Below are 288358 nucleotides of genomic sequence, written 5' to 3'. Positions count from 1 at the left end.
ACACAAATACCCCCCTTTACCCCTCCCAATCTTCTTAACAAAAACCTTTTCACCTTTCACCCTGTTCCTACTTCTTACATTAAATCACTTCTACTGAAACTTAAACCCTGCTTTCCCTCCTCTGACAATCTTCCACCTACATTCCTCAAACTAGCCTCTGAATCCATAGACTATCCAGTATCCCTGTTAATCAATAGATCTATTCAGGAAGCAACAGTGCCAGTCATTTGGAAATCCTTCTTCACCATCCCCCAGCATAAAGGGGAGAACCCAACTGACCCATCTAACTTTAGACCAATTGCCATCCTCTCCCCTCTCTCTAAAATACTCAAAAAATGCATTCATATACAGCTTCTAAATATCTCCTCCAGGAAAACATTCTCACACCCACTCACCATGGCTTCCAGCCCAACCCACAGCACAGCTACTGCCCTCCTATCATTTACACATACTGTCACTGAGGCCCGTGATAACAACCAACTCATATCCTGTCTTTTGTTTGACCTCTACTAAGCTTCTGACACTGTCTCTCACCCTATAGTTCTATCTAAACTTGCCAACCTCTGTCTATATTCTACCTCCATAGCCTTGTTCTCTAGTGACCTCTCTCATAGGCAACAGTCTGTCAGATGGCTCTCCTCCTGTTCACCTTACCTTCCAGTCACATCTGGTGTACCCCAAGGTTCCATCTTGGGTCCCCTCTTGTTCAACATCTACACTAATGAACTTCATACATCCTGAAAACAGTCTTCCCTAATTCAATATGCTGATGACTCATCTCTCATCTCCACTTCCAGCAATATCTCTGACCTCCATACTCTTACCCAAGACACCTTTTTATCCATTGAAAAGTGGCTGTCGGATAATCTACTCATCTTAAATCCCAAAAAAAACAAACTCTTGCTTTTCCTCCCTTGTTCTCTCTCTCACTATAAATCTACCTTTGTCATCATATTCTCCAATAACACCATCATACAACCAGAACCCCACACAAAGCTCCTAGGTGCCATCATTGGTGATGAAGTTAAATTAAACTTACATATTCCCCAAAGTGTAAAAAAAAAAAAAAAAAAAAATCACCAAAAACTGGGCTTGCTTTATCGCAACAGAAAATGTTTAACTTCTAATGCTAGACTCTCCCTGGCACAGGCTCTTCTCCTCCTCTCCCTCCTCTATGCCACCCCAGTCCTAACTAACATTCAGTCCACAACCCTGGCCAAACTCCAACAAACATACAACAAAATAGCAAGATTTGTCACCAACTCTCCTTATAACTCACACCATTGCCTTGCACTCAACTCTGTCCAATGGCTTGAACTTCCACAACAACTCCTTCTATCACAACTTCAAATCATGCACTCCATTTTATACAAACCATCCTCCTGTTCTGCTCTCTCTTCCCTAGTATCCACCTATATTCCCACTCGTACCCTCTGGACCTCAAACCAGCAACTCCTATATATTTACCAACCTAAGAAAACTGTTGGTACACTGCTATATAAATGCTCTGTAACCCAAGCTTGGAATAAACTTCCAACACACATATGTTCTATTACCCACCCTATACACTTTAAAAAAGAACTCTGACTTTACCTACTTAACACCAAGACTTGCACTGTCATGACCCTACCTAATTCCACTGCACTCCTATATCTTACTCTATTTTACATACTTCCAATTTTCTCTCCTATTCCTCAGACCTAACTTTACCTCCTCCTACCCCCTCTCTCCTTACACATGCATTTCATCCTTCTCAACTTGTTGTTGTTGTTGTTGTTTGTCTTTCGGCTTTTTCCCGGTAAGGGGTCACCACAGTGGAACTCCGGTCTGCTAATGATTGGCAGTAGATTTTTACGAAACGCCGAGGTGCCAGCTCGACGCCCAACCTTCAACGAAGGCATGCCCATTTATGCACGCATGTCTTTTGAATGCTACCCAACCGCGGGGAGGACATGCAGACTCCACACAGAAGGCACTCCCAAGCCAAGCCGAGAATCGAACGGGAGAACCTCTTGCTGTAAGCATCCTTCTCAAGTTGTACTTTTCCTAAATACTACAAATACTACATACCTTTACTAAAAAAAAAAAAAAAAAAAAAATTTACTTTTGTTTACATTACTACTTTTTTATTACTATTGTGTATATATTTCCTGATCTAATGTGCCTTAATTATTTCTTTGTCTTGGATTGTGAATTTTATGTATTGTAAACTGCCTGTAACTGGAGCTTTTCTCCTTGGGTCTCCACTGAAAATGGGTTTCTGGCCCAGTTGGACTAACCCGGTTAACAAATGTCAATAAATAAATAAAATCTACCAACAATTCAGATACTGTTTGAACAGGACTAAGGACTTCATAACTTCTGACCAGCTCTTTCTCTCTTTTGAGGGAAAGAGAAGTAAACCTCCAGTTTCTAAACAGACATTTCAAAATGGTTATCTAATTCTATTCAGTTTTCTTGCTCCCATCTACTCCCATCACAGAGAGACTCCTCCTCAGAGAGTCAAGGTTCATTCTACCAGAGCTGCAGATACTTATGGCACCTTTTGGAAAAGGATGGACTCTAAAGCTATCCTAGAGGCAGCGACCTGGTCATCTGTGCACACGTTTACTAAACATTGCAAGATTTATTCTTTTTCCAGAGGCAAAACTGCTTTTGCTAAATCTAGTCTTCTTGAACTCCTGGTTCTGCTCCTGATTCCTCTACCCTTCTTATCTAAGCTTTGGTAATCTTTCCAAATAGCTAGAAGCTACTGCAACAGTGATTTAATAATGAACATACTACAGCTATGTAAGTAAACTTACCATAAAAGTAGATATTTGAATAGATCACAGTTGCACTGCTAGCACCCTGCCACCATCTTGCCCAACTATTAATATATTTATTTGTTTATCTGTCTATTTATCCTGTTTCTAATGCATATCCTCATTTTCCCTTCCTCTCCTTTGGCTGTGGTGGAAGCCCCCTCTCCTTTTTCTGCTGTGACATAGATGTGCAGGTACAGCCTCCCATGGATAGGAGTAAGCAAGCTCTGAGATTTCACACCTGTACATCCCCTTTTTCACTAGCACTCTTATGCTCTGATGGACATATAGACATGAGGAAGGCATCCAAATAAGTTTTTGTATACTGGCAAGATGCCCAGTCCTTGTCAGGATATGTCTATATTGCTAGAAACCACTATAACAGTGATTTATTCAAACATCTACTGTTATGGTAAGTGTACTTAACTGTACTTTTTTTACACCGTCTTAGGATTCTGTATGCTATAAGATTGGCAATAGTAGGGGAGATGGTCTGTTGTCACTCAGTAATGACCTGTGTTCTATGTGATAAAGGTATCTGTTTAATTAGATGTTTTTTGGATTGATAATATAATTAGCTAAGTCTGCTCCATTCAGCACAACTGTTACCTGGGCAAAGCAGATCAATGCAGTTAAGAGTTATCTCACAAAAGCTCATGCAAGTCAATCAAGCTGTTTAGGCAGAGCAGAACTGGATAAGTAACTCAGAGGAGATAGAAGAAGGTACATTTTCAGTAGTACAGAGAAGAAAGGATTTACTTGCACACACTAATCACTATAGATGTACACCTACTGCAGTGCTGTGCTCACCACAGCTCTGTGCGGCAAGTAACAAAATAATAAGTTCAACAGTAAACAAGTGCAATCTGAAGCACGGGTGCTGCAAGCTACCTAGGACTTGAAATAATTAATCCAACTTTAACTTAGATTAGTCACTGTTAATACTAGATGTCCCCAAGACCTGGCCAAACAGATAAACTCAAGTAGGGAACATAAATAACTAAATAAATGCAAACCTATATCAGGCAATGGAAAACGTTAGGTTAAACTGCTACAATGGCTAAGTGACCAAGTGCATTCACAAAACAAAGTACACTACTAGTTTTTTTCTCTCTCTCTTTTTCTCTTTTGGGTTTAGCAGTTGAAAAATAAATAAATGAAAACTATATCAGACAATGCAGAACAGGTGCTTAAACTGCTGGAATGGCTAAGTGACTAAGTGCAGATACAAAATAAAGTACTTTTCTGGCCGTACTTCTAATCTTGCTGAAACTTTTTTCCCCAATAAATATACGATACTGCGATGCTTGTAGGAAGAAATAAATTGTCTGTGTTAGATCAAAAGTTTCATGAAAATTATTTTAGGTGTAGGAATGTTATTACACACAATTCTGAAGGTGATGGGGACAGAAGAAGAGTATAGGCAAGGAATGGAAGCCAGTTTGCTTTGAATATGGTAGTAGAGTCATGTTTTGTATTAAGTGTTAAACTGATGAATTGGAAATATGATTAATTGTGATTTGAATTATTTTAGTGTTGTAGCTTGAGTTTGGTGAAATGATAGGAAAGGTGTATTCCAACCTGAGTAGGAATACATTTATTGCTAAGGTTGTATCAGAGATGGGTGTCAAATCATCGAAATTAGCACAGTATGCTTTGAGCTTAATGGAAACATTATTATTATTATTATTATTATCGCTGTACAGATTTTTAAAAAATAGACTTGGACCCAAAAGAAGGCCTAAATATTTGTGATGATATACTTATTCAATCCTCTTGGTATTTAAGTATTTGTTGATTGGTGAAGTATGTTTTTTTCTGATTTGTAAATAAATACATTAAAGCAGTTTTGCTAATTTTCAGTTTTAGATTGTTTGTAGAGTCCCAGTGACATATTAAGTTAGCCTGAAGCTCTTTTTCAATATCAGAGGCTGTTGGGCCAGTATGGAGAAGTAGGATGCTGTGGATAGTTTATTGACCTACACCGCTATCCTGTTTACATTGTATAATGATAATGCTAATGATAGTGTGTTACTTGTCATTGGTGACCCTTGGCTCCTTCTGATAATGTTGCTTTATTTCTTGTTGGTTTGGTGCTGGATAAGAAGTATGATTGCAGTGCCTTTTCAGATATACTGTGTGGGAAAGTAAAAATGCTGATCTACTACTAGGTCAGAAAAATATGAGCAACTAAAATAGATCTGTCACAGCTAGCTCATTATCACAGAACAGAAAAAGAAACTATGTTGTCATACTTGACAATTAAGACTTCAGTTCTCAAAAACCTTAAATTTAATAGGAATTAAAAAAAAGCTGCATTTTCTCATTTATCTAAGTATATGCATTCAGAAATGTTGAGTCAAGTTAATATTTTCCAAAATATTGTTCCATTTTTTACTTTTCACATATAACACAACTGGAGAGAGTGGGTAAAAGTCTGTTTGCTGTTTCATCAATAGGAGAGAAAAGATGTTTGTCTTCTTAACATTTCTCATGATTGAAGTATTATTTAGTTGTAAGAAAATTATGTGTTTATTTTACCAGATTTGTAGCCACTAAACTAGTTGTTAATACATAATGCTGTATTTGCACTTCTTAAGTTCAAAAGTATTAGCTCTCTGGAACTTGCAGCTGCCTAAACTTGTGGTTCATAGGTTCATAGGTAGATACTAGGCTATCAGCCCTGAGGCCTATATAAGCCTAGCCACCCAAGAAAATTATTTTCCTGTACCCCTGACAAGCAGTGCCGCAGAAGTAATTCCTGAGGTGAATTTTCTATTTCCCATCCAGTTGTCAAGGTTTTTTTTAAAGAGGGCCAATGTGGAGCTTTGCTTGACATGAATGGGTAGTTAAGATATTGTCAGCCATCACATTTTCACTGTGTCTGCCATTGCTGCAAGATGTCATGTTGTGTCTTTTGGCTTTTCCTGGTTAGGGGTCGCCACAGTGGAACTCAGGTCTGCTAATGATTGGTAGTTGATTTTTACGTGCCGAGTTACCAGCACTGACACACAACCTTCAACGAAGGTATGCCCATTCACGCATGTCTCCACGCAGAAGATGCTCTAGCTGAGAATTGAACCTGACAGCATCTTACTGGGAGGCGACAAGGCTACCACAGCACCACCACTGCAGGATATGTTGCAAGGTCACTTTCTAAATGCATATTATAATTTATGACATGTTGCAAGATGTCATAAATTATAATATGCATTTAGAAAGTGACCCTTAATTCCACTTCTCACAATTTGGACAAGCTTGTTTAAGAAGGCAGTGTGGTACTGCAATCATGCTGTTTGGGACAAACTTTGTGTTGGATTAATAAGATGTTACACTAGCTAGTTTGAAAAGATAGTTTCAAAACAAGTGGGTCTTTATTTTCTGTGCGAGGGCATTTATTTGTCATGAGTGTAAATACAATTGTAGTGCTTCATTATTTCCTTAATTTATATCAAATGATTTTTTACCTACCAAGCACCTGTACACAGCTCTTGTATTTAATTGCAAAGTATATTCCTTTATCAACTATTTATTTGCAGTTTTTATTTTAAGAATACAATTAAGAGCTCAAGTATATTCATGTTTTTCAAAATAATTTTTGTCAGTTATAAACTGCATCCTGTAGCTGTCATTTTTGTCAGTTATAAACTGTATCCTGTATCTATCATTTATGTCAGTTATAAATTGTATCCTATATCTACAGTCAGGGATTCCCTCATTAAAAATTGTATTGCATATTTGCTGTGCAACAGAAACTGCATTTCAAAGGAAAATGTTATCCTTATTCAGAAGATGCTTAACTGGTGTGTAAGAAAAATAGACTATCAGTGTAATATTTACTATCTATTTATTTCAAAATTCTGAATATGCTGTTGTATTATAAAAGAGGCTCACTGTTTCACCTTATTGCAAGTAGGACTTATTCACTGCTATACTAAGGGAGGGCAAAGTTTTAATCTAGTTGGCTTAGTACAGATCTGACTACATGAACTTAGGGCATTGCACTAAGAAGTCATTATAGCAAGGACCACTGCTGGAAATGTCTATGCTGAAGTAAGTGTATATAGCATAAGATGCAAATGTGGGCAGATGTATGGAGTGAACTAAATGTTTCCAACAGTACTCCATTTCATACTGTCTTTAAAATAACTGTTGCATTCATCTTGTTTTCCATTTTTATCATCCTATATTGCACAACTGATATGAAACATAAATCATTTGCTCTTACGTTACTTCAGTTCCAGAATCAGAGGATTTTTTTGTAACAACTTAATAGTACTGTAGAGTCAGTCATGTTCTTATTACCTGTCATGAGCTGCTAGAAATCATCAGTGCTGATAGAATGGATAATGAGAGATTTAAGGAGTCAAAAAGTTTAATGCTTCTGGGATAATTCTCTTCATATCAATATATTACCTTGTTCTGTGGTTGCATTACAGTCTTGCATCCTATTTCACATGTCTTTAGTTTCAAGATGATCTTCAAGTTGAATACTGCAGTAAAAATTAGACTGCCTCTTCTAGTCCCTCTAGAGAACATCTCATATAAACCCTTGAAAAAAGTGAACAGAGAAACATAAAAGTAAAACATTCATAGAAAGAAAATCAAGCAGAATACCACTCCCAATAAACGGCATAATTAAAATTAAAGAAAATAATACAAATCTGACGAATTACTTTACATATTACTGTGATGTTTACTGCCTTTATTCTCCCTGTTTAAATATTCTCCTTAAACAGATGACATAATCTGATTTACTGAATACATATTCCTGTTTAGATGTAATCAGAGAACTTTGACTTGCTCACTACAGCTGGAGGCCATGGAAATCATACTCAAACCAACAAACTACAGCTGACCTGTGGCACATTGTCATACCTCATTACGTTATACAACAGCTAACAGTCTGTCTCTAAATGGGATGTATGCACTGTAGTTACACAGAATTAAAATAAGGAACAAATATAAACATTGATTGTAAGCTGTGTAGCCTGTCCATGGAGTCACTATAGGAGACAGATGCAGTTTTGACAGTGCTGGATGTATGTATGCTGTATATAGCATGATAACAATGACCTCTTAATACCTTAGTATGCCTTTAATCTGGACCTAGTGATGTGGCAGTCTTGTAGTTAATGCAGTAAGGAGGTTGACAGAGTAGGTAGGTAGATAAAACATAAGTAAATAGCATTTGGGAAGACCATAGCTACATCTAGATAACCTCTAATAGTTATTTGACTACTGAGCAGGAAAGCAAGGTAGTAGACCATCACAAACCTTTTCAGAAATGCTGCCTCCTAACTGCTTAGGGTGTTAAGTTCCAAAATTTAAGAGACCATTCAACAAAGTGGCAATCTGTATAATGCATATATTTTGGGACAGTTAGATAAAAACTGATGTACTAACTTTAGTGTGATGATGTGAGGTAGTGCCAGCTATTCCAGAAGTGCATGTGTAGCATATGCCAGCATAGCCAGCTAGAGTTTTGTAAAGAATTATATGTTATTTGAATATCAAACTGATTTGTAAAGATGTGTGTGTTAAAAATGTATTTTGTAAAGTCACTTGTGATAAAAATGTATCAACAGTGAGTCCTGCTGGACAGAAATGAAATATACATGTATGTTAGACTATATTGTTGTTAACTGTTGAAGTGTATGTATTTTAACAGAGGATACTGGAAGGGAGGGGGTTAAGTTCAACCCAGCTAACATTAAGAAAAATTGGTTGAAATTAAATAACTTGGTTTAGGCCATAAAGATTTTATCTCACAGGTCTGAATGCAGCCAGAGACTCAATATCTGGACTGGGGTCCTCCTCTTATTGTCCTTAGTGATGAACTAATTGCTACCCTGAGGTGCCAAAAAATGGCTTGCTGTGTCTAATAATGCTGGCTGCCAAAAAAGCAATTACCAGAAAAAAGAAATGAAATCTAAACCAGCTATACTAGAAACAGTGAATATAGTAACAGAGATAAAAATTGAGATATTTAGAAAAGGGTAGGAGCAAACTATATAGGAAAAAATGGGAATTGTGGGACAATATATACAAGGAATGAGTGGGGTTTAAAATGTGGCAGGACTTAAATGATCTCTGTAATGTTTGACTGAAAAAGATTGGGTAGATTATAAGTGACATATAATGTTTGCAACTAGGAGTGTGTCAGTATAGTTTGTGATGTAAAATGCTTGCAACCTGGATTGTGTCAGTGGGGTTTGTTTTCATTTATATAAATGTATGATTGCCCATGTACTAAGTGATGGTTTAAAGGAGTACAACAGGTTTCTCTAATGTATTCCTCAACTTCACGGCCCTTTTCCTCCCTATTTACATTGTCCTCTGTAAAGCAACAACAATAAAGCATTTACAATTTTTATAATTCCCCTTACTTCTGTAACAGAAGCCTACCTTCTCATACTGTGATGGTTTCACTTACAAAATGATTCTCTCACGTTTGAATAAAGCTTGCTGGAGTCGCCCAATTACTGACATCATCGAGGCCAGGCAGTGCAGGTACTTTTTTTTTTTTTTATCAGTTCCCTCCCCCAAAGTGACATCACCACAGCCGTCATCTGATTCTAACTAAAATAATAAGACCCACCCATTCTGTGATGTCATGGCTCCCTTGTACTTCCCCCAGCCTCAATTTGATTTCCGGATAATCCAGAAAAGAAACAGAGGGGTGGCAATCCTATATATATGATTTTAATCTGGAGTGGATTGCTTATATACAAAGCACTGGTAATCGCATTTACATGAGGCTTTTACACCAGCAGGATGAAAGACTTTTACACAGTTAAGTCCTCAGGCCAGTCATGGGTTCATAGATTAGTACTAGGCTAACTACCCTTGTGGGCCATTTTAAGCCTAGCCAATTGCCCAACGTGAGAATCAAATGCTGCACCTTGAGTCTGTAAGGTAAACACCTTAACCATTATGCCAACCTCCCACCCCACCAATCAGATAAACACAAAAATCCTTCCATTAGAAGTTCCCAACTCTGATGGGTTGAATCAACCCACTGCTCCCACCAGAGTACAAAAAAACCCTATTAAAGGAGTACAACAGGTTTCTCTAATGTATTCCTCAACTTCACGGCCCTTTTCCTCCCTATTTACATTGTCCTCTGTAAAGCAACAACAATAAAGCATTTACAATTTTTATAATTCCCCTTACTTCTGTAACAGAAGCCTACCTTCTCATACTGTGATGGTTTCACTTACAAAATGATTCTCTCACGTTTGAATAAAGCTTGCTGGAGTCGCCCAATTACTGACATCATCGAGGCCAGGCAGTGCAGGTACTTTTTTTTTAATCAGTTCCCTCCCCCAAAGTGACATCACCACAGCCGTCATCTGATTCTAACTAAAATAATAAGACCCACCCATTCTGTGATGTCATGGCTCCCTTGTCCTTCCCCCAGCCTGAGTGCTGTTCATTTTATTCAGTAGTAGTGTAGTAACACCGATGTTTGGAAACCCAGAAATTTGGTATGCATACTTGTACATTCTGCATGGCAAATGATGCTTAAGTGGTGTATCGCTTGCATACTTCTCTGTTGTATTTGCACCAGATACTACTAGTGTGCAGTGTGGGAATAGAAAGATTAAAACATTACCCTGGTATCAGAGGTGGCAGTGTAACATATTCATAGTGGCTCTAAGCAAGCACCATGTGAAACCTGAACAAGCACCTAGAATTATTCAGTGCAGCTTCCACAACTTAAGTCTGAAAATGAATTCACATACTCACATGAACAGGAGTAGCTGCATATTGATGGCTAAAGGTGTATGGGCATGTCGGTGGTTACTACACTGCAAAACTGGTATGTAATGGTGGAGATATTTGGAAGGAATGAGCAAACACACCAGTATATTAAAGCCATAGCACCAATTGAACTGGAGGCTGGCAAATAGACTCAATAAGGGATTTTGTCCATGCACAAATATTTCAACAGTGATTCTTTGCAGTGGCATCCATTATCTGATTCAAGGTAAGTTAACCTTGATGTCCTTTATTTAAAAAAAAAATCAATAAAAAAATTACTTTGTTATAAGTGACTTCTGGACACAAGAAAAAGGAAGGGGAAAATATAGCAATGTGGTTTGTATGTACAAAGACAAATCCAGGGACACTGCAAATCTCAATTTTTAACGAGGTGGAAGCATGAAGTGATACCTTAACACTTAAATTAACAAAGATTTAAACTGGTTAATAGTATAAATGTTTTATTTTTTAGCTCCTTGGCGCAAGACCTTACTGGATGTGATTGCAGTCAAGTAAGGCCATGGCTATAGTGCAGCAAAAAATGTCCCCTCTAACAAAGGAAATGCTAGAGCAAAGATTAAATTACATGAGTCAAGCACCCTGCTGAGATCTGCCAAACAATGGAATTACCAGGTCAAATTACCCTCAGGACTTTGACAGCTAGGGAAGCTAAGTGTTATGGGGGAGGGGAGAAGTAAATGGACTGGAATTCATTGTCTCACAAATTAGTGCCATTTAAACTAAATTAGAAAAAAGGCAGCAGTAAACAGCACTTTGAGTGTGTTCTGTGGCATTTGCACTGTTTCTGTTTTAAGTAGTCATCCAGCAGCAGGGAATGTTACTTACACTGTTCTATTTTACTCAGTACTTTGTACGCATGCAACATCTATGAAATGACAGGAACTTTAGGCAAACGGAGGCCTGCATGATGTAACATTTTTGAGCCAAACAATGATTTCTGGGATACTGGATGGCAACCTGATTTATCCAAACCACGTCAATATGCCAGCATCCAGGTGGTCAGAGTCTGGAATTACATATAAAAATATTTAAAATACTGTAAATAATCCCAGAGTGCTGTTAAAGTGTAGGAAACATCATGCCATTATGTTTTAAACATGTTTTTTGAGTCTGTCGGTGCAGTACTCCTTTAATAAAGATGTTTCTTGTTTAAAAAAAGGCAGGAATTGAATAATTTATGTAATGTCGCTTAGGTTATATGATATATAGCAACATATGTGAAGTATAATATATGTTATGTTAATTATAGTCTGATTACTTTTATATTAATGTAAATCTGCCTATTTCACAAGTGATAATTCAACAAAGGTGTTTGGGGAAAAAAAAACATTTTACCAGGGAGGAGTTAATGCATGAGAGGAAGCAGCACCCCCCCATGTTCTTGAGTACTAGGTCTAGGATATTTGTACCTTTATTTGGGGAGCTAATTAGTTGCTCCAGGGTGTTTGCATTAAAGAAGTCAAAAAACCTCTGAGCAAGTAAATTATGGGTCATATAAGTCTCTCAGTTTATGGAGGGACAGTTGAAGTCACCTATAAGTATGGTGTTAGGCTGAATGTTAAGAGATTCCAGTAGGTTTATGTAGAAGGTGTGGTTTTCCAGACTCATGTTAGGGGATCGGGAGCTAACAAGGATATGGCAGGCAGGAATTGCACCTATGGTTAGCTGGGCATAGAGCAGCTCAAGCAAGTCTTGTTGTTGGACCAGTCTAGCAGTGTACTTGTCCTTTATGAACACTAAAACACTCCTCATTTTGTTTTATCCTGAGCTACGGGTGCTCGAAATGTATGAAAGGTATTGTAGCCTTTGACAGCTGGAGTGCTTTCTCTGGTGCTGAACCATGTTTCCAAGACTATACATATGCCTGTGTTCTCCAGGGTAAGGAGTACTTCCAGGGAGTGCATTTTTTTTATTTAAACTCCAAGCATTGAGCAGCAATATCTTTAGGCAGTCATAAGTGATTTTTGTTATGTTGGAGGGTTTAACAACTAGGCATGGATGGGGATAGATAAAGTTTTTGCCAGTATCCAGAAGCCAGGTGGTGAAAGTGGAAACCATTTCTGGCAAAACATTGTGGTTTGTCGATCATGTCTCTCCTGGTTGATAGATATTGGATCTCCTTATTGTGACACCAGAAACTAAGCCAATTGTTGAAGTCAATCATTTTTTGTTGGTACTGTGGCATTATCATTGGTGAAGTTAGGATGTTACTCAAGACTAGATTCATACCTGCCTGGGACACATATTCATACAGTTCCATCATGTCTCTCTTCATATACTCAATGAGGTACATCTTGGCTCGTTAACACATACATGGACTATGACTATCTCATACTGGTACTTGTAGTTTAAAGACCCAAGTGCATGCTTGATCTGGCATATCTTGGCTCCAGACAGACAGCTCACTGTGATCTTCTCCTTGTTTAGTTTAGTAAGGGGGACATCAGTATGTCCTACAATGGAATCCCTGCCAACTAGAATGTTTGGCTGTGTGGTGTGTTGCCTTATGGGCTTGGAAGTGGGGCTAGTATATTTTTCAGTTATGTGTTGTGTGAGGCATTGTCATTTTTAAGTGTGTGTAGGGCCACTGAGAGATGCTTTTAGGAGGTCTCAGAGGTTTGGGTAGATTACATGGGAGCACTTCTGCATATGTGGGTCTATGTGTTTGTTCCTTAGTGTTGATAGTGAGTGTTTTGGGTGTAATGTCAACAACCTGGTTTGCATTTTGTGTGTGTGTGTGTGTGTGTGTGTGTGTGTGTGTGTGTGTGTGTGTGTGTGTGTGTGTGTGTGTGTGTGTCTGTGTGAGATTTGCCTCCAATGACATTGTGTATCTACATCTTTCACCCACTGTGTTTGTCTGTTCTAAAATTAAATGCTTGTCAGTAAACATGAGGCAGTTACTACACTGCCTCAGGGTGACCATATCTACCAGGCCAGAAACAGAGATGAGAGGGAAGCACCTATCTATTATACCAGATCCTTAGTAGATGGGAATGAGTAGGGAAGAGTCACTTAAAGGTCTAAGTGAGAGCATTTTGTAGTATACTATTAGATGTCCTGCAGTGCTGCTACCCTCTGCACAAACTGGCAGCTCTTCGACCAGCTGAGAACAGTGGGAAACTATGGAGACCATTTGCTATAGATGCAGGGTTGCCACCTTTCATTGTGGCTAAAACCAGAGTAAGGTCACACCCCTTGCATCACCAGTATCCCCGCCCATCCCCGGCCTCTCGCTCCTGTTCATGCCCCGCCCATTTTCTGACATCACGGTGACAGTCTCTGACAGGGAACGCCCCCTTTTTCCATTCCTGATGCCTGCTTTCAGCTGATTTACTATGATTTTCTGTAAAAAAGCATAGTAAATTAGCCGATTTACAAACTCCGATAGTCTGTTTCCTTTTTTGAAACAGAATACCAGAGTTTGTGCAGTGTTTTCTGGACTACCAGAGAATCAATTTGATTTCCGGATAATCTGGAAAAAAAACAGAGGGGTGGCAACCCTATATGATTTTAATCTGGAGAGGATTGCTTATATACAAAGCACTGGTAATCGCATTTACATGAGGCTTTTACACCAGCAGGATGAAAGACTTTTACACAGTTAAGTCCTCAGGCCAGTCATGGGTTCATAGATTAGTACTAGGCTAACTACCCTTGTGGGCCATTTTAAGCCTAGCCAATTGCCCAACGTGAGAATTAAATGCTGCACCTTGAGTCTGTAAGGTAAACACCTTAACCATTATGCCAACCTCCCACCCCACCAATCAGATAAACACAAAAATCCTTCCATTAGAAGTTCCCAACTCTGATGGGTTGAATCAACCCACTGCTCCCACCAGAGTACAAAAAAAACCCTATTAAAGGAGTACAACAGGTTTCTCTAATGTATTCCTCAACTTCACGGCCCTTTTCCTCCCTATTTACATTGTCCTCTGTAAAGCAACAACAATAAAGCATTTACAATTTTTATAATTCCCCTTACTTCTGTAACAGAAGCCTACCTTCTCATACTGTGATGGTTTCACTTAGAAAATGATTCTCTCACGTTTGAATAAAGCTTGCTGGAGTCGCCCAATTACTGACATCATCGAGGCCAGGCAGTGCAGGTACTTTTTTTTTTTTTTATCAGTTCCCTCCCCCAAAGTGACATCACCACAGCCGTCATCTGATTCTAACTAAAATAATAAGACCCACCCATTCTGTGATGTCATGGCTCCCTTGTCCTTCCCCCAGCCTGAGTGCTGTTCATTTTATTCAGTAGTAGTGTAGTAACACCGATGTTTAGAAACACAGAAATTTGGTATGCATACTTGTACATTCTGCATGGCAAATGATGCTTAAGTGGTGTATCGCTTGCATACTTCTCTGTTGTATTTGCACCAGATACTACTAGTGTGCAGTGTGGGAATAGAAAGATTAAAACATTACCCTGGTATCAGAGGTGGCAGTGTAACATATTCATAGTGGCTCTAAGCAAGCACCATGTGAAACCTGAACAAGCACCTAGAATTATTCAGTGCAGCTTCCACAACTTAAGTCTGAAAATGAATTCACATACTCACATGAACAGGAGTAGCTGCATATTGATGGCTAAAGGTGTATGGGCATGTCGGGTGGTTACTACACTGCAAAACTGGTATGTAATGGTGGAGATATTTGGAAGGAATGAGCAAACACACCAGTATATTAAAGCCATAGCACCAATTGAACTGGAGGCTGGCAAATAGACTCAATAAGGGATTTTGTCCATGCACAAATATTTCAACAGTGATTCTTTGCAGTGGCATCCATTATCTGATTCAAGGTAAGTTAACCTTGATGTCCTTTATTTTAAAAAAAAATCAATAAAAAAATTACTTTGTTATAAGTGACTTCTGGACACAAGAAAAAAGGAAGGGGAAAATATAGCAATGTGGTTTGTATGTACAAAGACAAATCCAGGGACACTGCAAAAGGTTTTTTTTTTTTGCAAACCAACCAGTGGAGTAAAAACATATGAAGGCAAACACTGCATACCAACACACTTTGCACATGTAAATCTCAATTTTTAACGAGGTGGAAGCATGAAGTGATACCTTAACACTTAAATTAACAAAGATCTAAACTGGTTAATAGTATAAATGTTTTATTTTTTAGCTCCTTGGTGCAAGACCTTACTGGATGTGATTGCAGTCAAGTAAGGCCATGGCTATAGTGCAGCAAAAAATGTCCCCTCTAACAAAGGAAATGCTAGAGCAAAGATTAAATTACATGAGTCAAGCACCCTGCTGAGATCTGTCAAACAATGGAATTACCAGGTCAAATTACCCTCAGGACTTTGACAGCTAGGGAAGCTAAGTGTTATGGGGGAGGGGAGAAGTAAATGGACTGGAATTCATTGTCTCACAAATTAGTGCCATTTAAACTAAATTAGAAAAAAGGCAGCAGTAAACAGCACTTTGAGTGTGTTCTGTGGCATTTGCACTGTTTCTGTTTTAAGTAGTCATCCAGCAGCAGGGAATGTTACTTACACTGTTCTATTTTACTCAGTACTTTGTACGCATGCAACATCTATGAAATGACAGGAACTTTAGGCAAACAGAGGCCTGCATGATGTAACATTTTTGAGCCAAACAATGATTTCTGGGATACTGGATGGCAACCTGATTTATCCAAACCACGTCAATATGCCAGCCTTCAGGTGGTCAGAGTCTGGAATTACATATAAAAATATTTAAAATCCTGTAAATAATCCCAGAGTGCTGTTAAAGTGTAGGAAACATCATGCCATTATGTTTTAAACATGTTTTTTGTGCCTGTGGGTGCAGTACTCCTTTAATAAAGATGTTTCTTGTTTAAAAAAAGGCCGGAATTGAATAATTTATGTAATGTCGCTTAGGTTATATGATATATAGCAACATATGTGAAGTATAATATATGTTATGTTAATTATAGTCTGATTACTTTTATATTAATGTAAATCTGCCTATTTCACAAGTGATAATTCAACAAAGGTGTTTGGGGAAAAAAAAAACATCTTACCAGGGAGGAGTTAATGCATGAGAGGAAGCAGCACCCCCCCCCCCATGTTCTTGAGTACTAGGTCTAGGATATTTGTACCTTTATTTGGGGAGCTAATTAGTTGCACCAGGGTGTTTGCATTAAAGAAGTCAAAAAACCTCTGAGCAAGTAAATTATGGGTCATATAAGTCTCTCAGTTTATGGAGGGACAGTTGAAGTCACCTATAAGTATGGTGTTAGGCTGAATGTTAAGAGATTCCAGTAGGTTTATGTAGAAGGTTTGGTTTTCCAGACTCATGTTAGGGGATCGGGAGCTAACAAGGATATGGTAGGCAGGAATTGCACCTATGGTTAGCTGGGCATAGAGCAGCTCAAGCAAGTCTTGTTGTTGGACCAGTCTAGCAGTGTACTTGCCCTTTATGAACACTAAAACACTCCTCGTTTTGTTTTATCCTGAGCTACGGGTGCTCGAAATGTATGAAAGGTATTTTAGCCTTTGACAGCTGGAGTGCTTTCTCTGGTGCTGAACCATGTTTCCAAGACTATACATATGCCTGTGTTCTCCAGGGTAAGGAGTACTTCCAGGGAGTGCATTTTTTTTATTTAAACTCCAAGCATTGACCAGCAATATCTTTAGGCAGTCATAAGTGATTTTTGTTATGTTGGAGGGTTTAACAACTAGGCATGGATGGGGATAGATAAAATTTTTGCCAGTATCCAGAAGCCAGGTGGTGAAAGTGGAAACCATTTCTGGCAAAACATTGTGGTTTGTCGATCATGTCTCTCCTGGTTGATAGATATTGGATCTCCTTATTGTGACACCAGAAACTAAGCCAATTGTTGAAGTCAATCATTTTTTGTTGGTACTGTGGCATTATCATTGGTGAAGTTAGGATGTTACTCAAGACTAGATTCATACCTGCCTGGGACACATATTCATACAGTTCCATCATGTCTCTCTTCATATACTCAATGAGGTACATCTTGGCTCGTTAACACATACATGGACTATGACTATCTCATACTGGTACTTGTAGTTTAAAGACCCAAGTGCATGCTTGATCTGGCATATCTTGGCTCCAGACAGACAGCTCACTGTGATCTTCTCCTTGTTTAGTTTAGTAAGGGGGACATCAGTATGTCCTACAATGGAATCCCTGCCAACTAGAATGTTTGGCTGTGTGGTGTGTTGCCTTATGTGCTTGGAAGTGGGGCTAGTATATTTTTCAGTTATGTGTTGTGTGAGGCATTGTCATTTAAGTGTGTGTGGGGCCACTGAGAGATGCTTTTAGGAGGTCTCAGAGGTTTGGGTAGATTACATGGGAGCACTTCTGCATATGTGGGTCTATGTGTTTGTTCCTTAGTGTTGATAGTGAGTGTTTTGGGTGTAATGTCAACAACCTGGTTTGCATTTTGTGTGTGTGTGTGTGTGTGTGTGTGTGTGTGTGTGTGTGTGTGTGTGTGTGTGTGTGTGTGTGTGTGTGTGTGTGTGTGTCTGTGTGAGATTTGCCTCCAATGACATTGTGTATCTACATCTTTCACCCACTGTGTTTGTCTGTTCTAAAATTAAATGCTTGTCAGTAAACATGAGGCAGTTACTACACTGCCTCAGGGTGACCATATCTACCAGGCCAGAAACAGAGATGAGAGGGAAGCACCTATCTATTATACCAGATCCTTATTAGATGGGAATGAGTAGGGAAGAGTCACTTAAAGGTCTAAGTGAGAGCATTTTGTAGTATACTATTAGATGTCCTGCAGTGCTGCTACCCTCTGCACAAACTGGCAGCTCTTCGACCAGCTGAGAACAGTGGGAGACTATGGAGACCATTTGCTATAGATGTAGGGTTGCCACCTTTCGTTGTGGCTAAAACCAGAGTAAGGTCACACCCCTTGCATCACCAGTATCCCCGCCCATCCCCGGCCTCTCGCTCCTGTTCATGCCCCGCCCATTTTCTGACATCATGGTGACAGTCTCTGACAGGGAACACCCCCTTTTTCCATTCCTGATGCCTGCTTTCAGCTGATTTACTATGATTTTCTGTAAAAAAGCATAGTAAATTAGCCGATTTACAAACTCCGATAGTCTGTTTCCTTTTTTGAAACAGAATACCAGAGTTTGTGCAGTGTTTTCTGGACTACCAGACAATCAATTTGATTTCCGGATAATCCGGAAAAAAAAACAGAGGGGTGGCAACCCTATATATATGATTTTAATCTGGAGAGGATTGCTTATATACAAAGCACTGGTAATCGCATTTACATGAGGCTTTTACACCAGCAGGATGAAAGACTTTTACACAGTTAAGTCCTCAGGCCAGTCATGGGTTCATAGATTAGTACTAGGCTAACTACCCTTGTGGGCCATTTTAAGCCTAGCCAATTGCCCAACGTGAGAATCAAATGCTGCACCTTGAGTCTGTAAGGTAAACACCTTAACCATTATGCCAACCTCCCACCCCACCAATCAGATAAACACAAAAATCCTTCCATTAGAAGTTCCCAACTCTGATGGGTTGAATCAACCCACTGCTCCCACCAGAGTACAAAAAAAACCCTATTAAAGGAGTACAACAGGTTTCTCTAATGTATTCCTCAACTTCACGGCCCTTTTCCTCCCTATTTACATTGTCCTCTGTAAAGCAACAACAATAAAGCATTTACAATTTTTATAATTCCCCTTACTTCTGTAACAGAAGCCTACCTTCTCATACTGTGATGGTTTCACTTACAAAATGATTCTCTCACGTTTGAATAAAGCTTGCTGGAGTCGCCCAATTACTGACTCATCGAGGTCAGGCAGTGCAGGTACTTTTTTTTTTTTTTATCAGTTCCCTCCCCCAAAGTGACATCACCACAGCCGTCATCTGATTCTAACTAAAATAATAAGACCCACCCATTCTGTGATGTCATGGCTCCCTTGTCCTTCCCCCAGCCTGAGTGCTGTTCATTTTATTCAGTAGTAGTGTAGTAACACCGATGTTTAGAAACACAGAAATTTGGTATGCATACTTGTACATTCTGCATGGCAAATTCCCTTTCCCTTTGGGAAAAACAAGGTTACCCCTAGCTACCAAATAGGTGGCAATCCACTGAGCACAGAAGAAGTTATCAGGGACCTGGGGACCCAGGTTGATAGTAGTCTGTCATTCGACACCCATGTAGCTAAAGTAGTTAGGAAGACCTTCTACATTGCCCACCTTATCATGAAGGGATTTTCATCTAGATCAAGGGAGGTCATAGTCTCCCTATGCTCATCACTCATCAGACCAATGATTGAGTACAATGCCCCATTCGGAATGTATCTGACCCGACACTTGCAGCAGCTGGAGAGGCCACAAAAGTTCCTCACCAAAAGGATAAAGGGTCTCAAACATCTGTCCTATGCTGCCCGACTGAAAGAACTCCAGCTCTATTCAGTCGCCACCGCTTGCTCAGAGGTGACCTTTGCCTAACATACAAGGCCATGTCAAACCCAGATTTGATGAATATGCTTCACCTCAAAAATCTAGATCCATCAGAGCCACAAGGGCGGAGACTTCAACCTCGACACGGCTATTAATAGGACATGCTGGAGGGATAGATTCATCACCCAAAGACTCCCTATGCTGTGGAATAAAATCCCGGTATATGTGAGGCAGAGCACCTCGCTGGCCTTGTTCAAGAGAAATCTTGACCAATGGATGGGAGATCGCAGATATACCCCAGGGATTACCTCAGTGTCACTGCTCGACAGAGGCACAGCAAAATAATGGGTATAGTTCCCCATACTAAAGGGGTGGCGTAAGCCACAAAACTATGGGCTAGGCTTGTAAATGCCCTCGGGCAGATAGCCTAGTATGAACCTATGAACCTATGAACCTAAATGATGCTTAAGTGGTGTATCGCTTGCATACTTCTCTGTTGTATTTGCACCAGATACTACTAGTGTGCAGTGTGGGAATAGAAAGATTAAAACATTACCCTGGTATCAGAGGTGGCAGTGTAACATATTCATAGTGGCTCTAAGCAAGCACCATGTGAAACCTGAACAAGCACCTAGAATTATTCAGTGCAGCTTCCACAACTTAAGTCTGAAAATGAATTCACATACTCACATGAACAGGAGTAGCTGCATATTGATGGCTAAAGGTGTATGGGCATGTCGGGTGGTTACTACACTGCAAAACTGGTATGTAATGGTGGAGATATTTGGAAGGAATGAGCAAACACACCAGTATATTAAAGCCATAGCACCAATTGAACTGGAGGCTGGCAAATAGACTCAATAAGGGATTTTGTCCATGCACAAATATTTCAACAGTGATTCTTTGCAGTGGCATCCATTATCTGATTCAAGGTAAGTTAACCTTGATGTCCTTTATTTTAAAAAAAAATCAATAAAAAAATTACTTTGTTATAAGTGACTTCTGGACACAAGAAAAAGGAAGGGGAAAATATAGCAATGTGGTTTGTATGTACAAAGACAAATCCAGGGACACTGCAAAAGGTTTTTTTTTTTTTTTGCAAACCAACCAGTGGAGTAAAAACATATGAAGGCAAACACTGCATACCAACACACTTTGCACATGTAAATCTCAATTTTTAACGAGGTGGAAGCATGAAGTGATACCTTAACACTTAAATTAACAAAGATCTAAACTGGTTAATAGTATAAATGTTTTATTTTTTAGCTCCTTGGTGCAAGACCTTACTGGATGTGATTGCAGTCAAGTAAGGCCATGGCTATAGTGCAGCAAAAAATGTCCCCTCTAACAAAGGAAATGCTAGAGCAAAGATTAAATTACATGAGTCAAGCACCCTGCTGAGATCTGCCAAACAATGGAATTACCAGGTCAAATTACCCTCAGGACTTTGACAGCTAGGGAAGCTAAGTGTTATGGGGAGGGGAGAAGTAAATGGACTGGAATTCATTGTCTCACAAATTAGTGCCATTTAAACTAAATTAGAAAAAGGCAGCAGTAAACAGCACTTTGAGTGTGTTCTGTGGCATTTGCACTGTTTCTGTTTTAAGTAGTCATCCAGCAGCAGGGAATGTTACTTACACTGTTCTATTTTACTCAGTACTTTGTACGCATGCAACATCTATGAAATGACAGGAACTTTAGGCAAACAGAGGCCTGCATGATGTAACATTTTTGAGCCAAACAATGATTTCTGGGATACTGGATGGCAACCTGATTTATCCAAACCACGTCAATATGCCAGCCTCCAGGTGGTCAGAGTCTGGAATTACATATAAAAATATTTAAAATCCTGTAAATAATCCCAGAGTGCTGTTAAAGTGTAGGAAACATCATGCCATTATGTTTTAAACATGTTTTTTGTGCCTGTGGGTGCAGTACTCCTTTAATAAAGATGTTTCTTGTTTAAAAAAAGGCCGGAATTGAATAATTTATGTAATGTCGCTTAGGTTATATGATATATAGCAACATATGTGAAGTATAATATATGTTATGTTAATTATAGTCTGATTACTTTTATATTAATGTAAATCTGCCTATTTCACAAGTGATAATTCAGCAAAGGTGTTTGGGGAAAAAAAAAAACATCTTACCAGGGAGGAGTTAATGCATGAGAGGAAGCAGCACCCCCCCCCCCATGTTCTTGAGTACTAGGTCTAGGATATTTGTACCTTTATTTGGGGAGCTAATTAGTTGCTCCAGGGTGTTTGCATTAAAGAAGTCAAAAAACCTCTGAGCAAGTAAATTATGGGTCATATAAGTCTCTCAGTTTATGGAGGGACAGTTGAAGTCACCTATAAGTATGGTGTTAGGCTGAATGTTAAGAGATTCCAGTAGGTTTATGTAGAAGGTGTGGTTTTCCAGACTCATGTTAGGGGATCGGGAGCTAACAAGGATATGGTAGGCAGGAATTGTACCTATGGTTAGCTGGGCATAGAGCAGCTCAAGCAAGTCTTGTTGTTGGACCAGTCTAGCAGTGTACTTGCCCTTTATGAACACTAAAACACTCCTCGTTTTGTTTTATCCTGAGCTACGGGTGCTCGAAATGTATGAAAGGTATTTTAGCCTTTGACAGCTGGAGTGCTTTCTCTGGTGCTGAACCATGTTTCCCAGACTATACATATGCCTGTGTTCTCCAGGGTAAGGAGTACTTCCAGGGAGTGCATTTTTTTTATTTAAACTCCAAGCATTGAGCAGCAATATCTTTAGGCAGTCATAAGTGATTTTTGTTATGTTGGAGGGTTTAACAACTAGGCATGGATGGGGATAGATAAAGTTTTTGCCAGTATCCAGAAGCCAGGTGGTGAAAGTGGAAACCATTTCTGGCAAAACATTGTGGTTTGTCGATCATGTCTCTCCTGGTTGATAGATATTGGATCTCCTTATTGTGACACCAGAAACTAAGCCAATTGTTGAAGTCAATCATTTTTTGTTGGTACTGTGGCATTATCATTGGTGAAGTTAGGATGTTACTCAAGACTAGATTCATACCTGCCTGGGACACATATTCATACAGTTCCATCATGTCTCTCTTCATATACTCAATGAGGTACATCTTGGCTCGTTAACACATACATGGACTATGACTATCTCATACTGGTACTTGTAGTTTAAAGACCCAAGTGCATGCTTGATCTGGCATATCTTGGCTCCAGACAGACAGCTCACTGTGATCTTCTCCTTGTTTAGTTTAGTAAGGGGGACATCAGTATGTCCTACAATGGAATCCCTGCCAACTAGAATGTTTGGCTGTGTGGTGTGTTGCCTTATGGGCTTGGAAGTGGGGCTAGTATATTTTTCAGTTATGTGTTGTGTGAGGCATTGTCATTTAAGTGTGTGTGGGGCCACTGAGAGATGCTTTTAGGAGGTCTCAGAGGTTTGGGTAGATTACATGGGAGCACTTCTGCATATGTGGGTCTATGTGTTTGTTCCTTAGTGTTGATAGTGAGTGTTTTGGGTGTAATGTCAACAACCTGGTTTGCATTGTGTGTGTGTGTGTGTGTGTGTGTGTGTGTGTGTGTGTGTGTGTGTGTGTGTGTGTGTGTGTGTGTGTGTGTGTGTCTGTGTGAGATTTGCCTCCAATGACATTGTGTATCTACATCTTTCACCCACTGTGTTTGTCTGTTCTAAAATTAAATGCTTGTCAGTAAACATGAGGCAGTTACTACACTGCCTCAGGGTGACCATATCTACCAGGCCAGAAACAGAGATGAGAGGGAAGCACCTATCTATTATACCAGATCCTTATTAGATGGGAATGAGTAGGGAAGAGTCACTTAAAGGTCTAAGTGAGAGCATTTTGTAGTATACTATTAGATGTCCTGCAGTGCTGCTACCCTCTGCACAAACTGGCAGCTCTTCGACCAGCTGAGAACAGTGGGAGACTATGGAGACCATTTGCTATAGATGTAGGGTTGCCACCTTTCATTGTGGCTAAAACCAGAGTAAGGTCACACCCCTTGCATCACCAGTATCCCCGCCCATCCCCGGCCTCTCGCTCCTGTTCATGCCCCGCCCATTTTCTGACATCACGGTGACAGTCTCTGACAGGGAACACCCCCTTTTTCCATTCCTGATGCCTGCTTTCAGCTGATTTACTATGATTTTCTGTAAAAAAGCATAGTAAATTAGCGATTACAAACTCCGATAGTCTGTTTCCTTTTTTGAAACAGAATACCAGAGTTTGTGCAGTGTTTTCTGGACTACCAGAGAATCAATTTGATTTCCGGATAATCCGGAAAAAAAAACAGAGGGGTGGCAACCCTATATATATGATTTTAATCTGGAGAGGATTGCTTATATACAAAGCACTGGTAATCGCATTTACATGAGGCTTTTACACCAGCAGGATGAAAGACTTTTACACAGTTAAGTCCTCAGGCCAGTCATGGGTTCATAGATTAGTACTAGGCTAACTACCCTTGCGGGCCATTTTAAGCCTAGCCAATTGCCCAACGTGAGAATCAAATGCTGCACCTTGAGTCTGTAAGGTAAACACCTTAACCATTATGCCAACCTCCCACCCCACCAATCAGATAAACACAAAAATCCTTCCATTAGAAGTTCCCAACTCTGATGGGTTGAATCAACCCACTGCTCCCACCAGAGTACAAAAAAAACAACCTGGTTTTGAGCTCAAGTACAGTAACAAATGCTTTACAACAAAAGGCAGAACTCCTGCAATATCAGGAATTTTCGGAAATAAGTTCATTAACCCCAAGAAATGAGCAGAATAAAATATCTCTGGCAATTAACTGTGTGGTAGCACGAATAAAATCAGAACAGGATAAATAGTAACCACACAGAAACATGACTGAGGTACGACCTTGTAACTACTAGTAACTACTCCAGTAATAAATCCAAATAGAAGAACAAATACGTTACAGTAAAACCATAAGGTAAAACTTTAATAAACACAAACCAATGATAAGTGCTTTTGCAATTAACAATTGCTTCCTCAAGCCACATAGACAGCTACATAAAACATCAGCTGAATAAATACTATCTATTAATTAAACTCTAATAATAGCAAGTGAAAGCATTCCATTTTGCTAGAATACACACTCACAGAGAAATCACTATGTCACAGCCATTCAGCCTAAGAGCAATCATAAATTAATAAACAATATATATATATATATATATGAAAAAATAATAGAAAACATAAAAAATATAAAAATTCAATAGTGCAGCACATGTAATAGCATGCAAAGGGATCACCTTGTTAACCTCCTTACCTTAAAAATGGGATTCAGGGACATATAATTGCTCAAACCTAACCATCGGTGTGATCTAAGTTTCAAAATCAAGTGCAATTCCAAACGTTCGGTTTTGTTAACTAAATCCCCCATTCTCATGCCTTCCTCAGCCACTTCTAAAACTAGAAACTTGAATCTGTGCCCCTCACCCTTCTCATTCATATGTTTGGCGAGTGCACTATAACTAAGACCTCTACGAGCACAACAATAGTGGTCCCTGATGCAGTCACGTAAGTGTCTATCAGTCTTTTGTAAGTAGGATGATCTGCAAAGCATACAATGGGCTAAGTAAACTACGTTTTTTGTATTACAGTCAGCTGCTGCTTTAAAATAAAACATTTTGCCTTCTTCTGGGTGAAGAAATAAGAACGATTCATCAAAAAAAAAATACAAAAAGAGCACCTCTTATATTTCCTGGTATCTAATACACTACTATTAACTCCAACATCCTGACCTCCTTAGTATAACATAACTTTCATTTCAAGGACTTCTTATTGTTGTATCCAGATCTGGACCTACATCCTACTAACTTGCTATTTCTTCATTTATGTGTAGAATATGCCAGTTCCTAGAGATAATGTTTCTTATCTCTTTATCATCACTACTATAGGATAAACAAAATGTAATATCATTATTCTGCCTCTGTTCCTCATTCCAAACTACAGAGGAAGAAGAAAAATATGGTCTCTCATAAGTTGCCCTGGATATCCTCACTGACTCACAAGCTTTATCAATTTCAAATATTATATAGCCCCTGTTAGTGCACTCAGTCTTAACTTGTTCTAAACCCTGTTCAAAATCATCCTCCCAGCAAAAAGCCTAGAAGATCATAAGGCTTGTCCCTTAACCACATTACCAAATACGTGCTTAGGGTGCATACTAGTGCGATGCACATATGAGGGACGATGGCATTCTTTCCTATACATCTTAGTAAAAAAAAACTCTCATCAATGTCCCAAACCACCTGTACATCCAAAATTTCAATCTGATTAGCTGAACAATTCATTGTAAACTTCAAGAACTGTGATTCAAATAATGCTAAATAATCAAAAGTTGTACATAATCACCTTTCCATAATAAAAAAAGGTTGTCGACAAAACAACAATAAAAACACAAGTAATCCCTGTATTTCAATGACCCCAAAGCACCGTAACCAGATTGGCATAGCTATGGGCACATGGAGTGCCCATAGCTACACCTGAGGTCTTCAAGTAATATACCCCATCAAACATGAATACATTATAACCAAATCAATAAATTCAGCATAGAAGTGTTAAATAGCACTGAGACAGTTAGCAAGTACAAAAAATACTTATATCAGCTTTGTAGGTCCATATGGTTTTAGAAGCAATTCAATTCTTGTTGTCACTATATTTCTGAAGATAAGAAAGCTTCTGATTAGCTGCTTAAATAGAGCTTCAGTTAAATTTTGATAGAATGTAAAAGAGTGATCTAAGTCACAAGTCCTCACCTTTCAATTAATTGTTGTGTACTTCTGTTTTTGCTTTTAAAAATTCTTTTTTCACTATTAAAAATGGTTATACTGAGCTCTTCTACCCTGCCTCAGCAGGACTGTACAAGTGTGGGCACGTCCTGCGTGATTGGCAGCTAGAAAGGTATGATGTCATATTCAAATGAGGCATGATTCTCAATGTAGATAATGGCATTGGCTAAGTTTAAGGTTATGAAACAGATTTAAAAATAAATACAATTTTTATGACCACTCACAGTTACCATTATAAAACCACCTTTCTCTGACTTTAGTGTTGTGCTTGTTGTGAACACAGCCTTAGTTTGGGAAAAGATATCAGTGACTGTTTACTTTAAGACAGATAATTGTAGTTTGTGCAGGTGTGGGGAGTCCTGACTTGACTGACATTCCTGTGGGAATGTCAGTTAAGCGTTGTGGCTTGGATGATTTTTAAATGTTATTTTTATTCTGTGAGCAGTAAAACATTTAAGATGGTTTAAGTAAAAAAAACTGAAACTCTTATATTAGACATTACTGACAATGAGAGTAAAAGACTACATATATCTAGCAAGGAGGCTACCACCATCTGCACACTCTGATGTACATAATTTTAAGTTCCACTGCCTAGTAGTCCTATGGTGTGGGGGTGCTTGTGGCAATGCCCCCGATGGAAGTTAAGCCATATTTTTAATCTGTCATATTGTTAAGTACAACACATAATTATAAAATTATAAAACAGTGTTGACCCATGTCACGTCAGGGGTGGGGCTTGCTACTGCACACCCTGGTGTGTCCTAATATAAACAATCTTTGAAATATCTTCCATTAAATGGTGTGACCCTCCCTCTACAAGTAAAACTAACTAATGAAAATCCATAAAGCAAGAAAACACAACAGTGTGTACACAAGGTTTAATTCAATGACAAATAACCCCAAAAATACCTCGAGCAGCGTTCAGCTTAAGTACAATCACAAATGGACCACCAGTCATCATCATCTTCTTTCGGCTGTTCCCGTTCCATTAGGGGTCACCACAGCGGATCATCTGTTTCCAATTCTTCCTGTCCTCTGCATCTTGCTCTGTCACACCAACCACCTGCATGTCCTCTCTTACCACATCCATAAATCTTACCTTAGGCCTTCCTCTTTTCCTGTTACCTGGTAGCTTCATCCTTAGCATCTTTTTCCCAATATACTCAGCATCCCTCCTCAGCACATTTCCAAACCAATATAATCTTGCCTCTCTGGCTTTGTCTCTAAACTTTCCAACCTGGGTTGACCATCTAATATACTTATTCGTAATCCTGTCCACCCTCATCACACCCAGTGCAAATCTTAACATCTTTAACTCTGCCACATCCAGCTCTAACTCCTGCCTTTTTGTCAATGCCACAGTCTCCAACCTATATAACATAGCTGGTCTCACTACCCTCTTGTAGACCTTCCCTTTGACTTTTACTGGTACTCGTCTGTCACAAATCACTCCTGACACTCTTCTCCACCCACTCCATCCTGCCTGTACTCTCTTCTTCACCTCTCTTCCACACTCACCATTACTCTGAACTATTGATCCCAAGTATTTAAACTCATTCACCTTCACCACCTCTACTCCTTGCATCCGCACCATTCCTCTATTCTCCCCCTCATTCACACACATATATTCTGTCTTAGTCCTGCTGACCTTCATTCCTCTTCTCTCTAGAGCATATCTCCATCTATCCAGGGTCTCCTCCACCTGTTCCCTACTCTCACTACAGATTACAATGTCATCTGCAAACATCATAGTCCACGGGGACTCCTGTCTGATCTCGTCTGTCAACCTGTCCATCACCATTGCAAATAAGAAAGGGCTCAGAGCTGATCCTTGATGTAATCCCACCTCCACCTTAAAAGCATCCGTCACTCCCACCGCAGACCTCACCACTGTCACACTACCCTTGTACATATCCTGTACCACTCTTACATACTTCTCTGACACTCCTGACTTCCTCATACAATAGGCAGCCTGTCATATGCTTTCTCTAAGTCTACAAAAACATAATGCAACTCCTTCTGACCTTCTCTGTACTTCTCCATCAACACTCTGAGCAAATATTGCATCTGTAGTGCTCTTTCCCGGCATGAAACCATACTGCTGATCACTAATCATCACATCCCTTTTTAACCTAGCTTCCACTACTCTTTCCCATAACTTCATGCTGTGACTGATCAATTTAATCCCTCTGTAGTTACTACAGTTCTGCACATCACCCTTATTCTTAAAAATCAGTACCAAAACACCTTTTCTCCATTCCTCAGACATCAACTCACTTTCCAAAATTACGTTAAACAATCTGGTTAAAAATTCCACTGCCATTTCACCTAAACATCTCCATGCTTCCACAGGTATGTCATCTGGACCAACAGCCTTTCCATTCTTCATCCTCTTCATAAATATCTTTACTGCCTCCTTGCTAATCCATTGCACTTCATGATTCACTATACCCACATCATCCAACCTTCTCTCCCTCTCATTCTCTTCATTCACAACCCCTCAAAGTACTCTTTACATCTGCTCAGCACACTCTCCTCACTTGTGAGTATGTTTCCCTCATTATCCTTTATCACCTTTACCTGCTGCACATCTTTTCTAGTTCGGTCCCTCTGTCTAGCCAATCAGTACAGGTCCTTTTCTCCCTCCTTAGTGTCCAACCTTTCATACAACCCTTCATATGCCTTATCCTTAGCCTTCACCACCTCTCTCTTTGCCATGTACCTTATCTCCTTATACTCCTGTCTACATTCTTCATCTCTCTGACAATCCCACTTCTTCTTTGCCAAACTCTTTCTCTGAATACTCTCCTGTACTCCCTCATTCCACCACCATGTCTCCTTGTCATCCTTACTCTGTCCGGATGTCATACCAAGCACCTTTATAGCCGTCTCCCTTACTAGCTCTGCTGTAGTTACCCAGCTATTTAGTAACTCTTCACTGCCACCCAGTGCCTGCCTTAACTCTTCCCTGAACTCCACCTAACAATTACCCTTTTTCAATTTCCACCATTTGATCCTTGGTGCTGCCCTCACACTCCTCCTCCTCTTCTTGATCACCAACGTCATCCTAAAAAAACACCATCCTATGCTGCCTAACTACACTTTCCCCGGTCACCACTTTACAGTCTCCAATCTCCTTCAAACTGGCCCTCCTACAGAAGGTATAATCCACCTGTGTGCATCTTCCTACACTCTTGTATGTCACCCTATGCTCCTCCCTCTTGTTATAATACGTATTCACCACAGCCATGTCCATCCTTTTTGCAAAATCCACTACCATCTAACCTTCTGCATTCCTAACACCATACCTACCCATCACTTCCTCATCCCCTCTGTTCCCTTCACCAACATGCCCAGTGAAATCTGCTCTAATCACCACTCTCTCACCCTTGGGTACAATGTATAATTTATTGTAGAAAACACATCCACAAATGAAATAAAACGTAATTAAAATCCACAATGGTAGACATCCAAAATGGTTAAGCGCTTTCATCAAATAAATTGACTTCCTCAGAACACAATGACTAATAAAGTTCAGTTTTAAATACATGAATTCTAATTAGTCAGAAATTCAAAATGACCAATCATGTTCAATGACAGCTCCCTACTCATGAATAAATATTCCCTCCTCATAAATATGTTAAATACATAGTTGTTTAAAAAGAAAGAAAATAGCAGTCTCATCATAAAATACACACACATGAATATTTCTTTTCAATAAAAAACTTGTAATGAAAATATACACTACAATTCTCTAACATGTTGCTACACTAAACCTGCCTTTTCTTTTAAAATGGGCATGATAGAGATATGTTCATTAAGCCCTGGGGGGGAATCAGCAGCCAGCCGCAGTTGCCACAATAATTCCTTTTTATACAAAACATTTTGCCAGTCCCCACCCCTAGCTTCAATGGTGACAAATTCTAATATACCAAACTTGTAAGACTGAAAATTACTACAGGTGACACTATGGGCCAGATTCAGGAAGGCTTACGCGGAGTTCAAGAGTAGTGTAAGCCTCCGTGTAAGCCTCCCGATTCAGGAACAGCCCAAATCTCCGTGTAAGAGACAGCTAGCACGTCTCTTACACTGACTGGGTGTGGAAATGCTCAATACCTCATTTGCAGCTCAAAGATATGCAAATGAGGTATTTGAGCGATCCACGAAGCAGAAACCAGTCCGTGTAACGGACGTGTTAGCTGCAGAAATGTACTCAGCTGACAACTGAGTACATTTCTGCAAAATTAAAAACAGAGCTATGTCAGCTCCAAATAAAGGGTGCATTTGTTGCATTAAGCATTCCAATGGCCAAATATGTGGCCATTGGCATGAAAAAGTGTTGCAAAAATATGTTATATAACTTTTTTTTTTTCACGGGATTTTGAGGTTTAACTGCAGCGCACACCCGCGCAAATGGGGTGCGCTACCTAAAACTGAAAACCGAAGCTTATAAGCCCACAATTGTGGGATTTATGTATTACATGGAATGTCAATGGAGGGACTTGCAGACCAAAAATAATATGGCCTCCGTTTAGTGGTTGTCAAGGGGGGGAAGCTCCGTGTAAGACATGTAACTAAGCATTACTAGGCAATCCTATGTAAATGAGGGTTACAATACTGAATCACACTGCCACATAGGTAATGAGCACTTTCTGAGTAGTGTAAGAGTTAGAGAAGGGGGAGGAACAGAGTAAGAGGTAGGTGACATCATGGGGGGGAAGGATAGAAACAAATGTACCAGATTGGAGGGCAATGTAAGGTGACAGATGACAGACAGACATCAGGGAGGAAGGTGTGTCCCAACAGAACACTAGGAAAGTTAAGAAATTGAAGGTTTACGCTATCCCTACACTCAAAGTTTCTTGATATACATGCATGCGCGCGTGTGCGCACGTGTAAGGCAGGTTCAACATGTGGGAGCGTGTTGCAAACCATTTACAACGGTTGCGTGGACGTGCACGTGTGGAAGGCAGTGTGCTCGCGTTTTAACATGAATCAGCCAAGTTCACACCATGTAAGGATGTGTGCGCGCGTTTAAGTGACTGTGAGCGTGCTTCAGCTGGTGTGCACATTGCTCCCCCTGAGGAAACAGAGAGGAAACAGGAAACAACCAAAATACAGGGAAACTGCCAGAGAATACTGCTGGAGTTGGTGGAAAAAATTGGAAGCAGGCAATTATGCAGGCAGACTAGAAGCCCAACCCAGCACTTAAAACACTACAAACAGCAGTGCAGGGTGTTTCTCACAAGAGATACTGCAAGAAAGTAAGCTATCAGAATTGAAAACTGAAAAAAGCTGAACTCAGAGCAGAAATGCTAGGGGCTGCCATAGCTGTTATAATCAGGCAAAGGCGAATTGCTGAGGGTGGTGACAATGCAGATGCTGTCAGACAACCCAGAGTGAGGAGAAGGAGAAGAGTATACAGGCCCAGGGTCACCTACCATGGGTTACATGAGCTGGAGATAGTAGAGCGCTACAGAGTGGACAGAGACCTTCTGCAGCAGATTGTTGAGCTGTGCAGGCCACATCTCACACACAGAACCAACAGAGGGGAACCCATCCCAGTGGAAACCAAGGTATGTGTTGGCCTAAGAATACTAGCAACAGGTACCTTCCAGAGACCAACTGGTGATATGATGGGGATATCACATGCATCAGCCTCCAGGGTACTGCACCAGTTCCTGGATGCCATGTCAGCACATGTCGGTGATCATATATATGTCCCCAATGACCGTGAGGTTGTGGCCAGCAATATGCGTCTCTTCCAGCAAATAGTGGGATACCCTGAGGTTCTGGGTGCAATAGACTGCACGCACGTATGCATCAAAGCACCAGCTGGTGAGCGGGGTAGAGCCAACATTAACCGCAAGGGATACCCCTCCATCAACTGCCAGGTCGTGTGTGATGCCCAGGGCATAATAATGAATGTGTGTGCTGGCTGCCCTGGGAGCTACCACTATTCCCACATCTGGCATCTGACGCAGCTGTACCAATCATTTGCCAGTGGGGACTTCCCACACGGACACCTAGTGGGGGATGCAGGTTATGCACTTGAGCCGTGGCTGATGACACCCATCAGAAATGCACACACACCTGAACAGGAACGCCATAATGAGGCACACGCACAAACACGTAATGTCATAGAGCGTGTGTTTGGGCTGCTCAAGTCACGGTTTCGGTGTCTGGACACATCTGGTGGAGCCTTGCAGTACACACCAACTACATGTACCCAAATGGTCATGATATGTGCTATTCTACATAATATGACCCTGCGGAAACAGCTGCAGCAGGACCAGCACAGGGCTGGGCCTAACATCCCCCCACCATTGCCAAGGCCACCACAGGCAGAGGGTGACTCGGAGGAGGAACAACCTGACCTTGTCCCAGTAGGCAGAAGGAGGCGTGCCCAGCATGCCCTGGCCTTGGCAAAGAGGCAACGCATAGCACATACACTTGGTCAGTAAGAACACTGGGACTGATACCCGCTCTGACTCACTCATATAGTAACAGGGATGCCTAACATGACACAACCTGCTTCCAAACATGTACAGGGAGTGTAGTATGTGCATCCGACAGAGGCAGCCCTGCAGCACCACCTGAGGCATGAATGCCATGTGTTAAGTAATGTAATACCATGTACCATATGCACACCTGAGGACCCGACTAACATCCACCCTCACCAATCATAAACCACAAAAAACACAAACCTACCTCATAGGTACCACAAGGGATAGGAACCTAGATGTAATGCTACCCAATGCCAGAAGTATAAATGCATGCAGTGTAAACACACACAGTATAGAGAATGTAGATATCAGTGCTGTAATAGAAAACAGGGTCAAAGCCCACATCAGCACCCTGACACTACCAGGTCACACCTCATACAGTGATGTACATGTGCAAAATCATGGAACAAGCTACAAAATGAGGGTGACTAGCAATAAATGGCATGGCTAACCACACACCCATGTTGGTACCACAACAAGAAGCAACATGGATTACCCATGGTCAAATACCAATGGCTAAAACTGACTACTACTATATAGCTTGCTGCAGACCACTGTCCTAATAGCAGGAACTGCCCCAGGCCTACTCTGGCAACGTGAGTGTCAAACGAAATATTACTGTCAACCCAGGTGCCCAGGTCCCTGATAACCTCTTCTGTGCTTAGAGGATTGCCACCTAGATGGGAACTAGGGGTAACCCTGTTGTTCCTGAAGGGTATGACTATGCATTGTTTAGCGTTTAACGTAAGGCCATGGCTCTGGCACCAGTTATCCGTGTCTATGAGACCCTTCTGAAGGATGTCTGTGTCAGATGGGTTTCCAAATATGTTTCCCAGTTTGCAGTCATCTTCAAACTTTGTCAGCCATAATCCTCCTGTGTTTGCTTGTACTTCTGAAAAGTAGATGCTGAACAAAAGTGGGCCCAGGACTGAGCCCTGTGGGACACCACTTGTGACAGTTTTGGAGTGTGACATGGCACCAGCAACTTTGACCCTGTGTGTTCTGTCACTTAGCCAGTTTGCAACCCATCCTGTGATGTATGGGTTCACATTTAAGCTGGTGATGTTTTCAATGATACCTGAGTGGGGTATTGTGTCGAAAGCCTTTGCCAGGTCAAGGTAGGCTGTGTGGACTGCCTTGCCCACATCAATGGCCTGGGTGACTGTCTTGAAAAAGTCAACCAAGTTTAAAAGGCATGATCTGCCCTTGACAAAGCAAAACTGGATTGGATCCAACGTCTGCAAGTCCCCTATGTCTTCATTTATTATTCCCATTATGATCCTCTCCATAGCTTAGCAGACCAGGCTTGTCAAGCTGATGGGATGGTAGTTTCTGGGGTTGGTGGAGGCACCTCCTCTGTGAAGTGGGTCCACCATTGCTGTATGCCACTCCTTGGGCACATATCCTGAGGTGAGGCTAAGATTAAACAGCTGCCCTAACTGCGGGTTTAATTCCTCATAGAGTTCATGGAGCACACAACCGGGGACACCATCTGGTCCCATGGATAAAGTGTTTCTCGCCTTGGATAGAGCAGTTCTCACCCCAGCATTTGAGATGTTTGGGGGGCTACAATCCTCTGGTATAGATACCCCTCCAGTTGGGGGGGGGGGAATCCGCACTGAACCTGTCAGCCAGTATGTTGGCAATGTCTGTAGGTTCAGTGATATTTACATCATTCCGAACTAATTCTGAGCATATCTGGGAGTTCCCTCCCAGGTGTCAAACATAGGTAAAAAAGGCCTCATGATTGTCCCTTGAGTCCTGAGCGGGTTTACTCTCAAAACTTGCCTTGGATGATTGTATGGGGGAACCCAGTGTTTTACTCATAATGAGCAGGGGTGTCTTCCCTTCTACGGATTTTGCTCTATCTTGTAGTAGCTCCTTCCTTTTGTTGTAGAGCTTGTTTATGGCTGGGGTCCACCAGACTGGATGCTTGCCTGTGGTACAAAGAGTCTTTGTTTTGTTTGGGATTGCCTGATCCATGCAGTCCTGGAGGTGCTGGTAGAAGGCATTTGTAAGTGATACAGCGGCTTGGGTAATGGTGTCCGCTGGCTTGGGGGCCTTGAAAGAGACCACACCAGTCATTAGAAATGTGAAGTTGGCTTTTGAGAAGGTCTTCACTGTTTGTTTTTCTATCTGGGGTGGGGGTGGGATGTGGACTCCCACTGAGATTAGTTCATGATCTGATCTCACCAATGATGGGTATACTTCTGGTGTTGAACAGTGTGACCCCATGTTCGTGATGATGAGTTCTAGTATGTTGTCTCCACTTATGGTGATGGTGACTAGTTGTTCCATGGCATTTGAGTGTATGAACTCTTGGAACCTTTGGGTTAGAGTGTTGGGGCCTGAGTAGTGATCCCAGTCTATATTTGGATAGTTGGAATCACCCAGTATGATGGTGTTCGGAGATACATTTATCCCCTCCAGTGTTTTCAGGACAGCTGTGTGAGGTACCTGAGTTTGAGAGGGTGGCATGTAACATGCTACAAACTGCAGAGCAGTCTTGCCTACAGTTACTTGCGCCTGGATGGTCTCCGATGCATCGTGTGTTGCCACCAACCTTGAGGTGAGGGTGTCCTTGATGAATATGGACACCCACCCTCCTTTCTTGGTGTTGTCCGGATTTTGGTGCCAGAACGCATGATATGAGGTAACACCCGATAGTGCCGGGGTGCTGTCAGAAGCCGTGAACCAGGTTCCAGGCACAGCACAGACATTAATGTTCTACATACTGAGAAGGGCATTGAGTGTGTGCAGCTTGAGGTTGAGACTTCTGGCATTGAGCAGCATTACCCTTAGTGTTTTTCCTTTTCTGTGTTCTAGGGTGGTAGGTGTAGAATCTGATTCTTGCATAAAAAAGGCACAATGGGGGTGGCAAGAGCCTCAGCCAAAATCCGGAAGCCCAGGGGTGACAGGTGCAAGCCGTCCCTTGCAAATCAGCGTGGCCTGTCCAGCATGTCATCCCAGGCAAACAGACATTGGACCCCCTTTGAATGACACCATAGTTTAAGCAAATTATTACAGCTGATCATCTTGTCTCTGTTTATGTGGCATCATACTTGGTGAAGGTAGGATATTGCTCAAGGTCAGGGTCATACCTGCCTGGCCTACATAATCAGAGAGATCCTCTATGTCTCTTTCCATGTAGTCCAGGGAGGTACATCTCAGGTCGTTCACACCAGCATGGATAATGACTGAGTCAGGCTTGTACTTGCAGTTGAGTGACCTGAGTGCTTGCATTATGTGGTGGATTCCAGTGCCCAATAGGCAGCTTACTGTGACCTCCTCCGTACTCGATCTGGTGAGCGGGACGCCAGTGTGTCTGACTATGGAGTCACCTATGACAAGTGTGTCTGGCATTGTGTTTGGCCTTAAGGGCTGTGACTGTTTGGCACACTGACTCTGTGGTCTATGTGTTGCATGTGCTGTGCCCTGTGGAGGCAGCTGTGTGAGTGTCTGCTGTGGTGGCCGCTGCTGTATTTGTAGAATTCTGATCAGAGCCTCCGAGTATGTCTTTGTATGTCTATGTGTATGATTTTAAGTTGTGATAGTGCTATGTGAGACTGGGTTTGAGATGTGTGTGGTTACCTTCACCTTTCCTCTGGTCTTGCTAGTCCTATGTTGAGAGAGCTCAGCCTCCACTTTGGCTATATAGTTGCATCTCTCACATGTATGTGTGTTTTATGGGAGAAGGAGAGAGTTGTCAGTGTACATGAGGCAAATGTAACATTGCCTCAATATTCCCAGGTTCACCAGCTGAGCAGGAGACGACACTAGCAACTGATCCCTAGACATGCTAGAAGGAATAGACAAAACAATGTTGGAATACAGGGAGATATCAAGCCCCCCAAACCACATCATAGTGCTTGACTGACAATACCTACACATACACCATAGTTTCATAGTGTCATAGTTTACTACTAGGCTATCTGCCCTAGTGCATGTATAAGCCTAGCCATAGTGATGTGGCTATTGCCACCCCTTATAGTGGTAATAAGTGTACAGAATAGATTCCGAATATTGTGCCTCTGACTTAGTAGTGACACATTATGACCCCCTTATGTAATTGAATAACATGACTGTGCCTCTGTCTAGTCTGTGCCTCTGTCTCATATGCAGTTGTCCAGATGTCTCCTAAAGAGAGTCAGTGAGGGACTCTGTCTAACATGAACTGGGATACTCTGCTAGAGTGTGAGATGCCTCTGAGTTATGACTCTGTCCCTCCAGCATGTCCTATACATGTATGTGCTGAGGTTCAAATCTTCAGCTCTCATGGTTCTGGTGGATTTTGATTGCTTGCAGTGGAGCATGTCCACCAAATCCTGATTGGACATGGTCTTGTATGTCAGGCATAGGTCACCTGTAAGTATGCGGTATGACACTGAATAAAGCTGGATTTCCTCTATTCTGGAAGCATATGACATGTGTTGAAGACCCCTGATCTTCATGGTAAGGTACTTTTGGGGTCTCTCCAGCTGTTGCAAGTGCTGTGTGAGGTACATACCAAATGGGGCTTTGTATTCAATCATGGGCCTGATAAGGGAGAAGTATAGTGGTACAATGACCTCCTATGATTTGGATGGAAAACCCTCCATGATAAGGTGGGCAAGACAGAAAGTCTTCCTAACCACTTTGGCAACATGGGTGTCAAACGAGATGTCACTATCTACATGTGTCCCCAGGTGTCTGATTTGTTTTCTGTGCTCAGTGGGTTGCTGTCTATGTATTGATCTGTGGGTACTTTGTTCCTCCCAAAGGGGATGACTACACATCAGTTGCATTCAGTTTCAGGCCATGCGTCTGGCACCAGCTATCCGCCTTTGTGACAGCATTCTGTAGGATGTGTGTGCCGGCTGATGTATTCACTATGGTGCCTAGGTTGCAGTCATCTGCAAACTTTGTCAGCCACAACCCTCCTATGTTTGCTTTCACATCTGAAAAGTAAATACCAATTAAGAGGGGTCCCAGGACACATCCTTGTGGGACACCACCAGTGACTGGCTTCGAATCTGACAAGGCACCTGCAATGTTGACTTTATGGGTTCTGTTTCTTAGCCATTTTGCAACCTATCCTGTGACATATGGTGTTATATGTCAGCTGTTGAGCTTGGCTATGATGCCTGAGTGGGGTATTGTGTCACAGGCCTTAGCCAAGTGCAGGTAGGCTGTGTGGACTGCATAGCCCTCATCAATGGCCCTACTGACAGTTTCATAGTAGTCAACTAGGTGCAAAAGGCAGGATCTGCCCTGTACAAAGCTGAACTGGGTGGGAACAAGGGTCTGTAGGTCAGCAATGTCTCTGTGTAAGAGCTCCATAATGACTCTTCCCATAGTTTTGCAGACAAGGCTGGTTAAGCTTGTGTGGTGATAGTTGCCATGGTCTGTGGAGGCATCTCCTTTGTGGAGTGGGACCACTGTTGCCGTACGCCAGTGTTCAGGTACATATCCTGTAGCAAGGCTAAGGTTAAATAGCATTTGTATATACGGGTCCAGCTCCTTCTGGAGTTCACATAGCATGCAACCGGGGATACCAGCAGGTCCCATTGATGCTGTGTACTTGTCTTTGCTGAGTGCGGCTCTCACATGGACATCCAAGATGACAGTGAGGTTACATACAGCTGTGATAACTATCTTCTTTTGGGGGTGAGGGAGGGGGTAAATCGCACTGAAGCTGTCCGCCGGAATGTTGCCAATATCTGTCAGGTCACTGGAATATATGTTGTTGTGTACCAACTCTGAGCATATCTGAGGGTTCCCAACCAAGTGTCTGACATAACTGAACAAAGCAGTGTGGTTACCTTCATTGTCTTCGGTGATTTATGTCCCCAAGTTGACCTTGCATGTCTTTATGAGATAATGTAGCTTTCTACTAGTGCTGATCACAGCTGTCTTCCCTTTTGGAGATGTAGCTCTGTCTTGCATTAGTATCCCTCATCTGTTATACAGTTTGTTTATGGCTGGGGTCCACCAGACAGGCCACTTTCCCTTTGTGGAGAGGGTCCTGTTTTTATTTGTGATTGCATGGTCCATGCTTTCTGACATTTAGCTAAGGGGAGGTCATTGTGGTTCTGCAGTTATCTTTCATCAGCATTAGAAATGACCACAACAGCCCCTGTGGGGTGTACCTCAGCAGACACATCCAGCAACTGTAAAGTCCACAACAGTACCTCACCAGGAGTATGAAAGAGCTGGAACACATGTAATGTGTTGCCTGATTAAACAGAGTGCAGCTCCACGCACTGCCATGCTGTCCACCCAGATGCAAGCTGTGCCTGATGTAGAAAGCCATATCCAAGCTGGAATCAATGCACATGCTGCACATTGTAAAATCTGAATGGCAGGGAGCTATGCACATGAGGGACCTGAACCCCAGCACTGACATACATAGGACAGGCTGTACTGCATTATCCATAACACAGAAGCCACCCCCATGCATGAGTAAACTACCAGTACAGGTTATCCATAGAGTCACTTGTTGATTCCCCTCAACAGGAATCCTAATGAGTGGATGGGAGATGGTAGGTTTACCCTGGGTATCAATGTTATGTCACAGGTAGACAGAGGCACAGTATACTAAACAAGACATATGTCATGGCAAACTACACTTACAATGTGTTGACGGACAAACACACTCTCTGACTAGCATTAGAAATGGCCTAGGGCACATCGGTAGTGTTTGCCAATGTACACCCATTTTGTGGAATACACTACTGATGTTGGATGAGGCTGTTGTAAGTATTTCACATATGAACATAATGCAACATGGTCCGATAGGTTCATAGGTACATAGGTTCATACTAGGCTATCTTCCCTAAGGCAGGTATAAGCCTAGCCCAGAGTTTGTTGGCGTACACCACCCCTTATATGGAAACAGTACTGTGCCCATTATTTTGTCGTGCCTCTCTCCAGCAGAGACACAGTGATGATCCCCGGGGTAAACGTATGACCTCCCATCCACAGGTCAAGATACCTCTTGAACAGAGCCAGCAAGGTGCTCTGCCTCACATGGACCGGGATTGTATTCCACAGCATAGGGAGTCTCCGAGTGATAACTCCATCCCTCCAACATGTCCAACGTACATCCATGCTAAGGTGTAAGTCACTTGCACTAGTGGTTCAGGTGGATCTGCCGATTCTGAGGTGGAGCATGTCCATTAATTCCTGTTTGGACATGGCCTTGCATGTCAGGCACATGTCACCTCTAAGCAGACGGTATGTGACTGAATAGAGCGGGAGTGTCTTCAATCTGGCAGCATATGACAGGTGTTGGGGTTCCTTTATCCTTTTGTTGGGGGACATTCAGGGTCTCTCCAACTGCTGCAGATGTTGGGTGAGATACATCCAGAATAGGGCATTGTACTCGATCACCGGTCTGATAAGGGAAGAGTACAGGGGAACAATGACCCACTAGATCTGGATGTGAATCCCTTCCTGATCAGGTGGGCAATGTAGAAGGTCTTTCTAGCCACTTTAGCAACATGAGTGTCAGAAGAACGGCGACTGTCAACCCGTGTCCCCAGGTCCATGATAACCTCCTCTGTGCTCAGAGGATTGCCACCTATATGGTAACTTGGGGTTACCTTGCTTTTCCCAAAGGGTATGTCTACACATGTTGTGCACTTTGACTTCAGGCCATGGCTCTGGCACCAGCTATCAGTTTCCGTGAGTCCCTTCTGAAGGATATCCATGTCTGATGCACTGTCCACTATGGCGCCCAGTGTGCAGTCATCTGCAAACTTAGTCAGCCAAAGTCCTCCCATGTTGGCCTGTACTTCTGCAAAGTACATGACAAACAATAGGGGGCCAAGGACGGAGCCCTGTGTGACACCACTTGTGACCAGCCTGGAGTCTAACATAGTGCCAGCAACTGTAACCCTGTGGGTCCCGTCCTTAAGCCAGTTTGTAACCCATCTTGTGACATATAGGTTTACATTGCAGTTGGTAGGGTTTTCTACAATACCTGAGTGGGGTATTGTGTTGAAAGTGTGTGCAAGGCCAAGGTAGGCTGTATGGACTGCCTTTCCCTCAACAATGGCCTAAGTGACCGTTTTGAAGATGTCAACCGAGTACAAAAGGCATGATCTGCCCTTGACCAAGCCAAACTGGGACAGGTACAATGTCTGCATGTCCTCTATATCTTTGTTTATGAGCTCAATTATGATCCTCTCCATAGCTTTGCAGACTAGACTTGTTAAGCTTATGGGGCAGTAATTACCAGGGTCCGTAGAGGCACCGCCTTTGTGTAGATGTGCACAACTGGACCCTAACCAGGCTGTTGTGCACACCATGGAAATGTAAAGCAGTGATAGGACTAAAGCCCAGGATACTGACCACCACGGTGAAAGTACTGAACCACTACACTATACAGTACTACAGTGTTAGGTCAGTATGAACAGATGTTGACAATTGTGTGCAAAGTATCCCATGCAAAACCTGCAGGCACAGTATACACCCTGTTGTGTTCACACAAAAAGCATTTGGACACTAACTACACAACATGGCACAGAACACACAACCATAAACTGGAGGTATTTGTTGAAGGTCACACTCATCCACAAATGTGATGGGCTGCAGAGTTCAACATATGGAAAGCCCACACTGGGCATTGTCACACACTTAGATAAATGAGACATCTTTCACACAACATGCCATGGGAAGGCTGAACTGGGCATGCTCACACACTTAGTCCAAATGTTACTCCTAGCAACTGTGAAAACACACCAGAGGATGCTCATTCCCCTTTCTAGACACTGATCATGTCAGCACCCTATAAGTATATCAGGAGAACAGGAATCTCCCACTAATCTGAATAGCGCGCTCTGCTAATGCATCCGTCTGTAGTGTCATAACATAGTTAGGTAGGGGTTTGAATCCGGCAAGTGTGTATGAAAGAAACATCCCTTTTGGCAACTGGGAAAACACACCACAGGATGCTCATTCCACTTTCTAAACTCTGATGATGTCAGCACCCTATAAGTATATCAGGGGAAAGAAAATCTCCCACTAATGTGAATAGCGTGCTGTGCTAATGCGTCCATCTCTAGTGTCATAACATAGTTAGGTTGGGGTTTGAATCCAACAAGAGGCAAGTGTGTGTGAAGGGGTGTATGAAAGGAACATCCCTTTTGGCAACTGGGAAAACACACCACAGGATGCTCATTCCACTTTCTAAACTCTGATGATGTCAGCACCCTATAAGTATATCAGGGGAAAGGAAATCTCTCAGTAATGTGAATAGCGTGCTGCGCTAATGCGTCTGTCTCTAGTGTCATAATGTAGTTAGGTAAGGGTTTGAATCCAGCAAGAGGCAAGTGTGTGTGTATGAAAGAAACATCCCTTTTGGCAACTGGAAAAACACACCACAGGATGCTCATTCCACTTTCTAAACTCTGATGATGTCAGCACCCTATAAGTATATCAGGGGAAAGGAAATCTCCCAGTAATGCGAATAGCGTGCTGCGCTAATGTGTCCATCTCTAATGTCGTAACATAGTTAGGTAGGGGTTTGAATCCAGCAAGTGTGTATGGAGGGGGTTAAGTGTGTGTAAATATGTATGAAAGGAACATCCCTTTTGGCAACTGGGAAAACACACCACAGGATGCTCATTCCACTTTCTAAACTCTGATGATGTCAGCACCCTATAAGTATATCAGGGGAAAAGAAAACTCCCAGTAATGCGAATAGCGCGCTGCGCTAATGCATCCATCTTTAGTGTCATAACGTAGTTAGGTAAAGGTTTGAATCCAGCAAGTGTGTGTGAAGGGGGGGTAAGTGTATATGATTGAAATATCCCTTTTGGCAACTGGGAAAACACACTACAGGATGCACATACCCCTTTCTAAACGATATCACAATTATTTATGGCTTTTGATTACAGACATGCCACGTGTTTTGCCCACACAGAATGCCCATGTGTGCGGGTTGTCCCTCACAATAATGCATGACATTGATTAAACCAGTTATGGCAATGCACACATGATGTATGTGTGTGCCAAATACACATATGTACCTGTGACCTTCAATAGTTACCATGTGTGATGCCTGCCACATGTGAATACATGGTATTTGCACAGGGTAACATTATAACTGTGGTCTTCTGTGCAGGTGCTGCATGTGGGATGTGTATATACAGCGTGAGATGTAGGTGCTATCAGCCTAGTAGTGAGGGATACACACCTGGTCTGGGGCATATAGTCTACCTGTTGTTGATGAACAGGTGCTGCATGTTTTCACCTGTTGTGGGGGTGGTAAGACGTTATTCCATAGCAATGCAGTGACCGCATGCTAAGAACCGTTCAGCTAGGGTGTTGTAGCTACAGTAATTCATTAGCATTCAGTAATATGTCAGAATCTATGGTGAGGGTCTGATGCCAACCAAGGTCAGGGTTCTACCAGCCTGTGTCACTTGCTCAGTGATCCCTTCCATGTTCCCTATCATGTATCCCAGTGAGGGACATCCCACATCAGCTGTGGTGGCATGGACAATGACTGAGTCAAATGTGTCCATGCATCTCACTGACCTGTATGCTTGTGTTGTGGTGGACCACAGTGCCCCATGAGCATATCACTGTGACCTACACCTTGTCCAGCCTGGTGAGCATGTTCTCACTGTACTGGACAATAAAAGTACCTAACACAACTGCGGCAGTAGTGTTGTATAGCTGTACAGACTGTGCTTGTTTGGCACACAGGATTTGTGTGCTATGTGTTATGCGTGCTGTGTGCAGGCCTAATGTATGCCTGTGTGCCAGCTGCAGAGATGTCTGCCAGTCATGCAGGATGCTATCCCTAGGCTCCACAACTGGCCCGGTGTGTTTCCATGCTTGTATTGCTGTCAGTGTAGGACCACATCAGATTGGTATTGCTGTCACTGTAGTGTTTCATGCCACCCGACAGGTTATGCCAGTACTGGGTTCAGAGTGCTTAGTCCACAGTTTGGCCATGTGTTTCCATCTCATACATGTGTTGTACATCCATGGGTAGGGGATAGGGTTGACTGTGTACATGTGGCAGCTGTGACATTACTACATGACACACATATTCCACAACTGTACCATAGAGGTGACTGACAACTGACCTTTGCACATGCTACCATAGTATTGAGATTGCATTGGTGATTAACAGCACATAGGGCCAATGGTGAACAAGATACATAGGTCCATTGGTTCATACAGGGATATCTGCCCAGGGCATGTATCCACCTAGCCAGAATGTGTGTAGCTTTCAACATGCATTGTAAATCTGTCTTGCTATGCCCTTTTCCAAGGTTAGTATACTGTGCCTCTGTCTCACAGTGACACATAAGTCATACCCAGGGTAACCCTACAATGTCACATCCAGTCATTAATATCACTCTTGAAGATAGTCACTGTGTCACTCTGCCTAACCTCTTTTGGGATAATATTCAAGAATGAAGGGAGCCTCTAAGTTATGAATGTGCCCCTCCAGCATGTCCTATGTATATCACTCCTGAGGTTCAAGTCTTTCCAGCATGTATCCTGATGGGATCTGGATATTCTGAGGTGCAGCATGGCCATTAAGTGAGGGTTTGACATGGCTTTATATGTCAGGCACAGATTGCCTATGAAGAGGCAGTATGCCACTGAGTAGAGCTGCTGTTTCTTTAACCAGTCAGTATGTGGCATCTGTTTGAGGCCTTTGATCCTATTGTTGAGGTACGTATGTGGTCTTTCCAGTTGCTGCAGGTGTCTGGTAAGGTGCACGCCGACAGGTTCATCATAGTCAATTATGGGCATGATGAGGGATGAGTAAAGGGGCACAATGTCCTCCCCTGATCTACATGTGGATCCCATCATGATGATGTGGCCCATATAACATGTTTCCCTAACCACATTGCCCATGTTGTTGTCAAATGTTAGAATGCTATCAACCTGTGTACCCCAAGGTCCATAATTTCTTCGCCTGCACTTAATGGATTAACACATATGTGGTACTTTGTGGTCACTTTGTGTTTGACAAAGGGGATGACTATATGCTTTTTGTCATTCACCTTGAGGCCATGGCTGTGGCACAAGTCGTGTGTTTGCAAGAGGCCCTTATGGAGGATGCGTGTGTTAGCTGGAGAGTTGATTATGGCGTCCGGTTTGCAGTCACCTGCGACTTGCTCAGCCACAGTACTTTCATGTTGGCCTGTAGCTATGATAAATATCTAATGAACATGACAGCTCCCAGGGATGAGCCTTGTGGGGCACCACTTGTACCTGGTTGGAGGCTGACATGGCTCCGGCAATTCTAGCCATGTGTGTTCTGCCCTTGAGCCACTGTGCAATATCCATAGTGACATAGGGGTTAATATGTACACTGGTGAGCTTCCCTAGAATGCACAGGTGGGGTATTGTATCAAAGGCTTATGCAAGGTCCAGGTAGGCTGTGTAGACCTCCTTCCCCTTGACAGTGGCCTTGGTGACTGTTTCAAAGAAATCAAACAGGTTTGAGAGACAGGATCTGCCATTAACAAAGCCAAACTGTGTATGGTGACATGTCTGTAGGTCCACAATATCTATATATGTGAGGTTCATGATGATCCTTGCCATAGCTTTGCAGACCAAGCTAGTCAGACATATGGGGCGAATAGTGTCCAGGATCCGTGACGGCACCACCTGAATGTGGAGGGACCACTGTTGCTGTATGCCACTCTTTGGCCACATATTGTGTAGTAAGGCTGGGATTGAACAGTAGTGTTATGTCTGGGTGTAGCTCTTCTTGTGGTTCATGTAGGACACAGCCTGGGACACTGTCTGGTCCCATTGATGCAGTGTTTATTGCTTTGGGAAGGGCAACTCTTACCTGAGCATCTGTGATGTCAGGGGGGGCAGCACTCTGCCGCGAGACATATTTGCCCTTTTGGTGTGGTGCGGGGGAGAAGGCAGCAGTGAACCTGTCCACTAGGATGATGGCAATGTCTGTGTGTTTTGTATTTCGTGTGACATCTTGGATTACCTCTGAGCATATCTGGGTAGTACCACCCAGGTTCCTAACATAACCACAGAAAGCCTTGTGATTATCCTCAGTGGCTTGTGGAATTTTCTCTCAAAGATGGCCTTAGACAATTGTATGGGTGCCTGTAGTTGTCTTCCAATACTCATCAGTGATGCCTTCACATTTTGGGAGTTTGTTGTATCATGTAGTGGTTTCATCCTTCTATTGTATAGTTTGTTTATGGCTGGTGTCCGGCACAGGACGTCTGCCTTTGGAGAATTGGGTCATGCTTTCATATGTGGTTTCATGATCCATGCATTCCTGAATGTGTCCATAGAATGCCTTTATACAGGTATCTGCAGTCTGGTCCATATTTCCAACAGGCCTGGGGCCGTTGAAGGTTTCCACATCATTTATGAGGGGTGTGAACTTGCTTGACATGAGCTGTTGACTGACGTGCCGCCCTCCAGACTGAGCAAGGTGAGGGTCACATTTAGCTACCTGCCGGGTGATAGAATGTGCCACATTACACAGGCACACAGGTCACTCCACAGCAAGTACAACTATGAGGCAGTCATTGTCCATGCTGGTGCAAACAACCTGAGACATACCTCCCTGGACCACATGGAAAGAGACACAGAGGAGCTCTTACAGCACCCTCTAAAACGCAGGACTCCCACACAGCCTTCATGCTCACACAGGAGAGTATATATTTCACTGCAAACACCATCATACTGGGTGACGTCAGCTACCCAAACATAGATTGTGAACATTACACAAGCCACAATACCCAAGCTCTAGGGTTCCCATAGATCAGACATGCTTTAGCTATGGAACAGGTAATCAACCTTCCCACAAGAGGGGCAGATATACTACACCTGATCATCACAAACATGAGTACAAAATGCTCACCACTGGAAGTATATCCCTCATTGTTGCAATCAAACCATATACTAATCACACTGGAGTACTGGATCCCCCACATATGCAAACCTCGAACACATCGATGTGTGTGTGGGAAATGCCCCTATTAGCAACTGTGACAGTACAGTACAGGATGCAGCTCCCCCTTTTGAAACACTGATGATGTCAGGACTCTATAACTATATTACCTGTATTAAAGCCCTCCGGTAATTCATATAGCGCGCTCTGCTAATGTGTCTTTCTCCAGTGTCATAACATAGTTAGGTAGGGGTTTGAATCCTGCAAAGGGAATGTATGTGTATTAGTATGAGTGGGGTTTATGTGTGTGCATTATGCTGGGAGGGATAAGTGCCTTTTGCCAACTGGGAGAACACACTACAGGGTGCACATCCCTCCTCCTACACACAGATGATGTCAGCACCCTCTAAGTACAGCATTGGAAAGGATTTTTCCAACTAATGCAAATAGCACACTCTGCTAATGTGTCTGCTTCTGCTGTCATAACACAGTTAGGTATGGGTTTGGATCTTGCAAATGGAAAGTATGTGTTTTACTGTTGGTGGGGTTAGTGTGTGTGCACAATGATGGGAGTGGGATGTGGCTTTTGCCAAATGGGGCTATGCACTGCAGGGTGCACATTACCCTTAACAAGCAGTGATGTTGACAGCACCCTATACAAACAAAACTACAAAAGAGAAGGTGGTGGTACCAATAACACATGTAAGGTAACACTTCTTCAAGTAATGTCCACAAAACGAAGTAGGATAATCAAACAATTCTTTTACTCTATACAAACAACATGACAACAGACAACTGCCAGTACTCAGTATAGTGTTACATGCTACTGTAACACGCACATGTACCAGAATATACCTAGATAGTGTTTTGAAGCCTGAATGTGGCAAGTGTGTGGATGTGGGATGTGTCTGTGTGTGCATTTCTGTATGGGAAACATGTTTGCTGTGGCAATCAGGGTACCACAGTACCTGATGCACATTACACCTTTGAAATGATGAGTTTGCCTGCACCCTGTGAGTACAGGTAGAGAAGAGGAAGTCGGTAGTAAACAACATAGTGCACTTCTCAAATGTGTACCTGTCATGTATCGACAGCTACTCATATAGGGTAATAAATAATGGGAATGGCAGGTGAGCATGTGCATGTGTGGGGGTAGCAGGGTGTATATAAATGCATGTGTGACAGAACAGATACATATAGCTGAATCTACATATCAGCACATGATGCGCATTCCCATAGTCAATGTTAGCATGTGATGGTGTGCAGCTGGTACACTTTGGTAAGTAATATGGGTGCAGATAACAATTGATGACATTCATACAGTTACTGCAGCAGGACTACTGGGATATACACACAATCATAGTGGAACAGTGAACAGTTACCAACATGTTACTACTTATACACATCTATGTAGTCACCCTGTGCATCAGCAACGTGTTTACCTTTTCCTGCACCAATGTTGTAGTATGCAGGAGGTGGCACAGTGTCATCATATGCACAGGGTGTGGGTTAGGTATGCCCAAGCCAGCCACTGGTAACACCAATTGACATGTGTGTGTATGTGTGTTTGTGAGGGGCAGCAGTACAGGGTGGACCAGTGTTGGTGCAGTGTGTGTGTGTATGTGTTTGCCCTAGGTGTAAGGTTTCTGCATGTGTGTAAGCACGCACACAGTCCCACATAATGGCTGCCATATACAGGGTTTTGTGGACAGCCACAGACTGCACCCGTCAGGTCATCCAGATCAGTGTCTGTGGGCACGGACACGGTACCTGTGCCTGGCAGGGGTGCTACGGGCCGTATCCGGTACTAACCCAGACTGGGTACTGTCATTGGAAGCAGGGGTGTGTTGACTGGACACAGTTCCCTGTTGGGACTATCCAGAGCCACGTGCACGTGGTCTCCTGGGGCGTCTTGATGACAGCACAGACCCAGCATTGCTGGGGCTGGTGCTGGCACTTGAGGTGCGTGAGTGGGCCTGTTGTTGTCCGCGGCCACTGCCAGCTGGTGCTGTTGCTGGCATACGGCCACGTCGACGTCGCAAACGCACACCATCGCCCTGGCCCATGGACATCTGGTTGTGGAGCAGCTGTTGTATGCCCCCACAACGTCTGTCAACGACATCTGTGAAGTTACGGATAGCATTCGCAACGTCACGCATGCCGTCTGTCGTGGCTATGCGACATGCTCTCAGCTCCCTCGGACCCTGTCTGGTGTACCTTTCCATACGTGCCTGTGCCTGCATAACAGTTTGAAACATAGTGGAGGTTGACATACCTCCTTGGGCATGTCGGCCAGAGGCAGTACGGCCACGGATGCCCCCACGAGAACCCATGGGCGACTGTCTGCATGGTACCATTGGAGGACCCTGCTCATGGCTGCCTTGTGGGGATGCATGTACCACAGGTACCACATTACCCTGATCTATGCCCACTGCAGACTGTCCATCACCTAGGGACAATGGTGACAAAGGATGTAACGGCAGGATGACTGTGCGCATTGACGGGGTTGACAGCTGTGTACTGTCAATTGGCTGACCAATGGCAGACCCAGACACACCTTCCTGCACCATAACAGACATTTCATCATCATCAGTACCTGGGGCACAAGATTCAGGTTCCCTGCTGCAGGTCACCAGAGCAGCACCAGAACCTACGGGAGGAAAACAGGGAACACAGATTACAGTCTCAACACATATTTGACAGAGATGCACTTCAATACTAATGCACACATTCAGACATGGACACATGCACTCATGGACACTAACACACATGTACACATGGGCACAGGCACACTCGCACACATGCACACCCCACAGTAAACACACACATCAGTACTGTGTTACACTACTCTTAATATTGTTAAACCGGGTATTGCAGGTATTTTTAAACACAGTCACCAGCATGTATACTACAGAGTTACAGTACTCTTACTAGTATTATAAACTGTTTTTCAGGTAATATTGAACACACTCACCAGCATGTATGGCCTGCCTCGTTGCTAGATGGGAGGGACCTGGAAGTATGGAGAGAGTAATGTCAGTGGGCACAAGTGTGCCATTTGTTTTGCACATGATACAGTACAGTAGTACACTAGTTCCCTTATACACATCAGCTGCTCATAATGTCTGTATCACACATGCACAATTACATATCATGATGACAGATACATACCACATGCACACCTTATGCGTGCATGAAGTAACAGTGTACAGAACAGTCATATGTACATACCAGGGGTTAACTCTGATCTCACCCTTATCTCTCTTCAAACAACAACTGAAGCTGTACTTCCAAAACCACTGGCTTTGTTCTTGTGGTACTCCAGGCTACCATCCCTCTCCCCACCCTCTCTTTACCTTTAACCCCTCATTGTGCATTAAAACTAGCTTCTACCCTGTTTCTTTCCCCTTGATGTCCTTCTATGCTCTGACCTACGTCTCCCATCCCTCCCACCTCCTCTTGACTGTCTTCCTTCTTTCCCTCACTTCCCTTCTTGACTCCTGCCTCTTCCCTATTATTTTATCTTTCATACTCCTTCTACTTCTCTACCCTTCTGAGCTTTAACTATTATCTATATGGCTTTTGCCTTATTGCATAACCGTTATGTTTTAGGTAGAATTGCTTTGAAACTGACAGTACATTGTGTATGACTTTATACAGTTTGAGTTACTTAAATGTATGTTGATTTAATTAACAAGCTGGTGTATATTTCTATTATGTTGGATGTCTGTATTAACAACTTGTCTGTCTGCCTTTATTATGTTATGTGTGGAGCTTTTCTCCACAGGCCTCTACTGAAAATGGACATATATCCAGCTAGACTATCTCGGTCAACAAATGTAAAAGTAATAACAATAAATATATATGGCATCTTACCTGCACGCTCGGTGTCTTGCTGCTGTGTGGATCCAACCTCCATCATGATGCATGACTGTTGTAGTTGTTGTTCTGGGGCTGGAGCCACAACACTTAGCAGTAGCCCCTCCTGTCTGGTGAGGGGGGGATGTGTGGCCACCCCCCACCTGTGGCAACCTGTTGCCTGCGGATATCTGCAGCACGCTGGTGGACATTTCTAATCAAATCACTGCAGTGATGTCTCACCTGCTCATATGTCCTATCATGCATGCTAACATCATTTATCCTGCTGACAAGACTTTGCCACAGTGCAGACCTCTCCTGCTGATTCTGGGTGGTGCGTGAGAACAGGATGGCATAGTCACGCACCAGGCTCTGGTGGATCACTTCATCCTCTGCAGCAGAATATGCGGGGTTCCTTTTTGGAGCCATGTTCCCCTGGAAAGGTACACAAACAGGTTATCAGCACAGTATCTCAGCAATACATGGTACACATTCTATACAGGGAGTATTAAATCGTACTTATTACTGCTTGGTTGTAACTTGATTAAAGTGTAGCTATCATTCTAAGTCATTTGGACTAAGCACCTGGCCTTCAGACCGGTTGTTTTACATTAGGGAGGTTTGTGGCAAGCACTGTGGTGGCAGGACACATATCCTTCATCCTTTGAAGTTGGGAACTGCTGATTGAGAGCCCAGTGTCCAAGTGTATTAGTTCCAGTATAGGCAGTTGACCTTCAGGCCAGTTATTTAACATTAACAAGGTTTGTGGTCTGCACTCTTGTGTGACAATAGGCTGTACTCTGCCATTCATAGCTGGGGACATCTGGTTTCAGGTTTATTGTTCCTGCATATTTGAGCTGTATCTTACTGACATTGGTACACCTTGTTTGCTGTAGCAAACACTACATCCAGGCCTCCTGAATCTAGCTTTGTTTATATGCTTGTTATTTGTTAGCTTGTTATTTCACTGGTACGCTACGTCCACATAATACACAGCTTCTCAACACTTCTGTGACTCACTAGTGATATCTGCATTGCTTACTGTACGTATTTCCATGTTACACATGACAGCAAGTGACTGCTTGTCATTGTTGCATTTACTTAATTGTGACACATTGCACTTAGGTTACCTGGCACTTGCTCACTGAAGCTATTATATCAGTCAGCAGTAGTAGGTAATATCAGTACACCCTCACTCCGCACTGGACCTTGTTTTCAATTATTACGGCATTCACAATAGTATTCTAGCATGTCCAAAGGTCAGTTGTCAGTCTCCTCCCCAGTCCAGCTGGTGAGTGTGGTAATCCAGACACAATGTTAGAACATCCGCATGTACACAGACAACCCCCTCCTCCTAACAACAAATTCAAACTCATGTGAGTGATGCAACCATATACCAAACTGGAGGCTAGGCTCTCTCTACTCAATACTGCCATAACCACTCAGGTGGAGAAGGAAACCACACTCACTACACTTCCAGTCTCACATAGACCTACCACGACAGCAGAACTAACACATGATCACACATGAACATACTCGTAGGCTCGGACTACAGGTCTGCCTATGCAGCAGAGACCTCCTAAGCAGACACTCAAGCAACCACTACCACAGAAACAAACACGTGCAACACATATCACACAAAGCCAATGTGCTGAACACTCACAGCCATTAACAGTAAACAACACACCTCATACACCTGTACTAGGTGCCTCTATCATCGAGCACACTGACATCACGTTCACCAGGCTTAACGAGGTGAGGGTCACAGTGTGCAGCCTGTTGGGCACTACGACCCGCCACATAACACAAACACTCAAGTAACTCCAAGGCAAGTACAGGTATGACTCAGTCAATGTCCATGCTGGTGTGAATGACCTGACACATACCTCCCTGGAATACATGACATGAGACAATACGGAGCTCTCCCTTCCAACAATTGACTGACATACTGGTGTCATTCACAGGTGTGCCAATGCCTGTCATCTTGGGGTGGTATGCTTTGCTAGGGACAGCTTGCATCTGTCACCCCTGGCCTATTGGATTTTGGCGGAGGCTCTTGCTACACCCATAGTGCCTGTATTAGGCAAGGTTCATAAGGCAAACCCACATCCATTTGTATCACAAAGGATGAGGAAGTAAGAGTGATGCTACTCAACACCAGAAGTCTAGACCTCAGGATACACGCACTCAAAACCCTACGTAGCATTATGGACATCGATATCTGTGCAGTAACATAAACCTGTTTCAGGTTTCCCAGGAGCACACCAGCACTACCAAGTTATAGCTGTTACCATTCTTGTCGGCCCCAACACTTGAACAAAGGAGGGGGAGTATCAATATTCAACGCAGATTCCCACACCTCCACATTGGTGGCAAAGTACCACATAGGTGTTAGGCCATTGGGTACAGAAGACGTAATTGGGGACCTGGGGAACAAACATGATAGCAGTCTGTCATTTGTCAACCACATGGCCAACGTGGATTGAAAGACATGTTATATAGCCCAGCTAATCATGAGGGATTCACATGTATGGCAGGGGAGGTCATTGTGCCTCTTTACTCATCCATCATCAGGCCTATAATTGCGTACAATGCACCTTTTGGAATGTACCTAACCAGACACCTACAGCAACCGGTACAGGACAACAGTACCTCATCAAGAGGATGACATGGCTCAAACAAATGTCATATGCTGCCCATTTAAAGGAAATCCAGCTGGACTCAGTGGCATACTTCCTGTTCAGAGGTAATCTGTGCATGCCATATACAGCCATGTCCTACCCAGCCGTAATGAACATGCTGCACCGCAGGAAATCAGAGCCCCATACAGCCACATGCTCAGGAGACCTGAACCTCAGCACTGACATAAATAGGACATGCTGGAGGGGCATATTCCTAACCAAGAGGCTCCCTTCACACTGTAATGAACTCACACTACAGGTTAGGCAGAGTCCCTCATTGACTCTCTTCCATAGGAATCTGGATGAGTGGATGGAGATCATAGTTGTACCCCAGGTATCACTTCTATGTCACTGTTAGACAGAGGCACAGTATACTAACGTCGGACAAGGGCATAGCAGCATAACATGTAATTGGGTGGTGAAAGACAAACACATTCTACTAGGCTTATCAATGCCCTAGGGCAAATAGCCTAGTATGAACCCATGAACCTATGTGTACTGCTATAGTACTTCTGCCATATGTTGCATGTGTGTGTGTTGTGGGGGATGCACAGGTAATGGCCAGATATTTCTGCACAGGTGACACGTCTGAAACACTCTGGGTGTTCATCCCTACATACTGGATGTGTGTTGCCATCCAACCCTGTGATGTGGACACACATTACTCAGCCTGGATATACATATCCCAACAACACCACAAGCACAGTACACTACCTTGCTATGTATGCATGTAATTACACAGCTATTCACTAGTTATGACTGTGATGCTATCCATGCAGCCCATTGGGCTAGTGGAAGCCACAACACACACTGCTGGCCCCTTTGCATATGCTTACCACAGACATCCCACATACTGCATGTACTGTGCACACACATATCTAACCCAGAACATATGCACACCACTTATTTATCCTGTCCAGTGGACTACAGATACAGGCACATTGTATAACAATAACAGGAGGCTACTGCAGCACAGGGCATATTCACATGAAGGCAAGGCATCTGTGGTCATCAGTGTTAAGATGCTTCACATTCACCAAATGCACAGATATTGGCAACATTGTTGCAGACAGTTTAGGTGCAGGTACCCCCCCCATTCTCCTACACATGCGGTATTAGTTATCACAGATGACTGTAACCTCTCTATCCTCTCACATGTCCAGGTGAGGGCCACCCTCAACATTGCAGAACACATAGCATCACTGTTACAAAATGGTATCCCTGGATGTGTGCTACGTTCACCCCTGGAGGACATAGCACCACATGACAGTCTGATATTAATCCCTGGCCATACTACAGGATATGTACCTGAACAGTGCCATACATACACAGTGGTCCCACACCAATGAGGAGTAACCTCTACTGACCCTGGTAACTACTGCATCATATGCACAACTGGCCTTGTGTTCTAAGCTATGGAAGTTTCAAGTATGGGCAACATGTACAGCAATATTACATATGTATATATTTCAGGACTATGTACACACAACCTATCTCATGGACATAGCTATAGATAGTGAACTATGATACAGTAAACACAGTATTAACCTGCTACTTTGCATTACCTGTGTTTGTGGTAGCTGTTGCTGTGTCAGTGGTGCTGCTTGCTGCTTGCTGTTTGCTGCTGCTGCTGCTGCTGCTGGTTTTGCTGCTGGCTGTCTGTATATTTTTTTCTTCTCTCTCTGTCTCTCTCTCTCTCTTTCTTATTAGGTTTGTGCAATGACTGTATTGCATGTGTGGAGTGTGGGTACTGAATGCTTTTGTAGGTATCTGCATAGGTCCATGTGATGGCCTCTGCACCAATTGTAAGGCAGCATTGGCTAATTGCATACAGCCAGTTGTGTACTGATTGCATGCCTCACTGTGATTTCAGGACAGTGCTATAAAAGGGTATGTGAGATAGGCGTTGCCCTTTCAGATTGTAAGGGCGTGGACCATGCTGGTATGCTGTTGGAAAATGTTCTGTGAGTGTGAAGGTTAGTACATCTCTCATGCTTCATGCTGTGTTGTGAATTCAGGTTTTAGCATTTCTCCCACCTGTTCCCTGTAGTGAGTGTGTATGCATACTGATGCCTACAACTATATTTCATATGTATTGCTATATATACATATGTGTACATATACATACTTTCATATATGTACATTAGCTGACAATATTGGGTACAAGCTAATGATTTGCAGGGCTGTTTCTGTTAACACTACACTAGTATGGGAATCCAGTAATTGGGACAGTGAAAGTCTGCCTGACATGCTTTGGGTAGTACACATACTATATTGCCTTTATCTTCATTCCTACTATTACATGTTCCACTTATTTAGCACTATATTCCTGTATGAGAGTCATGTCTTGCTGGTAGGTCATACAGACTAGTGTTACAATGGTCTTGTGGTAGTGCTTACTAGTATGCTTGTATTTTTCTTTCAAATTGAGTACAGGGTCTATCAATCAAAGTGCTGGAGGCACCTTTCAGCAGTAAAGGGGTTAGTAGGTTTCACAGGAGTCAGGCTGTGTTGCAGATTCTGGCTGCTGCATTTATCTTCACTGTTAACTGTAGTGAGTGTGTATGGATACTGACACCTCCGACTATATTTCATATGTATTAATATATATTTATATGTATGTATGTGTACATATACATACCTTCATATATGTACATTACCTTACATTATTATGTACAAGCTAACAATTAGCAGGGCTGTTTCTGTTAACACTGAACTAGTGTGGGAATCCAGTAATTCAGCCATTAAAACTCTACCTGAAATGCTTTGGGTAGTACACCTCCTATATTGCCTTTATATTGATCCCTACTATTACATGTTATATTTATTTTAGTACTATGTTCTTGTATGGCAGTTATGGCTTAGTGGTAGGTCATGCAGACTAATGTTACCAACATCCTGGGTTTGAGACTGGCAGTGGGAATTTATTTTTCTTTCCAAACTTTCAAATTGAGTACAGGACCTGTCAATCAAAGTGCTGAAGCCACCTTTAAGCAGTTAAAAGGGTTAGTAGGTCTCACAGGGGTCAGGCTGTGTTGCAGATTCTGGCTGCTGCATTTATCTTTACTGTTTCCTGTAGTGAGTGTGTATGGATACTGACACCTACGACTATATTTCATATGTATTACTATATATTTATATATATGTATGTGTACATATACATACCTTCATATATGTACATTACATTACATTATTATGTACAAGCTAACAATTGCAGGGCTGTTTCTGTTAACACTGAAGTAGTATGGGAATCCAGTAATTTGGCCATTAAAACTCTACCTGACATGCTTTGGATAGTACACCTCCTATATTGCCTTTATATTGATTCCTACTATTACATGTTATATTTATTTTAGCACTATATTCTTGCATGGCAGTGATGGCTTAGTGGTAGGTCATGCAGACTAATGTTACCAAGATCCTGTGTTCAAGACTGGCAGTGGGAATTTATTTTTCTTTCCAGACTTTCAAAATGAGTACAGGACCTGTCAATCAAAGTGCCATAAAGGCACTTTTAAGCACTTAAAACCAGGTCTGCGCTCGTTTGCGCGGAGCTCACGCATGTGCACTGGCGGTGAGCTCCGCTAACACAAGCGCACACCCGCGCTATTTTCTTTGAAAGAAAAGAAAAAGGGGTGACAGGAAAGTGGTGAAAAAGGGGTCACAAAGAGGGTAAAACAGTAGGGAAACAAGCGTGGGATTTGCAGGAGGGATGTAGGTAAGGCCCATAGATGCCCATGTCTTTAGCAGCAACAGCTGTGTATTTCCATGTATTTTGGTGAGACATTTGAAACCTTCCACCCCTGAGAGAGGTGTCAGGACAACATTAATGTTTGTTGTAAAGCCAATTGTAATTAACAGTTTCAATGTCAAGCGGACATGTGTGCGACATGGACAGCTATGTATGGGGCGTAATTTTTTTGTGGGTACAGAGTGCCCTTTTTTTTTTTTCAGGTGAGAGTGGTATGTCAGGTGAAGGAAGTTGGTATAGCTGGGGAGGTAGGTTGGGTAGGTTAACAGACAAGACAGACAAGACGCATACAGGGGCGGTGTATGACACAAGTGGGGGGGTTACACAATTGACGGGGACGGAGGTTGGGATATCCAAGACGCATGAGCCCACAGATGGCAACAGTGGAACTGATATCCCCACCCATAGGCAGTTGCCACTGTTCCTTCACAGCCCAGGACGGGGCTGTGCTGGGGGCTGTGTAGGCGGGGCAACGGGCATGCCCGTTAGCTGTGCCACCCAAGCCTCGAGCTGGCGTAGGGGCCCAAGAACAGAGTCTTGGATCTCCCTTCGCACCACAGACCGGACACCTTGGAAGGTGAGTGGACGAACTCCTCTGGCCACGCTTGCAGAGGGGGGATGGGCCCCATCCCCTGCAGCGCTTCAACCCGAAGGTGGCACAGGGCCACCGGAGGAGGGTCCGGCCTGGGCACTAGTGCCAGGTGCAGTCGCCAGCTGAGGTGGGAGAGGTGGGTCCACTGGGACCTGCCTTCCCAAGCGTTCTAGGTTTGTGAGTAGTTATGTTAGTTTGAGTTAGTGGCATATTATTCCATTCAGATTAGTTGTAACAGCATGCATTGGTATTCCCATTAAACAAACACCCAGATATTAACACCATTGAACAAGGGGCATATCAATATCACATGCATTATTTGAACGGAAATACACAATCAAACAACATGCAGGGTTGATTAATGGCAACAGGCCATCAGATTTGCAGGTATGAACAGGGCACATGCACAAACAGACATGCATATATTTTTGAAACGGACAAATGTCCATGGTTAATGAAATGTTCACATACCAATATTTAGTGGGTGTTTTTATTTGGAATTATAGGGTTGGGTGGAGATAGAAAGTGATGACACATTCATAAGTTACACATTGATATACATTTGTAATAGGTACACAATTAATAATCCAGAAAGCAGGAAATCACCAAACCTCTCCGTATGCTGACACCGGTAAATTTAGTAAAAATGAAACCACTTCAGTACTATTATGCACAGTTCCAAAATGATGATGTAGATTCACAAAGGAAGCCAGAAAGTAAGTATAAAACTTTAATCCACAGACCAGAAACCAAAAAACACCACGATAAATCACAAGCGCTTTCGCCCGTTCGTAACGGGCTTTTTCAAGTGTGAGCTTATGAATCTCATTTTGGAGAATAATTATTTATTTTTTGAAGGTGAATATTTTCAACAATTAAAAGGTGTTGCAATGGGTGCTGCGTGTGCACCCTTGTATGCTAACTTGGTGCTTCTGGGTTGGGAATATAAGTATATTTTTCAGAATAATAACTTTTTTCTAATATTAAATATTATGGTCGCTTTCTGGATGATATTTTTATTGTGTGGGTTGGTGGGCCTGAATTGATTGTTGAGTTTGTTCAGTATTTGAATCAAACAACAGATTATTTAAAGTTCACTTATCAGTTTCATTCCCAAGAAATTAGCTTCTTGGACACCGTAATTATTAAAGGGCATGATAATTTTATTTCTAAAATTTATCATAAAAAGACTTTCTGTAATAGTTACTTGCACTACACCAGCCATCATCCTATACATCAGAAAAAGAGTATTATTAAGGGTCAAGCTATAAGAGTTGTTAGAATGACCACTAGGAAAGATGATGTTATAGTAGAATTTCAGCATTTAAGGGAGATGTTTTTAGAGAGAGGGTATCCTGTACATTTTATTGACCCCATTCTTGAAGAGGTTTTAAATAAATGGGGCAAGGTGTATACCCCATTGCTTGGTGTGGGTAGGTTAGGATCTCAACCTGTTAGTCAAGATACAAGTCAAGATACCCAAGTTCATGATAAACCTGATTTCCAGCATGCCTGTGTGGTGCAATACAGTCCCCTGTATTCTTACATAAAAGAAACTCTAATAAAAAACTGGAATATTTTTGGAACCAATGCTGAAATATATCGTATATTGGGCCAACAACCTATTTTTTCCATCAAGGTTGGACCCAATATTAAGACAATATTGGAGAAGGATTACACTTTGAACAACACCAGGTTTAAGAGAGGGGGGTAGTAAACCTTGTGGTAAATGTTCCTATTGTAGATATATTTTAAAAGATAATATTATTATTCTTGACAATCAAAACAAGAGCCATATTTTTTAATGAGTGGCAACTGTGATTCAACTAAACTTGTATATATAGCTAAGTGCTGCTCTTGTTCTTCCTTTTATGTAGGTAAGACGGAAGGAAAACTGAAAAATAGGATATACGAACACTTGTATGATATCTAAAATGAAAAAGATACTAGTGCATTGTTTAAACATAGTGTCACCTGTAGTAATTTTCAGTCTTACAAGTTTGGTATATTAGAATTTGTCACCATTGAAGCTAGGGGTGGGGATTGGCAAAATGTTTTGTATAAAAAGGAATTATTGTGGCAACTGCGGCTGGCTGCTGATTCCCCCCCAGGGCTTAATGAACATATCTCTATCATGCCCATTTTAAAAGAAAATGCAGGTTTAGTGTAGCAACATGTTAGAGTATTGTAGTGTATATTTTCATTACAAGTTTTTTATTGAAATGAAATATTCATGTGTGTGTATTTTATGATGAGACTGCTATTTTCTTTCTTTTTAAACAACTATGTATTTAATATATTTATGAGGAGGGAATATTTATTCATGAGGAGGGAGCTGTCATTGAACATGATTGGTCATTTTGAATTTCTGACTAATTAGAATTTATGTATTTAAAACTGAACTTTATTAGCCATTGTGTTCTGAGGAAGTCAATTTATTTGATGAAAGCGCTTAACCATTTTGGATGTCTACCATTGTGGATTTTAATTACGTTTTATTTCATTTGTGGATGTGTTTTCTACAATAAATTATCCGTGGACCCGCAACACTGTGCTCTTTTTTTGATTTGGTTTGTTTTTGAGCACTTTCCACTACTTTTTGGACCCTTGGGTACAATCATTATCACTTCATCCAACTCACTCCAAAATTTTTCTTTCTCATCCATCGCACACCCAACTTGCGGAGCATATGCACTAACAACATTCATCATTACACCATCAATTTCCAGCTTCATAAACATCACTCTACCCGACACTCTTTTCACCTCCAAAACACTCTTAGCATACTGTTCCTTCAGGATAACTCCTATGCCATTTCTCCTCCCATCCACACCATGATAAAACAATTTGAACCCACCTCCAGTACACCTAGCCTTACTCCTCTTCCATCTGGTCTCTTGCACACACAATATACCAACCTTCCTTCTGTCCATCATATCAGCTAGCTCTCTCCCTATACCAGTCATACTGCCAACATTCAAAGTTCCGACCCTCACTACCACAGTCCTAGTCCTTCTCCTCTCTTCCTGCTTTGGCCATGCCTTCCCCCTCTTCTCCTCCTTCAGCCAGCAGTAGCCCAATTTCCACCAGCACCCTGTTGGCTAACAGTACTGGTGGCGGTCATTGTTAACCCGGGCCTCGACTGATCCGGTATGTAAATATTTACTGCTGTCCACATGAATGATTTGGTGAAGTTTTACACCAGATGCCCTTCCTGATGCAACCCTCTCCATTTATCCAGGCATGGCACAAAGAAATACACTGGCTTGTGCATCCCCAGTGGCTAGGTTACAAAGTGACCATCAATAAGTGTAAAAAACTAATTATAACTTTTATTGTACAAAATAACAATCCAGTTAAGCGCTTTCATCCTAAAACATCAGGACTTCTTCAGAACCATGAAAATCAGTTTACTTTCCTTATATACTATTTTTCTTAAAAACCACACCTGCCAATTGACCCATTGACTACCTTAATCAACACACAGATACATGCCTAATTAATTCATTTAAAAGACACCCTTTGTCGTAACTGGTAAGATTTTTTTTTTAGTTATAAAACCAAAGATCTATTTTTTTTAAAAAGGCTTCAGTGTATCATTAATACCTAGGACAACTGTGTCATTAATCCTAAATGGCCAATAAAATTCCATCATCTCTAGTCTGTTCTCCCAAAACCCACTCCTAATGTCTTTAGCCACTATTTGTAGTATCCCAAACTGAAATTTCTTACAGGTTGGTGAATTTTTAAAATGTCTAAAAAGGGCATTATTTTCATTCCCCTGTCAGTGTACAAATGCTCACGTATTTGTTTCCTAAATACCCTTTCAATTTTGCCAGCATAAAAATATTAAGAAATATTTAAAAACCACCAACTGATAAATACAAGTAAGGCACCAGGTCCCTTCTTCGCTAAAATACACCACGGCCTCTCTATTGTACATCCACTTACATTATTTATGATTTGGTTTCCTTCATATGTTTTATTATTACTATTTTTTATCCTCCAATCCAGGTTATTCTTTTATATTTTTTATGGTTTTATCTTTACATTTAACCTTACTTTATTTCCTTAGTTAATTTATTTACAATTTTTCACACAAAGACTACGCTCACCTAAAAATAATTTGCAACCCGACATCAACCTTGTAGCCCCTATCACCATAGTCCAAGAGATCGTTTGATGACACTGTGATGTAGGGGTGATGTATAGTTTAGGCTACGGCACTGAAAAATATTGAAAAATACTTAAAAACACTAAATATTAAAAACTATTAAAAACCATTGGAAATTTTAAAATTGTTGATCAGGGTTGTGATTGATGCTATGGGGTGACCTTGACTGCAGGACTGTCAGGGTCACAATGAGCAAGTGGACTTGTTCTCGTACCGCTGTATTGCGTCGTACTCTACTATGTAGAGTGAGTTCTATATACATTTCCTTGATTGGTATTGAGGACTTAAAACTTGTGAATTCCATTAAATTCAATAAGCTAGGAATTCAATTTTAAATGTGATGCTATGTACTGTTCGTGCAACTGAGGTAGCGTAAGAGCCCTATTTGGAACAACTGTTATTGTCTTTGTGCCCGTTTCTGCAAACTAACGTTTGTTAGGAAACAATTACTATGACAACCATTAACAGGTGGAACAATTTACTTCACCAATTGCTTAGGGTTGAATTGCATGTGACAGTACTTAAATGTTGTGGTCTGTATATTCACTGTTTTTGAGCTTCTGAAGAAGTCGGTTATTAGTAACTGACGAAAAGTGTAACGTAATTGATCACGCTTTAAGCACAATAAATTCTTTTACATTTTAGTGAAGAAGGGACCTGGTGCCTTACTAGCATAAAAATATTGGCACTATTGGCAAATTACTATATACACCAAGCCCATAGACCCACAATTACCAGAAACAAGTTTAACCTCAGTGGGGGGGGGGGGGCTGACCAACTAGTATTCTTGATTCGTGTAGAATGTAACTGCAAGACCTGCAAGCTCTACACATCTCTGTTCCTTTAAAATTTGACCTTTGGGGGACCATCGGGTGCTCTAGGTTTTGTGCAACAAAGGTTTTGTATTAGAACAGTACCGCGCAGGATACGCAATAGCAAATTCCACCCTAACCACGCCTCCAGGCTGACAATTCCTGGTGGGCTGTTGAATCTGCTGAATATTCAGGGGCAGTTCATGCTATAGGACTGCAGCCCCCCAGCTGTGAAAAGAAAATGAAAACAACAAAAAAAGAAAATAAAGAATTCCCGGAACTCCATGCATGCGTGCTGGAATCCAGACTGGTTTAACAGCAGTCTATATTAGGAAGAAGGCATCAGACTACAGAGATGCCCAGAAGTCTATGCTGTTACAACTGCATAGACTGGAAGGGGACTGGACTGCAACTCTCGCAGGAACTGTATTTCATCAGAGGGATTTTGTATTTCTTTACAAAACAGGATATTCTTCAACAGAGCCCTCAGGTACTGCGTGCGTTTGTATTTCAATGGAACCAGACTTGTGTGTGTGTGTGTGTGTGTGTGTGTATGGAGCTTTCAATGGGACTTGTATTTCAATGTGTGTATGGATCTTTTAATGGGACTTGTATTTCAGTGTATGTATGGAGGTTTTATTTCTACAACAGAGCCCTCAGTGTGTGTGTGTGTGTGTGTGTGTGTGTGTGTGTGTGTGTGTGTGCGCGTGTGTGTGTGTGTGTGTGTGTGTGTGTGTGTGTGTGTGTGTGTGAGTATGGAGGTTTCAATGAGACTTGCATACAGATCTTTTATTTCTACAATGGAGCTGTGTGTGTGTGTGTGTGTGTGTCTGTGTGTGTGTGTGTGTGTGTGTGTGTGTGTGTGTGTGTGTGTGTGTGTGTGCGTGTGTGTGTGTGTGCGTGTGTGCTTGTGTAATGCCCCAGATAAATATACCTGGTGGCTACAGACACTCAGGAAACAGTAGTGGTTAGATAATAACTCAGGCTCAAATCCTGTACCTTGGGCACAAGTAGCAAGAGCCTGAATTCCCTACCCACCAACACTTGTGAAAACTATTCAAATTTCTGCCTCATATCTTTGTTCTGTTCTACAGAAAATCTGTGGTTTTCTCACTTTAATTCACTAAACAATGACAAGCATTTGAATTTCAGACTTCATATTCTTCAGAAAGTACATGGTAACACAAACCCTTTTATTCTAGCAAGTTTATAAGTTTATAAAATCAATATTTGAAATCTGTCCCCATTTTTGGGGCTGTATTCCCCCATTATTGGCTTTGTCCAGATTTTTTTGTGCTAAGACATTGAGAGCGATGGTGAGAACTGAATTCCCTAAATGATAGCCATTTAAGTTTTAGTCTTCCTGCCTTAGTTTCAAGAAATACTTGATTTGGAATAGTGGTATGTTGCTCTGACTATAGTGCACAGGGTCCTGGATCCAAGTCTTGGCAGTGAATTACATGGTGATAATACAGCATTTTATTTTAGCAACTTTCCAAGATTATACAAGCAATGTTTAAAATGTGTCCCTGGTATTTGGGCTTTTGCCCTCCCCCCCTCAATAAATGTTGGCTTTTTCCAGATTTCTTGTGCTGCAAAGCTGAGAGATAGAGTTGAGTGTCGAGTGGATTTTACAAGGAGCTGAGAGCTTCAAGGGAAGATAAGTTTAGTGTTGCTTATGCTGAGTCTGCTTGCATTGTTAATAGCACAACAGGTAATGTACTCGCGTTTGATGCCGAAAGCTGTGGGTTCTACTCACACAGTATGTAGATGCATTACTGTACTGTGTTGTAGTTTTAAAGGGGATGGATGCTGCAGTCCTAAGAATGTCCTCTTTGGTGGAGATACCTAATAACTATGAACCTGTTATCAGTTTACCATCCATTCCCTATTACAAAATTACTAGCATATCATTTTTTAATGTAACATAAGCAATTTATTCCTCAAGGGCAACAGACACTTTATTTGCAGATGAAACAATGAAATATAAAGTTGTTTGATAGCAGCAACCTCTTCATTAGTTACAAATCTCTTTAATGTGGAATTATTTAGATGAGTTTTACTTCTGCAGAGATTGTGCATATATACTGATACTGGTGGATTGTAGAAGTTTGAGAAGACTTTTTTGATGGAAATGTTCTGAATTGGGCAGTTTTGTCATTATTGGTGCATGCATTTTGTTTCATTGTTTACTGGAAAAATGTTCAAAACAATAAATATAAAACTGCCTCTAACAACTGTACTGTATTATACAAGATATATAATCTAATACAAGCAAGAAGGTGTATCAAAGAACACATGTATGTTTGTGTGCAAGGGGCCTATGATTTGAAAACAGACCAAAGTTAATCTTTATCTGCCACTGGCAGGATGTATTTTCTTTGAATGTGGGTTTCAATGCTGTTTAAATGAATGTGAATTTCAAGTGCAGAGAAGTTTTAATGCTAAGTATATTTTCATTGTGAGACTGCATTGCTTTGTTTAGCAGATGTCCATTAGTGTTTGTGCTGTAAAATGTAAAATAAAACTTTTAAATGAAATCCAAATCATCTTCGAAGTAATCAGTATGCATATTACAGTGTTCATGGTAAATGAGGTGAAATAGCCAAGTAATGGGACATTGGAATGACTTCAGGGGGAGGAGCCATTTGACCATGATTTTGTGAGGGGGAAGGGTGGCAAACTCAAAGACAGCACCAGCTGAACTATACCTCTAAACTATCCAGATTTTCACAGAATTAATAGATTTTTGCTTCTTATTTTTGGTTTGTTCCTCATAAAATTTGTGTTTTTCTGGCACATTATTTAGGAATGAAGTCGCTAAATAATAACAGACATTGAGTTTCAGACTTCATACCCTTCAGAAAAATGCATGCTAAAGCAAGACCTGTTATTCTATCAACTGTCTAAGTTTATACAAGAGCAAGTTTTAGTACTGTTTGTATGTTCTCCCAATATATTTGGCCTTGTCCAGATTTCCTGCATTAAGAGGTTGAGAGGTACGTGCAAATAAATCTCTTTATAGAAGTAGGTATATCCAAACTCTTAAATGTCCCCGATTGTAGCTCAAAATGTTGCTCTTCTTCTAATAATCCCTCACCAAAATGGCAATTTTGGAAGAAAACGTGGAGGATTTACAATGAATAAATAATTGCAATGATCTTAGTTATAGATTACTGCTATTTCAGAAATGCATGTAGATTCTCTATTTTGCCAGCTGCTCAAGTTAACAGTACTAATATTAAACATTGTCCCTTCTTTGACATGTTCCCAGCTGTATTGTGTGGCTATTTTATATTTTTGCATCACATTTTTGGTCCGTTTTTCATAAAATTGTGTTTTTCTGGCAATTTAGTGGCAAATCATTAAAGACTGAAGATAGAAAATAATGAGACATTTGAGTTTTAGATTTCATACCCTTCAGAAAATTCAAACTAATGCAAGTGCTACTATTCTATTATCTTTCTAAGTTTATAAGAACAATATTTAAAAATCATCCTTATTTTTGGGCCTTTGTCCCACTTCTATTTATGGCTTTGTCCATATTTCTTGCTCTGAGATTGAGAGGTATGACAAATGTGTCAGGGCTATCATGGTCAGCCAGAGACATATCAAATTGTGACATACTTGTTGCACCTCACTAACCCTTGTAGTGAGTGACTCTGGATGTATCCAAGCAAGGCAAGGAGCAGTTATGTAGTGTAAGTGTGCAGAGTATCCCCCCATCCAAGGTAGACACAAGTACTACAGTGGCTTTTCATCTGTCCTTGATTTTGCAGAATGTTCTGGTTTTCTGTCATATTTTTATACTGTTGATTTATGCTTCTTATTATTCAGAAAATGCATGTTGTTGCAGTGCCTGTTGCTCTGTGTTTAAGTAGCAATGATTTAATGACCATCAGGTAAGCTTGTCTGAGATTGTAAGATGCAAGTAAGATTTAATAAGCATACTGTTAAAGAATTACCAACATTGAAAGCCTTTTTGTTGTTGCCATGCAGAGAATATTTACATAACTAGATAACTTATAAGCCTTAGGTATTGAAATGCATATGACAGTATTTGTAATAAAGGACAGGATTACAGTATTTTCAGAAGCTCATTACATTTGTTGGATATTTGCAGTCATCTTTGCAGGCTTTACTTGTAAACTAAACATAATGCCAATCTATCATGTGTGGTCCATAACCTGTGCAGTAATCCCTTAAGCAATTTATCTTGAGCTTGTTTCTTGTTTGCTGTTCATGTTTTACTTTGATCATGTTTTCCCCATGAAACAAGAAGATAGCTGTCAAGCAGCAGGTCTTTTTGGATAAGAAACATTTTTACAAGTGGGGGTATCACAGAGATTGCTACTTACAGCATGTTACTTTGCACTTTTATAAAGCTGAATATAAATTATAATTAGAACCGCAGTGCAAGGAGAAGTGGTTTGAGTTGAGTGCTGCTTTTTTATATTTGATTTTGACTGGCATTCCAGTAATGTATTTAAAAAGTAATTTATTTTTTCATGCCTCACAACCTTTTTGTTTCCATCTAGATACTAAGTAAGCTGTCATGTAGCCAATGCATTGAAATATTTTTTTTCTTCTTCTACACTTCATTGTGTCTTGATTGGACTCTCATAATGACAGTCTGGCACCCAGGGCAGCGTATTTAATTAAAGTCCCAGTTTTTGTGGTTTTGAGCATAGCTCCGCCCCCTTCTAGTTGGCCCCACACATTCCCATTCGCCCCACCCATTCAGCTGTCTCCTGCAGTCCCCCTTTGATTTGAAGTCACCAGCCACCACTGTGAATATTCATTCCTGTGCCGAAATGAATATTCATGTTGGAGCAAAGAGAGCACAGAAATGGTGTGTTCACAGGACTGAGAAATTGTGAATGAAAAACACTGTTTCTTATCAATTAAGAAACCCCAAAATAGTAACACTTAAGAAACCACTAAATATGCATGCATTTCTACATACATATTTGTAAACAAAGACAGGAGCAGGTTACTCTTTGTGTACCCTCTTCTCCAAGGTAGCCCAATCATGGAGTTGGTATATTGAAGTAGCGAGGGGGGGGGGCGTGCAGCACCCCCAACAAGGGCCCTGGTTAAGTTTCCTTTTGGGTACTTACATATTATTGCAACCACATTTTCAACCTGTGATAATTTCGTATGTTTTGCCAAAAATATTTATGTTAATCTTAAAAGGGGTGTCCAAACTACTAATTATTACTCTGTCACATTGTGTATGAGGCAGGAAGAGGAGTACCCAAAAACATGTGTGTTTGTGTTCTCACAACAGTTTCCCCTGTGTGTCTGTGTACTACAACAGCTTCCCCTACATTAAAGTGCTGACGTTCACAAACCATCAAATAAAGAACTGGTACTGTACCATAGATACCCATCCTGTTACCATAACATAGTTTACCTAAGTTGGGGTTTACAACCATGTGCATGAAATTAGTATACTTATAACCAAAGCTGCCAAATATTTTAAAAGTACTCTTTTTATGTACCATAAGTGCCTTACTAATCAGTCAATGTGTATTCAACAGCCCATTTATATTCCTCATCCCCCCATCTATTTGCAAAGCATACCTATATTATTAGTTACAGTTTTATTAATTTACTGGATAGCAGAATATCACAAAAATCATATATATTTGTTATCATCTAACTGAAATAATTATACCTTGAAAGGAATCTAATATGTAATGGTATTTACGTCTTATCGCAATCAGATTGCGAACAGGAGAAACAGGTATACGATTTGGAAAAGAGACGCTTCTCCTGTTCAAAATGTGGTTCCGATAATACTCATTGGAGAGATAAAAAGTCAGCAAGCAAAGGAGTGTAGTAGTGCTGAAACTGAATTCATCCTCAAGTCTTGTAGAGTATCTTTGCGAGGTGGACCCTGTTTTTCACAAAAATCTCACCAAGGCGACACTGATATATAGACTGTATTTATATAGCATATGTCATGGACAAAAGTAAATCAAAAATAAAAAAAAGATAGCTGGGTGCACAAGACCCAGGATAAAAAAGTGCCCAAGCCTGGTAGGTGCACTGGTGCCAAGACTGGAAAAAATGACAGTGTAGAATCCTCAAAATACGTAAACAACCCTACAATGAGGCCAGGCCAGGCTCAGGGGGAGGATGGCTCCCCTGTTGTAGAAGGAAGTAGTAGTCCACAAAAACAACAAAAATTGATTAACCAAAGAAGACCCATAAAGACGACAGAGTGGACTATTGAGGATAAGAAAAAAAATATGTATTGTTACTATTATGTAAAAAGCACAGAATTTCCAGACAAGATATACAAAATGATTAAAAGAGAAATTAGAGAAAAGAGAAATACTTCCACAGGAAAAACTGTCACAAGCTTCAAATAAAAATTTGCTTTCATTAGTACAACAGATTTTTTTAAAACACTATATAGATCAAGAAACATTTGATCTCTTTGGAAAAAGAAGCCTCTGAGGAAGTGAGAAGATATAAACAACAAAACCTAGAGATATTTGAAAAATATAAATAAGAAATATGGACATGGGAAAGAAAGAGAGGTTTGATATGGTGCAATATTTATGCAAAGGAGCAAGCCAAGTTAACTAATATACAGAAGGCAGTTTCAAAGATATTCAAAGAAAAATACAGACAAAGCATCCAGATATGGAAAATTTCACCATAAAAAGACTAAAAGCACAAAGATTTAATGTAGAAAAGATGATTAGTAAAGTAGAAGTTAAAGAAATAGAAGTTGAAGTTATGGAGTGCCTGCGAAGAGAAGAATTTAATGTTGAAGATCTAAAACAGACTACATCACATCACAGCATGATGGAGTGAGTCTCCAGAATAAGGAAAAGCAAGAGGATCAGGAGACATGTGAAGAAGAAATATGGACAGGGGAAAGGGAAAGAGATTTAATATGGTGTAATATTTATGCAAAGGAGAAAGCAAAACTAATACAAAAAGCGCAGCATCAAAGATATTTGAAGAGAAATTCAGGCAAAGGAATGTGGATAGGAAAAACTTTACAATACAAAAAATAGGAAGACTAAGAGGAAAAGTAGAAAAATAGATTAGTAATGGAGAAGTCAAAGAAATAGAAATTGAGGTAATGGAACAGCTGCAAAGAGAAGGATTCAGTGTAGAAATTAAAATGCAGAAAGAACCACAACAGGATAGAGCAATGGATATCCATATTAAGGGGAAACCAGTAGAACAGGAAGCAACAGGTCAGGTGCCATATCAAGATGTTTTGGAGCCTTCCACAGGAAACCAGTATAAAAGTTCACTTGAAGCTAGACAGGAAGGAAAGGAACAGGGAACTGTGGAAACTCTCATGCAGTCAATTTTGAGGAGTGATAGGCCAGTGAGTTTCCATATGACAAAACAACAGATGACACAGGATGAAATTGAAGAGAATGTGCCACAAGAAGATGTTACAGAACTTTCTATAGAATGCCCGCAGGAAATGGAAAACAGTATGGAAGAAAAGGAGTTAAGAGAAGAGTTGCTTGATTTAATAGACAAAGACAGATATATCAAGATCAATGAGAGAAATAGACTGCAGAAGGTTAATAAAACCCCAAAAGTCAGAAGCTTGATAAAACAAATGAACACAGTAATTAGGACTGTCCATAGAGATCCATGCGATATATCAGAAGTAAACAGAATATATTACTGTGCTGCTAAATTAATATCTGATAAAATTTTACCACAGGAACATAGGGTAGCGAGGGAAAAGGGGAGCAAAAGCGAATACCATCATGGAAATATCGAATAGAGAAAACTATAAAGCAGCTAAGACAAGAAGTGTCATTGTTAGAAGATTATAGAAGAGGGAACAGATCAACAAAATTATTAAGAAAGATAGATGTGATAAAAGCAATGTGCAGTATTAGAACAGACCAGGATCTATTATGCACTATTGGAGATAAACTACAAATTTCAAAACAGGCGGAAAGACTCAGAAGACATGAAGATAAATAAAAGGGAAAAGCACAAAATAAGCAATTTACTGATGACCCAAAAAAGTTTTATAGAGAACTGGGAAATAAGGTAAAAGGAATTGATAGATCGCCGAAAAAAGAGGAAGTAGATACATTTTGGAGAAGTATCTATGAAGATCCTGTGGAACATAACAAAAATGCTAAATGGATAGAAGAAGTAAAAGAAAGAATAAGAAGTTTAAAGATACAGGATATGAAATGGGATGAAATAACAGCCAGAGAGATTGAAACAAAGTTGAGAAAAGACTCTAATTGGAAAACTCCAGGCCCAGATGCAGTACCTAACTTTTGGTTTAAAGTATTAATTTCTTTACACAAGGATTTAGCCATGAGTAAGAACTATTTATATGCACACCCCGAACAAACATTGCACTGGTTAACAACAGGAAAAACAATGCTCTTACATAACAGTGAACCTGCAAGCTACCCTAAAAATTATAGACCGATAACTTGTCTTCCAATGACGTATAAACTATACACGGGGATTGACGCCGAAAGAGTTTATAGTCATTTAGAAGAAAACTCAATTATGGAAATAGAACAAAAGGGCAATAAAAGAAAGTCATATGGAACAAAGAATTACTTGTTAAATAAAGTTATAGTGGAGAATTGTAAGTAGGGGAAGAACCTAAGTATGGCATGGATTGACTACAAAAAAGCATTTGATAGTATCCCACACTTATGGATAAAAGAGTGTTTAAAAATGTATAAGATACACCCTACACTGATTGATTACATTGCAGTAACTATGAAACAGTGGCAGACTACTTTGCAATTAAGCCATGATAAAGGACAGATTATTATCCCAGGGATAAAAATTCAAAGGGGGATATTCCAGGGTGACTCTCTGTCACCCTTGCTATTCTGCCTTGCCATTAACCCATTAAGCTGTTTACTTAACAGCTTAGGCCATGGTTATAATTTGGCTTCTAGAAAATAACAAAGTCTAATGACTTTTCATCTTCTCTTTGTCGATGATTTAAAATTGTATAGCTCATCAGATGAGGAACTGAAAGCATAGCTGCAGGTTGTCAAAACTTTTTCTTATGATATTGGAATGTCATTTGGTCTTGATAAATGTGCAAAAGCAACCAAGGTAAATTGCAGCACCAGGAAAACATCAGTTTGGGACAAGAATGGGATATAAAAGAACTTGAGCAAGGGGGGGTGTATAAATACTTGGGAATTGATGAAGGATCAGCAATAAAACATGAACAAATGTGAATAAAGCTTAGTAAGGAGTACTTTAGAAGACTTAAATTAATCCTGAAAACAGCATTGACACCTAGGAACAAGATCCAACCTATAAATAAATTTGCTCTTCCTGTCCTAATTTATAGTTTTGGAATGATTGACTGGCCCCAAAAAGTGTTGGATAGACTGGATATTAAAACAAGAAGGATACTTCATGCTCACCAAATGATTTATAAAAATCAGTGTATACCAAGATTATATATTCCTCGTTCTGAAGGAGGGATGGTTCTCCTTGAAATTGATTACATGTATAGATCTGCAATTGTGGGACTCCACACATATCTACTGACCTCACAAGATCCAAATGTGGTGAAAATTTTGAAACATGAGGAGAATAAATCTAAGATGACATCTCTGCTTAATTTAGCAGAAGCATATCGACATCAAGCAGGAATGGAAATCAAACCAGAAGTGGATAAAAACCAGGCAGCAACTGAATGTGCTAAAAAACAAAAGAAAGAATATATGGTGAAGGACCAGGTGAGAAGGCAAGAAATGTGGAAAAAACATAAATATAGTGGCAATTATAGAAAACTTCTGGAAGAGCCTCATGTTGATCAATAACAAACTCAGGAATGGTTAAGAAGGGGTGAATTTACATCAAGAAATGACAGGCTAATATTGGCACCCCAAGATAGTAGGCTACGTACATGCTGGTTTACTAAGTCCATTGAACATGTGGGAGAAACAGACATATGTAGGTTTTGTGGAACCGAATTGGAAACAGTCACACACCTTATTGCTGGTTGCAACTCTCTAATGGCAGAGGGACTGTATACTGAAAGGCATAATAATGTGGTGAGATTGTTACACTGGAGATTGTGCAAACACTATGGTATCGAAGTGGCTAAAAAACACTGGAAACATGAGCCACAGAGAATCATAGAGAATTATGAAGTTTACATCACATGGGATCATCCAGTACCAACAGTTCAAAAGATTGATGCTAGAAAACCGGATATAGTGGTCCAAGAAAAGAAGACAAAAGTAGCATTGATCATTAAAATTGCCACACCTAGTGACTACAGTGTCTTGTGTACAGAGAGACACAAAGTCATAAAATACCTCGATCTGCAGGCAGAAATGAGAGCCATGTGGAGGAAAGATACCCTGACAATTCCAATAGTAGGAGGAGCAACTGGTGTTATAAAAAAGAATTTACAATAATATTTAGATATGTTATCAATTCATGTAACACCGTATGAATTGCAGAAGGAGTCATTACTGGGAACATTGTGGGTGCTGCGAAGAGCACTTTTGGCTAACATCAAAGAGTGAAACAATACTAATTTCATGAACTTTAATTGTATTTTGACTTAGGAATGGGGTCCCTTCCTGTCATTGTATTAGAAACCCAAAAGACTTGGAGAAATTAAAAACAACAAAGCAATACTTTAAGTAAAAAAAGAAAGCGGGACTTACATGTCTTTTCGCAATGACATTTCGAACAGGAGAAACAGCTATATGGCTCGGAAAACACCCGTTGCTTCTGTTCGAAATGCGGTTGCGATAATATGCAAGTACCTGCTTTTTTTATATCCTTGGGGCCGCATCATCTTTCCTTATGGGATAGGATGGTGTTATTGAAGTATATTAACCCACCAGGTGCGCAGTAGCAAGCCTTGCCCAAACTCCGCCTGACACATTGCAATGCAATTAATATTCAGCATCTCTGCAGAAAGCAACCCAATGTTTTATTGTAGACATTCACTACCAAAAAAGAAATGTTTTACTAGGGGCATAATACTAAAATGCCTGTTGTACATCACATTTCAGTCAGTCAATCGGGCAGAGTTCATACAACAAAACTGTTTCTCTAAACGATACTGTTATTAACGGCTGAAATTGTTTGCAGTACCAGCACTGTTGCACAGCACTTGTACTGGGGGGCCCAGCGCCCCCACAAGGGGGGTGACGGGGGGCTTGCCCCCTGAAAAAGGAGAAAGTAATAATTTCGATGAGGATGGAGTTCGTTGTGTGCATGAAGTCTGTGTCAATCATGGTGTATTTACATATTGCGAAAACTAACTGGTGGGTTAATACATACCTCTCAAGTGTACCTCATTACGAGGAACATACCTCATATGGGGTCTTAAAAAGTTCACGTTCCTCAAAGTTCCACATTGAAAGACTGTCACATTCAGTGTTAGGAATTTGTTTTAAGTGAAATGAATTGTAAACAGAAATGTCTTTCAGCTTTTTCCGGTTAGGGGTCGCCACAGCGGAACTCTGGTCCGCTAATGATTGAAGTAGATTTTCAAGTGCTGGCTTGTCGGGCCTAACGCACAACCTTCAATGAAGGAACGCCCATTCACGCATGTCGACACACAGAAGACGCTCTAACTGAGAATCGAACGGGCAGCTTCTAACTGTGAGGCGACAACGCTACCTCAGCACCACCACCGTCCATTGTAAACAGAAATGAATCATATTAATTCATTAAAAGATCTTCTTTATAAGTAAAACCAGCATATTGTAACCATCCTATGACCTTCCTAGTTGAAGTTGCTAGTAAGCCATTATTAGTATGTGAGATAGATACTTGTTCTGAAAATTAAAAAGCATTTACAGCACTACATGCATGACGTCACGTGTGAAGTAGCAGGCATGTCAGTCATTGGGCATTTCCACGCCCATTTACCATGTCAATCACTAGCGACGTGCCCACATCTGCGCAGAGCTAAACGCGAGGTACTGTTGTAATGTTATACCAATACACATAACCAAACGGTACTGTGAAGAGATTTTGGAAAACTGTCGGTAATTAAAGGGTTAACGAAAGCTTCAGGAAGCCCCTGTCCCTTCATTGCGTTTGCGGCTGTGAGTATTTCATAGGTTGTATGTATATAGGAAGTGTTGTTTCCGTTGTTACAGGAAATACTTTTCAAGCATGTTCTGGTTGTCTATTCTCTTTTTAAAGGTCATATAAAATCTGTTTGTTTTCCGCTAAATGTATTTGGTATTAATTGCTAAATTCTGGGGTAACGCGTTTGTTTATAAGAAGTAGTTAGGCTAAGAAAACTAAAAGCAGAGAGAACTGCTGACTAAAAGAAACTGTCGATAAAGAAAATGAAATGTTTTATCGAAAGTTCATCATTTTAAAGTCTCTGTTTAAAATAAAAGGTTCTGTAATAAATACGGATAAGATGAGTATGTTGAATGTTTGCGTGGTGTATAAATCATTTGACTTGTTTTTTCCCCCATTTCGAAATTTGCAGGGTGACTCTTCACACCCACGTGTTTTTTTTTTTTTTTTTTTATTACCCACGGGAGTTTATGGAGTAGGAATTACATTTTGATTAAGGCGCTCATCCACTTAGTACGGCTAAGTTAAGGGAGGGAGTGTTTTATAAAGTACTTCTGTCTTTTTTTTTCTTGTCGATTTTTATTGTGGTATCTGTAGGTTTATTTAACCTTTGATTTTTGGCCTGTGAGCTCCCTCATCTGTGATGCCTACCCAGTATGGTTAATTTAGCGAGTAATTTTAATGACTTCTTTAATTTTCAAAATCCATGATACATTTATTTAGCGTCAGCGAAAATGATAAAAAGGATGGCATTTTCGTCTAGAATTCTAGTCCTTAAATGTGTAATGGAATTGATAAGCTTCTCTCGTGGTAAAATATTTGTGTTCTCCCTCGTAGGTATTTCTGCTTTGTGTTATTTCAGAAATTTTACGTGGCTTTTGATTTGTTCTGTACGGGAAGTGCTTTACAGGTAGGAGAGCTTATCCATTTACACTTGCCATTAGATTATTTTCTGGTGTTGTCAGGAGAGTATTATTGAGGAGAAATTCACTTTTTTCCTGTTTTAATGCATTGCTATTGTTTAGGCACAGCTTTTGTCAGGAGAGTATTATTGAGGAGAAATTCACTTTTTTCCTGTTTTAATGCATTGCTATTGTTTAGGCACAGCTTTTGAGAGAGAATTTATTTTTAATGGATTTTTTGGTTAGGCAAGTATTGTTATTTTGGTTAACCTGTTGTACAAGTAAACGTCCAGACTTTTCTTTCAAATGTGTGATATCTGTTTAGGTCATTATTCCAAACCCGATGTAAACTTTCCCTTCACGTGTCTGATGGAAACAAGTCAACTGCCTGGCACTATCTGGAGGACTTATAACATTGTTTTGTCAGTTAATAGGAATATGGTTTAAGGCAAGTGTTAATCTGAGAATGTATTTGATCTCTCTTTATTCTTTGGTAACAGCCATGTGTAATTGTTTTTGGCAAAATTGTAAGTGTGACAAGTGATAACAGCTTCATAGTATTGTTTTTTTTTTTTTTTTTTTTTTTTTTTTTTGTGCAAGCAGTTATCAAAGTAGTACATAATTCTCCTTATGTGAATACATACATGTGTCTCTGGGCATATATATATATATATATATATATATATATATATATATATATATATATACACGTACACACATGCATGTATATGCACTTTATATGAAATATGTTTCTGTTTGGTCTTCTCAGCTAATTGGGAAATCAGATCTCATCTGGTGTACTGTTTACCTGGTTTTACTAGCAGTCCTGTGTGATGATTTATCGGGTATTCTTTAGCATGTAATACTGGCACATAATACTGTGATTAGGTGGGTACTAAGGCAGCCGGCTCTATGACATAGAAGGAAGAAGCCTCAACTCTGACCCAGGTGACAAGACTTCCAACTTAGCAGCTTGGGTGCTTGTTGGAGCTGATTGAGTGGAAGAGAGGTGAAGGATCAGCTTGTTACCTCTTTCAGGGGGATGTATATGGGGCCCTTTGGTGGGGGCGGATTAGCAAGCCTTGATGGTGATAAAATGAAATGGGAGTTTCATAGTTACAGATGGGGTGGTATAGCAATATGTCACCATCACATAGGTGGCAGTGCGCATCCATCTGGTGATGTCAGCCTTGCATGGCAATGTGGGGAAGTTGTGCTAAAAGAATTTGCTGAGAGCTGCAGTAGAATAGCTTCCCATGCGGCAGAGTCCAGCACTTGGTCTACTGGAGCCTGCACCCCCTTAAACATACATGTGGGGAATTTTTTATCCAGAATGTGGCAGACTCTCCAGAGTTACAACTGTCTGGGTTTGGGTGACATGGGGCTGATGGATTCAGGAAAATGAGAACTGAACAATATGGGAGCTGGCAGTAGAGGATACAATGGTGTATGGAAATTGGAGGGGGCTGGGATGCTGTCAGTCCGCAGTGTCAAATCATTTTGTTCAAGACAGTGGGGTCTGTCCTTCTTGGTGTCTTACAGAACTTTTTTTCTGCAGTTAGGTTTACTTTTTCCATTTCCGTCTCTGTTCTGCCTGAATTCCTTCAGCTATGCATATTTTCTAGCGCATGACATTAAGATGCCCATTCTTCTTGCTTTGCATTGGTAGATGTTAAATATATTGTAGGTTCTGTGTCCATCACCTAAATAAGGCAGTTGTGTACTTGTTGCTCTATCAGATCATCTCCTTTTGTTTACCATGTGTAAAGTTATTGCAGTGCCACTCTTTCTGACTTTGAGTGCTCCTGTAAGAGGCAGACAAATGGAGCATTTTTTCTGGCCCCCACTGCATTATTGGAGATGTGAAAGATGATTTATTTACTGGTTTTGTGCACTAAATTCAGTGGACCAGTTGCAGACACTACCTGGATGAATACAGTCACAATTGTAGAGATGGCTGTTAAGAATTTTTTAAAAATTGTCTTTGATGAACAAATGGCAAAGCTAAAGCTGGTAATAACTCCACAAGTAACAAACAAGAATACAGTGTTTTTAAACATGGTTAGTCAGTTGGGTTTCTAGTTTCAAAGAGGGGATGTTGAAGAAGAAAATGAGCACTTGAGGTTGTTATAATTCATAGGAGGTTACTGGATTAGTGACCCTAGTGCCTTTATAAGGCTTAACAATTCATGCCCCAATTTCTCAATCATCAATGCCCAAGAACAAGAATGGCCTTGATGTATGCCTGTGCTGTAGGTCATGTGTAAGCTGCCCCTGTGTGTAAGGAACACAGACAAGCCAGGGGTGAATTTGTGATTTCCCATCTATTGGTCCAAATTGCATTTGAATGGGCTGGGGAGGGGGCTGTGCTTCCCATGAATGGGGAGTGTGTTCCAGAGAAGGGGGTTATCTCTCTCTCAATTAATTTTTGTCCGGTTTGTTTTTCAAATGTGTAGCAGATACATCAGGGCTGAATTGGAGAATGCCTTTTACATTAGGTATAGATTGTCCCTCTGTGGGAGACACGGGGCTTTGAGTGGTCTGCATATGACATGTTGTTTACTCTTTGTATTCTTTTAGTGAGGAAACTCTGGCTGCTTCAGCTGTTGCATGTCCGTGGTCAGGTACATGCCAAAGGGTGTATTGTATTCGATTATTGGTCTAATGAGGGCCAAGTATAGTCTATGATTTCCTTTGGTCTGGATGCCTTGTTCTTACTATACATTCTGCCACACAGGATTTCCTCACCACCATGAACAGGTTGACCGCAACCTGAACTTTTTATCATTTTCTTTTTCATAGAGTTTTAGGCCATGGCCAGTTATTTGTGTAAGACTCCTGGATGATAATCTTCATCTTTGGGGGATTCAGTGCCTGAAGTCATCAGCTTCTACATTTGCCTTGACTTCAGAGAAGTATATTCTGAACAGGAGAGTTCTCAGTACTGAGCCCTGTGGACACCACTAGTAACAGACCTTTTGGTAGAGAATGAGAAGGTTTCTCTGCTTCCGGCTGTGAGTTTCAGTTCAGAGCCCTACCCTTTGGTCTCACCAGAGCTCTCCAGGTGTTCACCAAGTGTATGGCAGTGGTCGCAGCTCATTTCAGAATGCAAGGGTCCTTGGGTGCTTTTGTACCTAGACAATTGGCTCATTATTGCCCTTCTCTTCTTGTTTGGGCCAGAGACTGTCTGCTCTATCTTTGCTCCCAGTTTGGGATCACAACTAGTCTGGGCAAATCTGTTTCTCTCAGTGCAGATGTTGGAATTAATAGGTGCCACAACCAGGATAGCAAAGCTGCCAGCCAGAGAACAGATTGTTCACCCTGTGAAACCAGGCACTAAAAGTTTCTGACCTGCACAGTGCCACTAGCCAGATTGCCATTGATCCCAAAAGTTGTGGGAATCAGTCTCCACCGGGATCAATGGCAATCTCCACCATCCTTGTTCCCGTAGCCAGATATTACACAAGTGTTTTACTGCAATACAGTGGTCCAGGTTCCAACCCATGAGTTGTTGGATTCCTGTGACAAACAATTGCAGGATGCATTTAACATGGTGGATAGTCTCCCAAGGTATTTCAAGGCATACTTCCCCAAGGCCAGTGTGACCACTGAAGCTTCCCAGCTAGCATGGGCCCCCCCCCCCCCCCGGGTGATACAGAGGGAAAGATAGTCCAAGGCACATGGTCTCCTATTGAAGCAATTCTCCACATCAGTATTTTAGAGATGAGGGCAGTTATCCTAGTGTTGTAGGCCTTCCAAGACATCTTTTCTCTGGGGATGATGTATCGGACAACTGACTTGTTTATGTAGACATCGGCAAACAAGGGAAGCACATTCCTATCACTTATATTGAGAGTTCATGAGTGTGGCATTGGACAATACCTTTTGATTGCTTTCTGGTAGCAATGCATATACCGGGGAAGTCCAGTGTTCTGGTGAACAGGTTGAGCAGTTCTACTCTACCTATTGAGTGGTCCCTCAAAGTAACAGTGGTGGAATAGATTTTTCATTGGGGAGGTCATTCATGCAGTGATCTTTTGCCTCTCCCCATAGCAAGTGCAGCAGGCTCTTTTACCCTGATCATCCCCAGGGGGGGGGGGGTTACCGAGGGATGTTTTGACACATTTGCACCCCCTCCATCTTTTCTTCCCCCCCCCACTCTTCTCATTCCACATTTCCTGCAGAAAGCATCAGAGGGGAAGATCTGTGTAATTGACATTGCCCCTTTGTGGCCTTGACAGGTGCGGTTTCAGTTTCTCTGGCCTCATTTGGTTCACCTCCTGGGTGCTGGATCCCGATCTAGGTCTTCTCTCACCTATTTGGAATGCCTTATTCAGGCCCTAATGTTAACTGCTTGGTTTCTCCAGTTCCACTGATGGCTACTCAGTCCAGGTTGTGTTTCTTAGTAATCCACATTTTTGTATCTTCCCAGAGACACTTTTGCGAAATCTTTCTTGTAAACAAAGTGGAAACAGTTTGTATTTGGGCCTCCCAAAGGAATCTGGATCCCTCTGCATTCCTTCTGTCTCCAGTCTTAGACTTTCTAGCTTCTGTTTTCTGTGCTGTGGCCAGTTGGTTTACAATTTAAGGTCTGGTTAGTGGCCATTTCCAATTTTCATGTTGGAGAAAATCATGCAACTTTAGCTTCTCTTAAACTTACCAAAGCTTTTTTAAGGGGCATCTTCCTTCCTTCAGGCCCCTTCCCTTAAGGGCCCTACCCCTCCTTGGAATATGACCATTTTGCTTCAAGCCTTAACCCAGCTACTCTTTAAACCTGTGCCAGGGTGAGCATCAATTTTTGACTTGGAAATAAGTTTTCTAGTCTGAATGACTTTAGCATGTAGAGTATCAGAGCTACACACCTTGTCCTGCAAGCTGTCTTGTATCATTTTTCCACAAATATAGGGTGTCTCTCTGAACCAATCCATCCTTTGTCCCAAAGGTAGCACCTGTGGCCTCGGTGCTCCCTTGTATCATTTTTCCACAAATATAGGGTGTTCCTCCAAACCAGTCCATTCTGTGTCCACAAGTTAGCATCTGCAGCCTCAGTAAAGAGCCTGAGCATTGGATCCTAAAGTCTGGAGTGTCCAAAGTCATATCCAAAGACCAGTCCATTGAGGAAGGGCTGCTGCAGACAACACAGCTCATTCATTATGCTAAGTACATAACTTTCATTTGTAGTGCATTTGAGTTACTGATGTTTAGACTTGTAGAAGCCCATTTCCTGTTTGTCCATAACGGCCAGCAAGTGCTTAAAGTGCAGATGCAGTTCCACTCCAAGACACACCCACAGTCTTTGTGTGGTGTGCCTGGGGCTGAAGCATTTGTTTACTGATTGTCCAATTTGGTAAGGACTTTAGTCCCTGGTCCTTATCCAACCAGAGAAATGTATGCTAATTCTAAAAGGCCCCCACCCCCTGATCCTACCTGCTAAAAGGCCAGGAAGGAGAGTTGGGGAGAAGGTGAAGGATTCTGGGCTCTGGCCTTTCCTTGGATCCAAAAATGCAGAGGCAGGAACCTCTTCTCCCTAACGCTGCAGAAAATACTTTTTCTACACTTGGAGCTGATCCTTGTCTTATCTGGCAAGTCTCCTAGGCCAACTATGAGCAAGTGCTCCCTTGAGGAAGCTTCCCAGTTCCCCATTTTACCTGTTTCCTTGGGTCTGTCAGGTCCTTAAAAATTATGAAGTGGGTGTCATCCTATCCGTTGGTGCTCCTTTCTCAGTCCATGTTTCAGTGCTAATGGCTTTAGAGTTGGAGCATAATACACAGCATGAGTCCAGAGCTGATGGGTTTAGCTACCTCTGGAGTCATTCATTGACCAAGCGCTCTGTATTGGATCTTCAGCACCAATCCACTTAGTACAATTTTCAGTGTCTGAGACTTTGGCCTTCAGGTCTTCCACATCAATGTCCTCTTTGACGCAGAGTAGATTGGGGCAGTTCCCTCCTTAGTGCTGCACGTATATGCCTACTGGATTGAGATGGCGAGTGGGTCATACTTCATTGCTGGTGGACCTAGGGGTCTGCATTAGAGGTTATGGAGAGGATGACTGCTTCTCAGAGAACCTTGACAGAGACTTCAGCTGTATTGGCTCCTCCCAGAATGCCCATCCATTTGTACTTCGGCATCTTTGTCAGCTATCCCATGGTCAGTGCAGAGTCAATGGCCTCAAACAACCTACACAGATTCATTTAGAATCATCTGAGAACTTTGATTTCCCCCAACCCAATGCTTCAAGAAAAGTATGTGCAACAGCAAGCACAATTAACTCTCATTTTATTGCTCCCAACTGTAAGATAACTACTCGCAAAATCATGACTCTTATCCTTTATTCTGCATGATTGTTATCACAGGAGGCTGGAATGTCTGAGATCAATAAGAGGACCTAGTGAGATGGCTAGAATGGTGGCAGTTCAGAAATTCTCCCAAGCTCAAAGTAAAAAATGTTTAAGAACAGATATGCAGTTTCTTGCTAAATAAGCTTCTCTTTGAAAATGAGAGAGAAAAAAACAGCCCCCTCTAATTTTCTGATAATTTACTCCTGTATGTTTTATTTTTCAATCACTGGAGTTTCGTCTCATTTTACTAGGATTAAAAACAATGAATATTTAATAGTTTGTTAAAGACATTGTCGTGGCCCTTTCAGGAAGGATTGGTGAACAGAGCAGGTAATTGGAATGATCATAGTTTAAACACAAAGTATTTCAGTATGCAAACAAAACAGGAAGGAAGATAACAGATGTAGGGTAGCAGAGAAGATAAAATTGCAAAGCTGCTGCTTTTAGTCTGGGCTTGGGATCTGGGTGCATTCCCTGGAAGCACAATGATTGTTAGCAGTCCTCTCTCTTCACTGTCCCCAGATAGAAGCCTGATTGAGCTCTCTGGGAACTATGGTGGGTTCAGTAGACTTGGTGAACCATGAGAGGAGCATGTGGCAGTACATGGTCAGCTTTTGGGTGGGGAAGCAAAAAAAAAATTGCAGTTTGAGTTGGATCAAGGTGAAAATGCCTAAACACACCTACATAGAATTTCAGAAAAAAAATGCTTCCGCGGAAGTTTTATAAGGAGCTGTATGTTGTCAGTATTTCAAGGGTTTTGAAATTGTAGCTATTTATCTTTTTGATAATGGAAGGAAATGAAATGTGCAAACTGAGAAGTTAATGCAACACCAGGCAATGTATCAAGGAGGGGACATGATGCATATAAGGACTTGTGCTGAGTTGCATCTCCCTAGAGACACTTGGGCTGTCTGAGGATGGAGTTCTCCTGCAAGATACAAACCTACTTAGATTGCAACAAGAAGAGATTGATGAAAACTGTCACCTGGAAAGACACTATGCACAGATGAAATTGCTTAAGAAATGTGGGGATCTGTAGAGCCACACGTGCATAAGTTGATTTAACCAGGTTTAATGCACAACAAATGCTAACTTCCTCACAAGAGGCAGTAATAACGCAGTGCAGAGATCCACTTTTCATCTTCGTACAGGCTTCTCTCTCTCTCCAACAATAACAGAGATGTTCCTGGCCATTTTAAAGTGGTTACTAGACATGTTCCCCAGATACCTCATGGGGAATCTGTATGGGTTTTTGGGGGGTTCAGAGAACATGTGAAAGTATAGTGATGGTGGTTAAGAAGATACCAGTAACCCATTAAAGGCAAACTCTAGATGCTGCAGAAAAGTTCATTAGATCTCATTGGGATTCACTACTTAAACAATATTGCTAGGGATCAAATTCCCTAAAAGTATTATGAACAGTTATGTTGCAGTGGAACCTCGGCACGACTTAAGGTAATGGCAAGATTGTTTACAGAGGTTTAGTGTCTTCCCTGTAAGAGGTTGCCAGTGAGGTTCAATGCAGATGACTTTTGTTTTACAAATTGATGTGATAAATCCTGTATTTCAAAGCTATATAGTAGGTTGAGGATAGTGGATAACTATGCTGATTTTTGTATGATATACATCATTAATTTGTTTGTCATTTTTGCAGAAATAATTTCAATTAAAGGCTATATGTATTGTGGTGCTCTTCTCACTGGGATTCTTTTGAAAAGAGAGATTTGTTTGAGCTATCTTGGTCAACAAATGCAATTAAAGTCTCACTTACAAAATAAACCAACAGCAAAAGCAGCCACTGCAGATCGTAAACCAAGTAAATCCAAAGACCAAAACTATCAGAACAACTAGACTGTAGCTGTTATTGCCAAATCATTTAAAATGTTAGCTCTTTCGTATTTTATTGTAAACGTTTTCAGAAAGAAAAAGGCTGTAACATAAAGAGGACACTCTAAAACAACCTCTTTTTTTTATATCAGATGGGAAGTACGTAACGGGAAGTATGTAACAGTGTATCAAAAAAAAAAGAATGCCAAAATTCTTAGTGACCTGGGCAATTTAAAAGTAACCCGTGATGTTTAAAAACAATAGTGAAACTTTGTAAAATGCAAACCATTGTCAACAAGTCAAGCAAGAAAATATTAAAACATCTGCTTTGAAAGTAAAAATAACATTCCACCACTGAATACTCCTAATAGGGTGCAAAAATAACTCAACTTATAATTAGAAGTCTTATATTTCAGTTCACTATTAACTGCCAACATAATTCTTTGTGAAATAAATTTTGTCAGTCCCCTTTGATGACTTAATTTGTAATCCTTTGAAGAATGGAAAATCTAAACATAGAAAAAAAATGTTCACAGCTCATTGCATGCCTTGCTAGGACACGTTGTTGTCTCTATTTTTAGGTTCATACTAGGCTATCTGCCCTAGGGCATTTATAAGCCTAGCCAGAATGTGTTTGGCTTTCGCCACCCATTTTAAATTTATTTTGCTGTGCCCTTTTTCGAGGTTAGTATACAGTGCCTCTGTCTAACAGTGACACAGAAGTGATACCCGGGGTAAACCTACGATCTCCCATCCACTCATCAAGATTCCTCTTGAAGAGAGTCAGAGGGAGTCTGCCTAACCTGGACTGGGATTTTATTCCAGAGTGAAGGGAGCCTCTGGGTTATGAATCTGTCCGTCCAGCATGTCCTATTTATTTCAGTGCTGAGGCTCAAGTCTCTCGAGCGCATAGCTCGATGGGATTTGGATTTTTTGAGGTGCAGCATGTCCATTAATTCTGGGTTGGACATGGCTTTATATGTCCGGCACAGATCGCCTCTGAACAGGCGGTATGCCACTGAGTAGAGCTGGAGTTTCTTTAACCGGGCAGCATATGGCATCTGTTTTGATCCTCTTGGTGAGGTACTTTTGGGGTCTTTCCAGTTGCTGCAGGTGTCTAGTAAGGTACATCCCAAAAGGGGCATTGTACTCAATTATGGGCCTGATGAGGGATGAGTAAAGAGGCACGATGACCTCCCCTGATCTAGATGTGAATCCCTTCATGATTAGGTGGGCTATATAAAATGTTTTTCTAACCACTTTGGCCACGTGGTTGTCAAATGAGAGATTGCTATCAACTTGGGTCCCCAGGTCCCTAATTACTACTTCTGTACTTAATGGATTACCACCTATGTGGTAATTTGTGGGCACTTTGTTTTTGCCAAAGGGTATGACTATACACTTTTTGGCATTTAGCTTGAGGCCATGGCTCTGGCACCAGTTGTCTGTTTCTATGAGGCCCTTTTGGAGGATGCTTGTGTCGGCTGGAGAGTCTATTATGCCGCCCAGTTTGCAGTCATCTGCGAACTTGGTCAGCCACAGTCCTTCGTGTTGGCCTGTACCTCTGAGAAATATATACCAAACAAGAGAGGTCCCAGGACTAAGCCTTGTGGGACACCACTTGTAACTGGTTTGGAGTCTGACATGGCTCCAGCAATTCTAACCATGTGGGTTCTGTCCTTGAGCCAGTTTGCAATCCATCTAGTGACATAGGGGTTTATATATATAAGCTGGTGAGCTTATCTATAATGTCCGAGTGGGGTATTGTATCGAAGGCTTTTGCGAGGTCCAGGTAGGCTGTGTGGACCACCTTCCCCTCGTCAATGGCCTGGGTGACTGTTTCAAAGAAATCAACCAGGTTTAAGAGGCAGGATCTGCCCTTAACAAAGCCGAACTGGGTAGGATCCAGTGTCTGTAGGTCCCCAGTATCTTTATTTATGAGGTCCATGATGATCCTTTCCATAACTTTGCAGACCAAGCTAGTCAGGCTTATGGGGCGATAGTTTCCAGGATCCATTGAGGCACCACCTTTATGGAGAGGGACCACTGTTGCTGTACGCCACTCTTTGGGCACATATCCTGTAGTAAGGCTGAGATTGAACAGTAGTTTTATGTCTGGGTTTAGCTCTTCTTGGAGTTCATCCCGGGACACCGTCTGGTCCCATTGATGCTGTGTTTTTTGCTTTGGAGAGGGTGGCTCTTACCTGAGCATCTGAGATGTCAGGGGGGCAGCACTCTGCTGGGATAGATATTTGCCCTTTTGGTGGGGAGGGGGGGGGGGTTTGTGCTGAACCTGTCAGCTAGGATGTTGGCAATGTCTGTGGGTTCGGTGTATTTTTTGTCATTTTGGACTAATTCTGAGCATATCTGGGAATTACCACCCAGGTTCCTAACATAACTACAGAAAGCCTTGTGATTATCCTTAGTGTCCTGTGCAATCTTTCTCTCGAAGCTGGCCTTAGACAGTTTTATGAGTGCACATAGTTTTTTTGCTAATACTGATCAGTGATGCCTTCCCTTTTTGGGATTTTGCTCTCTCATTTAGTAGCTTCCTCCTTCTATTGTATAGTTTGTTTATGGCTGGGGTCCACCAGACAGGACGTCTGCCTTTTTGGGTCTTGATTTTATTTGGGATTGCATGATCCATGCATTCCTGAAGGTGTTCATAGAATGCGTTTATAAAGGATTCTGCGGTCTGGGCCGTATTTTCCACAGGCCCGGGGGCTTTGAAGGATTCCACCTCGGTTTTGAGGAGTGTGAAATTTGCTTTAGAGAAGTTTTTCACTGTGGTTTTCTGGGCAGGGGGTGGGGTCGGCATTTGAATATCCAGTGAGATTAGTTTATGATCTGATCTTACCAGTGAGGGATACACTTCTGGTCTGGAGCATAGAGTCCCCATGTTGATGATGATCAGGTCCAGTATGTTTTTCCCTCTTGTGGGAGTGGTAACAAGTTGTTCCATAGCATTTGAGTTTATAAATTCTAGGAACCTTTGGGCTAGGGTGTTGGAGCTAGAGTAATGCTCCCAGTCTATGTTTGGGTAGTTGAAGTCGCCCAATATAATGGTGTTTGGAGAGGAGACCTTCATATTTTCCAGTGTTCTCAGGCCGAGTGGGGTTCCTGGGTTTGGGAGGGTGGTCTGTAGCAGGCTATAAACTGGAAGTCAGTTTTACCCACTGCTAGTTGCACATGGATAGTCTCTGATGCTTCGTGCTTTGCACCAACCTGGAGGTGTGGGTATCTTTGATGAATATCGATACTCCCCCTCCTTTTGTGGTTCGGTCCAAGTTTTGGGGCCAAAAAGCATGGTATGAGGTATAACCTGGTAGTGCTGGGGTGCTCTCGAGAGCCCTGAACCAGGTTTCTGTTACTGCACAGATATCGATCTTCTCCATGCTAAGGAGAGTTTTGAGTGCGTGCATCTTGAGGTTTAGACTTCTGGCGTTGAGTAGCATTACTCTTAGTTTCTTATCCCTTGTGATACCTATGGAGGTGGGTTTGTCTTTTGAGCCTTGCCTAAAAAAGGCACTATGGGGGTAGCAAGAGCCTTTGCCAATATCCGAAAGCCCAGGGGTGACAGGTGCAAGCCGTCCCTAGCGAAGCATCGTGGCTTGTCGAGCATATCATCTCAAGCTGACTGGCATTAGATCCCCTTTGAATGACACCAGTACTTAAGCCAATTGTTGAAATTGATCATCTTGTCTTCATATTGTGGCATCATTCTTGGTGAGGGTAAGATGCTACTCAAGGTCAGGGTCATACCGGCCTGGGCTACATGCTGAGAGCTCCTCTATGTCTCTCTTCATGTAGTCCAGGGAGGTACGGTCATTCACACCAGCATGGACAATGACTAAGTCATATTTGTACTTGCCTTGGAGTGACCTGAGTGCTTGCGTTATGTGGTGGATCCTAGCGCCCGACAGGCTGCTCACCGTGACCCTCTCCTTGTTCATGCTATATAAATGCTGATAAATATGTTCATTAAGTGACTTGTTGGTCTTGCCTATACAAAAGGCTGTGCATGACAGACACCAGGCAAGGTGAACAACTTCAGACATATAGCAAAAATATCTGCTCTTAGTAAGCCATCTTCTAACAGTGTCCCATAGTGTACCACTGTAGTTATTTTCTATATACATGCATTCTTTGTACCAGCCACATTTCAGTGTCTCAAAACTTCCAGTACATGATTTTTTTCATCAGGTCTCTCTAGAATTGTCTTGAAGTTTGGATGATTCTTATAGGTATAAGATGGTATATCATCGAAGTGACCTGTATAGTCACTTTCATTCTTTTAATATAATGTTCCTGATGTCTACTGCATCCAAGAAGTAATGAATGATGAGACTGTTTGCACCTACCCGCAAAACTACTTCCCTAAACTTCTCTATTACTTCCACTGATAACACTGATATTACTCCGGATTCTTCTTCAAAACTACTAGGTATTACTATTGACAATAATCTTAATTTTGACTGTCACATCAATAACACAATAAAAGTAGTTAACAAAAAGATTGGATCCCTTTACAGAATCAAATCCTTCCTTACACCTGAAGCCCGGACCACCTTAGCCCAATCTCACCTCCTCTCTACCCTTCTATATGCTTCCCCTATTTACACAAATCTCTCTAAATGTAACCTTAAGAAACTTGCTTCATCTTACCATAATATTGCTCGATTTGCCACAGGATCCCAGTTTAGAACTCACCACTGTCTGAACTTAAAACAACTAAACTGGCTTGAACTTCCTAACAAGCTTACTTATCAACAGCTCTCAATAGCTCACAGCATTCTATATCAACCATCCAAAACACCAATACTCTCTAACCTCCTTACTCCCTACAACAATCTGAAATAACTACGTTCTTCAAATAAACTACTAGTTAATAGTACCAAACCCAATAATGCTGCAGGAGATGGATACAACTTATCTCATATATACTATGAGAAAAAAAAAAATCGTATGACTATGTATTATTTTAGACTACGTTATGATATTATAAATTGCGTATTGCAATTATTTGTTTTGTTTTGCTATGTGTATTTTTTGTGTATTCCCTTTACTTGTTATAACCTTTGGAGCTTTTCTCCCCGGGCCTCCACTGAAAATGGACATGTATCCAGCTGGACTAGCCCGGTCAACAAATGTAAAATAAAATAAATAAAATTCTGATTACTCGTATTCCTTCACCTCTGTTGGTTCCATCGGTGCGTAAACCATGATGTATAATCAGCTTGCACTACTTAGTTCTCTCTGCTCAGATATCTTCTTTGCCCTTCTCAACCAACTCCACAGGGCATCCACGATCCAAAACATGTTTTGTTTTTATAACTTGGACTGTCTGGAGCACTTGTCATTGTTTGATGTTAACCTAGAAATTTGTGCAAAGTGATGTTTTAGAACATCTTTCTTTTGGTGAAAAGGATGGCAACTCCTGAAATGAATGTGTGTGCATTTACGATGTAATGTGCCATCATTATTCTTCACAAGTTCAACTTCCAAAAAGTGTATCTTATGCTCTTCGATGTGGTATGAAAATCTAAGAGAATCTGATTTCTCCAGTTCTGTTATGACCACCTCTAGTTGGTGTGGAGTACCTAACCAAATAAAAAAAAAAGATGTCATCCAAAAAGTAGCACTAGCTCTTACAATGCTGAAAATAGTCCAGTTTAATTACCGCATCTTTTTCCCACTTCAATAAAACTGCGTTAGCAAAGGTTGGTGCGCAAGCGTCACCGTTGCCACCCTGGAGATTGTTTTAAAATATTTTTCCATTAAAATACAGGAAATTGTTGGTCAGGACTGTTGCCGTAAAAATCAGAGATGTCTAAGCATGTCAGTAACTTTTAAATGGGAATCCAAAATAATGTCACTGAACCATGATAAACCCGTGTCGTGCGGAATCACTGTGAATAAATTTTTGACATCCAAGGTGACCAATATGTTATTTTCTTCACTATGCAAGTTTCTTAATTTATCGACCCACAAGTCCCTCAAGTGTGAAGTCTTTAAAGAGAGATTTCAGTTTGGTATCACAAATTTTGCAAAAGGTTCGGTGACTGACCTACTTTCTGCCACTGCTGGTCGTAATAGTGGCTCCAGCGTTTGACTATTTTTGGAATACCAGATATTTTGGAAATAATCAGGACACTAAAAGTTGTACATGTCCACAGACAATAAAGGTTCTTCCAACCCCAGTCACTTGAACAGTATGCAGTATGAATCTCATTCAGAGAAACTGGTTGGTATACATTGGTATCAATCAATAAACTAGTCGTTCTACTGGTATAGACAATTAAATCCATAATGACTTTGTTTCATACACTGGATATGCTATTCTCAGACTTTCTAAGACTCCAAATTCCATTGTATTTTATTATGCTTTGATAACCGGGCACGTACATTGGTCCAAGGTTTCCTAGGTATGACGTGGTTCTTTGTTCTATACTGTCTCAAATAGTGTTACTCAAACAAGAATGTATAGTAATGGCCAATAGTTATTTCTAAGCAATGTACATATCATAGTGACTGCCAAAAGACCATGGTGAGTTATCTTGCTTCTGTACACGTTTACTAAACGTTTCTGAGAAACTAAGCTCAAGATTTTATATGTATGATTTTGTATAATGTATCTTATTCAAATATATGTATTGGTGTGTATAGTATGTAATTAGTGTGCAGCATGTTAGTATTTTATATGTCATAGTTGTATATATTTGTCTTGCATGTTGGGGTGTAAGAACCATGTATTGCAGGTAGTAGGATGCAAGAGAGATGATATGTCATTGCACAGTCCGAAAGGACATGACTTCTGAAACACTGGAGCTGACAGCACCTTCTGATCATATATTTTTTTGTTTAGGGGATATGGAAAAATGGAGTACAATTAAATGTATGTGGTAGGAGTTTAAGGGCTACTGCATGGAGAGAGCTTAAACCCTGGCTTAATGAGCCCTCACCAGAGGGTCTACCCTGAGGGATCATCTGGCATGATCATTCTTAGAGGTGAAATCGCACAGGAATGCATTGAAGGTTTTGGTATCAAATAATCCTAGGGGAATCTCTTGTAATCGGCTTCACTGCTTCAAATCTATCCAGTATACACAGTAATTGTCAGTCTTCATGCTGCCCACATATACTATAGAGCCCTCTGCTCTAACGCATGCTTCTACCCGACTTTAAACCTAACTCAGTCTACACTATCCCATTGCTTATCACAAATGATATAATTCCTTCGTGATACAGCCACAGTTGCACACTTCTCCATGTACAATACCCTCACCTAAAACCACTCAACAGGTCTCAAGACATACAGACTTTGTGAAGATTATGTAATGTAAAAAAAAATAACTAAATAAAATCTTCAGGATCTGCATCAGACTTCACTTATTCAGATCTTCTGGCATCCTTCTTATCAAACAATGATGTTGTAGCCATCTCAAAATAGTTCCCCATCTCTTAACTCCCACTTTTCAAACTGCTACCTTTTTAATGGCAGACCTGGTTTAAAAAAAAAAAAAAAAGCTCCAGAGCCAATAGTAAACCAAATTTATACAGTCTGGTTACAAGAGCATAGAGGAATATGTATTTCTGCTATGGGTATATACTTCCAACCTCCACACCCAAGCTGGAGGTCACTCAGGCCACTTACAGAGCAGGGTCTTTCACATCTGTCTCTGAAACAGTGCCTTCCAGTGCCATTTTATTTATGTCCATTTCCTTACACACAGCATGGGTGGTGTCGGTGTCTGTGCGTGTGCATATTTAAACAGTTCCCATGGAGGGCTGACAATTTCCCTACTCTAAAAGTCTGAGTTAATTTACTGGCAGAATTCTCCATTTCCCCAACATTTTCCTTCTGGCACTGCAGTACTGCCACCATTTGTAAAGAAAGTCAAAACTTCACTGGCTGTTTGCTCTAAAATCAAAACAAACATGACTTGCCAATTAATCTGTCTTTCTAGTAGGCTTAAACAGTCTTGGAGAGACGTGCCATACAGCTTAACCAAAAGTCTAAATGGTACCTTATGCATGGATAACCATGTATAAATGTAGAACAGCCAGGGGATCTGAAAAGTAAATTAAATAAGTGTGCATATGGAGTGAAATATACATAAGCTTGGACACACATGGAGAGAACAAAAAAGGCAGTTAAAATAGGTGCATACAAAAACCTAAGCTCCAGATGTGATTCCTGCCTAACTTGCTATGTTAATACTGACACTAAATAAATATCTAGTACTCAATTGGTCCTGCACAGATAAGACCACATCAGTATCCACTGTTTTTCTTTTTAATATGTCAGTGTCCTTTCCCCAGCCATCAGTATCTATTATGCTATGTTGCTGGTAAAACAAGTTTTTTACTGCTCTGCTTTTCTTGAATCCTGAATCCCCTTGGTGTCTTAAGTCTTTGTAGCAAAATTTCATTTTCCTTTTTTCCCCCCTCTCATCTTTGTTACATTAAGAGGGCTGGAGACTACACACAATTTGCAGACATTACCTCTCCCTTGACATGAAGAATAAAGCTTCATATTTCTAGCATAATACATTCTGCAGATAAATGATGGAGAGAATACATAAGTTTTATTTAGCATGGTATTTAACCCTAGCTTCACAATTTCATAACCCTGGTAGTTGCTTACCTTCTTCCTAGGTTCTTAATAGGCTTACAGTCCAGGGAACCATTTGAAGGGCTTAGCCCAAACGGTCATATGCTCACAAGCATTGTGTGGTTGTGACTGACTTGCTCAAGGTCACGCAGCAGGCAAACGAAGGCCGAGGGAATCGAACATGTACCACAAGAACTCGCAGCATTACTCCTCTGTACTTTCAAATGCCACAAAAATCCGATCTCTACATTCTAATTCTAGACTGTTTTGCACCTTACAAAAACACATTCTTGGGTGATTTTTAGCAGTAACCTATTGCTTAGGCCAGTGCTGTGCGATAGTGATAATACCCTGCAATCCAGGTTCAGTGAGTGGTTTGGGCATCTAAGCTGATGGGGATGGATTCATCTAGGTGTACTCAAGGAGGTGTGCCCCACAAAACGAAACTTGCTGCAAAAACCTGCAAATAGGAAGATGTCCTGTCTACCTTTCACAACTCAGACTTGTCATTCAAACCTGTCTTCAAAACCAGCCACCTATTAGATGTCATTACCGGTGACCCTCCTTCCATCCATAATATCGTCTATTAGTGACTTTTTCCTTTACTTCCACCCTATCTAGTCATCATCTTACTGCAATCCCAACAGGACAATCTGCATGTACAACTTTTACAACACTCTGATAGCCTAGCTCTAAATGACCTTGATATTTCTAGCACTGTTCCCATTGTTTCCTTGCTAACAGTTCTGACTTTGTAGGGCCTCACTGAAGTAATGCTTCACCACATAACACAAGTCTGTGTGTGAAACCTGAGACCAAGTCTGGGTCACCTGGAAAGTGTTCCTAACTCAAAACTACAACCACTTTACACATCTAAGAAACTTTCCTCTCCCAAAAAAGCTGCTGGATTACGCAGCACTATCCTCCACACACCGTATGCACCCAAAAGAAATTCTGGAATTTTAATGTTACTGGCCTATCCTGCCAAAAGACCCATTGTAGAATACCTTCATAATACTACCATTTCCACATCTTGTGGATCACTTACTCTACATGACTTTCTGGTAAACTTTTACACTTCTCCAAACCATAACTCCCTCTAACAATGAGGCATGTTACAAAAGTAATCCCATTTCGCTTTCCTTCATTCTACTTCAAGGCCATAACCAAAAAGGATGTTACTAATAATCTCATCAGATGCTCCTCAGGAAGTGAGGACAGCCATACCTGCTTTTTGCTCTGTGAAGACCACATCCAACACCGCTTAAGCATCTATTCAGTATCTGCCTCTTGGTCCTGCATCATGAATTAAATAAAGCCCTAGGGAGATCCTTCCTAAATTCTTCCATCTTTTTTCCCAGCCACTTATTTTAGACCCATATCAATCCTCCACTCCATACTTAAGGTAAAAAAAACTAGAGAACTCATCTATGACAAGTTTGCAAAATACCGTTTTACCTCTGATCCCATTTGCATGGATTCTGATCAGGGTAAAACATAATGACTAAAGTTTGTACACTACCTAAATATGAAAATAGGGGACCTAACTGCTACAATTTTCATTGCCCTAACAAATGTATTTGATATGGTAGGTCACTCCCTTGATACACACGATAGGAGTAGGCCCACAAACTAGTGATTCTCCAGCATCCTTTGTAACCGCTACCTTTTCATTCATATTTGGCCTATTGCCTCCGTCAGTGCCACCCGTAAACAAGAGTGTCATACAAGGGTCTGCATTCTCTCAACTCCCGTTAGACCTTCCCAGCTTAACTATCCTATTTTACACAGATGATGGGGTGTGGAAGGTGAATCAGTAAATTAACTGTCTTCAAACAAGTCTGTTACATCCAAGTCTATAGCTCAATTAAAATAAGCTGCTTGTGACCTTGAAATCAATATCTAAAACTGTTCAGAACACCCTAAAGGCTCACTCTCCCTAATTGGAACATTCAAAATGATCAATAAAGGCACAATGGAATGTGCGAACCCAAAAACATCTTTGTGTATGGTTAGACCCTCAGCTTTGAGCATCACCTTCAAGTAATCAAACTTCTATACTGGACTAGAATCTCATATCGCCCCAAAGTAGGGCTGTTGTTGGTAAAGCTACCCTTCTTTAAGGGTAACATGTCCTCCCTTTAATGTGGTCCCACCATAAGTTGTATCTCTACCCCAGACAGTATCTGATCTAGAACACTTGCCTCTAGAAAAACACCATTGTGGCACCTTTGCCTGTATGCCTACTCACCGTAAATCAAACAAGTGGTAAGCTTTCCTTTCCAACTTTTAGGAAAGAACTTGTGCATATTGTTTTAAAGGGTAAAATGTAAGTGCTTCAACAAAGCTAATATCTCTAGAACTCTCTGCAGATCAGTAAGAGATCCACTCCTTGGGTTTACAGTAGGTGTAGGTTGATTTAAATCAACAAGTGATGTACAAATCTGCCATTAATTTAAAGTGCCGCTGTTTGTATGTATCCTATAATACACATTACTGTCATTCACAATTTACTGCTTTTCTCTGAGTATATTTATTTTGTGTGTGAGTGACTGTCCACCATTGTTGAACCTGAAAATGGTGCATTTGGATCTGTGCTCTGCCTGGTTGCCGAATTCATATATCTGGCCTAAGACAGATATGTTCAAATACCTCTTGACCATCATCAACCCTCATTTTCTTCATGGGGTTGGAGTGTCGTGTTAACCATCACCATCTCTCTCGATTTCAGCGCCGCACTCCTGCCTTCTTTGACACTCATGCCTGACTTTCAGATTTTTCACACAATGCATCCATCTCTTTGCTGAACACCCTCGTTTCCTCTTACCTTCTTCCTGTTTATCCCAAATCTTCACCAGACTGTCTTCCTTTTATAGATTCATAGATTAGTACTAAGCTAACTGCCCTTGCAAGCCATTTTAAGCCTAGCCAATTATCCCTTGTGAGACTCAAACCCTGCACCTTGTGTTTGTAAGGCAAACATTAGGCCACCCTCCCAACCCTGCACATGTGCCCAACAATCATAATCTGTTGTCTTTGATCTTTTCTGCAATTGGTGCTACTTTGGCTTCTGCTCTTAAGTCCTCATTTCTGAGTCAGTCCCACAATGTGCACCCTACCACCAATCTCGGGCACTACATTCCATCATCTCTAGCTTCTTCATCTGCTCTGGCTTTACTGCTGTCACTCATCTTCATTTACATTTAAAGACAGACTGGCGGAGTAGTTCGTTTATATTTTTATTACACAGAAACACATCAGGATGAATAGCAGCAGTGCAGACTATAAACTGATTAATTGACAGACTGCACAGGTATGCATGCTTACATCTCAACAGCTTGCTACAAAATGACAGGCTCACATGTGCTCAGTATTTATACACTTGTGCAAGCCCATGGAAAGCTGCTTAAAGGTATACATACATATTGATCTACATTCTCCCTCTTTAATGAATTGCCCACAATAAAATGACATCTGAAACAGATATGCAATTACAGACAGTGAGAAATAAACACAACATTCAGGTACAAGTTACCATGTATCTGGAATTGCAACTTGATCTAGTGATATAACAGTCACAAATGGGTTTAGCAACAGGGACAATCATTGGTGAACAAACAGATTTTGGAGTTTTGGGAATCTTCTCAGGAACTGGAACTCTGGACAACTCGCTCTGAGATTGAGTCTTTTTCACAGATGTGATAGTTTCATAGGTTTATAGGTTTATACTAGGCTATCTGCCCTAGGGCATTTACAAGCCTAGCCCAAAGTTTTGTGGCTTACGCCACCCCTTATATGAAAAAATACTGTGCCCATTAGTTTGTTTTGCCTCTGTCCAGCAGTGACACAGAGATGATTCCCGGGGTAAACCTACGATCTCCCATCCACAGGTCAAGATTTCTCTTGAACAGAGCCAGCGAGGTGCTCTGCCTCACATGGACCGGGATTTTATTCCACAGCATAGGGAGTCTCTGAGTGACAAATCTATCCCTCCCAACACGTCCTATTTATATCCGTGCTAAGGTTTAAGTCGCTTGCTCTAGTGGTTCTGGTGGATTTGGATTTTTTGAGGTGGTGCATGTCTATTAATTCTGGGTTGGACATGGCCTTGTATGTCAGGCACATGTCACCTCTGAGCAGACGGTATGCGACTGAATAGAGCTGGAGTTTCTTCAATCTGGCAGCATATGAGGAACTTTTGGGGTCTCTCCAATTGCTGCAGATGTCGGGTGAGAGACATCCCGAATGGGGCAGTGTACTCTATCATTGGTCTGATAAGTGAAGAGTACAGGGGAACAATGACCTCACTAGATCTGAATGTGAATCTCTTCATGATCAGGTGGGCAATGTAGATGGTCTTTCTAACCACTTTAGCAACGTGAGTGTCAAAAGAAAGGCCACTGTCAACCTGGGTCCCCAGGTCCCTGATGACCTCTTCTGTGCTTAGTGGATTGCCACCTATATGGTAGCTTGGGGTTACCTTGTTTTTCCCGAAGGGTATGACTATACATTTTTTGGCGTTTAACTTCAGGCCATGGCTCTGGCACCAGCTATCTGTTTCCGTGAGTCCCCTTTGAAGGATATCCGTCTCCGATGCACTTTCCACTATGGCGCCCAGTTTGCAGTCGTCTGCAAACTTTGTCAGCCAAAGTCCTCCCGTGTTGGCCTGTACTTCTGAGAAGTAGATGCCGAACAATAGGGGGCCAAGGACCGAGCCCTGTGGGACACCACTTGTGACCGGCTTGGAGTCTGACATAGCGCCAGCAACTCTAACCCTGTGGGTTCTGTCCTTAAGCCAGTTTGCAACCCATCTTGTGTCATGGGTTTACATTTAAGCTTGTAAGTTTTTCTACAATACCCGAGTGGGGTATTGTGTCGAAAGCCTTTGCAAGGTCAAGGTAGGCTGTATGGACTGCCTTTCCCTCATCAATGGCCTTGGTGACCGTTTCGAAGAAGTCGACCAAGTTCAAAAGGCATGATCTGCCCTTGACTAAGCCAAATTGGGTCAGGTCCAATGTTTGCAAGTCCCCTATATCTTTGTTTATGAGCTCCATTATGATCCTCTCCATAGCTTTGCAGACTAGACTTGTTAAGCTTATGGGGCGGTAATTACCAGGGTCCGTAGAGGCACCGCCTTTGTGGAGTGGGACCACAGTTGCCGTACGCCACTCCTTGGGCACGTATCCTGTGGTAAGGCTGAGATAAAACAGCTGCCTTATGTGCGGGTTTAGTTCCTCATTGAGCTCGTGTAGCACACAGCCGGGGACACCATCCGGTCCAATTGATGCTGTGTTTTTAGCTTTAGAGAGAGCAGCTTTCACCTGCGCATTTGAGATGTCTGGGAGGCTACACTCCGCTGGGATAGTTATCTCTCCTTTAGGGGGGGAGAGGTGGGTGAAGTTTGCACTGAACCTGTCTGCCAGTATGTTGGCAATGTCTGTGGGTTCAGTGATTTTTGTGTCATTTTGGACTAATTCTGAGCATATCTGGGAGTTTCCACCCAGGTTCCTAACATAGCTGAAAAAGGCCTTATGATTGTCTTTTGAATCCATGGCAATTTTTCTCTCAAAATTGGCCTTAGTTGATTTTATGAGTGCTCGTATTTTTTTACTAATAATGATCAGGGGTGACTTCCCTTTTATGGATTTTGTTCTATCATGTAATAGCTTTCTCCTCTTATTGTAAAGTTTGTTAATGGCTGGGGTCCACCAGACTGGACGCTTGCCCTTGGTGGAAAGAGTCTTGATTTTATTTGGGATTGCCTGATCCATTCAGTCCTGGAGGTGTTTATAGAAGGCATTTGTAAGGGCTTCCGCAGCTTGGGTTGTGGATTCCACTGGCTCAGGGGCCTTGAAGGATACCACACCAGTCTTGAGTAGTGTGAAATTTTCTTTAGAGAAGTTCTTCACTGTGGTCTTTTTTGTTTGGGGTGGGGGCGGGATGTGGATTTCCAGTGAGATTAGTTTATGATCAGATCTCACCAATGAGGGATATACTTCCAGTGTGGAGCATTTTGTCCCCATGTTTGTGATAATGAGATCTAGTATATTTTCTCCTCTCGTGGGAACAGTGACTATTTGTTCCATGGCATTTGAATTTATGAACTCCAGGAACCGTTGGGCTAGAAAGTTACCAGTCTTGAGTAGTGTGAAATTTTCTTTAGAGAAGTTCTTCACTGTGGTCTTTTTTGTTTGGGGTGGGGGCGGGATGTGGATTTCCAGTGAGATTAGTTTATGATCAGATCTCACCAATGAGGGATATACTTCCAGTGTGGAGCATTTTGTCCCCATGTTTGTGATAATGAGATCTAGTATATTTTCTCCTCTCGTGGGAACAGTGACTATTTGTTCCATGGCATTTGAATTTATGAACTCCAGGAACCGTTGGGCTAGAAAGTTAGGGCTTGAGTAATGTTCCCAGTCTATATTCGGGTAGTTGAAGTCACCCAATATGATGGTGTTTGGAGATATTATACCCTCCAATGTCTTCAGGAAGGCTGTGTGGGGTTCCTGAGTTTGAGAGGGTGGCCTGTAGCATGCTACAAATTGTAGGGCAGTTTTGCCTATGGTTAGTTGCACCTGGATGATTTCCGAAGCTTCTTGCGTTGCCACCAACCTGGAGGTGTGGGTATCCTTTATGGATACACCCCCTCCTTTTGTGGTGTGGTGTGGTCCGGGTTTTGGGGCCGGAACGCATGATATGAGGTAAAACCTGATAGTGCCGGGGGGCTCTCAGGAGCCTTGAACCAGGTCTCAGTTACAGCACAGACATCGATGTTCTCCATACTGAGAAGGGCCTCAAGTGCATGCATTTTGCGATTTAGACTTCTGGCATTGAGCAGCATTACCCTCAATATCTTCCAATTTTTGTTTTCTAAGGTGGTAGGTTTAGAATTTGAGCCTTGCCTAAAAAAGGCACTATGGGGGTGGCAAGAGCCTTAGCCAATATCCGGAATCCCAGGGGTGACAGGTGCAAGCCGTCCCTTGCGAAGCAGCGTGGCTTGTCAAGCATGTCATCCCAGGCAGACAGACACTGGATCCCCTTTGAATGACACCCGAAATTAAGCCAATTGTTAAAGCTGATCATCTTGTCTCTATATTGTGGCATCATTCTTGGTGAAGGAAGGATACTGCTCAGGGTCAGGGTCATACCTGCCTGGGCTACATAATCAGAGAGCTCCTCTCTGTCTCTTCATGTAGTCCAGGGAGGTACGTCTCAGGTCGTTCACACCAGCATGGACAATGACTGTGTCATATTTGTACTTGCCGTGGAGTGACCAGAGTGCTTGTGTTATGTGGCGGATTCTAGCGCCCGATAGGCAGCTTACTCTGACCCTCTCCTTGTTCAGCCTGGTGAGTGGGACGTCAGTGTGTCTGACTATGGAGTCACCTATGACAAGTATGTTTGGTGTTGTATTTGGCCTTAAGGGCTGTGACTGCTTTGCACACTGATTTTGTGGTTTATGTGTTGCTTGTGGGGTGTCTTGAGGTAGCAGTTGCTTGGGTGTCTGCTTTGGAGGCCTCTGCTGTTTAGGTAAATTTTTACTCGGAGCCTCCGAGTATGTCTTTGTGTGTTTGTGTTTGATTCAGTGGTGTGGTAGCATTATGTGAGGCTGGTTTTGTGGTGTGTGTAGTTGCCTTCTCCTCCTCTCTGGTCTTGCCAGTCCTGAGTTGAGAGAGCTCAGCCTCCAGTTTGGCTAAATAGCTGCATCTCTCGCAAGTATTTGCGTTATGTGGGAGGAGGAGAGGGTTGTCTGTGTACATGAGGCAATTGTAACATTGCCTCAATATTCCCAGGTTCACCAACTGGGCAGGAGAGGACGCCAGCATCTGGCCCTTCGACGTGCTAGAAAAAATTAAGAAGTTAGGTATGAGACTGAATAAGAGAGGACTTAGTAAGGAAGGTGGGTACTCCTGGGGGGGTTTCGCAAGTGAGGGACTTTGTATAATATAGAAGTGCTTAACCTGCAAGGAAGATGCTTTTAAGACAAGTGCTGAGCTTTTTTTTTTTTGAAAAGAAAAAAAACTTTTAGGAACAAGTGCTGCGCTTTTTAGTTAAGGGATATACTGTTTAGGTTACTAGTAGAGCGGTTCTAAGGGAAAAAATGAAGAACAGACTTTATGGAGCCAGAAAAAGTTTAACCTTGTTGAACCGGCGATGCCCGATGCTGCTCTAGTGGCAACTCCGTGCTAAAGCGTGCTTTATAGCAGGGGGCTGGAAAAGGCAGGAAATGACCCAAAATGGCCAATGAATTACAAGTTACTGTCTTAAACCACTCCTCTGAGGACAAACAGGCAGCTCAGTACTCCCCATTCCCACTGGTGAGTAAAGAAACTTCCCCCTGACCAAACAAAGAAAATGGAGAAGTACAGGAACCAAGACAAAGCCCAGGGATCAGCAAAACCTGATCACTGGAACAACTAGCCAGGAAAGTTAGGAGAACAAGAATATTTTTTTGTTTTTTTTTCAAATTTTTTTCAGACAGACAGAAAACACAATAAATGCTTTACTTTTTGATTAAATGCTATCAAAAGCTAGTACACTTGAGTGTATTAGCCTGTAGTTTAACTTTTAAGCAAACTTAAACTAGGAAGTGCAACCAACAATTAAAGCTTATAAAAACAGGAAAAACAATACATGCTCAGACACTGGGACAAAATGTTTCCGATTCCATCTAAATTCTACTACTCGTGATTCCACGATGTACAGTCTCAGCTCTGGACATACACTTTTCACGATACCAGTCTGATCAAAACCTGTAGAAGTCTGCATCCTCACTATCCCCCCTTCTTGTAACGGATTGAGTGGGATAAGTGCTTCTTCAATAAATGGGCTTTCACTGATCTGTTCTTGACATATGGAACCAGTAGATTACTGCTGATTGGTAATGTGGTTCTGGTTTGTCTCGACAGAAGTCTCTGTGCAGGTGATCCAGGATGTTTATCACTAGCAATATTTTTGAGATTCAAGAAAACATCGCCATTGTCTCGCTTCAACTTCTGTAGTAATTGTTTTGCACTTTTTAACTGCACGTTCTGACAAACCCTTTGACTGTGGGTACTCAGGGCTACTGGTAACATGAGTAAAGTCCCACTCCTCAGCAAATCATTTGAACTGCTGGCTTGTAAACTGTGCACCATTATCGGAAATAACTTTGTGCAGACTACTGTGACTGTAAAAATGACGCTTCATCTTAGTAATGGCAATACAGGATGCTAGATTAGGAAGCAGGTCAGTCTCAAACCAATTTGAATAAGAGTCTACTAACACCAAGTAATGTTGACCATTCCATTTGAAAATGTCTGTAGCTGTTGTCGACCAAGGTAGTTCACTATTACTTGCAGAACAAGATGAAAGTACTCTGTCAAAGTAGTTTTGACATAAAAGGCCAAAATACTAATCCTCTCACCTTTTTTTTTTTTTGGTAGAATCAGTTCCTGGGTGGACATGATGCAAGATTATAATGTACTCTTGTGGTAAGGATTTTGGAACAATCACTTTTGGACCTTTAATGATGATACCATTGTCAAAGTTTCCTCTCTGTAAGGAAAGTATGGTTGCATGTCATGAGGTAAGCAAGATTGCTTTGACAGCAATCCTCTGTTGATAAAGTGGTTGAGCTTCTGAATAACTGGATCTGAGGCTGTATGACTTCTAAACTCATCAAGTCATATGGAAGAAGAGAAGAAATTCTCACTTCCATGACCTCAAAATCAAGTTTCCTGTTTTCATGCTGTTCAGTGGTATTTCTGGGCAGTCTGACTAAAGCATCAGCAAGATAAAGAAGTTTGCCTTTTGTGTACACATGATCGAAGTTAAACTTTTGCAATTTTGAGCATCATGCGTTGCAGTCTGGCTGGAGCTATATGCATAGGCTATCGGCCCAAGGGCCTAAATAAGCCTAGCCAACAAGGTTCCCTGGCTTATGCCACCCAAGAAAGTTATTTTCCTGTGCCCCCTGTCTAGCAGAGCCAGAGAAGTGGTGTATTTCCCATCCACTCAGCAAGATTTTTCATGAAGAGTTCTAATGAGGAACTTTGCTTGACATAGGTGGGTAGCTTGTTCCAGAGTATGGGAAGTCTCTGGGACAGGAATCTTGAGGTTGGTGATAGGTCTACCATAAATATAATCATGGAACTTTGAACATGCAAACACAATTGCCAAGAGCTGTTTCTGTATCCAAATATAGTGCATTTCAGTTTGGGTTAGAGTTCTGGATGCATGGGCTACAGGTCTACCCTCTTGAAGAATGACTGCACCCAGATCAAACTTGAAAGCATCACAAGAAAGTGTAACTGGTTTGTGAATATTATAGCATCTGAGAGTTGGTGGATTGGCAATTTTCTGTTTCAGGACATCAAATGCTCTTTGGTGTTCCTGTAACCATGACCAAGATGCATCTTTACATGTCTGCTCCCTAAGCGGTGCTGAACATTGACTTAAGTCTGGAATGAGCTTGCCTTGGTAGTTAACCATGCCAAGAAAACATTGTAGGGCTTGAACATGGTCTAGAGCTAGCATATTGATAATTGCTGTTTGCTTTGAAGGATCTGGTCTTAAGCCTAAATTGGTAAATAACTGACCAACATAAGTAACTTCTTGTAGACTGAATTTGCACTTCTGAGGATTCATCTTAAGAGTCACTTCATGTGCTCTTTCCAGAACTTTCTTGAGGTTTCTGTCATGCTCAGCTTACTGTTGCCTAGTACTAGAATATTATCTACTATAATAGCACATGGATATTCAGAAAAAAAAAATGCCCCATTGCATGCTGGAAGACTTCACTGGCAGAATTTATCCCAAATGGCAATCTCAAAAATCTGTACCTACCAAAAGGAATACTGAATGTGGTTAGCAGTAAGATTTTTAGTGAAGTAAAATTTGCCAAAATGAAAACTCTCCATCTAAGACAGAAAAGTGGCATTTGACAGGAGAGGAGTGACTTCACATTGGATGATGAGGTCTTTTCAGTGCTATGTTCAAGTCTCATGGAGCAAGACATATTCTGATATCATCTGAGTTTTTCTTATGAGCTTACAACCATGAAAGATGCCTATTCAGTAGGTTCTTCAACTGGGCAAATTACATCTTACTCTACCATTTTCTCTAGCTTGGCTTTGACTCTGTTCTGCATAGCTACTGAAACTTTCCGGGCTGGTCTGACAACTGGACTGACTTCAGGGTCTAACTTCATGGAGTACACAACTGGGAGTTTGCCTAGTTTGTCTCCGAAAAGATCAGCATAGATAGAAAATAGACTGGGTGAAATTAGAACAATGGTTTCTTAAGCTTATATGGTGCACTTCCCTTATTAAATGAAAGCAGTCCCATTTTCAAACTCTCTCTGAGGCCTGATAATGACTGTACATGCCTTATGACCATGTAAAATTGCAAGTCATAGCTGTTCCCAGTAGAGTAACAAAAAAGCACTACTGAACCTTCAGTTTGAATTTCTTCACCACCATAAGCAACAAGCTTTGCGCACTTTGCTAAATCAAGCTTCTCACCAGCACATACTCTAGCAAATGTTTCTGCTGACATAACATTGCACTTTGAACCTGTGTCAACTTGGAGCTCTGTGGATCTTCCATTTTATCCAAACAATACAAAATACTTCATTATTTGCCCATAAATCTGCTGTATTGACTGTTTCATTAAGCACAGACACACCAAAATAAGTGGGGTCACAGCTTTCTAACTAATCAACTTGTCCCTTTGAATGTTCTCTTTTTCATAAAAGAATAAGCCTTTCTTTATTTACAAAATCTTTGGAATGATTCCACTTTTTACATCTGTAGTATTGCTGACAAAAAGCTAAACATTTTTCTCTCTGACGCTATTTCCACCACAGTTAGGACAGTTGCCTGTGAGGCTAGGTGAGGGAACATGCTTCCAGTTTGCTGGCTCGCACTTGTGCTTCACTGAGCCTGTGCACACTCTGGAATTTGCTAGAAAAGTACAGGGTTTCCCATTGAGTGTTGTAGGACTCACAGTTGCTGCCATGTGCGTAGGCTTGTTTCATTAACCACGTGCTGTGTACTATCAACATGAGTACTAAAAGATACTGGAAGCATGCATTTCTCATCTGTAAGCATATTTGTGTGTTTTTCTTTGAGCTCGTTTATCTGACGCATCTTAATAGCCTTATTCAAAGTTAAATCAGTGTCATGAAGCAAAATCTTTCTCACAGCATCATCTTTAATACCACACACATCTGTCTTATCAACTCATCCCTTAAATCACAAGAAAGTTTTTTTTTCGGATCCGATTATGCCTCTTGGGGCGTTGGCATGCATGAGATCGGCTCTTACTTCGGCTTCAGAGCCAAGCCCTGTGGTGCCGGGGGGACCTTTTGGTTCTTTGGAGCTAGGGGTTTCCTCGGATCATGGGTGGGGGGGCTTTTGAGGCTATGAGGAGAGCACTGTCTGGGCAGTCCCACTTTCAGGTCTGGCCATTCCTCCCCCAAAGGCACTGGTGTCGTCTCGGCACAACCGATTCCACACAAATGTAGAGATCCAGAGCCTCAGGATGCCTTAGCAGCTGAACCGTCTCTTCTGAAACCTCTCTTAAATGCCCTTCTGAAGAGGTCCCTTGAAAGAAATTATGCAAGAGGAAGCATTTGGACTCCCCACAGGAGTCAATCACATCGGGCACAGACCTCGATGACTCCGAAGGGTTCCCATGGTTGCCCTCTGAGGGTGTCTCCTTTGTGGACATCCTAGAGATCCTTAAACAGAGAGGCGGCTGGAAGCCCATCACACCTTCTGACGAGGAGTCTGTTTGCTTGAAAGCTTTCGGGTCTCTCCCTTCTGCCACTTGGTTGTCTCTGCCTTTCTACGAGAGCTTATGGAACTAGTTTGTTGGAAGGCATGAGAGTTTCCCAACACAGTGAAGTCTGTCCCTAGGAGGCCAAATAAATTTATCACTTCCCTGGAAGATGAAACTTTTCTGATGAAAGGTGTCCCAGTAGATGCTATGGTGGTGGCAGCAGCCACCAAGAAAGAGTGGTCGGAAACGTCCATGTCTGTTCATCCCCCAGACAAAGACTTGTGCATGATGGACGGCTACAGAAAGTGCATGTTTTCTTCAGGAACCTTTACACTCTGGTCCCTTAATTATCTTGCCCATTTTGCTAGATTACAGAGAGATCTCCTGAAGGAGCTTAGAGACACTCTCCAGGGTTCAGTAGCTGCGGGTGTAGCAGATAAGGTATCATCCCAGCTCTCCACCCTTAATTCAGTAGTGAACTCATCCATGAGGCTCGTTTCTTATGCAGCCAATGGAGCGAGTAGGTCAGTGGGTTCAGAAATTGCTCTTAAGAGACAGACATTCCTGGATGCACTACATTCCTGGATGCACTTTTGTAAGCAGAAATCTTGAAGTCATTCTTTGACACCCCTTTTTGATGGCTCGTCTCTGTTCAGGCCTAAAGTCAAAGAAACACTAACCAGGTGTGAACAGGAAGGAAAAACTCTCTCTCTGCTGTCGGTCTGTTTTTCCAGTACTTCTAGACCCTACCCCAAGGGTAAAAAAGGGGGAAAGATGTGGTTTTGAAAATCTCAGAGCTTTTCAAGACACATGGTAAACCTTCCTCCAGAGGCAGAGGGAGGAAGTAATAATGGAAGATGCCAGCCACGAGGTAGAGGGGGTCTGCAGAACCAAGGAGACAGAGAATCCTTTTTTGGTAAGCCCTTTCAGTGCTCCTGAAAGGAGGCCTGCCTGTCCCCCTCTGGAGGCAATCGGGGGTCACTTATCTTTGTATCCAGACGTCTGGCTAAAATAATAAGTCAAGTGGGTACAAAGCATCATATCCATACTCATTTTCATGACCCCACATATCAGAAACATTCCAGATGTTCCACCCAGTCACAGGAAGCAAGCAACCCTAGAGATACAAAAGTTGCTAGAAAGAGAGTCATCCAACCTGTCCCTGCAGACCAAATTGGATCCGGAACTTGCTCAAGGTTCTTTTTAGCTCCAAAGAAAACGGGGGACTGGAGACCCATACTGGATCTCAGCAAACTGAACAAATCTGTAAAAAAGACAAAAGTTCCAGATGGTAACACTGCAGTCGATACTTCCCTTTCTGAGAAAAGACAAGTGGATGTGCTGTATAGACCTCCAGGATGCGTACTACCACATAAAGATGGACATCCAGGAGTCATCTGCACTTTCGGCTTTGAGTCAGTCACTACCAGTTTTGAGCCCTGCCCTTTGGTCTCACTACAGCCCCCAGAGTGTTCACCAAATGCATGGCAGTAGTTACAGCTCACCTGAGACGTTCAGGATTATGAGTGTTTCCATACCTAGATGACTGACTCCTAACCACCACCACCATCAAGCATCTACTAATAAAAGCAAGAGACACCACCTTGAAGCTCTGTGCTCATTTAGGGTGCTCATCAGTAAACTATTTATACATAGTAACTCCAACATAGCACAACCTTTGGGGGGGGGGGATTTCCCTTCCCTGGGATTCTCATTCTCTCTCTCATTGTTAAAATTGTGCAGAGTTGGAAGCAACCTGATTCAAAATGTTTGTCTGCATTGAGCAAGTTTTGTTCAAATTTTATATCTTAAAGAACACTTTGGCAAAAGAATGGCCCGTAAGTATAGACTGCTCACTCAAAAAAAAAAAAAAAAAAAAAAAAGGGCACTAAATGTAAAGGAATATGATTGCATTTCCTGTGCCATAAGTATGAGTGGATACATTTTTTTTAAAGGTAAAATAATTGAATTGGGAAGGATCTGCAATATTTAGGTTTTTAAAGTATTTAATTTTACTAAGATACTGATTTCCATGCATAATTGTTGGGAGGACTTGGATCTTACCAAGCTACTTTTTTGTGTGTATTTTGTTTCTTTTTTGAATTTAACACTGTGTCTATTAAATAGCTAAATAGCAGCTAGGTTTTGGTTTGGAAACTGCCCTTAAATGTTCTAATAACACTCTTGTAATGTTTATACTGGTACAGGCAAATTCCAATGGAAACTGTATTGCCTCTGACAAAGATGGAGTGTCTCCTTAATATAAAAGAAGAACCAGAACAAGACTATACTTCAAGCAGTAAGTAGAACGAAAGGTTGCCACAATTAAAAGTGGTCATGTGTCTTCTCAACATGTATAAGTGTCCATTGTTTTTAATGGTCAGAAATGTAACTGAGCTAGCGACTTCATTTTTTTCCAGAGGTGTCTCCGTTAAAGCATTGAAGCATGTGGCATGCATTAATAACGGATGTACTAGTCATAAATAATGTGAAATATTTAGGTTTATAGAATGTGCCTAAGCCCCAGAAATGAGTTACCAGCTAGAGGAGAGAGATGTGTATTGCTGGAAGCTAGTAGAGGTCTGGCCTCAAAAACTGAATTTTACCATCCTCTGTGTTTGTCTAAAAACTTTGCAGCGCTACAGTTGGCTGCACATTTGAACTTGTGCATCACCACAGATTAATTCCCTGAAAACCATTACAGTTGCAACACTTAACTAAACCCTCATCAAATCTAAATCCACCCTTGTGTAACTACAGTTTGTCCCCGAATGGGTGCACTACATAGTATTATTAGTAGGACTTGGCTGCTGATTTTGATGCAGGTGTTAGGATGCCAAGAAAATCCCCCAAAATGTTCCTGTGTGCATAAAGACACTTTCATCATTGTGTTCTCTCCTGCAGTAGTATCCCTTACAGTAGGGACTTTGCTGGAAGACCAGATGTCTGATTCACAGACCATTCTTCAGATGTCTACATGACTGTAGGTTTTCCTCGACTGCGTATCCAGTCCTCTATAACAAAGGCTACACTGTTTCCATTACTTCTGTTTTTTGCTGTTAAAAGCATGCAGGTAGTAGTCTGCATCTATCAGGTAGCATTTAGGGTTGCCACCTTTTAAGTATGCCAGAGTGGGACATTGGGGGTGTGGCCAATATGACATTGGCCACACCCTGTACCATGATTACACCACAGGAGCGGTGAAGGAGATGCCATTATAGGTACGATGGATAACTGCTGGAGTGGCTAGCTGGTTGGTGGGAGTAGCAGCGGGCTGGCTGGCTGCATGCATGCATGGCTGGCTGCATGCATGCATGGCTGGCTGGCTGGCTAGCTGGCTGCATGGATGGATGGCTGCATGGCTGTCTTGTTGGATGGCTGCATGGATGAATGGAAGGCTGGCTCATTAGGAAAAAAAAAAATCTCTGTTGTTTTTAGTGGCTGTGGAAGCGCTTAAAATGAAGCGCTCCTACAGCCACAATCTTTGCTGGGCTCTTTGCTGCACGAATTGAAGCACCCAGACCTAACAGGCAGCAGCTTTGGCTGCAGGTCCGGCTTGGTGACATCACTGAATTGCCGTGGAAAAGTCGGAAGTAATTGCAGCTTTTCCATGGCAATTCAGTGTGATTGAAAAGCAGGACTTTTCAAGTCCCACTACTTTGCACAGCAGTCAACGGGATGAGGCAGCTCATACCCTGAGTGTCCTGCTGACAACGGGATGGGTGACATCCTTAACAGCATCCTGATGGCTTTTGTATCAGCAAAAAAGTATCCTGTTTGAGAACATGATGTTCTGCATGCTTACTTGATTAACTTTTTAAGTACAAGGTAAATTCTGTTTTCTTCCCCATTGCTTGTACTGCAAAGGAGAGCACATCTTCCTTTGAACATTAATCTTAGAAGATTTATTTATTTTTTTTTTTATACAGAGGAGGGCTAGAACCTGGAAAGCTTATCTATACCAGAAAAAAATGTTACCTAATGTCCACTTAATTCCATTATCCTGAGGGACTCTGTTCCAATGCTCGGAACCAACCAGATGCCTTCTCATAACTCGAGATTCCAAACTTGAGCTCCTTCTACCGAACCATAATGCCCCACTCCCCCCCCATGTTACCTCAGATCTCATTTGCTGGGCTTGGTGTTAGCAGTGAGGTCTGGAGGTTTTTGGGTGAACTTCCAATTATTTGATATTTCCTTCCTACCTATTCCATCTTCTCCCTTGCCTTTTTCTTTCTAGTTGTCTGGTTCTATCCATTAGGCTTTAAAAAAAAAAGTGCACTTCCTGTGGGCATCTGTCTTGTGGGAGGCTTTCAGGGCCAGCCCATCTACCACCAGTGTGTCCCCCACGACCAACCCGCTGATCCAGCTGGTGTTGTCAAGGGCTTGGAAGGAACTGGATACAGTAGAACCTGTCCCCAAGCATGCTGATAAATTTTAAGTGCTGCGGCTGACTAACCATTTTGGGCCAAAGGAATCCTGGTAGATGTCTTGGTTGTGGTGGCTGCCACCAAGAAAGAGCTTGCTCAGGAAAACTCCTCTGTCCACTCCCCGAGTAGAGAATCCCAGGCTATGGATAGATTTGGTAAGAGAGTCTATGCCTAATCTACCTTTGCTATTTGGGTGTTGAACTACTTGTCTCATTTTATCTGGCTACAAAGGTCTTGGGACTTAGTTAAGGAACTTTCTAGCTCAGTCCCAGGTTCAGTATCTACCAAGGAGCGGGAGGCCGTTAACTGTGGGTTGGCTACCTACATTCACTAGCTAATATGTCCATGAGACTGGTCTCCCACGCTGCGGAGGGGTACCTTCAGTGGCGGCCGATTTGGGCATTGCTATTAGACCTCATGCCTGGATGTGAGGCTATGCGATTTTTGTGGAGCCTTAAAGCAGGCCTTTATTAATGTCCCCTTTGATGCCTCCAATTTGTTTGGACCTGCGTTAAGTACCACCTTGACCCAGAGTGAGAAATGTAAGACCCTGTCTGCCGTCAGGATCTGTTTTTCTACTCCACAATGGACCTTCACTAGGAGCTGGTGTGGCGGTAAGAAAACAAGGGTTTGGAAGTTGTAGGGACCTTTCCAGGACACTCTGGGATACCCCCCCCCCGAGGCAGAGGGGGATATGGTCAGAATGGTAGACGTTGCCCACATGGCCGAGGGGGTCCTCAAAATCAAGGGTTATGGTAACCTGCTCTGGACAAGCCTTTCCAGCGGTCCTAAAAAATTGCCCGACTGCTCTGGCTTCCTCTGGAAGCAGTCTGGGACAGATTTCCTTACACCCAGAAACCTGGGAGGCCATCACGCACGACAAATGGGTACTAAGGATCGTATCCAGAGAATATGCCATTCCCTTTTCTGACATCCCCGAACAAAATTTTCACCTCCCTGATGTTTCAACCAGTCAGAGGGAGGATGCTGCCCAGGAAATAAGAAAGTTTCAACAAAAAAGGGTCAGATCAGGTGTTTGCTCCAGATTCTTTTTCGTACCCAAAAAGACTGGGCCTGAAGCCAATATTCGATCTCACCTACCTGAACAAGTCAGTGAAACACACAAAGTTCAGGATGGTCACAATTTAGTTCATCTTCCCTCTCCCGAAGATGGTATATGAATGACTTTAACATATTGTTTTATTGCCTTTTTTTGTAAATAACACCCTTTAAACTCTCATGCTCCAAGTGTGAATCCAAGCATTACAATACATGTTTATACTACCTTGTGTACTGTTTTTGTAAACATTTTTTATGCGTATGTAATACTTTGTGGAGCTTTTCTCCCTGGGCCTCTGCTGAAAAAGGGCGCAAGCTCAGTCAGACATTCCTGGTAAACAAAAGTCAAAAATAAATGAGCGATTGGATGTGCTCTATTGACCTCAAGGATGCATACTACCATATCAAGATTGACAGATGCTCCAGGTCCTTTCTATGTTTCAGACTGGGAACCAATCACTACCAGTTTCAAGCTCTTCCATTTGGTCTCACCACAGCTGCCAAGGGTGTTCACCAAATGTGTAGCGGTAGTTGAAGCTCATCTCCAACTGCAAGGGTATCAGATATTTCCATGTCTGGACAACTGGCTCTTCACTACCCCAACCAGGCATCTTCTCCTTCAGGCCCGGGATTACTTCTTAAACCTAACTTCCACTGTTGGCATAACTGTAAACTAGCAAAAGTCGCACCTGGATCCAGTTCAAACCATAGACTTTATAGGGGCACATCTGGACACAATGGTGGTTCAATTTATCTTTCATTGGACAGGGTGCTAAATCTGAGATCCCATGTCCGCCATATCTTGACTGTTCCAAAACACTTGGTCTCTCTGATTCTATGGGCTTTGGGCTCCATGCCAGCAACCGTAACTCTTCTTCCAATGGCACATTTTCACATACATCTTCTGCAGTGGATCCTAGCAGTAAAGAGGTCTCTTCTCGGAAATGCCTTGAACCTTCCCATCAAACTATCTTGTGTGTGGAGGAATTCTCCCCTTTGATGGATCCAGTCCCCAGATGTTACTCGAGGATGACTGTTCTCCTCTCCCCAACCATCACATTGACCATGGATGTGTTCCAGTTTGGGTGAGGGGGCATTGTCTGGGCTGGACGGTCCAAGGCACGTGAATGCTCCAAAATACCAAGTTGCATATCGGTGTTCTTGAGATGAGAGCAGTACTTCTAGTGTTGCAAGAACTAGATGGCTTCCTTCTTCAAGGGACTGTTTCTATCCAAACAGACAATATGTCCATTTTGGTATCTCAACAAACAGGGAGGGGAACAAGTCTTATCCACTTTGTTGAGAAGCAATGAGGATTTGGCAGTGGGTAATTTCTGGTAGCAATGCGCTTTCTGGGGGAATCCAACATCCTAGCCAACAGACTCAGCAGAGTGCTGCTGATGCCTCATGAGTGGTCCCTGAACCATTCCATGGCAGATGCAGTCCCCCCAAAATAGGGTTATCCTTGCTGCAACCTCTTTACATCCCCACCTCTATGCAGCAAGTGTTTTGCCTTGATCCCTCCTCAGGGACAAGTCCCCCAGGGATGCTTGGGTTCATGCTTACCCCTCTGGTCTACTATATGATTTTCCCCTCTTCCCTGGGTTCCAAAGTTCCTTCAGAAAGCTCTCAAGTTGAAGTAAAGTGATCCTTGTTGTTCCCTTTTGGCCTCAACATACCTGGTTCACCTTTCTTTGGTCTCATCTGGTGCCCCCCCGATGAAGTTAGATCATATTCCAGAAGTTAGATCATATTCCAGATCTATTGTCCCATCAGTCAGGGCATCCACATCCCAACATTCAGGCCCTGAAGTTAACCACATGGCTTCTCTACTTCCAGTGATGGCTAGATCTCCTAAGCTGTCTTCTCCAGTCTGAGACGTTTTGATTTCATCACGTAGAGCTTCCACTCACAAGATTCACAAAAGTAATTGAAAAGATTTTCCCTTTGAGTGGAACAGAATCAGAAAGATCTTTTACAGCACCATTTTCAGTAGTTCTAAATTTTCTGGCTTTCCTTTTCAATGAAGGCGCTAGTCATTCTACAGTCAAGGTACAGCATGTTGCCATTTCTAACTTCCATTTTAGTTTTGATTCAGCATCTTTGGCCTCTGCAAGGCCTTTCTCAGGGGTACCTTTTTACTAAAACATCCAGTTAAGGACTCTATACCTCCTTGGAATCTTAATGATTTTGCAAGATTTGGTCCATCCTCGTTTTGAACCTTCGGCTTCTGTAGATCTCAAATTCCTTTCCTGGAAGACCTTTTTTCCTAGTAGCTGTTACTTTGGAAGACCTTTTTTCCTAGTAGCTGTTACTTCGGCCAGCAGAGTGCCTGAGCTGCAGGCTCTTTCCACAAAGTTTTCATACTTGTTTTTTCACAAAGACAGTTACCCTATGTACGAATCTGTCTCTTTTTTTACCAAATGTGGCTGAGGAGCCTAACATTAACCAGTCAGTTAATTTTCATTTTTCTTTCCTTGATATCGGGACAAAGGGGAATACACCTTACACATGCTTGATTTGCATAGACAACTTTTTTACAGCCATAGAACTGTTTTTATAGCCATAGAACTAAATCCTTCAGGAAGTGTGATCAGTTATTTGTTTCCTTTTCAAATGCCAAAAAAGGTAAGGCAGTGACCAAAGTTTCTTTAGCCAGATGGTTGAAAGATTGCATTATGTGTATCTATTCTTCTAAAGGTCTTCCCTTAGCTGGTCTAGTAAGGGTGCATTCTGCTAGGTCCATGGCCACATGTCAAGCTTTTTAGTCCAGAGTTTCTGTTGAGGCCATTTCTACTTGTGCCACTTTGCCAAAGCCCCATATCTTTTGTCATTCATTACAAATTGTACTCTGTATCCAGGAGCAGAAGTGCTTTTGGTTCTGTTGTACTCTGGAATATCCTTCCTTAATGGCCACCCTGGATTATAGTAGCTGGGGACTCTGTTCCTCCTGTTAATGGAAGGAAGTGGACAGCATCAGATAAAGAAGTTATGTTCTTACCATAACGTTCCATATGCAATGTCCAACTTCATTCTATTAACCTTCCCCCCATCGAAAGTTTATTCAGGAAGCCAAGCAGAAGTTTCTAGGAATTCTATCCCTTGGTTGAGTTCTTGATGCTTTATTTTTGTAGTACAGTAAATGTTGGTTAGGAACACCATGTTCCTGAGCTGTGAGAAGGTGGTTGGTCCATTCTGAACGTCGGAGCCGAGTCCGTCAGATTAATGGAATGAAATTGGACAACACAGATGGAACGTTATAGTAAGAACATAACTTCTTTTTTTGTGTAAACAGGCTTCAGAATAAGGCACATTACTCACCTCTGGTGTCTTCAAGAAGAAAATGACTTCACCTGAAAAAGCTTCACATCTGAGTCTTTAGGCCAAGAGCACGTAGACAGAGTGAACACACTAGCCTCATAGAAGCTTGTGCCCATCATTACTAGGGATGAACAGCCTCTTACTTGCCTCAGCCAAGGGAAAGTTTAGAAAAGAGATCCTCACTTGACTTGACCAGTCAGAGATAGAATGTAGATTCCATTACTAACTGCCCCTGCTGGTGTTACTAAGGCTACAGAGGCGATCTTGCCATAGACCATGAACATGAGGCCACAGTGAACATACTAGAGCCAGAGGCTTGTTAGTGTCCACTGGTCTTGGAGCAAGCAACTTTATGCTACCCCAACCAAGGCAGAGACCAGAAAGGAATCTGCTGTTGTTTTGGCCCTTGGGAGGTAGATAATGGATTCCTGTAGCTATTGCTGCTGCTGTTAGACTACAGAGGAGTTCTTTCTGACATTTGGGCTTTATACCGGTTTCCAGTTGCCCACACTCCACTGTGTCTCCTCCTGAATGTGAAGAGACTGTATCACAACAGTTCTAATAAGCTACTCCCAAGTTGTTTTGTTTTTTTCCAACCAATATAGGACTACTTTGTAGTGGGTGGAAAGCCTAATCCTTTTCTCTTGGGCATTTAACTCACTTCAGCCACTATCTCAACAGTTTCATTAAAAAAAAAAAAACTTTCTGAAATGTATGTGATGGCTTAGCAGATGCCCATTTTTTCACTAACTCAGCTGTTGGATCCAAGAATATCTTTCCTTCAAAAAGAGAGACACCCCCCCCCCTTTTTGTTCTCATTAAGCTGAGAGTTAGACAGGGTTTTATTTTATTCGTATGCCAACTCCCACAGTTTGTAATACATTACAGTCTCCCTAGGCTGACTTCTTGCTGTCTGCTTTGGAGATCTCCAACTTGATGAGAGAGATTCCATGTGGGGACAAGTAAGGCTTCTGTTTCCCAAAAAGATGTATGTACAGATGGTAGGCATGGAAGAACTGATACTAATGGTTCTCTCTCCAGTCTTTCCAGCCTTTGAATGGGTTCAGGTCTTCATTGCTTAACCTTTCCTTCTAGATATCCACCCCAAAGGAGCCAGACAGGTTATGGGAGGAATTTAATTATCTCAACAAAAATCTTGTAGCAGATCTTCAATATTATTGATGCGATCATGTAGAGAATCCCAGTCTACATCAGGACCAAATGAGATGAGAGGGGGGAAAAAAACAAATTATACAGATGGCCATCAGAGCAATTCTTTCTAGAGTAGAGTGTACACTTTGGTGATAGTCTCACTTTTGGCATGTATGTTTGATAACCGTCAAAAGAATCGGAGTGAAGTCCAGAAAGAAACTAAAGACATGCTCTCTTATGTTCTGTACTAGAACTAGTGAGACGGCTCCCAAATTGTAGTCTCCAGAGCAAGTAAACTAGCAATAAAATGTGACTGGATGTGGTGGACCCCCAGCAAGATTGCAGCAGCTGGGCAGCTGCTTTACTGCTTCCAATGGAAAAGGCTTTACCCATGATTGACTCTAGTGTCGGTGAAGAGGAGCATTACTACTCTTGAACTTAGAATGAAAGTTTTTGGAGATAAAAAAAAGTTCAGGATGTTAACCTTGAAGACTTTTTCCATCTACTTTGTAAGAATGCTGTGGTGATCATCGTATAAAAGGACATAAGTCCTCTGAATGAACTGAAAAGTGCAGTTTTTCCCCCTGAAGTTCACTATGGAAACCTTTTTTCAGTTCATCTTGATCTCCTTTGGACATTGTACAGTACCATGACTGTTTAGTATCCACAGTGTGCTTCTAACAAGAACCAAAGACCTGTACCAAAAATAGTGTGATTGCCTAATTCAAACACTCTAAACAAAGGACCATATCAGTAGATACTACTTTAGTCACCCTGCCCCCTTCTCCCTGGCTGGATTTAATCCTCCCCATAGAGATATCCCTAATATTGAAATCACTCATTCTGGGCGGTGCAAGTGTCTAGGCCAGTGATAGCAAACCTATGTCACGCATGTTAAAGGTGACACTCCATGACATTTTGGGTGACACCAGCGTTGAACAACACCCGGGTTACCAAAGAAACTGCTTTTGCATTTATTGCTCATGTTAAGTGCATTGAATTATTTTGTGCCAGGAGCCAGTTCAACAGCACTGCTGCAGAGGTAAGGAAGTTACTAACCTCCAAGACCATTTCAGTATACTGTCTCGATAGTCTGCAAAGGGCAGTGCTGACATTGTTTTCTCTTTATGGTTGCACATCTGCAAAGGGCAAGAAGTCTGCATTTCTAATTTTATGAACTGTCGTCTTAATCCTTCCTAAAACTGACGACTTTTTACACTTAATAATGGCAATAATTAGATTTATACATTTTCTGAAGTAAAATAAGTCTATATTAATTGACATTCATTTTTTTCTGTCAATATCTCAAATTAATAGTACTGGTAGTTTAAAACTGTCCTTGTCTCTTAATTCTAGATTTGGCTCTGATTCTGTTGAGATTTATCCTTGATGTATTGAAAGCTATGTTTTTTTTTTTTTTGGGGGGGGGGGGGTTACACTAGCAGAGTCAAGGTAGGCATCTTCTGAATTTATGACACATTGAGCTCAAACGGTTCGCCAACACTGATCTAGGCTGTAGGACAGAACACTTTTAGACCACATGTTGGCATCTATTCTCATGGTATACAAGAAGTAGTGGTATCTGAAGAGCATCTGCTTTCAGCACCAGTACCTCCTATCACAGTGGATCCACTTTCATAAGAAAAATGGTCTTTTGAGTAGCCCATGTACAGTAACCAGTGCTGCCTCATAAACTTTTCTCTCCCTCAAGTCAAATTTGTACCACAGATGTCTCTGACCAGTATTTGAAACCCATCCTAGTAGACCTGTGGATTGGCAGCTCTTGGGGGGGCAAGTAAATGTGAAAACCTGGAATGCTCTTACTAAGGGTGTTTAAAAGTGAGTTAATGATGGGTATTAAAGGTGGTAACTGGTAATACCATGGTTGCATGGCATGTCAGCAAGCATGGAAATATGTACTGTTAACATCTGTACAGGCTCAGGAGGCTAGTGTTGGACATGGTCATGATCTAAAAGTACACCTTCAAGCCTCTTGCATCCCCATCAGCAAAATGTCCAGCTGACTAGAGTCATGAGTGTTCAGTGCTGTCTTCTAGACATTTGTGAAACCGTAATTAGATCATTTGATTTAGGCAGTCCCAGCTCCTTACCTTCTGCTGCAAATTTGAGTCACAAAGCGCATCTCCTGGACAACTTCATTGTGACGTGGAAAATGAGTCTACTGTGTGCCTTCCTTCCCTTTCATTTTTGGAATACTACAGATGGCAAATTCAGATGAAGTAAGACTCATCCAGGAGGCTCCATGGTGTTCCAGCCAACCATGTTGTTAGACCTTGTCCAGATGGCACAACAAGGAATGGGGTCCATCCAGTGTAATTTGTAAGACTGTGTCTGCAGACGTTAAAACCATTCAGCAGTCCAGTCTTGAGTACTTGGTACTTCTCCCCATTTTGTAACATTGCACTACTGTCCTCTAGATTTTCATTGCCCAGTAAAGTGCTTGGGGAAAACCTTCTAAACGGTAACAGGCTGCTTTTGGTTTCCTGATATTTTGTCATCTGTGCCTTGAGTGCTTTTCTGTAAATGCATTTTTTTCCCATTAGAATGTACTACTTTGGATTTAGGCCTGTCTTACTGCTTTAACATTCATTTGTTTGGTATTCATTTTTTTAGCTTTTATGAAACCTTTCTTTATAGACATATTGTAATGTCTGTGGTTATCTGATTCTGCAGACGTAAATTCAGTGTTTTATCTTCCACTGTCTCTTAATTGCTCCAGCGTGGGTTAGACCATGTTAACAAATTGGTGCAAGGACAGTGGCCTGAAACTGAATGAAAAATGTAGCAAGAGTTCATTTTGTAAAACTATTTTCACATAACACATAGGTGACACGTTTCTGACACTACTATAGGGATTCTTGCACTCTTGTTAGTTTATTATTGTTTCACCATGCCTCCACAGTAATTTAGATTAGTCCAATAGAAGGCTTTCCAGTTTCCAAAGGCATCCCTACTAGATCCAAAAGTGTTAATTTGCCTTAATTTGTATCTCATCAGATACATTATTGAATGTAATGCATTTTTGGCATGTAGCTGTCTAAACATCAGTCAGTTTGAGACCTCAGATTTTGTGACTGAAAAGATCATGGTCTTCTAGTCTGTCAGGACAGACTGGCAGCCCTCTCTCTGTACTCTGAATTATCTGTGGCGATCTGTATCTTGCTTTGCAATGTATGAAAGGTCCATCCCTCTGACCTCCTTTTTCTTTGCAGAACAAATGGCATGTCAAATACTTGGTTAAAGGAACTGAATCTTCATTGGTGGATAAGATGCATTAATGTTATAGATTTGTATCCCAATGTATATCTCACCTCTGGAGCAAAATCAGTGTATATTGGAGTAGCACTCTTGCCACCCTTAAGTTAAACCTAGATAACTGGATGGGCAGCCTTAAATTTCCCCCGGTCTATATCTGATCTTTCTCCTCTTGATGCTGGCAGGAATTTTCTTTTTTGTTTTGGCTATTGTAATTATCTGCAGACCAATACTTAGTGCTTCCCTATGAAACAAAGCATGTGCTGCATTGTCTGGTTTACTAATCTGTTAGCATCTTGTGTTTTCTTTAAGTAGTGCCTATTTGGGTAGTGTTCTTGCATTTGGAAATGACTCATTTTCTTGTAATTATTAAAGTTTGTGCTGTGATTACTGCTTTGGATGCATGTCCTTCTGTCCCTGCAAAGTGAGGCTTTTCCATGGAAAACTTACACAAGATAGATGCCAAAAGCATATGATTTGTTTTGGGCAGAATTCCACTGATGAAGCAACATTGAGTTGTGAAAGCGCTCACCTATTGTTCTCTTTTGTAATAAAGTTACTGTGGATAGCCTCCATTGTGTAACTTTGGTGCCTTATTCTAATTTTATTTAGAATTCCACTTTTCCTCACTGTGATATTTGTGCAGCATCTTCATTTCTTAAAACAGGGCTCGTTATGACTTAAGCAGACTTCAGATGCTTAATCTGCTGACTCGGCCACCTGAGCAAGTTTCTGTTTAAGGTTAGACCACTTGTCAGATTGCCAGCCTTGAAGTACTCCAGCAAAGTCCTTAGAAACCAAGGGTAACAAAGACTCACATTTTTCCCACACATCTGAAGTAGTGGTACAAGGTATGGAACCCCTTGTGAAAAGGTTATAGTTTGTGTATAAACTGTCCATGCTGTAAAAAATGGGGAGTGATTTGTGTCTCCTAATGTTCCTCTTCCTTCTTTGACTGACTGATTTTGTGGCTGCAGAGTAAGAATTAGACAAGCTCAGATTATCATGGGGAGACCACTTGATGCTGAGACCATGTAGATGTTAAGGTATTCTGGTTGCTTTTGACTTTGAGAAGAGGAATTTTTGAGGAGGTCTGTTTTGTGGTTCAGCGGATATATCTTTCTTTCTCACAGAATGTCTTTTGTAGCTGGAAGATGGTTTTGTTTACATCCCAGACCATAACACCATAATTTTCCTTGTTGGCATTTACTTTTTGGTGCTAGTTCTGAGATGACTGGCTCGACAGATGTATTTCCAGTATGGGCATTAACTTCTGTTAGTCACTGAGATGTCTGTCTCTGTACTGATAACATTGGTGTCAATGTTGATTATCCACAGTGGTCTTTATTTTCTCTGTCTTCATTCTTGGCACTTATACAGCCTTTGACCTAGATGCTTTCATATTGGCACTATCTAGCATTGTTGCTTTGACAGCCAAGGCCTTTTCTAGAAGTCCTTCAGGGCCCATGTGACTGACACCATCTATTCCAAGTTGTTTTACTTTGGCATACTCTTAGTGTCTTTAAGGGCTCGAGAGTTGTCTGTTGTGCAGCCACACACCTTGCAGCTTCTTGTACAGGATTGCAGGGCTGAAGTCTTGCAGTAGTGCCTCAGGACCACTTAAGTTTTTTTAGAGAGGAAGTATTCCTTTTTCTCAGATTTACCTTTTAATATCTAGTGCCCAGGAAGGCCTCATGCACAGTGAAGCACATGGACTACATGGGGAGTCTAAGCAACCCATCTGAACAAAGACATCAGCTTCTTTGAATACTCTTCTGAGTTCAAGTCACAGGAGGTCTTGGAAAGGGTACATCAGAAATGGAGCTGGCCAACTGCTTCTGTGGCTTCCCTGCAGCAGATACTGAATTATTTTTATGTCCTCTCAGTAGCTTTCATGAGTGGTGTTCCCATTTGTAGACATCCTAAATTTTTATTTCAGTACTGCATGGGAGGTGCCAGGTACAGTGGCCCAGTTCCTAAAAAGATGGATCCTGTTCTGCACCCTTACAGAGCCTAGAGTTTCTAGTTAGTCTGTCAAATTGGATATTTTAATGTCTGCAGCAGCTTCAGAAGTTCATCCTCAGTATAAGTAATGTATGGGAGTTGACTGCTTATGAAGGTACATTTTTATGCACCCTTTCCAAGTTCTCTGAGGACTGTAAACTGTGGGGCCCACTTGTGTGTTTTTTTCCCTTAAGTATTTTTGAATGAAATGAACTATACCACTGACCAGTTACCTAATGGCTCAGTCAAGGAGAAGTTGAAATCCCAATCACCAGTGATTTCTAGTATGGATGGGGTTTGGTATAATGGTTAAGTTGTTTACCTCACAGGCACAAGGTTTGATTCTCAACTTTGAATTGCCCACAAGGGCAGCTAGCCTTGTATTGTAATGTTAGGATGTATATTTGTTTACTACAGTAATGCACTGATCATTATTGACCAGTTTCAGGCTGAGTGCAGGTGAAATGCAAAACATTTCGCAAACAAAAAATACAGAGGTGTAAGTAGTAATAGAGTAGTTTAGACTAATTATGCAGAAAAACTGTATATATACACTCCAGTAAACAAGCACAAAAACTTTGTATATCCATTTCACTAAACAAGCACAGTGCAACGTACAGTTAAGTTGAGTGTAATGTACAATGTATTCAGCACTTTTTAAAGTGGGTCCATCTTCAGTGAATCTTAAGAGAGGAGAAGATACTCAGAAAGGAGATAAGTTAGTTCATATTTCCTGTGTTGAAGCAGGAACATTTGGCTTGGATGAAGAAGCTTTTTGAGTTGCATTCTGAATTTGGGGTAAGTGTTGATTTCCTTAATGTGTATAGGGAGTGCTTGCCAAAGAGTGGGTACCTGAGAGGGGAAAGCATATGCAATGCTGTGGAGTTTGGTTCTAGGGGTAATGAAAATTAGTATAGCTTATCAGTAGTGTCTTGAGTTGTATGAGGATTTTTTTTGTGTGAGAAGTCTATCTGCAAAGAGAGTAAATCTGTGGAGCTTGAAGTAGTTTGTAGAGTTGGGATCCTGAAAGTAGGTTAGATATTTGTTTTATAGGTAGTCATTTTGCTTTTTCTAGGGTGATAACAGTGATGCTCACAGAGAGGCGTGTTTGTAATGAACCAGCAGATGCTATTAGACATAGTCTGGAATGTGGCAATATTTTTTCTTGGAAGCAGAAGCAAAAATTGGGAGCCCATATTCAAGATGAGACAGGCAAGTCCTTTGGCAATGGCTGGTCTGACTTGGGATAGACCAGAAGAGTAGGGGGGGTTTATTTTGGCTAGCACTTTCCATATGTGGAAGTTGTTTAGTGACTGACCAAGCCATCGTCCTCTGTATTTGAAGGTGTAGGTGGTCTCCGTTGAGTGGTCATGTAGGTCAAAGATAGTCGGGTGCTTGTTGAATTTTCTGTGCAGTACATCGTTTTAATCTTGTGGGGTTAAATAATGTATGGTTTGAGCCATTGGTGGAGTTTCTGTTCAGTCTGGAGTTTATATTGAATGTTGGTGTGAGAGTGACGTCATCAGTAAATGACCATGTCATTAGCATAGACGATAAGTGGGAGATGGGTGAGGTCACAGGAAAGCTTTTTAATGAATATGGAGAAGAGGTGGGTAAGAATGGATCCTTGTGGTACACCTTTAGTAATGAGTGCAGATTCTGATTGTGAGGATTCTTCTGTTGGTGAGGAAGTTTATAAACCAGAGAGTGGCGTCTGGACTGCTGACAGTTTCAGTTGGTTTGTTTTGAAGAAGATGGTGGTCACTGAGGTCAAATGCCTTTGTCTGCTCTATAAGTAGATCACCTATAAGTAGTCCACTATCAGAGTTTAGCAGGATATCATTGGTTTTCGACCAAAGTGATGTCATAGTACTTTGTCCAGGCCAGAATTCATGTTTGGAGGAGAGCAGGGGGTACTGCTGGAGATAGAGGCAGAGATGGGTGTAAACTGTCTCCAAGAAATTTGCCCAGAATTGGGAGGATGGATATTGGATGGAAGTGAGAAATATCATTTTGGGTTGGTTTGCTTTGGACGGAGGTTTAGAGTAGTTTTCCAAGTCTGTGACATAATGTTTTGTGTGAGACATTAATTATGTGTGGGTGAGAGGAAGATGAGTGCTCTTTGCAGTTGTATATATATATATCAGGGGGTTATGTTTAGGTTCAGGAGGGGTTTCAGTCGAGGTATTTTCAAGTAGAATACAAACTTCTCTGGGACATGCGTTTTGAAATGGAAGAGGGGCATGAACGGGGGTGGGCAATTTATGGTCTGTGGGTGGTGTGAAGTTTATTGATTTACTAAATTCTTTAAGGAAATCTTCTGGAGAAGGTTTTGCTATACCAAGTTAAATGGTGTTTTTAGATGGGGATAATGTGAAGGAGGTTTTCTTCCTGTAAGGAGGTTAACCTCTTTCCAAAGAGTTTGGATGACTGTAAGATAATTTATTTCTTTGGAGATTTCTTTTGTATCTTATTATGGGCTTATTGGCTAGATTACCCAAGACAATAAAGGTGGTGTGGTTGTCAGTTGTGTGTGTGTGTGTGGGGGGGGGGGTCTGTTTCCATTTTTGCCATGCTTCACCCCCTAGAGTTATAAGAAGTTAATTGTAAAGACGTTCAGTCTGTATGGGTTTATAAAGTCTGTGGATAAGTTGCAAGAATTTGTCTTGCAGCTGACTTGGAAAGTTGGTTAGGCCTACAGCTGCTGTGTTAGGTCATGTAGGGAGAGTATATGATTTTGGGTCCACTTCAAAATACTGACTTTCAAAATCCCTAAACTCAAAATACTGAGACCAAGATCTGTAAAGCTCAAAATGCTGAAAACACACAGGATACCAACACTTATATTCCAGCACAAGTACATATTGAAACAAATAAAACACAAACCATATTACTCTTCAAGTATAAGCAGGGGGCCAAGCCCTCCTGCACCCCCCATGTGGGGGGCTGTGCCCACCACACCCCCTGCTACTTAAATATTTGAATTCTGAGATGAGATTGCACTTAAGTGTAGTAAAGTGCAATCTCGGAGTTGATATATTTAAGTAGCAGGGGGACTTGCCCTCCTGCCTATACTTGCAGAAGAGTAATATGTTTCTGCATGTAGTCCTGCTGTTGTTGCTGTACTGTTTTTTTTTCCGGTATTTTGAGTTTCGGTATTTTGAGTTTCGGTATTTTGAGTTTCGGTATTTTGAGTTTCGGTATTTTGAGTTTCGGTATTTTGAGTTTCGGTATTTTGAGCTTTAGAGATTTTGGTCTCAGTATTTTGAGTTTAGGGATTTTGAAAGTCAGTATTTTGAAGTGGACCCAGGATTTCAGCTGTTGGCTGTGAGAAAGGTTCAGAGTTTGTCTATATTTCTGCTACTTTGATTTCTGAAGGCTTTTAATATTGGTAGTTTTATAGGACGGCTGACAACTGTAAAGGTGATTTGGGCAGTGGTTATTTAGTGATGGTGGCAGAGTGTTTATGACGGGAATGGAGTTTGGTATGTTTGTAATAATCAGGTCAAGTGTGGAGTGTTTCAAGGACCTGAGGTTAGGTCTTGTCTTTTTTTTTTTTTTTTGTGAGAGACCTAGGTCTTCTAGGAAAGTACCCTTGTCTTATGAAAGAAGACCACGACAATTAAGACTGAAGTCACCCTGAGTGATTGTTCTTGGAACAGCTAGTAAGGCTCTTAGTGATTTGAATTTGTCTAAGGAAGGAGTGAGTGTTTGATAAACTGTAGCAATTGGTACTGGTTTGCTTTTGTGAGTTGGAAGTTTTAGGAGAATGCATTTAGGACCATTGTCTGTGGAGTTTCTTTGGGCAATTGCCTTTGGGTTTAGGTGTTTCTTTACAAAATTAGAGAGCTTCCACCTGGTCGTTTGCCTGATTTGACATCATTGATATACTTTCTTTAGGAGGTTGGAAAGCATTGAAAGGTGGAATGTTTTTTGACCCAAGATTCTATGACTGAAATGGTTGGAAAATAAAAACACAACATATGAATGTGCATTGAGGATGCCACAAGCTAGTTTAGTAAGGGAGTAGTTCTAATGTTGAGGAAAAGGAGATGTTGGGCTTGGGTTGTGTTCAGTGTTGGTGTTTAGGAGTATAAAGATTATGGAGGATGGTCTGAACAAAGTTTCTGGTGTTTTTAGGCAGAGAAAAACTGAGTCTTGATAATCGTACAAAAGAGTGAATCCTGATCAGTGGTGTGCTGGGAAATAGGTTTGGTCTGATTTTACTGGGAGTTGTGGTGGTGGTTTGTTGGTGATCAAGTTATGGGATTAGGATTTATACATAGTGATATGATTGGTTGTGTAGATGTTCCGTGAAGATTGGTAGCATGGGGTGAGGATGGTGAAGTGGAAAGAAGTTAAGAGGAACAAATTAAATCCCATCAGATCAGTAATCCATCAAAATCTGTATCTAGCAGTGAGCCCAAAAAGGGTTGGTAGAAATGCATGAGTTCAGAAATGAGAGCTTGGAGAAAAGAGAGAGAATGCTAATTGTATGACAGTAAAGCATTGTATGTTCCCCTACTTTAATGGGCTAGGTTAACTGTAAAGGGAAAGTACTTCTTGAGATGGAAGAGTCAAAGAGCACCCATGGAGATACTGCCTACATTAATATGGATGTAAAAAGAAAGTGTAAGACACCAACCACAATTGGCAGGATAAGTGAAAAATGTACCTTAGGTTTTTCTCTCTTTGCTTGCTTTTCCTTTGCTAAGGTGCCTTTGCAAAGTGTTTGGGTAGAATCCACCGCACAGCTGATGGTTTAGAGCAGGGGTGTCAAACTCAATCACATAAGGGGCCGAAATAAAAACACCTAGGCTAAGTCATGGGCCAAATTGTTTATTAATTTTTTTAAGACTGGGATTCAGGTTACTGACTAAAGCTCTTGCCACCTCTATAGTGCCCTTTTAGGCAAGGTTCAAAGGAAAAAAACACCACCGTAACAGATACAAGCATGCAAAATCTGAAGGTAATGCTACTCCATGCTAGAAGTCTAAACCTCAAAATGCACTCTGTCGAGGCACTCCTAAAAATGGAGAACATCGATATCTGTGCAGTAACTGAGACCTGGTTCAAGGCTCCAGAGAGCACCCCTGCAGTGCCAGGCTACAATTCTTACCACACTTTTCGGCCACAAAACCAAGACCGAAACACTAAAGGTGGAGGAGTGTCCATATTCACACCTCCAGGCTAGTTGCCCAACACAATGCATTTGAAATTCTCCAGGTGCAACTAACACTAGGTAAGACTGCAATCCAAATTGTAGCTTGCTACAGATACCCCACCATGTCCCAAGATTCTCACTACACCTTTCTAAACATGCTGGAAAATATTAAGATACAACCAAACACCCTAATACTGGGTGATTTCAACTACCCTGCCATTAATTGGGAAAACTACTCGGGTGCCAACTCCTTTTCCCAACGGTTCTTGGAATTCATAAATTCCAATGCCCTGGATCAACTAATCCATTGTCCCACCAGGGGCTCCAATATCCTAGACCTGGCCATTAACAACATGGGAGATAGATGCTCTACACCAGTGGTCACCTTTGACATTCACATCCCACCCCCATCCCATAGTAAGGAAACCTCCTTAAAAAACTTCTTCAAAGCCAACGTCATGCTACTCAAGTCAGAAGTGACAAACTTCACAACACCCACGCAGATGGGATCTGGAAGTTCGACTGCAGAATCCTACACTAAGGCACTGTAGGAGCACATCCACTCGTGCATGAATTGTGCCATCCCAAATAGAACCAAGATGCTCTTCTCCAAAAAAAGGAAGCTAATCTGGTGGTCCCCTGCTATAAACAAACTATACAACAGAATGAAGAAACTGTTGCAGAGAAGAGGAAAATCGCAGGATGCAAAACTCCCTCACCAGCCTCTGTAAGAAGCTGAGATCCCTCATAAAATCCTAAAAAGCTAGTTACGAAAATAAAATTGCAAAAGATTCCAAAGACAACCACAAGGCATTCTATAGTTATGTCAAGAATCTAAATGGCAATGCTCAGATCTGCTCTGAGTTACAACAGAATGGCATTAAATATACTGATCCCAACGATGTTGCCAATATCCTGGCAGATCGATTTAGTGCCAATCAGTCTCCAGAGCTGTGGACGAGGGTAAGGCGGTCCACATAGCCTATCTGGACCTCGCCAAGGCCTTCGACACCATCCCTCACTCTGGAATCATAGATAAACTTACTAAGCTGGGCATAAATCCCTACATCACTCGATGGGTTGCCAACTGGCTTATTGACAGAACCCAGACTGTAAAAGTAGCCGACTCCAAATCCAGCTCCAGACAAGTGACAAGTGGAGTACCTCAGCGTTCAGTCCTGGGACCACTCTTGTTTGGAATCTACTTTTCTGAAGTACAAGCCAACACTTTGGCTAACAAAGTCCACAGATGATTGCAAACTAGGAGCCATTATTGAATCCCCAAATGATGTGGATATTCTACAAAAGGGCCTTACAGAAACAGATGCCTGGTGCCAGAGCCATGGGCTCAAGCTTAATGCCAAGAAATGTATAGTTATTCCCTTTGGAAAAAAAAACATGTACCCATGAATTACCACATAGGTGGCAGGACACTAAACATCAAAAGTGTGATGAGAGACTTGGGGACACAGGTGGACAGTGGTCTCACTTTCGATAACCACATCGCCACAACAATCAGGAAATCCTATGTGGCACACCTCATCCCTAAGGGCTTTTCATCCAGAAAAAAGGAGGTCATTGTCCCACTGTACTCATCCCTCATTAGACCCATTATAGAGTATAATGCCCCGTTTGGTACGTACCTCACAAGACATCTGCAACAGCTGGAAAGGCCACAGAAATACCACACTAAAAGAATCACAAGCCTAAAGCAGATGCCATATGCTGACCATCTAAAAAAACTCCAGCTGTACTCTGTGGCATATCGTCTACTCAGAGGCGATCTCTGCTTAACATACAAGGCCATGTCAAACCCTGAGCTATTGACATGCTCCACTTAAAGAAATCACAATCCCTCAGAGCCATACGCTCTAGGGATCTAAACCTTGTCATCACAATGAACAAAACATGCTGGAGGGATAGGTTCCTGACCCAGAGACTCCCCATACTCTGGAATAGACTGCCCATACATGTCAAGCAGAGCGCCTCCTTGGCCCTTTTCAAAAGCAACCTTGATGATTGGATGGGAGATGGGAAATTCACCCCAGGGATCATGTCAGTCACCCTGCTAGACAGGGGTCCAGAGAAGTAAATATTGTGGGAAGAAATATCCAGGGAATTGTTATGGCTAGGGTTGCATAGGTCCTAGGGCCGATAGCCTTGTACCAACCTATGATCCCATAAGATATATAGTAGATTCTACGAAGACTAGTAGAAGTAAAGATCCTTCTTCATCCTGAGAGACCATATTTCACTCCATCCTGGTGCATTAATCAGTGCACAGAGCATTGAATTCCATCAGCGCCATCACTGTGTGCCTTAGCAAGGTGCATTAATCATGTTTTGAAAATAGCAACAAGCACAAAACAAACTAAGTGTACTTTTTTTTTTCAATACATTGAAATTTAGGTTTTGAAATTGCTCACCTACCTGTTTTCTGTCCAGATGTCTGAGACCGTTTTCCCCTGGTCAGTGAGTCAATGTCTGGTTTTGTCTTGTGCTTTGACAACCCACAAAACAGCGTGGAGGTTTTCATTGGTGATGCGTGGTCTGTGCATATTTTTGTTTAGATTCATTATTGAAAACATTTGTTCGCACAGATAGGGGCTTCCATATATGGACATAATACAGTCAGCATGAAGTCTCAGCTGTGGCATCTGGTCAGGGGGCAGTTGCAGCATGCTGGAACTTTGCTCTCAGGCCACTATTTTGAAGCTCTATCAACTCCATCTGAAGGTGATGGGGCGCACTGTTGATGTCGGCTGTGAAAGGATTGGCAAAGATGTCAAAGCCAAAGTGATGTGCTCTGAAGTCAGAGAAGCGCCGATCAAACTCTTCAATTAATCAGCTCACTTTAGTAGCCAACCGAGCATAAGGAAAAGCACTGGATAAGGAGGCCGAGATACTCTGACAAACAGGAAAGTGGGCATGATTGTCGTGTTCTAGTTGGGACTTCCATAAGAGGTTTATGCTGGAATGCTGTGATCATATCAGACACCTTCGTGATGACTTGTTTATATCCCTGCAGCTTCTGATTCAGTTGGGCGAGATGCTCCATTAAATCACATATCATAGCAAAATCATAAATCCAGGTTGGATCTGACAGGTCAGGCAAGGGCTTTCCTTTACTTTGCAGAGCGATTTGTTCCCAGAGCCCAAAAAATCATTTGAGGACTTTGCTCCTGCTCAGCCACCTTACTTCTGTGTGGTATGGCACGTATCCATGCTCTGCACCTACCTCCTGTAAAAACAGCTGGAACTGGCGATGATTCAGGCCACGTACTCGTATAAAGTTTACTGTTTTTGTGACTGTGGTTATTATATTATCCATTTTAAGAACCTTACTATACACAGCTTCTTGATGGATAATATCATGCGTTCCGGTCCTCGTATCATGCGTTCTGGCCCCAAAATCCGGACAACACCAAGAAAGGAGGGGGGGTGTCCATATTCATAAAGGACACCCACACCTCAAGGTTGGTGGCAACGCACGATGCATCGGAGACCATCCAGGTGCAATTAACCATAGGCAAGACTGCTCTGCAATTTGTAGCATGTTACAGGCCACCCTCTCAAACTCAGGAACCTCACATGGCCTTCCTGAAAACATTGGAGGGGATAAATGTATCTCCTAACACCATCATACTAGGTGACTTCAACTACTCTAATTAATATAGACTGGGAACACTACTCAAGCCCAAACACTCTAACCCAAAGATTCCTGGAGTTCATAAACTCAAATGCCATGGAACAACTAGTCACCATCCCCACAAGAGGAGAAAACATACTTGATCTCATCATCATGAACATGGGATCAAAATGTTCAACACCGGAAGTATACCCCTCACTGGTGAGATCAGATCATAAACTAATCTCGCTGGAGGTCCTCATCCCGCCCCCACCTGAAACAAAAAAGACCACAGTGAAAAACTTCTCGAAAGCCGATTTCACACTTCTAAAAACTAGTGTGGTCTCCTTTAAGGCCCCTGAGCCAGTGGTAAACATTACTCAAACCGCTGAATCACTTACAAATGTCTTCTACCAGCACCTACAGGACTGCATGGATCAGGCAATCCCAAACAAAACTAAGACTCTCTGTACCAAAGGCAAGCGTCCAGTCTGGTGGACCCCAGCCATAAACAAGCTCTACAACAAAAGGAGGAAGCTACTACAAGATAGAGCAAAATCCTTGAAAGGTAAGACACCTTTGATCATTATAAGTAAAAACTAAGAGCTCTCATAAAATCATCCAAGGCAAATTTTGAGAGAAAAATCGCCAAGGACTCTAAAGACAATCATAAGGCCTTCTTTAGCTATGTTAGAAACCTAGGAGGAAACTCCCAGATATGCTCAGAATTAGTTCAAAATGATGTGAAAATTACTGAACCTACACACATTGCCAACATACTGGCTGACAGGTTCAGTGCAAACTTCTCCCCTCCCCCCCAAAAGGAGAGATATCTATTCCAGAGGATTGTAGCCCCCCAAACATCTCCCAACGCCCAGGTGAGAACTGCCCTCACTAAGGCAAAAAACACAGCATCCATGGGACCGGATGGTGTCCCCGGCTGTGTGCTTCACGAACTCAACGAGGAATTAAACCCACAGTTAGGACAGCTGTTTAATCTTAGCCTCACCTCAGGATACGTACCCAAGGAGTGGCGCACGGCGTCTGTGTGGTCCCACTTCATAAGGGCGGTGCCTCCACAGACCCTGGAAATTACCGCCCCATTAGCTTGACAAGCCTCATCTGCAAAGCCATGGAGAGGATCATAATGGAACTCATAAATAAAGACATAGGGAACTTGCAGACTTTGGATCCAACCCAGTTTGGCTTTGTCAAAGGCAGATCCTGCCTCTTAAACTTGGTTGACTTTTTCGAGACAGTCACCAAGGCCATTGATGAGGGAAAGGCAGTCCATACAGCCTACCTCGACATGGCAAAGGCCTTCGACACAATACCCCACTCAGGTATCATCGAAAAACTCATCAGCTTGAATGTAAACCCATACATCGCAAGATGGGTTGCAAACTGGCTAAGTGACAGAACCCACAGGGTCAGAGTTGCTGGAGCCATGTCAGACTCGAAGCCTGTCACAAGTGGTGTCCCACAGGGCTCAGTCCTGGGTCCACTCTTGTTCGGCATCTACTTTTCTGAAGTACAAGCAAACACAGGAGGGTTATGGCTGACAAAGTTTGCAGATGACTGCAAACTGGGCGCCATAGTCGAAAACACATCTGACACAGATATCCTTCAGAAGGGCCTCACAGAAATGGATAACTGGTGCCAGAGACATGGCCTATGCATAGTCATACCCTTCGGGAAAAACAAGGTTACCCCTAGCTACCATATAGGTGGCAATCCACTGAGCACAGAAAAAGTCATCAGGGATCTGGGGACCCAGGTTGACAGTAGCCTTCGCTTGACACTCATGTTGCTAAAGTAGTTAGGAAAACCTTCTATATCGCCCACCTGATCATGAAGGGATTCACATCTAGATCAAGGGAGGTCATCATCCCCTGTACTCATCACTCATTAGACCTATGATTGCGTACAATGCCCCGTTTCGAATGTATCTGACCAGACACCTGCTGCAGCTTGAAAGACCCCAAAAGTTCCTCACCAAAAGGATAAAGGGTCTCAAAAATATGTCTTATGCTGCCCGACTGAAAGAACTCCAGCTCTATTCAGTCTCATACCGCTTGCTCAGAGGTGACCTGTGCCTGACATATAAGGCCATGTCAAACCCAGATTTGATGAATATGCTTCACCTCAAAAAATCTAGATCCCTCAGAACCACAAGGGCAGGAGACTTAAACCTTGACACGGTTATAAATAGAACGTGCTGGAGGGACAGATTCATCACCCAGAGACTCCCTATGCTGTGGAACAAAATCCCGGTACATGTGAGGCAGAGCACCTCGCTGGCCTTGTTCAAGAGGAATCTTGATCAATGGATGGGAGATCGCAGATATACCCCAGGGATTACTTCAGTGTCACTGCTTGACAGAGGCACAGCAAAATGATAGGCATAGTTTTTATTCAAACTAAAGGGGTGGCGAAAGCCACATAACTATGGGCTAGGCTTATAAATGCCCTTGGGCAGATAGCCTAGTATGAACCTATGAACCTGTAATGCAACCTATGAACCTGTAATGCAATGATAGGCAATCAGATGTGTGTGGGAGTCATTATTAAGCATTTTCTCCTTCATTAGTCCAACCAAGCCTTTTTTTCCTCCACACATTGCTGGTGTACCTTCGGTAGTTAGGCCCACCAACTTTTCCCAGCGTAATTTAATATTATTTATGGACTTCTCCACCCTCTCAAAAATTTCCTTCCCTGTTGTCCCATGCATTGCAGCTACACCCAAGAGTTACTCGGTGACAGAGAGGTCTGTCTTCACAGCTCGTGTAAAGATGGACAGCTGCCTTCCCTGTAAACTCAGTTGTACATTTTTAATGAAGGCTATCCTGAGCAGTATTTTGACCTGAAAGCCCATGCCAGGATACTTTCTACAAAGCCACCCCTCCTGTGAGGGATTGTTAGCTTTGCTTCCGTGCATTCTCAGGATGGGAATCCTAATCAGGGCTGTCAAGTGCCCGAGCCAGTACTTTAACTTGGGTCACCAGTATTGTAGCTGAGGCTTTATCCTTCTGTGCCACTGTTGCTTGATGCTTAGGCCAATTTTTTTTTAAGCTTGTTACTAGGCAAAAAAAAAATGTCCACAGCAGGAAGAATTTCTTTCAATTAAAAATACTTTGAGGGAACCATTTTCAATTTGTTGATGCATTGGAATGTTAAGTGTACAAGACTGAAATCTAAACTGTTATTCTCGACAGCATTACCACTATATTTTCATGTAAAAGGTGTATGACCTTCAGGTGAACAATTGGTGCCAGATTGCTAAAACATTAAGGCACATAATGTTGCCCTGATACTTGCTATCTCGCAGACATGGTTTTGTAAGTTAATATTTTGAAATGTGAAAAATATGTACTTAATTTCCATAGGTTCTGCAGTATCTCAGAACAGCAGTATGCTGCTCTCTGTTGTACATTATTGGACAGCTCTCTAATAGCGAAACAAGTTTCCCATTGATATCTTGGGTCTGTCTTGCACAGTTACTGTCAAAGCGTCATCTCTGTCAACAGGAGTAATTTTTTTGGCAAATTCCCATGTTTCACAAATTTGCAATATAAAAGCAGTATCCACAGATGAACACCTTTATTGATTTATCAGTTGGCATAAGCAAACATTATTTTATATAAAAGAAAACAAACCATATTAACATTCCTAATTAGAAACATTATACATCACGTCAGTTTTACAAAAAAAAAAATCAAACATTGCATAAATTGCTCAGTTCCTGTCTTCTGTCTTGCTCCTTCAAAACATTATTCTAAGTGTACTGTTCCCACAATTTCGATTTTGCTCCTACCTTTTAGTAAAGATCCCACTCCCAGTTCTTTTATTTGTGTTAAAATATTCAATACTTCAAATATGGTTTAGACTCTGGTTTCCATTTTCTTGTAATTGCTCTTTTTGGCAGCCACCAGAATTAAACTTAGCAAAGCCTTACTATATCTAGGCAATTCAGATCCTGTATCCCAGCTCAAAAAAATAAACAGCCAGATCTGTTCAGAACTGATGGTCAAGGACACCACATATACAAATGCCGTAGAGATAGCAAACTTGCTGGCTGACAAATTCAGCAAAAATTTCACCCCTCTATCTCCCCCATCAGTAAATCAGGACATTCCCAGTACCTTCCCCCTTAGATCTAGGGATCAGGTCATCCCTGCTCTCTCAAAGGCAAAAAATACAGCCACCATGGGACATAACATCCCAGGCTGCATCCTGCATGAGCTCAGGCAGGAACTTGCAGCATCATTAGGCACCCTATTCAACCAAAGCCTGAGTACCAGTTTTGTCCCAGTGGAGGACAGCCACTGTCATCCCTGTACATCCACTGATCCGGGAAATTTTAAACCCATAAGCCTAACTAGCCTGATCTGCAAGGCCATGGAGCGGCTCATGGACCTCATAAACTAGGACACTGACAACCTCCAAACACTTAATCCCACAAAGTTTGGCTTAGTCATGGTGAGGTCATGTTTGTCTCGGTCACCAAAGCCATGGATGAGGGGAAGACAGTGCACACTGCCTACCTTGACCTGGCCAAAGCCTTCAACACTATTCCCCACTCGGGCATAATAGATAAACTCTCTCAGCTAGGCATCAAGCCGTATCTTACCAGATGGGTAGCCAACTGGCTCACTGATGGAACCCACCTAGTCAAAATAGGGGAAATCACCTCAAGCAGTAAGACCCGTATCGAGTGGGGTACCCCAGGGTTCGGTCTTGAGGCCTCTGTTATTTGGGATATACTTTTCTGAGGTACAGGCCAAAACAAGTGAGCTATGGCTGACCAAGTTTGCAGATGACTGCAAGTTGGGAGCTGTCCTCAATTCCCCTAGTGACTTGGACATCCTCCATGAGGGTCTCGCCCAAACAAATGACTGGTGCCAGAAACATGGCTTCAAGATGAATACAAAAAATGCATCATCATCCCCTTTGGGGGGGGGGGAGATGTCCCCACAAATTATCCCATTAATAACGTTCTTCACACTGTCAGTCGTGAGGGATTTGGGCACCCGATCGATAGCCTGACTTTTGACCACCATGTTGCTTCCATTGTACAGAAAGCTTTCTACATGGCCCACCTCATAAGTAAGGGAATCTCATCCAGGGACAAGGAGGTCATAACATCCTTGTATTCTTCCCTTATAAGGCCCATTATTGAGTACAGTGCCCCATTCTGCATGTACCTCGCAAAGCACATGCAGCAGCTGAAGAGACCACAGAGGTTCCTCACCAGGAGAATCCAGGGCCTCAAATCTACCATACACAGGTAGGCTAAAAACCCTATGACTCCACTCTTTCATACAGACTCCTCAGAGGTGGCCTCTGTCTGGCATACAAGGCGATCTTGGACCCCGCCTTGATGGGACTGCTGTATTATCTCCAAGTCAAGCTCCACTCTAGTAACCCACACATGCGGCCTCAACCTGGTCTGTGACACCAATAGGATTTGCTGGTAGGACAGATTTGTGTCCCCGAGACTCCCCCATCTATGGAATAAACTCCCTCTCCACGTTAAGCGGAATACCTCTTTACCAGTTTTTAAGTGCAATATGGATAACTGAGTGGGAAATAGAAAATACATCCCTGCGATTCCACCCATGTCCCTGGTGGACAAGGGCATCGGGTGCTGATTTGTCTATGCATGGGCTGAACTCATAGCGAGACTTATAAGGGCCTCATGGCCAATAGCCTAGTAACTTCCTATGATCCTTAGTTACACCTTTTTGCTCACTCAACATTTTGATAGAGTACTCTGTAGGGAATTGAAGTCCATGGGTGGAACTTTAATACTAATGCCAGTGTGCAGCCCATTGGCTATGGAAGAACTTTCCTATTTTACATTTTTACAACTCGTGACATTTATCAGATATTAACAATGTTGTGACATGGGTTTTCCATAGAGGATTTCGGTGAAAAGCCCTTGGGGTGGCAAGTTTTTTTCTGGCTTATAAGACCTCCAGATGCAAGGAGATTAGCCTCCTGCTCAGGGTTGAATGAGTCTGCTCTTTCTCTTAAGTCAAATTTCCAGACCAAGTAATTAAGATTTTACAGGAAGCCACAAGACCAGGCAGTAGAACATATACTTGGGGAAATTGGAAAACATTCTTGTGGTGCTGCACCAAGGGTATTCCTCCCAAACATTGGCTTGTAACAAGAGTACTCCTATACTTGCAGTTCATGACATAAGGCTTTCTATTGCACTTGGTGGCCATCTCCACTTGCATGTTGAGGGACCTTATGTCTGTCTGTACACTGTAATAAAGCAGTTTGAGGGGGAATCCTGCACGCAGTTCCAAAGAAATGGAATCTTTTGTGGGGCCTGATTTTTTTCCGTACAGCTGCTGACACTGGCTCTGTTTGAATTCAGTGTATCAGACCCACGTACATTTCTTATTTGGAAAAAATACTGTGGTTGCCATCATTCAGGCCCTCATGTACAAAGAACTGTGAATGGTTTTCCATAAAGACAGAGTAAACCAGAGCACTATTAACCTTGTGCAATTGAAGTGGTATCCAAACTAAACTCCGCCAGGCAATAGCCTTCCTGCATTTTCTTCCCTAACCTACAGAACAAACAAGGAAGTAGTATTAATTTCACATCCTCTTCTAGTTGTCAACATGCAGCTGAAATACTGCATTGCCGTAACCAAAGTAATCAGGAAAGATCAACTGTTTGTGTCCTTCCAACCAGGTAAGCAAGGCATGTTAGTAACTAGATTCTTTCAAAATGGCTGACCAGTTGTATAACTTTGAGTAAACATACAAACAAAGCTGGGTGGTCTAGTCAGAGGGCATTCTTCCATGGAGATAACCATGATGGTAGCATTCTTCAGGAACATCTTGGCCCAAGGCATAGATATTGTCTGCACCTTTTCCAGTCATAAACTAGACAGCTGACCTCCAGTATGGCAGCCTTTTCTTCAGTCAGTCAGAGTAATAAAAACCCTTCCTGCTTTCCATATGTAGCTCTACTACTGTTCACCATTGTAAGGGATAGTACAGGAGTAGTGATTCTTATAAATGTGGTGTGTGTAAGTTAGCATAATAGTTGTCTTTGTGGTTTCTCACCGCTACAGTAAGGTTTTCTCCTTTATCTCTGCTGAGACCGCGATTACCTAAGTTGCCTCCATGTGAACAGAGAACTTTTAACACCTTTAAGAGTTGTCTGTGTTGCCTGCCTACTTCCTTCCTTCTAAGGCCTCCCTAATTAGATTAATGACTTAGTGGTAGTATGCCTGTAAGGTCAGGAGATGGGTTATCAGTACCCAGGCACAGTTGAGATGCATAGGAACATTTAGTCACCAAAAAGAGCAATAGTATTGGTGTAAGCATAGCTTTCTTTACACTGATCCTAAGACTGGCATCAGTCTAATGCTACTCGTGGCAACGTGAAGAAAACTCTAGAGAATGGACCAGAAGTTGGCTGTTCAGCCTTTCATTAGAATTTGTTATGTAAAGAACACTACACTTAAGTTGCACACATTTGTATATTCTCTCTGATTTTATCACAGCTGGTATAAATAAAAAGTCCTAAAAGCAGCAAGTGAGGAAGGAAGTTCCCCCACCCCAAAGAAAAAAGAAATGCTTCAAAATAAGAAAATTGTAGCTGTTGAAAGATTTTGGGACTCTACCCATTAAATAGATAGTATAAGTTAATTCTGCAGTGGCTCTGTGATCACTAAAATGTGGGACCTCTCTGAAATCGAGCCTGTTACCCAAAATGCAGATTCAAACATAAACCTTAATGCCCAGTACATTCATGCCACTTTGATGTGTGTATAATGTTTTGAATTATGTAGAAATATGAATTATTGTGTACGTTTGACGCAGCAGAATGAAAAACTTGTTTCCATAGACTTTATCTTTTCAGAGCTAAATGCAGCTCATAAAGATGTAGAGGTAGCCCACACTACATTTTGATGTGAGCGGGAATAGTCCTATAATAGGCAATGGTACAAAAAAAAGCAAACTGTCTGACTCTCTGTCAAGTTGTAAGGCAAAGATAAAAAGTCCTCTGACACCATTCATAAAGGATGCCAGTAATGTCCTTAATGGTCTGCAGGACATGAGGCAGGTAGGAGTACTTCCAGCAGCTTCTGAATGAAAAATCCCGCAGACGTTGTACTGCTCCATACACATTCTGCAGTGAAAAAGGAAGAAGAGTCCACTGTAGAAGTTAGAACAGCACTAAGAAAAAAGAAGTCAGGTAAGGCAACATGCTCATCTAAGGTCACAGTAAGTGTGGCCGAGATGTTGGATGAGTTGTGAAAGAAATGACTTGAGGGTACTCAGTATGGGGGGGGGGGGGGAGAGCATATCCCAGGTAACGAGAATAACATTCTAGTGTACAAGTGCAAAGGTGGCATTCACATGTGTGGGCAGTGTAGAACTACCAAACTCCTATACACAGTGAATGAAAGTGCAGTAGAGGGTGATCGATAACACAAATACAGAGTAGTAGAAAGTAAGCTGGGAATTGAGCAATTCAGTTTCAGATCAGGATGCAGCATAACCAGCACAATTTTACAATAAGAAAAGTGGAGAAGCTAGAGGTGAGGAAATAGCCCATCTTGAACATTTCCAGTGTGGAGAAAGCAGATAGTAAGGTCACAAGAAAGCTGATTTGGGCAGTTCTACAGTGATTTGACGTTTAAGATAGTGGTAGAATTGGTGCAAGTTATTTTACAGGACCCAGTAGTCCAAGTATGAACAGCGGTTGGAGTCTGATGGGGTCCTAGTGGGAGTAGATGTGCATCAGTCTTCATCTCCAAGCTCACCATTTTTCATGTTAGCAAGCTGGGTGGAGGGGATGAACCAATGCTGATGTTGTATATGTAGACTATGCTGTGTTACAAGCGGACTCAACAGGGACTTCAGCAGGGGCTAGGGGAATGGAAAGCAGAATTGAAGGAACATGGAATGACATGGAGTACAGAAAATGGTTGTCATGGCAAGAAATGGACCAGATAGGCTGAAAACTCAGAAGGTAAAATAGTGGAACAAGGTTGTAGCTTCAAGTATCTAGGCATGATGGTTGGAGTTAAATCTAGAATCTGAGGGACCGTAGCTGACGTCAACAGAATGGCAGGGAATAGTGTGCAGCAGAAGAATGCCAGAGAAACAAAGAAAGGTGTACAGAATGGTGAGATCCATACTTCTGTATGGTTACAGCAGCATGGGTTGTGAAGGCTGAGCAGTTGAAGTGAAGATGGGTGGTAAGATGCACACTGAGAGGCAGACTATGAAATAACCAGCGCAGAAGCCGAAGTAGCTCCAGTTTCAAGAAGATCAAAGAACAGATTACAGTGGTTTGGGCTTGCAGAAAATCAGATGACATGAAGATGATTGTGAGAGACTGGAAGAGGGCAAGAGGAAATGTGGATCTCCAGCAAAGAGGTAGATGGATTATATGAGAAGATGATCTGTGACTGGCGTATGTGTTAAGGTAAGAGAGAGATTGCAGCAGTTCATGGCACACCAATCCCATGTAGAAAATGAGAAAAGGGGAGATAACTGACACAAAATGGCAAGCAAGTAAAACTTGTTGCCAGATGAGCCTCAGTGATGAAAGCCTGCAGAAACAGCAGTTGGCCAGCAGTGTAACTTGAGGGGAGAGGGGGAGTGACCAGGAAGGCACAATTTACTTTAATGTGTATATATACCCATACTGGTTGAATTGTGTATCTCCCTACTGGGCCAGACACATTTTCAGGGGAACCCAGGAAGAAAAATCCCCTGATTTAAAAAAAAAAATCTGCAAAAGTAGAAAGAAGTGAACTGTGTGTTTAGGAGGCAAACAGAACTATATATATTAATCACCTTGCAAAAGGATGAATTAGCCAGGTATTTAGTTGTTGGGTAGTAGTTGTTTAATCTGCACTTGAGCTGCTTTTGTTGTGCTTTTACATTAAGAAATTCCTGGATTGTCTGTTTTGTGGCAGGAAGTGTTTACATGGTCTCTCTGAGTTGAAAAGCACATCAGGAATCTCAGTGTCTATGAGTTGGCTTTCGAGCCTTCTTCTGTACTGTAAATCAGCTGTTTAGCAGCACCCTGTATAGTAGCAAATGACTAGACAATTAAATCTCCCTATAAAGCTACAGTTGGGTTCAAATCCTGTTAAAATGGTGTGGCATTGTGTAGAATTAAGCTTAGAGCAGCTGTCTTGTGCATTGAATACCAGTACGATATCATAGCACTGTAGAACATATTGCCCTTAACTCCTGAACTGCCCTAGGAAACCCCTTTTAAAATGCTGTCCTTAATTCTAAACTGTCCACCGTATTCCATGCCTGGACAACATGAAGATGTAATTCCCAAATGTCCCTGTAGTCAGTTTGGTAGATTTGGGCATCCTAAGGCAGTGTAGCAGTTGTCTTGTGTTCTCTGACAACCAGTTAATCATTAAAAAAAAAAAAAGTTTCACAGTATGTGAGAGATGTAAACAGACAACTTCCTTGGAGCAAAAATCTCGCATACTACTGAGGTTGTCAGGAATTTCCACATTACATTCCTCACACAATCCAGTTATCACACACACACACACACACACACACACACACACACACACACACACACACACACAGATTGTCTTATGCTGAGGTGCTTAAAAGAAACCTTCCAAAATCTCAGACCTCCAAAACCATTTTAAGGGCAGCACTGCTCCTCAGTAATCACTAAGCACACACCAAAAGCAACACTAAACATCTCGTATAAGCCTGCAGCCAATAGTTCCCCAAGAGCAAAGTCCATAAGACATGCATATATACTTTTTACTGTTGTCACTGGGGACTCCATTGATGTCCTTCTGTATCACTGTTGCAGTATACTAAACAAAAGGTATCTCCTGCCCAGGGCAGCACAATGCATCGCCAGTATACAAAAGCCTAATTATCTTGTATGCATCGCAAGTCACATTTATGCTCCCTGCACAAATCTAGGGCATAAAAGGAACATACAGATGCATCTACCCAGAACTTCTTTGCCACCAGTTTGAATGCCATTATTATTAGTTGGTCTGAACGCCTCATTGCTGTACCGAATACTTAGCTTCCTGCTCTTAAGAAACCTGAGGAGTTCTATAAGTTTCCTGAGGATTGTCAATTTGTATTCAAATGTACTTTTTCTGTTCCTGCTGTGGTGTCGGTGTCTTCTGACAAACCTAAGCTTTTGCCCTCTTCCAAACATTTGCCTTCTGATAAGGATAGTAGGGCAATAGAGAGGATTGGCAAGAAAGTTTGCACTGCTTCTACTTTGCTTTTAGTGCTGTTAATTACCAGACCCACATGACCAGTTATGCTCTGGGCTTGATTGCTCAGGCTTCTCAAGTTATTTCTGACCTGTCTAATTCTGAAGGCAAATCCTCTGCCTTATCTGCTTTACATTCTGCTCCTAAAGTGGCTCCCCACTCTTAAGTGTAGCTATGATGCTACTGATGCCTCTTCCAGGGCTATAGCTTTTGGGTCTGCCATGAGATGTTATTCTTGGCCTTCTTTCCATTCTGTGCCTGATGACATTAAGGCTAAGTTGTTGGATGCTCCTTTGGATAATAAAGATCTTTTTGGGACTGCTGTTGCTAACATATTTAAACACCTTCAAGAGAAAGGCAAAGCCTTGCAGGATCTTAAACATATATTTTGTGTCTCTTGTTCATTAGTTGCAGAAGAATTATCCTACATCTGCTCTTGTTCACAGGCAAACCCGCCAGGTCTCCAAGGGCAGGAAGGGTGGTAGGTGGGCCTCCTGTGTTAAAACTTATCAGATTTCTGTGGACCAGAAGCATCTTTCATCTGGTAATCTTGCTTCTCTTTGACAGTTTACCCCCCCCCCCTTTTAGACTGGGTTCCTTTGTCCCTTCGGCTTTCCTTTTGTCTTCCAACTTGGCATCTCATGACTTCAGACTCTTTTGTTCTTTCTGTCAGGGTTATTGCATTCTGTGGAAGTCACGCCCTTTTTCAGGGTTTCCTCAACCTCCTCTAGAGCAACTTTATAGTTTCCTGGAGTACCTGTCCCCTTTTCCCAAGTGGGAATGGGTTTTTATTCCAGGATGTTCCTGATTCCTCAGAAGGAGGGCACTTGGAGACCTATTCTGGATCTCTTCTCGCTCAACACCTTTTTCAAGGTCCTTTCTTTACAGATGCTCACTCTTCAAACCCTGTTTCTTTTTTTAGTACCCCAGGCTTTTCTGGTGTCCTTGGATCTGAAAAATGCTTATCTTCACATCCCTATTCACCCTCTTTTCAGGACACTTTTACATTTCCCTGTCTTCCTTTCATTTTCAGTTTTCTGCTTTGCCCTTTGGCGCCTCTACTGCCCAAAGGATATTCACAAAATGCCTAGTTGCTGTGATTGCTTACTGCAGGCTTCAAGGCATTCAGATTTTTCCTTATCTAGACGACCTGTTGCTTCAGGTGCCTTCTCCCAGTTACCTGTTACAGAATCTGGAGTTCACCATCTCTCTTCAAGCTGTGGGATTCAATATCAATTTCCAAAATTCCATCCTGACTCCCTCTCGAGATCATGTGTATCTGGGATGCATGATTCAGACCGTGCCAGTGTTGGCGCCTCATCCACCTCCAAAAGTTTTGTTATTGATGGCCTTTTCCAGTCTCATCCTCTGACTGCCTTGACAGCTAGGGAGTTTATTTGGGGCCTGGGATTCATGGCTGCTTCTATTCCAGTGCTTCCTTTTGCCAAATTGCATATGCAGAAACTTTACTGGTACCTCAAGTTAGTTTGGCTGTATTATTACCCTTTGGATTTCAGTGCATCTCTCCTTCCCTGTCTAAAGAAGGAATTAGAGTGGTGGATTCATAAGTTTACTCTCAACCCAGGGCGGCCCTTTCAACTTCCATTCCCTTCTCAAGAACTGTTCACCAATGTCTCAGACATGGGCTTGGGGGGGCTTCTTTTGGTCACCTGAAAGTTCAAGGTCTGTGGCCTCCCCATCTGAAGTCAGACCAGATCAACATCAGAGATGAGAGCTCTGAGTCTGGCTCTTCAAGCTTTTCACACCATGGTCTCTACAGGCCCCTTGAAGGTGTGCAGACAATGCTACAGTGATGTGGTATGTCACCAAGCAGGGAGGTTCAAAAATCTTACCTCCTCTACAGTATAGCTCTTCAGGCTTGGGAGGTGGCTTTCTTCTATCAATTAACTCTTCTGGGAGTATACATTCCTTCAGAGCACGATCTAGTGGCAAACTCTCTGAGCAGGTCCAAAACACAGGCTTAAGAATGGATGCTTCACAGAGATGTGTTTCTGGACATTGTCTAATCAGTGGAGGTATTCCTTGGGTAGATCTTTTGCCTCCTCTCTGGACAGGCAGCTTCCTCTCTTCTGTTCCAGAGTGTAATGCCTTCTGGTGTGGAAGACAATGCTCTTTTCTTTTCCTTGGAAGTGGATGTTTTGTTTGCTTTCCCTCCTCTTCCTCTACTTCCAAGAGTCCTGCAGAAGATTCAGATAGAGTCCCCATAAATCTTGCTAGTGAATTCCTTTTGGCTAAGACAGCACTGGTACCCCCTCTTAATGCATCTGGCCAGGGGCAATCGCCACAGGTTACCTCACCAGTTGGATCTCCTCACACAGGGCGGGAGGGTCTGTCATCCATCCTCACTTGTCCACTCTTCAGCTGGCAACTGTGGGTGATAGGGTTTTAATTCTTTTTAGGCACATATTTTCTGAGGACATGCTCAGGAATTTACAGGAGGCAAGGAAACCCTCACCCAGAAAATATTGCATGTCCAAATGGCAAAGATTTTATGTCTGGTGCCATGCTTGTAACCAGAACCTCTTTTCAGAGGAGGTCTCTGGTTCTCTCATTTGTGAGTTGCTGCAGTCTGGCTTGGCCTGTTCTTGAAGATGCAGTATGAAACGAACCAAGCAACGTTGATGCTGAACAAGTGTTTAATAAAACAGAGCTTTCAGGTCAAACAAACCCTTCATCATTGTATAAAATTCTAACCATATTTATACTATCAAAAATCACACGGCCATTAATTATTCAATTAAACAATCAAATCGTAGTTAAGAACAATAATATTAAAAGCGCATGTCTCTATTTCAAACACATTTGTTTATATCTTAATACAGGTTTTAAAGAAACAGTCTGGTTTAAACCTGATGGTACATTTGCACAAAGTTGTATTATCCATTGGGTATTCCTTCATCTCAAGCTTATTATTTAAATCTCCCCCTCCTATATCCTTATATACTCTTATCATCCTAAAAGATAATTTATGTGCATTCCCATATACATTCATATGCTCGGCCAGGGAATTAGTATCAGTCTTTCTCCTAATTTCTGAGTGGTGCTCAGTTATTCTTTCCTTCAGTTTTCTGGTGGATTTTCCAACATAAAATGCCTGACCAGGATACCTGTAACAGATGGTGTGACACCACACCTCAAACACCACTCACACCTACACAACACACATGCACATATGCGGAGGTCCTCAATAAAAACATACCCAAACAAAAGTGACGACCGAGGCAAAAACACACCAACTCCAGTACCCACCACACCACACACTACACATAGTCTACACACCTGTGTCTCTCAGCCACTAAGTCCTAAACATAAACCCAACATATTAGTCATAGGAGACTCCATTGTGAGGCACACAGATATGCCCCTCACCTGACTGGATAAGAAGAAAGTCACTGTTAGTTGTTTGCCAGGTGCCAGAATATGCCATATCACTCTCAACAGGTACTGTTATGACTCTGTCATAGTCCATGTTGGTGTGAATGACTTGAGACATACCTACCTGGACTATATGAAGAGAGACATGATCGAGCTCAGTGAATGTGTGTCCCAGGCAGGTATGTTCCAGCCTTAAATAACATTCCATAGTCACCCAGAATGATGCCTCAATACAAACCAGTAAAAGATTGACTTTAGCAACTGGCTTAGTTTCTGGTGTTATTTCAAGGGAATCCAGTACATGACAGCCAGGGAAGACATTATCAACAGACCACGATGCTTTGCCACAGATGGCCTGCATCTGTCTCCCTTGGGCTTCTGGCAAAGGGCATTTTTTTTTTAGACAATGCTATGAGGTCGAAACTACCAACATAAAAATTTCATCAAAATGTAAATTAAAGGTCATGCTGCTAAACGCTAGGAGTCTAAACATGAAACTGCACTCATTGCAAGCATTCTTAACCCTGGAAGATGCTGACATTTGTGCAGTCGCAGAAACCTGGTTCAAAGCTGCAGAGAGCACCCCAGCCATACTAGGTTACTCATCCTGTCATACATTCAGACCCCAAACCATGGGCAGCAAAGTAAGAGGATGTGGAGTTACAATATATATTAAAGACATACACCCCGCCAGGCTGGTCAGACAGTATGACACAAAGGAGACAGTCCAGGTGCAGTTAGCCATTGACAAGACCCCTATTCAAGTCATAGCTAGCTTCAGGCCCTCAACTTTGACTCCAGATGCCCACTCCACCTATCTGAACCTCTTTAAATCTATCAAGATTCAACCCTTTACCGTGATCCTGGGCAACTTTAGTTCTTGTAATCTGTGGTTGAATAGTTACTCATGCCAAAACACACATGCCCAGATTCCTTGATTTGTTTGCCAGTGCAAATGCCTTGGTCCAGCTGGTTAACACCCTCACAAGAGGTGATAATATCTTGGACTTGGTATTAACCAACATGAGTAACCACTGCAGTGTTCCTAAAGTGTCATCCACCCTGGTAAGATCCAACCACAAAGATGTCACTTTACAAGTCACCATCACCCCCCCCCCCCCCCAGCTAGGGTCAAACAAAAAAAGTCTCTAAAGCTGATTACAAATTCCTAACAGTTTCACAGCCCCCTTCCCATCCATAGGAACTGGCACGTATGTCCAAACCTACACCAAATTACTGTACAAGCATTTATATAGCTGCATAGAATCAAGAGTACCCGACAGGACAAAATCATCCTCCTCAAGGAAGAGGTAAACCTGGCTGGTGAACATCTGCAATAAATAAACTCTATAATAAAAGGAAAAAAAAAATTGTTGTCTGGGACCAAGAAGGAGCAGGTGTCTAATTGGAAGAAATCTCTCCATAGCCTGAGCAAGCAAATAACCGTACTAGTGAAATCCTCCAAAGTAAACTTTGACTCCAAACTGGCCAGATCTACTAAAAGTAGTCATAAGGCCTTCTTTACATATGGCCACAATCTCAAAGGAAGCACTCGGGTCTGCTCAGAACTGGTAGTCAAGGGCACCACGTACACACATGCTGTAGATGTAGCCAACCTGCTGGCAGACAGATTCAGTGAAAACTTCACCCCTCTGTCCCCCCATCAATAAATCAGGACATTCCCAGCACATGCTCCCCTCCCCTTATCTCTAGGGAGCAAGTCATCACTGCCCTCTCAAAGGCAAAAAATACAGCCTCCGTGGGACCTGATAACATCACAGGCTGCATCCTACATGAACTCGGGCAGGAACTTGCAGCATCATTAGGCACCCTGTTCAACCAAAGCCCGAGTACCGACTTTGTCCCAGCCGAGTGGAGAACAGCCACTGTCATCCCTTTGCACAAAGGTGGAGCATCCACTGATCCAGGAACTTATAGACCTGTCAGGCTAACTAGCCTGATCTGCACGGCCATGGAATGGATTAACAAGGAAATTGGCAATCTCCAAACACTCAATCCCACACAGTGTGATTTTGTTAAGGGGGGGGGGGGTCATGCCTGTTTAATTTGATTTTGGTTTGAAAAGTAACCAAAGAAATAGACTAGGGGAAGACTGTCCACACCACCTACCTTTACCTGGCCAAAGCCTTAGAAACTGTTCCCCACTGGGGTGTAATAGATAAACTTTCTCAACTAGGCATAAATCCTTGTTACCATATGGGTAGCAGACTGGCTCACTGATAAAACCCACCTAGTCAAAATAGGGGAGGTCGCCTCAAGCAGTAGACCCTTAATGAGTGGTGTACCCCAGGGGATCAGTCTTGGGGCCTCTCTTGTTTGGGCTATACTTTTCTGAGGTGCAGGCCAAAACCAGTAGGCTATGGCTGATCAAGTTTGCAGATGATTGCAAGCAGGGTGCTGTCATTAATTCCCCTAGTGATGTGGACATCCTTCAAGAGGGTCTCGCCCAAACAAATGACTGGTGCCAGAAACGTGGTCAAACTGCCAAAAATGCATCATTCCTTTTGGGGAGATTGATGTCCCCACAAGTTATCACATTAATAACAAGGTCCTAAGCATGCAATTAGTTGAGTGACTTGGGGCACCCAGATTGATGGCAAACTGACTGACTTTTGACCACCATATTGCCTCCATTGTATGGAAAGCTTTCGACATGGCCCACCTCATTAGTAAGGGTATCTCGTCCAGAGACAAGGAAGTCATAACATCCCTGTATTCTTCCCTTATAAGACCCATTATTGAGTACGGTGCCCCTTTCGGCATGTACCTCACAAAGCACATGCAGCAGCTGGAGAGACAGGTTCCTCACCAGGAGAATCCAGAGCCTCAAACATCTACCCTACACAGGCTAAAAGCCCTGACCTGTACTCAGTCTCATACAGACTCCTCAGAAGTGACCTGTGTCTGGCATACAAAGCAGTCTCGGACCCCGCCTTGATGGGACTGCTGCATATCTGCAAGTCAAGCTCCACTCGAGTAGCCCACTCGCACAACTTCAACCTGGTCTGTGACATCAATAGGACTTATTGGCAGGACATGTTTGTGTCCCAGAGACTTCCCCTTCTATGGAATAGACTCTCTCCATGTCAAGCAGTGTACCTTATTAACCCTTTTTAAGCGCAACCAGGATAACTTGATGCGGAACAGAAAATGCACCCCTGGGATTCCACCTGTATCCCTGCTGGACAAGGGGCATCAGGTGCTGACTTAGAACATTGCTAAATTCTTGGCTAGGATTGTAAGGGCCTCAGGGTCAGTAGCCTAGTAACTTCCTATGATACTATGGAGCTCAACGTTGTGCAAGTTGCTATAGATAAGGACCTTCACCATATCATGGTTTGCTACAGGTCACCATCTATATCCATAGAGTCTCAAATCTACTAGAGATGCTCTCCACCATCCACCCAAGCACCTTATTCATGGGTGACTTTAACTACCCCTCTATAGATTGGAAAACGTACACTGTATCAAATTCACTGGCACAACTCTTCCTGGATTTCATTAACACAAACACCCTGGAACATGGTCATCCTCTTACAAGAGGATCAAGCATACTGGAACTGGTCCTCACCAGCATGGAATAATATTGCACCCCCCCCCCTGTCACGTCATAACTATTGAAGTCAGATCACAAAGCTATCTCCTTTTGAAGTAAAACAATCAACCCAGAAAAACAGCTAAGCCAGTAACAGTTGGGAACTATTCTAAGGCAAACTACATCCTATTAAGTGACAGTTTGTCAAAATTCAAGGCTACCCCTAACCACAAACCACTGCTACCTATGCAGAATTATTCAGTGTTCTTATGCAAACGTGAATGGCTGCATAGAGGCTGCTATACCTACCAGAAAAAAGAGAAAAAAAAAAAACACTAAAAATAAGCCACAATGTTAGGATCCTCACTTAAGCAGGATATATAATAAAAGAAAACTTGTGGCCAAAATCAGAAAGAGTAATTTCTTTAAAAACAAATGCTGTCTTATATAATTAAATAAACTAAGAGATCATATTAAGGCCAACTGTGAGGTCAGGATAGCCTAATTTAGCTCAGACTTCACCAATCACCCCCCCCCCCCAAACCACGACCAGTTGAAGTTCTCTCCAACATATTTCCCCAACTATTAGCAAGGAAAAGGCGCTGGCAGCACTCACTAAAGTCAAGAACACTGCCTCCATGGATCTTGACAACAGATTTACTTCTAAACATCGAAGCTCCTATAACGGAACTTAATTTCCACAAGATGAAAATATAGAAAGTGAAATAGCTGAATGGCAAATTTTTCCTGGGGGGTAAGTAAACACTTGCCCAACATGTCTTTCTCCACTGTGGTGTGATCCCCGAGTTGGTATATATAGTTGGTTGTGGGGGGTGCAGCCCCCCCCAACCTAGGTGGATTTTATCTATTTTGTGTGTTTCATGTAAGTTTGGGCAAGTGTTTACGTACCCTGTGAAAAATCCACCGTTTGGGTGTTTCAGCTTTCTCTATTTTCGTCTTTTGGAAATTAAGTTTGGTTATGAGCTTCGATGTAGTAGATCCTTGACAACATCTCTGGTTGCCCAACCAATCTAAAACACAAACTATCAGGCCACTTGAGGCAGTCTTCAACTACAGCTTGAAACAGGCTGTGTTCCAAGTGAATGGAGGACCTCAACAGCCATTCCCCTCTATGTGCAGATCATCTGCCAGTCTAACAAGTCAAATGTGCAGAGCCAAAGTATGAGTTCTGTAAATAAACGAGGACATTGGCAACCTGCAGACACTGGACCCATCCTAGTTTGGATTTAAGGGAAGGTCATGCTTACTTGTTTAGCTTCTTTGAAAGGGTCACCAAGGCAATGGACGAGGAAAAAGCAGTGCATACTGTTTATCTTGACCTGACCAAGGCAGTTTGGTTGGTTTGGTTTATTTGTTAACTGGGTTCGTCCAACTGAGCCATTGACCCGTTTTCAGTGGAGACTCAAGGAGAATAGCTCCAGACAGTTATTACAAAGCTACATAAAGAAAAACATCTGTCAATTAAGTTGTATGCAAACAGTACAATAATGGGCTTTACATGAGAACATTTAGAAATTTACAAAAGGCCTGAGAGTGAAGTTTATGTAAACATTACAATAACGTGCATAACATGAAGTACAAAAGTTGGAATTTTTTATCAGCAAAAAGAGAGAGATGCCAGTGAGATAAGACACTTGCAATAGGTGGGTGTTAAAGTGCAAGAGGTGGTAAGGTGGGATTTAATTGGGATCATTGCATTGATAGGTGTTTACATTGAGGAGAAAAGTTTTAAGTTTGTATTTAAAGAGATTGATGTTAAAAATGATTCGGATGTTAAAGGGGAGTTTTGATACAATACCCCACTCCAGCATTGCTGGCAAGCTGCCCGAGCTAGGCATTAATCCATACACAAGTTACTGGATTGCCGGCATAACTCACAAGAGGACCCAAGAAGTCAGGCTCCGTAAGACCACCTCCACTGAAAGACTAGTCACCAGTGGAGTACCCCAGAGTTTCTTGCTGGGCCCACTCCTGTTTGGCATCTACATCTGGGAAGTCGAGGCCAACGTTCAAAGCCTCTGGTTCACCATGTTTGCAGATGATGGTAAACTGGGAATTGTTATAGATGCCACCCAAGATCTTGCAAGAGGGTTTGGCACCAGTCATTTGTCTGTTAAAGCCATGCCCTAAAACTCGATGCTAAAAAATGCATTATAATGCCCTTTGGGAAACTGTCAACTCAAGTTAATTACTCCATGGATGAAACCTAAGAGTCAACCCAATAATAAGAGATCTGGGAACATGTAGACTACAATCTGGCCTTTGATCAGCACATAGCTAAGATAATAGTCATTCTCTCTCACCCATTTTATAGTAAGGGTACAGCATCCAGGTACAAGGAAGTTAGTACCACCTACTTGGCCCTTGTCAGATGTATCATTGAATACAGTGCTCCCTTTGGCATGTATCTAACCAGATACTTGGAACAGTTGGAATGCCCACAGAGGTTTCTCACCAGAAGAATTCGGGGCATAAACACTCTCCTACATTGATCGCCTAAGGGTGCTCTGCCACTGTATTCAGTCTCCTACTGGCTGATGAGAGGAGATGTTTGCCTGGCTTACAGGGCTTCCTCAGACCCAGCTCTGGTGATCTGTTGCGCATAACACAAAACAGCATCAGAAGCGCTAGATCCAGAAATATGAACTTCACTTGTGACATAAACAGAACATGCTGGAGAGACGGATAAGAGTCCCAAAGGATCCCACACTATGGAATTGGGAACCCCATTCATGTAAAAAAGAGATGTTATGTAGTCCAATCTCGCCTACATTCTTACCTGTGGATTCGGAGCTGAATATCTGCTCCGGCTCGGCCAGACTTTTTTCTAGCTCGAAGTCTTTCTATTGGCTGGGCTAAGATGGTATCCCATGCTGCATTCTCTATATCCCCAGATCTCATTTGCCGCTCGTGTAGCTCGGACATGGTCTCGCTCTTAGCTGTGGCTAAGTACCTTTTTCTTCTTCTTGAGAGAATTTATTACAAACAAAAGCTATTTTAATAGCTATTCCTAGTTTGGTGTTATTTATGAAAATGTTTCGGTGTGTGTGTGATTGTTTTTGTGGTATCCCACTAGCTGATACAATGGGCTAGGCCCGTTTCAGTTAGAGGACCTAGTCTGTCCCCTTGCTTCCCTGTTTTCTAACTTCTGGTCTAAAATCGTTTAAATTAGAGGTTTTAGTCTTAGTCCCCTTCGTGTGTGTACTGCTGCTGGTCTAAAACCGTTTAAATTAGAGGTTTTAGTCTTAGTCCCATTCGTGTGTGTACTACTGCTGGTCTAAAACCGTTTAAATTAGAGGTTTTAGTCTTAGTCCCCATTGTGTGTGTCTGTATCTGAGGATTGGTTTTGTTAAAGTTGGTTACTGGTAGTTTTTTCCTGTGCTCAGTGTGGTGTAATTTGTGACTGTTTTTCTCCAGTCGGTTCAGTACCTGTGATCTTTTGTCTTGGTGATTGTGGTAATTTCTTAAGATGTCTAAAGATTCGAAGGAGCACAAGCCCTCGGGCTTTAAGAAATGCTCAAAGTGTGCCTATAAAATGTCCATTACCGATGAACATTCGGTATGGGTTTATTGTCTGGGAGCAATCCATCTGCAGGAGTCTTGCAGCTTCTGTCATGCATTTAGTCCCAGGGTACTTTAGGAAAGAAAGAATAAGTTAATTCTGAAGGAACGTTTGAAACCCTCGTTCGAAGAGGGTCTGGAATCTGCTTCTAGCTCTAAACCTAGATCCACTAAATTGAAAAAGAGGTCTCCGGCTCCTTCAGTCTCCTTGGAGCCACCGGAGAAAGTAATTAAACTAGCTTTGACATCCTCTGCTCCACTGACCTCGGGGCCGCAGGGAGTGTCGGTGGTGATGGAACCGGCGTTGGCTCCAATTTAATATTGGAACCTATTCTGAGCCGATCGCCTAGTATTAGGCAAGTATCACCTGAGAGGAGATCTCGATCTCCCTCCCTGTCCTCCAAATCCTCCAGGACACTATCGGATGTGGATGTTGATAGGGTGGTGCAGAGACTCCTTCAGTCACCAGTTTTGGCTAAATTGTTCTCGGCTCCGTCCCAGTCGGCTCCGGAGCACATCCTGCAACTTACTTCGATTCTTCCTCCTCTGAGCTCATCCCAGCCTTCGGAGCCGGAGTGCTCGGCTCTGTGTGATGTTTCCAGGTCGGTTCCAATGGCTCCTCTTGGCTTACCAGTGCCGACGTCAGTTCCGACCCCGTCGGCGCCGTCCACGGGATTCAGGTCTCGGGATTCTTCAGTCGGGCCCAAGGGAGAGGCCTCGGGACATCTTTCGGTTCCTAATGTCCCTCTCGGTGCTTCGGCTCGGGAACCCCGACTCCAGTCATGTCCTCGGAGGCTGGTCGTTCTTCAGATTGGGGGGGGGGCAGCCTTTGAGGCCATGCGGAGTGCGCTGGCCAGATCGTCAGCGACATCATGCGGGTCGTTCATTCTGTCCCCTACCACTCCAGTGCGGGTCTTTGATCACCACCTATCTTTAGACAGCGGAGCCCCAAGGCCTCAGGGTACCCCCACGCGTGGTCCCCAAGTTTGAGGGCCCCCCAGAGTGTTTGCCTGAGGAGCCCCCTAGAAAGAAAACGTGCAAGAGGAAGCACATAGACTCCCAGGATGAATCTCTCACCTCCGATACTGACCTTGTGGAATCGGAGGGGCCCCCCAAGTCATCCTCTGAGGATGTTTCTTTCTCTGACATCCTAGAGATATTGAAACAGAGAGGTGACTGGCCGTCCAAAGCCCCCTCCGAGGAGGAGTCTGTCTTCCTGAAGGTCTTCGGTGCTCAGCCCTCTGCCTCCTGAGAACCCTGATTCTGTGGAACCTGTCCCCAGGAGACCCAATACATTTCTGTCTGCTCCCCCGGTTAAGGAATTTTTGTCCAAGGGAGTCCCTGTGGATGCCATGGTGGTGGCAGCGGCCACCCAGAAGGAATTAGCCGAGACTTTTTCCTCCGTCCATCCTCCTAACAAGGAGTCTAGGACCATGGACTGGTACGGGAAGCATACCCTCTCTTCAGCAACCTTTACCTTATGGTCGCTAAACTACTTATATCACTTTACACGGCTCCAGAGAGATCTCTTCAAGGAGCTTGGAGATACTCTCACGGGTAACGTTTCTGAGGCGGTGGCCCAGACAGTTAACGCCCAGATGTCTACCCTCAATTCCATCGTTAACTCCTCCATGAGGCTGATTTCATATGCAGCCGAGGGAGCGAGTAGGGCAGCAAACTCAGGAGTCACCCTTAGGAGGCAGGCCTGGATGCACCTTTGTCATTTCGCAGAGGCCTTCAAGTCTTCATTCACCGACGCCCCCTTTGATGGTTCCTCTTTGTTCGGAACCAAGGTGAAAGACACCCTCACCAGGTGTGAGCAGGAGGGAAAAACTCTGTCTGCTGTAGGGGTCCGTTTTTCCCTTCCCTCTAGGCCTTATCCCAAGGCCCAGAGGGGTGGAAAGATGTGGTTAAAAAAATCGGAGGCTTTTTCCCGGTGCACAAGGTGAGCCCCCTCCAGAGGCAGAGGAACAGGAGGTTATTCAGGAAGACGCCGCCCTAGAGGTAGAGGAGGTCCCCGCAACTCGGGAGACCACGATTCCTTTTGCGGTTCTCCCTACCGTCGCTCCTGATGGGAGACCCGACTGTGCGTTTCTGGAGCCAGTCGGGGGACGAATATCGTTATACCCGGAGGCCTGGTAAAACATCACCCAGGACCAATGGGTTTTACAAATAATTTCCGGAGGTTATGTCATCCCCTTTTCATCAGATCCCCCTCCAATCAAGAAAATCCCGGACGTTCCACCCAGTCAAAGGGATTACGTGGCTTCGGAGGTTTTAGAGCTGCTAGAAGAAGGAGCCATCCAGCATGTCCCCTCAGACCAGATTGGATTAGGGACTTGCTCAAGATTCTTTTTGGTGCCGAAAAGGACAGGGGACCTGAGACCCATATTGGATCTCAGCCAACTGAACAATCTTTTACAAAAGTCCAAGTTCCATATGGTCACTTTACAGTCAATTCTCCCATTGTTGGGAAAAGAAGTATGGATGTGCTCCATCGACCTCAAGGATGCTTACTACCATATCAAAATGGACAGGGCATTCAGGAGTCCCCTACTCTTCCGGCTGGGAGCCGGTCATTTTCAGTTTTGAGCCCTGCCCTTTGGTCTCACCATAGCCCCCAGGGTGTTCACCAAATGTATGGCGGTGGTGACGGCTCACCTGAGACGTCAAGGATTCCAAGTGTTTCCTTATCTGGACGACTGGCTCCTCACTGCCACCACCATTCAGACCAGGGACGCCACCATTACTCTCTGTCAATAGTTGGGCATAACATTGAACTGGGAAAAATCTGCCTTGTTGCCCTCACAGAGCGTCATTTTTATAGGTGCAGAACTAGACACCATTCAAATGCGGGCATTTCTACCACAGGAAAGAATCCGAGCCTTACAGCAACAAGTTCACGCCCTGCTCCCTCTGAGAAGAGTGAAGGCAAGATGGGTTCTCCAACTCCTGGGGACTATGGCTGCGACAGTTATATTAGTCCCTCTAGCAAGATGTACATATGAGGCTCCTTCAATGGCTCCTCTTTGCTCAGTGGTCTCTCCAAAGGCTTCCACTTTCTTACCCTATTTTACTCATGGACAGGTGCAAACAGGATGTCAGTTGGTGGCTTTTCACCAACAATCTGGACACAGGGAAACCCTTCGCTCTGCAGCCCCTGATTTGCCACTGTGACCACGGACGCCTCCCAGATGGGGGGGGGGCATTATCTAGGCAGGACAGTCCAAGGCACGTGGCAAGGCCACGAGATACATTTGCATATCAACGTCCTGGAGATGAGAGCTGTGCTACTTGCATTGCAGGCACTTCAGAGCTTTTTCCCTCTCGGGACTATTGCAGTCCACTCGGACATTATGTCAGTGGTGCGGTATCTGAACAAGCAGGGAGGAACCAATTCATATCCCCTGTGCAGAGAGGCCATGCAAGTGTGGCAGTGGGCAGTGTCTTCCCCGGAATGTGCCTTGCCACCAGAAAAAGTTGGGAAGTCCAACGTGATCGCAGACAGGCTAAGCAGAGCTATTCTGATGCCTTACGAGTGGTCCCTGAACCGTCTAGTTGCAGAACGGATCTTCTGCAGATGGGGTCAGCCTTGCTGCGACCTTTTTGCCAGCCCTCTCAATGCCAAATGCAGCAGCTACTTCATGTTGATCCCCCCTCAAGGGGAGTCACCCAGGGACGCTCTAGTCCACGATTGGCCCTCCAGTCTGCTATATGCTTTTCCTCTGGTTCCCTTGCTGTCAAAAGTGATTCAGAAAGCACAATCCTTAGGAAGCAGAATGATTCTGATTGCCCCACACTGGCCTCGTCAGGTTTGTTTCCCTTTTCTCCATCCCTACATCGTGGACGCACCTTGGATTCTGGATCCACAACCAGATTTACTGACACATGTCAGGGCAGCTCCATCCCTCTCTCCGGACCCTCCGGTTGACAGCCTTGGCTACTCCACTTCAGTCATTAGTTAGGCTTCATCATTTTTCACCGGAGGTAGTTCATATTTTATCTTCCTCTCATAAGCCCTCTACTAGGAAGGTTTATTCCAGCAAATGGAAGAGATTTTCAATCTGGGCTCATACCCAAGGGATTGACCCTTGCACAGCTCCAATTGCTTCTAGTTCTTGTCTATGCTTTTTCATCAGGGCTCAGCATCTGCCACCATAAAAGTCCAATTGGTGGCAATTTCTAACTTTCATGTTGCTAATGAGCCTAGTCTGATGGCTCACAGACTATGTAAGGCTTTCCTGAAGGGCACTCTGTTACTCCGTCGTCCTGTTTCGGAACCTGTCATGCCATGGGATTTAAACTTTTTTCTACAGGCTCTTACTTCACCACCCTTTGAACCTGCAGCTACTTGTGAATTAAAATTCTTGACCTGGAAGACTGTTTTTTTTAGTAGCCATCACATCAGCTAGACACGTTTCAGAGATTCAAGCTCTTTCTATAAACCCCCCATATTTGATTTTTCTTACGGACAGGATTTCTCTCAGACCAAACCCTTCCTTTCTTCCCAAAGTGGCATCTGTCACTAATCTTAATCAATCTATTGAGTTGCCAGTGTTTTTTTCCCAAGTTCTCAAACAAGGCAGAATTTAAATGTCATCAATTTTGATGTACACAGACAATTACGTTTTTATCTGCACAGACCCAAAGATCTCAGAATATCTGATCAGTTGTTTGTTTCCTTTTTGGAAAACAGAATTGGGTCTCCTGTCTCCAAAATCACTCTGTCCGGGTGGATATCCAGTTGCATCTCTTTCATTTATTCTTCAGGGGGTAAAGATCTACCATTCCCGGTCAAGGCTCACTCTACTAGGTCTGTATCTACATCTACAGCCTATCAGGCCAGATTGTTTATGGATGATATTTGTGCTGTGGCTACTTGGGCATCTCCTCACACTTTTGTTACTCATTACAAGTTGGACGTGGTATCTAGGGGCAGGTCTTCCTTTGGTTCCACAGTGCTCAGGAGTATTTTCCACTGAGCCTCCCAGGATTTAGGTGCTGGGGGCGCTGTCCCACGGGTAAGAATGTAGGCGAGATTGGACTACATAACATCAAGAAGTTATGTACTCACCATAACGTTCGATGTATGTAGTCCATCTCGCCTCACATTCTTACTTACCCCCCCACCTTCCCCCTTCCTGGAGGATTTGGAGGTTAGGAATGGTTTTCAGAGCTCCCTTCACTCTTGGTTTGTTCTTCCTTTCCTTGGGTGGTGGTATGCATGGAGTATGAGTGTTGGTGTTCGCAGCAAACTAGATCTGGGGATGTAGAGCAATGCAGCATGGGATACCATCTTAGCCCAGCCAATAGAAAGACTTCGAGCTAGAAAAGTTTGGCTGAGTCGGAGCAGATATTTGGCTCCGAACCCACGGGTAAGAATGTGAGGCGAGATGGACTACATACATTAAACGTTATGGTGAGTACATAACTTCTTGTTCATACATGACCCTATTCAAATGAAACTTTGACAATTGGATGGGAAATCGTAAATTTACCCCTAGTCTGGTCTCTTTGTTCCCTTATGGACGGATGTAGTCAATAAAAAAAGTTTTATCCTAGTTAATGCCCCCCCCCCCCATACGTGCCCATGATACCAGGGGACCAAAATAGTTTAGGGTGTATGGCTAAGCTTGTAAGGACCCTAGTGGTCATTGTTGTAGTGGTTATTAGCCAAGTAACAGCCTATAAATCTATGAAGCTATATACAGTAGGAGCAGTATGTTAAGTGTATAAAAGAGTGAAAACCATTAAAAGCTGATGGGGAGATTTCTAGTGTAACTTATGTATGACAGTGTAAAAATTAAATGAGCTAAAGTTTGAGGATGTACAGTGTTGATGTGTGAATATTTTATAGATGTGTGTGTATGAAATGCAGTTTCTCCTTTCTAGGTTTGTGTAGCAGACGTTGGCTTTTGCCTTTGGTGTTGCCTCCTGGTATGTCTAATTTTTGAAAGATGATGCATCTTTTGTTTTGCAGTTTCCAAGAGTGGGCTGTTGCAGTTACCTTCCTATACTTAGCAGTCCAAATGTTGAACTCTCCATCCTGATAGATGTAGGGGGTTGGTGCACCCACATGTTGTACAGCAAGTTGTTGTGTCTTTCGGCTTTTCCTGGTTAGGGGTCGCCACAGTGGAACTCCAGTCCGCTAATGATTGGTAGTTGATTTTTACTTGCCGAGTTACCAGCCCTGATGCATAACCTTCAATGAAGGTACACCCATTCATGCATGTTTCCACGCAGAAGACGCTCTAGCTGAGAATCGAACCGGACAGTGTCTTACTGTTAGGCGACAACGCTACCGCAGCACCACCACCACGTGTTGTACATCAAGTAATGTTGAGTATTTGGAGAGCTGTGCCAGTATTGAAGGGAACTGGTCTTAAGAAGAACCAGTCAGTGGATGCATTTTTCTTACAATGTGCTATCAAGGATTTTTTCCCCATTTCTTTAGTTTCTTGTGTTTTGCTAAAAAGGGTTTGTTTCCTTAGTGGTCATGGTGGTAATTTGGGAAGTATTCCACTGATGAAGTTTTTAGAAGTCCTTTGTGAGTGCCCACTCCAGTATGTTTTTGGTATCGTTTTTGGTCTTCCTATGTTTGATAAGCAATTAGATATTCTTCCCCGGGCTGTCATTGATTCTTAGTGTTTCCAAGACTGTTGAAGTTGTAAAGATATGTGAAGGCTGCCAGCCTAGCTAGGTAGAATTTTGTAGATAATTCTGTCATTTGTAAATATTAATGTAAGCCACAGGCTTGTTCTCTTAAATGTGAAAAGGCTGTATTGGATGTTGAACTGAAAAAAATGTAACTGTGCACTCTGCTGTAAAAAATATGATGAGCATTTCCTGACTGTCTTTGATCTCAGTGCTCTTGAGTCGAGATGTCTGGATGAGGGAATTCTGGCTATTGTTTTGAGACCAGAGTTAATTGCTAGAATTTGCATGTATAATTTATTTTATTGCTCTGGCTTCCTGACCAGCTGCAAGATCAAAAGGGCTATTAACCTCTTGAGTTTGTTAGCCTGGGAACCAGAAAGAAATTATGTAATCTGAAATGAATCAGTGGTACTGTGTTATCAATTTAAGGACAGAGAGACTGAGCATTTAGCATTTGTCTTGAGAACATACAACTTACCAGCACTCTGCCTGTGTTCTATATGTAAGTTTATTTTAGAACTGTGTTTTCTCTTGGATATAGCTAGGAACTAGGAAGATTAGATTTTTTTTTCTGTATTGATGTCAGAACTTTTCTACTGTATTTTAAGTATTTCTCTGTGATTTCTGAACTCCTGACTAGCACTGTGTAGTAAGAAGTGTGCTGTCTTGTGTTTTTATTATTTATTAAATATTTTTAAACCTTTCAGCTGTGGCTGTTTTGTGTAGAGATAATTTAAGCTCTAAGAGTACATTGTGTGTATTTAGTGATATTGTACAAAGCCACTCCAAAAGCCTTGCTGTTCAGTCACACTTACCATGTAGATAATAATGCACATTATAACTGGACACAGTTTCATAAGGGCCTTTTAGTAGCTGATAAATATTAGTGGGTGGTGGCAAGTGGTACTACCATATAGTCTGGGTAAAAGGGGCACAGCTGGAGAATCTATGCCAGCCTTCCCCAGGAGTGTCTGTGTGGTTGTATATAACTCTTATCTCAAAGGGTGTGTGTCAGCTACCTGGGCAGGGACACGAAGCACTGGTTGGACAGAGAGGGTGCTGGAGGTTTTAGCTTGCCCACTAGGCTGAGATCTGGACCCTATATCTGTGCCAGTGGGAAATCTTATTGGGGACCTGGAGGGAAAGGGAGAAACCAGCACCAGACTGACTGATCTCTGTGTGCTCTTAAGGGAAATTGTACTTTATTGTGTGTATTTATTATCCTTTCCCTGTATGGATGCACCTCACTGGTGTTAGTGGTGAGGATTGAGGCTCCTTGATTGCTGGGCTAGTGCACGGGCATCACAGAAGTATTAAGTTGTCTGCTAAAAATTGTTGAAACCATGTTGGCATTTCTGCAGAAGGAGTATTGCTTTTATTTGGTTTTAAATACATAACCAACACGCAACTATTTTTTTCTTTTTCAATGTAATTGTGATTGGAGTATATTCTTATGCAGACAGTCTTTTAAAATAGACTTGAATGTGCTGTTTTGTATAACGGTACTTTTGAGCATTTGTGAGTGGTATAGCAAGTTTGTCTTGTGTATGTTATAGCCAGCTTTGCAAAATCCAGAATATTTTCAGGTAGTGCCCAGGCTGCTGTTTTGTTGCAGATGCTTTTAGTATTTTAGGGCCTAGTACTGTTAAATGACATTAATGGAGTCTTTGAGGCCAGATTGTGCTCACAGTTCAATAGTTCATGGTATTCTGTTTACTGCACACATCAAAAGTAACTATGCTAAATGTTTTCTTTGGTTAATTGGACCAGTGTAAAGCAGTAATGCTGTTTGGTTTATGTATGGAAGGAGACGTGAATTTAGAATAACCAGGAGGATGTTAAGTGCAGGTTGTATAACTCTGTATTCAAGGAATTATCGGCTTATTATGTAGTGATCTTATTAACAATCCCAAGTGATGCTGCTGCTCAGCGAATCTTGTACCTTAGGCTGCTGCTTACGGAACTTTATTCCTCCTTTGATACACTAGGCATCCATACCAATCCAAAGTAAGCATAATGGCAAGTTAAGAACTAAAACCAGTGGGTGGAATTACCACATCAATGGACTTGTATACTAAAAAGAAAAAGCTCCTGGCCATCATTAAAAATGTCCAGTTCATTATTTATAAAATGTATTTAAAACTGACAATTCTCTCAGAATTACCATTAGAAATTGTAATGCCAACTATGAACTGTAGGATTGCAACTCTACCAAAAAATTAACCATGTGCCTTCAGCTATATCAGGAAGATTAGAAGTAACATGCATGTCTGTACTGAGCTCCTCTCAAATGATACCTTGTTCTCTAATGCAAAGGACATCGCTAATACTCTTGCGGAGAAATTGTCCAACTTCATTCCAGCTACCCTTCCCTCTTCATTCCCCCATCACACACTCTTCTCTGTTGATAGATTTTGACTAAGACCATTTGGCACTTTCCAAAATTAAAAACAATACTTCACTGGATCCTGGTAACATTACTGGATGCCTGCTGAGAAGTGTGTGAAGTCATGAAGTCCCAGTTGGCAAACCCGTCCAACTCCTCAACCTGAGTCTGTGTACTGGTTATGTCCCTGAGAAGTGAAGAATGGCAGTTGTTGTGCCTTTGGTTTAAGGTGATGGTTTTACTGATGTTCATCGTGTTACCCTGCTGCAGTCATCACACTTGGGTTATCCTGTCGTCAGGCATTCCCGTAGTCGGCCAGATTAGTCTTGGTCCGACGTCGGTTGCTGTCGCCTCATCCCTGACGTCAGAACGCCAGGGGTACATATACTGCAACCGACGCCATTTTCTTCAGTCTTTATTGCCGCGCGGTGCCCGAAGCAGAAGCAGTTCGCAAGTGCCGGTTGGCCGACTCCTGAGATTTTCGAATTTGAATTTCAGACCGAAGTCTTCTGTAAAGCTAAGTACCCCGTTGGGGAAACTTTTCTTGCCTCAGACCGATGTCAGAAAAAGTTAACAATTGTATTTCTTGTGGGAAGCAAATACCTCATAAGGATTTTCATTCTTATTGCATACCTTGCCTAGGCCCTGATCACGTCACTTCTTGTCATTTTTGTGCTAGTTTTAATAAACGTACTATTAAAAGACGATTTGATTTTGCACGACACTTTTTGGGCAGAAATTTTAATTATAACATGCCATCGGAGCTACTGACTACCTGCGTGCACAAAAAGCGCAGGGATAAGGATCGACAGCCCAGGCCTAAACCCGATTCCGAGGCCTGTGTTGATCCGGTCTCCAGTTCTCCGGTTATCAATGAGGCTCCGACGCAGCCTCTGACTACCGCAGTTCAGGAACCAGAGACCACTACGGATATTTTGATGGAATGTACTAGGCCGACGCAGCATTTTACTTCAGGCCCTACCGACGACTTACCTTCCAAGGACGTCGGTACTTCTGAAACGCCATCGCCTTTTCAGACTGACGACTCTTACAGTGAAAACGTTTGCCAAATCGAAGACTCCTTCCAAATCGAAAAAGGCTTCACTTCAGTCTCCTGTTCAAGGCCCTATGCCTAAGAAACAGATGCTCAAGATGGCTGAAGATTTGATTACTCTTATCAGAGGTTCTCAGCCTCCTCCTGACAAAAGGCCTAGACAAGAGGAAGAATCTGCTTCCTCTGAACAACTGTCTATTTCTTCGGATTACTCTGAGGACCAAGACTGTTCCTTCTCTCCTTATGAAGATTCTGATGCTGAGGACTCTATTCCCTCGGCTTCCCCTCCAGAAGATTACTCTTTTGGGGAAACTTTACACACTATGAAGGGAACATTTTCACTGGGAAGGTCAGGATTACTCTGATTCCAAGAAAAGGCTCAGTTTCTTTTACTCCCCCAGCACAGGCCTCTAGCCATCCCTCCTGTTTTGGACATTGTGGATGATGTCTATTTAGAATCCAGTTTCAACCCTGACTCTTTGTCTCCTGCCCCGGCTAAGCCTGACAGATACTACAGAGTACCTGATTCCCACAAATTTCTTTACAAAAGCCCAGTAGCTGACCCAGAGACTATCTCCCAGGGTCCCAAGGGGGCTAAGGCTTCCATGGCTAAAAATCCAGTACCTTCTGAAAGGGATTCAAGAGCACTAGACAGATGGGGGGAAAAAGGTTTACACCTCAGCCACTTTAGCTATGAGAGCTCCAAACTGTCAATTTCATATGCTTAAGTATCAGCAATTTCTGATCTCTCAGTTAAAATAAAAGATAACCACCCTCCCTCAACAATCTGAATTGAAAGAAGTACAGGTTTTGTTGCATGCTACCGAGCAGGTGGGCAAAAACATACCTTATTATGTGGGTTTGATTCCTTGGAGGCCTCCTGCAGAGCAGCTGTCACTGGATCAGTTTCAGGAATGCATGGATCATGCAATCCCAAATAAAACCAAGACCCAATCCTCCAAAGGCAGACGTCCTGTCTGGTGGACCCCAGCCATAAACAAACTATACAATAGAAGGAGGAAGCTACTACATGATAGAGCAAAATCCCAAAAAGGGAAGACATCTCTGATCAGTATTAGCAAAAAACTACGGGCACTCATAAAATCTTCTTAAGGCCAGCTTCGAGAGAAAATTGCACAGGACACTAAGGATAATCACAAGGCTTTCTTTAGTTATGTTAGGAACCTGGGTGGGAATTCCCAGATGTGCTCAGAGTTAGTCCAAAATGACAAAAAAATACACAGAGCCCAGAGACATTGCCAACATCCTAGCTGACAGGTTCAGTGCAAACCCCCCCACCAAAAGGGCAAATATCTATCCCAACAGAGTGCTGCCCGCCTGACATCTCAGATGCTCAGGTAAGAGCCACCCTCTCCAAAGCAAAAAACACAGCATCAATGGGACCAGATGGTGTCCCGGGCTGCGTCCTACATGAACTCCAAGAAGAGCTAAACCCAAACATAAAACTACTGTTCAATCTTAGCCTTACTACAGGATATGTACCCAAAGAGTGGCGTACAGCAACAATGGTCCCCCTCCACAAAGGTGGTGCCTCAACGGATCCTGGAAACTATCGCCCCATAAGCCTGACTAGCTTGGTCTGCAAAGCTATGGAAAGGATCATCATGGACCTCATAAATAAAGATATTGGGGATCTACAGACACTGGATCCTACCCAGTTTGGCTTTGTTAAGGGCAGATCCTGCCTCTTAAACCTGGTTGATTTCTTTGAAACAGTCACCAAGGCCATTGACGAGGGGAAGGTGGTCCACACAGCCTACCTGGACCTCGCAAAAGCCTTCGATACAATACCTCACTCGGGCATTATAGATAAGCTCACCAGCTTAAATATAAACCCCTATGTCACTAGATGGGTTGCCCACATGGTTAGAATTGCTGGAGCCATGTCAGACTCCAAACCAGTTACAAGTGGCGTCCCACAAGGCTCAGTCCTGGGACCTCTCTTGTTCGGTATATATTTCTCGGCGGTACAGGCCAACACGGAAGGACTGTGGCTGACCAAGTTCGCAGATGACTGCAAACTGGGCGCCATAATCAACTCTCCAGCCGACACAAGCATCCACTAGCATCCTCCAAAAGGGCCTCATAGAAACAGACAACTGATGCCAGAGCCATGGCCTCAAGCTAAACGCCAAAAGTGTATAGTCATCCCCTTTGGCAAAAACAAAGTGCCCACAAATTACCACATAGGTGGTAATCCATTAAGTACAGAAGAAGTCATTAGGGACCTGGGGACCCAAGTTGATAGCAATCTCTCATTTGGCAACCACGTGGCCAAAGTGGTTAGAAAAACATTTTATATAGCCCACCTAATCATGAAGGGATTCACATCTAGATCAGGGGAGGTCATCGTGCCTCTTTATTCATCCCTCATCAGGCCCATAATTTAGTACAATGCCCCTTTTGGGATGCACCTTACCAGACACCTGCAGCAACTGGAAAGACCCCAAAAGTACCTCACCAAGGGGATCAAAGGGCTCAAACAGATGCCATATGCTGCCTGGTTAAAGAAACTCCAGCTCTACTCAGTGGCATACTGCCTGCTCAGAGGCGATCTGTGCCTGACGTATAAAGCCATGTCCAACCCGGAATTAATGGACATGCTGCACCTCAGAAAATCCAAATCCCACCGGCTCTGGCCGAGAGACTTGAACCTCAGCACTGAAATAAATAGGACATGCTGGAGGGACAGATTCATAACCCAGAGGCTCCCTTCACTCTGGAATAAAATCCCAGTCCAGATTAGGCAGAGTCCCACATTGACTCTCTTCAAGAGTAATCTTGATGAGTGGATGGGGGATCGTAGGTTTACCCCGGCTATCACTTCCGTGTCACTGTTAGACAGAGGCACAGTATACTAACCTCAAAAAAAAGCATAGCAAAATTAATTTAAAATGGGTGGCGAAAGCCAAACACACTCTGGCTAGGCTTATAAATGCCCTAGCGCAGATAGCCTAGTATGAACCTATGTAGGCATGCCTGGTTAAAGGAACAAAGTCTGCCTGATCATGTTAAAGCAAAACTACTAGATGCTCCCTTACAGCAGGATGTTCTTTTTGGTGTTAAAGCAGAAGAAGTTTTAAAGAAAATGGAAGATGAGGCAAAATCAATGCAGACAGTCAAAGATTTCCTACAGGTACAACCCCATCGCTTCAGCAGAAACTGGCCAACAAAAAATTGGTCCTTTCCAGCCACTGACAGGCCTCAGAGGGGTAAATACAGGTGCCCAAGGGGCAGAGGACAACCACAAGCTCAGTATAAACTTCGCCAATGGGGCACTCCAACCCAGAAGGGAGGAGAAGACAGGTCTCAACACACCAGAAGGCAAACTCAATGACTTGCACCTCAGCTGGCCAAGCAAAGCTCTTTTGTCAGCCCCCCTGGGGGGAAAACTAGCACTATTTGCCCAAAACTGGCACATGGTCACAAAGGACAAATGGGTCCTAGACTTAATTTTACGAGGATACAGATTCCACTTTCACACCTTGCCAATAAAAAGAGGAATGCCAAACCTGCCACAAAATCAAAGGGCAGAGGCTCAAAAACAAATTGCAGCTCTCATGGCCATGAGAGCCATTCAAAGGGTACCAACACAAGAACAAGGTCAAGGAATTTTACTCAAGACTCTTCCTAGTACCCAGAAAAGAAAATGCTTGGAGACCAATTCTGGCCCTTTCAATTCTAAACACTTACTTACAAGTTCCCAAATTCAAGATGCTAACACTACAGCAGCTACTTCCCATGTTGGGCAAGGAAGCATGGCTGGTAACGTTGGACCTCAAGGAGGCATACCTGCATGTCCCTATCGGACAAAGTTGCAGAAGATGCCTTCATTTCATTGCAGGTTCAACCCATTATCAATTCTCTGCACTGCCCTTTGGCTTATCTACTGCGCCCAGAGTATTCACAAAATGCCTGGCACCAGTCATTGCATACTGCAGACAAAGAGGAATTCAAATATATCCATACCTGGATGACTGCCTTATCCAAGCAGAAAGAAAAGACATTCTCTTACAACATCTGGCTTTTGTGAAGCATCTACTAAATTGTCTGGGGTACACAGTAAACAAAAAGAAGTCAAAACTAGTACCCTCACAAAAAATGACATTCCTGGGTGCCAGCTTGGACACAATGGCCCAGAAGGCTTATCTTACACCAGACAAGCAATTACAACTGACTCAATATTTCAAGACAATGGCAACAAAGACCCAATTAACTGCAAGAAAAATTCTGCAGGCTTTGGGCTTCATGGCATCTTGCATTCTGATAATACCATTTGCAAAACTGCATATGAGGAAATTACAATGGTACCTAAAAAGCGTATGGTCTCAACACAGCCACAGCTTGGACACACTGATATCTCTCATTCCCTGCCTTCAACAGGAATTTCTATGGTGGGCACAGGCATGTCACCTCAACAAGGGTCAGCCTTTCACCTTGCCCCCACCCAGGCAAACTATCACAACAGATGCTTCAGACTATACCTGGGGGGCACACATGGCAGGGCAATGCATTCAAGGCCTATGGACTGCAGAACAAAGAAAACTGCATATAAACCAAAAAGAGATGCTAGCTGTACAGAAAGCTCTGACAGCCTTCAAGGATCTACTACAGCCTGGACAACTGGCAATAAAGATGGACAACACCACAGTAATGTGGTACATAAAAAAGGGGGCACACATTCCTACCCTCTTTGCAGGCAAGCAATAATCTTATGGAACACAGCTCTGGCCTACCAAGTTCAGTTACAAGCTCACTTCCTGCCAGGACAGAAAAACACATTGGCAGACCTAAGCAGAAACATCAAAGATCCCCACGAGTGGAAGCTAGACCCACAAATATTTGCAATGATAACTCAAAGATGGGGGCCTACCAAATATAGACCTGTTTGCCAGTCCTCAAAACTACCAGCTGACAAAATTTTGTACAAGGACATTCCACCATCAAGCTTGGAAAGTGGACGCTCTCTCCTTCAGGTGGAAAAACCTGACAGCATATGCCTTTCCTCCATTACCTCTTCTCTCAAACCTTCTTTTGAAGGTCAAAAAGGAGAAACCTCGAATGATTCTCATAGCCCCAGACTGGCCACGCCAGCACTGGTACCCGCTATTGAAGACTATGGCTCACAGTCCACCATGGATACTGCCTCAAATACCTCATTTGCTCACGCAGCAAGACAAGCAGATTCTACACAGCCAGATCAAAACCTTAAACCTGGCTGCATGGCAAATCAATTAAGCAGCCAACCAGCCCCTCTTTCACAAGCTGTACTGTATGTTATTCTAGAAGCCAGGAGGCCAAGCACCAGGAAGGCTTACTCGGACAAATGGAAAAGGTTTTCTGCTTGGAACCAAGCTAAAGGCCAAGACACAACTCCGCCTCATATGCCTCACATTCTGCAGTATTTAGCTGAGATGCTGCATAAAGGACTTTCCTTCTCCTCAATTAAAATCTATGCTTCAGCTATTTCAGCTCACTACGACACAAATCCACCTTTATTTTCAAACCCACTACTAAGGCAGTTCCTCAGAGGGGCAAAAAACATTAGACCACCTAGAAGAGCTCCTACACCAACATGGGATTTCAACTTTGTTCTGGAAAAACTAACACTACCTCCCTTTGAACCAGCTTTTTCTGCAGACCTTCAGTTCCTATCTTGGAAGACTGTCCTGCTCCTGGCAATAACTTCTGCTAGGAGAGTTTCAGAATTACAGGCACTTATGGCAGTGGAACCTTTCCTCATTTTTCATCAAGACAGAGTTTCTCTACGAACTAATCCTACCTTCATGCCTAAGGTGGTTTCCAGTGTAGCTTTAAATCAAACCATCCATCTACCCACTTTCTTCCCCAATCCACAGAACAAAGGTGAGAGACTCCTGCATTCTTTGGACATTCACAGGCAGCTTCGATATTACTTGGATAAAACTAAGGCTTTCAGAAAAACTGACCAGCTATTTGTTTCCTATGCTACAGCTTCTCAAGGGAGGGCCATATCCAAGCAAACCATTTCTAAATGGATAGGCCATTGCATATGATTCTGCTATACCAATCATGGGAAACCAGTTCCTCCTACCATTAGATCCCACTCTACCAGGGCAACAGCTACCTCTACAGCCTTTCTCAGGGGGGTTCCTACCAAGGAAATTTTAGAAGCTGCAACTTGGAGTCCTGTACACACCTTCACCAAACACTATCACTTACCTCTTTATTCTAAGTCCAGGGCAGGCTTCGCCACTGCAGTTCTGCAGGGCCTCATTGCCTCCTCTAACCCTCTATAATGCCTCCACACTACCTTAGCTTTGGGACTCAACCCAAGTGTGATGACTGCAGCAGAGTAACACGATGAACATAGTACAGTTTTGTACCTACCATAAATGTAGATGTTCGAGTGTTCACCCTGTTGCAGTCCAGGTTACCATCCCTCCAACCCCTCTGATCTACTGACTAAATCCTTGCTATGCCTGTGTCTGCTCAACGTGGTTCACCTATTTGAAAGATACAGGGCCCCTTGGATAAAGGGCCTATAGTCAAGACTGCTTGTCTAGAACTTTCCAAGGCATTTGACACTATTGCCCCATGCTGTGAATATTGACAGTCTCATCTCAACAGTAACCCGTACATAGTTCCGCTGGAATGGTAACTGGCTGTCTGGCAAAACCCATTCTGTTAAGATCAGGGGTATTTTGCTTTACACAGAAAAAATGTCAGTAGTGGCATCCTTTTCTCCTGGATTACCTCCACTTTTTTGTATTTATCTGTGTGACCTAAAAGCCAATGCCAGGGACTTGGATAACCAAGTTTGCTGATTTTTAAACTGAGAAATTTATCAACTCCCATTTTGATGCTCAAATTCTCCAACAAGGGGTGGCTCAAACAAATGTGTTTAAACACCAAGAAATGCAGCATAGTTTCCTTTGTCAAATCTAGCATCACTGCTGCTTACCACATAGAGAATTTTCCACTTAAATTTGACACAGTCATCAGGGACTTTGGTACATTTGTTGCTACGACTCTCCTTTGACCACATTTCCATGGTGGCTAGGAAGTCTTCAACCTTGCAGAGCTTATCCTTCTTGGCATCTTCTCAAGGTTCAAAGAAGTTCTAATCCAAGCCTTATTAGCCCTGTCATTGAATATAATGAACCCTTTAGCATGCATCTCAGCAAGCAGCTAAACTAGTTTGAGAGACCTCAAAGTTTATTTTATTTAGTTAACATTGGTTTACCAGGAAAGGCTGACTGGAGCAGATCCCATTTTCAGTGGAGGCCTGGGGAGAAATGCTCCAGATGCACGTCTTTGGAATGTGGGAGGAAACCAGTGTCCAGAGGTAACCCATGCAAACACTGGGAGCACATGCAGACTCTGTAAAGAAGGCACCCCAGCCGAGATTCAAACCAGAGAATCTCTTGCTGTTGTGAGACGGCAATGCTAACCACTGCACCACTGTGCCGGCAAGACTCTAGTCTCCATATCTTTAGTCACTGTCACTCTTCTCGGTGTCAGACAGTTTAGTGAGAAATTATCTCTACATGGCTTCCCACGCTATGAATGACCCAGCACTCTTTGACCTCCTTCACGTAAATGGAAGTGGTAAAGCAAATACCAGGTCTAGTGAACTAAACCTATATTATCACATTACCCTCTCCTCCCACAAGAGTGTAGACCACAAACCTTCTTAATGTAAAATAACTGGCCTGGATCCCAAGCACTTAAACCAGAACTAAGACAATTTTAGAACATATATTTCTCAAAATATCCAGATTTTTGCCTTGTATTTTTGGTCTTTTACTCATAAAATTTGTGGTTTTCTGGCAAATCACTGAGGATTGAAGTCACTAAATAATGAGTTTCAGACTTCATACCTTTCAGAAAATGTTTAACAGAAATACTGTAATTATTGCAACTTTTTAAGTTTAAAACAGCAGTGTTTAAAATTTGTTCCTATTTTTGGGCCTTTGTCCCCCGATTATTCTATGCTTTGTCCAGATTTTCTTTGATAAGAGGTTGAGAGCTGTGTTGTATAATAACAGACACAGTAAGCCTTCAGCCAGCATTCCCAGCTCAGAAGGGTGTAAGCTACATCACCTGCCACAAGAGTGTAGGCTCCAAACCTTCCTTATGTAAGATAGCTAGTTTGAAGCCCAGGTGCTTAAATCAAAACTAAGAGGCTTAGAATAAAGTACAGTTTTGTACCTACCATAAATGTAGATGTTCGAGGATCTCCATTGCTGCAGTCCTTACATATGGGTATTCCGCTGTCCACAATCGGCCCGAATACCAAAGGGCTAGAACCGGCGTCGGTCATCTGCGCCCGAGACTGACGTCAGCACGTGCCAGTACAAATGCGCATGACCGACGCCATAACCTCAGTCTTTCTTGCCTCAGACGTCAGAATGCAAAAAACACCACCCAAACCCCAACCTAAAAAGAAAAGGGGGGAAGGAGGGAGGGAAAATTGGACTGCAGCAATGGAGATCCTCGAACATCTACATTTATGGTAGGTACAAAACTGTACTATGTTCTTCGTCTCCCATTGCTGCAGTCCTTACATATGGGTAGAATCCCAGAGCAATGGAAAAAAGGGAGGCTGGCCAACTAAATAGCATTAGGAGCTGCTAACATGCCCTGTAAGATTGCAGTGGCAAACCCAGCCCTAGACCTAGAATAAAGAGGTAAATGATAATGCTTTGTAAAGGTATGTACAGAACTCCAAGAAGCTGCCTCTAGAATGTCTTTAGTAGCTACCCCTCTCAAAAAAGCAGTAGAGGTGGCCGTAGCCCTAGTAGAATGAGGCCTGATCCCAACTGGAACCTCCCGTCCATGATGAGAGTAACAAAAAGCAATACAATGGCCAATCCACTTGGAAATAGTTTGTTTCGAGACAGCTTTCCCTCGTGAAAGCAAACGAAACAAATAATTGTTGAGATCTTCTGAACTCTTTGGTTCTGAACAAAAATAATACCTTAACTGCCTATGTACATCCAAAGAATGCAAAACTTTTTCCCCTTCATTTTGGGGGTCAGCATAAAAAGTAGGCAAATGTATAGATTGGTTCAATGCCACATTAGAAATCACTTTAGGCAGAAAAGTAGGATTAGTACGTAAGGAAACTCTGTCCTTGTGAAAAATCAGAAAAGGTTCCACTGCCATGAGGGCCTGTAATTCAGATACCCTTCTAGCAGAAGTAACAGCCAATAAAAAAGCAGTCTTCCAAGACAACAACTTCAATTCAACTGTAGCTGCAGGTTCAAAAGGAGGCAGAGTCAGCTTTTCCAAAACAAAATTAAGATCCCAGGTAGGAGTAGGAGCCGTCCGTGGTGGTCTTATATTCTTTGCCCCTCTAAGAAACTGTTTAACCAATGGATGTGAAAATAAAGGAGGGTCACAATCATAGTGAGCAGAAATAGCTGCAGCATGCACTTTTACAGAAGAGAAGGACAAACCCTTGTCCAATAAAATAGTCAAATATTGCAATGTACAACTCAAATTAGGCAATTTGACATCAAAGCCTTTAGCTGAACTCCAAAGAAAAAATCTCTTCCATTTATCAGCATAAACTTTTCGAGTACTAGGACGCCTGGCTTCCAAAATAATATCCAAAACTTGTTGAGGGAGCTGAAGGCCCTCCTTCTCTAAAACAGAATCGCCAGGCTGTCAGGTGTAGGGATTGCACCCTGACATTGAGAAAATGATTGTTTTCCTGAGACAATAAGTGAGGAATCTGTGGTAATGGCCAAGGTGTTCCATGAATTAAGCTCCTCAACAGAGGGTACCAATGCTGACGAGGCCAATCCGGTGCTATAAGGATCATGCAAGGTTTGTCCCTCCTGACTTTCAACAGCACCTTTGGAAGAAGAGGCAAAGGAGGAAAAGCATACACGTGAAGGTTGCTCCAACTGAAGGATAGTGCATCTATTTTCCAGGCTTTTGGATGAAACAGCCTTGTGCAAAACAGTGGCAGTTGGAAATTCAGAGGAGAAGCGAACAGATCTATGTCTGGAGTTCCCCAAGCCCTGGTCAACTGAAGAAATACCTGAAGGTCCAATTTCCATTCGTGAGGATCCACAATCTGTCTGCTCAGAACATCTGCTAACGAATTTTGTGCTCCTGGCAGAAACTGTGCTCGAAGAGTGATGTGCAGATTCAAAGCAGTTTCCCATAACAGCATTGCTTGTCTGCAAAGAGGGTAAGAATGAGTTCCCCCCTGCTTGTTGATGTACCACATGACAGTTGTGTTGTCTGTTCGAATCAACACCAGTCCTGGTTGAAGTAGGCTCTTGAATCCTTCCAAAGCAAATTGAACTGCCAGCATCTCTTTCATGTTGATATGCAAGTGAAGTAGCTCTGGGGGCCAAAGGTCTTGAATCCATTTTCCCCTGAAATGAGCTCCCCAGGCTGACTCCGAGGCATCTGTCGTCAATATCTGACTTGCCTCTGGTTGGGTCACAGAGAGCCCCTTGTTTAGGTGACATTCCTGAGCCCACCACAGAAATTCTTTCTGAATGCAAGGTAGAATCGAATGACAGTGTCCAAATCGTGGCTGTGTTGAGTCCAAACGCTTTTGAGATACCATTGTAGCTTCCTCATATGCAGTTTGGCATTGGGAAGTACTAGAATGCAAGATGCCATGAACCCCAAGGCTTGAAGGACTGTCCTTGCAGTCAGCCTGGACATTACTGATAGCTGTTGGAAGTATAGGTGAAGATTTCTTTGTTTGTCCGGGGTAAGAAATGCCATCTGAGCAGCTGTATTCAGTCTTACACCCAGAAAACACATCTCTTGTGAGGGTACTAGACTGGACTTTATTTCGCTCACAGAATACCCTAGGCAACTTAAAACTGTCATTACATACTGCAGATGTTGAAGAAGTTCGTGCTTGCCTTGAGCCAGAATCAAACAGTCGCCCAGATAAGGATAAATTTGAATTCCTGTTAGTCTGAGAAAAGCTATTACTGGAGCCAGGACTTTTGTAAATACCCTGGGCAGTAGACAAGCCAAAGGGCAATGCAGAGAACTGATAATGCAAATTCCCATTCCGAAATCTCAGGAATTTTCTGCAACTGGGCCTGATAGGAATGTGAAGATAGGCCTCTTTGAGATCCAGAGTCACCATCCAGTGATCTTTGCCCAGCATAGGTAACAGCTGTTGCAGTGTTAACATCTTGAATTTTGGAATTTCCAGAAAGGTGTTGAGAATGGACAAATCCAGAATTGGCCTCCAAGTATTTCCTTTCTTTGGCACTAAGAAAAGACGGAATAAAACCCTGTGCCTCTTTCTGCAGAAGGTACTTCCTGTATTGCTCCCAACTGAAGCAGAGAAGAAATTTGTGCCTGTGCTTCCAGTCTTTGCTGATGAGGCACATCCGCATACCTTTGAAAGGCGGGCATGTGTGAAACTAAAATTTGTAGCCTCGATTTATTATGTCCAATACCCATTTGTCTTGGGTAACCAAATGCCAATTCCTTTTGAAAAGTCCCAGTTTTCCTCCTAGAGGAGCTGCCAGCAAGGCAGAGTCCGGCAGCTGAAGACATGGGTCATTGGGTCTGTTTCGAAAGGACTGACCCCGGCCCGCGCCAGCAGAAGGGGTAGAAGAACTCAGAGACCTAGAAGTAACAGGGCCCTGAGAGGAAGCCCTACCTCTACCTCGCCTCGACCTGCCCCTAGATTGATAATCCAAGAGGGAAAGACCATCCCTTAGCAGGCCAATTCCTACTGAACTTAGGGGCTGAACCTGTAAAAGTCCTTAACTGTCTGCATAGACTTAGCTTTTCCTCCATTTTTTCAAAACTGATTCTACTGGAGGGCCAAAAGAACATCAGATTGCAGAGGAGCATCCATAATTCTAGCCTTAACATGCTCCGACAAGGTCTGATCTTTAAGCCAGGCATGCCTGCGAACAACTGAACTAGTAGCAGCCACCCTGGAAGAAGCCTGTAAAGCATCAAAACCACACTGCAAAGAATGCTTACCAACTTGGTCTGAAGCATGCACTAAATCCTGAAGCTCCTTACATTCAATACCTTCAGCTAAAGCATCTACTTTACATTTCAATTGGCCCAGCAAAAATTTTTGATACCTGAGCATATGAAACTGACAATTTAAAGCTCTCATAGCCAAAGTAGAAGAGGTATACAATTTTTACCCCACCTATCCAGGGCCCTAGCATCCTTGTCCAGAGGAACTGGATTCCTAACCACAGAAGCCCTAACACCTTTGGGGCCTTGAGTAATAGTTTCTGGATCAGCCCTAGGACTCTTATATAAGTACTTGTGAGCTTTGAACCCTGTAGTATCTATCTGGTTTAACCGGGCAGGAGGCAGAGAATCTGGGTTAAGGGCAGCCTCAGAAAATACATCCTGAACAACATCCAGTACAGGGGGAATAGCCAAGGGCCTATGCTGAGGCAAAACAAGAATTCTCTTAGCCTTTTTCGAGAATCAGAATAATCCTGGCCCTCCCATTTGAAATGTTCCCTCATGGAATGCAAAGTCTCAGAGAAAGAAAAATCTTCTGGAGGGGACGCAGAGTGAGTAGTGTCCTCAGCCTCCGAATCAGAATAGGGAGGGAAATCCTGAAGTTCTTCTACAGAGGAATCTGACTCATTGGAAGACTGAACCAAACCCTCCAACTCTGTCTCTACCCTGGGCCTCTTCGCAGGGGGGGGGCATAGAACCCCTAATTAAAGTAATCAAATCTTCAGCCATCTTTAACATGTGCTTCCTAGGAGCTGGACCCTGGGGACTAGCACCAGCAGGGGCAGACTTAGACTTAGAATGGGCTTTGCTTTGAGAAGGAGGAGGCCTAACTACCCTATGAGGGGAGGGAACCACTGACATCAGAGAAGCACCCTCAGCCTGGCCTAACACAGGAGAAGCCACTTCCTGTAGTAACAAAGGCTCCCCTTGAGACTCAGGTAAACTTTCAGAAGGAGCCGCTGAAGTAGTCAGTGGTTCTCCAGAGCCGGCGTCCGGAGTGGACGACTCATTCTGTTTGGACCGCAAAGACTTCTCTTTGCGTTTTTTAGAAGAACCAGGCGTCGGCGAATCCGACGGCATGTTGTAATTACAACGTTTACCAAACACCAGCCTAGCACAGTCCAACCGACGTTTAATAGTACGCTTGTTAAAAGTAGCACAAAAGCGACACCCAACAAAGTCGTGCTCAGGCCCCAAACAAGGAATGCAGAGTGAATGGCAATCCCTATGAGTAATCTGTTTCCCACAAGAAATACAGTTATTAACTTTTTCTGACATCCGTCAATACTGAGGCAAGAAAAAGACAAAAGTGTCCCCAACGGGGTACTTAGCCCAACTTGGTCTCCGGTCTGAAACTCGAAAACCGACAATTCCAGAACGCCGAACGGCACTTGCAAATGCTGCTTCTGCTTAGGACCACGCGGCAAGAAAGACTGAGGTTATGGCGTCGGTCATGCACATTTGTACTGGCACGTACTGACGTCAGTCTCGGGCACCGATGACCGACGCCGGTTCTAGCCCTTTGGTATTCGGGCCGATTGTGGACAGCGGAATACCCATATGTAAGGACTGCAGCAATGGGAGACTAAGAACATCAGTTACAATTTCATCAGGCTGCTAACAAGCAGTAATAAATGCAGCAGATTAAATGTTTCCAGACACTTCAAGAATGTGCAGCAAAAAGCTAAAGTAGGAAGAAGCACAGAGGCGGTAAAAACAGCTGAATAAAGTGCATTTTTTTTAGTAAATGGGAAGGGAGGAAGCAGAAGATAATTCATGTTTGAGACTAAGGAGGAGGGCCTTCCCAGTAGATCTGTCAGTGCTTATTAGAATGAGCTGATGAGATGGGACTGGAAGGAGTATCCAAAATCAGATTTATACTAGGGGCAGGCAACTCCGTGCAGACAGAGATTAGCAAATAGGCAGGCAGAACAAGTCAAACAAGAACTACAGATGAAGATGCCACTAAATAGTAGCAGTTGAATGCTATTTCTCAGCTACTCTCACTGATTAGCTTGATGATGTTCACTGCCTGCAAAAGAATTTTCTAACTTAACCTAACCAAGAAGGTTATAGAAGTAACCAAACCTTAAACGAATAACCTCGGTCCAAAATAAAATGTAGACAGAACAGCAAGTCAAACAAGTGCTACCAAGATTATATAACCCCAGATAAGACTTGAACCCACAATCCCTGGATTAGGAAGCCAATGTCTTATTCATTAGGCCAGCTAGTTATTGTAGACCTTTAAAGATATTTTTATGACAAATGGAGACAGGAACTAAGGGAAATTGAGTAATTTGTAGTGATCCATCTGCTAGTATTGCCCACTTTTGAGTTTTTTTTAAATGGGGGGCTAACATAAATTTGTAAATGAAGCAAAACTATTGCTGACTTTTCTTTTTTAAAAATATTTGCCATTATAAGAGGTGTTCCTCATAGCTGGCGTTAAGACACTTGCCTAACCCGCAGCCGTGGAGAGCCCCTGATTATCTCCCCACGTATGAGGACCCCCACATGAAGCAGCTGCAGCTTTCTCCATCTCTTCTGTTCCTTCCTCGACAACTTGTGCGATTTCCCCCTTTTTTTTTTTTTTTTTTTTAGGTACTTGCATACAGTATTATTGCAACCAGATTCCAGACTCAGTACCTGATACTGTAATTGTACCAGGCGATATCAGTATATGTATGTGTCTTGAGTATAATCCATTTCAAGATGTGGTGTGTAAATGTTTTTAGGCAAACTGATTTGATTTTTGGATGATCACACCGTAATATACTTTGGTCATGGTTTGATGATCTTAGGAGACATTTCCCACCTGGTTTCTTAAAGAATTGTACAGTGAGCCAAAAATGGCACAGGAAAAATGCCTCAAAGTGGACACAGAGTTTTAAAGACTGCTGTTGTATACTTACAGGGTGCATTGACATGTTTGCAGTGGCATAAATGTCATCATGGAAATGGGCACCGTAAAACATTGTCATTCGTATGGCATTGGTGACTGAGGACCTCAATCCTTTGTCCCAGAAATGCAACTTTTACATGTGACAGTAACGATACAGTAGGAAAAGACCGACTTCAAACACAATCGTGGACGCTTGAAAGGCATGCTGAGGCAGACGCATTTTACCAGCAATTTTAGGAACTGCCGAGCCAGCTCTCTGCAGAGAAATGTACAAGTCTGCGTAACTGATGGCCTGCAGTCAAAGTTGGTCTTTCAAAGACGTCCCAGCAATGAACGAGTACAACTCGTTCGGCTGTCACGGCCCTCACTGTTCCTTCTGACGGCCCAACTGTCCTCAACAGAAGCACAAAAACTCCCTATAGTTGTCGGCCAGAAAGGTCAAAAGGTAGAAACATGTAGTAAGGACTGCTTTATTGTCCTCCTTACCAACTCTGACTACATTTATCGGGCCAAGTACGGCTTGAAAAACAGCAGTTTCTCCTGGTCAGAAACTGGTTGGGGTAATACGCAAATAACATTTTTTTTTTATTTAAAAAAAAATCTTTATAAACATTTTAATGAAGCTACAGACCAAATAAATTTGTGTCTTCCTCCTTGACGACACCTCAGAGCTAGGTCCACAGACTTTAATAGATGCATCTCTGCCTGTGCGGTAGGCATCATTAAAGACTGGACATTCTACGTTTTCCCATAGTTTATACCATATGAGGCTAAAGATCACTGTTCAATTTCTGTGGCAGAAACAAATTTTATGCGGAATATTTGTAAGATAAGAGTAGACTAAAAATGTTCAATGGGGCGAAAATGGCTAATCATTAATTTTGTGTACCACATACAGTGATACAAAAAGTAAGTCAATTAGGTGTGACAATACACCTTAGTCTTGTGCCTGCAGATATAATCATTTGTTACATTCACTGCCTAATGCAGTAAACTCTCGGTTAACCAGCATCCATGAGGATTGGTAGATGCCAGATAACTGTAGTTTTTGTTGCCTGAGAGTTACTATTTAAAATAGGAATTACTAATACTGTACCCTATACTACTTGTTTGGTTTGACCTGTCTTAGGTTGGGGGGGGGGGGTATTTCTGTCTTCTTTTTAAAACTCTAAAAACATAAGCTATGTTTCTGTGGGGGGGGTAAAGTGAAACACATGAAAATTGTACTGTAATTCGTAAGAGTTTTGTTTCTGGTTGCTTGAGAGTTCTGGTTAACAGAGTTTACTGTACTGAATTTATGCAAACTAAGAGATTGTACTAAGACAAAAGATCTGCTGAACATTAGAAGCCAAGTTTTTCAAAAATTGGTTCAAGAGTGTAATTCTCCAAATTTTTTTAAAATAAGAAGTAAAAGCATTAAGTAAAACTAGGGTTTCAATTAAACTGCAACTGCACTGTAGCTACTAATTAATCCTTAGCTGCAAAAAAATCCACAGTGGCAAAAACACAATCTGGTATTGTTACACTGTGTCCTTTCGGCTCTCCCTTTGTTTGATTTAGTAAGTTATTTATTTTTTTACTTAATTACAAAGATGGTAAGACACACAATGTTTCACTGTTAAAACGTACTTTATCAGATACTAAAAAATACTTGATAGTAGGTAATTAGAGATCAAATTGAAGAAACCAGCCAAGAGAACACATCATGCAATGCTAACTAAAGTAGGTTCATAGGTTGGTACTAGGCTATCAGCCCTAGGGCCTATACAAGCCTAGCCATAACAATTCCCTGGCTATTTCTTCCCACACTATTTATTTCCCTGGACCTGTGTCTAGCTGGGTGACCGACGTGATACCCAGGGTGAGTTTCTTTTCTCCCATCCAATCGTCAAGGTTCCTTTTAAAGGGGGCCAAAGAGGCGCTCTGCTTGACATGTATGGGCAGTCTATTCCAGAGTCTTTGAAGTCTCTAGGTCAGGAACCTATCCCTCCAGCATGTTTTGTTTATTGTGATGACAAGGTTTAGATCCCTGGAGCGTGTGGCTCTGAGGGATTGGGATTTCTTTAAGTGTAACATGTCCAACAGCTCTGGGTTTAACATGGCCTTGTATGTTAAGCAGAGATCGCCTCTGAGTAGACTATATGTGACCGAGTATAGCTGGAGTTCTTTAAGGCGGTCAGCATAGAGCATCTACTTTAGGCCTGTGATTCTTTTAGTGAGGTATTTCTCTGGCCTTTCCAGTTGTTGCAGAGGTCTTGAGAGGTACATACGAAACAGGGCGTTGTATTCTATAATGGGTTTAATGAGGGATGAGTACAGTGGGACAATGACCTCCTTTTTTCTGGATGAAAAGCCCTTTGTGATGAGGTGTGTGCCACATGGAAGGTTTTCCTGACTGTTGTGCCGATGTTATCGAAGATGAGACCACTGTCCACCTGTCTCTTATCACATTTTGTGTTTAGTGTACTGCCACCTATGTGGTAATTCACGGGTACATGTTTTTTCCCAAAGGGGATAACTGTACATTTCTTGGCATTGAGCGGTCCCAGGACTGAACCCTGAGGTACTCCACTTGTCACGAGCTGGATTTGGACTCTGCTACTTTTACAGTGTGGGTTCTGTCAGTAAGCCAGTTGGCAACCCATCGAGTGACGTAGGGATTAATGCCCAGCTTAGTAAGTCTATCTATGATTCCAGAGTGGAGGATGGTGTCAAAGATCTTGGCGAGATCCAGATAGGCTGTGTGGACCGCCTTACACTCGTCTACGGCTCTGGAGACTGATTCAAAGAAGTCAGTCAGATTCAGGAGATGAGATCGGCCCTTCACAAACCCAAACTGGGTGGGGTCCAGTGTTTGAAGGTTGCCAATGTCTTTGTTTATAAATTCCATGATGATACATTTAGCCTTGCAGATAAGGCTCGTCAGACTGATGGGGTGGTAGTTCCCAGGATCCAAGGTGGATCCCCCCTTGTGGAGTGGGTTAACTGTACGCCACTCAGTGGGCATGAAGCCTGAGGTGAGGCTATGATTAAACGTGACACTTAGGTGAGGTGCCAGTTCATTTTGTTGTTCATGTAATACACAGCCCTGGCTGTAATCTGGTACCATGTATGCTGTATTCTTAGCTTTGGAGACTGCGTTTTTTTACCTGTGTGGCCGTTATTACCAGAATTTGGCAATCTTCGGTATTGAGATGGGCCATTTAGGGGGTGAGAGGGGGGTGAAGATGGCACTGAATTGATCTACCAGGATATTGGCAATATCCCTGGGATCAGTATATTTAATGCCATTCTGTTGTAGCTCAGAGCAGATCTGACCATTGCCATTTAGATTCTTGACATAGTTATAGAATGCCTTGTTGTTGTCTTTGGAATCTTTGGCAATTTTATTTTCATAACAAGCTTTTCAGGATTTTATGAGGGATCTCCGCTTCTTACTGAGGCTGGTAAGGGAGTTTTTTGCATCCTGGGATTTTCCTCTTTTCTGCAACAGTTTCTTCCTTTGGTTGTAAAGTTTGTTTATGGCAGGGGACCACCAGATTGGCTTCCTTTTTTTTTTTTTTTTTGGAGGAGAGCATCTTGGTTCTATTTGGTCTGGCACGATTCATGCATGAGTCTATATGCTCGTACAGTGGCTTAGTGTAGGATTCAGCAGTCGAACTTTCAGTTCCCGTCTGCATGGGTGTCATGAAGTTTTTCACTTCTGCATTGTAACATGAAGTTGGCTTTGGAGAAGTTTTTTATGGAGGTTTCCTTACTGGGGGGGGGGGGGGGTGGAGGTGGGATGCGGATGTTGGGTGATTAGCTTATGGTCAAACCTGACCAACGAGGGGGTGACCATAGGTGTGGAGCATCGATTTCCCATGTTGGTAATGACTAGGTCTAGGATATTGGAGCTCCTGGTGGTACTATGGATTACTTGATCCAGGGCGTTGGAATTTATGAATTCCAAGAACCGTTGGGCAAAGGTGTTGGTACATGAGTAGTTTTCCAAGTTAATGGCATGGTAGTTGAAATCACCCAGTATTAGGGTGCTTGGTTGTATCTTAATATTTTCCAGTATGTTTAGAAAGGTGTAGTGAGAATCTTGGGGCATGGTGGGGGATCTGTAGCAAGCTACAATTTGGATTGCAGTCTTACTTAATGTTAGTTGCAACTGGAGAATTTCAAATGCATTGTGTTGGGCAACTAGCCTGGTGGTGTGAATATCCTTGGTGAATATGGACACTCCTCCACCTTTAGTGTTTCGGTCTTGATTTGGTGGTAAGAGTTGTAGCCTGGTATTGCAGGGGTGCTCTGTGGAGCCTTGAACCAGGTCTCAGTTACTGCACAGATATCGATGTTCTCCATTTTTAGGAGTGCCTCGAGAGAGTGCATTTTGAGGTTTAGACTTCTGGCATTACCTTTAGAATTTGCATGCTTGTACCTGTTGGTGGTGTCCTTTGAACTTTGCCTAAAAAAGGCACTATAGGGGTGGCAAGAGCCTTGGCTAGTAACCTGAATCCCAGGGGCGACAGGTGCAGACCATCTCTGGCAAAGCGTCGTGGTCTGTTGATCATGTCGTCCCAGGCAGACAGATAGTGGATCCCCTTTGAATGGACACCAGAAACTTAGCCAATTGTTGAAGTCAATCATTTTGTCCTTATTTTGTGGTATCATTATGGGCGAAGGCAGGATGCTACTCGGGGCTCGGGTCATACCTGTCTGGGCCACATGATCCGAGGGCTCTTCCACATCTCTCTTCATGTAGTCCAGGGAGGTACGTTTCAAGTCATTCACTCCAACATGGATGATGACAGAGTCATATTTGTACTTGTTGTGGAGTGACTTGAGTACATGCGTTTTATGGAAGATCTTGGCACCCGACAGGCAGCTGACTGTAATTTTCTCCTTGTTCAGCCTGGTGAGTGGGACATCAGTGTGCCTGACTATAGAGTCACCGTGGGTACGTTGTCTTGCCATACGGGCTGTTGCTGGGTGGCACACTGGTGTTGTGAGCTATGTGACACTTTGGTTGTGATTGGTGTTTGCACTATAGCTTCGGAGGTCCTTGTTGTTTGGGCAGGTTACAGTTAAGGGCCTCCACAAATGTGGATTTAATGTTGCTATGTGTAGGTGTTGGTGGTGTGGGTTTAGAAGGGCTATGTGTTTCTTGAGGTGTAGTGCAGGTGTTAACCTTCTCCTCTTGACTGTCTAGCACAATCTTGGGTGGAGAGAGCTTTGCTTCCAGTTTGGCTATGTAAGTGCATCTCTCACAGGTTGTAGTGTTGGGTGGTAGGAGGAGAGGGTTGTCTGTGTACATGAGGCAATTGCTGCATTGCCCCAGTATGCCCAGATTCACCAAGTGGACAGGAGAAATCACCGGAAACTGACCCTTGGACATGCCTGGTTTGGTGCTTTTACAGGAACTGTTTTTCCTTGCCTTGGCAAGGTACTCTTGCAATTTTAGGCTGTTTAGTTCCTGCGATGAATTTTTCCTTATTAACAAGGAGAGTTGAGGGGGTGTATATTATAATATCAAATGGGACAAATGTCGAACGGCCGAAATATCGAAAGTGCTGTTCATGTTCTGGTTTGTGGGATTGGGTTGCAATGAAGATCGGGAATTTTGCCCTTTCCTCACTGTAGTACGGTCTCGGAGTTGGTATATATATATAATTAGCGGGAGGGGTGTGGGGGGCACATCCCCCCCACAAAACCAAGTTATTTGAATGGCACTTTTGATATTTCGTCCGTTCGACATTCGTTCCGTTCGATATTATAATATAGACCGAGTTGAGGGCTTATCAACATCAAGTTAGTCATTTTACATTCATTTTAGAATTGGTTTGCTCCTGGACATTTGCCAGTTTGACATAATGTAATCAAATAATATTCTTGGCAATCAATCTGAGATGCATTATCCCCACTTCTAGTACTTGCTACTTTCCCAATGCCTCTAATTACAATTTCAAGTACTGCATTATTGTCATTCACGTTTCACTAATGCATTACCTTGAGTATGAAATCTTCTAAATAATTGTCAAAATTTTAAGTTGTCTGCAGTTTTACTTCCCCCATAAAAAAGCAGAGCATTTTGCACATGTTGCTAAGCAAATTACATTCATTGTACTGAATCTTCCATATATATTAAAAGAAAATATTCTGTCCAATACACTACGTTTGTGAAAAAGGCAAACTGACTCCCAGAGCAACAAAGAGCTCAGCTCATGTTGGGTACATTTCTGTTTAAGGTCCTTCGCATGCCCATCAGGAAGACTGAAAATTACAGAAAGACAGATAAGCTGAGATCCCAACCTAATCATTCTCACTCCCTCCACCACCCACAGGTTTTCCATACCGAGACCAAAGCTTTGACCATTTAGATCCTTAATGTCAGAGAATGTGATACTGTACCCAATTCAGGAAATCCTTCAAAAAGCAACTCTGAAAGGAAACATTCTGCAGCTGCTTCTCAGATATAACTTAAACTCCTCTTTTTCACTTTAAATTCCCTTCCATTGCCTTTGTGCGCCTCCGTGCTTCAGAGGCATGTTTACTCAGCCTGCTTCCCCACTTAAATAATCCCATTCTCTCACTGTATAACACCCTTCCCCAACACCATTACTCATCTCCTCCACCCCCCTCACTTACAAACTTACTCAAGCCTCTCACCGTATCCTTGGCACTTACTAATTAATTAATCAATGTGGTGTATCATGTTGCCTAGTTTTGCACTTCTGGCACAGATCCGTTTCAATTGTTTCATGGAGCAGGACTGTTGTTCTGCTGTTATTTTAAGAGATACTTATTTAAATTTAACCTCTTACAAAGGGTTAACCTGATTTTTCATGTAGCTTTGTATATTATCCATATTTTATTCGGTATTTAATGTTCTTGTTTGGCTAGAATGTCCCCTTTTTTAATGCGCACACACACTCTTAATCACTTATTCAGAGCATGCACAATTTGTAAGTTGTAGGTCATAAATCAGCTGAGGGCTTGAGGGGGCGTGTACTACTGTGTTTATCTACAGCAAAGTGTTACAGGCGAGCCATTCATGGTTTGTTACATACTAGTAAGTGTGTATTTAGTGCAGCAGTCGTCAGACTCCGTCTCAGACAGGACTCCTCATCAAATCAGTCGTGAGAAAATATATCACCACCAGACCCAGTTCTTCCCCTGGTTCCTTCAGGTAAAAAGTAAAAAAAAGAAATGCAGTCATTGCAAATTCTTCGTGAATATGTACTGGTCTGGTCTATCTGTTAGTGCTTTTTTTTTTCTTAAGTTGAGAGAGCTATATGAGCGTTGAGCAAGAGCATGTATTACAAAATACAAATTGAAAAAGCAGTTTGTGAAACCGGACTTGTTTCTTTGTTGGTGGCTTTGTAGTTTGTACACTTGTCTTTCTTGGTAGTTGGTGGTACTGTTATTGTTTTGTTACATTCTATACTTGCCCTGCCAGGGCAGCTGCATATTTTCAGCTGTTTGTCTCTGCGATGCAAGTACAAATATGATTTAATTTATTCATTTATAGTGCTGTAATTTTCCTCGCAGATTCGCAGAGTTAGGCTTGCTCAAGGGATGGATGGATTGCTGGGGGAAATGTTTCATTTTGGTGCTTGTGCATACTTGGAAGCTAATGAAGATGAGAGGATGGATCGCTGAGGGAAATGTTTCATTTTGGTGCTTGTGCATACTTGGAAGCTACTGAACTGAGGGGATGGATTGCTGGGGAAATGTATCATTTTTGGTGCCTGTGCATACTTTGGAATCTATTGATGGGATGGATCACTGTGGAAAGTGTTTCATTTTGGTGCTTGTCCATACTTGAAAACTACCGAAGGGAATTAAGCTTTTGGCTTTTTGTTATGGGTACATTTCTCATAAAATTTTATTTTTCTGGCAAGTCATTGGCAGTGGCAAATCTCTGAGGACTGTTTGGAAGAGTAGTATTTAAACAGTGCCACTGACCATTTCTGTGCCTTTGTTTGGTCCCCCATTATTGGTGGCTTGGTCCAGATTTCTTGCTTTAAGAGATTGAGAGAGATGGCCATAATATCTACAGTCAGATATGTAAATAATTAGTTCTATGGAGCTGTATCTGTGCCCTTCTGGCTTCTGCTGATTTTAATTTCAGTTTACCCATTAGTGACTTTTGATGTAATTTATAATGCATTTCCTATCTCAATGTGTTGTAGACTGGTATGTATTTATTTACATTTGTTGACCGGGAGAGTTCGACTGGATGAAGCACTTTATGAGCTATATTAAGTTGGATGTATAGAAGGAGATTAAGGAATTCAAGCCATTTGAGTAGTTTGAGGTTTTGACAGTAATGTGTACAAAACTTAGAGTTGCGGGTGAAATGGGCTATGTGATTGTAACAGAGTGATAGTTTTAGTTCATCCTTTGCCAAGTCGGTAAGTATAGGGGATGCATACATCTTGATACCAGGTGGGAGCGGGCAATAGTGGATCTAGTTTCTTGGCGTTAAGAATGCCCTGTTCCTGTCAGTGAACCAATTCTTTTGTTTGTATTTTTTATGGTTTCGCTTACATGGGGGTCGCATTTTAGATGGTTATCTATGTGCACCCCTAGCAGTTTTGTGTGGGTATCTGGAGTGATAATAGTTCCATTGTTAGAAATCACAGTAAGGTTGTGGGAGGGTACCACTGGGTTGGGGTGAATAGTAATTTTTTTTTTTGGGATTCAAGATCAGTTGGCTGTTGGAAAGCCAGTTTTCAATGGTATTAAATGTTGTTTGGGGTGTAGGCTGCACAAATCAAAGTGGAGTCGGTGTACTGAATGCAGGTAGTAGTAGTTCATTTTATTTATGCAAGAGAATTGTATTTTGGTTTTATACAAGTTCAGATGTTAATATAAATCAGATTTCTGATTATATTTTGTGTTATTTAATAAAGTGGAAAGCTGACGCGCCATTAATTTTATTTTTATAAAAGAAAATTGTATTTTAGTTGTATACAAGTGCAAAGTTTGGTACAAGATCAAATACTATAAATAAAACACTATTCTGTTTTTGTGTTTCATAATCATATTTTGTCCTTCAGTTTGCGTTTAAAAGTTACTATCCCACAATTCCACTGGAGTGGGCAGGGTTACATAATTATGTATGCACATTTTATGTTGATCAGCATACAGATTTTTAGCCAGTTGTACCTATTTTTCATGGGCCAATGTCCAGATTTTGTTTCCAGCTTCAGAGAAATGGCTCCCATCTTTCCATTTGCAAAATGCAGAATGCAGTTTCTTATAATGTGGAGCAAATGGGCAAAATATGCAACACTTAATAGCTTACTAACAACAACTGTTAGAAAGCTCACAAAATAGCTAAATGCATTATTTTATACATGCAAAAAGTTATTTTGATAAAAGTAATCCATCACCCTTTTTCCCATTTTTGCACATGGGTCAGGGTTTCACATCAACAGTGACAATCCTATAGAGCCAAGGTTCACATTGATGGTCGGCTAGCCCTGCCACGGTTGTTCTTCCATACCACACACTTGCACCTATGGCCAATTTAATGTGTCCAATCTATCTACTGCATGTCTTTGGAATGTGAGAGAAAACTGGTGCACCCAGAGGAAACTTACACAAACACTGGGAGGACATGCAAACTCCACACAGTTGGCATACAGTTTGTTTACCGGGGTAGTCTGATGGGCCAAGAAGAGCCCATTTTCATCGGAGTCCCAGGGAGAAAAGCTCCATGAACAGCAATATAATATGAAAACAATGCATTTACATTTATGTAATACTATTGAACAATGGTATTATATAACATGATAAAAAGTCTACAATTGCAGTGAAAATTCAGTTAAAAAAGTAAAAGGTAAAATTACACAGAGAGACGTGCACAGAGGTCAGTTTTAAGCTGAGAAAAAGACATTGGTGCATATTCCTGTTAAATTTACTAGCTAAATACTAGCTGAGAATTGACCTTGGGAACATCTTCCTGAGAGACATGAACACTATCCACTGTACCACCCTTTTATAAATTCTTATCTATCCTTCCCAGATATTCATCATCTGTCCCATGAAGCTGAGTTAAAGCAGGTAATCTGAATGAATGTTTGGATGGTTGCATTCTGTTGGTGAGCAGGTATGTATCAGTACTTGGCCAGTAGGTTGGATAGACTGGCATGGATAGGTTATTCAGTATTGTTTATTTATTTATCCCTTGTTGACCAGGTTTGTCCCACTAGGCTAGTGACCTCTTTCAGGGGAAAACTGAGGCAGTAGTTATACTACTAGGAAAAATGTAAGCAGGGCACCAGGAAACTTCCCCTACACTTTTTAAACAAACACCATGAGATCATTTACATCTCCATGAGCTACCACCAGCTTATGCAGATGGGGCCTTAGCTGAACATCTCGTGTAAAGGATGGCACACTCAGGATTGCAGCACCCCCCCCTTATGCTGCACTGTATTATTCCATGCACGTGATGTGGAAATAAAACCCAGAATCTTCTCATCTTACAGCACCAAAGGCAAGTGTGCTACCTGTTGCGCCACTTACACTGCACTTGGTGAAATGTGAAGGTGAGTGTGTGTGTGTATGTGTATATATATATATATATATATATATATATGTGTTATATTTATTTATATTTATTTTTCATTTGTGTACTGGGTATTGTCCAACTGGGCACGGGGCCCATTTTCAGTGGAGGCCCAGGGAGAAAAGCTTCAGAAGTACACATATACACTATTCAACAATCAGGTTGAACACACATTAATTAAACAACGTATAAAGTAAAAATCAGTACAGTAATTAACTAAATACAATAATTAAGACACATTTTACAAAATTTGAGAATGAGATTAACTGCATGACTTAGTGTGAACAGTGTGATACAGACTGTCAAGAAGGAACAATGTTGTCAGTATAGCAGTTTAAAGACAAGGCAGTATATGTGTTAACGATTGTTAACTCAACAGAATGTAGAATAACGTTAGCCTTCAGCAGTTTATAGGTTCATAGGTTTATACTAGGCTATCTGCCCTAAGGCATTTATAAGCCTAGCCCAAAGTTATGTGGCTTATGCCACCCCTTATGTTAGAAATACTGTGCCCATTAGTTTGTTGTGCCTCTGTCCAGCAGTGACACAGAGATGATTCCCGGGGTAAACCTACGATCTCCCAACCACCGGTCAAGATTTCTCTTGAACAGAGCCAGCGAGGTGCTCAGCCTCACATGGACCGGGATTTTATTCCACAGCATGGGGAGTCTCTGGGTGATAAATCTATCCCTCCAGCACATCCTATTTATATCCGTGCTAAGGTTTAAGTCACTTGCTCTAGTGGTTCTGGTGGATTTGGATTTTTTGAGGTGGAGCATGTCCATTAATTCCGGGTTGGTCATGGCCTTGTATGTCAGGCACAGGTCACCTCTGAGCAGACGGTATGCAACTGAATAGAGTTGGAGTTTCTTCAGTCTGGCAGTATATGACAGGTTTTGTAGTCCCTTTATCCTTTTGGTGAGGAACTTTTGGGGTCTCTCCAATTGCTGCAGGTGTCTGGTGAGATACATCCCGAATGGGGCATTGTACTCGATCATTGGTCTGATAAGTGAAGAGTACAGGGGAACAATGACCTCACTTGATCTGGATGTGAATCCCTTCATGATCAGGTGGGCAATGTAGAAGGTCTTTCGAACCACTTTAGCAACGTGAGTGTCAAACGAGAGGCCACTGTCAACCTGGGTACCCAGGTCCCTGATAACCTCTTCTGTGCTTAGTGGGTTGCCACCTATATGGTAGCTTGGGGTTACCTTGTTTTTCCGAAGGGTATGACTATACACTTTTTTGCGTTTAACTTCAGGCCATGGCTCTGGCACCAGCTATCAGTTTCCGTGAGACCCCTCTGAGGGATGTCTGTGTCCGATGTACTATCCACTATGGCACCCAGTTTGCAGTCATCTGCAAACTTTGTCAGCCATAGTCCTCCTATGTTTGCCTGTACTTCTGAGAAGTAGATGCCGAACAATAGGGGGCCAAGGACTGAGCCCTGTGGGACACCACTTGTAACCGGCTTGGAGTCTGACATGGCTCCAGCAACTCTAACCCTGTGGGTTCTGTCCTTTAGCCAGTTTGCAACCCATCTTGTGACATATGGGTTTACATTTAAGCTGGTAAGTTTCTCTATAATACCCGAGTGGGGTATTGTGTCGAAAGCTTTTGCAAGGTCAAGGTAGGCTGTATGGGCTGCCTTTCCCTCATCAATGGCCTTGGTGACTGTTTCGAAGAAGTCGACCAAGTTCAAAAGGCAAGATCTGCCCTTGACAAAGCCAAACTGGGTTGGGTCCAAGGTCTGCAAGTCCCCTATGTCCTTGTTTATGAGTTCCATTATAATCCTCTCCATAGCTTTGCAGACCAGGCTTGTTAAGCTTATGGGGTGGTAATTACCAGGGTCCGTAGAGGCACCGCCTTTGTGGAGTGGGACCACAGTTGCCGTACGCCACTCGTTGGGCACATATCCTGTGGTAAGGCTAAGATTAAACAGCTGCCTTATGTGCGGGTTTAGTTCTTCATTGAGTTCATGTAGCACACAGCCGGGGACACCATCCGGTCCCATTGATGCTGTGTTTTTAGCTTTAGAGAGAGCAGCTTTCACCTGTGCATTTGAGATGTCTGGGAGGCTACACTCTGTTGGGATAGTTATCTCTCCTTTTTGGGAGGGGGGGTGAAGTTTGCGCTGAACCTGTCTGCCAGTATGTTGGCAATGTCTGTGGGTTCAGTGATTTTTGTATCATTTTGGACTAATTCTGAGCATATCTGGGAGTTTCCACCTAGGTTTCTGACATAGCTGAAGAAGGCCTTATGATTGTCTTTTGAATCTATGGCAGTTTTTTTCTCAAAGTTGGCCTTGGATGATTTTATGAGGGATCGTAGTTTCTTGCTAGTACTGATCAAAGATGCCTTCCCTTTTTGGGATTTTGCTCTATCATGTAATAGCTTTCTCCTCTTATTGTAAAGTTTGTTTATGGCTGGGGTCCACCAGACTGGACGTTTGCCCTTGGTGGAAAGATTCTTGGTTTTATTTGGGATTGCCTGATCCATGCAGTCCTGAAGGTGTTCATAGAAGGCATTTGTAAGGGCTTCCGCAGTTTGGGTTGTGGTTTCCATTGGCTCGGGGGGCCTTGAAGGATACCACACCTGTCTTGAGTAGTGTGAAGTTTGCTTTAGAGAAGTTTTTCACTGTGGTCTTTTTTGTTTGGGGTGGGGGCGGGATGTGGATTTCTAGTGAGATTAGTTTATGATCTGATCTCACCAATGAGGGATATACTTCCGGTGTGGAGCATTTTGTCCCCATGTTTGTGATGAGATCTAGTATATTTTCTCCTCTTGTGGGGACGGTGACTAGTTGTTCCATGGCATTTGAATTTATGAACTCCAGGAACCTTTGGGCTAGAAAGTTGGGGCTTGAGTAATGTTCCCAGCCTATATTCGGGTAGTTGAAGTCACCCAATATGATGGTGTTTGGTGATACATTTATACCCTCCAGTGTCTTCAGGAAGGCTGTGTGGGTTTCCTGAATTTGAGAGGGTGGCCTGTAGCATGCTACAAATTGTAGAGCAGTTTTGCCTATGGTTAATTGCACCTGGATGGTTTCCGATGCTTTGTGCTTAGCCACCAACCTGGAGGTGTGGGTATCCTTGATGAATATGGATACACCCCCTCATTTTGTGGTGTGGTCCGGGTTTTGGGGCCGGAACGCATGATATGAGGTAAAACCTGATAGTGCCAGGGTGCTCTCAGGAGCCTTGAACCAGGTTTCAGTCACAGCACAGACATCGATGTTCTCCATACTGAGAAGGGCCTCGAGTGCGTGCATTTTGAGATTTAGACTTCTGGCATTGAGCAGCATTACCCTTAGTTTCTTCCCGTTTTTGTTTTCTAGGGTGGTAGGTTTAGAATTTGAGCCTTGCCTAAAAAAGGCACTATGGGGGTGGCAAGAGCCTTAGCCAATATCCGAAATCCCAGGGGTGACAGATGCAAGCCGTCCCTTGCAAAGCAGCGTGGCTTGTCAAGCATGTCATCCCAGGCAGACAGACACTGGATCCCCTTTGAATGACACCAGAAATTAAGCCAATTGTTAAAGCTGATAATCTTGTCACTATATTGTGGCATCATTCTTGGTGAAGGAAGGATACTGCTCAGGGTCAGGGTCATACCTGCCTGGGCTACATAATCAGAGAGCTCCTCTATGTCTCTTTTCATGTAGTCCAGGGAGGTACGTCTCAGGTCGTTCACACCAGCATGGACAATGACTGTGTCATACTTGTACTTGCTGTGGAGTGACCTGAGTGCTTGTGTTGTGGCGGATTCTAGCACCCGATAGGCAGCTTACCGTGACCTTCTCCTTGTTCAGCCTGGTGAGTGGGACGTCAGTGTGTCTGACTATGGAGTCACCTATGACAAGTATGTTTGGTGTTGTATTTGGCCTTAAGGGCAGTGACTGCTTTGCACACTGATTTTGTTGTTTGTGTTGTTTGTGTGGTGTCTTGAGTTTGCAGTTGCTTGGGTGTCTGCTTTGTAGGCCTTTGCTGTTTAGGTAAATTTTTACTCAGAGCCTCCGAGTATGTCTTGGTATGTTTATGTGTTTGATTCAGTGGTGTGGTTGAGTTATGTGAGACTGGTATTGTGGTGTGTGTAGTTGCCTTCTCCTCCTGCCTGGTCTTGCCAGTCCTGAGTTGAGAGAGCTCAGCCTCCAGTTTGGCTAAATAGCTGCATCTCTCGCAAGTGTTAGTGTTATGTGGGAGGAGGAGAGGGTTGTCTGTGTACGAGGCAATTGTAACATTGCCTCAGAATTCCCAGATTCACCAACTGGGCAGGAGAGGACGCCAGCATCTGACCCTTCGACATGCTAGAAAGAATTATGAGTTGGTATGAGACAGAAAAGTAGAGGGCTTAGCAGGGAAGTGGGCACTCCTGGGGGGTTTTGCAAGTGAGGGATTTGTATAATATAGGAGTGCTTGACCTGCAAAGAAAATGCTTATAAGACAAGGGATATGCTTTTAAGACAAGTGCTGAGCTTTTTGAGAAGAAAAAGCTATTAGGAACAAGTGCTGCACTTTTTAGTGAAGGTGTAAACTGTTTAGGTTCCTAACATAGCAGTTCTAAGGGAAAAATTGAAGAACAGACTTTATGGAGCCAGAAAAAGTTTAACCTTGTTAAACCGGCGCTGCCCGATGCTGCTGTAGTGGCAACTCCGCGCTAAAGCACGTTAAAGCGTGCTTGATAGCAGGGGCTGGAAAGAAGCAGTAATAGACCCAAAACGGACAATAAACTACAGTTTCAAGTCCGTAATCACTCCTACGGGGGGCAGGGAAGCTGCTCAATGTTATTCACTGCCACTGATCAACAGAGAGACTTTCCTTTAGCCCAAGCAAAAATGGCCTCACAGAAACTTACAAACAGTTCAGGAACAGCAAGCCTGTAACTGAACTTTTTTAAATCTCAGAAAAGTGGGGAAAAAGCAAGATTTTTTTTTTTTTTTTTTTTCAGAGATAGCAGAGGTTCACAAGTAATATCAAGTTATAACAGTGCAGTAAATGACCCCACACAAGAGTGCTAGGTCAAGGACAGAAAATATGCAAGTTTTGAGAAAAAAACGATTTAAAATTAAGTGCAAACAGGAAGTTCAGTAAACAGCTTTTGGTTGTGCTCTAAATACAGCTACTAATGCAGAAATCAAGTTTAACAAGCCAGAAAATGCTCAAACTAGGCAGCTATGCAGAAAAACTTAGCAAATAAACAGAGAAAAAATACTTAAAATCTCAAAAGTGGCTCCCTTCTTCTCTCAGCGTTTTCTCCTCTTGGTGGGTGATTCACCAACAGCCAACAAGCCTGAAAAGACGCCAAAACCACGAGGCAACTAGGTTTTAAGAGAGGAAGATGAAGGAGTTTTGGAAATTACCCCTATTGGCCAATAAAACTACAGTTTCAAGTCAGTAACCACTCCTACGGGGGGCAGGGAAGCTGTTCAATGTTATTCACTGCCACTGCCACTGATCAACAGAGTTGTGAGTGTGAGCTAGTTGAGGCTGATTTAGGGGAGTAGTGGGTGGCCTACCCTTGGATATGGCAGGAGCAGAGCCATTGTTTTTCTAGTTGTTCCTTAAGGGAGCATTTAAACTCATGTATGCTAGGGTTTTTAGCTATAGGTTGAGGAAGAGTGTTCCAGCGTTTGGCAATTGTATAGGAGTAGAGGGCGGTGCCTTGAGATTTATGGGGTTGAGTAACCTTTACCATTAGTTTATTTGAAGATCTTAGTCATCTAGGATTGCTGTTGAGTTGGATTAGGTTACTGAGTGCTGAGCAGTCATTTGGTTTGTGGATTATTTTGTGGGCTATGGACAGTTGGTTTAATGTTAGAAGGTTTGGGAGTTCTAACCATTTGAGATGTGAGAGTACTGAGCAGTGATATGTTTTGTAAGGATGGCCTGTAGCAAATTTGGCAATTTTAGAATATCATATTTCAAGATTATTTAGGTCTGCTTTATGAAAGTTTGTAAAAACTAGAGCCATAGAGGAGGGTGGAAAGTAGTTGAGTGCAGGCAGTAGCTAGTCTGGCACTTTCTGTGAGGTAGGGTTTAATTCTGGGTGCCTAGTTTGGAGTGGACTTTTTTGTTGGTGAGGGAGATGTGGGTATTGAATCTTAGGTTTTTATATATATATATATATATATATATATATATATATATATATATATATATATATATATATATATATATAAATGTGTTTGGTTGATGTCTGCAGCATCTTCTACTGTAAGTGTAGAGAACATGTTACATGACGACTGGCAAAATCTACTGTTCAGGAAACAAGTTCCCTAATATTACAATCCAACATATTTCATGTGTCCCAGACCCCTTCAATGTAGTGTGTGTGTGTCTGTTTGTGTGTGTTGGTATAAAGAGAGGGATGTAGTAGTCCACAAAAGCCACAAATCTGACAGGCCAAAAAAGAGCCATAAAGATGATAGAGTGGACTACTGAAGAAAAGAATGAAATGATATATTGTTACTATAATGCAAGAAGCCCAAAAATTTTTGGGTAGAAGATATTCAAAAGATTGAGAGAAATTCAAGGAAAAAATACTTACCCAACAAAAACTGTTAATCTCAAAATCTAAATTTGTGTTCATTAATACAACAGATTCTGAAAATATTATACAGACCAAGAAACCTGGAGCTGTTTGGAAAAAGAAGCCACTGAGGAGCAGCAAAAAAAATAAACAACAAAACCTAGAGATTTTTGAAAGGTATAAAAAAGAAATATGGTCATGGGAAAGAAAGAGAGCTCTAATATGGTGTAATATTTATGCAAAGGAGAGAGCCAAATTAATGAATACAAAAAAGCAGCTCCAAAGATATGAGAGAAAAACAGGTAAAGGCACCCAGACGTGAACAGTTTCACAATACAAAAATAAGATCTCAAAGTGGGAATGTAGAATAGAAGATTAGTAAAGTATAAGTTAAACAAATAGAAGCTGAAGTTATGGAACACCTGCAAAATTAAGGGTTTAGTGTATAAAGTCTAACATGGATTATCTCGCAGCATGATGGAAGAATGAATCCCCAAAGCAAAGGGAAACGTGGAGCAGGAGACATCTGAAGAAGAAATGTGGATGTGGGAAAGAAAAAAAAAGATTTAATATGGTGGAATATTTATGCAAAGCAGAAAGCAAAAGTAATCAATACTAAAAAAAAAAAAAAAAAAAAAAAAAAAAAACACCACCAAAGATATTTGTAAAGAAGTGCAGTCAAAGGCATTCGGATTTGGAAACTTTTACACTACAAAAAATAGAAAACCAAGGGGGAAGCAGAAAAGAAGATTAGTAATGGAGAAGTTAGAGAAATAGAAACTGAAGTTATGGATTACCTGTGAAGTGAGAGGTTTAGCATAGAAAATCCAGCTCTGATGACATCACAGTGTGATAAAACCAGTGGGTCCCCAAATTAAATAGAAACAGATGGAATGGGAAGGATCTGATAAATTGCCACAGGAAGATACTCTGGAACCTTCATTAGGTAACTGTGATGCCCGTGCTCTGGCCCAGCAATCAAGGAGCCTCGATCCTCACCACTAACACCAGAGAGGGCATCTCATATATGAGGAAAAGATAAATATACACAGTAAAGTGCAGTTTCCCTTAAGAGCACACAGAGATCGCAGTCAGTCTGGGGCTGGTCGCTCCCTTGCTCTCCAGGTCCCCAATAAGACTTCCCACTGGCACAGCTATAGGGTCCAGATCTCAGCCTAGTGGACAAGCTAAAACCTCTAGCACCTTCGCTGTCCAACCAGTGCTTCGTGTCCCTGCCCAAGTAGTTGACACACACGCATGCACTTTGAGATAAGAGTTTGCACAACCACACAGACACTTCTGGGGAAGGCTGGCACAGGTTCTCCATCTGTGCCCCTTTTACCCATACTATACGGTAGTACCAGCTGCCACCACCCACTAATAATTATCAGCTACTCAAAGGCCCTTAAAAGGGTGTCCAATTATTGCTATGCAATATTATTATCCAATTGGTGTATGTGACTAAACAGTCTCGAGGCTTATTAGAGTGATCCGGTACAGGGTCCTTATATACACAAAACCAGCCACAGTTAAAAGGTTTTAAAATATTTAATAATAAACAATTAAAACCACAAGACAGTACTTTCTACTACAGTCGGTGCTAGTCAAGAGTTCAGAGATCACACAGAAATACTTAAAATAAATCAATAGTACAGTTCTGACATCACAGAAAAACACTTGGTCTAAATTTTATAGTTCCTAGATAATCTAAAAGAAAACACAAGTCTAACTTAACTTAAGACAAAAAGCAGTGCTATGAGTTGGATGTTCATGACAAAAATGCTTAATGCCCCCCTAATTCTCTGTTTAAATTGATATTGCAGTTCTGATAACATTACATCTTTTACACTTTCCTGGTGTTCCCAGGCTGACAGAAACTGCATTTACATTCTTTTACACTTAGAGCAATAAAGGACATTCCATATGTAAATTCTGGTCATTAACTTTAGCCTTAAGACAATAGGCAGGAAGCCTTCATCTAGCCTGGCTGGAGCCGAATTGCAAACATCAAAGGCAGTCATGAAATGATTTTAATTTCAAAGGACCAACAAAAAATGCTTGACTTAGTTTTATTTACAGCAGATAGTAATGTTGCCACATTGTTTTAAGTTCACCATTCATATTTACAAATGATAGAATTATCTGCACAATTCTATCTGGCTAGGCTGGCAGCCTTCACAGTAACCAATATAAAAGTTTAGTTGGGAGCTGCACAGCAAGGGAAGGCACAAGAAACAGCGGCACCACTGACAGTCAATATTGTGGCGCAATTATGTCATAATGTAACAACATTGCTACTAAATGCCAGGCAGTGTGTGTGTGTGTGTGTGTGTGTGTGTGTGTGTGTGTGTGTGTGTGTGTGTGTGTGTGTGTGTGTACATGTCTAAGTGGCTACCTTGCTGTGGTACTGGGGCTTGTCATAGTGTAACATTGGTACTAAATTTCATTTATTTAACATGTGTTGTCCGGGAAAGTCTGACTAGGACAGAGCCTATTTTTAACTGAGGTCTGGGGAAAAACACTGCATACACGTGTCTAGAATGTGGGAGGAAACCCACGCAAACACAGGGAGGACATGCAGACTCTGCACAGAAAGCACCCCAGCCGAGAATCAAACAGAAGAACGTCTTCCTGCGGGGTGACAATGCTAACCCGCTGCACCACTGTGCTGCCCCAGTCAGTGTGTGTGTGCACACCATTGTGAGTGGCTACCTTGCCGTGGTACAGGGTTTGTCATAATGTAACATTGGTACTAAATGCAGTACGTATAAAACCTAAAACACCACCACGGAACTGATGCTTTTTAATGTCACTCCAAATGTACACAAATGAACATAAGACATGAAATGAAGTAAAATCCCCTTGTAAATTTTGTCAACGATAAGCGCTTTTGGTAATAGCCTTCATCAGATCGTAAAGATTAAAGTGGGGAACATTGAAAATAAAAAGAACCTTTAGCCAAACAAAAAGTTCACAAGGGGCCAACACCCTCTTTACTAATCAATCTGAGTGTAGCCAATAGAAGGCTAAGAAAAATACATACGCCTTCATTTTTGGCTAATGGTAGGTGGTCTATTCTTCAGTATTGGTCATAGCGGAACAACCGCATTAAGTCCCTGGTGGCTTATCCGCCTTCAAATGTATTATTCATTTGATTTAATTTCTCTCCATAGCATTGGTGATGTCTCCTAGTCTTGTTCCTACAAAAAATGTTCTCCAATACTTTAAATCTAAACCGATGGAAAGGGAACTGCATAATAAGGCTGTCCAGGCAATTTTTAACATCTTGATGGCGAATGTCATGGAGATGTCTCAAGACCGTATTTTTAAAAATGTGATCAGTTTTACCCAAATAATATGCGGGACATTCTGAGCAAGTGGCCAAATATACCACATGGGGAGTATTGCAGTCCGCTTGGCACAAGAAATTATGAAGAATTTTATTAATGGGCTGTATAAACAAATTGCTAGTGTCAATGCTGTCACAGGCTGAACATCTGCCATTACAGAAAGTTCCTTTCTTCATTCTAGTAGGGATGTCCTTTACACCATCTTTCATACACAATAATCGTTTTAAGTTTTTTGTTTTTGAAGGTGAAACTAGGTGTATCGCCTACAGTTTCACGTATTTTAATGTCTTGGGTCAGGATGGGCCAAAACCTCTTAATTATCCCACAAATTTGATGGCAGTCATTGGTGTAAGTTAAATTAACACTGGGAACATTTCTGGTGGCACTATGAATTGCTCTTCTGTTCGGAAAATCATCATTTCTGTGCAATAATGGAGCCCCTTTGCCTTTCCTTAGGTGGGCTAACTCATCCTTCCTCAAAGAGAGGGCTTTTTCTGAATAGCCCCGAATACTCGGGTTTCCTTGTAAAAATGAGATGACTTGTTCATAATCTGATTCATTTGTGCAGAGCCTTGATATTCTAGTGATTTCATTGTTCATGATATTTCTGGAAAGGTGCCTGAGATGCATACTGGTCCTATACAGGTAATTATTTTTCCATGTTTCTTTCTATGTATCTTGGTGCCAATCTCCTTATTCTCATTCAAGAAGAGTTACATCCAAGAAGTCTATATTGTCATCAGAATATTGTGCAGTGAACTTCAAATAAGTAGTGGTTGTATTCAGGTATGCTATAAAAGCAAGCAGTTCTTCTTGTCCATTCCAAATGAGTAGAATTTTGTCCACAAAACGTGGATAATATACTACTTTCTTAAACCATGGATTTGACTGTGCCAAGACTTTTTCTTTCTCCCATTCCACAAGCACCAAGTTGGAATAACTGTTAGCACATGGTGTTCCCATGGCCACTTCCCCAGCGTTGTCTATTGGCTGCACTCTGATTATTAAAGAGAGTGTTAGCCCCTTGTGAACTTTTTGATTGGCTAAAGGTTCTTTTTATTTTGAATGTTCCCCACTTTAATCTTTCCGATCTGATGAAGGTTATTAGCGAAAGCGCTTATCTTTGACAAAGTTTACAAGGGGATTTTACTTGGAGTGACATTAAAAAGCATCAGTTCCATGGTGGTGTTTTAGGTTTTATACGTATCTCATTTTACTTTTACCTCATACACCTTCAGTAGCTGCTGGCCTGTTTTGTATCTGTTGGTATTAAATGCAAGTCACTGTGTACCTTGGCATTTCAGGTCTTTTTTAATGGTCAAAGTGTAGTAACACTGCACACTGATTATTAAATGGTGCTCCATGGACTTGATAGGGAAGGGGCTCTGACCACAATGTGGTCACACTTGTATTCTCCTGGGTAGGGCCCCCAAATTGAAACTTGCTGGGGGCCCTCAAAATGCTAGTACTGGCCCTGATGGTCCTTCCCAAAAGGTTTTTGAAGTGTGCACATGTAAAACTTTTTCTTCAAATTCCAGCATCCCAAGTAAGATTGCTTGGTTGAATTGAGTGACTCCGAGGTCCTGGATAAATTTATTTTTTCTTAATCTGTGTATCAAAATAACATTTTTAGTGATTTGAATTGGAGGGTGTGTTGTTTTGGCTTGTTTTTTATTGCAATGTTTACTTTTATGGGTATGATCAGGTTATAGGAAATATTGAATGACTCAGATGTCATGTTTAAATATGCCTAAGCTGTGTAGCAGGAAATGTAAGCAATGTTTTGATTTGGAGGGTGCATTTCATTTTGCTGACAGTTCATTTGCATGTTTTTTTTTTTTATAAACCTATTCAGGTTATCAAACACCAATGGAATTATCACTTTCCCTGCCAAAGATGGATGAGAACCTTACTGTTGTAAAAAAAGAAGAACCAGAACAGCAAGCAGCTGGCCCAAACAGTAAGTACATGGTCAGAAACTGCGTACCACAGAAATGATTCCCTTTTTCAGTTACAAGTACTAATTACAGCAGTGCAGTAGTAGACTGTGTAGCAAAGTGCGTAGTTCTAAGTTTGAGGTAGTTAATGCCATGGATTAGACTGCTGCTAGAATTGTGTATTACATACTGTGCAATGAAACCATCATCACAGAAGTAAGAAGGTAGTTTTTGCAAAGTTCAGTGACTTTTTTCCCCCAATGCTTTTAACCTTACCTTTGCACTGCAGCATGTAGTACATAAACTGTAGAACAGCACCTCTACCTGTTAGGATGCATTTTGGGCTGCCCCACCTTTTTTAAATTAGAAACACGCAGTTTTACATAACTTTAACCTTAGTAATGTTGGTGTAGGAAAAACATGTGCTGCGCCCATAGAATTGCGCCAAACATGTGCCAAAGTGCCACTTTATACTGAGAATGCATTATATGCTGTCCTAAGGTACCGTCACATTAGGAAAGACTAAATTTATTTGGATTGTGGTTTATGGTTCATAATGGTTACTCCTGTGAAGCAAGATAAAATGTGTATATGTATAGACTTTCAAGATCTTAAAAACTATAAAGATTAACAACATGTACTTTATACAGTTATAAGGAAGTGGTTTCTGCCATACTGGGAGGAAAATATTTCTCTGTTTTTTTAATCCGGAACCTTTTCTTTAGCTAATGCAATATACATGATTTTTCAGACGTTCATCTGGTGTCTTGTCTGCACCTGAAGTGTGTATAGCAGTTCTAAAAGATTAAAGGTTTGAAGGTGTTTACAGATATGATATCAGACTAATGAAGAAAGTAAGACATTGAGTTAGTACAGCCTCATACATGACCAACATTTAAAGCTGAGTTAAAGATAATGGGGGCTGTTTATTTCTAACTTAATCTGTGATTTGGAGCAATTATAAATGTGCCTCATCCTCCAGAGGGTAAACAAGCTGGCACAAGGTTAGGCTGATTGGGTCACTGGGAATGTAACAATCTTTCAAATAGGCTTGCATTGAACACTACAATCCGAATACACTACAGTTTCTTGTGTGGCAGTATCTTAGAGTCTGTTGGGTAGACTGACTTCTACACTGAGGTTTAGGGTTGTTGCTGATCTTCTAGGTGTGCTGAGTTGTTTGATTCCACCCCCTCCCCCAAAATAAGAGTTGAGCAGTGATTATTGGTATTTTATAGCCTTCTAGAAAAGATATGTCTATGTCAGGCTTGCTAGACTCCATTCAGTATGCTTTTCCTTCACTGTATCTGCCCTGTCTGGAGGGCAGTCTACAAGGCTTTACCTGAATCAGTTTTTTAGATAAGCTTGAAAAGATTTTTTAGTTGGATTTGTATTAAAAAAAAAAAAAAAAAAGTGAAAGATGTGGGTACACCAATAAGACGACCAACAGTGTTTGTAGATAATGAGAAGTTACACTGCCACTAATGTTAACATACTAAAATGTTTATTGTCCACTGTTCTTAAACAAAGCAAAAAGTTAAGCGCTTTCGTCCCTATTACATTCGGGACTTCATCAGATCTAATGCTATTGGTTAGATCGCAATTTAGCATTATCCACTCCCATTTTACAACTCATGCTTATCTTAAAGCTATAGTAGCATGCACATATAAAATATTAAAGGTTAATAGTCTGAATGCTATTCGTTTAATGAAGTAAAACTATCACTAAAACTTGTATTAAATGTCTGCAGTTCTTCTTTTTAATTTACTAGCCAGGAAATAGTGTTAAGTCCTGGTGCATTAGATGCATCAGTCCTTAATTGCCATATCTTTATGGATTAAATGTTTTTTCCATTCTCTTCCATGTTTAATGCCATTCACATTTTCCAAAATTAAAAATTTAAATCTTACAAAATTCTGACAAGTTAGTAAATATTTAACTAAAGCCCTTTTACTGTCTTTTTACTTTTATACTGTAATTGTGTTGATAAAAGTGGAAAATGCATTATATAAAATATTTTCCCAGTATGAAACACTCTCTGCATGCACAGCACCTAGCTAAGTAAACCACCTTGTCAGTTTTGCAATTGTATCTGCCAGCTACTCTGCATTTTTAAATTGTATCCCGGATACCCCTATTTTCACCAGTGTCTATATGTGAACATTGTCTACAACTGTGACATCTAACTGTGGTAAGTAGAATTACCATTGTTCAAAAACATAGTTTCTAGAATTTTCTTAGTATTTTTATTTTTATAAATAAAATCAGGGGGATTTGAAAAGTTTACCTGTGTGATCGTGAAAATCTACTGCCAATCATTAGCAGACAGGATTTCCGCTGTAGTGACCACTAACTGGGAAAAGCTGAAAGACCAACAACAACTTGTGATACATCAATGCTGTTCCTTCACTTTGTCTGCCATGTCTGAGGGGGCAGTGGACAAGGTTTTACCTGAATCGGTCTTATTTTAGGTAAGCTTGAAAAAGATTTTTAGTTGGATTTGCAGGCATCAGGCAGAGGTGTGGTATGGCTTTTGATAAGATTTGGATTTGAAGAGCGGGATGAGTTTGAAGAGAATATGTTCACTAGCAGTGAATGGTAAAAGAATATGAAATGTCTCTGCATTTGTTGGCAAATGAGAAACCTAACAGTTGATTTAGACGTTTTTTATAAAGAGCATGCAAAAAAGAGCAACGGTTAGATTTACTCTATAAAGCGCATAAAGTGCTGAATGATGGAGTAAATATTAGCATTCCTATAAATAACTGTAAAATGCTAAGTCCTCTTTTATAGACAAATACGTTTTAACTTTGGACCGTATGTAACAGATTTTAAAATGTTAGCTGCTACAGAATACATGGTCTGAAAAAAAAAAAACATGCATATTATACTAAACAAATGAAACTGTAATGCAAGTTACATTTTAAGAAAGAGGAGGAGAGAAGACCATCTGTATAAGATGGTCTAATCCTTCTGTACTAGCAAATCCTGTAGTCTTTAAAAAAATAGTTTAAGGGAAGTGAACTGACTTTTTGTTTCTGATAGCAGCCAATGAAAGAAGAGAGGAGACCTTTTCGAATTTACAGAAGGGGGTGGACAGATAGAACACCCATCCCATTACCTTTCCCTCTCTAGGTGTTTGCTCGCGATACCTTGGTTCCTTTGCCAGTTTTCTCCAATAAATTCCAGCCCCCTCTTGCCTGTTGTCTGCATCCCTAATTGCAGTCATCCCTATCCACAAAATCTCCTTTCTCCAGTCATGTGTTGGTTTAGTGTTTAGAATACTTGCTACTTTATGAATATAATGTCCTGTATGATTATGGTTATCTTTCGTAAAGGTTTGAATCCAAAATCAAAGGCTCTCCTTGTTTCTTGAGCTTCCCCCCATTTCATCATCTGTTTCCACTTTGAATTGTAGTTTTCTGCTTGTGATGTGTATAGGAGCCTTAACTGCATTGCTCTGAAATACCCCTTCAAATCGGGTCATTCCAATCCACCCTGTTCTTTTGGAAGAATAAGCTTATCCCACGAGTCTTGCTGCCTTCCCCTCCCAGATAAAACTCCTTCAGCTCTTTAATTGCTGTCAACAACTTCTCATCTGATTGATTACAAATATGCCTGACCTGTGCATAAGACTAAAGATCCTAAAAGTATTTTAACTGCTTGTATCTTAATATCAATATCTATATAACAGAGCTTCTGTTTTCTCAGTTTTTGTATTATCTTTTGTTTAGTGTCTTCCCACATATCCCTAGCTGCCACACCAGAATCATTTTTATTCCAAACTCCTAATACTTTATCCTGTCCCCATAAGTAGGGATCATGCAGAACTAATTCATATATGGGTACATAATTTACTGCTATTGCCTTTCTTTTGGCTTCATTAATTTTGTATTGCAAAAAGATTTGAAACTCTCTCCGTATGTTCCTTTCTGGTTTTGTCAGGTATAAAATGTCATCTGCAAATAGACTGTTTGTTTTTCTTGACTACCACACCAATTATATCCTTGAATTTCTGAATCCCTTATTTTCTTTGCCAGTGGTTCTAAATGTAATGCAAATAACAAAGGGGAGAGAGGACACCCCTGCCTGGTTTCTCTGCTCAAGCAGAAATTATCAGAGAAAACCCCACACACTTTTATTTTCGCCTCCTTCTATATCCTCCTAATAATTTTATCAGGGAATGCAAGTGCTTCCATTGCCCTGCTCATAAACTCCCATCTTACTCTGTCAGTTGCTTTCTCTGTATCAAGACCTGCCAACAAAAGTGGTATTTTCTTACATTCTACTTCCGTTTGGATCGTCAGTGTTCTGTTGATGTTGTCAAATGTTTGTCTGCCCTCCACAAAATCACATTGATACATATCTATTAGTTTTGGCATCACGTTTGCCATTGTCTAGCCATTATAAATTCTTCACCTAACACTTCACCTAACTTAAGTAACTGTACTAAGCCAACCAATCATAGTACTGTACCCACTTAGGACTGCTAATCTACTGCTCATCCCATCTCTCCAGGAGTTAGGGAAAACTACCCTAGTAATGTTGAACTCTCCATAAGCAACTAAAACCAGGAGAAGACGTATTGTAAATCAATTTATCCTTCTCAGCTAAAACCAGGCGAAGACATATAGTGAATCAATTTATTATCCTTCTCAACTATAGTGAGCATCATCTGCTCTTTTGGAGTCTTATTCTATGTCTTTCTGCTTTTACTCTGATAGTAAATCTGTCACAGGAATTCTAAACTTAGGAATATTTTCTAAAATTTAATATTATATTGTAGAGAATGAATGTATCCTATCTGTTAGTTAATATGCATGTCAAACGTTTTTTTCTATGGAAATTGTATGTCAAAAGTCTGTCCTTAAAACTATGTTTTGTAAAAAAAAATTGTTCTGTTAGAGCTTTTCTTTCCAGGCCTCCACTAAAAATAGAATTGTAATCCAGATGGACTCTCCCGGTCAACAAATGTAAATAAATAAATATGCACACTTTTATAATCTTGATTTAACATTGAAATAGGCCTGTATGAACCTGGATCGGATGGATCTTTACCAAAGCTGTGTTATCTTTGGTTTCGCAATGTTTCTGTAATCTGTTATCCTGGCCTTGCCTACTCTAAAGATTCACTTTTTGGCCATCTTTGCCCGCCCTTGGAGCCCCCTTTCTGCTCTACCTCAAATGAAAGCTTTTAAAAAGGTGTTTATATCCATACACCTAGAAAACTGGTGTTTCCTGATTGGGATCTCTAATTTTTATATTGGAGAGAAACACATCATGTTCCATTTGAACCTGCTCACAAGGCTGATTTCCATTTTTTTCTTGGAAAGCAGTGTTTACTTATTACTCGGAGTACTACAAGTAGATGAGTATCTGAGTTACAAGCTCTTATGGTGATGCAACCTTATTTTTCGCAAGAATCTGATAACATTGAGAATCAGTCCTTTCATGCCTAAAGTGGTTTCATAGTTTAAACTGAGCCAGGCAATTAATCTCCCTTCTCTCTTTCCGGAATCAAAAACTGAGGGAGAATTCTGCACACAGGCCACTCTGGTGCTACAGTGACAGAACAAAGGAAAGTCAGTATTTCTAATCCACTAGTTCTTGTAAAGGTAAGAAAAAGGGCAGTAACTTTCCAAATGGTTGTCTTAGGCTATTTCTTTTTGTTATAAGATACTTTCAGGGAAAGTCAGGACCCACTCTACCAGAGCTCTTGACTATTTCCCTTTTAGAAAAGGGGTAGACTCCAGTATTCTAGAGGCAACAACTTGGTCTTCCCTGCACACATTTACCAAGATTACAAACTGGATTCTTTCTAGGGCCAAAGTAGTCTTTGCTAGGGCTAACTTCCAAGGGAAATCTAAACTTTGACCCTTCTCCTTCCTCCCTTTCAGGCACAGTAATCTAATGATGAGCATAGTATTGTTGAGTAAATACCGTAACAGTATATATCAAAATAGATCACTGTTGCAGTATTAATACACTCCCTCGTCCTTTGTTTTTGTTGCCAGAATGCTTTGTTTTGTTGTTCCCTTTTTTCTCCTAAGCATATTCCTAGCTGTCAAGGCTTTAACCTCCCTTCTTCCAGGGCAAGAAAGCTCTGACGTTTTGGCACCCTAACACTGGTCCTTGTACCACTGTCCAAGCCCTACAGTGGTTAAGAAACATGTAAAGTGACATTAAGCTTTTGGAAGCTAATGAGATGTCTAGTCTTTGGCAGGATGCATCCAATATAACTTAGGCTAGTGTAACTATGATCTATTTAGATAATCAACTGTTACTTGCACAGCTGAACTGTCTGAAGGCTGCAACCATAGTGATGCTGAATATTGCGGTGTAAATTCACACTGTGGCTCTGATGCTTCCAGTGCTATGCATCTCCTTGGTGTCAACAAATTAAATGCCATCACTGTTTTAGGTTGTGCTCTTGGCATCGGTGCCAGATGTTGGATTTTTTGTTCCAGCTTTGATATTGGCCTTGTTACGGTCTGCAGTTAGTCTGACTTTCCCAGCTCCAAGGTTTTCTATGCCAGTTCCCACCCTGTTGGTGCAGCTCTCTGCATTGGTAGCCATCTGATATAATTGTGGCATTTTCCATAGGCTGTTCATGGTCCTGCTCATGGCAACACTTGTCTGCTGGAATAGCCTGTTCATTAGTCCTTGGACTTATAACATGTTAAACTTATTAGAAACTCTAACCATCCAACCCAATACCATATTCATGGGTGATTTTAATTACCCCACTATTAATTACCCCACTATTAACTGGGAATTCTACACGACATAAAACGTACATGCACAGAGATTCCTGGAATTTGTAAACACAAACAACCTGGACCAGATAGTCAGTACACCAACCAGAGCTGCAACCATACAGGATCTGGTCCTTGGTAATATGGGGGAGTGCTGCACACCCCCTACTGTAATGCCTTCCCTGGTAAGGTCAGACCACAAAATGGTTTCCTTTGAAGTAAAAAATAAAACTTGCACCCCCAGCTAAACCGGGAATATTCTAAGGCTAACCTCCTGCTATTAACTTGCAACCTCAAAGGCAATACACAATTTTGTGCAGAGCTCATTGTAAATGGAGCCACCTATATTGAGCCAGAAGCTATAGCAAACCTCCTGGCTGATACATTCAGCTCCAACTTTACTCTTCTCTCCCCTTCCCCCTCAACCTTCCCTCAGGAAATATCAAATATAACTCCCCCCTACTATCACTAAGGAAACAGGTCCTTAATGCTCTCTCTTAAGACCAACAACACTGCATTAATGGGCCCAGACAGTATCCCAGGATGCCTTCTAAATAGTATGAAACCCGACCTGTCAGGGCTTCTAGAATTACTGTAGCCTCCAAACAGGCTTCGTGCCTCATGAATGGAGAAAGGCAACAGTCATTCTCTGCACAAAGATGGGCCATCTACACACCCTGAAAACTACAGACCCCTAAGTCTCACTAGTCTTGCACGTTAAAGCCATGGAAAGAATCATCATAGAGATGATCAATAGAGATATAGTAAACCTCCAGACACTGGACTCAACCCAGTTTGGTTTCATAAAGGGCAAATCATGCCTATTCATCCTGGTGGACTTCTTTGAGAAGGTCACTAAAGCAGTGGATGAGGCAAAAATCATTCACACTGCCTACTTAGACGTGGCCAAAGCATTTGACACAGTACCCTACTTGGCATTGTTGACAAACTCAAGAGGGTGGGTACAAACCTGTATGTCACCCAGTGGATAGCCAAGTGGCTCATGGACAGGACCCAAGAAGTTAGAAATGGGGAGTCTATCTCTACAAAGAGGCCAGTTACAAGTGGAGTCCCTCGGGGATCTGTCTTTGGATTGCTTCTATTTTGGCATTTACTTCTCAGAATGTCAGTGGTCTATGGCTGACTAAATTTGCTGATGATTTCAAATTAGGAGTTTTCATTGAATCTCACACTGACACAGATGTTCTCTAGGAGGGGCTGACACAGACAGACAATTGGTGTCAGTCATGGACTAAAACTAAATGCATAATAGTATCCTTTGGGAAGTCATCCATCCCTGGTAACTATCATATTGACAACACATCTCTTAGAGTTGACCCAGTGGTCAGGAACTTAGGGACACACACAGATGGTAATCTAGCCTTTGATCATCATGTGCCTACAGTGGTAAGGAAATCATTCTATGTTGCACAACTTCTAAACAAAGGTGTGCCATCTAAGTCCAAGGAAGTCATTGTTCCACTGTATTCGGCATTCATCAGACCTGTTAATTGAGTACAATGCCCCTTTGGTATGTACCTAACTGGGCATATCCAACAACTGGAACGTCCACAGAGGTCCCTCACTAAAAGAATACAAGGCATAAGTAATATGCCCTATGCAGACTGCCTCAAGGCCTTATCCGTATATTCTGTCTCCTACAGGCTTTTGAGGGGAGATCTATGCCTGGCATACAGGGCATTGTCAGACCCCACTCTGATGGACCTTCTGCATATCCACAAAACAAACAGTACCAGAATTACCCTTTCTAAAGACTTAAACCTTGCCTGTGATATAAATAGGACCTGCTGGAGAGATAGGTATGTATCCAAGAGACTTACCCCGTCTCTGGAACAGGCTCCCCATCCATGTCAAGCAGAGTTCCTCCCTGATCCAATTCAAGTGCAACTTGGACAATTGGATGGGAAACCAAAAATTCATCCCTGGTTTAGCACCTATGTCTCTGATGCAAACAGGTAACCTGTAAAAGGTTAATCTCCCAGGCCCATGCTTACACTTATCAAGGGTATCAAAACTCGTCCGAGATTTGGGATACATGGGTAGGCTTAAAAAGGCACTTGTGGTCGTTGGCCTCGTAAACACCTGTGAACCTATGTTGTGTAGCAGTTCATAAATTGCTGAGGGGTTGCAGTCTGTTTAAAAATGGCATCTACATCAAGGAAGGCCCCCCCCCTCCCCAGAAACCTAGTGGTGGTTCATTGTAAAAAAGCACCCTTCCAGAGGCTCAGTGCCGATGTATATAATGAGAGAGGTGGACTGCACCATGGCTGTACCCTCCGACATTGATTCCAAGTTTGGGGAATATCCTGGAACTTGTTTGCATTGGAGGAGTAACCCACTGCTTTCATCCAGAGGCTGCAGAAAATGTGTAGGTCTGTTAAGAAATGCTCCTAAGTGTTATCTCCTTTGGTTGATGTTCACAAAGATGCCCATAAAGCAGCTTAGGAAGACTCCAGTACAGTGGCCCAAGTCCCTGAAAATGGCAAATGTCTCCTCTCCAGTTTCTGAGGTAGTGGAGCTTTGCTCTTGAGACTCGAAAGCGTGATACAGGGTTCTTAAGAGCAACCCTTAAAAAGTGCAACTCAGTAGAGGCAAGCTGTTTATCCCACCCTCTTAAGGAACCCACAGTGGTAGACAGGAAAGTGAAGCTTTTGTACAGGTCTTCAACCCCCCCCACCCCATTTTGCTAAACATGCACTGAGTTGTGGTACACCTAGCGTATTGAGTATAACCTTACTAGTGAGATTCACCATATGATTGAAGGGTTGCTGGATGGGCCTATCTAGCTATAAATTTAATTATTTATTTTTTGTTTACTGTGAGTGTCTGACTGGGCCTAAAAAATAGCCATATGCATCGGAAGCTGTTGAAGACTTGGGGGGGGGGGGGCACTTATTTTTTTTTTTTTTATAAATATTTACTGCCACAATATAGGTTCACTTGGAGGACATTTTAAGCGTAGCCAATTCCCTTTTGGTGCTTGAATTAACATTTTGTGATTGGTCTTACCTATCCCATGGCTGATAATTGTATATTAGCCCTAGTGCGAATAACTGTGATCATACCTTAGATAATTTGAGGGGACCCTTGTAAGGGATGAAGGATTTAGGAACTGCCTCTATCCATTAGTGACATGAGGGGCAATCCTGGAGCACATTGTCTATTACCCATCCTTAGATCCAAGTTGCATTTGAATATGGATGGATGAACTTTGTTTTATTTGTACGGATAGTCTGTTCTGGAACAGTGGTAACCTCTGTGATATATAGCCATCTCTCCACAACATTCAGTTTAGATACCTGGACTGAGTATTTCTAATGCCATTTGACTTGCTGATGTTCAGTAGGTCCATCTGTATTAGGTCGGAGAATGCCTTGTATGCTAGACATGTCACCTCTAAGCACTCTGGAGGATACTGAGTATAGTAATAAATCTTTGAAGTGGTCCATGCAAGACCTGTTGTTTAGGACTTGTATCCTTTTAGTAAGGTAGCTCTGAAGGTATTCCAATTGTTGCATGGGGCTGGACAGATGCATGCCAAAGTGGGCATTATACAGAATGATTGACCTAATGAGAGCTTTGTAAAGGGAGACAACAGCATCTCTAGATTTAGTCACAATCAATTTTTTTATAAGCTGTGCAATATAGAAAGGCTTTCTTATCATTCTGGGCACATGCTGGTCAAAAGTTAGGTCACTGTACACACAAGTTCCTAAATGCCAAACAATTGGGACAGTTCTCAGAGGGCATTGTCATGATTTTTGACACCAGTTATTGTTTGAGACCAACCTTCCTGCATGAATGTTAAGCCATTTGGGGATTCAACAACTGCTCCTAGCTTGCAGTCATCTCAAACTTAGCCAGCCAAAGCCCTTTCATATTTCCTTTTACTTTTGAGGTGTATATACCTAACAGAAAAATTCTCAGCACCGAACCCTGGGGGACTCCATTGGTGATTGGTCTCTTCCCCTATTTTGATGATCTGCATCCTGTGAGCAAATTGGCAATCCAGCTAGTGATGCAAGTGTTTTGCTCCTACATTATTCATATTTTGTACTACACCTGAGTTAGGGGATTGTGTCAAAAGGCTTGGCCAGGTCAAGGTAATGTGCGAACTGTTTTAACTTCATCCATTGCTTTGGTAACAAGAGTAAAGCATAACATTTGCCCATGATTTTGAGCCTTTCACACTTTCTGGGCTGTTTTCAAACACATTTTCAGGGCCATGCATACATGTATGCATTATTTGATTCACTTTCCTGATTGGTGCTGTATTATACAAGGAATATAATTTAATACAGTTAGAATGTGTTTTAAATGTGTAGTTCTGAACAGTCTTCTAGTAAGCAGTGAAACAAAATGTATGAACCAATAATGACAAAACTGTCAATTTCAGAAAATTTCAACCATAAAAGGCCACTCAAACTTCTGTCATTACAACCCACCAATATCAGTAAATATGCAAATTCTCTGCAGAAGTAAGTCATCTAAATAATTCCACATTAAAGGGATCTGTAACTAATAGAGGTTGCTGCTAGGAAACATCTTTGTATTTCATTGCTTCTTCTACAGATAAAGTGTCTGTTGCCCTTGAAGAATAATTTGCCTATGTTACATTAAAAAAATGATAAGCTAGTAATATTGCAATAGGGAATGGATGGCAAATTGATAAGTTCATAGTTACTAGGTAATTCCTCCAAAGGAGGATATTCACAGGCCTGCAGCATCCACTCCCTTTAAAGTACAACACAGTACAGTATCGGCGATCCATCTGCATACTGTGGGAGTAGAACCCACAGCCTTTTGCATCAAAAGTAAGGCTACTACCTGTTGTGCTACGAATAATGCAAACAGACTTGGAATAAGCAGCACTAAACATCTCTTCCCTGAAGCTCTCCACTGCTTGTAAAATTTATTTATTTAACAGAAAAGTCCAACTTTGAACAAAGCCAGTTTTCAGCAGATGCCCAGGGAGAAGTGCTCCAGACGCATGTCTTTGTAACATGGCAGGAAACTGGAGCACACAGAAGAAACCCACACAAATACATGGAGGACATACAGACTCCACACAGAAGGCACCCCAGCCAAGAATCAAACCAGAGCAACTCTTGCTGTGAGACGACAACACTACCACTGCACCATCCACTTGACACAAATTTCACAGCAGAAGAAATCTGGAAAAAGCCAACATTTGTTGGGGGGGGGGGTCTAAGGCTCAAAACCAGGGGCACATTTTAAATATTGCTTGTACAATCTTGGAAAGTTGCTAAAATAGTGTTGTGTGTTACCATGTGTTTCCAAAAACGATAGGAAAACTGAAACTTAGTGCTATCATTATTTAGTGAATTCCATTCTCAGTGATTTGCCAGAAAACCACAAATTTCTAAGAGGAACAGACCAAAAGTATGAGACAAATATTTTGTGAAAATCTCAACAGTTGAGACCTGTAGTCTAAACTCCCTGAATCACAAGTGGTGGTGTGGGTAGAGAATGCAGGCTCTTGTACCTACGGTACAGGGTGTGAGCCTCAGAAATTCTAACCACCAGTTAAATGTGACTGGGGCATCACACTCGCACTCTCTCACACACTCGCACTCTCTCACACACTCGCACTCTCTCACACACTCGCACTCTCTCACACACTCGCACTCTCTCACACACTCGCACTCTCTCACACACTCGCACTCTCTCACACACTCGCACTCTCTCACACACTCGCACTCTCTCACACACTCGCACTCTCTCACACACTCGCACTCTCTCACACACTCGCACTCTCTCACACACTCACACTCTCTCACACACTCACACTCTCTCACACTCACAAGCTCGAATTGCTGAAAGCTCAAAATTCATAAGCTCGAGCCCAGAATCTCGAGTTTCAGTAACTCAAACTTGGAAGGGGAGACGACAAAAAAAAAAAAGGAAGTTTACTGACATGTATGCAGGAGGCCAAGTCCCCCTGTAGTCTCCCTGCTGAATTATACCAGCTCCATGACCACACTATAGCGGAGGAATGGAAATTCTCCCGTTGTGCGCTTCTGTATACAGTGCAGAATGGGAGATTTCCCTCATCCTCGTTGTAGTGCAATCTCAAAGTTGGTATATTTAAGTAGGGGGTGAAAAACGTTGTAAAGACATGTTTGCATGTCTTTTACGTCCGCTTTAGAATTTCGAGTTGCTGAAAACTCGAGATTCTAGACTCGAGCTTATGAATTTCGAGCTTTCAGCAATTTGAGATTCTAAAGGGGAACCACACACAAATGGAGCACCAGCTACTTACATAAATAAAAGGGGAATTTTCCACACACACATTAAATGGAGCACCAGCTACTTACATAAACGGAGCACCATACCTCTCAACCTCTTAGAGCAAGAAATCTGCACAAAGCCATAAATAAAGGTGGGATAAAGGCCCAAAAATAGGGACACTTTTTAAATATTGCTCTTACAAACTTAGAAAGTGGATAGAATAACAGGTTTTACATTAGCATGGATTTTCCATGCTAAAGTCTGAAACTCAAATGTGTGTCATGCTGAAACAGCCATACACAAACTAAGAAAAAAGCAAGTAACCGGTCAGCCAACCACAAACTGTTTATTGAACTGAGCGCTTTTCGTCAGGCGTTCGCCCAACACTTCTTCAGAATAAAAACAGCTGTAACCAACTTCTGTTTAAATACGCAACCAGTCAAGTCACATGTATGAACAGTGCTAGAGTTGTTGTTTGTCTTTCGGCTTTTTCCCGGTAAGGGGTTGCCACAGTGGAACTCCAGTCCACTAATGATTGGCAGATTTTTTTTACGAAACAGCGAGGTGCCAGCTCAACACCCAACCTTCAACGAAGGCATGCCCATTTACGCACGCATGTCTTTCGAACACTACCCAACCACGGGGAGGACATGCAGACTCCGCACAGAAGGCACTCCCAAGCCAAGCCAAAAATCGAACGGGAGAACCTCTTGCTAGAGTATTGGTTAAAAAACAAGAGGCAAAACATCCAATTGAATAACAAATACATATAAAGCCTATTTTGAAAACTTTAAAAATCAAAATTGATCAACTCTAATTAAACAATGTTTAAAATCTGTCAACATATGTAGACTAAAAATTGAAAAATATTGTCAACATTATACTGTATGTGAAATTCAGACTTTAATTTTAAATAACTTGAAATCAACACTGTTTCATTTAAACCAGGTTTGCTTGTAGCGTTGCTTCTGAGCTGCCAGAGTAGTTCTTTGTATTCAAGAAATAACTCCATTGGCCCGCCCCTACTATTTTCAGTGCAAACCTGTTCTGAAACAGCAAACTTAAAGTTATGATTTGGGTGATCCGCTATGTGCTTGGCTAATGTATTGTTGCCATTGCCCTTCCTAATATCATAAACGTGTTGGTAAATACATTTATTTAATGTATTGATAGTCTTACCAATGTAAAAACATTTGACAGTCCTGGCAAATAGCAATATATACAAGGTGCTTACTTTGACAGTTAAACTTTTTATGCAAGTACACTTTTCCGTATCCACTATTAAAAATGGCATTGGTCTACAAAATAAAGGGGCATTGTGTACAATGTCCACATTTACGCATATAACTCTCCTTTTTTTTTTTTTTTATTCCAAAGTTTTTATTGATTTTTCAGTAACAGTCATTTAAACAACAAATTATGATAAAACTATGTACAGATTTTACAAAGGCCTCAGGCACTGTATGAAATGTTATAGATATAAAGAAGGGTACAATATTCATTCATACTTTCAAAGTGACTAATTTGATGGAGATAGATCTAAATTCAATGACTGAATAAGGGATAAAACTTTTGTCCAGGGGTTGTTAGTCCATTTTCTGGGATATTTTCTTGCTTCTTTAACTTTTATTTCCATCGACGCTACTTCAACGAAGAGGATCTTGAAATCTTGTAACTTTGGAATGGAGGGTGACTTCCATCTTCTTGTAATACATTTTTTGGCTGCTGCTAGGATTGTCCAAAGAAGATACTTATTTTTGTTATTCAGTACAATAGATTCATTTACACTCAGAATAACAGTTTTGATAATATAAAGAAATCAGTAAAGATGGATTGGAGAAAATTTTCAATATCATTCCAAAATTTCTTAATGTGTGGACAATCATAAAAGATGTGAGACCAATCGGCCTTGCATTTTAAAGAGCATCTCCAGCATGTCACCTGCTCGGAGAAGTTAAATTTAGCAATCTTACTAGGTGTGTAAAAACCTCTATGCAAAAATTTCCAGGAGAAAACTTTCCACATTTGTAAGTTGGAGGTTAATTTAAGAGAATGTTAAATATTTGATTTATTCGTAGAAGTTAGGGACAATGTGCAGTCTTTAGTAACAAAATCCCAAAACCTCTGATTAGGAGTAGTCTTATAAGTAATAATAATTTTTATAAATTTTTGAAATTAAATTTTTCCAATTAAATTCACCATGTAGTATTTCACTCATAAGAGTTATGCATTTAGGTGGAGAGTTAAAGGAAGAACTCTGTATTATTCTGCACAAATCTTGAGTGAATAGAAGCAGACTATTGAGAACTAGCCAGTCTGATGATGGTAGATCATATTCTTTGATCAGAGTTGGTGTATCTATGGTAACTAAATTCTTTGCGCAGTGAAACCAGCATGTAAACTTTTTCCTTTCCCAGTAGCTGAGTGTATCTAGACTAATATTATCGAAAAAGTTTTTTGTAGCTTTAAAGGGGAATAAAAGCTCAATCCATATTTTAATGTCAATATTGTTATTTACAAAACTTCTAAAGGACTTATAGATATGATTTAAGTAATCTAGGTTAGTAAATTTAATAGTGTTATACTGTATATTAATACAAGGTACATACCGAAGTTTGTTACTTAATTTGCTTAATTGTAATTTTTTTTTATTAGTTTATTTTCATTTAGGATAATACTTATATGTAGCGTTTTCCAAGCCATAACCCTCCTTTTTGGCAGTGCAATTATGTTCCAAAAGACTCTTTAAAACATGTATTCTTCTTGTATATAATATAAGGTTTGTCCTGAAATCTTATTTACAAGTGTCATCAGTAGTGAGAATTGTCCAATTGTTAAACAAGATGTCTCTAATGCTGTAAAAAAGGGGATTAAAAGTAAGAATCATGGCATCAGTATAGGTAACCTTCTCCCTAGTGTTTAAAGCCGAGGTCCTAATGATGTTCGTCGGACCAGAATCCAAGGCAAAACCCAAAAGTGGAAAAGAAAATGACCATAGTTTCTTTTTTCCTTTACTTCATTTAAAAGTCAACAAAGGTACCGGGGTTCCCCCTTCGGGTAAGCATACCCTTAAAGCTTGTCAGTCTCCTGTAAAAATAGTGTCCAGTCACTGACCATCCTTGCTAACCGTACCCCCTGTCCTTTAACTAAAAGATTTTTTCTGATGGACGGGGTGAAAGCTATCAAAATGTAGCAAGGTGTTAGAGTATGTGGGTTTTTCTGTACAACGAAGAAATAAATCTATGATTCTGTAAATCCTTATAGTAATGTCCAAAAAATTTATAAATTCTCTATTTTGTACTTAAGTGAATCTAAGAAAATCAGTGCTTGAGTTTAAGAAAAAAAAAACTGCTCAAGCTGTTCATTTCCATCCCAAAAAATTAACAGATCATCAACCTGGGTGGGAATTCCCAGATATGCTCAGAATTAGTCCAAAATGACAAAAAATACACCGAGCCCACAGACATTGCCAACATCCTAGCTGACGGGTTCAGTGCAAACTTCTCCCCCCTCTCCCCACCAAAAGGGCAAATATCTATCCTAACAGAGTGCTGCCCCCCTGACATCTCAGATGCTCAGGTAAGAGCCGCCCTCTCCAAAGCAAAAAACACAGCATCAATGGGACCAGATGGTGTCCCGGGCTGCGTCCTACATGAACTCCAAGAAGAGCTAAACCCAAACATAAAACTACTGTTCAATCTTAGCCTTACTACAGGATATGTACCCAAAGAGTGGCGTACAGCAACAGTGGTCCCTCTCCACAAAGGTGGTGCCTCAACGTATCCTGGAAACTATCGCCCCATAAGCCTGACTAGCTTGGTCTGCAAAGCTATGGAAAGGATCATCATGGACCTCATAAATAAAGATATTGGGGACCTATAGACACTGGATCCTACCCAGTTTGGCTTTAAGGGCAGATCCTGCCTCTTAAACCTGGTCGATTTCTTTGAAACAGTCACTAAGGCCATTGACGAGGGGAAAGGTGGTCCACACAGCCTACCTGGACCTCGCAAAAGCCTTCGATACAATATCCCACTCGGGCATTATAGATAAGCTCACCAGCTTAAATATAAACCCCTATGTCACTAGATGGGTTGCAAACTGGCTCAAGGACCGAACCCACATGGTTAGAATTGCTGGAGCCATGTCAGACTCCAAACCAGTTACAAGTGGCGTCCCACAAGGCTCAGTCCTGGACCTCTCTTGTTCGGTATATATTTCTCGGCGGTACAGGCCAACACGGAAGGACTGTGGCTGACCAAGTTCGCAGATGACTGCAAACTGGGCGCCATAATCAACTCTCCAGCCGACACAAGCATCCTCCAAAAGGGCCTCATAGAAACAGACAGCTGGTGCCAGAGCCATGGCCCCAAGCTAAACGCCAAAAAGTGTATAGTCATCCCCTTTGGCAAAAACAAAGTGCCCACAAATTACCACATAGGTGGTAATCCATTAAGTACAGAAGAAGTCATTAGGGACCTGGGGACCCAAGTTCATAGCAATCTCTCATTTGACAACCACGTGGCCAAAGTGGTTAGAAAAACATTTTATATAGCCCCACCTAATCATGAAGGGATTCACATCTAGATCAGGGGAGGTCATCGTACCTCTTTACTCATCCCTCATCAGGCCCATAATTGAGTGCAATGCCTCTTTAGGGATGTACCTTACCAGACACCTGCAGCAACTGGAAAGACCCCAAAAGTACCTCACCAAGAGGATCAAAGGGCTCAAACAGATGCCATATGCTGCCCGGTTAAAGAAACTCCAGCTCTACTCAGTGGCATACTGCCTGCTCAGAGGCGATCTGTGCCTGACGTATAAAGCCATGTCCAACCCGGAATTAATGGACATGCTGCACCTCAAAATCCAAATCCCATCGAGCTACGTGCTCGAGAGACTTGAACCTCAGCACTGAAATAAATAGGACATGCTGGAGGGACAGATTCATAGCTAAGAGGCTCCCTTTACTCTGGAATAAAATCCCAGTCCAGGTTAGGCAGAGTCCCACATTGACTCTCTTCAAGAGGAATCTTGATGAGTGAATGGGAGATCGTAGGTTTACCCCGACTATCACTTCTGTGTCACTGTTAGACAGAGGCACAGTATACTAACCTCAAAAAAAGGCATAGCAAAATTAATTTAAAATGGGTGGCGAAAGCCAAACACACTCTGGCTAGGCTTATAAATGCCCTAGGGCAGATAGCCTAATATGAACCTATGAACCTATAAGGTATCTTCCTTAAAATCTGCAGTGCCTAAAAAGTGCATTCTCAAATACTGTGATTAGTTCCCATTGGGTCAATACAGTATTCGCAAATAGGGGTCACAGGCCGCCCCCATTGCCACTCCCATTTCTGTTTCAATACTGGTTTTCAAAGGTAATGAAGTTATGTAACACTAACTCCAATAGAGTCCTGAACATCAAAATCCTAGAGTGCCCTAAAGAAGTGAAAGAACACAAATATTCGTAAAACAATTCAATGCCTGCCTGATGTGGTATAACTGTAAAAAGATCTTTGATATCCATAGTGATGAATATGAAGTTATCACTATACAGATTACCTTGTATTTTTTTAAGGCAGTCCCAAGAGTCTTTTAACACGTGGTTCTGTTGGTCCAAAATGTGTTTTAAATTGTGGTGAATGAATTTGGCCAAGTTAAATGTTTTTGAAGCCTTTGCATCCACAATTGGTCTAAAAAGGGGATTTTTAATAATTTGATATATCTCGGGAATGCCGAAAATTGTGGGAATTCTTGGATTTTAAAGTTAAGTTGATGGATGTTCGTCTTGATTAAGTTGCTGCTATGTTTAAGTCCCTTCGGGATAAGAGTAAGGCTTTACAGGAACTTAAACATGTTTGTTTTTGTCCTGTGCCTAAATTTCAGAGAACCTAACCAAAGAGGGCAGCTTTTGTTCGCAGGCAATCTCGCCTTCCTGCTAAGACTTCAGAAGTCTCCCTTTCCACACATACTAGGTGCTTGCTGACTATCCTATTCTTCTCAATCACTTTCCTCTTCGCCTCTCTCTCTCCCTGTTTGACTACAGATTACTCAGGATTTCTGGGTCATGTCCATTATTCACCAGCAGTATTTAATGGTTTGGAAATCTCTTCCTTTAATGGGTGTTCCTCAGCCTCCTCAGGAGCAACTGTCCGTCTTTCCAGAAGTGCTTCAGGACCTTTTTGCTCAGCTATTATCAGCTTTAAGATACATTAGAGACACCTCTTATAAAAGGTAAACGTTTATTAGTGTCCATGGACATTCAAAGTCTTTTTACTTCTATCCCTAATGATCAAGGGATACAAGCAATAAGAGAAGTACTCCAAGTCTTTCCTTCTGTGGACAGGAATCAGGAAATTTTAATATGTCATCTATTAGATTTAGTTTTAAATAATAATGTATTCTCATTTGAAGGCAACCTATACTTACAAGTATCCGAGGTAGCCATGGGCACCCCATGTGTGAATACGTACGCAAACCTAGTCTTATATCACTGGGAAAGGGAATATGTTTTTACAAGTATTTATTTTAGCAAAGTTTTAGTCTATAAACGTTTTGTAGATGACATTTTAATTGTTTGGGATGGTTCCACAGAAGAATTTTATCTATTTAAAAATTATCTTGAAAGCACGACAAATTTTCTCAAATTTACAGCAGTAACTTCTTTTGACTCGGTATGTTTTTTAGATGTCTCTTTAGATATTAGAGATGGTACACTGACTTCAACATTGTATAGAAAATTATGTTGGAGAAACACAATTTTACGTTATGATAGCATGCACCCACGTCATGTTTTCAGTGGGATAGTTAAAAGTCATTTTATTAGACTCTCTAAGATTTGTAAAGACAACATGGATCTATTAATAGAGGCTGACAAAATGGAAAAAATATTTTTAGATAGCGGCTATGATCAAGAGTTAGTTAAGAATATCAGAAGGCAAGTTTTAGATAGAGCAGAAACACCTAGAACTGCAACTAGATACAAACACTCATTTTTTCATCCTCATGCAAATGAAAATAAAAAAAGCACAGATCTGAGGGTGAGTTTTGTGACTACTTACACCAATGATAGTGTAAATATTAAGAAAATTATTGCCAATAACTGGAAAGTTTTATTAATAGATGACCGTACTTTGAATTTAGTAGGTAAGAACCCTCACTTTATCTATAGAAACAACAAGAATTTTAAAAAGACTTTTATGTGATGAGGCAAATAATGGAAGACTTGATATAGTACATTTAAGGAATAATTTTGGTACGTTTCCTTGTAACCATTGCAATTATTGTAAGTACCTAACTAAAAAACAAGAATTCATACATCCAGATCTTTCCTATACATTTGTACCTAGATTCCAGGCTACCTGTGATACCACAGGCATAATATATTTGGCCACCTGTGAACAATGTTCAGTGTTCTACGTAGGCCTGACAAAGAGGAAGTTGAAAAATCGCATTTATAACCATCAATATGACATCAAAAATAAAAATGAGCTTAATGCTCAAAGCATATCCAACTTTTCCCTAGTCATACCTTTGTGTTTAGAGTATTACAAATAGTAGAACCGAACATTAGAGGTGGTGATTATATGAACTTATTAGAGTTGAAGGAACTGAAATGGATCCTTAGGTTAAAAGGTCACTATCCCCCTGGACTCAATGCTTATGTCTCATTAAGATCTTTTTTTGAACACACGCAGATGAATAGTTGTATATTTATTTATCCATATTTACTTATTTATCTATACATATATTTCTATTTATTTAATTATTCATCTAATTGTTATATATATTTACATATATTTATAACATGGAACCTGATTTTAAACTGATTTTAGCATGGATTTATAGTATTACATTTTTCTTGCAGACAAAGCCCTATAATTAGATAATGTTTTATAAATTCTATACATATATATTACTTTGTTTCTATAAATAGTAATATAGTTTAAAAGTAAATAAGAAGATTTTTCATAGAATAGTTTGAATATTATGCATAAATATTTAAGTTTTTTATCCAGGGACTTTAACCTATGAATTCTGTAGAATTTTGCACTGTTTAGTTTGTATATTAACTTGCATTAAGATTTCACAGGCATATTTTATATGAGTTTTCATATGCCTTAATTTGAAGCAGTGAGATTTCTTACATACTTTTTATTTATACTTTTTATTAATGCTTTTATTTAAATTTTAAATTATAAAATTTTTTATAAATAGAAAAAGTTTTGCACTACCTATTGTGTTGCTCAGATGAAGCTTTTAGCATGCATAGTCATGTTGCTTGAAGCGTTTCCCTTTTTAAGGGTTGATTGTTTTATTGTTAAATGTATCTTCACTATATATTCTCTGAAAGTTCATTCACTGTATACATGGTTTGAAGAAGCGTATCAGGAGATACGCGAAAGCGCTTACCTTTGTTAAAATAAAGTCTTTCTTCTTTTACTGATAACAGTCGTGGTGAGTTTAAGTTTTGCCTACCAGTACTTTGCATAGTTTTTAACTGAAAACTCTTCAGTAGCTATGGTTCGTCTTTTGTTCCTTCTCCTCAACTTTATTGGAACTGCATCTACACACGACATGGCAAACCTGAATGTGGAACTGGATTACAACCCAGAACCGAGGAACCTGCTGAATGAACCACAATGGACTGCTATTACAGTTTGTAAAACTAATCCTTTATTGGCTCTGGACTTAAATGTTTCCACTTTTGATACTGCTAATGCCACTATAGATAACTTAGAAGTTTTTAATACAAAAACGAAAATGCTTGAAAATGACTTATACAAACTTCAGCGATTTATGTGGCAACGCAAACATATGGAAGCGTGTTTGCATTTTAAGTTAGTTCCACGAGGCATGCGTATATTATGCATGCCTTCATATGGTGATTCTCACCCCATTCTCCTGAAGAAATGGCAGGAGATTAACCTTGAAGCCAGCTTCAAATACATGCAATTACTAATTGATTATTTTACCCCTCTTGAAAATGAACTGTTATCTCAAGTCAATATACTTAACAAAGAACTGAGGGAGAAATTCAGCGAAGATTTTTGTTGTAAGAAACTTGATAACATTTATAGTCAAGTAAGTTCTTATGCCTCTAGACTACAACAAATTAAGCTGAAGAAAATGCAGCGAGACTTCAGAGATTTTTCTGGGCGAGTCTTCGTATGGCCCAGGAGCACTGACTCTAACTCACCAGCTACCAACCAAATTCATAATTTGGCGCCTCTTGATTCAACACTCACAGCCCCTGTTTCTATTGGTCCTTTGAGCTCAGCCCCTATGCCATTGATACAGGATGATGTCACAGAAGAAGCGTTCACCACGCCGCCAGAGATACCAACAAGGGTAGTCTCTGCAACAGCGACTTCAACTCCACTTCCGAATCAAGAAGCGGACAGAGCTATTGAATTTCAAAAAAACTTAGGTGCCATACCCAAACAGAATGTCCAGGATAGTTCTCGTTTTTTACCCTTTCCGATAAGGAAGCAAGCTTCAACGCGCGAACGTCTTGGCAGTTGGGAGACCAGGAAACGAAAGTTTTCGGGAGAAAACGCGTCGTATCAGAGAAGGAGACAAAAACATTAGAACCATTGTTCTTTAACATGTCAAGGTATGTACTTTCTAAAAATGATCAAGACTTGTTAAACAAAGGACTATCATTCGTCCCTTCACAGGGCAGTGTTTTATCAGACATACTTATTGATTTCCGCTTGTTTGGGCGAGCAGTTGCTTTAAAGCTATATTTTTATACAGATGCTTCAAGACATAAGACTGAAAATGTATCTGGTTTGCATTTCCACAAAAAGAAAAGTTCTTATACACCTCCATTGCCAGCACATGTTGAATCTTTTATAAAAATGTGCGAACAAGACTTATATCAATATTTCTTTAGCGGTGAAAGAAAATGCTTGTATTTCAACATGTCTAGAGATATGAGACTGTCTTTAAATAAGCTGATTAATGATTCTTCTATTGTATTGAGACCAGTAGACAAGGGCGGTGGTATTGCTCTGTTTGATTCTGAGAATTATCAAACCCTGATGTTAGACATGTTAAATGATGATGCGACTTATTTAAGGATAGATCAAAGAAAGCTCTCAGGAATCATTAATGCTATCAAAGACAACTTATATGATCTACTTATGTGTTGTCAGTTATCATCTAGTCTTTATGAGCTTTTACTTAATGATAGCCCAGTTGTTCCAATCATCAAAGGTTTACCAAAACTTTATAAAGGTACCTTTCCCCTCCTTTCGTCAATTGTGTCTAGTGAAAAGTGGGTCACAGAAAATATCTCTATATATTTAGAAGACACACTTAGACCTTTAGTTAATGAGGTCCCGAGTATCCTTAAAGACACTTATCAGCTATTATCAGCTTTAGATACATTAGAGACACCTCTTATAAAAGGTAAACATTTATTAGTGTCCATGGACATTCAAAGTCTTTTTACTTCTATCCCTAATGATCAAGGGATACAAGCAATAAGAGAAGTACTCCAAGTCTTTCCTTCTGTGGACAGGAATCAGGAAATTTTAATATGTCATCTATTAGATTTAGTTTTAAATAATAATGTATTCTCATTTGAAGGCAACCTATACTTACAAGTATCCGGGGTAGCCATGGGCACCCCATGTGCGAATACGTACGCAAACCTAGTCTTATATCACTGGGAAAGGGAATATGTTTTTACAAGTATTTATTTTAGCAAAGTTTTAGTCTATAAACGTTTTGTAGATGACATTTTAATTGTTTGGGATGGTTCCACAGAAGAATTTTATCTATTTAAAAATTATCTTGAAAGCACGACAAATTTTCTCAAATTTACAGCAGTAACTTCTTTTGACTCGGTATGTTTTTTAGATGTCTCTTTAGATATTAGAGATGGTACACTGACTTCAACATTGTATAGAAAATTATGTTGGAGAAACACAATTTTACGTTATGATAGCATGCACCCACGTCATGTTTTCAGTGGGATAGTTAAAAGTCAGTTTATTAGACTCTCTAAGATTTGTAAAGACAACATGGATCTATTAATAGAGGCTGACAAAATGGAAAAAATATTTTTAGATGGCGGCTATGATCAAGAGTTAGTTAAGAATATCAGAAGGCAAGTTTTAGATAGAGCAGAAACGCCTAGAACTGCAACTAGATACAAACACTCATTTTTTCCTCCTCATGCAAATGAAAATAAAAAAAGCACAGATCTGAGGGTGAGTTTTGTGACTACTTACACCAATGATAGTGTAAATATTAAGAAAATTATTGCCAATAACTGGAAAGTTTTATTAATAGATGACCGTACTTTGAATTTAGTAGGTAAGAACCCTCACTTTATCTATAGAAACAACAAGAATTTAAAAAGACTTTTATGTGATAAGGCAAATAATGGAAGACTTGATATAGTACATTTAAGGAATAATTTTGGTACGTTTCCTTGTAACCATTGCAATTATTGTAAGTACCTAACTAAAAAACAAGAATTCATACATCCAGATCTTTCCTATACATTTGTACCTAGATTCCAGGCTACCTGTGATACCACAGGCATAATATATTTGGCCGCCTGTGAACAATGTTCAGTGTTCTACGTAGGCCTGACAAAGAGGAAGTTGAAAAATCGCATTTATAACCATCAATATGACATCAAAAATAAAAATGAGCTTAATGCTCTAGCAAAGCATATCCAACTTTTCCCTAGTCATGCCTTTGTGTTTAGAGTATTACAAATAGTAGAACCGAACATTAGAGGTGGTGATTATATGAATTTATTAGAGTTGAAGGAACTGAAATGGATCCTTAGGTTAAAAGGTCACTATCCCCCTGGACTCAATGCTTATGTCTCATTAAGATCTTTTTTAAACACACGCAGATGAATAGTTGTATATTTATTTATCCATATTTACTTATTTATCTATACATATATTTCTATTTATTTAATTATTCATCTAATTGTTATATATATTTACATATATTTATAACATGGAACCTGATTTTAAACTGATTTTAGCATGGATTTATAGTATTACATTTTTCTTGCAGACAAAGCCCTATAATTAGATAATGTTTTATAAATTCTATACATATATATTACTTTGTTTCTATAAATAGTAATATAGTTTAAAAGTAAATAAGAAGATTTTTCATAGAATAGTTTGAATATTATGCATAAATATTTAAGTTTTTTATCCAGGGACTTTAACCTATGAATTCTGTAGAATTTTGCACTGTTTAGTTTGTATATTAACGTGCATTAAGATTTCACAGGCATATTTTATATGAGTTTTCATATGCCTTAATTTGAAGCAGTGAGATTTCTTACATACTTTTTATTAATACTTTTAATTAATGCTTTTATTTAAATTTTAAATTATAAATTTTTTATAAATAGAAAAAGTTCTGCACTACCTATTGTGTTGCTCAGATGAAGCTTTTAGCATGCATAGTCATGTTGCTTGAAGCGTTTCCCTTTTAAGGGTTGATTGTTTTATTGTTAAATTAGTTGAATAATTTGAATGTATCTTCACTATATATTCTCTGAAAGTTCATTCACTGTATACATGGTCTGAAGAAGCGTATCAGGAGATACGCGAAAGCGCTTACCTTTGTTAAAATAAAGTCTTTCTTCTTTTACTGATAACAGTTGTGGTGAGTTTAAGTTTTGCCTACCAATACTAGGTGCTTGCTGACTATCCTATTCTTCTCAATCACTTTCCTCTTCGCCTCTCTCTCTCCCTGTTTGACTACAGATTACTCAGGATTTCTGGGTCATGTCCATTATTCACCAGCAGTATTTAATGGTTTGGAAATCTCTTCCTTTAATGGGTGTTCCTCAGCCTCCTCAGGAGCAACTGTCCGTCTTTCCAGAAGTGCTTCAGGACCTTTTTGCTCAGGGTACTATTCAGGAGGTGCCTGTGTCGCAAAAGGGGAAGGGGTTTTACTGCAGAATGTTTCTAATGCCCAGGAAAGAGGGTACTTGGAGATCAGTTTTAGACCTCTCTCCTCTAAACATTTTTCTGAAGGTGCCATCCTTTCAGATGTTGTCCTTCAGACTCTGTTTTTTGTTCTGCTCCCTGAGGCCTACATGGTGTCTCTGGATCTCAAGGATGCTTATAACCCATTTTCAGGAAGTTTTTGCATTTCTCTGTTGCTTCCTGGCATTTTCAGTTCTTTGCCTTGCTCTTCGGCATCTACTGCACCAAGGGTATTCACCAAATGCCTGCCCCCGGTGATTGCTTTTTGGAGGCCTCAGCGGATCTAGATTTCCCTTACTTGGATGATCTGATTCAGGCATCCTTTCCAGAGATACTTTTGCAAAGTCTTTATTTTGCCATTTCACTCCTTCAGAGCCAACGGTTCACAACAAACTTTACAAAGTCTTCCTGGACTCCTTCTCAGGAGTGTTTTTTTTTCTAGGTTGCAAGATCCAGACAGTGTCTATGTTGGCATCCCTTCATCCTCCGTAAGCCCCAACTCTCATTTCCTTCTTTCAAAGTCTTCTCCCTCTGGTTTCCATTGCAGCCAGGACGTTTGAGAGTTCTGGGATTTGTCATCCACTTTTCATAGGCACCTTCTGGCCAGACTCCGCATGAAAATGTTTCAGTGGTTTCTGAAGTCATTGTAGCTTCAACATGCTCATCCTCTAGACTTTTTAGTTCCTCTACTTCCTTGTCTTAAGATGGAACTTCTTTGGCAGATTCAGCAGTTGTCTCTAAATCTAGGGTTTCCCTTTCAGCACCCTCTTCCAGCTCCAAACCTGTTTACAGATGCTTCAGATGTGGGGTGGGGAGCAGCCTTTGGCTCCCTAAAAGTTCAGGGTATGTAGTTGCCTCTTCAGCAGAAAGAGCATATCAATATCCGAGATTAGAGCTGTTATGCTGGCACTTCCAGCCTTTCATCCTCTCTTCTCCAGGGCCTCTCAAGGTATTCACAGACAATACCACAGTGATTTGGTATATAAACAAACAGGGAGGAACAAGATCTTTTTGTTGCTGGATAGCACTTCCGGTTTGTGATCTTGCTGTCAAATATCAAGTGACTCTTCAGGCAATTTATATCCCTTCAGAGCAGAACATTGTGCAGACACTCTGAGCAGGTCCATAACTCAATCCATTGAATGGATGCTTCACAGGGATGTGTTTCTGGACATTGTCCACCAGTGAGGTGCTCCTCAAGTAGATCTGTTTGCCTCCCTTCTGAACAGACAACTCCGTGTTTTGTGCCAGAGTCCCAGGTCCTCTGGTGTGGAAAGTGGATGTTTTCTGTATACATTTCCTCCCTTTCTCATTCCAAATGTCCTGTTCAAAATATAACAGGATGCTCCCAAAATCTTATCGGTGACACCCTTTTGGCCATGACAGCATTGGTTCCCTCCACTTCTGCATTTAGCCAATGGCAGTCATCACAAGTTACCACACAGGGTGGATCTGCTCACACAAGACAATGGATCTCTCCTCCTTCCCCATCTGTCCACTCTTCAGCTGACACTGTGGGTGATAGGATTTTGATTACTCATAGACACCTTTTTTCCTGAGGACATGCTGCAGGTCCTGCAGGAGGACAGAAAGCCCAGTACTAGGAAAATCCCCTTATCCAAATGGAAGAGTTTTTCTGTTCACTGACTTAATCGTAACCTAGACCCACTTACTGTGGATGTTCCTTTGGTTCTGTTATTTGTGTGAGCTGCTCAATGCTGGTTTGGCCTATTTGTCTATCAAGACCTGCTTATCAGCTGTCTCTGCTTGTCTGTCTTTATCTCCTCCTTTAGCTTTTAGATTTGAGGCTAAACAATTTCTAAAAGGTGTCCTTTACATGAGACCTCCCAGGAAGCCTGTTCCTCCTCATTGGGATCGTAATTTTGTTTTGGAAAAGTTAACTCAGGCTCCTTTTGTGCCTGCTGCCTCAGCTTCTTTGCACTGTTGTTCTTGGAAGATGGTTCGTTTGTTGGCTCTTTGCAACTCAGACACCTGTCTGGCAGAAATAAGCCTTTATGGTTTGTCTTCTTTTTTTGATATTTAAGGACAGGGTGTCCTTGTGTACTAATCTTTTTATGCCTAAGGTGGTTTATGAGTTGTCACTTAATCTATTCATTTGCTCACTTTTTCCCCTTCTCCCCAGTCTGCCAGTAGGATGGTGTTGCATACTTAGATGTGCATAGACAACTCAGATTTTATTTGGATAAGACTAAGGCTATTAGAAAATATGATAATTTTTCTTTTCATCCTAGGTCTTTAGGATTAGCTCTAAGTAAACTATTTCCTTTCAGATTTCAAAGGCCTTTTCCTTTTGTTAACACTTTCATGGCAAAAACCTTCCTTTTTCCGTTAAGTCTCATTCTGCTATAGCTGTGGCTTCTTCTGGTGCTTTTTTTTCCAGGGGTTGGATATTAATTCTTTTCTTGAAGCAGCTACCTGGACTTCTGTGCATACTTTTTACCAAGCACTACAAGCTGGATGGTGTTTCTAGAGCTTGTTTTGCTAGAGCCATTCTTCATGGTTTCTTGGAGGGCTGTACAGCTCCATCCTCCTCCTGGTTGTTTTGAGCTTTGGCACTCTCCCAGATGCAAAGAATACTGCAACAATGGGTGACCATTACTTCATTTTCCATAGAGAGAAGGTCACATTATGCACAGACCCTTCCACCATGTCCAAAGTTATTTCAGAGTTTAGTTTGAATCAAGTCATTCAGTTTCACATTTTTCTATCCAAACTCATGTGTCGACAGTTAATGTGTTATGTTGACGGAACGAAGTCATTTAGAAAAGCTGACCAGCTGTTTATTATCAAGGGGTAAAAAGGGGCATCCTGTGTCTAACCAATTTCCAGGTGGTGGTCCTCAGCTGTTGCTTTAGTCCCACCATGGCAAAACCCTCACCAGACAGTATCAAGGCGCATTCTACTGGAGACTTGTCTTCAATGGCATACTAGAAAGCAGTGGACTTTAAGCATTTTAGATGCCTCTATATGGTCCTCTGTTTGTATGTTAACAAAGCACTAGGTCCAGACCTAGCTTTGTTAGCACTATTCTCCAAGGGCACCTGGATCCATATCCTTCTTTCTGCCAGGTTGGCTAGGCTTTGCTAGTCAGCTCATATAGCCTAAAAGCTATTGCTGCAGTGAGAATGATGAGCTTAGTTCAGTTGTGTAATTTGCACTTTCCCATAACAGTAGATGTTTATACTCCTCACTGCTGCATAATCTGTCCCCACCCTCCATTCCCCTCTTCTGTTAGATATTGTTGTTGTGGGGATGTAAAGTAGTTTTTTGTGTGTGTGTTTCTACTTTACATTTTTTTTGGTTATTAATATTTTATTGGTTCAGGATTGTTAGGCCCTTCTTTTTCTATGTATGGGCAAGAATGCCCTGAAGAGGTCTTCACTTTGACTGCTGATTCCCCTCACCAGCTAGCAGTCAGAGTGAAAGTGTGTGGGGAATCCAGTGCTTTATAAAGCTGGCTAGTTATTCCCTATGCAGGGAAACAACCCATGTAGTATAAAGGCTACCGCAGCAGTGAGGAATTTAAACATCTACTGTTTTGGGTAAGTGCAAGTTACATATTTATACTTTAAGTAGAGCACAGGGAACTAATCTAAGAGGGTGGCGAAAGCCAACACATTCCGGCTAGGCTTATAAATGCCTTCGGGCAGATAGCCTAGTACCTACCTATGAACCTAAGTAGGGAAAGGAGCATGATTAGGTGAGGCGATATGAAGAAAAAAGAACTATTGTATAAAAGTAGGGTGTGGGTGGGAGTTATAGAGATGAGGAGAAAAATACTGAGAGTGTAGAGGTGTAGGAGGATTTTATTTAGAGAAATTGTCATTGTATCAGAAGCAGCTTAGTCAAATGCAAATCAACTGAATTTGTTAGCCTAATACAGTTTTACTGATGGAGAATTCCCTTTTCTCCTCTGTTGTGCAGCTTCAGAATAGGTTTATTTAAGTTAGGGTGCTATTTAAGTTAGGGTGCTTGGGGGAGTGGGGAGCTTGCCCCCTGTATAAAAATATTAGTGTAGATTTTTACAAAACGTGCTTTCAGCAATGCTAAATGTTTTCAGTCAGTTTGCAATTGGAAAAGTGGGAGATGGAAAAGAGAGACCAGACTAGGAAGGGAATACTAGTTGACTAACAAAGAAGCTAAGAAAGAAGTTGCAGTATTAAAGAACACGGCATCAGAAACACTCTACCTGCTGTTAGAATGCAAGTCAGTAGATGGCACAAAGAAAAATTATACCAGGTTGCTGGGCAAAGACAGAAAGATAAAGAAGATAGTCAGACCTGCTCACCAGTCCACAGGACATCAAAGGCAGATGGCAGGAGTACATCCAGCAGCTTCTGAATGAAGAAAAGCCCATGGAAACTGTACTGCCACAGATGCAGCCTACAATGAGAAGAGGAGGATCCCAGCTTAGAAGTGGTAAGAATAGCACTAAGGAAAATGAAGTAGGAAAAGATGCAGGCTCAGATAAGGTCACAGTAGATATGCAGATGTTGGGTTACATAGGGGAAAATGGTTCCTGAGGGTGCTCGTAGCAATGTGGAGAGAGAAGTGTATTCTAGACTGGGAAATAAATATACTAGTGCCAGTGTTCAAGAACAAAGGGGCCCTTCACAACTGTTGACAGCACAGAGATATCAAATTCCTGTCGCATTGTATGAAAGTTCTGGAGAGGATGATAAATACATAGAGTAGTAGAAAGCAAGATGGACAATGAGCAGTTTGAATTCAGATCAAGATGCAGCACAACTGACTCTGTTTGCAGTGAGATAGTTGTGAAGAAGCTAGATTTAATGGGAGTCCAATTGGGCATTCCTAGACTTGAAGAAAGCATATGAATAGATCCCAAGAAAGCTGATTTTGGGCAATCCTGTAGTGGTTTGAACTCCCAGAAACATTGACAGAATTAGTGCAAACTATGTAAAAGGATCCAGTGACTCGAGAATGAACAGAGTTTAGTCCTACAGAGGGGTTCACAGTGGGAGTGGGTGTGCACCTGTGTTCAGCTCAGAGTCCAGTGCTGTCCATACTGATGGTGGACCATATTAGCAAATATGTCAGAGGGGACAGGTAAAGTAGTTGTATGCAGATGATGTGGCATTACAGGCAGACTCTGAGCAAGAACTTCAGCAAAGGATGTGGGAATGGAATGCAAAACTAAAGGCACATGGGATGAAATGGAGTACAGATAAGACAGTTGTAATTGCAGCAAATAAAGTTGAGGAGAAGCTGAGAAATAAGACAGAAGGGAAATAGTGGAACAGGTTAACAGCTTCAGATTTCTGGGAAGGTTGGGAAGGAAAGTCTGAAATGAGGAGGTCAAAGCTAGAATCGGACTTTTGGTGCAGCTAACTGGTATACAGCGTCAAGTATAGTGTGACAGGAGAATGCTGAAGAGTAAGGTGTACAAAACAGGGGTGCTACAAGTACAACTGTATGGTACAGAAACCTGGACAGTAAAGGCAGAGCAGATGAGAAAGTTAGAGGTGATGAAGTGCCTGAGATGGGTGGTAAGGTGTACACTGTGAGACAAATGGAGAAATGAGGACATAAGATCAGAAGCCAAAGTAGCTCCAATTGCAGAAAAGGTTAAAGAGAACAGATGATGGTGGTTCGTGCACATGTGCAGAGAAACAGAAGACAATTTGGTGAAGATTTGAGACAAACAAGGCAAGAGGAATCAAGGGCATTCAGCAAAGAAGGTGGATAGATTGAGAAAAGACCTGTGATAGTCCAGTATGAGTGTCGAAGAAGGCAGGTGAGTGGCATTGACTAGAGAGAGATGTAGACAGATGACACGACACCCTGACCCCATGTAGAAAATGGGAAGGGGGGGTTGTTGATCATTGCAGTTGGAACTACCATTGATCTAGCAACGCAAATCCATTTAGCTATATATGGTGGTAGGAAACTGGCCTTTTGTTTCAAAAAGGCATGTACGTTGATTTGGTTTACTCTTACTTTTAGGCATATATATATATATATATATATATATATATATATATATATATATATATATACACACATACACACATCACCCTTTGTGGTTATGTACTTGAGGATAGCAAAGCCTTCACAACATGTGTACATACTACAAACTCATCTTGCAGACCTGAAAAGTTGGAGATTGAGCAACTCCAGACATGTATAGGAGGCTTTCCAGGCTGCATCAGTACTTAAGTAGGAGTGAGATCTGCTTCACTTTTTGTTGGGGGGGGGGGTGTACCACCACTTGGATAAATTTTGGTTGGGAATATGAAGCAGATGGGGAAAACTAAATGTTGGTGTTAATGTATATATTTTTTGTTTTACTGCTACAGTTGTGTCCTCAAAAATCTACTGTTATGGTAAGCATCTTACAAATCTGTACTTAAGATTATGTAGAATTTACAATCTGGGTTGATATTTTTCAATGAGAAAAATTATAGATGTTATGAAAACTTGTTTTATTCAGTAGTGTTTGTTATAGTAATTTTTTTTCGTTTTAATTGCAGTTCCTAAGTCTGAGTACGAGTTAAGCTATGTATCAAAATGCAGAATACACAAAAGTTTCTCTCGACAGAAGAGTCTGAAATGTGTAACATGTAAAAATAAATTTACAGACTGTTGGGCTTTATATAAGCACAGGATCCTGGTTCACAGGCCATTTCGAAAGCCAGATGGTCCCTTTAAGGTTATGAATTCTACAGATGCAGTTAAGTTTCAACATATAAATAGTCTGTTTGATGAGCATCAAAAAAAGAGCCAGACAAGTGGAGAAAAGGCATGTGTTTTATGTGAAAGTTCTTTCAAGCCAGAAACACAGTATTGTGCGCACCAGTGTACTGACTGTGACAAGGTTTTCAAAAGCAAGTCTGACCTCACAGTTCACCAAAAGACCCATGTAGGGATAAAATACTTCAAATGTGATAAGTGTGGAAGTGGTTTCAAATTGCATCTTAATTTTATAAGACACCAGCAGATAACCTGTAAAAGAACATCATATACGTGCAGGGACTGCAAAAAATGTTTCACAAGTAAAACAGAACTTGCTGACCACACTTTAGTACACAGAAGGGAAAAACCATTTAACTGTGCTGCTTGTGGAAACTACTTCAAGACTAAAATTGGTTTAGCTCTCCATCGGAGATCTTGCATTCAGGCAGTACCTTTTAGGTGCACAGAGTGTAATGAGGGCTTCATGCAAGTCGCTGATCTTACTGCACACATGAGGCTCCACTTCCAGGAGACTATACATAGGTATTATGGAATAAATCTGCCAGCTCAGCCAAGGTTTAACGAAGTAACGAATGAGCTTAAATGTGTTGAGTGTGGGAAGCATTTTAAACACAAGTATCGTCTTATTAAACACCGATGGGTTCATTCAAAAAATAATGGGAATATGTGTGACAGTGGCGGATCCTTTGAGAGAAAACAGTCTGTTACTGAGCACCAGCAGCTTCATGCAGGAGAGCAACCTTATAAATGTACCATCTGTAAATCTAGATTGCAGACTAAAAAATCCTTATCAAATCATAATAGGCTGCACTGTAGCATGTTTAAATGTACTTATTGTAGAAGGAGATTCCGTAATGAAAGCAGCCTGAAATGGCATGAGTATGCCCACTCTAAGGAGAAAGACAGGAAATAGTACAGAGGAATGACTCCACATCATTTATGAAATCATGCTGATGGTATCCACACTTGTTTTGTGAATTTCTTTTTTTCCAAAATTAAATATATTGACCACCAACAAATGAGAGATTTATAGATGCAACATACTTAGTTTTGGACTCTGATTATATATGATGTGCCACTGACGCGACCTTGGAGTGTACTTATTTTAAAATTTAACAAGATAGATGACTGGTCCGGGGACCCTTTTCTGCCGTAACACAAGCCAAAGTCAATACAGGAATAACACTGATATAAAAACACACTACTGTGATTGTACAGCTAATTAAAACATTCATGATTGCAGTTTATAGAGATGATGTTTGTTACAGAACATGCTCTTTGTTAAACAGTCTCTTGCTGTTTTACTGTAAGAAGCAAGATTTTACAGAAAATGGTCTTGTCATGGGTAACATTGAACAGTGTATCATGGAGCTTTAATTCACAATGGGCTTAAGAATGTTTTAAATGTATTCATGGGCAGTACTGTAAGAAGCAAGATTTTACAGAAAAATGGTCTTGTCATGGGTAACATTGAGCAGTGTATCATGGAGCTTTAATTCACAATGGGCTTAAGAATGTTTTAAATGTATTCATGGGCAGTACTGTGTAGCTGAGTTGGTTTTCTGTTGCACCATGGTACATTAAGACACTTTGAAATTTGCATAATGGAGAGGAGGATCTGTTTTACTTGTCTTTTACAGGTTTGGTAGTGTAGATGTTGAGCAGAGAAGTCCTTTGTGTCAGGTATTGTCATCTGACATTTTGCCCTGTTGGTAAGCTACTTTGATGCACATTGACAGTATCAAGATTTTGGTGGGTTGCAAGCACTCATTTGGTGCTGGCAAACTTTAATAGTGTGGCATTTTTCTGCTTTCAGGTACTGTGAAATAAACAACATGGTAGTAGTTTACTGTCAGAAGACCAATGTTACTCATTCCAAATTTGGTAACACTGATTTCACACTATCGAAAGTCACAACACTGAAAACTCAAAACATAAAACAAGAAAGTCCCTACTGCTGCAGACCCAGGAACAAGTGCTAACATTGGTCCCAAAGGAGAGGCGGGGCAAGTCTTGGGGTTTGGTGTACTGTGTTTCCAGTGTTGTGACTTTTGATATTGTGAAGTTAAAGTTAACAGATTTGGTACAGGTAACGTTTGTCTTCTGTAGTGCAGCATTGTTTTTGAGATTTTAGGTAAGTGTTTAAACTGAGGTCCTGTGTACTGTTAAATTCAACCACACTTGTGAAAAAATAAATGTAGATATCTTAGTTCTCTAGATAGAATTTATGAGCTCCCAGTTTCTTCTTGCTGGTTAACAATTATGAATATACCAACAAACCTAAATTTTTTGAGTTCCAGAAAATACATATGGGCAGTACTCAGACCAAGTATAAGAAGTGATGATTGGGTGATGTCAATATTGGATTTCTGTAAAATGTAGCAAAATAGGGCTTGACTGCTTCTTGAAAAACATCCTTGCCACTTTTGTAATAAAGTCCCACAGTCTTGGTTGAAGCCACAAATAGTACAACAAACTATGCTGCCTTGTTGAGGAGGTTAAACTGATCCTAACTGCATTGTGCTATATCTGTGGTCTTGTGTTTAACCATTCTTTCAATAGCTCTTTTTCCCCATTGGAGTTGAAGCATTGTATTATAGAAGAAACTAGAGTTTAGGGGCCACAGTATGTTAGACTATTCTAAACATGCAGAAGTTGTTTGTTACTGCATCTTTATGTATTTCTTTACTGAAACTGACAAAACTCAAAACAAATGTGGTTGAGAAAATGGCACATTAAGTCAACAGCAACCCAAGCCCATGACAAGAGTAAAAGCATTCAGCTTGGGCCCAAATAAACTAACATGTTCAGTCTCACCTTAAAATGCTGTAATGTAGGACACTGTAGAAATGCCAGAGAGATTGGTGTTGATTCTGGGCACCTTGGGGAGCTGTTAGGGGAACTGAAAAAACATTCTGTTAAGTCTTTCAGAGGTGTGAAAAGAGAAGTAAGTAGTCACTAGGCAGAAAGATACAGTATGGCTGAGGAATTCGCAAGAGTAGGGACCGTTAGCATTAGTCTTTGAGGCTAGCTTTGAACTTGTCTCCAGAATGGGGCAGGAGAAGGGTAAATAGACTTGTTCTACCCACCTATCACCTGACTCCATCAGGCCAGCTGAAAAATAGTCTTCCTTATTAACAGGGACTAAAAGCTCCCAAGATAGTCTTGTCACTTTCTTAAGAAGTCGGAAAGGAGGTGCTAGAATGCCTGCCAGGCACGTTCACACAAAAAGAATATCCCATATTTCATAAAACTGAGACTGGCTACCAAGTCTATTGCCCTGCTAACTGAGAATACAGTATACTTTTACAAGAGTGTTAGCACTGCTGGTGGTTCCTACAAGCCTCCGAGCCAACTTCCTGCAAGTCCTGCTGTGTAAATATACCTTTGAACTGCCACTCTCCTTAAGAATTGCCTAATTACCAAGGGCTTTAAACATCTTTCAGTATATAATGCCCTTGCAGACTGAACTTCCTGTTTCAGCTGTGAATTTAATGAAAGCTCATTCTTACACGGAGCTTTACTTGTGGTAAAGCCAAAATATCGTAATTGCCATATGTGCAGCCAAGACATAATGGTACAACACAAAATGAATGCCCAACCATGACTTAATTATTCCTATCACATTTCTCAGACCTTCTCTTTCATAAAGGATGTCAGAAGACCTGGAGATTAACTAATTGCTGTTTAGAGAATCGGCTACCTGTAGAGGCTAAGCAGCACTTTTGCTGTTTAGCAAGTGTAAAATTTAAAAACAATAAACAAGTGTGTGCATACATGTTTGTCTCTGTGTGTTTGTGTGTGTAGGAGAGTAAGAGATTGATCAAGCTATTATTTTACACTCTCTAAGCAGTGGTTTTGTGTGTACATGTACATGTTTTTGCATGTTTGAGTGAATGAGCTTGTGTGCAGGAAAGTGGAAGTATGTGTTTGTGAGTGGGAGAGAGAGACTGTGAAGAGTGAAAGCAATTGAGCACTGGCAGCAGTTAAGGAGGTTTGCATACCATTTGACCTCATAGCTCATGATGTCCAGATAAAACCTAAAATAAAGGGGGAGCAAAGGCTCAAAATAGAAACACATTTTAAATGTCACTGTTATAAAATCACTGAGTTGCTTAAATAGTAGGATTTGTGTTTGCATGCATCTTCTGAACCACAAGTGTGTGTGAGTGCGAGATCGATTGACCACTGGCAGCAGCAGTAGAGGTGTGCATACCTATTAACCTGAAGAAATCTGGATAAAGCCTAAAATAAAGGAGGAACAAAGGTGAACAAAGGCTCAAAAATAAGAGCAGATTTTAATTATTGCTCTAATAAAATTACAAAGTTGCGTAAATAACAGGATTTGTGTTGGCATGCATTTTCTAAAGTAAATAGTCTGAAACTTAAATGTATGTCATTATTTAGTGATTTCAATCCCGAATGACTGGCAACAAACCAAACATTTTAGGAGTAAGGGACCAAAAAAAAATTAAATATCTGGATATTTAAAAAAAAAAGTTATATTTTGGATGTAAAATACTTCCTCCAACACCAATTACATGTACTACAGCAAATTTGAAACGTTAGGTGGGTGTCGCTCCTCTTGTCGTGATAAAATAGCCGAACATTCATGGGTTCAGTTCAAGCAGCTTTATTACACACACACACACACGTCAGGAATGAGTCTTTGTAACTTGAACTTAAACTTGTAGACTTGACTACCACACTCACTTTAACACTCTGGCTGTTCTCTCAAAATGGCACGGCTGCCTCTACATACTCACTATTTATATGCACATGCTTACATCTGGAAGTGCTTCTTAAAGGTACATAAACACACTGTGATCTACATCCTCTCTCTAACAAATGATCCATATATAAAATGCCAATGTGCAATGACATGCAATTTACAGAAATGATCTTTTGACATGCAGTTATACAAAACTACTTATTCGACGTGCAATCATGCACAATTAGACACACACAAAACAATCATGTCCAGGTTGCTGTGTATTTTACACTAGGCCTAGAAATACGACCTGATCGTGTAACATAAGTCAGAATTGGATCTAGCAACAGGGATGGTCTTCAAGGAATGTTTAACTTTGGGGACATCTGGGACATTAAAGAAACAAACGTAGGCAGAAAACAATTTAATATATCACGGCAAAGCTTTCGGGTGAAACCCTTCTTCAGTACTAACAATCATTCAAACAAAAGCAGCTTGCTTTAAATAGGAGCAAAAAGCAGTCGCATGATAGCAGCCAAAATCACATGACTGACAAACAGAATATATAACATAATAGATATACAAAATGAAAAAATATTTAAAATATTTAAAACAGCTTAACACGCTGAATTTTACTTAAAACAGGCTTTAGGCTAACAGTAGAGTTTAATCCAGGTGGAGAATCTGCTGCTAGTCTTAAAATCCATTCATATTCCTTAATATCTAAAACATTATTAATATCACCACCCCTACTATGAGGTTTAACCAAATCTAGGCATCTAAATTTAAAGCAATGCGTATTCCCATATGTTTTAATATGCTTGAAAAGAGCATTATTCTCCGCCTCCCTTCTAACCTCTGACTTATGCTCAATTATTCTGTCTTTAAGTTTACGTGTGGTCTTGCCCACATAGAATGCTGAACTGGCCTGTGTTGATGGCCTGTCCAGAGGTTAGGCGAATTTTAGGTGAAAAGCCTTACTACTCATATAGGAATATGAGAAGTATTAAAAGCTTACTATGTTATAAAGATTTTAATTTTGGCCTAAAGCTGAATGTTTTCTCTGATCGTATTGGTACTTTTAAATGTATGAGCTGTTCTTGTTGTATAGACATTGCTGCTACCCCTAATTATGCATTTATTCATCCTGTTACTTTAAAAGAGTTTTACTTCAAATCTGTAGCATTCTGTAACAGTGTAAATGTGGTGTATTTGGCTACTTGTAATGCCTGTTCAGCATTCTATGTGGGCAAGACCACACGTAAACTTAAAGACAGAATAATTGAGCATAAGTCAGAGGTTAGAAGGGAGGTTGAGAATAATGCTCTTTTCAAACATATTAAAACATATGGGAATACGCATTGCTTTAAATTTAGATGCCTAGATTTGGTTAAACCTCATAGTAGGGGTGGTGATATTAATAATGTTTTAGATATTAAGGAATATGAATGGATTTTAAGACTAGCAGCGGATTCTCCACCTGGATTAAACTCTACTGTTAGCCTAAAGCCTGTTTTAAGTAAAATTCAGCGTGTTAAGCTGTTTTAAACATTTTAAATATTTTTGCATTTTGTATATCTGTTATGTTATATGTTATATATTGTGTTTGTCAGTCATGTGATTTTGGCTGCTATCATGTGACTGCTTTTTGCTCCTATTTAAAGCAAGCTGCTTTTGTTTGAATGATTGTTAGTATTGAAGAAGGGTTTCACCCGAAAGCTTTGCTGTGATGTATTAAATTGTTTTCTGCCTACGTTTGTTTGTTTCTTTGGTATTCCTGCATTCCAGCCTTGTTTTGTTGGACATCTGGGGCATTATCAGGAATGGGAATGGATACTGGGACATCTTTGGTATGAACATTATCAGGATTGCTCTGAGATCTAGAGTCTGTATCACAGGTATGATGCTGTAATATTTTGATACAGGAAGATGATGTCTGCAATTTCTCCTGTATTCTATACCCTCAGATTCCACTAAGTAGAATTTCGGCTCGGCAGATATACTTCTCACTTTAGTTCGATAAAAGCCTTTTGCTATTTGCATCCTCATTATCTGTCCTTTTAAAAGATGAAGAAATGTACTTGTTTTATCATAGCTGGACTTCTTTGAAGAACCCTTTTTAAAAAGTTGAGCTTTGATTGCTTTGTTGTTTTTTAAAAGCATTAGGCACCAATAAACTAGAACTGATAGGCAAGGTTGTTCTGGTTTGCCTAGATAGAAGTCTCTGAGCAGGCGAGCCAAGTAGGTCGTCAAGGAGTATATTTCTGAGATTGAGTAAATTCAAGAAGATATTGGTATTGTCACACTTTGACCTCTCTTGTAATTGCTTTGCACTCTGTACCACCCGTTCAGCAAGGCCGTTTGACTGTGGGTATTCAGGACTACTAGTAACGTGGATAAAGTCCCACTTTTTTGCAGATCTGTGAAACAGTTGACTGGTAAACTGAGAATCATTGTCAAAAATAACTTTGTGTGGACTACCAGGGACTGAGAAATGTTTCATCCTAGTAATAGCACTGGATGTTATGTTAGGTAGCAAATCGATCTCAAACCAGTTCGAATAAGAGTCTGCCAAAACTAAGTAATGCTGATTATTCCACTCAAATCTGTCAGTGCCTACTGTTGACCAAGGTAGTTCAGGAATTAGCTGAAGTGGCTTTGCAAATGTGGCTTAGTACTGTTGCATAATGAACAAGAGGAAAGCACTTTATCAATGTCTTTCCATAGAGAAGGCCCAAATATTAGTCCTCTCACCTTTCTTTTGGTAGAGTCAGAACCTGGGTGGCCATGATGCAAAATCTGTATTCACGCTGTAAGGAAGTAGGAACAATAACTCTGGGACCTTTGAAAATGATACCATCGTCCATCAACATCTCATCTCTGTATGGAAAGTGAGGTTGTAATTCTGGCAGTACACAGGACTGCTTTGACAGCCATCCTACATTGATGAAGTGGTTGGGCTTTAGCAAAATTGGATCAGTCTTTGTATGCATACAATCAAGTCTCGTGGTAGAAACATGCACTTCCATGACATTAAAGTCAAAATTCTCTACATCAACCTGTTCTGTGGTATTTCTGGGTGATCTAAGTTTACCTTTTGTATATACCATTTTGAAATTATACTTTTTTGCAGTTTGAACATCGTTCTTTGTAGTGTTGCTGGAGCTGAATGCATAGGCTTCTTTAAAATATTGACTAGAGGTTAATTATTAGTTTCTTTTTGGATAACTCGGCCGTAAATATAATCATGGAACTTTGAACACAATTGCCAAAAGTTCCTTCTCAATTTGAGCATACTGCATCTCAGTTTGGGTAAGAGTTCTAAATGCATAGGCAACAGGTCTGCCCCCTTGAAGACTAATTGCACCAAGACTGAACTTTGAAGCATCACAGGAAAGAACTACTGGTTTGTGGACATCATAGGCGGGTTAGCAGTTTGAAGTTATCGAATGCTCTCTAGTCTTGTTCTAACCATGACCATGTAACTATTTTTGCATGTCAGGTCTCTTAAAGGCAATGATAACTCACTAAAATCAGGGATGAATTTGCCCAAATAGTTAACCAAGCCAAGAAAAACACTGCAAGGCTTGGTCATTATGTGGAGCTGGCATCTCAAGAATGACTTCTTGTTTGGAAGGCAGGGTCTGGTCGTAAGCCTGTACTGATAAATAAATTACCTACATAAGTTCTGGTAGTCGGAATTTACATTCCAGAGGATTGAGCTTTAAATTCACTTCATCTGCTCTGTCCAGAACTTTCCTGGCATTTGTCATGCTTTGCTTCACCATTACCTCCAACCAGTAAATCATCAACTATTATTGCACACTGGTGGCCTGAAACAATTTGCTCCATTGCATGCTGAAAGACTTCACTGGCAGAATTTATTCCAAAAGGCATCCTGAGAAATCTTTATCTACCAAATGGAGTACTGAATGTAGTCAGTAGTAAAGATTTGCAATCAAGTATTACCAAAATGAACTTTTTTCATCCAAGACAGAAAAAACAGTAGCATTTGGCATGAGGGTGGCAATCTCCTTGACTGTACACATAGGATGAGGAGGTCTCTTTATTGCCTTGTTCAAGTCTCTTGGGTCAGTGCATATTCTGATTTCATCTGAATTCTTATGAGCAGCTACCATGGAAGACACCCACTCAGTTGATTCTGTGACTGGAAAACTCGCACCTTGCTGCACCATTTTGTCTAACTGGACCTTGACCTTATCCTGCATAGACATTGGAACTCTCCTTGCTGGTCTGACCACTGGACTGACCTCTGGGTCTGCTTTCATGTAGCACACAACTGGAAGTTTGCCTAGCTTTTAGTCTAATACATCGACATACTCTGAAAAATTAGCATCATTAAAGCTGGAATTAGGACATGAGCTTAGATGATGTACTTTGGTAAAACAAGGCAGTTTCATTCTCAAACAGTCTGAGACCCAATAGTGACTGCACAGTTCTTTGGACTATGTAAAATTGCAAGCTGTAACTGCTCCCAGCCGAATAACATGAAAGCACTACTGAGCCTTTGGTTTGAATCTCTTCATCTCTGTAAGCAACAAGTTTTGCACGCAACTGAAGAATTCAGTTGCTCACCAGCCTCTCACTTTAACAAATGTTTCTGCTAACATTACTTTACACTTTGAAACCAGTATCTTTGAGCTCTGTGGGTTTACCATTGATCAGGACAGTACAAAATACTTCATTCTTTGCCAACAAATCTACTGCATTAACCTTTTCACCGACTACTGATGCACCATCTACATAGAAAGTAGAGTTGCAGCTTTCTACATGATCAACTTGCTTTTTTGAGAGATCTTTCTTAACTGAATGAGGCTTGCTTGATTTACAAAACTTTTGAAAATGGTTCCATTTTTTACACTTTTGGCATTGCTGACCAAATGTTAAGCAATTTTCTCTTTTGGACTCCTGATTGGCTCCACAATTACGACAGTTAACAATAAGACTTGACTTGGGTTTTGCTGACTCACTCTTGTATTGCACTGAGCATGCCCTTTTTACTGAGATGGTCTTGGAACTTGCTAGAAAGCTACGGGTTTTCCCTGCAAGGCCCACAGGGGTAGCTGCTGCCATGTGCTTCAGCCCGTTTCTTCTTGCCACGTGTTGCATGCTCTCTATGTTTGCTCTAGAGGCTGTTGAAACCATGCTCTTATCACTTATAAGCATACTTGTGTGCCTTTTGGTGAAATCGTGGATTTGACAAATCTCTATGGCTTTGCTCAACAAAATCACTGTCACAAAGCAACATCATTCTCATTGCAGCACTATTAACACCATACACAAGCCTATCCTTTATTAACTTGTCCTTCAAGTCACCAAATCTGCACATTTTAGCTGTATTTCTCAGGTCAGTGATATAAGCTGTAAAAGTTTCACCTGGCTTTTGGTCTCTTGTATAGAGTAAAACAAACAGTCAAAGGATAAAGTGCCTCTATGATGCAACAAGTGTAAATTCCTAAAGAACTCAAGAAGCAACACCATACGAAGCGGAGACTGTTTATTTCACCAAATAGAACATAAAAATATAGAAAAGATAAAAACGAAGTGAGCGCTTTCGCATTCATATGAACAATTCTTCAGACTTATTTGTTAGAAAAGACATTCATTTAAATATAGCCAAGAAGCTAAAATGAATAGCTCTCTAGCCAATCAAATATCTGGACTGATCAAGCAGTTCACTAATCTCACATGAATCATCTTAAAAAAACACCAATACTCTGTACAGACTATAAAAACACTTCCATATGACAATGAAACTTGCTAAAGTTCTAATGCTAAATTTTTTGTTGTAAAAACTCCCAATAATATATGTTGGTTCCATTGATAAAAACGTTTATATAAAATACTATGCTAAAATATAGATAGCAGTGTTGGCAGAAAAAACATGCTGTCACAACGTTGCATCACTAGATAGCAGTATATATACATGATAAAACAAATGTATTTACATAAGCAGGTGTAGTGGTAATACAATTGATACTCTCATGTAGGTAAACCAAAAAATGAGCAAGCAATGGATTCTTCGACACTTTATTAACGTTAGCACTTTCACTGACACAAATGCATCAGCTTCTTCAGACTTGAGTAAAAAACTCACTCCGTCTCCCAGTTTAAACATTCACTTTAAACTCAGAGCCAATAAACAAGTGGCCACAAACATGTCATCTTGCAAGTTCTTAAAGTAATATTGCCAATTTTTAAAAAGGTTTAAATTATGTATGCTACAAAAATCGCTTCCAGTTAAAAAAAAGTGGAAAGCCTTTACTACCATTTCTTTAAAATTCCCTGTTAAACAAATTCTTCCAAGAATCAATTATTCTAAGACCCTAAGTCTTATTCGTTTAAAACACAACACTCCTGTTATACAAATGCATATAAAGATGTGTACAAAACACTAATACATTGTGCACCATAACTAACCTAAACTAGCTAAGCATATATTAAGTTTTTTTTTTAAAAAACCTAAATAAAAAAAAAATATATATATATATATATATATATATATATATATATATATAAATCAAATTAATACCAAAATCCCACATCATTATTTCTAATACATGACACATATGTTAGCTACAAAAAAATCCCAATAAAATTTTAAATTTAAATTATACAAAGAAACCATCCATATCCTAAACTCAAACCTGTTTATATATACACAATAGAAACCTATTGATTTTCCCAATATAAAGAGTTTCATTTCTGGCATTTTGCTAAGTAAATTGAATCACGTGATTTGCAGTCAGCATAGTGATCAAAAGTGTTGGTTGTAATTTAACCCTTTTGACAAAACTACAGCCTTTTAGGACCAGTAGAATAAAAACTCGAAGATGTTGAATGTCAGCAGCAACCAGTGTGCTATCTGGAATCTGCTGTGATTTACTTGTAAACTGTCAGGGAAGTTGTATCTTGCATCATGTTACCAAGCATAATTGTACTATACTCCTTGATCCAACTCCTTCAAAGGAAGGTGGTCCAAGACTTAAGGCTCTGGTACAAAAAAAGTAAATATTCCATTTAAACTAATGTCAAATCTGACTTGTGGGTTTCCTCAAACTTGGCAGCCAGTACTTCATATCACTCCAGAAAGGCCCCATCACTTGGGAACTTTATATAATAGAACTGCAGGTTGCATAGTAGTCGAAGATCCCTGTATCAGGATTCGGTAACTTGAGACCCAGAGTCCCATTCTTGGAGTATAAAGCAGCCTAACATAAAGGTCACCTCTATGTAACTCAACCAGCTCCATACCATTGGGCAAGCTGTTTCAAACTCTTACTCCCTTCCTTGAAGGAGTCTAGAGGAGGAGAGAATTAACATCCTCGTCCAAAACCTTTCCGTGTAAAATCACATTTTACTAAAGTACAGCCTAATTGTAGACACACATCTGATTGCCATCAACAGTCTAAAGAGACAAACTGTATAGTGGTCCTTGATACTAAGGTTGGCATAAAAATGTGGAGGACAGGAAACTTTTGTGTATTCCACTGGGTAGGAGATAATTGGCTATATACTGAAGTACTTCATTGAGGCCACAGACCATAGTAAGTAACTGCTAATGTTTTAAAGGGTTTCAGGAAGCCCATATTTGCAACATTCCTATGTCATAATTTATGCTGTATTGAGGATCTAGCACACCCAACCTCCTTAGGCTACCTGATGGCATTGCAGTGGTCACCAGTGTATCTTAGGGTCCTGCTTAGTGTTACATCATGTATAACACCACAGCCAATGATTGTGCCATATGCAATGATTATAAAGTAGTATTGCATACTAAATGTAGTGGTGTCAGGTTCTTGATGTATGGGGATGTTATATTGAAGAGGTATTGGTGATATCGCTTTGAAGAGCAACCAGTGTGTGCAACCACCTCCATTGTACACTGGAGGATTTTTTTTTTATTGTAGTCCTCCATCTCCATGAAGTCCTCAGTGTAACTATCTTGCTTTAAACACTTCCAGTGTGATGTCTTTGTAGCATTTTTCTGTGGCCACATGCAGTCGTAATGGGCAACATTCGGCAAGTAACTGTCCATTGACCAGACAGGTAAAATACAGTATTCTTTCCTCCAGGGTGGGGAGAGGTCATAGCTTCCCAAATAACCAGGTGACAAAAAGGAAGAGTCTAAAGGGAATCTGAGGCTACTACTTGAGTAGGTTTCCCCAGTCTCCAGCTGCCCAAGCTTGCATTACCTAGTCATCTGTCAAGCCTGGTCTATAGATGATGAAAATCATTACCCACACGTGGTGTGGTAAAGGCAGGGGCATAATATGTCATTAGACAGGGTAAACAGCTGCAGCAATACCCTGTAACAAGTTCAGCTAAATGAAGACCTAGAGATGACCAGACATTCAAGTCCCAAAAATTATAGCAGACAGATAAGGATCATCTGTCACTGATGCAGAACCACCATGTGTAGGCAGACAAGTAACTCCTGTATGAAATCTGGTTGCAAGTTATCTTGGGAAGGGGGTGTCTGAATACCCAAGAAAACTGGTAACCTTGTCTCATGTTTTTCTGCCATTGGTCAGCCTACCCCATCAAGTAAAATGCTTGTGTAATACCCTACTTCATAGTTATTCATAGTAAGCTCACAGCAAGTTAAAGTGCAGGTTTGCGTTGCTTAATGCGTGGGATAGGTCTGTGCAATAGGACATTAGGTGACTAGAATGTTATGCTGACATAATAGTTTGTGCATCGCTTAACTTCCTTCTGCACAATGTCCGACCACATATATGTCCCTGTAGTACAGTACAGACATATATATGGTTGGATGTTGTGTTTGGAAGGATGTTAAGTGATGCACACCTGTAGAGTGCAAGTCCAGACTTGAAGAATCTCTTCACTAAAACTGGTATAAAGATATTTAGCAACACTGTTGCATAGTCCAACCCTGTGATATAGAGGGATGAAACCCTAACTATAGCTGAGATGACCCACATTCAGTTAGTGGGAAGGATGTCTGAGGACTCTGGCAGTGGAGAATGAGCATGAGTGGCTGATACCAGGTCTCATCCTCTGAGAGAGGGAGACTGCTTGGTCTGTAGCAGTGGTAACAACAAGCATTGCCTGATGTATCCCCCACATGTAGTGGCCATAATGTACACTGGAAAGGGTAGGGCTCTTCTTGCTGAGCTAGGGGAATAGATGCATGTGGAAGCATGCACTCCTGTTCTGACCAGGCAGTTATGGCAAGTTTGCAGGCTGCTCTGGGGGGGCAAACAAGGTGCGATCCACTCTCTTTAATTCTTTTAATCTCCTGACTCGTCAGTTGGCAGGTGGGGGGGGGGGGTGGATGACATGATAGGTATTCCTGGGCAGAAATTAATGGATTGTAAGGTTCTTGCCTAGCCAGGGATACCTGGATAGTACTCCTGTAAAACAAATGGGCTGAATGGATGCAGGTAGTAGAGCCATTGGCAAGCTTATTAAGAGGAGGTGGAAGGAAGAACACTGCTGCTTAGTAGTTTTCACTGGAATTAACATTCAATGTAGCATTTTTGTATGTGTTGAAACTATCAAAATTGTGTAAGGAATAAAAAAAATGACTTCAACCTAGTATAGTAAACTAATGGCAGTCAAATGGTGAGAAGACTTGAAAATGTTGGGCAGGGTCTGTTATGCAGTCATACAGTGTATACCATAGATGCATACTTACTTACACTTTGGAACAAAAAATACAGGTGGGGAGGACAGCAAATGGCCAGTTAAATCTTTCACAGCCGACATTGATGTACCCTGAGAGGGGAAGCAAAATTCCTACTTGGTGATCCAGTTTGCCATTGAGGTGCTTGTTGGCTGCATTATTTACACCCTTAAATAAGGCTTTATAATACTATTTACAAGAAGACAAAAAAGGGACCAGCACACTTCAGCAGCAAGATTAAATTCCGAATATTTGTTTATTTAAAGGTTGCTGAAAAGCATCCTTTGATAAAAATGCACAAACCGGTTTCGGCTGATATAGCCTTTATCAATGTGACTTCTTCAATAACACAAAACTGTTGCCTACACAAGCACCTTAACATCCTGGTCCTCTACATATACCCTTATGTTAAAGTGGTATCAACCTAATGAAACTTGTTTAATGGGTACATATGCAGTGAAAAAGTGAGAACATATTCAACAAAAATATACTTGTGATGCATATTTACACAACATGCACCTGAGATCCTGAAACTTTAAACTTACTTATTTATGAATATAAATTATTCATATTTATGAATATAAATTATTCATATTTATGAAACAGATGGCTATTATAATATATAGCCAAAATTTCTTATATAGTGTATTTCTTACAGGACTCAAAAGCAATATTGGAATAAAGTTTTGTGATGTACATGGAATATGGTTAGAAGATAGTAACATGAATATTTATGATCTCCAATATCAGTATTTAAACATGTGCGGCATGCCACCTAGGTGCCAATACCAATATTAAAATTAATTATCTGGACTATCCATCATGTACCTCATATTCATTTAGTCCTGGCTTAAAAAAAGCCCCAAGAGTAGTGATCCACTTATTCTCCATGTTGTTAAGTTTTGTATGCCAACCCATCTTGAAATTTCTATGAGATTGGATTTTGTCTATGATGATAAACCTGAATGACACTCCTGTATGATGTTGACTATGTTTGTATAAAGCATTGGTAATCCTTCTATTTCTTATGGAACTCATATGTTCGCTGATCCTGATTCTGATGGGTCTGGAGATCTGCCTAACATAAAATGCAGAACAAGTACATTGAGCCAAATATATCACCCAATCAGAGCTGCAATTCCCAAAGATATTAATGTTAAACATCTTCGGGGTATTTTTGCTGGTGAATTCTTTGCTTTTGCACATATATTGGCATGCACTGCAATGTCCACATGGGTAACACCCCACTAAGGCATCACCAAAAAGTGTTGTTTGTAGTTTGGTGACTGGTGTAAACCTTTTATAATGTGTTAGCTGAGACTGAATGGTATGTCCCCTGCGATAAGAAAAAGCGCAGGTCTCAGGAAGAATGTCATTAAGGAATGGATTTGACTGTAGTATATCCCAATGTTTATTGACAATTTGTCTAAACCAGGATGTGTTGTTGCCATATGTGGTGACTAATCTAATGGGCTGCCTACCTTGCGTGGTAACATCCTGTGATTTATTATACTTTAGTAAATCTGATCTCCCCCTGGCTTGAATAAGTTTGGCCGTCTTGGTTAGATGGTTGGGATTATAACCTCTGTCCACAAATCTTGTTATTAATTCTTGTGTTTGTGTGAAATATTCAGCATCCGTAGAGCAAATCCTTTTCAACCGCAAATATTGTGACTTTGGAATGTTGCTGATGATGTGGCGGGGGTGAGAGCTGGTGGTAGCATGAAGTAAGGTGTTATATTGTGGGAATTTCCTATGTATTGATGTTGCTAACGTATGATCCAGTAATCTTTTAATGGCAACATCCAGAAAAACAATTTAATTGTATCCAGTATTGACAGTAAATTGTATGTCAAATGGATTATTATTTAGATATTCCACAAATTTCGATAATTCCTCCAAACTTCCCCGCCACACCAACCAGCAGTCGTCCAAATATCTGCGCCATATATCCATATGGTCCATATAAATATTCCGCTGGACATCATATATGAAGGTCAGTTCATAATATCCCATAAATAAATCTGCGTAGATTGGTGCAAAAGATGCCCCCATTGCTGTTCCTTTGATTTGCCAGTACGGGTTGCCTTCAAAATAAAAGATGTTTTTTTGCAGTACATATTCAGTTAACTTGATCAAAAAGTTGTTGAATCCTGTGGAATATAACTTAGATTGATTTAACCAATATGTAACTGCCAAAATGCCAGCTTTGTGTGGGATACTTGTATATAGGGATGATACATCTAATGTACATAACAGCCAATCCTCTTCCAGTTGTGAGTCTTCAATAATATTCAAAAATTGTGTTGTGTCTTGGATACGTGATCTGACCATGGGCAGTAGTGGCTTTAAATATTCTGTCAGAAAGGCAGATAAAGGTTCATTAAGGGATCCCCGACCTGAAGCTATGGGTCTGCCTGGTGGATTCCTTAAGTCTTTATGTGTTTTGGGTATCAGATACAGGTACTGCGGCATCGGTTCCGGCACCTTTTGTTGCTTGGCAACTTGTGGGGTGATGATATCCTCCTCAACAGCTAAATCTATGAATGAATCAATATCAGTTTTGAAATTGGGAGTGGGATCCACTACCATCTTTATATAAAACTGCGATTGAGATAACTGTTTAAGTGCCTCTGCCTTATATTTTGAGTAATCCATGACAACAATACCCCCACCTTTGTCTGCAGACGTGATCACTATATTTCTATTATGTTGCAGTTGTGTAAGTGCTTCACGTTCATGTCGGTTGAGATTACTGCGACAACACTCACGCTCCTTAGAAAAATGTAAATCTTTCATGACACAATCTTTGAATATAGAGACATATTTATCCATTGGTGGTACAAATGTAGATTTTCCAAACCTGAACCCAATAGATCTTTGAGAATTAGACTCATCTGAAAAAAATAGCTTCAGGTTAAGTGTTCTACAAAAATTGTTAATATCATCGGCTAACACATGTTCAGGCACTGGTGATGAGGGTACAAAATTAAGGCCTTTATTTAGTACCTTATATTGAGCATCCGTAAGTACAACAGAGGAGATATTAAGTACATTGTTTACTGTGTTGTTATTTGCTTCATTAGTGTTTGGAGATTGGTTGTACCCAAATCTACGCCTATGCTTCTTCCCTGCCCTGCGTTTGTTGGTCCTAAAGGGATGAATTGCTTCCTTTTGGCTACTGGGGACGCCTGGTTGGAGGAAACATCACCTTCTGTGGTAGATGAAAAGTCATCATCAGAAGTGACATTGTGTGTGGTGTCATATTTTTTAAGAATAGGTCTAGGTCTTTTCTTCCCCCTTGGTGGTTTGTATGTACCCTCACTGAACCTCACATTTTTTGGTGTTACAAAGGGTTTACCTTTTTCATAATCCCCTAAATCTCTGTTGAACTTGTGTATTTTTCTTTTCTTAAGTTGTTCTTCTATATTTGTCAATTCCTTGGCTAGTTGAGACACATGACCCTGATAGTAGTCAGTACCAGAAAATGTTTCAGCTTCCAAACAAGTGGTTTGTAGTTCTGTAATCAGAGTTTCAATGTTTCTTTCATAATATTTGGAAAGACTGTCGACAAAAAGCATGGATGCCTGATGTTGGGCAGTAGCCCAATCTTGTCTTAATTCGTTGTCAATATTAGCCACTAAAGGTTGTAACTTAATGCGAAGACCTCTTGGTGTGATGTCTTTTATTTTGTTTGCTTTAAAAAGCTTTAGATGCCATATATTTGTTCTGAGGGTTTTCATTTGTCTGTTTAACTTCGAAAAAATAGAACCACATTTTTCTTTGAGATTAGTTGTGGCATTATCTGTCGTAGGGAATTGGCTGGTATTAAGTCCAAATGCATCTAAGTTATCCTTGTCTGCCGAAAGGCCTTTAAGAATATCATTTAAATCCATAACTAGGGTCAAGATATTAGAGAATAATTTTATTTGGTATTCAATTAAACTTGGTCACGTGACCCTATATGCTTGAATGTCCTGCTTATGTATTATAAAAACCAAAATTGTTATTGTTGTAACAGATGGCAAATTTCCAAATAGGGAAGCGTTTTCAGGGGTAATGTTAGTATGCCCGAACAGAGTAGTCCAATTCATACAAAATGTATGAACATGTTCAATATTACTTGGTCAGAAAGTTACCATATATGCCTGAGTATGACAAAACGGACCCCAATATAAGGCTTAAAGATATTAAATATTTGTCCTATATTACCCTTACAATAGGTATTGTTTCCAAAAAAAGTTAACAGGTTTGATGTCTTTTATCTTTTTTAATTGCCACCGTAAGGATATCCCATTTCAACTTATTTAAAACTTGTTTAATGTTCAGATATACCCTTACTATAAGTGGAACCAACATAAAGAACCAATGTTATGTTATGTTAACTTATGTATGAGCATGAGTGGCTGATACCAGGTCTCATCCTCTGAGAGAGGGAGACTGCTTGGTCTGTAGCAGTGGTAACAACAAGCATTGCCTGATGTATCCCCCACATGTAGTGGCCATAATGTACACTGGAAAGGGTAGGGCTCTTCTTGCTGAGCTAGGGAATAGATGCATGTGGAAGCATGCACTCCTGTCCTGACCAGGCAGTTATGGCAAGTTTGCAGGCTGCTCTGGGGGGGGGCAAACAAGGTGCGATTCACTCTCTTTAATTCTTTTAATCTCCTGACTCTTGTCAGTTGGCAGGTGGGGGGGTGGATGACATGATAGGTATTCCTGGGCAGAAATTAATGGATTGTAAGGTTCTTGCCTAGCCAGGGATACCTGGATAGTACTCCTGTAAAACAAATGGGCTGAATGGATGCAGGTAGTAGAGCCATTGGCAAGCTTATTAAGAGGAGGTGGAAGGAAGAACACTGCTGCTTAGTGGTTTTCACTGGAATTAACATTCAATGTAGCATTTTTGTATGTGTTGAAACTATCAAAATTGTGTAAGGAATAAAAAAAATGACTTCAACCTAGTATAGTAAACTAATGGCAGTCAAATGGTGAGAAGACTTGAAAATGTTGGGCAGGGTCTGTTATGCAGTCATACAGTGTATACCATAGTGCATACTTACTTACACTTTGGAACAAAAAATACAGGTGGGGAGGACAGCAAATGGCCAGTTAAATCTTTCACAGCCAACATTGATGTACCCTGAGAGGGGAAGCAAAATTCCTACTTGGTGATCCAGTTTGCCATTGAGGTGCTTGTTGGCTGCATTATTTACACCCTTAAATAAGGCTTTATAATAATATTTAACTAATTGGTATAGCAAGGAACTTCAAATAGATTGAATTTTAAAATACATCTGAACAGTCCCACAAGCCCTGTACGACCAATAGGCTACCCATAACATGACCCCCAAGATGCTGTGCCCATAGACATGCAGAGTAAAACATTCTGCTATTTTATCAGTAACACATCAGCAGTGTAGTCTAAATTAGCATATTGCTTTTGCTTCCAGAGTTTTCATTGACACCCCCAAAGGATAATAAATATCCCCAGCTCGTAAAAGGTACCCATAAGTGTTCACACAGGTCCTCCATTTCTGTATTCATATCACAACAACTTGTCATCTTTTGGCATGGTGGAGCTTTACCCTATGCCAACTCTTCATGGCAACTGGCCACTGACTGTTGTTCAGGGTGGAAACCTGATCCTTTTCCCTAGACAAGCTCTTAACTGTACTGTCCTATGCACACTTTTCAGTGTTTGAACTGTAGAAGCTTCATCTTTTATCGTGGATACAGCTTAGCAGAATACACAGTAGATATGTTTTTCCCCAAAGGCAGCCTAAGTGGATTATGGGAAGTTATGCCTTCAGTAGTCATTCTCAAAGTGCACCTCTGTAGACCACTGAGCACATGCTTCTTATTCATAAAATGTAACAGCTTTGTGATAATAGCGCAAGGATGTGCATCAGCATTGTTAGGAGCTGGCCAAAATGAGTAAGGCATGTAGACATTGGGCTGAGTCCTGGATCTTTCAGCACAGTGTTTAACCAGCTCAGAACAAAATGTGTCATTGCCTTTGACTTAATCAGACCATGCATGTGAATGTTGCTGCTAAATACCTTGTTCTCATCCTCCAGTTATGCTATCAGTTTAGCATTGTGCTGTAATGGAATCTCTGCTTAACTTCAGCTTGTTAAAGCTTACCATCTACATCACTGGTTGGATGTTTCCTTGGCTTGTTTTCCTAGCTGTGTTCAAAAGCTACTCTTAAGCTCTCAAAATTGTAGTTCAGTAGACTACTTTGTGTGTCCACTTCCTTCATCCCCATCAACTCTTGCACAAACCATTGTATAGTTATGGTCAAAGCAATAGGCACAGCACCTTGCATCATTCTGTCACTTCTTCAGATAAGACCTCCAGGAGAACAGCTCATCAGTCTTTCAGGTGAGGCTAGTTGCAGGAAATTTGTGTGCACTAAAGGTAAGTTTGCACCTGTCACCCTGGGCAACCTAGAATTCACAGAACAGTGCAGCACTAGTATTCAACTTGTGTATATTCTGTATTATAGAAGTATTTTATTAAATTTGTAAACTGGACAGTGTCACTGTGAAAAGACACATCTGCTTGTTTCAGTGAAGCACATGCCTGCAAATCCCTCCTGAGGCAGAATTTTAGTGGTGGCTTTTTGCATATTGTTACTGTTGAGTGGCATAGTCTCTTCAATTTAGGATCCAGTGTTCTCATTTTTTTGTCCCCCTTTTCCTTTCTGTCCTCCACAACACACTCACTTCGAGCATTTATTTGCCCATTCACCTATCTGCAAGCCCCCCTTGTACATCAGGAAATGGTAAATGGTGTGAATTTTCACTGTTGTCTTGCAGAGATTAACAATTTTTTTTTGCTTGTCATTCCTTTTACTGCCTGCTGTGTTGACCAAGTGTGAATGTCTTCTTACATCTTGATACTTTGCTGAAATGCACTGCATGGCAGGTGTGCAGTCTCTTGAGTCTTGCAGGAGCTGTACTTCAGACCTCTCCCAAATAGTATTCTGGTGTTAGGACTCTTCAGTCCTTCCTCGCAGTGGGATTAGTGAGCCGGTGGTGATCAGCATATCAGTGTTGCAGTAGCCTAGGTCCAAGATAGCTGCACATAAGTAACAGCATAATTTCAGCTCTCCCGTTGTGAAACAAACACAGAAACTCAAAAGAGAGCCAGTAAACTCATTTTGGGGTAGATTTCAGTAACTGGCTAGTAACTGCACTGCCTGGATGCCAGCATAAAAGAAATTCAGAGAACCTGAAAGAAAATCAATCACAAAAGAAGAGAAAACATAGACTGGAAAGAATTCTGTAGCTGTTCATCAAAAAGCAGTGCAAGCTCCAGCTTTGGTGTAAGATAGGACTTCCAGTGACCTAGAGGAAAAAAATAAGTCAAATGTACTTGAGCTTATTAAATTAAATGAAACAATGGTGTATATCAAAAGACTGGAAGAAGCTTCAAACAGATGAGGTGATAAAAGTACAAAAATCCGAGGTCAAAATGAAGAAAAGACTGTCTGAATATGAGACTGATCCAGAACAGATATTTAAAAAAAATAATGGAATTAGAGGTCAGAGCACAAAGGGCAAACCGGATGTGTTCTGCTGTACCAGAGAAGCTGGAAGGAACAGACTATTCATTTTATGAAAGCACAAATGAGCAACTGGACTGGTATTCCACAGCAGGAATTGTTAATTAAAAGGCCACATCGTGTGTATGCTCCAAACCTGGCCAGGAGAAAGCAACCCTACCAGCAGGAGGAGTCAGTTCTAACAAAAGTGTGGTAGAAGGACAAAGTACTGAAAGTGGGAGACAGCAGTGTTTGTGGAAAATGTTTACTCAATACACCAGAAGAAGAGGAGTAAATTTATTCCACTAATCAGGGAATGTCAAAAAGAAGGCATGAGATTCAAGCTGCTGTACCCAGCTGTCTTCAAAGTATTCTTACTTGGAGGGACAAATTCATTTTATGATGCAGAATATGCTAAGGAGGAGCTGCAAAATTTTGTCCAACAAAAGGTGAGCTGTGGAGCAGAGATTCTGCTTGTTCGATAGACTGTATCTGTGAAACTTTTTCCAGTGTTTCAGTGGAAAATTTTGGAGTGGAGGAAGGGAGCACAAGCACTGACTAGAAGATTTGAGAGCACATTGGAAATGGATTTGGGGAATTTAGATGACCACAATAATTATATGTATGAAATATGACAGAACAAGAAAATCTGGAAATATTAGACACTCAAAAAGTTTGTTGGAGTTGTGGAGGTCTCTAAAGCATACCCCCTACTTCATGTCATTAATTTTCAAAAAATGCTTTGGGGAGGGGAAGAGGAGGGAGACAGTTAACTGTAAGTAAAGACATTTTTTCTTATTAGCACTATTTGTGTGCTGTATGTTTTTCTTTGCATGCTATAAAGTTTTCTCTGTTATTTTTAAGTGTAGTGGGGATTGTAAACTGGTGCTTTTTTTCTCTCTTCTTTCTCCCTTCTCTGTCTTCTTCAGTTTTAAGAAATATAGGCAATGCAGTGAAAAAAAAGCTTGGTTAAAAGAGCATGACAAAAGAAAAATGAATGTGCTTTTTCTCATTCTTGCATGGAGAAATGACTGGATTAAGGACCTTAGATTGATTTAGTAACACGTTTTAAGCGTAAGCAAGTAAAGAAGAATGTTAAATATTATGAGGCTTTTTTTTTCTAAAACATGTATGCTCAGTAGCAATTCTGCATCTGGTCTCTGTGTTTCCATAGAAATAATCTGATAAAGAGAAACTGGCTACAGGCTGGTGGAGAGTGGCTGAAGGAAAAAATGAGTAGAGAAATTTAGGAACTTCTTCTTTCGGCTTTTTCCCGGTTAGGGGTCGCCACAGCGGATCACCTGTCCGCTCATGATTGGCAGTGCAGTTTTACGGTGTCGAGTTGCCAGCCCGGCGCCCAACCTCCCACAGATGGCACACACATGCACACACTCACACCTAGGGCCAATTTTGAGTGCCCAATCCACCTACAGCATGTCTTTGGGATGTGGGAGGAAACCGGAGCACCCTGAGGAAACCCACATGACCACAGGGAGGACATACAGACTCCGCACAGAAGGCACCCCAGCCAAGGATCGAACCGGAGAACCTCTAGCTGTGAGGCGGCAATACTAACCACTGCACTACCGCGGCCACCCTTAGAAATTGATTAGGAACTAATGTTCTGTAAAAGCATTCAGGAGTCTTCCCAGCTGAGAGAGCTGTAAAGAAAAGACAAAACCAATTAGCACTTAGTAGAAGCACGGGCTTCACCATGCATCCTAGCATGTTTAACCTTTCTTTTAGGTTAACTCAAGTTTGAGTGTGTGGCTGTCAATTTGGGACTTTTGCTCCTATTAGGAGGGCAAAACCTGTGTGTTAGTATTAAGTGAATAGGTTTTAGGGGGCATTTTTTGAGGGCTTTCAATAGAACAAAAATTTTTGTAAGATGTGACAAAAAACTGTATAAAAGTTCAACCTGTCAAACAATGTACACATGTAAGACAAAAGCTGGAACTAGACATTTAACAAAAAGCTGGGAATAACTTTTAAATGCAGTGATGCTTTCTGTAATGTCTGTAGATGTCAGCAGTCTCACAAATAAATACAAAAAAGAAAGAGTAGTGAACTATATTAAAAATGTAGTGGAAATAGTTGTGTTAAACGAGACACTTAGAACTGAACATGTGAATTTGATAAAGGTTTTCAGGCTTGTTATTCAGGGAAAACCTGGGACAAAGGAAAAGAGGAGTACTTGTATTAATTGCAAGATGAGCTCTAATAATAGAAGAGGATTAAAAAAAAAAGATAATAGTGGCAGATTTTAATGCAAAGGGGCTACTGGCAAGGGAGGAGGATTACACTGGCATGTATTTATATTCCACCTGAAACTGCTGTAATGGAGATTAAGAAAATTCTGTGAGAAATAGTTTTTAGCAAAGTTGGGGGCTGGAATGTGATTTGCAACAGTAAAGATGTGTCTGGATGGCCCAGAAAGGAAAGTATAACAAAGGAGGAAAGAATTTGAAGAAATGTATGAAAAAATTTGGCATGTGCATTCAGTAATAGGTGTTGGGAGTGAATTTACGTGTTATTCACCAAGATATAAAAACTGAGCTAAACTAGACAGCATTCACATTTCAGTAAGGTCTTGATAAGCACCTAATTCAGATCATGTGCCAATAACTGAAATAAAAACACAGGGTAATGAAATAAAAATGAAATACTGGTGCTTTCCCGCCTATCTGTTGAAAAGAGAGGAATTTAAGGAATGGGTAATGGCGATTATTCAGGAGCTAATAGGATAGAAAATTCTTCTGAAAATATAGCAAGGGAGTGGGATAAAATTAAGGTGGTGGTTAAAATAGGGTGGAAGTAAAAGAAAGGGGGCTATGGTTAAGACGTAACTAGAATTATTTAGAGGAACTGACCAATGTTAAAGTATTGCAGAATAGGGGGAATCCCACAGAATAAGAGGAGGATCAACTGCAGAAAGCTAAGCAGAAAATAAGAGATTACCTCAGTAATATGCACGATTTTAGAAAGATTGCTGTTAAGAAATTGTTTTTGATAACAGTAGAGCAAAAACACTTCTAGCACAATGATTCAGGCAACAGAAAGTAGAAGAGGCTGTTCCCAAGCTTAGGGAGCCTATAACTGAGAAGGTGTCAAGAGATACTGTAGATATATTAGAAATATTTCGGAAATTAAGTCTGTATAAAGCAGAGAAATATGGAAATTAATAAAAGATACAAATGGAAATTTTCATGGAAGAATTAAATATGCCTAGGTTAAAGGTAGATGAGGCTCTGTTACTCCCCAGTAATAGATGGTACTCCTGCGGAAGTTTAGAGGCTAGGAGGGAAAAGGCTGATAAAGATTTTCTTAAGCTCCATTGTAACAGTTTTAGGTGGAATACAAGTACAGTATTTTAAGAGGAGGAAAAGTACCAACATCCTGACAGAAATCAGTAGTAGGTGTAATACCTAAAGATCCATGAAACCCAGCTTCATACAGGCCCATTTCAATATTATATCATGATTATAACATGTTCATGTCTATAATGACTAAAAGAATAACAAAACTGATGACAAAATTGATAGATGTGGATCGGTGTGGTTTTGTGGAAGGGAGGCAAACATTTGATAACATTAACAGAACACTGATGATCCAGAGGGAAGCAGAATGCAAGAAGATGCCATTGTTGTTGGTGAGTCTTGATGCAGCGAATGCGTTTGACAGAGTAAGCTGGAACTTTATGAACAGGGCAATGGAAGCATTTGCATTTCCTGAAAAAATATATAAGGTTGATTAAGAGGATATATGAGGGATTGGAGGTGAAAATTAAAGTGGGTGGGGTCCTCTGATAAATTCTGCTTGAGCAGAGTAAACCAGGCAAGGGGTGTCCTCTTTCCCCTTTGTTGTTTGCATTTTATTTAGAACCACTGGCAAAGAAAATAAGAGTCTCAAAAATTCAAGTTTGTAATTGGTATGATAGTCAAGAAATGCTGGCTCTATTTACAGATGACATTATTTTATACTTGACAAAGCTAGAAAGAGACATTACAGTGCTGTAGAACTTTTGGAGACATTTTCATATCTTTTCAGATACATTACTGAAGCTAAAACAAAGGCTATAGCAGTAAATTATGTACCCTCACACAAATTGGTTCAGCAATATCTGTATTTATTGGGACATGACAAAATGAAATTTAGGTGTATGGATTAAAAATGATTCTGGTGTGGCAGTTAAGGATATGTGGGAAGAGACTAAAAACTGAGAAAATGGAAGCTTTGTTATATGAATACGGATGGTAAGATACCAGCATTTAAAATGTTTTTAGTCTCTTTAGTCATGTACACAGGTCAGGCATATTTTTATCAACCAGCGGAGAAGTTGTGGATAACGATAAAGAGCTGAAGGAATTTATCTGTTACATAGACTAAGTTACATAGGTTAGTACTAAGTTAACTGCCCTTGTGAGCCATTTTAAGCCTAGTCAGCTATCCCTTGTGAGAGACAAACTCTGCACCTTGTGTTTGTAAGGCAAACACCTTAACCATTAGGCCACCCTCCCAACCCTTGTGAGGGGAAGATGGCAAGAGGTAAGTGGGATAAGCGGATTCTTCCAGTAGAACAGGTGAATTGGGATTACCCAATTTAAAGAGGTATTTCAAATCTGCACAGTCAAGGCTCCTATACATAGCACAAGCGGAAAACTATATTACAAAGTGGGAAGGCATGATGTTGAAACAGGGGAAAGCTCAAGAAACAAGGAGACTGGGATTTTGGATGCAGGCCTCTGAGGAGAATATCAATAATCATACAGAAAATTATATCCATAAAGTAGCAGAAAGTACTCTAAGAACTAAGCCAAAACTTGACTGGAGAAATGAGAGTCTGACAATAGTAATGACTGCAATTGGAGATATAGACAATAGGCAAGAGGAGCGTGAAATTTATTGGAGAAGACTGTCAAAGGAACCAAGGTATTGGGAGCAAATAACTAGAGGGAAGGTTAATAGAATGGGAAGAGGCCAAAATTGTATTTGGATTGCAGGTTAGAGATTACTTTCCCTATCAAGGATTGATATCAGTATAGGTAAAAAGAAAGAAATAGGGGAGCCCTAAACAAAAGACCAGCACTGGTAGAGTTTATAGTAGAGTCTAGAACATCAGCTGCCATTAAAGGAATATTTAGTAGAGCATCTAAAATATTGCATGATAAATATAAATCACTCTGAAGAGGTTAGAAAGGATTGTGATGAGAGATTGGATATGCAATTCACAAAGAAACAATGGGAGGATATGTATGTCTCAAAAATCTTCTTTCAGCTTTTCCCGGTTAGGGGTCGCCTGTCGAGTTGTCAGCCCGGCATGCAACCTTCCACAGAAGGCGCACTCATGCCTAGGCCAATTTAGAGTATCCAATCCACCTACAGCATGTCTTTGGGATGTGGGAGGAAACCTGAGCACCTGGAGGAAACCCATGCGACCACAGGGAGGACATGCAGACTCCGCACAGAAGGCACCCCAGCCGAGGATCAAACCAGAGAACCTATTTCTGTGAGGTGACAATGCTAACTGCTGCACCACTATGGTCACCCAGTGTATGCCTGAAAAATATGCAACACAATCTGGAAGATTTAGGATTTTTGCTTGGGAATTTTTACATAATTACCCCAAGTAGACTATTTCTTCGCAGGTAGACAGCAAATTTTGGAGGTGTGATAGGCAAGAAAGAGGTACTTGGGATCATTTTCTGGGGGTGCAATGGGTTGGTGAACTTTAAGGATTCCCTATAGGATGCAGTGCCAGAGATGCTGGGTGGATGGATTGGTGTGATGGGGGAGATTATATTTCTGAAGTATGATACAGAATTGGAATTGCCTTGGCATGGTAAGGCTTGGCTGTGTCTATGATGGCTGACAAAAAAGCAATTACTAGAAAATGGAAATCAAAATCTAAACCAGCTGTGTTAGAAGTAGTAAATATAGTAAAAGAGATAAAACAACTGGACTAGAGATCTTTTAAAAAGAATAGGTGCAAACTACAAAAGAAAAAAATGGAAATGTGAGAACAATACAGGGAAGGAATGAGGTTTAATAGAAGGCAGAACTTAGCTATGTAATGTTTAATTGAAAACAATTGGGTAGATAAGTGATGTATAATGTTTGCAACTGGAAGTGTGTCAGTATGTTTTGTGATGTAAAATGCTTGCAACTAGTATTGTGTCTGTGTGGTTCATTTTCATTTATATAAACGTATGATTGTTTATGTCATAAATGATGGTTTAATAAAGATTTTTTTGTTTAAAAAGGGGGCAGGAATTGAATAATTTATATAATGTTGCTTAGGTTATATGATATGTAGTAATATATAAGAAGTATAATGTTTGTTAATGCTAATTTAATACAGTTTGATTACTTTTGTATAAATGTGAATTTGCCTGTGTCCCAAGTGATAATGCAATAAAGGTGTTTTTAACAATAAAAAAATAAATAAAAAGGTTCCTGCATAGGAAACCCGTGGCAGACCCATCTGCAGTGTATCTTTCTTCTGGCAAGTCTTCTAATTTGCTCCCCAATGCTCACAAATGGGCCTTAACCAGACAGGTTTTCCTGTACATTCTACATATGTGGGGCACACATCAGATTTGCCTCAGAGAGCAACAAGAAACTTAACCTTTTGCACTAGGACCCATTGTCCCTTAGCTTAGAGAACAGATGCATTTTCCTTTCAGTGGAGAGCGAAGTTTCTTTATGCCCTCCCTCCACTTCCATTAATCCTAAATGTATTACTAAAGGTCCAGAAAAAAAATACTCTTACTGGTGGCTCTCTTTTGGCCAAGGCAGCATTGGTCCCCCCTTTCCCTTTCACGCAACCAGTGGCAGTCACCACAAACTACAACCATCCCTGAACCTAAGCTTATAAATGTTAGGGTTGTAATCCCTTTCAGGCACCAGTTTTCAGAGTTTTGTACTTCAGGTTCTGTGGGAGGCAAGTACACCCAGCACTCAAAAATCTTACATATCCAAAATGGAAGAGATTTTCCTTCTGGTGCCATAACACTAAGGATCCCACAAAATCAGAGTTTTCTCTTATCCTAAAGTACTTGTGTGAACTCATGAATACAAGTTTGGCATACTTCATAAAAGCCCACCTGTCAGCCATCTCTGTCTTCCACTCAATCCACCTGTTATATCTAGGCCTGAGGTCAAACAGTTTGTAAAAGGGGTATCTAAGACCACCAAAGAAGCCCATCCCCTCACCTTGGGACATTAACTTTGTTCTGGAAAAGCTGACTCTGCCACCATTTGAACCAGCTGCTTCAACAAATATTGAATTCTGCACCTGGAAAACTATCTTGCTACTGGCTGTTACTTCTGCTAGGAGAGTTTCGGTATTGCTGACACTTATGGCTGTTCCACTTTTGTTTCCAAGGACAGGGTGTCCCTGAGGTCAGCCCTTCCTTCTTGTCTAAAGTGATGAATGAGATGTCCCTCAACCAGGCCATCAACCTGCCTACATTTTTTTCCAAACCTGCAGCACTGGGGGGGAAGAGACTCCTGCCATCCCTGGATGTGCACAGACTACTCTGATTCTGTTTGGATAAAATTAAATATATTTGTAAGGCCAACTGTTTGAATTATTCATGGACACCACACTGGGTCAGCCAGTTTCTAAACAAAGCATTGCAAGCTGGATCCTTTCTCACATACTCGAGTTCACTTACCAGGGTAGTGGCATCCCTGGGGACCTTCTACAAAACTGGTTGATGCCAGAACCATCCTAGAAGCTGTCACCTTACAAACTTTCACTAAACACAACAGAACTGGTGCCTTTCAGAATCCAGAGCTGTCTTAATCTTGAACAGTTGTTCTGTCCTTTAAACCATTCTCCCTTCTGTTCTCTTCAGCTTTGGGAATCCTCCATCTGTTTGGAATGCTACAATGGTAATCTAAGCCAGGACATAGTATGGTTGTAAAAGAACTTATAACAGTAGATATCCTACTAATCACTGTTCTACTATTCCTTCTGCCTTTTGGATGCCATCACCTTCTCTTACTGCCCTGTCTGCAGGACCCTAGGACCATGGGTGTCCTCTCACTCCTTGCATAAACCATTCTAGCTTACTAGGTTTTCTGAGGTCTTTAGGCTGCTGGCTTGGCGATGGTCTGAGGATTTATACTCATAAGTCTGCCTATATACCCCCTATGCTTGTGACCAGAGATCATATATTGGACGCATGATCCAGGGAAGGTTAAGCAATGGTACCACACTCGGACATGTATTGTGAAAACCCGTCTATTTGAAATACTGCAACTTTGATTAGTAGGACATCTATTGTTCTGGTAAGTTCTTATATCGCTGTACTTCACCTGTGAACCCATAGCTTCTCTGCAAAGGAGGTATGGGAATGGGCATTAAAATTGCACTGCTTTCTTATAGCAGTGAACACACAAGGGGCATAGAGTGTGATTGCAGACAGGTTGAGCAGATACATTGCTCCTCGAATGGTCTCTCAAGCTAAACTACATTCAATCCCTTTGCTTCAGCATTCAACACCAAATGCAGAGATTTATTTTTTCAATGTTGTCTTTTTAGAAGGGCAGGCATGAAGTGATACATTCACCTACAATTGGCCCCCAGGTCTCCACTAGAATAATTCCTTCATTCTCTTTTGTGACTAGATTTCATCCAGAAAGCCAAGATGTCCAAAGGGAAGGTCATAATCCAAGCCCCACTGACCATGCTTGATATAGTTCATCTTGTGGCCTCATCTGCAGAGAAGATCCCTTTCTTGTCACAAAACCCCAGTCTGCTGACACATCTGGCTGGGTTGCCTTATCCAGTCATTCACTTCCTTATTTCATTTCTCAACAGCCCGTGATGGCCAGGGATCCATTTTTCATGAAGATGTTCTCCATTTAATATCTGCCTTTCGGAAACCTCCAACACAAAAATATATAAAAACAAATGGGGAAAAAATTACCTTTATAGGCATTAGGTACTTCCTCTAGCAGCTTAACTTTTACAAATACATTTTTAGCCCACTCCTCCCATGTAGGGGCTAGTTTTTCTTTGGTTAAGTTTCATGTGGCAGCTGTTTCGTCTTTTCATCCTGGTTTTCTACCATCTTCACTCACATCACAGAAGATGCACAGAGTCTTTTTGAATGGAGTGCTTTTCACTCCAGATCTCTCTTGACTAAGCTTACGCACTCCTTGAGTTTAAATTTTGTACTGAAAAAAATCAAATGCTCCCCTCCCTTTCAGCCACCCAATTTTATTGATTTGAAATGTTTGCAATGGAAGACCATACTTCTGGTATCCATTACTTTTGCAAAAAGTTTCAGATATTCATGCATTATTCTCATAGTATATTTATCTAATTTTTCATGCAAATTGGGTTACACATCGAACCAACTTGACCCTTGTGTTTAAGGTAGCTATACACACCTCTCTGAAACAGTCCATTAATCTGCCAGTCTACTTTCCTGAGATATGGTGTAAAGGGTAATATCTGCTACACTGGGAGTCCACAAATAACTTGAGTCTTCATTGAACAAAGGAATTTAGGAAAGATGAACAATTGTTTTTCTATTTCAGTCAAGAAAGGCCAAATGGTATCTAAAGTTACCATTTTCAAATGGTTATGTGATTGCATTTTCTACTTTTCAAAAGGAAGAACCTTGATTACTAGACCAAAAGCACTCTTATTAGACCCCTTCAGTTACTTTTCTAAACCTACATCTGGAAGACGTAACAGCAGCTGGTACATGGTCAACCTTCCATACGTTTGCAAAACATTGCACCTTGATCACTTTTTTGGCTTGGACCTTTGGAGCCACCATTCTCAAAGGCATACAGGTTTTGACCACCCAAGGTTAATTGGGGATTGTCCCGCTGTTCCTGTGTCCTACTTACCAGAGTGGTACATTTCTGACCACTGTAACAATGCCCACCTTCCCCCTCTGAATTTTTGTTCTCAAGGCACCTGTAGGAATTCCTGATCCTACATCATACACTCAGGTTGCCTACCACTGATGTTTTTTTGAGTATGTATGGCTGGTAATTGTTTTTACTGCATTATGGGCCAAAGGAGGAGCTCAAGGTTGTGAAGAGATTCCTTGCCAAAAAGAAAGGTGCCAAGGTGACCTGTCCAATGTCTGGTCAGAAACTAGATCATTCTGTTAAGTACATTTTGCATATTGTAGAAAGAGTAACTAGTCTATCTTCCTAATACCCATCAACATTGCCTTAATTCAGATCTGGCTGCAATGAATGATGTAGAATGGAGTGTGTGTGCTGTGTCTTTAAGTATATCAAGGACTTGAACGTGCATGTATAAATAGCAGACATGTGCTATTCCCAATGCCATTAGGAAAATGCAGCCAGAGAGTGAGAATGTAAGAATGAATGTAGCTAGTTTGTATACAAATTACTTGTTAAAGTTAATAATTTTAATTGTGATGTGTTTGTACATAATAAAGCTGCTTGAACAGAACCCACAAAGATTTGTCTAGTGCATCTAGACTAGATGAGACAGATATCCAGAGCCATGAGGTGCGTTGATAATAGTGAAGGTAAACTAAGAGAAACAAGCATGAAAGAGCCAGAAAAGAACCAAATGTAATGAAAACTTGCATGAACAGTTTATTTTCTGAAAAAGATAAAATGGAGCATTAAAAGGGCCCAGACCACATTATTAAACAAGCGAGAGGCACAAAAGGTTCATTAATTAAATGAAATGTTTAAGATTAAGATATTTGATAGAATGATTAGAAAATCAAGACAAGTAGGTTTAAAACAAAATGAGTATGTTTAAAGCAAAATAGCCATGTTTAGAGTAAAACAAGCACAACAAAAGTACGAGCAAAGAGATTAAATGAGCAAAACGAATGTAAGGGGGAAAAGGGCCCATTAAGCATAAATAGAGCAAAGCAACTGCATGTTTTTTTTGACAAAGTGCTGTTTTGTCACAGCTATGACTTCAAATTGTATCAAGGGCATAATGAGTTATTCAAAGTATCGCAGTGTGTAAAAGTGCTTACAGTGTGTGGTTATTACTGTGCATGTGTCAGAGTTTGTGTACAAAGTACAGAAATTTTGAAATGTTTCTTGTGCTGTGTGTGTCTATTTGCAAAGTGCTGCCATTACAGAGTGTTTCTTGCACTGTAAAGAGTTATGTAGAAGGGTACTGCCATTTTGGAGGTTTGTGTGCTATGTACTGTTTATTCACAAAGTGCAGTTACTCTGAAATGTTTCTTACTCCGAGCTTCTTCTGCCCAGTTCATCTACACAGTGCACTTATTTGAAATGTTTCTTACACTGAGAGTTGATTTCTTGCAGTACAGCAATTTCAAGAGTGTTACAGTGCCCGAGAGGCTTATTTTGCCAAGTACAGTTATTCAGAGGCTTGTTGTGCTATTGGGAAAAGTTACAAGTACTAGAATAAATTTTTGGCATGTGTGTGTTCATGCATATTTGCAAAATCCTTCACTGATGTATGTTAATATAGCAGACATTTTGAAAGCCCTCACCACTTGTATTTGATCAGAATATTGCAGGGAATTGGAGAATATTTGAGCACGAGTATGATATCTTTATACAATCAGCTTATTCTGACAAATATGCATGCACCAGGGCATTCATTTTGCTAAACCTAGCTGGGTCAGAAGCCATTGAAAGAGTGTTCATTTGTGTATGCACCAGCAGTATATGTGGGAGAAGGTGAAAAATTGTCATATTGTTGTACAGGCAGAATCAAGAGAAGACCCCAAGTGTTTGAAGCGCATATTCAGGGAAATGTGCAACCTTCAGACAAATATTACATTATAAAGGCATTTATTTTGCATAATAGATCAGAAACCAAGAGAAACTTTTGCAGCTTATATTACTGACCTAAGGAAAAAAAAGCTAAATTGTGTTGGTTTGGTGACTTAAAAGATGAGTTAATAAAGGACAGGCTTGTGTGTGTTAATAGTGCTGCTGTGAGAGAGATTTTGCTCTGTGACAGTGATTTAATGTTGAGTAAAGCCATTGTGATTTGTCAAATCCATGAAGTTACAGAAAGCTGCACAAGTATGCTTGAAGTGACGAGCATGGTTCCAGCAAGCTCCAGAGCAAAATGTAGGTAGCATGCAACACGTGGCAAACAGAAGCAGGCCTAAGCACATGGCAGCCACAGACCCTTCTGGTTCCGCAGGGAAAACAGTTTTCCAGTAGGTTCTAAGAAAGGAGCATGCTCAGTGCAGTACAAGTGTGTCAATAAAACCCAAACCCACCTTTATTGTTAACTTTCGTACTTGTGGTGCCAGTCATGAGTATAAAAGAGAAAAGTGCTTAGCATTTGGTCAGCAGTGCCACTAAAAAATGGAACCATTTTCAAAAGTTTTGCAAAGCCAGTAAACCTCACACAATTATAAAGAAGTGTCAGTCAAAAAAGCAAGTTGATCATATAGAGAGCTGCAATTCTACTTTCTGTGTAGATGGTGCATCAGTAATTGATGAAAAGGTTGATGCAGTAAATTTTCTGGTAAAGAACGTTTTTTGTATTGTCCAAATCAATGGTAAATCCACCAAACTCAAAGTAGACACTGGTTCAAGGTGTAATGTTATATCAGCAGACACTTGCTAAGGTGAGAACTAATGGACAACTCCATGTGGCTATTAGTGTGAAATTTGTTGCTTATGGAGGTAAAGAAATTCAAACTGAAGACTCAGTAGTACTTGCATTTTATTTGGCTAGGAACTGTTAAAGATTGTTATTGTATGTAGTCCGAAGACCTGTGCAATCATTATTGGGTCTCTGAGACAGTTTGAGAATTAATCTGCTTTCTTTTACTAAAGTTCATCATATAAATGCATATCCTAGTTCCAATTTTTCTGAAGCCATTTTCTCAGTGTGTGCTGTTTGGATGACAAGTTAGGCAAACTTCCAGTTGTGTGTTCTGTGAAGTTAGACCCAGGGGTCAGTCTATTAGTCAAACCAGCAAGAAAAGTTCCAATAGCTATGCAGGATCGAGTTAAAACTCAGATAAAATGGTGCTGCAAGGTGTAATTTGTCCAGTTACAGAACCAACTGAATGGGTGTTGTCCATGGTAGCCCACAAAAAAGGCTCAGATGAAATAGGAATATGTATTGACCCAAGAGATTTGAACAAAGCATTTGAGACCACATCATCCAATGCATACAGTGGAAAAGGTCGCAGCCCAAATACTGAATGCTACTGGGGGGTTTTTTTCTGTCTTGGATGCAAAAAGTTCATTTTGACAAGTGATACTTGATCGCAAATCCTCATTACTGACCACTTTCAGTACCGTTTGACAGATATAGATTCTTGAGGATGCCATTTGGAGTAAATTCTGCAAGTGAAGTCTTCCAGTGTGCAGTGGAGCAAATTTTTTCAGGTTATCCTTGTGCCATAATAGAAGATGATTTATTGGTTGAAGGCAATGGTGAAGCAGAGCATGCCAGACACTTTGCGAGTTCTAGACAGAGCAAGTGAAGTGAACTTAAAGCTTAGTCCTCTAAAATGTTATGTATGTAGGCCATTTATTTACCAGCACTGGCTTAAAACAAGATCTGTCTAAGAAAGCAGCTATTCTTGAGATGTCGGCACCAGGTAATATTCAAGCTCTGCAGCATTTCCCTGGCATGGTCAACTAGGCAAGTTTATAGCAGACTTCAGTGAGTTGACAACACCTTTAAGAGAGCTACTGTGTAAGAATGATACATGTTCTTGGTTGCAACATCAATTTGAAAATCTTAAGCAGAAAAGTGACACCCCACCTACATTAAGATACTATAATGTCAATAAACCAGTCACTCCTTCCTGTGATACTTCAGAATTTGGTCTTGGTGCAGTTATTCTTCAGGAAGGCGGACCAGTAGCCTATGGATCTAGGACACTTATCCAAACTGAAATGCAGTATGCTCAAACTGAGAAAGAACTTTTGACAACAGTATTTGCATATTCAAAGTCATGATTGTATCTGTGGTCAAGCTATTCAGATTGAAACTGATCACCAACCTTTAGTTACTATTCTGAAGAAGCCTATGCATTCATCTCTAGCGAGATTACAAAGAATAATGCTCAAATTGTAAAAGTACTTCAAAATGGTTTATACAAAAGGCAAACTTCTTTATCTGGCTGGTATTTATCCAGATCTCCCAGGAATACAGCAGAACAGCTTAACACAAAGAATTATGACTTTGACATAATGGCAGTGCATACTTTTTCTACCATGAGACTTGAGCTGAGATCACACAAAGACTGATCCAATTTTGCAAAAGCTCAACCACTACATTAATGTTGGATGGCCATCAAAGCAATATAGTGTACCACCCGAAGTGTAACCCTATTTTCCTTACAGAGATGAGATGTTGATGGATGATGGCATTATTTTCCAAGGTCCTAAAGTTGTTCCTGCTTCTTTACAAAATTAATATATCCAGATTTTGCACCATGGTTACCCAGACTCAGAATCTACCAAAAGAAGGGTGAGAGAACTAGTATTTTGGCTTTCACTAGTGAAATACATTGATAAAGTACTTTCTTCTTGTTCAGTATGCAATAGTACTAAACTGCATTTGCAAAGAAAACCACTTCAGCTAAGTCAAGTTCCTGAACTACCTTGGTCAACAGTAGCCACTGATATATTCAAGCAGAACAATCAGTATTACTTAGTATTGGTAGACTTATTTGAACTGGTTTGAGATTGATTTACTACCTAATCTAACATCCACTACTGTTACCGAATTGAAATGTAATTTCTTAGTCCATGGTAGTCCATACAAAGTTATTTCTGACAATTGTACTCAATTTACTAGTCAGTTTTTTCAGAAATTTGTAAGAGAAAGGGACTTTGTACATGTTTCTAGTAGTCCAGAATATCCACAGTCAAATGGACTAACTGAACATGCAGTGCAAAGCAGTTACTTGAAAGGTCAAACTGTGATCCCAATCTCTTTCTGAATTTACTTAATCTCAGAAACTTACCTCGTGATGATATACTTGGCTTGCCTGCTCAGAGACTTCTATCCAGGCAAACAAGACAACACTGCCTACTAGTTCCAGTTTATTGAGGCTTAAAGCTAAAAACAACAGACCCACCAGAGCCCAATTATTCAGGAAGCCTTCTTTCCTTAACTCCAGTTATGATAAATCAAGCAGATTTCTTCGTCCATTGGAAGGAGAGAGAGTGAGGATACAAATGGAGAAAGGTTTTGACTGGATTGGTTAAGTAACAGGTATCTGTATCAAGCTGAGATCCTACTTCGTAGAATCTTAGGGTGTGGAGTACAGAAAAAGTTGCAGACATCTTCCTGTACCAGAATAATTATCACAGCATCATTCCTTTGGTACAGATTCTAAATCACAGAGCAATTCAGACAATGTACCTGTTCCAGAACATGTCTTGGCTTCTACTTCCATTCCTGATGATGATGATCCCAATATTCCTAAGGTTGAACATTCAGCAGAGACAGTTCCAGTTGCTAAGTCTAATTCTTTGTTTTATGTCACATGATATGGAAGTACTTCCAGACCTAGTGTGAAATACACAGCGACCTGAACATAACTGTAAATATGTACCTAGTTCTGTATAATTACATGACAAAGAACTGTTTGTGTTTGCATATCAGCTGATATTCTCAGCATCATGTGCTCTATTTCTCAGAGAGGGAGGATGTAGAACAGTGTGTGTGCGCTGTGTCTTTAAGAAGCATATCAAGGACTGAATGTGCATATATAAATAGCAGGCACCTGCTATTACCAGTACCATTTTGAAAGTGCAGCCCGAAAGTGGCATGTAAGAATGAATGTAGCTAGCTTGTATACAAGTTACCTAAGTAAAAGTTAAATTTAATTGTTGTGTTTGTACATAACTAAAGTTGGTTGAACAGAACCCACAAAAACTCTTCTATTACATCTTGAGATGAACAAGTGATCTCTACTGCAGTTACATACAGCAAATTCTTTATAGAGACTTTTACATTCCAGCAGCATAAGGTTGTAGGTTTTTGAATTGTTTCTACATTAGGTACGTAGTTTTCCTGTCACTGTTGTATCCTATTAAAGTTTCCACAAAGCTTAGATGCAGCTCAAAAATGTTTTAAGTTCAGGAAATGGAGACATCACATTTTAAAATCCTTTTACCATGGTATCACAGTCAATACATTCTGCTTAATTTTGAATAAATTATGCTTTCAAAATGGTGCATAATTTAAATGTCTGTGCAAAGCAAAGTGGTAGTTCCAGAAAGTAAAGGGGGCACATTATAACTTACTGAGCTAGTCCATTGTAAAGAAGAGCAGTAATGTATGATCATATGTCTTTTCATCTGACTCAACAATTGGGTTATTGGATCCAACCTCAGCACTTTTTTTTTCTTTTCAAGAGCTTGGAGCCAGGGCTCTGACTCTTCCCCTGCCCTTAAATCCCCTAATTACCTCAAATCCCATTTGCAGCTTGATAATCAAGATGTGATTTGAGGACTTGTATCCTGTGGTTGGATAAGTATTTTTATATTTAACTGTTCTAGGATTTTCCTGCTAGATATTTAACTGTTTCTCTAGTTCTTTCCCTTTGGTTACTCCTCCTCTTCTTCTTCTTTCGACTGCTCCCATTAGGGGTCACCACAGCAGATCAACTGTTTCCATTTCTTCCAGTCCTCTGCATCTTGCTCTGTCACACCAGCCACCTGCATGTCCTCTCTCACCAGATCCATAAACCTTATCTTAGGCCTTCCTCTTTTCCTGGCAGCTTCATCCTTAGCATCTTTTTCCCAATATAATCTGCATCCCTCCTCAGCACATGTCCAAACCAACGTAATCTTGCCTCTCTGGCTTTGTCTCCAAAAATTCCAACCTGGGCTGACCCTCTAATATGCTTATTCCTAATCCTGTCCATCCTCGTCACACCCAGTGCAAATCTTAACATCTTCAACTCTGCCACATCAAGCTCTGACTCCTGCCTTTTTGTCAGTGCCACTGTCTCCAACCCATATAACATAGCTAGTCTCACTACCCTCTTGAAGACCTTCCCTTTCACTCTTACTGGTACTCGTCTGTCACAAATCACTCTTCTCCACCCACTCCATCCTGCCTGTACTCTCTTCTTCACCTCCCTTCCACACTCACCATTACTCTGAACTGTTGATCCCAAGTACTTAAACTCATTCACCTTCGCCACCTCTACTCCCTGCATCCTCACCATTCCTCTATCCTCCCTCTCATTCACACACATATATTCTGTCTTAGTCCTGCTGACCTTCATTCCTCTTCTCGCATATCTCCATCTCTCCAGGGTCTCCTCCACCTGTTCCCTACTCTCACTACAGATCACAATGTCATCTGCAAACATCATAGTCCACGGGGACTCCTTTCTGACCTTGTCTGTCAACCTGTCCATCACTATTGCAAATAAGAAAGGGCTCAGAGCTGATCCTTGATGCAATCCCACTTCCACCTTAAACGCATCTGTCACTCCCACCGCAGTCCTCACCGCTGTCACACTACCCTCGTACATATCCTGTACCACTCTTACATACTTCTCTGACACTCCCGACTTCCTCATACAATACCACAACTCCTCTCTAGGCACCCTGTCATATGCTTTCTCTAAATCCACAAAGACACAATGCAACTCCTTCTGGCCTTCTCTGTACTTCTCCATCAACACTCTCATCATATCTGTAGTGCCCTTTCCTGGCATGAAACCATACTGCTGATCACTAATCATCACCTCCCTTCTTAACCTAGCTTCCACTACTCTTTCCCATAACTTCATGCTATGACTGATCAGTTTAATCCCTCTGTAGTTACTACAGCTCTGCACATCACCTTTATTCTTAAAAATTGGTACCAAAACACTTTTTCTAAACAGATCTTCCTTTCCCTTGTTCCTTAATACAACAGGAACTGTCCTTCCAAAGCAGGTGTGTAGCCATCAAAGGCAGCCTTTAAAGAGTAAGAAATCCTCTAAAAGGACTTTTCCTGAGAAACCCAGTCATGACTTTATGGGGCAAAGGTCGTCCTTTCCTGAAAAACATGCTTCCATGTGACAACCTTTCTCTTCCTCTTGGCCAGATTCCTTTCTCTCAAAGACCATCTTTATCCTTCCCCATTTTGTACAGAATTACTACAGACAAGTGGGTTCTGTCATAACTCTTGAGGGCTACAAAATGGTGTGCAAGTCCTTTCTTCTCTCTTCAGGTGTTCCTCAGCCTCTTCCTTGCCAGTTGCCTTATTTTCCTCCTCTGATTCAAGATGTTCTATCCCAGTGCATTATTTAGCCTGTTCCTCCTTGCCAGGCTCCTAGTTCCCAGGAAGGATGGTTCTTGTGGACATACAGTATCTTAGATCTTTCCTTTCTCAACACTTTTCTGAAAATTCCGTCATTCAAAATGTTAACTCTTCTGTCTCCATTTCCATTGCTTCTGCCTCAAGCCTTCCTTGTTTCTCTAGAATTAAAAGATGCTTGCATTTTTATTCCTGTTCATCATCTTTTCTGGATTTTTTTATGGTTCTCTCTATCTTCCTCACATTATCAGTTCTCTGCTTTGCCATTTGGTGAGAGTATTTACTAAATATCTAGCCCCCATCATGGCCTTTTACAGACTTTATGGTATTCATATTTTTCTTTAGTTGGATGATGATCTCATTCAAGCTCCTTCTCAGCAGGCTCTCCTGCCAGACTTGGAGTTCATAATGTTCCTCCTTCACAGTGTGGGTTTCACCTTAAATCTAAAAGTTAGTCCTGACACTTTCCCAAGATGAGATTTTCCTGGATTGCAGAATTCAGACTCTTGCCATATATTCTTTTCTTCCTTCCACCAAGGTCTTCTTTTTTCAACTTTCTTTCAGTACCTTTCTCTACAAGAGACCTCAGCAAGACTTCCTAAGAGTCCTGGGGTTCCTGGCATCCACTAATCTCTATAGTTCAATTTGCAAGATTCCATTTGAGGAAGTTTCAGTAGTATCTGAAGGCAATTTGGCTTCATCATTGTCATCATCTGGACTTCTGAATTCCTCACTTGCCTTGCTGGATCAACCAGATATCTCTGAGTACATATCTTCCTTTGCTGGTTTCTGCCTCACCTCAGGAACTGTATACATATGCTTCAGAACTAGTTTGTGGCACTTGCTCCAGAAACTTCAAGGTTCATGGAGTTTGGTCTCCCCAGGAGGTGACTGAGCACATCACTGTGAAAGAAATGAAGGCTTTTATCTTGGTGATTTAGGTCCACATTATCTTTGGTTTCCAGGACCTCTCAGGGTCTTTATACACAACACAGTTACATAGTATATAAACAAGCAAGGGGGTTGGGGGATACAATCTTACCACCTTTGCAGACTAGCCCTCATAGCATGGAGCTTTGCCATTCATCACCAGCTTGTTCTTCAGGTGGTCTGTATCTGCCCAGAAAATAATGCAGTAGTAAACACCTTGAGCAGATCCCGAACAGATTCTCATGACAAGATGTGCACAGAGAGATTTTCCAGGACATTGTTCATCAATGTGGTACTCCTCAGGTGGATGTATTTCCCCTACCCCTCAGAACATGTAACTCAGCAAATTCTATTCCAGAGTGCCAAGGCCCTGGTTTTGAAACTGAATGCCATGTTGATCTCTTTGAGATGGATGTTCCTGTATGCATTTCCCCTTCTTCCTATGTTGCCAAAGGTTGTGTATAAGATCATGCTGGACAGGCACAACATTTTGTTGGTGACTCCCTTTTGGCCCAGACAGCATTACTGTCCTCTTTCACCTGACCAGGAGCAATTCTCACAAGTTACCTTGCAGGATGGATCTCCTCACACACAGGACAAGTGCCGTCTCATTTATCCTCATCTTCTCGCCCTGCAATTGACTCTCTGGGGGATAGGGTTTTGATTCCTTTCTGGCTCCATTTTTCTGAGGGCTTGCTTTAGATTTTACAGGAGGCAAGAAAAACCCACAATTAGAATATTTTATGTAGTAAAGTGGAAGAGATTTTCTTATTGGTGTCACAACAATGAACAGGACCCTATTTTTCTCGGAATTCCTAATGTTCTTTCCTATCTGTGATAATTGCTCAGTTCTAGTCTGGCACATTCTTTTGTTAAAGCTCATTTGTTTGCAATCTCTGCATGTCTGCCACTGGATCCACCACATTCTTCTAGATTTTACTTTAACAATTTCTAAAAGGTGTTATTTATATTAGACCTCCAGGAAAACCCATTTCTTCTTATTTGGACCTGAATTATGTTATTGAAAAACTGACTAGCCACCTTTTGAACCAGAATCTAATTCCACTTTGAAATTGTGTTGGTGGCTCTGACTTCTGCCAAAACAGTCTCTGAACTTCAAGCTCTTATGGCCATTCCTTCTTTTCTAGTTTTCCATAGAGACCTGGTATCCCTTAGAATCAATTCTACATTTATATCTAACGTTGCCAATGACATATCTTTGAATCAGACTATCCATCTTCCTTCCCTTCAACATAAAATAACACTAAGAGGATTCGCCATTATTTGGATTTCCATAGACAGCTTAGATTCTAGACAGATGAGACATAAAAAGTGTCTCAGATTTTCTATTCTCTTTCTTTTCAGGACAAGAAATTGGGTGTGGGAGTTTCCAAGCAAACCATTTCTTCTTGAGTTGCTAAAGCCATTTCTTTTTGTTAGTAGTTTTATAGGAAATGGCTTCCTACTTCTGTTTGCAATCAATCTATAAAGGCAGCAAACTCTTCTGGAGCTTTTTAAGGGTCTCCGTGCTAGATCCATTTTGAAATCTGCTACCGGGTCTTGTGCATACTTTTTACTAAGCACTAAAATGTGTTTTCAAGGGCCAGATTAGGTTTTGCTAGGTCCATGTTCCATGGCATTTTAGAGGGTACCTCAATTCCTTCTTCCTCTTTTTGTTCTTTACAGTAGCTTTATTTCTTCCTCTATACTAAGGAGTACTGCAACAGTGATTAAGAAAGGTCATAGTATAACTATACAAGAACTTACCATAACAGTAGGCAGCATTCCATCCCTCCTTCCTTCCCGTTTTTTTTTTCTTTTCCTATGGCTGACAGGAATTTGTTCTTTTCTATTTTCTGGATGTACATGTGCCATGTTCTTATTCTTCCTCCTACTGTACTTCTGGTTCAGTTCTAAGGGTTTTATGCTTGTATGCCACTTTGGATGTAGGATATACACCTGATGTATTGGATATGGAAAGGCCTAGGGTTTGATCTACTCATCAGACATATTGACTACCCTTGGCAAAATATTCCTATAGTAAGTACTCCAGCAGTGATAAATAGGATATCTACTGTCATTGTGAGTTCTTATAGAACTGTACTTTATCCATAACTGGTTGATTGTCCAAAGTTTGAAGCTGAATACTTTGAAGATTGTTGCCATGCCCTGTACATGACACCTGAAGTGATTTCATTTAGAGTTTGTCGAGGGTATGAAATTTGGACATTGAAGTTTTCATGATTTTCATGCATTATACATATTTTTTAATCATTCATTCCTTAATTACATGAGTTGTCCAATTCCTGCATTTCATTAATACTCACTTTTTCTGAAAATGATTCTGCATGTATTTCCACAATTTTATATTTATTTCCCTATAATTTACTCCTTCCCTTTACTAAAGAAAATGTTTGCCTCCCCATCCACACAACCATATTGATCCACGTCTATAAATTTTAATTCTTTGCCATTCTGTTAGTTATTATACACATAAATGCTTTATAATTATAGTTTACAGTTGAAATAGGTCTATATGAAGCTAGATCTGAACCCATCCATTAGAGTTGGGGGTTGGTATAATAGTTAAGGTGTTTATCTCATAGACAGTAGGTACATGGTTTGATTCTAACATTTGAAGGAAATTGGCTAGGCTTAAAATTGCCAACAAGGGCAGCTAGTCTAGTACTTACCCATGAACCAATGAAGGTCTTTGCTGTGGTGGCTATATTATCCAAAAAAAAAAAAAGCATTCTTCCAAGATGTTGGTACTGCACCCCCCCCCCCCTTAAAGTATCCTTAAAACCTTCCAGAGCTTTGTCACTTTCTTCACTTCCAAACTTCTACAGGAGTACTCTGTGCTCCTAAAAGCTTCCTTATTGATTAATTATACATCTACCTTAGATATTAATTGTTGATCCCTCATTTTCCTCTAATCCTGGCCTAATTAAGTCTTCCATATGCATATCCCATTTATGCCTTTTTTGTTTCCACATTCCTCTGCTTTATACAAATTTTCTAAAATTTCTGAAACATCTTTAATATGTCTGTATGGTCTTTGCTTATTTTTCTTTATATCATCTCTTTAATTTTGGTCTCAACCCTTTATACTAAGTGTTGCCTAATTTGCTGTGTTAGATGTTTATGCTCTGGTGTTATCAAAAAGTAGTTACTTGACAGCAACATTTTTAAACTTATGCATATTATCCAAATACTCCTTATTTTTCCTTTAGCACTCTGCAGTTGCTCTTCTTATGTTTTTTTTTTTCCAAGTTCCCCTTTTTCTGTAATGCTTCGGCCTTTGCCAGTCAGTCTAAGTAATTCCTTTTATTTTCCCCATTATTTCTTTCTCTCTCACTTCCATCATGTTTTTAAACACCATTTCATTTTATCCCACTCACTAGCTATCCCTTCTGAATAAATTTCTGTCTTCCATAATAACTCTTGAATCTTTTTCACTACCCATTCCTTAAATTCATCATCTTTTAACAAATAAGTGGGAAAATAAAATTGTCTCATTTTTTATTTCATTGCCATGTATCTTTATATGTCTTAGTTTGCATTGATGCATGATTTGAAGTGGTAGTTGGATATTTGTCAAAGCATTAAATTAAATGTGCAAGTTTCTGTTAAATATAATTTCTATTCAGTCCAGCCCAGTTACTGTTCTTCTTTCGGCTTTTCCTGGTTAGGGGTCGCCGCAGTGGAACTCTGGTCTGCTAATGATTGGCAGTAGATTTTTTAAGGGTGCCGAGGTGCCAGCTTGACGCCCAACCTTCAATGAAGGCACGCCCATTCTACGCATGTCTTTCAAATGCCACTCAACTATTGTTGAATAATATGTAAGTTCTCGGAGTCCCTACTACTGAATTCACATATTCCATACCAAATATTCTTGCATATTTTATTTATTCAGAACTCTACTGTCTTGTAATATTTTATCTTCGGTACCCGCTAATACATCCTTAGTTTTGCAAATCAGGTTCTATTCCCACTGATAAATAATATTCTCTTCTGAAAAAGCTCATTTTATTTTATTTTTTATTTATTTACACTTGACCTAGTGAGCCAGGAGATCTGAAAAGGTGTTCATATTGACAAGGGGAAATTTGGCCAAGGCATAGGGGAACTTCCCATGCTCTTTTCAATAACTGTAATTTTTTTTTTTTTAAATGGAAGCTACCACTAACTCAGGCAGATGGGGTCTTAGTTTAACATTCTATCTAAAGGATGGGATGCTCAGAAGTGTCCCCCATATGATGTACTGTAATGTCAGTATTGAAATAAAAACCACAACAATCTTTCTCCAAAAACTCTTCAAGGTACCTTAATAGCAGTTTTTGGGCAGAATATAAATAAATGCCATCATAATCCTCCCCTGCCAGTAACCCCTTATGACCACAAGTCTATCTTTGTTGTATTGTTTCCTCTGTTATGTATCTGGGATCACCTGTAGCAGTCTGTGTAATTACTCACATTTTCCTTTATCTCTGATATTCTGTTGAATATCCACTCTTTTTGTCAAGTTCACATGATCATTTCCATCCACACATGTCTCCTACAACACTGCTATTTGCATCATCCACACTTCTTAATCTAATTTGATATTCTTTGCATTTTATCTATACCAGTAAGGACATTTATGATATTGCATGATAACATGGACACAGTAACCACTGTGATAGAAAGCTATCCATGACCAACAGTTCTTTTCAATGTATATTTCCAACTTTTAGCTAGCACAGGTGCACTGTTTGGTGGGCAGATATGTTATGTAGTTTCTCATCTCCATTTGAAGCTGTCATATTTTTCAAGACTTTGCTTTAATGAAAACACTCAAGCAACTGATTACTATTCATACCCCACAAACTGTCAAAAGTATTTACATTTTCAAAAATGATGTTTAACCCTCTGAATATAAACTGTCCCCCCAAATCAATGGCTGCATGCACAGGCAGTATCTATTATAAAATTAATATTGCCCTTGCCAAATTGTATGTTGAAGCCTGTGTTCCCAGTTACACTAATTGCTATCTGTTCTTTTCTTATCTTGACTTCCTTCCCAGATATGGAAGAAAAATCTTGCTTGCTTTCAATAAACATAAATATTTAGTGCTAACAAAGTGCACAGGCCACCTCTAATAAAACTATTTTGTACACTGTTGTATTAAATACATTAAAGTACTAAGGCTGCTGGAAAGGCGGTTGCTTAACTGATTCAGTTGTTTTGACAGGTTCAAATTTAATTTTTCACTGAATTGTTTGCCAATGTGCTTTTAAATATCAATGGGTCTATGACAACGGATCAAATACAGTAAATATTGAACGGCCGGAAAATCGAAAATGTAGGTGATAAAGACCTGTTTTGTGGGGGGCTGTGCCCCCCCCCCCCCAACTCAGAGATCACACTACAGTGAGGAAAGGGCAAATTCCAGATTTTCACTGTACCATGATTTCATAAAACAAGTTTCTATCACCAGTGTTTTCGGTTTTCCTGCCATTCGATATTTAGTGTATTCACTCCGTTGTCATAGACCCAATATTAATTACACTTTTTCTTGTACATTTCCCTCAGCAGTGTTCAAACCTCTCATGATTAATTGTTTTCACCTGCAGACTGCTCATCTTCAAGTTAAAAACAGGTGGTAATGAAAAAATAGCTAGTAAATCTCCAGATGCATGAAATTTTTATAAATTTCACCCAGAATGCACTTTGTTGTCCTCATGATTGTTAGCACTTGTAGAATTATTGTTTCTCACTGAAAGTCTTTGCTAATGGGAACATGGCTAATGATGTTACAAATGCAAGAATTACCTTTTTCTATGCTTTTCAAAATGCTCTTATCCTTCAAGCCTGTTTGCTTAAGGGCATCTGTAAAAACAGTGGAAATTATCTTAAATCTGCATATAATACCATCAGTACAATTATGTTCCCATCCCGGAAACCAAAGATCACAACATATTAAGTTTAACTTGCTTCTTTCTCCAGCCTTTCTTACCTTGTTAGTGTAAGTCATGGATATCTTATAACTAACTTGCCTTAATATATTTAACATATAAGGAGTCACTGATGACTCTCCCGACCTGACATTGACTGAGTACTCTGTGAAATTGCTTTGCAATATAACATGCAATTTACATCATGAGATTGTCATTAATGTTTATAAGGTCACTGAAGGAACTGCAAGTAAAAATTGTTTTGTTCTTAATATTTGTACAGTAAAGTGTGGGGGGTATATGCTTTATAGTTCAACTGCCAGGTTAACACATTCAACAAAATTCCATTCTTCGCCATTCTTGGAAAGTCACATTTCACATGTATACTCCTACATCAAATGGGAGTGATACTTAATAGTTTCCCATTTATTCACTAATTTCACATTGTTGCTGATCTTTTTCTAGATGTTCTCCATCTGCCAACACCATTCTCTGGTTCACGTCCAGGATACTCATGATTCTTCTAGTGTGCTCCTGTGTTTTTGTATTACTCAAGAATTTTCCTTGGTAACAATGGAAATAGTTTCTCTGGCAGTCTCTCTACTCTATGTCCTTTGAAGCAGAATGTCCTCCTGCCTGTTGGCTAAACTTATTTCCTCCCTAGCTTGTTCTCCATCCAAAAATATATTTGATCCTCCTGAAACAAATATTTTGAATACAGCTGGGTATAGCAGTTTAAATCTTATTCCCACCTTTTGAAATTCCCTTCTTGACACTAATCCAGTTGCTTACTTGTACTTTAATTCTTTTTATTTTATTCCTTCCAGTTTTCTGGTACAGTAGAAAGTTTCATGTGTAATCTGTGTGCTTTGTCTTCTAACTCTTCTGCATTTTGAAATTTCTTGTTCAGAAGCCTCATGCTTAGACAGACAACCTTGTTTTAAATTCATTCTCTGATTTCTGCAGTTTTATCACTTCACCTAAATAGTTAATTAGAAGTTATATCAAAACCAAATGACAAAAGGCTGAAAAATATATTCCTTCAGTGTTTCACTTACACCTGTGAGTGCATTTGATTTTTTTCTTCTAAATTACTGAACACCATCTGCTGTACTAAAGCTGAAAGTTGGAACTGCTTTTTGATGAACAGCAGCAATGTTCTCCTGAGTCATAGTCTGTCTTCTCCTTTTCTGCATCCAGGCAGTATAATTGTTACCCAGTAACTACGTTTTACCCAAATTGATTGCTTTTACTTGTATTTTTTTTTCACGGTTTTAATTTTTACACAGGTAATTAACCTTTTAATCAGTGTGCACCCATCTTGAACATCCCTGCCTCTTGTATTTTATCTCACAACACAATGGCAGGAAAATTATGCAAGACCACACAGCAAACAGGTATTGAAGCTGGCTGCCAAAATGTTTTTCATTCTTGCAGAAATGGGGTTTCCAACAGGTGTATCTTTCTGCACCAGACTAGAATTGCCAGCTGCTGAAGTATCTAGATTCATGTGGAGAAAGGTATGAATGTGTTTGACATCCATTGGGTATCTGCTGTATGCCTTTCTCCAGATTTCTGATCCTCGTGGTGGTGCAGAAGATCTCCGTGGATAAGGTCAGGGTCTTTCTGGTAGAGTCCTGTGGCCTTGGCAACTATGAATGTTCAGACAAGTCACTGCTGTAGTCATAACTTCAGACATCTCCCCCCCCCCCATGTTGACCTTGCATCTCCTATTGCAGATGTTTCCATGTTGTGGTACAAAGTTAGATGCATGGTCTGCAATCTTCTGTACTTTTCATGGCTTGTAATGTGATAAAGGTATTCTTAATCTCACTGAGCCAAGCTGTGGATGGAGAGCACAGATAAATACCCCTATGAGATTAACTTCTTTGAACTGATACCTTTGATTGTAGGTTCATAGATGTTTACTAGCCTAAATACCCCAAGGGCATTTTTAAGCCTATCCATGCATCCCAAATATGTGACAAGTTCTGGTACCCTTGATTTCCTGTTCTCCATCCAACTGTCCAAGTTACACTTGAATTGGGTTAGGGAGAAACTCTGCTTTACATGCATAAGGAGCCTGTTCCAGAGATGGGGTAGTCTCCGGGATACTTACCTGTCTCTCTAGCAGGTCCTATTTATATCACAGGCAAGATTGAAGTCTTTAGAATGGGTAATTCTGATGCTGTTTGTTTTGTGGATATGCAAGAGTTCCATCAGAGTGGGGTCTGGCAATGACTTGTATGCCAGGCATAGATCTCCCCTCAACAGCCTATAGGAGACAATATAGTGATAGGGCCTTGAGGTGATCTGCATAGAACATGTTACTTAAGCTCTTTATTCTTTTAGTGGTGAACCACTGTGGATGTTCAGTTGTTGGATATGCCTAGTTAGGCACATACCAAAGGAGGCATTGTACTCAATGATAGGTCTGATGAATGCTGAATACAGTTGAACAATTGACTTCCTTGGACCTAGATACCATACCTTTATTTATAAGTTGTGCAACATAGAATGATTTCCTCACTGCTATAGACACATGATGGTCAAAGGCTAGATTACTGTCTGTGTGTGTCCCAAGTCCCTTATTACTGGGTCAGATCTTAGGGTTGTGTTGTCAATATGATAGTTACCGGGGGTGGATAACCTCCCGCAGAATACTATTATGCACTTCTTGGTATTTAGTTTTAGCCCATGGCTTTGGTACCAGCTCTTTGTCTGCCAGTCCTTCCTGGAGAACATTTGTGCCTGTGTGGGATTTAATAACTGCTCCTAATTGTCATCTGCAAATTTAGTCAGACAGATGGCATTGACATTGGCCTTAACTTCAGTGAAGTAAATGCCAAACAGAAGTCCCAGGACTAGTCTCTGAGGAACTCCACTTGTGACTACCCTTTTTGTAGAGGTGGGCTGCCCAGTTCTAACTTCCTGAGTCCTGTTTGTGAGCCAGGGTGCCATAAGGGTTTGTACCTAACCTCTTCAGTTTGTCAACAATGCCTGAGTGGGGTATTGTGTCAAATGCCTTGGCCAAGTCAAGGTAGGCAGTGTGAACCATTTTGCCCTCCTCCATTGCTTAGGTAGACTTCTTTGAAAAGGTCACCAGCTTGAGTAGGCATGACCTGCCCTTGACAAAACCAAATTGGGTTAGGTCCCGTGTCTGGTGGTTTTCTATATCATTATTGATCATTTCCATGATGATTCTTTCCTTGGCCTTGCATATGAGACTAGTGAGACTTGTGGATCTGTAGGTGGTCCATCTTTGTGCAGAGGCATGACTGTTACTGTTCTCCATTCATGAGACATGAAGCCTATTTGGAGGCTACAGTTAAATAGCAATTCCAGAGGGCCTGGATAGGTCATGTTTCATGCCATTTAGAGGGTATCCTGGGATATTGTCTGGGCCCATTGATGCAGTGCTGCTGGCCTTAGAGAGAGCAATAAGAACATGTTCCCTAGCAATAGCATGGGGTGCTGTTTGGTATTTCCTGAGGGAAGGTTAAAGGGAAGAGAGGGGTAAAGTTCGAGCTGAATTTGTCATCCAGTTGGTTTGCTATATCTGGCTCATTATACATGGACCCATTTTCAATGAGTTTGCACACAATTGTGTATTGCCTTTGAGGCTGTAGACATACTTAAAGGATACCTTTTTGTTGTCCTTAACCTGGGAGGCCAAATTAACTCCAAATGTGACTCTGATAGACTTTATTTGTCCTCTGAGTTATTTGTTTAGTTTGAGAGTGCTTTATCCTGCTGGGTGCTGCATCTTCTATTTTTTGCCTTGATTTTCTTCTGTCTGTTATACAGCCTATTGATGATGTAATTCCACCAGGGTGGCTTGGTTTTTGAGTTAGTTCTTTACCTCAACCATGGGTACAGCTGCATCTACAGCTATTAACACATTTGTATAGGATTCTGTGAGCAATTCTGCATAGGCAGCAGTGTTCTCAGGATATATGGGGATGGGGGCTGGAAAGCTTGGCAGGTTATCATTTGATAGCAGGAAGTTAGCCTTAGACTATTTCCTGAATATTCCAGGGTTAGCTGGGTTTCCAGGTTTCATTTTTACCTCAAAGGAGGCCATTTGTGGTCTAACCTTACTAGAGAAGACATTACACTAGGGTTGTGCAGCACTCGTCCATATTATTGAGGTCAAGGTAGAGTATGGTTGCACCCCTTAAAAGCAAACACAATACTGTCTATGGAATAAAAGAGTCGTATCTTCTGTTTCTTATGCACCTTTGGCACCCCAAATATGCTGGGTATTATAGGAGAAATCATATTTAAATAGTTATAAGTGCCAATATCTATTCTATTTTCAAGAAACATATTAAGCGCCATATGCACCCTTCTATAAGCTACATTAAGCTCATTTTTACTAACCTCCTGATATGTATCTGTATTAAGTATATCTAACATTCTTTGTTCATAATCAAACGTGTCCATTATAACTAACCCCTCCCCAATCAGGCTTCATTATTCTTAAAGACTGATGCATGAGAAATGACAAATTCATTCTCTTCTTCATCTGTTAAATTATCATTCAAATACTTTGTTATTCACCATATGCCTGATATCCAACTTGCATATAGGTTCATAGGTAGGTACTTGGCTATCAGCCCAAGGGCCTATGTAAGCCTACCCAACAAGGTTCCCTGGCTTGTGCCACCCAGGAAAGTTATTTTCCTGTGCCACTGTTGAGCAGAGACATTGAAGTGATCCCTGGGGTGTATTTCTTATTTCCTATCCACTCATCAAGATTTTTCTTGAAGAGTGCTAATGAAGAACTTTGCTTGACATAGATGGGTAGCCTGTTCCAGAGTCTGGTAAGTCTCTGGGACAGGAATCTATCCCTCCAGCATGTCCTGTTTATTGTGGTGACCAGGTTTAGGTCCCTAGAGCGTGTAGCTCAGAGAGATTGGGATTTCTTTAAGTGTAGCATGTCCAACAGCTCTGGGTTTGACATAGCTTTATATTTTAGGCAGAGATCACCTCGGAGTAGGCTATATGCTATGGAGTAAAGCTGGAGTTTTTTTGAGGCGGTCAGTGTAGGGCATTTGTTTGAGGCCATTAATCCTCTTTGTGAGGTACTTCTGTGGCCTTTCCAGCTGCTGCAGATGTCTTGTGAGGTACATTCCAAAAGGAGCGTTGCACTCTATAATGGGTCTAAGAGTCAAGTAGAGGGGAACAATGACATCTTTTCTTGGATGAGAACCCTTTTATGATGATGTGTGCCACTTAGAAGGACTTCCTGACTACTGTGGCGATGTGACTATCAAAGGAGAGACTACTGTCCACCTGGGTCCCAAGGTCTCTTATCACACATTCGGTGTTAAGTAAATTGCTGCTTACCAAAGGGGATGACACTGCACTTTTTGGCATTGTGCTTGAGGCCATGGCTCTGACACCAGGCATCTGTCACAGTGAGGCCCTTGTGTAGGATGTCCATATCATTTAGGGACTTGACTATGGCTCCTCGTTTGCAGTCATCTGTGAACTTCATTAACCAGAGGCCTTCTGTGTTAGCCTGTACTTCAGAGAAGTAGATACCAAACAGGAGTGGTCCCAGGACGGAACCCTGTGGTACTCCACTTGTCACTGCTTTGAGGTCAGATTTGGAGTCTGCAACTTTTACATTGTGGGTTCTGTCAGTGAGCCAGTTGGCAAGCCATCTTGTGACGTAGGGATTTATACCTAGTTTAGTGAGTTTAGCTATAATTCCAGAATGGGGGATGGTGTCGGAAGCCTTGGCGAGGTCAAGATAGGCTGTGTGAACCACCTTACTCTCATCTATTTGGTGACTGCCTCAAATAAGTCGATCAGGTTCAGGAGGCATAATCTGCATTTCACAAACCTGAACTGGGTGGGATCCAGAGTTTAGAGGTTACCAATGTCTTTGTTTATGAGCTCCATGATGGTACATTCCATGGCCTTGCAAACTAGGCTCGTCAGGTTAATAGGTCGATAGTTCCCGGGATCAGTGGTGGCTCCCCCTTTGTGGAGTGAGATAACTGATGCTGTGCACCATTCAGTGGGCACAAAGCCTGAAGCGAGGCTATTATTGAACATGGTGCTTAAGTGGGGAGCAAGTTAGTTCTGAAGTTCATGTAAAATGCAGCCTGGGAAGTTGTCTGGTCCCACAGATGCTGTGTTTTTGGCTTTAGAGAGTGCAGCTTTTACCTGCATAGTTGTGATTACAGGGACTCTGCATTCTTCCTGTATAGATATGGGCCCTTTAGGGGGTGGGGGGTAAAGTTAGCACTGAACCTATCTGCCAGGATGTTGGCAATATCAGTTGGTTCTGTAATTTTCGTGCCTTTGTGCTGTAACTCGGAGCAGATCTGGGTGTTGCCATCGAGATTCTTATAGCTATAGAATGCTTTGTGGTTGTCCTTAGAATTAGTGGTGATTTTGTTTTTGTATATTCTTTCATATGATGCTAGAATGGGATGAAATGGGGGGTTAAATGTACTATGGATATTACATAAGGGGGTTCAGAATATGCTATCTGATTGTTGCCAAATAATGTGAAATTTAATTTTCTTAAAAAAGCTTTAAGTAGATCAGTATTTGTTTTATTTATATTTATTAGGTTGCTTAGATGGTACAAATGTAAAACCTTTGCTCAATAAATTCACCATTGATTCATCTATCACAGTATCTGAGAAATTATACACTTTAAAATCATCTAAAGAATTACATACAATGACTGGACTACTAGGAGCATCATTAGAAACTGAATCAATAATGGCTATATCTTCCTTGACACGTGGTACTGCATGCAGTAACTAATTGTATTTCCTCCTCCTGCCATGATACTGGTACCCCTCTCTCCTCTGATTCTGCCTCGAGGGTGTATAAAAACCCTGATTACCAGACCAGCCATGTTTGTTATTAACATTCTGATTTTCTGATTTTTTTTTTTTTAATTCTTTCTGATCTTCTGAGAGGTGGGAACTGTTCATCATACTCTTAAAATCATTCTGATAGGCAACTTGTTCAACAATTATCAGTTATTACTTGTTGATGCTGTGCCCTTATGTTTGGACCATTGTTAACAGTATTATTAACATAACTAACTTGTGTTAACTTTTGGTGGTTTAGGGTAAACCTGACCCTTACTATACTGTTGCTGGTCCTTTACCAGTTTGTTTTTTTATGCTTCAAGTCAGCTAAATATGTTCAATACTAACATAAATTCTTTGATGTTCATACTTATACCTACTATAATTAGCATCAGATTGCAGTTGTTTTTCTAAAGCATCACACTGTGCGCTAACAGCACTTCAATTTCTGTTGCATTAAACTTGATTAATAACTCTAACAATGTAAACCCACGTCTATCATACATAGTTAACAATTCACAGTGCAAAGTAGAATTTTCAATAAGTCCTTAGGGGTATCACCAAGTTCGTAGTCCTTTTGGAACAACTTTATTTCTTATGCAGTCTTTTTAATACATATTTTCCACCTGTAACCTTTTCAGTTTAAGTAATTTTACATGTAGTTGCTCCAACCATGTTTTTAAAGGCAAGCCCTCAGAGCAACTGCTAACACCAGATCAAGAATGTCTATTCATCTATTAATCATTGAGATAAAACTGATGGTTTGCAATTAGCTATGTCACTGGAACCTGTATACTGTTCACAGATGTTGCTGTTATTAACATTATTTTGCATTAAACCACCATTTTGCATGACAATGTCGCATCTTGTTAAACCATCATTAAAAATAACAGTATCTGTGTTAGTGCCTTCAGCCAAGTCTGTTTGTGAAGCTATACGCTGCCCATTACATATAGAACAATTATCCGACTGTGACGTACCTGGTAAGCCATCAAATATAGATGTACCATAAGCTCGTTATAAAATATCAACAGAAGAAGCTAAAACATCTGTACTGCAGTCCTTAGCCGACGAATAAGAAGTCAAAATAACCAAATTTGTTTCTGTGTGGCCATCCATAGCATCGCTACCTTTTTCAAGGATTTGCTGTTGATTCTGTCATAACAGCTGCTACGTGGCATGCAAGCTATTGGTAGTTCCGCACTTCCTGACTACCAACTGACCTTATTTCATCCACCTCTGTAGCCAAAAGTTTAAAACGCTTAGTGAGCCCTTCAATGAGACCCATAAGCTTATCCAAAGGTTGTTGCATCTCTTCAGATGATTTACTGCTTTCCATATAATCCAATAAAAAATTATATAAAATTTATTTGCAGTTATTTTATCAGGATAGTCCATTGGGCCTAGAAGAACCCATTTTCAATGGAGTCCTGGGGAGAAAAGCTCCAAAAACAAAACAATAATTACAGCAAAATTACAATAGAAGCTTTTGTAATAGTAAGTACAAAAGTATTAGTATGAAATTGCATTTAAACATACAATATCTAAAGGAAAAATGACAAAGTTTAGGTTATGCTAGTTGCAGATAAAATATTTCATTTACAGAGACAACTTCTAAGATAAAAAGTATCAGCATTGTAAATCAAGAGTAGGTTGTTAATGCATGGATCGGTTCCTGCTAAAACCATGTATGGAATCAGAGAAGTCTGATGAAGACAGGTGAGGAGGGTAAGAGGGGTGGGAGCAGGAGCATTCCCACTGAGACATTAGGTGCGAGTGGAGTGAGTTTTTGAAGGAAACGGGATTTGTGGTGGTACGGCTGGATAGAGGTAGTGAGTTCCATTGGTGTGCAAGGGCAAAGGAAAGAAGATTTCTGTCAGAGGGACGGGTAAGTTTATGGAGTTTTATTAGGTTTTGATTGTTAGTTAATAGTCTGTCAGGGAGGTGCATTTTGAAGGTGAGGATAGGGAGGAGTTGAAAATAGGTTTATGGGCATGGGTAAGTTGAGTAAAGGATAGATAATTGGGCATCTCTAACCAATTTAATTGACGAAGGGCTAGACAGTGATGGGTAGAAGACTTTTGGCTTGTGGCAAACTTTGTAACTGTAATAACAAGAGGAGAGTTTTGTCTCGAGAGGATTGTAGGTTTGTTAGAAGTGCAGCGCTGTAAAGAAGAGAAGGGGTGAGATATGTGGTAGCGAGAATAAGCTTAGTAGAAGGAGTAAGGTAACGATTGTGGTGATATAGCATGCCAAGTTTTTGGTGTATTCTTTTATATTTATTTGTAGGTGAGAGGTGAATTTGAGCTGGTCATCAATGAGGACACCTAGTAGTTTAGCCTCGGATACTAATTTGAGAGATGTATTGTTATGGCTTTTGATGGAAAATGAATTCTTGTCAATTGTTGTTTTAGTAGGGATAAATAACATTAGTTTGGTTTTTGAGCCATTGAGTGCTAGGTGACTATCTAACATCCATTGTTCTGTGGTAGAGAAAGCTTCTTGTGTGAGCTTTATCAGTGTGGGGATGGAGGTGACAGAACAGAGTATGGTTGAATCATCGGCATATTGGATGAGTTTTGCATTAGGGATTGAGTGATGGAAATCATTTATAAATATATTGAAGAGGAGGGGACTCCAGTGGGAGTATCAAGGAAGGAGGAGGTAGCGGTTTTCCATTTGACTGCTTGGCATCTATTTGAGAGATGACTATTGAACCAATTAAGGGTGAAAAGGGTAAGTTTAGTTTAGAGAGCTTAGCTAGGAGAAGGTTGTGAGATATTGTATCGAAGGCCTTAGAGAGGTCAAGTAGGAGGGTGGATACTATGCAGCCAGAGTTGCAGGCTTTAACAATTTCTAAGGAAAGAAGGGCAGTGGTGGTACTGTGGCCAGGTCTTAATCCATGC

The 288358-nt window shown here is 41.2% G+C and overlaps 1 protein-coding gene across 7 annotated transcripts; it reads left to right on the top strand.

The window, feature by feature from the left end:
* The first annotated feature begins 74983 nt into the window (after nucleotides 1-74983).
* LOC122807326 (zinc finger protein 501-like) lies at nucleotides 74984-235333 on the top strand. 7 transcript variants are annotated; one of them, XM_044078430.1, is made up of 6 exons: nucleotides 74984-75151; nucleotides 75975-76047; nucleotides 76365-76487; nucleotides 107796-107887; nucleotides 198723-198827; nucleotides 231335-235333. In XM_044078430.1, the coding sequence occupies exons 4-6, from the start codon at nucleotides 107806-107808 to the stop codon at nucleotides 232468-232470; spliced, it is 1323 nt and encodes a 440-aa protein (XP_043934365.1). In that variant the 5' UTR covers nucleotides 74984-75151; nucleotides 75975-76047; nucleotides 76365-76487; nucleotides 107796-107805; the 3' UTR covers nucleotides 232471-235333. The 7 variants fall into 7 exon arrangements, with proteins under 7 accessions (XP_043934365.1, XP_043934368.1, XP_043934367.1 ...); XM_044078431.1 differs by lacking the exon at nucleotides 74984-75151 and adding an exon at nucleotides 75650-75685; XM_044078433.1 differs by lacking the exon at nucleotides 75975-76047.
* Nucleotides 235334-288358: the final 53025 nt, after the last annotated feature.

The sequence above is a fragment of the Protopterus annectens genome, chromosome 1.part1, assembly GCF_019279795.1.
Source record: "Protopterus annectens isolate FY-2018-M chromosome 1.part1, PAN1.0, whole genome shotgun sequence".
In the NCBI taxonomy this organism is placed as follows: Eukaryota; Metazoa; Chordata; order Ceratodontiformes; family Protopteridae; genus Protopterus; species Protopterus annectens.
Note: the sequence above shows the minus strand (reverse complement) of the source record. Positions and strands in the feature narration are given on the sequence as shown.

What these genes read in the sequence shown, in the direction of transcription:
- LOC122807326 (XM_044078429.1), top strand. Translation starts at nt 107,806, where the DNA reads ATGGAAACTGTATTGCCTCTGACAAAGATGGAGTGTCTCCTTAATATA. An exon ending in ACAAGACTATACTTCAAGCA is followed by an intron (nt 107,888 to 198,722) that starts GTAAGTAGAACG and finishes AAACCTATTCAG; the next exon opens with GTTATCAAACACCAATGGAA. An exon ending in GCAAGCAGCTGGCCCAAACA is followed by an intron (nt 198,828 to 231,334) that starts GTAAGTACATGG and finishes TTTTAATTGCAG; the next exon opens with TTCCTAAGTCTGAGTACGAG.